This window comes from Aquarana catesbeiana, linkage group LG08 (genome assembly GCF_042186555.1).
Source record: "Aquarana catesbeiana isolate 2022-GZ linkage group LG08, ASM4218655v1, whole genome shotgun sequence".
NCBI classification, from domain to species: Eukaryota; Metazoa; Chordata; class Amphibia; order Anura; family Ranidae; genus Aquarana; species Aquarana catesbeiana.
The window spans coordinates 80,400,654-80,689,011 of NC_133331.1; the positions used below are offsets into that span (position 1 = coordinate 80,400,654).

Consider the following 288,358-nt stretch of genomic DNA (forward strand, 5'->3'; position numbering starts at 1 on the left):
CAATGGCTGTGCTGCTATCAATTTATCCAGTCAGGACCGAGACGCCAGCTGGAACTGGTGTGCTCGTTCTCTGCGCTGGAAAGACCGGCTCAGTTGAGTAAAAGGGGGGTGCTGCACTATAGAAGGTTTTTCACCTGAGTGCATAGAATTCATTAAGGTGAAAAACTACGAGGGTTTACAACCCCTTTAACCACTTCAGCCCCGGAAGGATTTACCCCCTTCCTGACCAGAGCACTTTTTACAATTTGGCACTGCGTCGCTTTAACTGCTAATTGCGCGGTTATGCAATGCGTTACCCAAACAAAATTTGCATCCTTTTCTTCCCACAAATAGAGCTTTCTTTTGATGGTATTTGATCACCTCTGTGGTTTTTATTTTTTGAGCTATAAACGGAAAAAGACCGAAAATTTTGAAAAAAAATATTTTCTACTTTTTGTTATAAAAAAAATCCAATAAACTCAATTTTAGTCATACATTTAGGCCAAAATGTATTCGGCCACATGTCTTTGGTAAAAAAAAATGTAAATGTAATAAGCATATATTTATTGGTTTGCGCAAAAGTTATAGCGTCTACAAACTAGGGTACATTTTCCGGAATTTACACAGCTTTTAGTTTATGACTGCCTATGTCATTTCTTGAGGTGCTAAAATGGCAGGGCAGTACAAAACCCCCCCAAATGACCCCATTTTGGAAAGTAGACACCCCAAGGAAATTTCTGAGAGGCATGTTGAGCCCATTGAATTTTTTTTGTCCCAAGTGATTGAATAATGACAAAAAAAAAAAAAATTTACAAAAAGTTGTCACTAAATGATATATTGCTCACACAGGCCATGGGCATATGTGGAATTGCACCCCAAAATACATTCAGCTGCTTCTCCTGAGTATGGGGATACCACATGTGTGGGACTTTTTGGGAGCCTAGCCGCATACGGGGCCCCGAAAACCAATCACCGCCTTCAGGATTTCTAAGGGTGTAAATTTTTGATTTCACTCCTCACTACCTATCACAGTGTTGAAGGCCATAAAATGCCCAGATGGCACAAACCCCCCCAAATGACCCCATTTTGGAAAGTAGACACCTCAAGCTATTTGTTGAGAGGCATGGTGAGTATTTTGCAGCTCTCATTTGTTTTTGAAAATGAAGAAAGACAAGAAAAAACATTTTTTTTTTCTTTTTTCTATTTTTAAAACTTTGTGACAAAAAGTGAGGTCTGCAAAATACTCACTATACCTCTCAGCAAATAGCTTGGGGTGTCTACTTTCCAAAATGGGGTCATTTGGGGGGGTTTTGAAATGTCCTGGCATTTTATGCACAACATTTAGAAGCTTATGTCACACATAACCCACTCTTCTAACCACTTGAAGACAAAGCCCTTTCTGACACCATTTGTTTACATGAAAAAATATTTTTTTTTTGCAAGAAAATTACTTTGAACCCCCAAACATTATATATATTTTTTAAAGCAAAGGCCCTACAGATTAAAATGGTGGGTGCTTCATTTTTTTTTCACACAGTATTTGTGCAGTTATTTTTCAAACGCATTTTTGGGGGAAAAAAACACACTTTTTTTCATTTTAATGCACTAAAACACACTATATTGCCCAAATGTTTGATGAAATAAAAAAGATGATCTTAGGCCGAGTACATGGATACCAAACATGACATGCTTTAAAATTGCGCACAAACGTGCAGTGGCGACAAACTACATACATTTTTAAAAGCCTTTACAGGTTACCGCTTTAGATTTACAGAGGAGGTCTACTGCTAAAATGACTGCCCTCGATCTGACCTTCGCGGTGATACCTCACATGCATGGTGCAATTGCTGTTTACATTTTGACGCCAGACCAACGCTTGCATTCACTTTTGCGCGAGAGCAGGGGGGGACAGGGGTGCTTTTTTTTTTTTTTTTTTTTTCTTTATTATTTTTTTGGCTTTTTTATCTTATTTTTAAACCGTTCCTTTAATTTTTTTTTTTTTATCATTTTTATTGTTAAGCCAGGGAATGTAAATATCCCCTATGATAGCAATAGGTAGTGTCAGGTACTCTTTTTTTTTAAAAAATGGGGTCTATTAGACCCTAGATCTCTCCTCTGCCCTCAAAGCATCTGACCTCACCAAGATCGGTGTGATAAAATGCTTTCCCAATTTCCCAATGGCGCTGTTTACATCCGGTGAAATCTAAGTCATGAAATGCTCGTAGCTTCCGGTTTCTTAGGCCATCAGCTCTATGGTCAGCTGGCCGAATCACCGGCTGCATTCTCAGGTTTCCCGTTGGGACAGGAGAGCCAGAGAAAAGCATGGAAGACGGTGGTGGTGGTGGGGGGGGAAATTCCTTCCCACTGCTTGTAAAAGCAGTCTAGAGGCTAATTAGCTGCTAGGATTGCTTTTACATGAAAGCTGACCGCTGGCTGAAAAGAATGATACCAAGATGATACCTAAACCTGCAGGCATCATTCTGGTATAACCACTCAAAGTCGTGAATGGCATACCTGAAAACAAAAAAATGGTTAACAATAAAACACAGTAAACGGTAAAGTATAAAAAATTGCATACCTGAAAAGTAAGCATGATAAAACATAACAACAATAAAACATTGCAGAATAGAATACAGTAAAAAAGAGCAGAACAATAGAGAGAGAATAGAGCGAGAGAGATCAATAAAACGACAGCAATTTTTGTTTTTTTTAACAATATTTTTTTTATTTTTGTTTTTTTTTTTAACACTTTTTTTTGTAACTTTTATAACTGTAACCAGTTCCAGGTTCGGGTCTCTCAAAATGCGATGGCATCTTGGGAGACCCTGTGAAAGTGTGCCTAGTCTGTGCAGTGCTGTACTCTACGCTAATAACTAGTGCATGGTAGCGTTCAAAACATTCACCAATGCAAAGACCAGGATTGTCAGGACAGGAGGGAAAATAATAGCGGGTGTCACGCCTATATCCGCGCTTGCTGCAGACACGACATCTTTTTTGGGGGGGTTCGTTGGGTAGGGGTACTCGGGAGGACATAAAGAAAATGCCTCTCATGCAGCTGACTGCATTTGGTTGGGGATGTGAATGGGGGAAGTACGGGTGCTGCAGAAGTGGTGGATTCCCAATTAGGATTAGCGAATGCAGCAGGAAGGGCATTATGGGCACGACGGGCCTGTTTGTCTTCTTCTTGGTGGCAGCGGGACACTACTTGTGCTTGCCACCTCACCAGCTTGAACTGCACTTATGGGACTCGCCACGTCACCAAGTGTTACTGCAGTGCTGGTTTGACTACGACTGGGGTGTACTAGGCCGCTGGCGCTTGCCAGTTCACCAAAACGCTACCAAAAAAACTGTTAGCGATCGCAGGGATCAGGCCTGACTCTGAGAACGCTGCAGTTATGCGTTTAGTGTTTTGTAAGTGTCAGTGATCAATCGATACTGCACTTGGGTGGGCTGGGCCGGGCCGGGCAGAGGGGCAAAACGCAGGTGCTAGCAGGTATCTGGGCTGATCCCGCTAACACTGCGTTTTTGGGAACCCTAAACTGCTGGGGACGCTAGTATAGATCTGATCGGATCAGATATTGATCCGTTCAGATACTATACCACTAAGGGAGGTGTACAGTGCGTGCGTGGGTGTTAGCGGTACTGGCGCTAACCTGACGCTGCCTGGGGCTGGTGCTTGCCAGTTCACCAAAACACTACCAAAAAAACTGTTAGCGATCGCAGGGATCAGGCCTGACTCTGCAAATGCTGCAGTTATGCGTTTAGTGTTTTGTAAGTGTCAGTGATCGATCGATACTGCACTTGGGTGGGCTGGGCCGGGCGGAGGGGCAAAACGCAGGTGTTAGCAGGTATCTGGGCTAATCCCGCTAACACTGCGTTTTTGGGAACCCTAAACTGCTGGGGACACTAGTATAGATCTGATCGGATCAGATATTGATCCGTTCAGATACTATACCGCTAAGGGAGGTGTATGCTGCGTGCGTGGGTGTTAGCGGTACTGGCGCTAATCTGACGCTGCCTGGGGCGACGCATATCACTGCCGGGCGATCAGGGGGCTAAACCTTTATTAGGTAATAAACGGCGGGTGCCCTGACACTATAAAAAATAAACGAACTAACCAGCGTCACCTGTAACAGTTATACGGTGATCACTGGTGAAAGGGTTAACTAGGGGGCAATCAAGGGGTTAAAACCTTTATTAGGTAGTATATGGGGGTTCCTGGCGCTATAAAACGCTGACGGCGAACCTAAATATTTACCTCCCTAACTAGCGTCACCAGTGACACTAATACAGCTATCAGAAAAAAGATCGCTTAGTGACACTGGCGACCGGGGCTGATCAAGGGGTTAAAACTTTATTAGGGGGGTTAGGGGGTATCCTAGACCTAAAGGGGGCTAACACTAACTGCCCCACCACACTAACTGTCACAAACTGACACCAATGCAGTAATCAGAGAAAAAAAAAAACTGCTTGGTGTCGGTGTGACGGGGGGGGGGGGGGGGGTGATTAGGGGGGGGTGTAAAGTATGCCTGGCATGTTCTACTGTGTGTGTGTGTTTGTGTAACTCACTCGGATGTCTTCTCTCCTCGGCGCCGGAACGGAAAATACCGAGCCGAGGAGAGATGACATCACTTCCTCTGCCTCTGTGTACTATACAGTGGCAGGGGAAGATTCTCATTGGCTGGGAGCGATCCCAGTCAGAAGCCGACCTGCGATAGGACCCCCCGCCCTCGGGAGGCAGATCACGTACCAGGTTTTGCCTGCCCGTGCCATTCTGCTGCAGTATATCTGCGTTAGGCGGTCGGCAAGTGGTTAAATATGGGTGTAACGTGTAACATGTGCCTAAAGTTGAACTTAGCCCTAAAATTTGATACTACCATTAAGTCTTTTCAGATCAAAAAGGTCCAAGATTCTGGGATTGTAGGAAGGACTTAGAGACTTCTATTTCCTCATCTTTGATTTTGTTTTTGAAAATAAAGGAATATAATAGAAAAAAATAATAGAATAGAAAATAATAAAACAGATTAGAAAATAAAAGCCTATAAAGAATAGAATAGAAAATAAAGGAATAGAATTGAAAATATTGGAATAGAATAGAAAACTAGACTAGAATAGAAAAGATCAGAGTAAAACAGAACAAAATAGAATTTAAAAAAAACTGAATAAAATAGAATGGATAATAAAGGAATAGAATATAAAGGAATAGAACAAAATATAATGAAATAGAATATAAACATCTTCTGAAATTCGAATTTCAAATAGAATTTGAATAGGAATATAATAGAAAAGAATAGAATAGAAAATAAAACAGTAGAATAAAATAAAATAGAATATAACCATATTCTGAAATTTGAATATAAAATAGAATGGAATAGAATAGAAAATAAAATAGAATAGAAGAGAAAAAAAACAATAGAATATAAAGAATATAGCTTTTTCTCAAAATTTGAATAGAAAAGATTAGAATAGAATAGAAAATAAAAGACAAGAATAGAATAGAAAAAAACAATAGAATAGAATAAAATAGAATATAACTGTCTTCTGAATTTCGAATAGAATAAATTTGAATAAATTAGAAAATAATAGAAAAAAAAAAAAGACTAGTATAGAAAAAAAACAATAGAATAAAATAAAATATAACCATCTTCCGAAATTTAAATAGAATAATGAGAATTCAAATAGAATGGAAAATAATACAAAATAAAATAATTGAATAGAAAAGACTAGAATAGAAAAAATGTCATCTGATATTGGGATGGGGGAAGGGGAAGGGGAGATTGGAATGGGTAATGCGAGCTTCCACTGGTACTAGCCCAAAGATTTATTTTGTGAATAAATGCCATGTGATGAATAATTATAGTATCCTCTTCAAGGCTTAAATCACTGGACTGATTACTCCTGGATATGAAATACTGTTTTTCCGGAATCACTCTTGATCACCTGAAGTAACTCTGCTCCTTTCTTTATAAACATAAGCAGCCCATCCTGTGCAATATTATTACATCTAGTTAACAGCTTGCGCGCTCCTCCTCTCTCTCTCTCACTCCACCTCCATATTTCTCTGAACCACAGCTGACCCTAATAATTTGTATGGTACAATCGTATCACCAACCAATAGTCTAATTTGCAAGGTCCCAGTGGTACAAAGCAATAACAATAGCTCCACTTTCTTTTAACATGTTAGTCTTGTCTGTCTTGTGTATGTCTATGGCCAATAATTGTTAATAATTCATGAGGAATATATGCTACATTATTATGTGAATTTTATATTGGGTATTCCAAATAAAGCTTAATTTTTTAAAGAAACAATCCTATGTCAATCCTGTTGCCTAGAGTAACCCCTGCTTCAGCCCATCTATAGGGCTTCCCCCCTTCCCCTTCCCCTTGTTTTTTAGAATAGAAAAAACAATAGAATAGAATGTAACCACCTTCCGAAATTGGACTTTCAAATAGAATAAATTCAAATTTGAATAGAAAAAAATATAATATGATAGAATAGAAAAGAATAGAAAAAACAATAGAATAGAATGGAATAGAAAGAATATAACCATCTTCCAAAATTTGAATAATATAAATTCAAATTTGAATGGAATTCCATTTGAATTTGAATTCCATTCAAATTTTCTGAATTCAGTCGAATTGAGTTCAATCTGTAAAATTCTAATCAATTTTGAGTTTGAATAAACGGAAGGAATTATGGAAACAAATGAAATGGATTTAACGAATTTAATCGAATTTATGTAAATAACAAATCAAAACGAAATGATTTTTTTTATTCTGCACATGTCTAGAGTCAGCCTAACAGCCAGGTTAAAAATGATGCCTCCTATTTTCTTTTGGCAGAAGTTTCACACCTGGCTACTAGCTAATAGCTGTCATCTGAGTCATACAAGTAGTGTCACTATGAGTGAATTAATCAGGGCAAGGTGTAATTGCTATTGTCCCCAAATTTATAAGTAAATAGAAATAGTGACTACTATCAACACTGAAACAATAGTATAATGCAAATGCAGTTTCCCCAAAGTATAGGCTATTTTTACATGAGCAACCCAAACAGAACACGTATGTCCCTGCATTTGTCATTTATTTTAGACTGTCCAACCATAGACATGTACTTGGAACTGTTGCTCCATGGGATCCCCTGATCCTTCCATCTTCTGCATAGAAAAGGTAAAGGAGCAGGAGCCACTCAGAAAGAGATTTCTCAACAAATTGGAAATCACATGAGATAACTTTTGCTTTAGATAGTTAAGTCTGGAACATTGTTTCTAAAAAACAGTTTGAGCCCTTTCACACTGGGGCGGACGTCGGCGGTAAAGCGGCGGTTTACCGTCGGTATGCGTCCGCTAGCGGGGCGGTTTAACCCCCCGCTAGCGGCCGAGAAATGGTTAATAACCACCGCAAAGCGCCTCTGCAGAGTCGCTTTGCCAGCGGTATAGCCGCGCCGTCCCATTGATTTCAATGGGCAGGAGCGGTAAAGGAGCGGTATACACTCCGCTCCTTCACCGCTCCGTAGATGCTGCTAGCAAGACTTTTTTTACCGTCCTGCCAGCGCACCGCACCAGTGTGAAAGCCCTCGGGGCTTTCACACTGGAATTAAGGCAGCGGCACTTTCGGGTCGGTTTGCAGGCGCTATTATTAGCGCAATAGCGCCTTCAAACCGCCCCAGTGTGAAAGGGCTCATAGTGTGGGACCACCTTTTGTTTTGTGTTTTTGCTAATTGTTTCTTTTATCAGTGCAGCTTGTTTGTGTTGTCTGCTTCTAACAATACTAAATCGGATATGATTTTATTCCCTCAAGTGTGCTGACTTGTTTGCCTCTGTTGCAGTTGTACATGGTAGCCAATCAGTTTCTAATTTCAGCTTGTTCAATTAAGCTTTGGTAAAAAAAAAATGGAAGCTGGTTTATATACAGAGCTGCAGTAAATGAATTCCATTGTGTCTGTCTATACACTGAAGAGCATATTTGACCATTCTGCCTAATTTGGGGCAGTAAACACTCTGTATTTCTCTCTTTTGAAACACAATATTTATGTATTCCCAGATAACATCACAGGTTAAGACTTTCTGAAAACGGGAAACTGATTACTAATTAATTTTTGGGTTGAATTTTATATATCATTAATACAGGGTAGTTCTTCCCGGTATTGCTCTAGTGTGTGTAGACATGCTGGAATTTCTAATAAGAATGCCCACCAATAGCTCTTTAACCCCTTGCCGCCGAGCGTACGCAGATATGCGGTGTCGGTTTTAGGGGGTTATACCGGGATGATGCCCGCAGCTGCAGCTGCATTTTTAGAGCGGGCAATCGGCTATCCAGAGATAACAGCTAAAAGCCACTCGGTTATTATCCCAGAGGAGCAGGAGGGGACATCCCCCCTCCTGCCGCCTTCCGCCACTCTTACCAGGCCTCCCGTCCCACCGGGAGACCCATTCCTCGATCCGCCACTTCCGGCGGCTAGAGACAGATTGGTACGAAGCCGGAAATGGCACTTCCTGTTTATTCAGCTGCCAATGGCGCCCGTTTTTAAAAAATATTCAGTATTCAGAATCGTAGTTTTCGGTGATCTGAATACTTTGAAGTGCAAAGGAGGGATATGGGGTCTTTTAGACCCCTGATCCCTCCATAAAGAATACCTGTCACCACCTATTACTGTCGCAAGGGATGTTTACATTCCTTGAGACAGCAATAAAAGTGATCAAAAATTTGAAAAAAAAAAAAAAAACACAATGTAAAAAAATAAAAATAAACGAAATTTAAAAAAAATTTAAAGCGCCCCCGTCCCCGCGAGCTCGCGCAGCAAAGCAAACGTGTACAGAAGTCGCGCCCGCATATGTAAACAGTGTTCAAATCATACATGTGAGGGTTCGCTGCGATTGCCAGAGTGAGAGCAATAATTCTAGCACTAGACCTCCTCTGTAACTCTAACCTGGTAACCGTTTTTTTTTTTTAATTTCGCCTATGGAGATTTTTAGGTACCGTAGTTTGTCGCCATTCCACGAGTGTGCGCATTTTCAAAGCGTGAAATGTTTGGTATCTATTTACTCGGCGTAACATCATCTTTCACATTATACAAAAAAATTGGACTAGTTTTACTGTTTCGTTTTCTTTTAAATTCATGAAAGTGTCTTTTTCCCCAAAAAGTTGCGTCTAAAAGACCGCTGCACAAATACCGTGTGACATAAAATATTGCACAATCTCCATTTTATTCTCTAGATTCTCTGCTAAAAAATATACATAATCCTTGGGGGTTCTAAGTAATTTTCTAGCAAAAAATACAGATTTTATCTTGTAAACACCAAATGTCAGAAATAGGCTTATTCATGTAAGGGTGCTGCTGCTGCTGCAGGGTGAAGATCTAGATTGGGGCCGTCCAACTAGTTGCCCATGGGGCCTTATTTTGCAACCTACAAGGTCCTGGGTCACCAGCATGAGAACACCATTTAGTGGGGAAATGTGTTACTGAGGGGAGGAGTTTATCTTTATACCATGGAGACCAATGAACAGGGATATTTATTGTTTAAGGGGGGGTTGTTTTTATATGACTAACACAGAGGAATTGGTGGGATATTTATTGCTGATGGGGAGTTTATTATATCTGCCACTAACTTTATTGTTGATACTTTCACCAATGAAAGGGGCATTATTATTGCTGACACTGCAGCTGACACCAATAAGGAGGGGGGAGATTAATTAATGTCACTGTTGGCAGGGTGCTGCTTCCATACAGGCTGGTGGAAGAGGAGGACACAATGGCAACACAGGTGAGCAGAGGGCCCTTGAGGATGGAGCTTCCTAGAAGTGGGTTATGCCTGCTATAAATGTGTTTTTCTGGGTTTTTTAAAGCTCTTTTTTATGGTGTATTAATTTAAAGCTCATCTAATGGCTTTAATACACCAGAATCAGTGACCCTGACTATTGTGCAGGCTAGGAGTTCTGATTTGATTGGGTCTTTTCTTGATCTGCATACTGTACCTGTTTGAAGTATTAATGTGAGAGGATCGGCAAAACACCCAAGAAACCAGTGACACCTTTCTTTTAATACTTCCAAGCCCCCCTCCCAATTCCTTTTCACCTCTATTCACCTCTATGCTCAGCATATGTTATCATGCATACAGTATATGGCAGTCAGCATTGCAAAACTCTGATTTACTAAATGGATAGCGCATGTCCACTTTCCAAAGTAAATTTTATATTTTGCAAGGAAAGTTTTGCTTAGTTAAGCTCCATTCACACCAATGCGTTTTTTCATGCTTTTTTTGCCTTTTACAGAAATGCAGGTATTTTTTTTAACATGGGTTCCCATGGATGATGTACACATCAATGCATGTTTGTTTTTGGATAGGTGAGGGACTTTTTTTTAAAAGCAAAACCTGTGCTTTTTTTGGTTCAATAGACTATAATGGAGAAGCTGCAGAAAAGCATGTAGTGGGTTTTTACAGCAATTTTGCCGCAATTTGCATTTTGCGTTTTTTAAATCTGCCAAACAACAAATTTTCCAAAAACATAAAAAAAGCATAAAAATGCAAATCGTGGTAAAATCGCTGTAAAAACCTGCAGAGAGCACAGCAAAAAGCACTGTAGAAACGCTCAAAAGCAACATGCATAGATGTGAATCGAGCCTTGCTGAAAATTCGCTTTGCAAACAATCAAATGCAAGGAAAATTTGAAAAAAAAACAGATTTTTGCTTGCACATAATTGGATGATCAAAGTCTGCGCAGCTTAATCTCATTTACTAAAAAAAAAAATTCCCTTGTAAAGTAAAAATCCTCTTTTATACAGTTTATTTAAGTATGGGTGTGAGCATGGGTGCTTGTGCCGCATGTTTCTGAGAATCAAAACAGGATATGGAAGAGCTGCTGTGTGCCCTTTCTGCTTTGACCTTTTCTTATGTAAGAATGCTTTTTTGGCTTTGTCATTTTTTTTTCTACAGCTTTAAAATTGAGAAGCCACTTTTGAGACACTTTACATAAGGTATATTGTAATTCCCGGACATACAAATATAAATTTGCAGAGTCATCTCTCAAATTATTTAATATGGGTAGCTTTTATTAATGTTTTTGTTGAGTCTAGCACAGGGTTTTTCAACGGGGGGTGCCACATCCTAGGAGTCTTTTTTCGACGGGAGATGCCATTTCTCAGGCACAATTTAGAGCTATGCAAAGAGCGGAGGGACACCGTATTTGTCATATTGTGCCTCGCTGTTGCACAGCAGGTTTACAGCGAGGCACAATCTGACATCTATGGTGTCCCTCTGCTCTTTGCATACGGTAGCTTTCAGTTGTGCCCGGTATCGCCCGTCGAAAAAAAACCTCCTACGATGTGTGCATGCACTATGGTGACGTCACTCCATATGATCAGCAACTCAGCTGGAGTGCCCTTCTGTTCTGCGCATGCGCTGGCACTTTTCGCCGGAGGGCATAAACCTATAGAACACTGGCAATAGTTCACATAGCTCTAGGGAGGAGGCGAGAGCTGTGCAGGATCCCCCCCCCACAGGAGTTAACACAAAGTAGCAGGATTTGACTACTGCCCCTATCTCCTCGCCACACTGCTCCTGTACAGGCAGCAGAAATCATAGATGAGGGAGGAGGTAGAGGAGCGTGGGGGGAGAGTGAGCAGAGAGCACAGCCCACATTTGTGCTAGGAGGGGGGATTTGAGTGCAGGGGGGTTTCTGTTAGGAAGGGGGATGGGGGGTTGTGCTAGGAGATGGAATTGGAGGGGGAAAGGTTGTGCTAGAAGGGGGGATAGAAGGGGGGAAGGGGGAATTTGAAAGGGAGGAAACAAATCTAAGATCACTGAACTCTGCCACACAGCGTACATATGCTGGCTTCTTTCCCCCAGGTGTAGTGAGGTAACATGTGCAAAATCGAACGTTTTCCTGCACCGCACAAAAATGTGCTGCCTTCTGCAGTTGCATGTGGGTGCCATTATTTCTTAATGACACTCCCACACATCTAGCAAATGCATGCATGTTTGTGCAAAAAAAGCATGTGCCTGGTCACACCACCTGGTGGGAACAAGCCCTCAGACTGGTATGCCCCGGGACTGTGCACAGTTCTAAAGGGTGCCTTGACTGAAAAAAAAGTTGAAAAATGCTGATCTAGCACATGTATACGCTTGTCAGAGACTAGTACTCCAGCAGACATTTAGCCACATCTGTTCTGTTGAAGCTGTTTACCCGCATTTACAGGCTATATATTACCCATTTTCTGCTAGAAATGTGAGCAGTCCAAGAAAGGTGTAGCATGGAATTTAACAGCAGTGTCCTCCTGCCCCATCCCCTCATAGCAACGTCCTCCTTGGCCCCCCTTTCACCCTCCCAGCAGTGTCCTTCTCTGCCTTCCTTCACCCCCTCTTCTGGTATTCCACAGCAGTATCCTCCTCTGCCTTCCTTCACCCTTCCACAACAATGTCATCCTCTGCCTTCCTACACCCTTCCACAGCAGTGTCCTCCTTTGCCTTCCTACACCCTTCCACATCATTGTCCTCCTCTGCCTTCCTACACCCTTCCACATCATTGTCCTCCTCTGCCTTCCTACACCCTTCCACATCATTGTCCTCCACTGCCTTCCTTCACCCTCCCACAGCAATGTCCTCCTCTGCCTTCCTTCACCCTCCCACAGCAGTGTCCTCCTCTGCCTTCCTTCACCCTCCCACAGCAGTGTCCTCCTCTGTCTTCCTTCACCCTCCCACAGCAGTGTCCTCCTCTGTCTTCCTTCACCCTCCCACAGCAGTGTCCTCCTCTGTCTTCCTTCACCCTCCCACAGCAGTGTCCTCCTCTGCCTTCCTTCACCCTCCCACAGCAGTGTCCTCCTCTGCCTTCCTTCACCCTCCCACAGCAGTGTCCTCCTCTGCCTTCCTTCACCCTCCCACAGCAGTGTCCTCCTCTGCCTTCCTTCACCCTCCCACATCAGCGTCCTCCTCTGCCTTCCTTCACCCTCCCACAGCAGCGTCCTCCTCTGCCTTCCTTCACCCTCCCACAGCAGTGTCCTCCTCTGCCCCCCTTCACCCCCCAGCAGTGTTCTCCCCTGCCCCCCTTTCTCTGACCTCCTCATATACCATGTCCGCAGTCTCTGACCATCTCTTCTATAATGCCCATAGTCGTGGACTATATCTTCTGTGTTTCTGACACTGAGTATTTTACTGACTTTTATGTGTGGCCCTTGGATGATGTTAGGGGCTGCACTTGAGGACACCCATAGCAAGAAAGTTGACCACCACTGGCACTAAATTATCTGTAGGCAGCCTGGCACTGAGTTTATCACGAGATCCCACCATCAACTATCATTCCACATCGAGAGGTATCTAGGTTTCTTTGTCAAGCATGATACCTACAATTCTGAATCTGATAATCATACATTGGTGCAAAAACTACAAACAGATACAATTGCTATACAAGTTGATATATAATATATACAGTATCCCACAAAAGTAAGTACACCTCACATTTTTGTAAATATTTTATTATATCTTTTCATGTGACAACACTGAAGAAATGACACTTTCCTACAATTTAAAGTATTGAGTGTACAGCTTGTATAACAGTGTAAATTTGCTGTCCCCTCAAAATAGCTCAACACACAGCCATTAATGTCTAAACTGCTGGCAACAAAAGTGAGTACACCCCTAAGTAAAAATTTCCAAATTGGGCCCAATTAGCCATTACCCTCCCTGGTGTCATGGGACTTGTTGGTGTTACAAGGTCTCAGGTGTGAATTTGGAGCAGGTGTGTTAAATTTGGTGTTATCGCTCTCCGCTCTCATACTGATCACTGAAAGTTCAACATCTCACCCCATGGCAAAGAACTCTCTGAGGATCAAAAAAAGAATTGTTGCTCTACATAAAGATGGCCTAGGCTATAAGAGGATTACCAAGACCCTGAAACTGAACTGCAGCACGGTGACCAAAACCATACAGAGGTTTAACAGGACAGGTTACACTCAGAACAGGCCTCGACCAAAGAAGTTGAGTGCACGTGCTCAGCGTCATACCCAGAGGTTGCCTTTGGGAAATAGATGTATGAGTGCTGGCAGCATTGCTGCCGAGGTTGAAGGGGTGGGGGGGGGGGTCAGCCTGTCAGTGCTCAGACCATATGCTGCACACTGCATCAAATTGGTTTGCATGGCTGTCATTCCAGAAAGAAGCCTCTTCTAAAGAACAGTTTGCTGAAGACAAGCAGACTAAGGACATGGATTACTGGAACCATGTCCTGTGGTCTGATGAGATCAAGATAAACTTATTTGGTTCAGATGGTGTCAAGCGTGTGGCGTGGCAACCAGGTGAGGAGTACAAAAATAAGTGTGTCTTGCCTACAGTCAAGCATGGTGGTGGGAGTGTCATGGTCTGGGGCTGCATGAGTGCTGCCGGCACTGGGGAGCTACAGTTTATTGAGGGAACCATGAATGCCAACATGTACTGTGACCTACTGAAGCAGAGCATGATCCTCTCCCTTTGGAGACTGGGCTGCAGGGCAGTATTCCAACATGATAACGACCCCAAACATACCTCCAAGAGGACCACTGCCTCGCTAAGAAGCTGAGGATAAAGGTGATGGACCGGCCAAGTATGTCTCCAGATCTAAACCCTATTGAGCATCTGTGGGGCATCCTCAAACAGAAGGTGGAGGAGCGCAAGGTCTCTAACATCTACCAGCTCCGTGATGCTGTCATGGAGGTGTGGAAGAGGACTCCAGTGGCAACCTGTGAAGCTCTGGTGAACTCCATGTCCAAGAGGGCTAAGGCAGTGCTAAAAAATAAGTTCAAAGTAAAAAGACACTCGTATGAGAAAAGAGGTAGCTGCACACCGCGGGTAATACTAGAGAAAAGTGCTTGTCCCCCATGAGGGTTTTTCTAGGCAGCAAAAAAAGGTTGAAAGAATGCTAAAGAAGAAAATAAATAGTAGAAATTGTTTTTTATTATAACAAGGTATCAAAAAATAAATAAATAAGACATAGGGTCAAAGCATGAGCTGTGATCTAGCATAAAAACAATAATAACATTGCAAACATAACAGTACACAATAATGCACAGTGCTCAAGTAAGGAGGATAAGATGGCGCGTGATTCCTATGTATGAATACTGACGCGTTTCGACCCCAACGGGTCTTCTTCAGAGGATTTTTTTGCGCTGCAGAAATGTTAACAGGTGTTGAAATTCATAATTGCAATCTAAAGATACAAAAAGAGAAAAAGAACAATAATAAACATTATCTTATATAGTTACCGATCACATTATATTAAGAGATGTTTTTTGGAACCTCTAAAGGAGGGCCCCTTAGCTTGATCCGAGAATTCCCGAGTGGCCCGTGCAGAAGCAGGATGAGGCCAACTGTCCGTACGTGTCTTGCGAGGAGTCACACTACAGGCTATCCCAAAAACCTAGGGAGGGACCAACAGGGGCGGATATGCCGTGCCTGCATTGGGGATATTGTACTTTCAGCATTAAATATTAAATGGTAAAAAACGTAAGGAGAGGTAAAAATAGGGAAGACGGCTGAAGAGTGTGAGTGTATATATGTATGTTTGATTTAAGTATCTGTGATAATTTACTCTAATAATGGTCATTGTTGAAAAGTGAGTGGTGGTGAAAGGGAAAAAAAAAGGGGGGGGGGGGGGAGAACAAGGCAAGGAGGGGAAAGGGAAGCCGGGGTGGGATAGGAAGGTGAGGAAAAGGGGAGGGAGGGGAGGAGATGGAGGCTGAGAGGAAGAAGAGTGGGTTGGGAATTGGGGGGAAAAGGAACGGAGGGAGAAGGAAAGTGGGGGAAGAGGAAGATACAATGGGATAAAAAACAAAACAAAAAAAACGCTATGGTGTGAGTGTGATGGTGCCATGTGAATAAGAAAAAGGGAAGCAATCAAGCCAAAAATAGCACACTGAAATCAAACAGAACAAAATAGGAAAGTGATGTGGGGAATAAGTGAATATGTGAATGCAAAAAAAAAGAAAGAAAAACGTGAGCAGAGGTAAAGTGATTACCTGGTGTATATCGAGGAAAGAATTTCTAACAAGGGAGAAGAGTCACCCTGTGGATCTTCCGACTAGGTAAGTGGGTAGTGTGAAAAAATCTGCAATATCAAAAAATGTGCCAATGAAATAATAAAATCATCTATGGTGTAAGGATGGGGGGGGGGGCGTCCATATTATGCCCCCTAAAAACAACTGGTAATATGAAATTGTTCTTACCAATCTTCAGTCAACGCTTCGGCTGCGTGGCCGCCTAGGTGGAGCAATAGGGATCAAAACAGGATCCTCAGAATGTTCCATCCCTTTTATATAAGAGGTGTCATACCTTTAATGCATCATCCCAATAGTATGCAGGTGCTGGGGGTCCATCTATCCTATTGTCCTCACTGGTAGGGATAGTGTCGCATGGCGACATTCCATGTGTGGCTCCCCCGGCATTCTGGAAGACGGATGTCCCGTTGTTACCGTCATTTCCGCCGCAATTACGTAACGGTGTGACGTCGCGCACGGTGGTGCGCGTGCGCGGATATAACACGGCGTTCGGAAATTATCTGGAATGCCGCTGGCAGGAAATGATTGCACCATAGGTGGTGCTGCCACCCAGTGGGCGCATAGGGGGCACAGGGTGCCCCCCTACCCTGCCAGGAAGACACGTGGTGGCAGAGGCCACCACCCTGGATTGGCCTATGACCGGAGGTCAAGGATCAGGCTACTCAGGGGAAAGGAAAGGGGGGGGGGGGGTGAACCAACTACAGAACATACATAGACGTAGATACCATTATGATATACAAAATTGTCTGGTACATGAGCATTGATGATACAATATTTTAGGTAGGGTTACAGTAAAGATGAACTCTTTAGGTTCAGAAAAAAGGGATCTTTATGAGCTATGAGCTGCTGTGATGCAGCAGGGCATCTACATGTTGCCTCACCAGAGGCAACAGGATATATATAGAAGGTAGTATAGTGGCTAAATTTTTGCCATAACATCAAACGAAGAAGGCGACGTTAGTTAAACTGTCTAGGACATTCTCTTGTCAGAATGCCCATCCACAAAAGTATGTTATTACATCAGATAAGCAAGAGCATATATCAGGGACAAATGACGGTAACACCGGGACATCCATCTTCCGGAACGCTGGGGGAGCCAAACACTATCCCTACCAGTGAGGACAACAGGATAGGCGGACCCCCAGCACCTGTATACTATTGGGATGATGCATTAAAGGTATGACACCTCCTATATAAAGGGATGGAACATTCTGAGGATCCTGTTTTGATCCCTATTGCTCCACCTAGGCGGCCACGCAGCCGAAGCGCTGACTGAAGATTGGTAAGAACAATTTCATATTACCATTTGTTTTTAGGGGGCATAATATGGACACCCCCCCCCCATCCTTACACCATAGATGATTTTATTATTTAATTGACACATTTTTTGATATTGCAGATTTTTCACACTACCCACTTACCTAGTCGGAAGATTCCCAGGGTGACTCTTCTCCCTTGTTGGAAATTCTTTCCTCGATATACACCAGGTAATCACTTTCCACTGCTTTCTTTTTTTTTCTTTTTTTTTTGCATTCACATATTCACTTATTCCCCACATCACTTTCCTTTTTTGTTCTGTTTGATTTCAGTGTGTTATTTTTGGCTTGATTGCTTCCCTTTTTTTTATTCACATGGCACCATCACAATCACACCATAGCGTTTTTTTTTTTTTTTTATCATCCCATTGTTCCTTCCCCTTCCCCCACTTTCCTTCCTCCCTCCGTTCCCCCCCCCCCCCCCCCATTCCCAACCCACTCTCCTTCATCTCACCACCCCATCTCCTCCCCTCACTCCCCGTTTCCTCACCTTCCTATCCCACCCCAGCTTTCCTTTCCCCCTCCTTGCCTTGTTCTCTCCCCCCCTTCCCCCCCTCCTCCCCTTTTTTTTTTTTTCTTTCACCACCACTCACTTTTCAACAATGACCATTATTAGAGTAAATTATCACAGATACTTAAATCAGGACATACATATATACACTCACACTCTTCAGCCGTTTTCCCTATTTTTACCTCTCCTTACTTTTTTTACCATTTAATATTTAATACTGAAAGTACAATATCCCCAATACAGGCACGGCATATCTGCCCCTGTTGGTCCCTCCCTAGGTTTTTGGGATTGCCTGTAGTGTGACTCCTCACAAGACACATACGGACAGTTGGCCTCATCCTGCGACTGCACGGGCCACTCTGGAATTCTTGGATCAAGCTAAGGGGCCCTCCTTTAGAGGTTCCAAAAAACATTGCTTAATATAATGTGATCGGTAACTATATAAGATCATGTTTATTATTGTTGTTCTTTCTTTTCTCTTTTTGTATCTTTTGATTGCAATTATGAATTTCAACACATGTTAACATTTCTGCAGCTCAAAAAAATCCTCTGAAGAAGACCCGGTGGGGTCGAAACGCGTCAGTATTCATACATAGGAATCATGCGCCATCTTATCCTAATTACTTGAGCACTGTGCATTATTGTGTACTGTTATGTTCGCAATGTTATTATTGTTTTTATGCTAGATCACAGCTCATGCTTTGACCCTATATGTCTATTATTTATTTATTTTTTTATAACTTGTTATAATAAAAAACTATTTTTACTATTTATTCTTCTTTAGCATTCTTTCAACCTTTTTTTGCTGCCTAGAAAACCCCTCATGGGGGACAATCCCTTTTCTCTAGTGCTAAAAAATAATGGTGGCCACACAAAATATTGACACTTTGGGCCCAATTTGGACATTTTCACTTAGGGGTGTACTCACTTTTGTTACCAGCGGTTTAGACAATAATTGCTGTATGTTGAGTTTTTTGAGGGGACAGCAAATTTATATTGTTATACAATCTGTACACTCACTACTTTACATTGTAGCAAAGTGTCATTTCTTCAGTGTTGTCACATGAAAAGATAGAATTAAATATTTACAAAAATGTGGAGGGTGTACTCACTTTTGTGAGATAGTGTATATTTGTTCTCTTCATGGTAGGTTCCTTTGTCAGGCATGATGCCATAGCCATGTGTATATACAATATGTATTATCATTGTGTTTTGTTATCGGCTCACATTAGACCATTGGCGTTACCAACATGGGGCCTGAGGGGGCCACGACCCTCCTCCCCCCACAATTTTACTGAGTGCCCCCCAATGTTAAGTACTACTGTCTGTGAATGTCAGGTACTAATAACCATGGCCGCTGGCCGGGCCTGTATAACTGTCAGTCAGAGGAGTCTGAGCCAGTAGTAAGCCGGGCTAGCTACGAGCACAGGTGACGTCACGGTCGTACGACATCTGCCAGCCGCTGCTGTTGTTTATGGGAGTTGTAGTGTAGTCCGCGGCGGCTACGTGCTCAACTTAGCTCCCACTCCCGTGGGTGGAGTCAGTCTTATGCCCCGTACACACGGTCGGACTTTGTTCGGACATTCCGACAACGAAATTCTAGGATTTTTTCCGACGGATGTTGGCTCAAACTTGTCTTGCATACACACAGTCACACAAAGTTGTTGGAAAATCCGATCGTTCTAAACGCGGTGACGTAAAACACGTACGTCGGGACTATAAACGGGGCAGTGGCCAATAGCTTTCATCTCTTTATTTATTCTGAGCATGCGTGGCACTTTGTCCGTCGGATTTGTGTACACACGATCGGAATTTCCGACAACGGATTTTGTTGTCGGAAAATTTTATATCCTGCTCTCAAACTTTGTGTGTCGGAAAATCCGATGGAAAATGTGTGATGGAGCCTAAACACGGTCAGAATTTCCGACAACAAGGTCCTATCACACATTTTCCATCGGAAAATCCGACCGTGTGTACAGGGCATAAGGAGAGGAGAATAGCTGCGCAGCCTGCCTGAGCCTGGTGCCTGCGTGCTACAACAACTCCCATTCGCCGCGGTCGGATATTGCCTGGCCTGCCTCTGCCTGGACACCACACCCCCCCCCATACATCTGACCTCATCTACCTTTCCTATCATGGCCTGTGATTCCTGCTGGGAGTGGGAGCTGCCCATGGCCTGTGATTCCTGCTGGAGCTGCCCATGGCCTACAGGCCAGCAGGACCTCCAACCCACATGCCATGGTCGGCTCCCAGCAGGACCCACAGGTCCGCAGCCAGCTCCCAGCAGGACCAACAGGCTGCAAACCTGTGGGTCCTGCTGGCCACTGACCTGTGGGTCTTGCTGGCCACTAGCCTAGGGTGACCATAAGTTCCCAGCACCGCCGGATTACAAATATCTCCCGCTTACACGGCATGGCCACTGTGTGCAGTCTATCATAGGAGCCCATCCAGGAGGCGGTACTTCGTATGACAGTGGCCACTGGATAAGTGGGAGCTCCCTGCTCTGTGTAATCCAGCGGTGCTCACCTCCCCCCCCCCTCCACCCACCAGGCACCGGTGAGGCTGCATAGATGGGCGCCGGTGAGGCTGCATTGATGGGCACTGATGCATTATTTTTGTTAAACCTCCTTTTTTTGCTATTAACATTAAATTATGTTCAAACATTGAATTGCATTTCTCTTGCTTCATAACATCAATATGTTGGCACCACCAGCTTTCAACTGAAGAGAGTAGAGCACTAAATTCAATAAATAGGCGCCGCAGCTGCAAAACGCACCCTTGCAGCGCCTATTCATTCAGGGACAGGTTCAGACCAGGCGTTCATGTTGGCGGCGTGATGGCATGTTTCATGTTTATGTGTTTGATGCCCATTGTCGGGAATATTTCATGTTTATACATTTTGTGTGCATTGTCAGGAATATTTCATGTTTATGTGTTTCGTGCGCATTGCAAATCCTCTTTTATTACAGGAATAGCTAGCTCATTATAGTTGGCCCTTCATAATGCAAATTTTTGTCTATGGCTATGGGTAATGTTAAAGGGACTCTCCAGCTTCCTTCTCTGAAGTACACCTAGGGACTTTTTTGCATCTTGATAAGTGTGTGTATAAATTTGCGTTTTATGGTTGCCCCCCCCACTTTTGTCCTTTGTCCCCCCCATGTGCCCCCCCCCTAAATATGAAAGCTAGAGACGCCACTGCTTAGACTGCTGTGCTGCTGCAGATGGTCAATGTGTGCTCACCATCACATGATGTATTATAGTCAGATCATTGTGTCATTCCATATATATATATAGCAGCAGTAGGTTTGCTGTGTATCTGCCCCTTGCTATTGATGGACATGTGAGTGTGTCATTGTCTCCCCAGCCTGCCCGTACAAGTGCTGGTTGCGCAATGTATCAGCTGATGTGCGGTAGGCAGGCTCAGCGCGTTTACTGCAGTTCTGGAAAGCTACCCTCGCTGTCATGCGCTTGTGTCTGCAAAGACTACATCCCCCAGGAGCCTCTGCGAGCGCCTGCGCACTTGCCTTCCAGTTGTCAAAGTGCTCTTGGCGATCGGTCGTTCGCCAGCAGTAAGCAAAGCGAAAGAAGGACACATTGCATTCTTTTATCGATCTTTAAAAGTGGTCACAAAAAGGTAACTATAACCAATCACCGCGATCTAATGCATGTTAAAAATCAATTTTCACTGCCAATATATTGCATTTAATTAGTGGGTAATCTGCTCTGGTCACCTGCTTAGTGCTGGTCGGAGGTGATCTTTCTAGATCGGTGTTATATGCAAAAGTTACCGGTTTCCCGGTTATAAAGACCACCAGGCTGTGGCTGATGAATGATGGGACTTGACCTTGAGCGGGCAGGCGAGTTTGTTGTGGGAGATAATGAAGTGGTTGATTACATATTGACCACTGCCTGCTATACTGAGGGGTCCACTTGCTATTTATCGGTAGGGGAATTTTCCCATTAGCTGTGCAAAGCATTATAGGTGATCTGCCAGAGACAGGACTCTCTTGTTATAGGTGTTTTCATAGTTTTTGTTGTAACATAAGACAAAAAAAACAGGTTTTATTGGGTGGTGCATATACATCACCACCTGTCATTAGCCATCTAACTATAATACAAAAGCTTTATTTTTTATTGCTACTTTGCACCTTCATGTTGGGTGTTGTTATTGACAGATGAGCATACACCCTATTAAACAAGTATGCAAGCTTCCTCTCATAGCATGCATAGTTCATGATGAGTAATGTCAGTGGAAAACTCTAGGGCTTGGGTTATTTTTAAGTTCTGAATATTAAGGAAGCTGTAATGGAATGCTGCTGTATTCTGTGTATATTAGTGCATGCTTTTACATTCCACTGAAATTCCATTATATATGCAAAACACAAATAATTCATCCAAAAAATATCTTCCCTTCCCAATCTGTTTAATAAGCAAAAAGGTGCAATTAGTGTATGGCTGTGTATAAACATTGTGGCTGCTGACTGTGCTGTCACTGTCAAAATATTTCATAATAACAGGTGACAAAGCAGCTATTTGCATATCTGCCAGCATAACAGGGTTATTTCAAAGGTTATATGAATAGCAGCCCTATTAAATGTGTGAGAGTTCATTACGCAGGACTTTGTCACACTGAACTCATGGAAGGTTTGTGGGGCCTCAGGGTATTATGTATACTGTGCCAGCATTGAGGCAGCTGATCCTGGTTTGCTGCAGTGTTGTACTGCAGCATGAAGATGTGAGAAAATCTTTCTGTGTACTGTGCCTCTCTGCAGACCCATAGGACTTGGTCCCTGGCTTCCTCTAGCTGGATGCCCTTCATATCCTACCAAACAGCAGCCAGAACGAATGCCACCCAGGTCCTACAGATTTACACATATCTGCTACTGCCAAAAGTAGCATTGACAGATCAGTTTGCGTTGTCCAAACTCATGACTGCCAAGAGGACTAATTACATTTCTCTTTTATTTCCTACAACACATAGGCAGTCAGTTGAAATATGTGTGGGTAGAAGAACAAAGATGTAGCTCACAATTTAAATGTCCTTAAAGACATTGGTGATTATTCACTTAGATGGTGCTGACAAAACCATGTTTGTAAAGTGTTACCAAACCCACAACAGTAAAATCAGTCTGTATATGCAGTAAAGCATACTTATATTCACTGTGGAACCTAAGGGGTTAATCCTCCGCATTGTGTAAAAAGGCTCTTTGATCCTGTCTTCTCTAATCCTCCCCTTCTTTTACTGTCCCCAATCCATCTCCTGATAAGACAGAGCCTTTGGAGTCACTCTGCACATGCTCAGTTTGGTGTGTATTGCTAGAGAGGTTTTTTTTTTTTTTCTTGGGAGGGTGCATGTGATCAGCACCCGGCCAATCAGTGCTGCCCAGACAGAGGGTCAGGGGGTCCTACAGCCTCATAGGACATTCAGAGGAGAATGAAAACTTTAACCAGACACTGATAGAAGTCACAAGACTGCTATATACTGCTGATGAGAAAAGGTATTTAGCAGTTTATATTTACTCAAATAGTTGCATTTCCATGTTCTGTGGGGAACCAGATATAGTGAATACAGGCTCCTGGGCCTAATGATTAGGTAATGCGTACACTTTAAAGCAGGGATCTCAAACTGGCGGTCCTCCAGCTGTTTCGAAACTACAAGTCCCATGAGGCATTGCAAGGCTGACAGTTACAAGCATGACTCCCACAGGCAGAGGCATGATGGGACTTGTATTTTGGCAACAGCTGGAGGGCCGCCAGTTTGAGACCCCTGCATTAAAGTGTACCTATTACCTCATCATTAGGCCACTTTGTGGACTGAACCAGTGTGTAACAATATACAGCATATCAGATCATGTTGGATTCACTGTGGCTAAATCTGACCTTGCTTGGTGAAGATTGTTCAGTATTAAAGTGAAGCAACTATTTGCTGGAAATTCTAGATGATCTACAATTGCCAGCCCACACTACAGAAACAGTAGCCAGGGCCTTGTTTCATGCCTGGAGAGTTCTTCTACGGCACTGGAAGTCTCCAGATCCTCCATCCCAAAAGGAATGGCTGCAGTGTGTAGGAGATACTCTTAGAATACACACACACACATTTTTGTATTTTTGTTCATGTGACACTGAACACTGAAGAAATGACCCTTTGCTACAATGTAAAGTAGTGAGTGTACAGCTTGTATAACAGTGTACATTTGCTGTCACCTCAAAATAACTCAACACACAACCATTAATGTCTAAACTGCTGGCAACAAAAGTGAGTACACCCTTAAGTTAAAATGTCTAAATTGAGCCCAAAGTGTCAATGTTTTGTCAATATTTTGTGTGGCCACCATTATTTTCCAGCACTGCCTTAACCCTCTTGGGCATGGAGTTCCCCAGAGCTTCACAGGTTGCCACTGAAGTCCTCTTTCAGTCCTCCATGACGAAATCACAGAGCTGGTGGATGTTAGAGACCTTGCGCTCCTCCACCTTCTGTTTTGAGGATGCCCCACAGATGCACAGTAGGGTTTAGGTCTGGAGACATGCTTGGTCAGTCCATCACCTTTACCCTCAGCTTCTTTAGCAAGGCAGTGGTCATCTTGGAGATGTGTTTGGGGTCGTTATCATGTTGGAATACTGCCCTGTGGCCCAGTCCCTGAAGGGAGAGGATCATGCTCTGCTTCAGTATGTCACAGTACATGTTGACATTCATGGTTCCCTGTAGCTCCCCAGTGCCAGCAACACTCATGCAGCCCCAGACCATGACACTCCCACCACCATGCTTGACTGTAGGCAAGACACACTTGTCTTTGTACTCACCTGGTTGGCGCCAAACACGCTTGACACAATCTGAACCAAATAATTTTATCTTGGTCTCATCGGACCACAGGACATGGTTCCAGTAATCCATATCCTTAGTCTGCTTGTCTTCAGCAAACTGTTTGTGGGCTTTCTTGTGCATCATCTTTATAAGAGGCTTCCTTCTGGGATGACAGCCATGCAGACCAATTTGATGCAGTGTGCGGCGTATGGTCTGAGCACTGACATGCTTACCCCCCACCCCTTCAACCTCTGCAATGCTGGCAGCACTCATACGTCTATTTCCCAAAGACAACCTCTGGATATGATGTTGAGCACGTGCACTCAACTGCTTTGGTCGACCATGGGAAGGCCTGTTCTGGATGGAACCTGTACTGTTAAACCGCTGTATGGTCCTGGCCACTGTGCTGCAGCTCAGTTTCAGGGACTTGGCAATCTTCTTATAGCCTAGGCCATCTTTATGTAGAGTGAGAACTAAAAATAAGCATCCCTCAAAGTGTAAAACCCTGCTAATTCCAGTTATGAATACATCTATAAATATATATAAAAAAAAAACCCTATACGCTTGAAACTACAAAAAGGGGAGACGGGGGAAAAGGATTGAAGTGGGAGCCCCTGGTGTCATATCATCAAAAACTCATATTAAAAACTCTGTGGCTCAATTGACTCCAATGACATAAATGGGATAGGGAAAAGGGGAAAGGAAATGCACAGCCCACTGCAAGTACAAAAAGTCGAATTTTATTATATCACTGTGATAAAAACTCAATGTCTGCCATTCTTGCCCCTATCCAGTGTATCCAGTAATATATATATATATATATATATATATATATATATATATATATATATATATATATATATATATATATATATATGGGATAACACCAAATTTCACACTTAAGACCTTGTAACACTAACAAGTCACATGACACCGGGGAGGGAAAATGGCTAATTAGGCCCAATTTGAACATTTTAATTTAGGGGTGTACTCACTTTTGTTGCTAGTGGTTTAGACATTAATGGCTGTGTGTTGAGTTGTTTTGGGGGGACAGCAAATTTACAGTTACACAATCTGTACACTCACTACTTTACATTGTAGCAAAGTGTGAGGGGTGCACTCGCTTTTGTGAGATACTGTGTGTGTGTGTAAAATATATAAAAAAAATATATATACAGTGGGGACGGAAAGTATTCAGACCCCCTTAAATTTTTCGCTCTGTTATACTGCAGCCATTTGCGAAAATCATTTTAAGTTCATTTTTTTCCTCAATAATGTACACACAGCACCCCATATTGACAGAAAAACACAGAATTGTTGACATTTTTGCAGATTTATTAAAAAAGAAAAACTGAAATATCACATGGTCCTAAGTATTCAGACCCTTTGCTCAGTATTTAGTAGAAGCACCCTTTTGATCTAATAAAGCCATGAGTCTTTTTGGGAAAGATGCAACAAGTTTTTCACACCTGGATTTGGGGATTTTCTGCCATTCCTCCTTGCAGATCCTCTCCAGTTCTGTCAGGTTGGATGGTAAACGTTGGTGGACAGCCATTTTTAGGTCTCTCCAGAGATGCTCAATTGGGTTTAAGTCAGGGCTCTGGCTGGGCCATTCAACAACAGTCACGCAGTTGTTGTGAAGCCACTCCTTCGTTATTTTAGCTGTGTGCTTAGGATCATTGTCTTGTTCGAAGGTAAACCTTCGGCCCAGTCTAAGGTCCTGAGCACTCTGGAGAAGGTTTTCGTCCAGGATATCCCTGTACTTGGCCACATTCATCTTTCCCTCTATTGCAACCAGTCGTCCTGTTCCTGCAGCTGAAAAACACCCCCACAGCATGATGCTGCCACCACCATGCTTCACTGTTGGGACTGTATTGGACAGGTGATGAGCAGTGCCTGGTTTTCTCCACACATACCGCTTAGAATTAAGGCCAAAAAGTTTTATCTTGGTCTCATCAGACCAGAGAATCTTATTTCTCACCATCTTGGAGTCCTTCAGGTGTTTTTTTAGCAAACTTCATGCGGGCTTTCATGTGTCTTGCACTGAGGAGAGGCTTCCATCGGGCCACTCTGCCATAAAGCCCTGACTGGTGGAGGGCTGCAGTGATGATTGACTTTCTACAACTTTCTCCCATCTCCCGACTGCATCTCTGGAGCTCAGCCACAGTGATCTTTGGGTTCTTCTTTACCTCTCTCACCAAGGCTCTTCTCCCACGATAGCTCAGTTTGGCCAGACGGCCAGCTCTAGGAAGGGTTCTGGTCGTCCCAAACGTCTTCCCTTTAAGGATTATGGACACCACTGTGCTCTTAGGAACCTTAAGTGCAGCAGAATTTTTTTTTTTGTAATCCTGGCCAGATCTGTGCCTTGCCACAATTCTGTCTCTGAGCTCTTCAGGCAGTTCTTTTGACCTCATGATTCTCATTTGCTCTGATATGCACTGTGAGCTGTAAGGTCTTATATACTGTAGACGGGTGTGTGGCTTTCCTAATCAAGTCCAGTCATTATAATCAAACATAGCTGGACTCAAATGAAGGTGTGGAACCATCTCAAGGATGATCAGAAGAAATGGACAGCACCTGAGTTAAATATATGAGTGTCACAGCAAAGGGTCTGAATACTTAGGACCATGTGATATTTCAGTTTTTCTTTTTGAATAAATCTGCAAAAATCTTCTTGCAAAAGTATTCGCCTCCCTTGGCATCTTTCGTGTTTTGTTGCCTCACAACTTGGAATTAACATGGATTATTTGAGGTTTTGCATCATTTAATTTACAGAACATGCCCACAACTTTCAAGATTTTTTTTTTTTTTTATTGTGAAGCAAACAACAAATAGGACAAATAGCAGAAAAAGTCAATGTGCATAACTATTCTCCCCCCTAAACTTAATATTTTGTAGAGCCACCTTTTTGCGGCTATCTCAGCTCCAAGTCGCTTTGGATAAGTCTCTATGAGCTGGCCACATCTTACCACTGGGATTTTTGCCCATTCCTTCTTGCAAAACTGCTCCAGCTCCTTCAAGTTGGATGGTTTGCGCTTGTGAACAGCAATCTTTAAGTCTGACCACAGATTTTCTATTGGATTGAGGTCTGGGCTTTGACCAGGCCATTCCAACACATTTACATGTTTCCCCTTAAACCACTCAAGTGTTGCTTTAGCAGTGTGTTTGGGGTCATTTTCCTGCTGGAAGGTGAACCTCTGTCCTAGCCTCAAATCACATACAGAGTGGTACAGGTTTTGCTCAAGAATATACCTACCCTGTATTTAGCACCATCCATCTTTCCCTCAACTCTGACCAGTTTCCCAGTCCCGACTGCTGAAAAACATCCCCACAGCATGATGCTGCCACCACCATGTTTCACTGTGGGGATGGTGTTCTTTGGGTGATGTGATGTATTGGGTTTTCGCCAGATATAGCGTTTTTCTTTGATGGCCAAAAAGTTCAATTTAAGTCTCATCAGACCAGAGCACCTTCCTCCATGCATTTTGTGAGTCTCCCACATGCCTTTTCGCAAACTCAAAACGTGCCATTTTGTTTTTTTGCTGAAAGTAATGGCTTTCTTCTGGCCACTCTGCCATAAAGCCCCACTCTATGGAGCGTCCGACTTATTGTTGTCCAGATGATGTACAGATACTTCAGTCTCTGCTGTGGAACTCTGCAGCTCCTCCAGGGTTACCTTAGGTCTCTGTGCTGCCTCTCTGATTAATGCCCTCCTTGCCCGATCCTTGAGTTTTGATGTGCAGCAGCCGTCTCTTGGCAGGTTTGATGTTTTGCCATGTTCTTTCCATTTGGTTATGATTTGCTGGTGCTCCTAGGGATCATCAAAGATTTGGATATTTTTTTTATAACCTAACCCTGACTTGTACTTCTCAACAACATTGTCCCTTACTTGTTTGGAGAGTTCCTTGGTCTTCATGGCAGTGTTTGGTTAGTGGTGCCTCTTGCTTAGGTGTTGCAGTCTCTGGGGCCTTTCAGAAAGGTGTGTATATGTAATGACAGATCATGTGATGCTTAGATTGCACACAGGTGGACATCATTTCACTAATTGAGACTTCTGAAGGTAATTGGTTGCACCAGAGCTTTTTATGGGCTCCATAACAAAGGGGATGAATACATACGCACATGTCAATTAACAGTTTTTTATTTCTGAAAAATAATTTTATGTATATATTTTTCTAATTTTACTTCACCAACTTAGACTATCTTGTTCTGATCCATCACATATAATACAGATTAAAAAAAACATTGAACTAAAGGCTGTAATGTAACAAAATAGGTAAAAAGCCAACTTTTGCAAGGCACTGTGTGTGTGTGTGTGTGTGTGTGTGTGTGTGTGTGTATAGGCTGCTCCTGTAAATATGATAACCTTGGGGGCACTTGGCTGAACACCCCAAGCCTGAGACTGCTTGACTTGGTTATGGACAGACTCCTTGCAGGTTAATGTATACCCCTTCAGTTAGTGGTCTTAGATAGATGGTTGAATACCCAGAGATATTCTTCATTGCCGTTAAGGGGTCTTTCGTTTGTTGCACCAATTGTATGGCCTGTGGCACATACATGGTTGATTCATCCTATAATGTTTACCTGCTCTGGAATTGCCAGAAATGTGTTTCCTATTCTACTCTTGATTTTAAAAGTGAAATAACCAACCATAAATCACTTTGCTGAGCTCAGAACAGTACTACCTGACGTCTGATTTGGTTACTGCGCTTTAATACTGCAAACTGTGTTGAAGAGGTAATCATTTGTTATAATGGGAGCCATTTATGAACAGTTGGGAGTTATAAACATTGGATCTGTTGCATTAAAAAATAGCACCTTTTGTCATCACAAGGCAAGTTGAACAATGTAGGTTGAAACCTACCGTATATACTTGAGTATAAGCCGAGGCACCTAATTTTACCACAAAAAACTGGGAAAACTTATTGACTCGAGTATAAGACGAGGGTGAGAAATGCGCAGCTACTGTAAGTGGAAAAGAGGGTCAACAATGCCCATTTGCATGCCTCACTGTGCCCATTTGAGGCCATAGGTCCCCCGAGCTTCAAACTCGGTAGTTAAGGGTTCCTAGATGCCCCCTAGGTGCAGCCAAAATTTGAGGTCTCTGGACCCAAAGGGTCCTGAAATGACATTGCTGCAGATGGACACAGTTGACCGACTTTGGGGCCCAGTATCTCAGGGCCACTTGGTGCTAGGAACCCCAAACTTAGTGTGCTAACCCAGTGGAACTAGCACTACAACATATCCAAAGATATCAAACACTTTTCTGCAGCAGAGAATGACAGTTTCCGAACCGACTTTGGGGCCTCGTATCTCGGTGCTAGGAACCCCAGCTTTGGATATGGTGTAGTGCTAGTTCCACTGGGTTTGCACACCAACTTTGCACCAAATTTGGGGTTCCTAGCACCAAGTGGCCCTGAGATACAGGGCACCAAAGTCGGTTCGGAAAATGTCACTCTCTGCTGCAGAAAAGTGTTTGACTCGAGTATGAGCCGAGGGGGGCATTTTCAGCACAAAAAAAATGTGCTGAAAAACTTGGCTTATACGGTAATTGCCTCAAATAAGTAAAAGCTCTATTCTCTTTTTCTGTTGATATTAAAAAAAGGCCCTAGTTGCCACTCCGTTATAAGCACTTTTCAGTTACCTAGATCTCTAAAACTGCAGTCTTAAGGTGAGTGTAAACCCTTACCTTGTGAAACAACCCATTCAGTTTGAAATAGAAAGGAAAAGCAACACATTTGTGTATAGATATAAAAAACATTATGTACACTGTTTTTTTTTTTTTTTTTTTCCCCTTTTTCATAAGTGATCACATATTCTCTGTTCTCAGCTGCATAAGAGATGGGGAAGAAGAAACAGCAGCACACTGAACTTGCCAGTGAAAGGCTGTGCAGGGGGTGTGTCTCAGGATGTCTGGTCATTCGAGGAAAACGGGCTGAGTTCCCTGTACAGCCAGAGAACTGACCATTATAAGTTCACACCTATGCCAATTGGATGCGGATTTCCCTGCATCCAATTCGCATAGCAGGAGAATGTGACCGGTTCACATCTCCGTTGCGGCGCGCACTGCTCAAAAATGGTGTGCATCTTTGGCTCCGTTTCAGTGCCAAATTCAGGCAAAGATTAGCCCCTGAAACGGAGAACAGGGATGCACAGTGTTCCTGTGCGATCCACGGCCGGTTTAGGTATGAACTGAGCCTCAGTGTGGTCAGTTTTAAGTGTGGTACAGCAGGCACATATCAGGAATATGAAGGTGATCGTAAACTCTCACCTTGTAAAACATCCCATTCAGTTTAAAATAGAAATGAACATTTGTGTATAGATATAAAAATGTACAACTTTTTTTTTTGTTCTTTTTTTTTTTTTTCCTTCCCCTTTTTTATAAGTGATCATATATCCTCTGCTGCATAAGAACTGGGGGAGAGGGAGAAACAGCAGCACACTGAATTCCTCATTGAAAGGCTGTGCGGGGTCTGATCGTTGTAGGAGAGCAGGCTGAGTTCCCAGCAAAGCTGCAGAACTGACTCTCCTGCTTAGTGTAGTCAGTTTTTAATAGGAAAGCAGTGGGACTGACAGGAACACCAGGGATTTCACACAAAGAAAGCAATACAAGGAGAGCAGAATATATTTTCATACAAGTATATGATATAACAGGCACATATCAGGAATATGAAATATTGGGTTTACACACTCTTTAAAGGAGAATTACAGGCAAAGTTTGTTTGGCTGTACTTCTCCTATGGATCACAGGAGTGCAGTTAATTTTTCAGTCCACTCTCTGCTGACGTCACAGAAGTCAGTCCAGTCTTCTCGTTATCAAGACCATGGACTTGGGATCCGCCAGATCCCTGGACCGATACCCAGCTCAGGCTCTCAGCGAGCCGCTGAGAGCCTGAGCCGCCCGCTCCACCCCCTCCACAGCCCAGCGCTCCAATGAGTGAGGAGGGGACAGAGCAGAGAGCTGCTGACTGACAGAAGCTCTCTGCTCACGAAGCTGTGAGAACCGGGTGTTTGATTCCTCGGTTCTTAGTGCAGAGGCGCCGGGGGACAGATGAAGCATCGGACTGATGCTACATCCACCTAGGTAAGTATGAATCTAAAAAAAATCCAAACCCATACTTCTCTTTAATACACTTTTTAAAAAAAAATCAGGAAAATGTTTGTTTAAAATTGTGCCATTCTACACATTAAAGATATGCAGATATTAACATATTCCACTCCAATGCTTAGTTAACATAGTATGACTTTGTAACCAATCCATGTAGCCTGAGTCTTTCTACCTAGTGGGGGATAAACGTCATTCATGCATATCACCCTGAGCCCTAACTGCATGCCGTAGCTGTATGTTAAAAAAAAAAAAAAAAAAAAAAAAAAAGCATGTGTGCAGGTAGCGAGTATAGGGCTTGTAGAGAGGCAAATGATACCAGGACCTTTAATACACATTAAACTTGAAATTCTTTAATGTTGCATTTCTGGAGGCTAGCTAAGAACTCATTTGACATTAACCAAGGTATCTAATTACTATACAGAGTATCCTAAAATTTGGGAAGGTTATTAAAAGAAGGATATTATGATTTTTGAAAAAAAATGCTATATACAGAATTTTTCTCATGTTGAGGTATTCTCTTGTCCTGCATCTTTTCTCTAGTACTATTCTGGTGCCAATCTTTCCATGCTCATCAGTAGAAAATGCAGGATGACTTGGTTAGTTACCAACAGCTGCATACATTATCATTCTCACTGTGAGGTATGATAGGAGGCTGCATTTACTTTTCTCGTGTCTTGCAAGTTCTCTCCCTTCCCATTCTGGTGCTAATTTTCTGCGTGGTCATAGATAAAGAATGCAGAAGGATCACTTTGTGATGCAGAAATATGTAGTAATCATTGGTTCCTCCAGTAGTGTAGCATACCAGTGACTAAAACCGGTATGTGGACTACAGCGAGGTAGGGAAATAATCTTGCATCTTCTACCATCACTGACTTTCCAGTTGCAAGCCTATTGAAAGAAAGATATTTACTCTGCAGCATTACTGCAATGAGAAAGGGAGCTGAAAACTGACAGCAGAAATGAAAGATGTGGTAAAGAGTATTATTTTCCTTGTTTAGCTCAGTTTCTATTGTTTATCATTCTGCCTCCCATCTATCACTTCAAAGAAGGCAAATAGTAATAGTGGTCAGTGCATGCTTCCCTGTTCAATATCGATTCCTCTTTTTATGTATTTTGCTAGGTAAAGGGTGGCAATCGCTTGAGTGCATGTGGTGCTTATGTGAATGTAGGCTAGTCATACCCATTACCCCTTTTTCCCAAAAGACATCTGGAGAAGAAAAGTCATTAATATGATTATAATGATAGCAGCTATGCAAGGGCTACCATCTTTGCATTCCTTACTATAATCAAGTGGAGATGAAGAAATGTGGCTTTGTGGTGGTGTGATATAGGCTAGCAATACTTTATTCAGAGCCATAAAGTGCTTCCAACTATTCCCACAGTCAAAACCATATGGAAAGGTACAGACATAAAGTGGAACAATCAGTCATTTTATAAGTCTGCATGATTGCATTCCTTGCATGTCATAACAACAGTCTTGTTTACAAAGCATTACCCCGCCATGCCCCCTAAAGGAGAACTATACAAAAAAAATATTGGTTAAACACATTTTTTTTTTTTAATTCTGGTTTATGAAATTTTCGGATGCAGTAGTTTAGAAATTGGATGAAAGGTTTAGCACTGGGAAACACTTTTTTTAAGGATAAAAAGTACATTTTACAAATGACGAGGAAAGGGGGACAGAGGGACTTTTATCCGAATCAGGGACAATCCCTCGAAATCAGGGACAGTTGGAAGCTATGCGTATACACAAGCAGGAATTTAAAGTCTGCTGTGCGGGCACCAGGATTTACATGATTGTATCACCTGTGGGGCAACATCTTCAGTCCGGAAGTAGATACCGGCCTTAGCTGATGCCTGAAAAGAGGTGGTGCCACCCACAAAATACCTGCAGTTCTTACCTATTATTATGTCTTTACAGGAAGTCCCCAAGTTACGAACACAATAGGGATTGTAGGTTTGTTCGTAAGTCAAAGTTGTTCATAAGTCACAACACTGCATTTGTAAGTGTAACTTCTGGTTGGAACACTACATTCGTAAGTGTAACGTCCACCTGTGCATGGATGTGGGATGTTCCGGGTGCTTGTTATGTTACCTGGGGCTCTTCTGGCCATGCAGTACATGTAGTACTGCAGTATGAGATGTGTCTGGAGGTATCCAGGACCAGTGTGGAGCACAAGTGGCCGGCATTTGAGGCCGTTCGTAAGTAGGAGTCGTTCGTAACTCGGGGACTGCCTGTACTAAACACAGAAAAACAGGTGGTTTTACATCTGCTTTATCTTTCCCTATAGACCAGTTATTCAAGAAACCTAGCATAGCCAAAAAAATTATTTTCATCGGCTAAATTGACACTATTATAGTCGACTAAAATAATTCAGATGACTAAAATACAACTAAAACTAAAATGGCATTTTAGTCAGAAGATGGTCTGGAAATTTCATAGATAGGCAACTCCTATCCAAATATTGATTGGTGGTTCCAAATTAATAATACCTACTGCAGTAGGGAACCGACACAAAAAGGTACACTCAGCATCTTTCCAAAATAACTGTAATGTTTGACGCAATTGAAGTTTTTTTATTCACATGATTACGTAGGTAATATTACAATTGTACTTTTATGGTAACAAGGGGTGTAACATAAGTAGGCTAGTTCTAATTAGGACTCGAAAGAATGCAAACATGTAATGAAAACATTATTAGTGCCGTGTGCAATACATAGGCAAACCATACAAAAATAGAATACAGTTTTATACAGAATATACAAATTTCCTTTACAAAAGACTACGACTAAAATGAAACTACATTACAGACACCGATATTTAACTTATCTATCACAACGGCTGTAGTGCATGTTCAAACCTTAATACCATAAATAATAACATGTTATTAGATTTTTACTTCAGGAGTATATAATGAGTTTGGAAATAACACAGAAATGACTAAATGTTGCATTACAATTTATCTTAACCCATTCGAATTTCTACTAAAATGTACTGGAGATTTTAGTCAACTAAAATATGATCCAAACTAAAACAATTCAGATACCTAAAATATAACTAAAACAAAATTTTAGTCAAAAAATTATGTCTAAAACGAAATTGAAATTTGATATCAAAATTTACACTGCGACCCAGAATTAACTGACAGCGGGCTAAAGCCCGCTGTGGTCTGACGTTACAGAGCCACTTCATGCTCTGGAAGGATCCCAACCATATTGTTGGGATCCACCCAGATGCCTGATCGGCAGCTGGCTCAGCTTCTACGTGTGCTGCTGAGAGCCGGAGCCTACAGCTCCCACCCCCTCCCAAGACGGCTTCAGTGTGTGCTGGAAGAGGCAGAGCAGAGAGCAGTGACTGATAGTCACAGCTCTCTGCTCAGATCTGACGGAGAACTGAGCGATCGATCAGTGGTCATGTGATCACACAGTTCTCAGGCTTAGAGCCAATGGGGGTCAGCTGCAGTATCGGACCGATGGTGCAGCATAAAGGTGAGTAAGTATGATTTATTTTTTTGTAACAGACCCAAACTTTTTCTTTAATATATATTCTTGCTGTGGTTGAAACTGGCTTCTCCAGCTGCCTGGTAAAATTTGGACCACATGGCTGTCATCACTCCTCTGCCTTGTTCAGTAATGTAGTTCCTTTTGTGTGTCTGACATCCATCCAAACATAGTCACATTTTTGATAGAATGATTTATCCAGCACACATGATGATCTGAAACAGCCACAACAACTTCTGGGAGTTGTAGTTTATGTGGCCACAGATAATTTTCTTTTGTGTATGAGCATGCCAGGAGCATAGTTGCCAACATTGCAAAAAAAATATGCGGGACACTTTTTTGGCTGTGGCGCGCGAAGCGGCGAAAAAAGGGTGTGGCTTACGTGGAAAAGTGGGCGTGGCTTAAATGGGCGAGGCTCAAGAGGGTGTGGTTAGAGTCTGAGATGAATGAGGGATGGAGGGGGAGAGGAAAAGAGGGAGAAGAAAAGGGGGAGAATGACGGGACAGCAGCCCCAGATCCTACACAATAGAAATATGTGTATTCTAGAAAGTTTAACAATCAGCAGATAAAGATACTCCAAACACCTGGTGTTAACACTTCAATCATCCCGGCACCATGGTTGTTATGGTGTCAGGATGATTGAAGAGAATTATTTCTATTATTACATTGTAATATAAAATTAAATCATTCAACTCACCATAATGCCGAATCAGTGAGATCCCTGAGCGTGTCACCTGCCACGTCGCCTGCCCCCGGCAGAGTCCGTCCTTGCATCAGGTGCCCCCGGCAGAGTCCGTCCTTGCATCAGGTGCCCCCGGCAGAGTCCGTCCTTGCATCAGGTGCCCCCGGCAGAGTCCGTCCTTGCATCAGGTGCCCCCGGCAGAGTCCGTCCTTGCATCAGGTGCCCCCGGCAGAGTCCGTCCTTGCATCAGGTGCCCCCGGCAGAGTCCGTCCTTGCATCAGGTGCCCCCGGCAGAGTCCGTCCTTGCATCAGGTGCCCCCGGCAGAGTCCGTCCTTGCATCAGGTGCCCCCGGCAGAGTCCGTCCTTGCATCAGGTGCCCCCGGCAGAGTCCGTCCTTGCATCAGGTGCCCCCGGCAGAGTCCGTCCTTGCATCAGGTGCCCCCGGCAGATTCCGTCCTTGCATCAGGTGCCCCCCTCTATTAGTGCAGCCCCCCCTCTATTAGTGTAGCCCCCCCTCAATTAGTGCAGCCTCCCCCCTCAGTGCAGCCCCCCCTCAATGCAGCCCCCCCCCCGCTCAGTGCAGGAGCGGCCGGTGTGTTCTGCCGAGAAAGTTCCCCTCGGCATTTAAGGACCCCCTGTACTGCGCAGGCGCAGCGCTTGCGCAGTACGGGGCTGGGGAACTTTTCGGCAAGACACGGCAACTGTCAGGCTCCTATCCCATATGCATTACATCCGGGCCCCCACTGACGAACTCCAGACTCGGATGTAACGCGTATGGGATAGGAGCCTGACTGTTTGTTTTATTATCATCCCGCGGCCGTTCCTGGATATATGGTGGCAAGCCTATGTCTGTTTGCAGATAACAGCTGGCATGGCTCAAGTGCCATTCTTGTGAGTGGAATTTATTATATTTCAGTGAGAATAAAGTGATTTTTAAATAGAGAGCACCAGATTCTCTATCTTCTGTTACATATGATTGCCATTTTGTGACTACACCTGCTAAGGAGAGAGTCGGGCAGAGGGAACGATGGTTTACCAGCCACTGCGATTGGATTTTATCCCTAAGGGGAACAGCTTGTTAAGACTCACTGGTAAAACAGGAGTCCTAACGTAAGGTGAGCGGCCAGTCAGCACAGGTGGTGGATTCCACGGGCACATTTCGTGTTGTGTTTTACATCACTATTTATATCTTCACAGAGGTAGAAGAGGACATTTATATTTATACTTCCACTGATATTTTTTATTTTTTTGGACTTTTTTTAATCGAGCTTAAACTTTTTGGAGACTGATTATTTTATTTTTTTTTCATTTTCTTGAACTGGCTACATGTTTATAAGAGTTTATATTATGTTTTGAATTTTTCATTGATCGATTATATTAACTGGTACATGTATAACATAAGGTTTATTTGGTAATGTAAGAAAATATAGCACTTTGTATTAAGGAGTTGCGCTATACCTTGTATAGATTTAAGATTCCTTCCAAGTAAGGTGAAAACACTTTTTTTGGTGTTGGTGGCAATTCACAAGTTTCACTTGTTTATTTTACATCAACACTTATTTTGCACATACATCTATATCTTTTAGTTATTGGGTAATTGGAGGTTGCGCTGGTTAGTGTATTCACATTTCATATTCTACAAACTCTCCTCCATGCATAAAGCACACCAGGATAATGAAAGTGACAGTTAATTTGAGTCAATCGAGATTTTAAGATTATGGCTAAAGAAGATCCGTATTCTTGTGGTAGAGCTTTGTGAATTAAACCTGTTGTATTGCATATGTACTGTCTAATGACATCCTAAAATTTTTCTGTATGTGTAAATCAGGGGTTGGCAACCTACGGCCCGTGCCGCTGATGCTAAATGTCCGGCCTGTCGGCACACATGATAAATTCACGTGCACCTGGCCCATAGACATTTTAACCACTTCACGCGACCTGTACTGGGGTGATGCATGCAGCTGCACGTATCACCCCGGTACTGTTTTCTAGAGCCAACGGTTAGCTTTCTTTGGATAACAACCGATGCGGCTAAGAAGCCACCTGGCCGTTATCCCAAGCAGCGGGAGGGGATGTCCCCCCCCCTTTCCCGCCGCCTTCTGTGGCTTGCCTGGGCTCTCCCACCCGAGCAACCAGCCGGCATGTCCCCAGGCTGGCTGGAGACTCGGGACAGTGTAAAAAAAAAAAAAAAAGAGATATATATATATATATATATATATATATATATTTTTTTTTTTTTTTTTTTTTACAGCGCCCCATCCCTCTGTGCTTACACAGCTGTGCAGGGTGGGCTGTGTAATGTAAAGGGGTCCAGAGGTGCGGGGGCTGTGTAATGTTATCTTCATTTATTAGCAGGTGAATGCGGCCCTCCATGCTTTCACATACATTGAATCCAGCCCTCAAGTGGAAAAAGTTTTCTGACCCCTGGTGTAGATAGATCGATACCCAGGTAACCAGCAATTTTAAACAGCAATATAAATGTAATTCGGGCTCCCTCCAGTGCTAGTACATACCTTAACCACTTCAGCCCCGGAAAGGATTTACCCCCGTAATGACCAGGCAATTTTTTTGCGATACGTTACTGCGATACTTTAACCGACAATTGCGCGGACGTGCATGCCCTTTATTTTTTGCGCTAGAAACAAAAAGAGCGACAATTTTGAAAAAAAAAAACAATGCTTTTTACTTTTTGTTATAATAACATATAAAATAAAAAATAGTAAAAAAATAATGTTTTCATCAGTTTAGGCCAGTATGTATTCTTCTATATATTTCTGGTAAAAAAAAATCCAGATAAGGGTATATTGTTTGATTTATGTGAAAGTTATAGCGTCTACAAAATAGGGGAAAGATTTAGGGACTTCTTTCTTTTTTTTTTTTTTTTTTAATTTGTTTTTACTATTAATTAGGGGGATGAGCTGTTTTCAGCGGGACTGCGACATTGCGTCGAACAAATCTGACCCTAAGTGACACTTTTTAGTGACCAATGACACCAATATAGTGATCAGTGCTATAAAAATGCACTGATCACTGTATAAATGGCACTGGCAGGGAAGGGGTTAACACTGATTAAAGGGTTAAGTGTTCCCTAGGGAGGAGCTTTCTAACTGTCAGGGGGACGGACTGACTGGGAGTAGAGGGAGAGATTGCTGTTCCTGATCACTAGGAACAGCTAATCTCTCTCTCCTCCCCTGTCAGAACGAGGATCGGCCTTGTTTGCATAGGCAAATCCCCGTTCTGCCTGTGTGAGGAGCGATCGCGGGTGGCATCACGGCCACCGGGCACGCCCATCGGCTCCCGCGCTGCTCTTTGAGCATCCTGGGACACCAAAACCAGATGTGCTCTAATATACAGCTCATATACAATGTGGTACTCCCTATGGTTATGTCAGTTTATACTATATGTTATTCTGGCAGGCTCTCCTTTAAAGCGGAGTTCCTCTCAGTTTTGTGTTTATTAAAAGTCAGCAGCTACAAAAACTGTAGCTGCTGCCTCCTAATAAACACACGCTCACCTGTCCCACGAACCAGCAATGTGGCCGCCCGAACCCTCGGTTCTTTCTGGCGCCAGCATCACAAGTGTGGGCACCCGACTGACAGCTTCGACTTCACAGCCGGTTGCGCACTGCGAATGCTCGAGTCGTGCTGTGACTCCTCAATGGCCGGGCGATCTTCTGGGAATTGTGACGTGTCCCAGAAGATTGCAGGGAGGGAGGGGGAGAGGGGAACTTTTGATTGAGTCGCCTAGGCAGCCCAAGTGGAAGTGGGAGCTGGGTACCTTTCAAAACTTGGTACCCCCCAGAAAAAAAAAATGACATGCCAAATGTGAGGGGGTGAGGCGTCCTTAAATCGGAAGTTCCACTAAGTATTTGAAATCCTTATGCTGCTAGCCTTAGAAAATAGATGGGAAAGTATATTATATTCACTTGTAGTTTGTTTTTGTTTTTTGCTTTTTGTTTCTTTTTCCTACATTTCTTCAGTAGCTTCCTGGTTTCTGGCCTATGCCAAAATTATGTCATATATCCCAGGAGTCTTGGGCATTTTTTTTTCCTTTCATCTGGAGGAGGGGCTTTTTCAGTTAAGCATGCCGTCCAGCCTGCATGCATGACCTAGCAAAAGTGTACTGACAGCTCATGTATAATGCACTGTGCATGCACTAGATTTTCTAAGGCATCATCCTCTGATGATTAAAGTGGTTTTAAAGGTTCCAGGTTTCTTTACCGTCCTGTAGTCTTTCCATGAAGGTTAAAAGACCTTCTGTGTGCAGCAGCCCCCCTAATACGCACGTAAGCCCCCTCTCAATCCAAGGATATGCAGCAGAGCTGAGCTCCTCCCAGGTCTCTTATTCCTCATTGGCTGAGACAGCGGCAGGAGCCCTTGGCACCTGCTACTGTCCATCTCAGCCAATGAGCCAATGAGGAGAGAGTTGGGGAGGGGCGGAGCCACGGCTCTGTGTAGTTTATGGACGCATAGAGTGGGGCTCATGAGGGAGAACGCAACATTGCCCCCAGAGCAAGCAGCTTGCTATTGGGGGCACTGGCTGAAGAGGAGTAGCCTGGAATGCCGACAGGGGACCCAAAAAGAGGAGGATTGGGGCTGCTTTGTGCAAAACCTATGCACAGAGCAGGTAAGTATGACATGTTTGTTATTTATTTATTTTAATGAACGTATAATGTCACTTTTAAGGGCAGATGGATTTCAAGAAGTGAGTACTGCATAATTTATCTGCCCTTACTCAAGATGTCCGTGGCTAGAAATGCTGATATTGAAATGGGTTAACTAGCATTTTTGGTTTGTGTTGCTCAGATGGTTTAATTCTGCTTTAAGAGAATTCTAATCGAAATGACTTCATTACTCCTGGGAGTTTCTTAGTTTCTGTAGTCCAAGGTATGTTAGGTGTTGATATAATTAAGTTTATTAGATTTTTCTTTGGTGATATTATGGCTGTCAGCGTTTTCTGAAGGACTTGCAATCAATGTCAGTTTTTCTAAAATAGAATTCTTGAAATAAACTCTTTTGAAGTATAGTAAGGTTAGAGTTAGAACCTCTATCATGAGGTTATTGCTGTGTTCCCATTGGGGAGAGTACCGTCTTCCCCCACACTTGTTGTCCTTGTAGCAGAAATCTTTAGTACAGTAAGTGAGGCTACCTATGGACATGAAGCAATGAAAAAACATGCTAATTTGAGATGACTATTTGTTTGTGTAAGAAGGATCATATGAAAGATGTTTTAAAGGCAAACCTCAGACCTGTAGAGCGGGAATTTTTTTGCCATTTCCAAACAGGTGAACAGACTTTTAGCCTGTCCATTCCACCTTTAAAGTAGAACTATAGGGAAAACTTTTTTTTTTCCATTTTTGGATAGTGTAAGGGAGAGTTTTAAATTATAATCATAATTGGTGCCAGGGGAAGGGCCAGTCTGACGTCACGCTGAGGCACACAGTGAGAGAGGACAGCGGTAACACACATTGTTTGGTGGTTTCATACTCGTGTTATGAGGACTGTATGCCATGTATAGTTTGGTGTGCTCCCAGCATAGGGAAAATATGAGTGTTTTTACTATAGAAGCATTAAATAAAAAACAGTCCATTTTAAAAAGGATAAGCACTATGTCCAGCTTTCTCCTTTTGTGATTTGGATGAGTGGAGATAACCACAAGGAGAGGAGGATTTGAACCTAGAGGTAACCATAATGGAGAAAATAACATCTCGCATATAGACCATTGGTTGGTCTTATCCCCCAGATGTGAGGGCACATCGGGTGGGGGATAATCACTACTGCATGCTGTATGTTGGAGCACATAGGGGTGGACACCATTTAGGGATATGCATGTTTGGATACATCCATAATGTATTGACATTAATGGAAGTGTGTGCAAGCAGCTATACACTTAAGGACATTTCTTTATTGTACATCACGGGACACAGAGCACCATAGTAATGACTATCTGGGTTTATATGCTACCTTTAGGTGATTGGACACTGGCAACCAATAGTAAGAAGGTTCCTCCCATATAACCCCTCCCATACAGGAAGCACCTTTAGTTTTTTGTCAGTGTCTTGAAGGTGATGGTCACGGCTGTGAAAGCTGTTTCTTCAGGATAATGTCCCAGTGAGGATGTTATAAATCGGATCCATTCGGATGGCATATCATGCTAAAGTGGATGGTACCCGAGCCCTGGTTCAAGAACAGGGTCTTGCCTGTAATGTTTCCTTATGGAGCTGGACCCTTGTGATATGGTATTCCTGGTCTTTTATTTGCCCAAGGAAACCTAAAGGGTGCTTTACAGGTCCAGGGGTGTGGACCCTAAACAAAAGGGGACCCAGTCCCTGAAGGTCCTCAGTGGTGTTACCTGCAGTGATGGGGGAAGATTGGGCCTATCTCAGGCCCTGCTGCGAGGATCGGTGAGTGCTTCCTTTGGGGGCCCCATTTTATTACATTATTTCTGAAAGTAATGTTATGCCAAATTGTTATGTCAGATTGTGGTGTCTTTTTGTGCCCACTGTGATGGTTCCAGAGAGCGGTTGCACTCAGGCAGGTTCCGCCGCGGACTGGTCGCGGGCACGTGCACGTGGGTAGTGCGCACATGCAGACGGCGTGTGTGCGCGCGCAACCAGCTTCCTCCTGTGCGCGATGTAGCGCGCGGGATGGCGGCATTGCAGCTGCATGTTCCCCGCGGGCGTGTGCATGCGCAGTAAGTCCCGGGCGTGCGTACGTCACGTGACGGCGCACGTATAGGGAAGTCAGGCGCCTGTGTGTGTCAGTGCTGTTCTTTTTGGCTCAGGTGAGCCAGGAGCCAGTTGCAGTGGGACACAGCGCTGGGCACGTGAGTCGGGCATTTGCAAACTCTGTAACGAGGCTATAGTATTGGCTTTGTAAATACAGCCATATAGCACGGTGAGTTTTCCTCAAGATCTTGTAAGCGATGTCTTCCAGAAAACGAGGTGTAGGGAACAGGGCTAATCCAGGGGTTAAAGTGACTCCTTCAAAAACAGGAGATCAAACTCAGGCTACTGCAGCACCTGTCTCCCCTGAAAGACCTGCGGCATTTGGCCTGGCTGAGCCATTGCATTTGTCAGGCGTTGTGGCCACCATCAATATCCCTGCTTCAGCTTATGTTACTAAGGATGACTTAACGTCAGTCCTCGCTGGCCTTGAAGGCAAAATAGCAGGTATGATTGCCTCAGTAACACAGGGAGGGAAGAAACGACATAGATCTCTCTCTCCTGAGCCTGGTCCCAGTGCTGAGTCACTTGAGCCCCAGGACTCCCTTAGCCAATTGGGTCCTTGTGATTTGGATCCAGAATGGGCAGAGGATTTTGAGGAGGTGGCCGTAGGAGATAAGGATGCAGAGGCTGAAGAGTCCTCAGCAGGGGAATCAGGTTCTGAAGAACCATTGTCGGCTTCGCAATCCCAAAAATTGTTTATCCAATCTTTAACTGAAATGGTGAGAACAGGATTCAGGTTGCCCCCTGTACAAGGGCCAGAACTTTCCTGTTCTACATTGGGATCCTTGCGACCTGAGCAAGGTTCCGGGGCGTTTCCTGAGCAGCTGATTTATGCTGATTGGAACCACCCGGACAGAATATACTTCCCTCCAAAGAGGTTTTCCTTTTTGTACCCGATGGAGGAAAAATTCAAAAAAAGGTGAGATACGCCTTTAGTGGATGCTGTTATTTCTTCAGTAAATAAATGCTTAACCTGTCCAGTGGATAATACCCAAGGGTTTAAAGATCCAGCGGATAAAAAGCTGGAATCCTTACTAAAGGCCTCCTTTGCGGTGGCCGGGTCAGCAGTACAACCGGCTGTTGCGGCTATTGGGATCTGTCAATCCCTGAAAGACCGTTTTAAAAGATTACCTGTTCAGGAGGAATATTCTGATGAATTGTCAGAACTTCCTCACGCTTTATGTTTTGCAGTAGACACATTAAAGGACTCCAGCAGATTGCTCGCTTTGCGCTACTCTCAATACATATGCGTAGAGTCTTGTGGCTAAAGAACTGGTCAGCCGAGATGCCATGCAAAAGGTTGCTCGCGGCTTTTCCCTTTCATGGGGAACGTTTGTTTGGAAAAGATCTGGATAAGTATATCCAAAAAATGTCAGGCGGAAAGAGCTCCTTGCTTCCTGTGAAAAGAAGGAATAAGCAGCCTTCCTTTAAAATTCCAAACGCTCCTGGGCCAGGCGCTTCTTCTCCCAAGAAGTATCGACGGCCTCAACCACCTGCCTTTAAGAAACCTCAAGGTCAAAAAAGACCTTGGACTCAGAAGCCAAACAAGGCAAATGCCAAGTCCTCCTTGTGAAGGGGGGCCCATACTTTTACAGGTGGGGGGCAGACTGCGGCGGTTCGCAGATGCTTGGGCAAGGTTGGTGCAGGACAAGTGGGTTATTTCCACTATAACACAAGGTTACAAAATAGAATTCCAGGATTTTCCCCCAAATCTGTTTCTGATATCAAGAGTCCCATCGGACCCAGAGAAGAAGAAAAGCCTATCCCTAGCCTTAAAACAGCTAAGAAGGCAAGTGGTGATTATCGAGGTTCCGCACAAAGAAAGGTTCAAGGGGTTTTATTCGAGCCTATTCAGTGCCGAAGCCAAATGGGGAGGTAAGGCCCATTCTGGACCTCAAGTCCCTCAATGCCTTTCTAAAGATCCGAACCTTCCAGATGGAATCGGTTCGTTCAGTAATTGCATCCTTAAAAAGGGATTTTTTTAGCATCCAGAGACATCAAGGATGCGTACCTGCATGTGCCGATTTTCGGCCAACATCAAAAGTTTCTTCGCTTCGCAGTAGAGGGGTGTCATTTCCAGTTTGTAGCACTTCCATTCGGTCTGGCTACGGCCCCTCGAGTCTTCACAAAAGTGTTGGCTCCGGTATTGGCTTCTCTAAGGTCCCAGAAGATATCGGTGATAGGATATCTAGACGACCTTCTGTTGAAGGACCAGTCCTATTCCACCCTGATAGAGAACGTTTCAACTACTGTTCATTTTCTGAGATGCCTAGGCTGGATTCTGAATATGGACAAATCGGCTCTTCATGCAGTTCAAATCTTGACATATCTAGGCCTGATCCTGGATACGACCCAGGAAAGGGTGTTTTTACCCCCCTCGAAGGTCAGCTCAATAGTGGAGCTGGTCAGGAAGGTTAAAAGGGTAGAAAGACCCTCAATTCGATTGTGCATGAGACTGCTGGGAAAGATGGTGTCATCTTTCAGCGCAGTTCCCTATGCGCAGTTTCACTCTGGGTTGTTCCAGAGAACTATCCTAGAGGCTTGAAACAAGTCTGTCCTAGCCTTGGATCATCCAATGTCTCTATACCCAAGGGTAAAACAGGACCTCTCTTGATGGTCAAAGACCAGCAATTTAAAAAACGGGAAGCCCTTTCCACCGGTAACTTGGAAGGTGGTAACTTCAGACACCAGTCGTCTCGGCTGGGGAGCGGTATTGGAAGAGGCCTCCGTACAGGGAAAATGGTCCCACGTAGAGAAAACCTTGCCTATCAATCTGCTGGAGATTCAGGCAGCCCGCTTGGCCCTCATATTCAGGACGGCCAGGCTGCGGGGGTCTCTGGTCAGAGTCCAGTCCGGCAATTCCACGGTGGTGGCATACATCAACCACCAAGGGGGTACCCGGAGCTGGGCAGCCCAAAGAGAAATAAATCACATATTGACTTGGGCAGAGACACACGTGCCATTTCTATCGGCAGTCTATATTCCAGGGGTGGACAATTGGCAGGCAGACTACCTAAGTCGTCAGCAATTGTTACTGGGGGAATGGTCCCTTCACCCCGAAGTTTTCCTTCAAATATGCCAGCGTTGGGGGATGCCAGAGGTGGATCTCCTGGCATCCAGGTTCAATGCCAAGGTGGACAGCTTCGTGTCCAGGACCAGGGATCCACTTGCCGTGGGGACGGATGCATTGGTGGTTCCCTGGGATCGGTACTCTCTAATTTACGCTTTTCCTCTGATCCAGATGCTGCCGCACCTGTTACGCAGGATACAAGTGGAGCAGAAATTAGTAATTCTGGTGTCCCCACGGTGGCCAAGGAGGTCTTGGTACTCACAGATTGTGAGGATGGCGGTGGGGGACCCATTGTGTCTTCCTTTCTGCCCAGACCTGCTGTCCCAAGGTCCCATATACCATCCTTCTTTACGGTAGCTGAATTTGATGGCATGGCTATTGAGACCAGAATACTAAGAGACCGTGGTATCAGAGGTTCTGTTCTGGCTACTTTGATAAATGCTAGAAAGCCAGTGTCTAAGAAAATTTACCATAGAGTGTGGAAGTTGTACATCTCATGGTGTGAGAAGAGAAGATGGCACCCTCGCAAGTATACAATTGGGAGGGTCCTTGCCTTTCTGCAAGCAGGAATTGACTTAAACTTATCCTTAGGAACCATTAAGGGACAAATTTTCAGCCTTATCGTTTTTTTTCCAGAGGCCAATCGCATCTCATTCTTTAGTACGAACCTTTGTCAAGGGAGTACTACATTTAAGGCCGCCAATTAAAGCGCCCTTATGTCCGTGGGACTTGAACTTAGTGCTTTCAGCTCTACAGAGTCAACCCTTTGAGCCTATTAGGTGTATTCCTTTGATCCTATTAACTAGAAAATTGGTCTTTTTGGTGGCTATAACCTCAGCAAAAAGGGTCTCTGAGTTGGCCGTCCTTTCTGGTGAGAAACCCTTTCTTTTTGTTCATCAGCACAAGGTGGTAATGCGGCCCTGTCCGGATTTTTTACCCAAAGTGGTTTACAGTTTTCACTTGAATCAGGATATCGTTTTACCTTCCATCTTTCCTAACCCTAAGTCTAAGGAGGAAAGATTGCTCCATTCACTGGATGTGGTGAGAGCTGTCAAAGTTTACTTGGATATGTCAGCCCCTTTTCGGAAATCTGACTCACTTTTTGTTCTGCCTGAGGGTCCTAAAAGAGGACAGGCAGCAACTAGTTCTACAATCTCTAGGTGGATTCGTCAGGTTATTATCCAGGCCTATGAGTTGAAACACAAGGTTCCACCTCGATATCTCAAGGCTCACTCTACCAGAGGAGTTGGTATGTCATGGGCTGGGCGCAAGTGTCTATGGCTCAGGTTTGCAAAGCGGCCGCTTGGTCTTCGGTTCATACATTCACCAGGTTTTACCGACTGGATGTTAGATCTCAAAGGGAGACTGTTTTTGGCCAGAGCGTGCTGCAAGCAGCTTTATAATTTGAAGCCTAAAAAAGGGGGATTTAGGAATGTTCCCTCCCCTCAAAGGCATTGCTTTAGGACATCCCAGATAGTCATTACTATGGTGCTCTGTGTCCCGTGATGTATGATAAAGAAAAATGGATTTTTAAAACAGCTTACCTGTAAAATCCTTTTCTTGGAGTACAACACGGGACACAGAGGTCCCTCCCCTCTTTTTCTGGGATCTTCATTGCTTGCAAAAAAACTAAAGGTACTTCCTGTATGGGAGGGGTTATATGGGAGGAACCTTCTTACTATTGGTTGCCAGTGTCCAATCACCTAAAGGTAGCATGTAAACCCAGATAATCACTACTATGGTGCTCTGTGTCCCATGATGTACTCCAAGAAAAGGATTGTACAGGTAAGCTGTTTTAAAAATCAATTTTTTAAAGACTGAATGATTACTGTTCACATCACGTTATTTTGATTTATAGTTAATATTTGAAACACTGTTTTTAATTGTATAATGCAGATTTAAAGAGATAGTAACACTGTTTTTAGGAGCACGGCACCAATTCTGATTATAATTTTGCACATTGGTACACTTTTATGAGAGTGTATATAGGTGGTACACTTTTATGAGAGTGTATATAGGTGTGCGCGATCTACAGTAAGTAGTCATTTGGTAGATTGAGTACACTGATTACAGCATAGCAGCGACCAAGTACACACATTGTTTTTCAAGGTAGGGTTTTAACTCCTTTTTTTCCCAAAATTGTCTTTTTATTAATTCTTAGAAAACTATGTTACAAAACAGAGCCTTTGGGCATTCCCCGGCTCAAAAGAAAACATAATAAATAAAATAACAAAGCAATCCCAACTGTAGTCAACTCCGGTACCCCTTGATCATCGAGGGTAGCAGCATCACATGACCAAGGTAGAAAATCAGGAGGTAAAAGGTAGGTACTATCATAGTGATCAGGTTTTAGAAAAACAAGCTAGAATATTAAAAATATAACACAATAAATAATAAAGTGCAGTATGAGCAACATACAGTGAGGGGAAAAAAGTATTTGATCCCCTGCTGATTTTGTCGGTTTGCCCACTGACCAAGAAATGTTCAGTTTATAATTTTAATGGTAGGTTTATTTAACAGTTAGAGACAGACTAACAACAAAAATATCCAGAAAAATGCATTTCAAAAAAGTTATAAATTGTTTTGCATCTTAATGAGTGAAATAATTATTTTATCCCCTATCAATCGGCAATATTTCTGGCTCCTAGGTGTCTTTTATACAGGTAATGAGCTGAGACTAGGAGCACTCTCTCTTAAAGGGAGTGCTCCTAATCTCAGCTTGTTTACCTGTATAAAAGACACCTGTCCAATCAATCAGATTCCAATCTCTCCACCATGGCCAAGACCAAAGAGCTGTCCAAGGATGTCAGGGGCAAGATTGTAGACCTACACAAGGCTGGAATGGGCTACAGGACCATCGCCAATGAGAGGGTGAGAATAGTGTGATTATTCGCAAATGGAAGAAACGCAAAATAACAGTCAATCTCCCTCGGCCTGGTGCTCCATGCAAGATCTCACCTTGTGGAGTTTCAATGAACGGTGAGGAATCAGCCCAGAACTACACGGGAGAATCTTGTCAATGATCTCAAGGCAGCTGGGACCATAGTCACCAAGAAAGCAATTGGTAACAAACTATGCCATGAAGGACTGAAATCCTGCAGTGCCTGCAAGATCCCCCTGCTTAAGAAAGCACATGTACAGGCCGGTCTAAAGTTTGCTAATGAACATCTGAATTCAGAGAACTGGGTGAAATTGTTGTGGTCAGATGAGACCAAAATCGAGCTTTTGGCATGAACTCAACTCGCCGTGTTTGGAGGAGGAGGAATGCTGCCTATGACCCCAAGAACACCATCCACACTGTCAAACATGGAGGTGGAAGAATTATGCTTTGGGGGTGTTTTTCTGCTAAGGGGACAGGACAACTTCACTGCATCAAAGGGACGATGAACTGGGCCATGCATTGCCAAATTTTGGATGAGAACCTCCTTCCCTCGGAAAATGGGTCCTGGATGCATATTCCAGCATGACAATGACCCAAACACTAGGCCAAGGCAACAAAGTAGTGGCTCAAGAAGAAGCACATTAGGGCCTGGAGTGGCCTAGTCAGTCTCCAGACCCTAATCCCATAGAAAATATGTGGAGGGAGCTGAAGGTTCGAGTTGCCATACGTCAGCCTCGAAACCCTAATAACTTGGAGAGGATCTGCAAAGGAGTGGGACAAAATCCCGCCTGATATGTGTGCAAACTTGTTGACCAACTACAAGAAACATCTGACCTCTGTGATTGCCAACAAGGGTTTTGCCACCAAGTCGTGTTTTGCAAAGGGGTCAATTTTACTCATTTAAAATGCAAATCAATGTTTACGTTTTTTGAACTGCGTTTTTCTGGATATTTTTGTTGTTCTGTCACTCACTGGTAAAATAAACCTACCATTAAAATTATAGACTGATTATTTCTTTGTCAGTGGGCAAATGTACAAAATCAGCAGAGGATCAAATACTTTTTTCCCTCACCGTATAGTTCCAGGAAGCTAAGAAAAGGTAGGGGGGACCAGACCATGTCAACCCCCTTTTATGGCCCCTCCTCCTCAAGGAACACAGCATTCATACACCATCCACTTTAGTCAAGCACAGTATTTTTTTCTAGCATTAGTGGTGGAGGAGATTCAATCCAATCCCAGACTTTATGAATTTTTGGGGGGGGCAACCTCAGGAGGGCTATGCAACTTTATACAATGGGACCACTAAATAACCAATTTCTTCCAGCTCTGCAAAGTAGGGGGCCTATCCGATTTCCATGCCAAAACGGCTTTTCTAGCATAGAACAGGAGTATACCCAAAAGTGTTCTGGAGGCCCTAGAAAAGGCTAGATGGTTGACCAAGCCCAGGAAACAAATGGCCACCATTTGAGGAACAGAAATTGTGGTTACTAAGCAAATAAATTGTAAAAAATCATCCAAAAATGCTGCATGTGGGAACAGGACCAAAAAACATGAAAAAAGACTGCAGGTGTATCTCCACACTGCCAACAATTCGGTTTCACTGTGGGGTAGATTTGATGTAATCTCTGCGTTTTAACACCTTTTTTTAAAGATTATTTTTGCCCTTTTTGTCCCATGGGGGAGATTTCCCTTCACTTCCTATCCCATAACCAAACAGTAAGAGAGAGGAAATCCCTGCAAATTAAAGGAATTCCTTGGGACCCAACAGTTCACCAGAACTAGTGTCCCCATTGGAAGATTTCTCCTCTATTACTTTTTTGGAGACAGCCCAAAATTTGCGATTTTCTTTTAGTTTCACGTTCAGTGATAATGGAAAACAGGACAAATAGAGAGAGTGAATCTCTCTAATGGGGACACAGACAGCATTAAAACCTGACAGGTGTTCTAATCCCTCTCCTCTCCATCCAAAACCAAAAAAGTTTAGCCTGTAGATATCTTTTAAAGAAGTACAGACAAATCTCCTTTGGCTGTACTTCTCCTGTGGATCACAGGAGTGCAGTTTGTTCTGTGACCCGTTTTTAGCAGACAGTGGGCTGAAGCAGAACAGAGAGCTGCTGACTGACAGTGCTGTGAGAACCGAGCGATCGGCGATGTTCGATCGCTAAGTGCTCAATGCTAGAGGCGCCAGGAGGCAGATGCAGCAGATGGGGCACTGGCTGAAGAGTAGCCTAAAAAAAGAGGAGGATTGGGGCTGCTTTGTGCAAAACCTCTGCACAGAGCAGGTAAGTATGACATGTTAGTTTGTTTAGTTTTTTAATGAACGTATAATGTCACTTTTAAGGGCAGATGGAATTCAAGAAGTGAGTACTGCATAATTTATCTGCCCTTACTCAAGATGTCCGTGGCTAGAAATGCTGACATTAAAATGAATTAACTAGCATTTTCCATTTGTGCTGCTCAGATACAGTTTAATTCTGCTTTAAGAGAATTCTAATCTAAATGAGTTCATTACTCCTGGGAGTTTCTTAGTTTCTGTAGTGCAAGGTATGTTAGTTGTTGGTATAATTATGTTGATTACATTTTTCTTTGGTGATATCACAGCTGTCAGCGTTTTCTAAAGGACTTACAATCCATGTCAGTTCTAAATATAGACATTTAGAAATAAACTCTTTTGAAGTATAGTAAGGGAAGTTAGAACCTCTATCATGAGGTCAGGTGGAGGAGAGCGGGGGGCGTGGCCGTAGCGCGTTCGCGTTCGGAGCATGCGTTCCTCAGGCATTCACCCCCTCTTTCCCCATGCCTGAGGAAGGAGCACGCATGCTCGGAACGTGAGCACGCGACGGCCACACGGCAGCCCAGCTGGTTCGTGATGTGACTCTGCGTTGCCCAGGAGAACCTACCTATGCCTATTTCTTATCACACAAATGTGAGTGTACAATTCGTAATAAAGTGTTTTTAACTACCTACTACCCTTAGAGCAGCGCTGCTTTTCTTTTTGCTTTAAGTGGGTGCAAATACTTGTATTAGACAGGTATCTGCATCCCCCTCCCCACGAAAGGTGCCAATTGTGGCACCGGAGGGGGGGAGGAATCAGATGAGCGGAAGTTCCACTTTTGGGTGGAACTCCGCTTTAAATAAAAACCAGTTGACTTTAAAAAGGATAAGCACTTTGTCCAGCTTTCTCTTTTTGTGATTTGGATGAGTGGAGATAACCACAAGGAGAGGAGGAGTTGAACCCAAAGGTAACCCTAAGGGAGAAAACAACATCATCTCAGGCCTCCGGAGAGGGAAATGGTGCATATAGATCATTGGTTGGTCTTGTCCCCCAGATGAGGGCACATCGGGTGGGGGATCATCACTACTGCATGCTGAATGGAAGCCTCAAAACCTTAAAGGGGTTGTTAACCCTTGTGTGTTTTTTTTCATCTTAATGCATCCTATGCATTAAGGTGAAAAAACTAATGTCACTGACTGCCCCCCCCCCCCAGCCCCCCATTATACTCACCTGAGCCCCGTAATTCCCACGCCGGAGACGCGCTCTTCTCCTCTGCCCGTTGTCTTGGCTCTTGATTGGATAGATTGATAGCAGCGCAGCAATTGGCTTCCACTGCTGTCAATCAAATCCAATGACGCGGGCGCCAGGGGGCGTGGCAGAGTCCGGCATTCTGCATCTATGGACGCAATTGCTGGACTTGGGAGCGTGCCCGCAAGGCAACCCTCCTGGTAGAGCGCTTCTCCTAGGGGGTTATACGATGCATGGAGGGGCTACCAGCGCCGTCGGGGGGCCCCAGAAGTCGAGGATCGGGGCCACTCTGTGCAAAACAAACTGCACAGTGGAGGCAAGTATGACATGTTTGTTATTTAAAAAACAAACAAAAAAAAAGCTTTACAATCACTTTAATGACTTGGAGAGGATCTGCAAAGAGGAGTGGGACAAAATCCCTCCTGAGATGTGTGCAAACCTGGTGTCCAACTACAAGAAACATCTGACCTCTGTGATTGCCAACAATGGTTTTGCCACCAAGTACTAAGTCATGTTTTGCAAAGGGTTCAAATACTTATTTCACTCATTAAAATGCAAATCAATTTATAACTTTTTTGAACTGCGTTTTGCTGGATATTTTTGTTGTTATTCTGTCTCTCACTGTTAAAATAAACCTACCATTAAAATTATAGACTGATCATTTCTCTGTCAGGGGGCAAAAGTACAAAATCAAAGGATCAAATTATTTTTTTCCCTCACAGTATTGTCCCAGAAAGCTGAGAAAAGGTAAAGAGGAGATACCCAGTGGGGGGGCAGCCAATGTCAACCCCCTTATAGCCCCTCCTCCTCAAGGAACATAGAATTCACACACCATCCACTTTAGTCAAGCATAGTATCCTTTCTAGCATTAGTGGTGGAGGAAATTCAATCCAAATGTCCCAGACCTTAATAATTTTTTTGGGGGGAACCTTGGGAGAGATATGTAATTTTATACAATGGGACCACTAAATTAACCAATTTTATTTCAGCTCTCCAAAGTAGGGGGCCTATCCGATTTCCATGCCAAAACGGCTTTTCTAGCATAGAACAGGAGTAGACCCAAAAGTGTTTTGGAGGCCCTAGAAAAGGCTAGATGATTGACCAAGCCCAGGAGACAAATGGCCACCATTTGAGAGACAGAAATTGTGGTTACTAAACAAATAATTTGTAAAAAAATTGGCCCAAAATGCTTGTATGTGGGAACAGGACCAAAAAACATGAAAAAAGACTGCAGGTCTATCTCCGCACTGCCAACAATTAGGTTCCACTGTGGGGTAGATTCAATGTAATCTCTACATTTTAACCCCTTTTAGGGGTTATTTTTTGCCCTCTTTGTCCCATGGGGGAGATTTACGTTCACTTCCTCTCCCATAACCAACCAGTAAGTGAGAGGAAATCCCTGCAAATTAACCAAATGCCGACCGACTGCGCCAGAATAGCTCCCCTGCGCGTATAGCCGTAGCAGTACGGCAGCCGCTTTAAGGGGAATAGGGGGCGCACGCCCACCGCATCACTGAGGAGCCAATGCGCGTGCCTGGCGGCCCCGATGTCCGCCATTACTAGTAAAAAAAAATAATAATAATAAAAATGCCATAAATCAATAACCTATTTTGTAGACTCTATATCTTTTGCGCAAACCAATCACTATACGCTTATTGTGATTTTCTTTATCAAAAATACGTAGAAGATTACATATCGGCCTAAACTGTGGAAAAAAAATGTAAAAATTGGGATATTTATTATAGCAAAAAGTAAAAAATATTATGTTTTGTTTTTTTTGTTTTTTTGCTTTATTTTTCCAAAATTGTTACTCTTTTTTTGTTTTGTTTTTTTTGTTTTAAAAAATAAAAACCGCAGAGGTGATCAAATGCCACCAAAAGAAAGCTCTATTTGTGGGAAAAAAAGGATGTCAATTTTTTGTTTGGGTACCATGTCGCCCGACTGCACAATTGTCAGTTAAAGTGACGCAGTCCTGTATCGCAAAAAATGGCCCGGTCAGGAAGGGGGTAAAATCTTCCGGGGCTGAAGTGGTTAAGGGAATTCCTTGGGACCCCACAGTTCACCAGAACTAGTGTCCCCATTAGAAGATTTCCCCTCTTACTTTTATAGAGACAGCCCAAAATTTGGGATTTTCTTTTAGTTTCACTTTCAATGATAATGGAAAATGGGACAAATAGAGAGTGAATCTCTCTAATGGGGACACAGACAGCATTAAAACCTGACAGGTACCGTATATACTCGAGTATAAGTCGAGTTTTTCAGCACATTTTTTTTGTGCTGAAAGTGCCCCCCTCGACTTATACTCGAGTCAAGCACTTTTCTGCAGCAAAAAATTTCATTTTCCGAACTGACTTTGGGGCCCCGTATCTCAGGGCCACTTGGTGCTAGGAACCCCAAATTTAGTGTGCAAACCCAGTGGTACCACAACATATCCAAAGCTAAAGTTCCTAGCACTAAGTGGCCCCAAGATACGGGTCCCCAAAATCGGTTCGGAAAATGTCATTCTCTGCTGCAGAAAAGTGCTTGACATTTTCTGAACCGACTTTGGGGCCCCATATCTCAGGGCCACTTGGTGCTAGGAACCCCTAATTTGGTGTGCAAACCCAGTGGAACTGGTACCATAACATATCCAAAGATATGGGGCCCCAAACCCGGTTCGGAAAATGTCATTCTCTGCTGCAGAAAAGTGCTTGACATTTTCTGAACTGATTTTTGGGGCCCTGTATCTCAGGGCCACTTTGTGCTAGAAACCCCAGCTTTGAAAATTTTATGGTGCTAGTTCCCCTGGGTTTGCACACCAAATTTGGGGTTCTTAGCACTAAGTGGCCCTGAGATACGGGGCCCCAAAGTCGGTCAACTGTGTCCATCTGCAGCAATGTCATTTCGGGACCCTTTGGGTTCAGAGACCCCAAATTTTGGCTGCAGCTAGGGGGCATCTAGGAACCCTTAACTACCGACTTATACTCGGATCGACTTATACTCGAGTATATACGGTATTCTAATCCCCCTCCACCCAAAACCAAAAAGTTTTGCCTTTTTAGATATCTTTTAAAGGATAAGTACAGCCAAAGCTCCTTTGGCTGTACTTCTCCTGTAGGTCACAGGAGGGCAGTTTGTTCTGTGACCCGTTTTCATCAGACAGCTGGTTGAGCAGAGAGCTGCTGACTGACAGTGCTGTGAGAACCAAGTGCTCAGTATTACAGGCACCAGGGGGCAGATGCAGCTTCGAACCGATGCTGCATCCACCTGGGTAAGTATGATTCTATAGAAAAAACACATACATCTCTTAATATATACTTTTGGTTGTATACAGTACACATGTGAACTTCCTGTACCCATAGACATCATTTTGACACTACCTGGCACTAGGGTTGCCTCCCTTAAGGGATTGACCCGGACAGTCTGAGTTTTGACACTTGTATCCAATCACAATCACTTGTGCCCAATCCTCAGATAAATCTGTCCTGGGGATGGAGCCAGTGTGGGAACTCAGTGGGGTAGACACACAAACCAAGTGAGGATTTAATCCTGCCATCTGCACATGCCTGTGCTGTGTGCTCTCTGCCTTATCCCCTGCCAGGCGCCTCTCGCCCCTCTCAATAATCTCCTGTTCAGTCATTGGTTGGTAAGACTTCGGATTAATGACGCCTTTGCTTCTGTGCAAACATGCATAGTGGGATTTCCCTAGCTCCACCTCCCAGCTCTGCCCTTGAACTCCGGCTCCCATGCTTGCAGCCGCTTCACAGTCCCTCCCGCTGGTAAGGCATTAGACGATTTATGTCTTAGAGGGCAGGGTGCGCGGTTATAAGGGGGGTCTCTCTCTGATGGAGGTATCCAAGTAAGGGGGGGGGGGGGGGTCTGATATAAGGGGACTGTGAGCTAATTGGGGTATGTAATGGGGATGCTGGCTGCTGATATAATGGTTGCTGGCCAACCATTATATCAGCAGTCAGTACCCCCCATTGGAGACACCCATTATACTATGCTATTTATTATGAACAGTGCACTCTTTAGTATGGACCAGATACTAGGAACTGTGTATTATTTACTCGTGACTATATACTAACTAGATACTGTGTACTAGGGACCATGTACCATTATACTAGAGACCTTTGTTTTATTTAACCATGCCCCTTTTTAAGCTGGAGTCCGGCGACCAATCTTTTTTTTTTTTTTGGTCATTGAGACACTTTGCTAACCCCAAAATAATACTCACAGTATGGGTGTAATATTTCTGCCTCTGTCTGTTTTCGTACTGAAGAATAACTTAAATAATGTGATGCTGGCTGTTTCCATCTTGTTGTGGGCATGTGAAGCCCACAAGCATTGATTTCCTGGATGCGGTGAATGCTGTTCATTCTCAGCTTGTTCACACGCATGATCATTGTTTCCGCACTTAATCTTGGGAAGCCTGACACTAAGCTCCCAGGAGACAGTGCGGCGCCGGGGAAAGGCAATAAACACGCCTACTCCCATGGGAGGAGAGACAGGAAGTGCCACAATAAAGTACAATATAAAAGGTAATTACAGCGATAAAAAAATTTTTCGTCCGGCATTTGAACATCTATGGAATTAACTGAAGGGGGTAAGATTAAGTTAAAAATTTGAGTGGAACCCCGCTTTAAGGCCCTTCCTCTCTTAATGCAATTTGGCCACACCCACAGTTTGCCACGGTGCATAGGAGGCGTCCCAAGGCTTTTCCATGTAGGACAATCATATAGTGTATACTACAAAGAAATAATGCTCTGTGCCGCTAAAATGTTTGGGTTCGAAAAGTTGGCAACCCTATCTGGCACTGTCACCTATGTATTTAGAAACAAATTATCCTTTTTATATAGATAAGACACTGGGGGGGTGGGGGGGTTATTTACTAAAACCAGAGCACACAGAATCTGGCGCAGCTGTCCACAGTAACAAGCCAGATTCTAACTTTAGCTTGCTCAATTAATTTTTTGACAATAAGCTGGTTACTGTACACAGCTGCACCCCATTCTGTGTGCTGCAGTTTTAGTAAATCCCCCCCCCCCCCCCTTACCTTTTTTGCTGTTCATGGAAAGATCATTTGTGTATAAGATCTATTACAAGTCTGACAAAACAGTCTTGCGTCTTTGGGTAGCCTTAAGGCCCATACACACAATCGGAAAACTGTACAAAAAATACGCTTTAGAAGTGATTCTGATCGTTCGTACACAGCTTTTGTCCGAAATTACCATTTTTTTCTCGTACGCTACCAGATCATATGATTTTTGATTAATCGGTACAGTTTTAGTTCGAAAACACAATACAAATACAGTACATTACATCACTGCTGATGTAATGTATGACGAGAATTATGTTCTGTCTGATGAGAATTTTCGTACTTTAGTAACCTCAGCATTCAAACGATCATTCATCTGATAATCTCATTGTGTGTACTAGGCTTTAGGGTTATTAGGTAAGGCATTTGAAAGAGCAATGATAATATTCAAAAGGAAAGTAACCCTCCCCAGTCAGATTTCAGTTTACTGAAGACATCTCAGTTAAGACTTGATTTCCATTCTTTCAATTGCCTTAGTGCATAGACTATAGTATTATAACTAGGGATGAGCCCGATGTTCAAGTCGTTCGCCGAACAGCGAACGTTATGGGGTGTTCACGGCAAATTCAAAAGCCGCAGAACACCGTTAAAGTCTATGGGACACTAACATGAAAAACCAAAAGTGCTCATTTTAAAGGCTTATATACAAGTTATTGTCATAAAAAGTGTTTGGGGACCCGGGTCCTGCCCCAGGGGACATGTATCAATGCAAAAAAAAGTTTCAAAAAGGGACGTTTTTTCAGGAGCAGTGACTTTATTAATGCTTAAAGTGAAACAATAAAAATTAAATATTCCTTTAAAAATCATGTCTGGGGGGTGTCTATAGTATGCCTGTAAAGTGGCTCATTTTTCCAGTGTTTAGAACAGTACCACAGCAAAATGATATTTCTAAAGGAAAAAAAGTAATTTTCAAACTGATCGCGGCTGTAATGAATTGTCAGGTCTCGGCAATATTGAAAAAAAACGGCATGGGTTCCCCCCCAGTCCATTACCAGGCCATTTGGGTCTGGTTTGAATATTAAGGGGAATCCTGCGCCAAATTAAAAAGAAATGGAGTAGGGTTCCCCCTAAAATCCATATCCGAGCATAATAACCCTTATCCGAGCACGCAACCTGCCAGGCGGCAGGAAAAGAGGGAGGGGGGAAGAGAGAGAGCCCCCCCTCAACCATACCAGGCCACATGCCCTCAACATGGGGGGGGGGCTTTGGAGTCACCCCCAAAGCACCTTGTTGATAGGGACACTTTTTAGTAACAGAGTTTTTTTTAATTTGTGTCCCCATATATGAAAACATTTGTCTACCAGACCAGTTTTCCAACTCCCAGATTTCCATAGTTTTGATTTCAGACATAATACAACGGAATGATAGGTTGTGGACCACAGAAGCAGTGGAAAGTCTGCATTCAAAATGAAGAATGATGGGACATTGTTCACAATTTTCATAACCCTCACTCTGCAGAGGTTGTCTTTTGCCAACATTTGTGCTCAATTCACTATCCATTTACCAAAAGTTGGGGGAACCGTCGTCTGACAGCCCACACAGAGAGGACTGACTCTGTGTTTGTCAACTCAGCATTGGCAAAACACTTAAGAATTTTCAGTTAAGAAAACTGCAACATTTGACCTTTCCTTTTCCTCTGGCAGTCACTAAACTGTATTATTTATTTTACAACCCGTAAATTCCAGTCACATATCAAATATCCCATAGATAAGCTTTTTTTTTTTTTTCCTTATGAAAGACTTATCACTAAAATCCATTATTTCTCATGAATTGTAATTTTATATCATGAATCATCATTTTAAAGTTATTGTATTTTTTTTTTTTAATATATTGGTTTTGCACAGAGCAGCCTTCATCCTCCTCTTCTGGGGTCCCTCGCCAGCACTCCTGGCTCCTCCTGCCTGTCGACTGCCCCCATAGTAAGCCGCCTCCTATTGGGGCACTTGTGTGGGCTCAATAGATGCATGCAGTGCTGCTCAGCCCCCCCCCCAGTTTCCTTGTCACTGGATTTGATTGACAGAAGCAGGAGCCATTAGCTCCCGCTGCTTTCACTGAGTCCACTATCGGGGGATATTTTCTCACCTGAACGCCAAAAGCTGCTTAAAAAATGTATCTAAAACTGTGTATTGCACACGTGCTTAGGTGTGTTTAGGCAAGTCGAGCTTTTGAGCATTAATGAATTCCATTGCCCAGAACATTCTGGCTATTGGAATCCATTAACGTCAAAAGCCTCTAAATCCATCAACATGCGTTTAGGCGCATAAAGCTTTTTCATTTTTTTTTTTTTGTTAAATGCTTTCAAAAGCAGCTTTTTGTTAGCTAAAAAACACAAAACAAGGTTTTTTTTTCTGACCCTAAGGCCCCTTTCACACTGGGGCGGTAGGGGGCGTCGGCGGTAAAACAGCGCTATTTTACCACGGTATTCGGCCGCTAGCGGTGCGGTTTTAACCCCCCACGGTATTGCCACGGTATAGCCGCGCTGTCCCATTGATTTCAATGGGCAGGAGCGGTTTAGGAGCGGTGAATACACTGCTCCTTCACCGCTCCAAAGATGCGGCTGACAGGAGATTTTTTTCTTCTCCTGCCAGCGCACCGCTTCAGTGTGGAAGCCCTCGGGCTTTCACACTGAACAAACAGCGGAGGCTGTTTTGGGGCGGTTTGCAGGCGGTATTTTTAGCGCAATAACGTCTCAAACCGCCCCAGTGTGAAAGGGGCCTAATTGCTGAGGTTAACTACTTCCCGACCGCGCTATAGCCAAAAGATTCAATTCTGACACACGCGCGTTTACAATGATTATTGGTGCAGCCCCAGAAGTCCCACCTATCAGTCCCGCCTATCAATGCAGCCTTATCAGTGACGGAGAAAAAATATTTTTTTTGCAAAATTTTAGAACATAAACTAAATAAAATGTTTACAAAAAATGTTTTTTTTTTTTTTTGTTTTTGTTTTTGTTTTTGTTTTTTTTGTTAGCAAACAACCCAGTGGTCATTAAAGTGGAGGGCCACCCTAAAATAAATCGCGGGCATCCAGGACAGGTAAGTGTACTTATTTAAAGTCAGCAGCTACATTGTTTGTAGCTGCTGACTTTTAAAAAAAAAAATTTCCTGGCCGGAATCCCGCCTTAAATAACACCAAAAGAAAGCTCTATCTGCCTCAAAAAAATGATAAAAATGTTATATGGGTACAGTGTTGTATGACCGCACAATTTGTCATTAAAAGTGCGACAGGGCCGATAGCTGAAAATTGGCCTGATCAGGAAGGGGGTGAAAGTGTCCGGTATTGAAGTGGTTAAAATATGCCTCTAAATGTCCTAATGTGCATTGACACATAAGATAACATTAGCTGCTTCTACAGGCAAAAAGCCAAAACTCCTCTAGAAGCGGTGTTTTTTTTTTTTTTTTTTGTTTGTCACTGCACATGGATCCTCAAAGTAAGTTTACAGACTTATGCCGCGTACACACGGTCGGACTTTTCACCTACAAAAGTCCGACAGCCTGTCCGACATACTTCCGACGTACCTTCGGCGGACTTGCGGCAGACTTTCTTACGAACGGACTTGCGCACACACGACCACACAAAAGTACGACAGCCTAGTACGCGGTGACGTACACCAAGTCCGACGAGACTATAAAACGGAAGTTCAATAGCCCGTACGACACCCTTTGGGCTCCTACTGCTAATCTCGTGTTTATCTCGTGTTAGTAGAAGTTTGGTGAGAGACGATTCGCGCTTTTGAGACTCGTATTTTTCAGTTCGTTTTAACTGTTGTTCAGTCTGTGCTTGTGAGGTTTGTATCTGCTTTTCAGTGCGTTTGGTCAGTTGGCATTGAGAAATCTTTGTTTTATTGGCCGCTCGTTCCTGATTTTCAGGTCGTTCTTCACAGGCCTTGCTGTTCTTCAGTGCGTTCTGTTTAGTGCGTTCTGACCAGCCGACCGTTTTGAAGCCATGTTACCTGTACGTACTCGTCGTAGAGCTCGTGCATTGTATGTGCTTGGTGCTGTAGTTTATTCTTCAGCCCAAGACCAGTCCATGAACAGGGTGGGGAGGAGTTCATGGACCAAGAATTGGTTGCTTCAGCGTGACCAGTTCTGTCACATGCCTTTGCTCCGTGAGATCCGTGAGAATAATCCTGAGGATTTCAGGAACTTTCTCCGGATGACGGACCCCGTTTTTGACCGTTTGTTGGCTTTGCTGACCCCCTATATCAGCAGGCAGGATACCTGCATGAGGCAAGCCATCACTCCGGAGCAGAGGCTGGTCGCTACCTTGCGGTATTTGGCCACAGGGAGAAGCCTGCAGGACCTTAAGTTCTCGACAGGCATCTCCCCCCAGGCTCTGGGGATCATTATCCCAGAGACCTGTTCTGCCATCATACAGGTCCTGCAGAAGGACTATATTAAGGTAAGATATTTTTCTTTTATTAGCATCACATGTTCTTTTATGTAATCTTTGATAATGTGATGTATTTCTTGCTTCAAACACTACTTACCATCATTGCAATATAGTGTGAATGTCCCCTTTTTATCCTCACACATGCTGGAATTTTTTCCTGTTATTTTTTGTCATGCATGTATATTTTCCTTCAATAACCTTCCCAGCATGAAGTGATGGGAACATATCCACCTAGTCTACTCATTTTGAATGTATTTTGTTTGAGTGTATTTAGTGTGCTTATAATTAGCAATTATCTAGATTTCACAACTCACCCACCCCCCCACCTAAACTCACTCCAAATAGTGTGCTGCTAATGAGCAATTATCTAGATTTCACAACCCCCCCACCCCCCCCCCCCCCCACCTAAACTCACTCCAAATAGTGTGCTGCTAATGAGCAATTATCTAGATTTCACAACCCCCCCCCCCCACCTAAACTCACTCCAAATAGTGTGCTGCTAATGAGCAATTATCTAGATTTCACAACCCCCCCACCCCCCCCACCTAAACTCACTCCAAATAGTGTGCTGCTAATGAGCAATTATCTAGATTTCACAACCCCCCCACCCCCTTCCCCCACCTAAACTCACTCCAAATAGTGTGCTGCTAATGAGCAATTATCTAGATTTCACAACCCCCCCCCCCCCCCCACCTAAACTCACTCCAAATAGTGTGCTGCTAATGAGCAATTATCTAGATTTCACAACTCCCCCACCCCCCCCCCCCCACCTAAACTCACTCCAAATAGTGTGCTGCTAATGAGCAATTATCTAGATTTCACAACCCCCCCACCCCCACCCTCGTTAAAATTTGCTTGAATGTTCTGTGGTGTTGATTTGTCTAAAGCAAATATATGTTGCAGTTTGCAAAATGCATGTGCACTCTACAAGTGCATTTGTTCCAGTGCTTTAGTAAATGAGCAGAAGCTCTGCTGATTTCCATCATCAAATCATATGCAAGCCTCAAAGTGTTTTCATTAATTGCCCTTGCCTGTGATTGTGTACTCCTTGCAACACGAATGCCTTTTTACATTACCTCATTTACTGTAAGCTGGTTAGCAACTGCACCTGCAGAGTGCGACAACTGCAGTCTTGTATCCTTTTTAGTCCCTAAATTCCTGCGTGTCCTAAAAGTAATTTTTTTTAGGGATTTCACAACCCCCTAAAATGTAATCAATGTTCCATCAGAGGGGGTGAGCAATCTGATAAGTGTGCCTTTCCATATTAGTTATTCCAGAAGAATTAAATTATTGAATGTTATACTGATGCTGGGGAATAATGTTTTTAATTGTCTAATTTTCTTGCAATGTTAGCTTCCAAATTAATTGATTTTGGTTTTCTTGTTTGATTCCCCAGTTTCCTTCAACGCCACAGGAATGGCAGACTGTGGCATCCCATTTTGCCAGCCGTTGGGACTTTCCCAATTGTGGAGGGGCTATAGATGGGAAACATGTCCACATTGTGCCACCACCCCATTCGGGGTCATATTATTTTAATTATAAGGGGTTCCACAGTATTGTTTTAATGGCGGTGGTGTCGGCACACTATGATTTTTTATATGTGGACGTGGGGAAGAATGGCCGGATGTCGGATGGAGGAGTATTTGCCCAGACGGAGTTCTGCCAGCGTCTCCAGAGTGGTGGCCTGGGATTGCCACCTGATGAGGATAACGTGGAAGGACTCCCCTTTGTCTAAATTGCCGATGAAGCCTTCGCTCTCAGCAAGCACCTCATGAGGCCATTCCCCCAAAGAACCCTCACCCCGGAGAGGAGGGTTTTTAATTACCGGCTGGCCAGAGCTAGAAGAGTGGTTGAGAATGCGTTTGGAATTCTGGCCAGCCGGTTCCGCCTGTTTCAAACAGCCATTAATTTGGCGGAATACAAACTTAATTTTATCATTTTATCGTGCTGCATTCTGCACAACTTTTTAAACAAGCATTCTACCAATTATATAGGCACAGTTGGGCCTGAGGCCGGACAAATAGAAGCCAACCTTACAGGCCTGGATACTGTCCGTACTGGCTTGGCCCCCCAAAGTGCCCGTCAAGTTAGACAGCAATATGTTAATTATTTTATGGGTAGGGGGGCCATTGCAATGGGCCAGGATACATAATTTTTTACAATAAAAAAAATATTGCGGAAATCTGGCATTATATTTATTGCTTGCCTTTCTTTTGGGCTGTCTCCTAGGTTATGGTCGAGCAGTTGTAGTGCCAACTGTATTTTAATTTTAAAAATGTCTAAATAAGCTCCATTGCCACTGTAAACAACTTTTTTACAATTATAACCAAACTGATACTGAGCCTTGAAATAACAAACCACACATTTTTTAAAATCCTATAAGGAGATGTTTTTATTAATGGTTGTTATGCATTCAGTTCTGCATTTAGTATAAAATGTTCATAGACAAAAATATAATGATATCTTAATAATGTAGCAAAATATAATTATATTTAAATATTTCTACCTAATCCACAAAAAAATATTTTTGGCTTTTTGATTTTCGCAAACAGGCTTTTTTTTTTTTTTTTTTTTTTTTTGGAAAATCAATTTTTTTTTTTTTTTTTTTTTTTAATCAAGTTTTTTTATTTTTTTTTGGTTTTTTAAAATTAAGTTTTTTTATTTTTTTTTTGGTTTTTTAAAATTAATTTTTTATTTTTTTTTGGTTTTTTAAAATCAATTTTTTTATTTTTTTGGTTTTTTAAAATTAATTTTTTTATTTTTTTTTTGGTTTTTGCAAATCAATTTTTTTTATTTTTTTTTGGTTTTTTAAAATCAAGTTTTTTATTTTTTTGGTTTTTTAAAATCAATTTTTTTTTTTTTTTTTTTTGTGTTTTTTAGAAAATCAAGTTTTATTTTTTTGTGGATTTTTGAGGTATTTACGAGAAACAGCCCTCCTTTTTTACATTAGGTTAAACAGCCATTTATGTTCTGCCAAAAAAAGAAAGAGAAGGCCCAGAATGGGGTCAGCAAAACAGGAAATGAAGGACATGATTGATGTTTTGGGGTTTAAAAAAGGGCATTTAGATTCGACCCAAAACATCAATCATGTCCTTCATTTCCTGCTGCATACGATCCAGCCGATTACGCATTTCATCAATGTCTTTATTCCAGGCCATTATTTGACCAATTAGCCGTTGGGCACTTTCAGAGGTGAAATAGTCACTTCTTGTTGTTGTACCTAAAGTGGAATGAAACCAAAAAATGTCTTTAGAAATATGCACACATACATAGTTTACCTTACCATAAATAAAGCTGTTGTCTCAGACACTGACCTGGTGGGGTGCCCATGTAGCCTAATTCCTCCACATCCTCGGGGGTGGCACTGTTGCTTGAATCAAGCACAACCAGATCCCCTAAAATAGAGTAGACAAATTACATTAAACAAAAGGCAGCCATGCATAGATTAACGTAAGCTGGTGTGTCAGACACTCACCTGGTGGGGTGCCCATGTCGCCCACCTCTCCTTCCTCCACATCCTCAATGGGACTTGGGCTGATTTCCCAATCATGTTTTGCTTGGGGTGAACTGTCTTCTTGTTGTTGGCTGAGTGATTTTTCCCCTATGTGAAACAAAAAATTATTAATCTAATTAGCACACAGATATTTTAGTACATAGTAATTTTCCAACATTTGTAGTGAAGTGGTTTGTGTAGAGTTCCTATTTTACCTCAATATTTAAAATTATAAAGACATATCGGATAGATAGATATCAATATCTCAAAATATAGTTAATAATCTTTTGATCTCTCTCTATATCTGGAACAAAATCTCTAAATATCTAACTAAATGTAAAGCAAAAAAATTAAGATAACTTCAAATATTCAAAAAGAATGTTTTACATTTCTATATCTATCTATCTCCCTATCTCTATATTTCTCTCTCTCTATATATTTCTCTCTCTCTATATCTATATCTATATATATATATATATATATATATATATATATATATATATATATATATATATATATATATATATATATATATATATCTCTATCTCTATATATCTATATATATATATATATATATATATATATATATATATATATCTCTATATATCTATATATATATATATATATATATATATATATATATATATATATATATATCTATATCTATATATATCTATATATATATATAGATCTATCTATAGATATGTAACGAGGTTTATTAAAAGATCGTTTAAACCGCTTGGCATCCGCGCTATAGCCGAATGACGGCTACAGCGCGGACCTACATTCCCGGGAGGACGTCATATGACGTCCTCCCCTGTGCACGCTCCCTGCGCGCGCCCTGCAGGGCGCGCGCCGGGCGCGTTGTGATCACCGAGTCACTGAGACTCGGCTGATCACCGATCTATGTAAGGGGCTGGTCCCGGCCCCTTACCATGTGATCAGCTGTCAGCCAATGACAGCTGATCACATGATGTAAACAAAAGATCGGTAATCGGTTTTTTTTTTTACTCACGCTGACAGCGCGAGTAGAAAAAAAAGCCGATCACCGGATCGGATGTGAGGGACATCGGTCCCCAAGTGGAAGAGGCACATCTGCCTCATCAGTGCCCAATAAAAGTGCCACCTAATAGTGCCCACAGTGCCACCTAATAGTGCCCACAGTGCCACCTAACAGTGCCCACAGTGCCACCTAATAGTGCCCACAGTGCCACCTAACTGTGCCCACAAGTACCACCTATCAGTGCCCACAAGTACCACCTATCAATGCCCACCTGTAGTGCCAATCAGTGCCACCTGCCAGTGCTGCCCATCACTGCCACCCATCAGTGCCCATCACTGCCACCCATCAGTGCCCATCACTGCCGCCTATCAGTGCCCATCACTGCCGCCTCATCAGCGTACATCAATGAAGGAAAAAAATTACCCGTTTAAAATTTTTTAAAACAAAATATAAAAAAATAAACTTTTTTTTAAAAAAAAATTCAGTTTTTTACATTTTTTTAATAAAAAGTAAAAACCGCAGAGGTGATCAAATACCACCAAAAGAAAGCTCTATTTGTGGTGAAAAAATGATAAAAATTTCATTTGGGTACAGTGTTGTATGACCGCGCAATTGTCATTCAAAGTGCGTCAGCGCCCAAAGCTGAAAATTGGTCTGGATAGGAGGGGGGTTTAAGTGCCCGGTAAGCAAGTGGTTAAAACAATGAACAAAAAATCGTATAGGAAGGAAAAGCACATGGAGCAGTATACAAGGTAATAAACACAAGAGAAAAACACGACAAGTACTTACTTTTTTTAAGAACTTTCCGGATACGTCGGTATTGATCCGGCTCCCTGAGTTTCAGGTCAGACCATCTTTTTCTCAATTGATCTTTTGGAGCGCTGGACCCCAAAAGATGCCTGCAAAGTCTCCACGACCTTCGCCATTATTTTGGCCTTGCGCAAATTTGGCCGTGCGTACGGCCCATAATTGCCATCATAGTCGTCTTTGTGAAGAATGGCCACCATCTCCACCATCTCTTTAAAACTCATATTAGAGGCCTTAAATCTAGGCCTCATAGATTTCGTTGACGTTCCAGCCTCCGGGCTGTCTCCACTACCTGAGGTCGTCAACATTTCAGGTGTCTCCGCCATTCTTTAACTCCACTACGCGCCGTAACAAAAAATGGGCGGAGAACATGAGTTAAAATCGAACGTCAGGGGCGGGCGACGCAGGCGGAGTTTCACACATGCGTAGTGTATAAAGAGCCTTGCGCACGTGTCGTACGTACGTTCTGTGCGTCGAATTAGGGGGCGGAGAACATGAGTTAATTTCGAACGTCAGGGGCGGGCGACGCAGGCGGAGTTTCACACATGCGTAGTGTATAAAGAGGGCCCTTGCGCACGTGTCGTACGTACGTTCTGTGGTAGGTGATAGTGGACCAGGACGTTACAAAACGAAGGTAATTTTAGATATATATTTTTTGGGTTTTATGGTCATGACTTTGTAGCAAGCGGCCTATATGGCTTGATAGATTGATGAGGCCTACATAGGGAGAAGATGATGAGGGGTTAGCAGAAACCTATAATAAAAGTGTTTTTTGTCTTGTGACTTCATTTTTTCCAGATATAATGAATCCCCTATTTAAGGATCCAGAGTTCCTTACAGCTTTTATTTCGAAATATCGAGAGATGAGGAATTTGTGGGAGGTGAAACACCCTCAGTATTATGCAAAGCATGTGAGGAAGTCAACGCTGGAGAGACTTCTGGCCTTTGTCCAGGCGACCATCCCGGAAGCAACAATGGAGACATTGCTCAAGAAAATTGGGGTCTTGAGGAACATGTATAAGAGGGAGCATAAGAAGATCCAGGAATCAAGGAGATCAGGAGCATCAGCAGATGATGTTTATGTACCCAGGCTGTGGTACTACAATCAACTCCGTTTTCTGGATGACCAGAATGAAGCCAGGCCATCACTTTCAACCCTTCCCTCCACCCTTCCCTCCACCCTTCCCTCCACCCCAGCAGAGGCTGATGAGGAGCAAGCTGGGTCTTCCATCCTGGATGAACCAGATATGACCATCTGGAGTCAGGTAAATTATTTTAACAAATATTTACTGTACTAATATTAATGATGTTAACTGGATGTTATAATTGTCTAAAATAATTTGGCACTCAAAATTGTGTATACATATCAATTGACAGTAGTGGCTAAATATGTTTGGCACCTGCTTGAAATAATTAGGGTGTCTGATTAGACTCTTTTATTAAAGAGATGTATTCACATTGAATTTGCTAGTCATGAGAAGCAAACTGTGTGTCATTGATGAACCCAAAAAAATATACTCAAACTATTGTCCTTTTTTTATACACAGGATGAGTCCATCCAGGAGGAATGTGGGGAAAGTGGCAGGCAGGAGGAGACCGGGCCCATGGACAGCCTGGAGGAGGCCGGATTCACCATCATCCTGGAGGAGGCTGGGCCCAGTGTCAGGCAGGAGGTGGCTGCTCCCAGTGAGGTGGCTGCTCCCAGTGAGGTGGCTGCTCCCAGTGAGGTGGCTGGGCCAAGTGAGGTGGCTGGGCCCAGTAGGAGCCTGACCGAATCCCAAGTGCCTCCCCTCCACCTTCCCAAAAAAAGGGCCAGGAAGGGGATGGTCACACAGGACGCATCCCTGCGCCTCATGCAAGAGGCCACCCGTTTTTTAAGGAGCCCCCCCGAAGCGGAAGAATCCTATGGCTGCTACTTAGCCAGCAGGCTTCTTCAGATGGATTGGGAGCAGCGCCTCATTTGTGAGCGCCTATTTGGGGAAACAATCCATAAGGGGCTGCAGGGCACGCTAACACAAAACACCCAACTACATGAGGCAGCCCCCCCCTCCTCCTCCTCCTCCTCCTCCTCCTCCTCCTCCTCCTCCTCCTCCTCCTCCTCCTCCTCCTCCTGCCACAACTGAAACACCAGAGCCACAGCCTCAAAAGAAGGCTACAGGGAAGGCTGCAGGGCAGCGTGGAGGAAAGGCTGCAGGGAAGAGAAGAAAGTGATGACCTGGGTTCAGTCTGGTCTGACAGAAGACGCAGGCTGTTGTAGGACCACAGTCTGGGGACATCTAGATCATCTGCTGGTGCTGTTGATCTCTGGGATTCTTGGACCAGATTGTGCTCCCTCTTATATGGACTCCGCAAGATCCCAATTTTCTGGTACACCTACTTTTTCCAGCGTTGACTTCCTCTTTATTTTATTTTGACCATGAATAAATGGATCTTTTTTGAGTTTAGCAAAAGACTTTATGTGTTTTCTTTGAAATCATTGATTTTACACACAATGTTAAATTAACAAGGGACAACAATCTCATTGAGTTTGGAAAAAACACACCAAAAATACATTACTAATATTAATAATGTTCAAGTGGTAAGTCTAGAAAATAAAAAAATTTACATAACCAAAAACGGTGCTTTGGGTTAACTTTATCTAAAAACTAAAAAATAATCACTATAAAAAAAAAACAGAATAATGGGTTCTTTGTGGTAACTTTACAAACCTAAAAAAAAAAAAAAAAAAAAAAGGGGAAAAAGTATTATTAGTATGGAAACATTGTTTTTAAAATGCATACTATATCATTCATGAGATCAAAGAGAAAAAGAATCCAGAAATCAGTTTGGGAGAACTGATTATGAACAGAAAAACACCTTCGTTCTTTAGAGCCTTCGTAAAGAAGAAATAAAATGCGCTGCATTCAACGATCACAGATTTTGCAGCGTGATGAATGTGCTACCTACAATACGAACACTAGTTTTACTAGACCGAGTGCTTCCGTTTAGTTTTTGCTTATGAGCATGCGTCGTTTTTTTGTCCGTCGGACTAGCATACAGACGAGCGGACTTCGGGGTCCGTCGTAGTTACGACGCAAAGATTTGAAGCATGCTTCAAATCTAAAGTCCGTCGGATTTGAGGCTAAAAAAGTCAGTTGAAAGTCCGGAGAAGCCCACACACGATCGGATTACCAGCCAGCTTTAGTCCGTCAGCGTCCGTTGGACTTTTGTAGACGAAAAGTCCGACCGTGTGTACGCGGCATTACAGGTTTAAGGATTATTCAGATTAATAGGAGCAGGCTATAAATAATTGAAATACAACGTGGAAATGAATATATGATTTACATTTTAGACTGTAGATATGCTTTCATATTTTATATATTATATATAAGATAACTCAAGCACACAGTTCTGAGAATTACAAAAATGGATCCCAGAGAGATACAGTTTATTTCTGGTGATTACAACTGCACTGTTTATACCAGTGAAAAGTAAATCTTGCAAAACAAATCCATATTTGCAGTTTCTTTAGCTTGGCAAACATTATGGGTAAATGTTTTTTAGGCTAGCATCACACTGCTGCGATCCGATTTTTATCTGCTCTTCAGTGCGATTCTGTAGTGCAACTTGGATGTGCTTTGCATATACTATGGGGCCAAAATTGTGCTTGAATTGCACAACAGTAGTTTGGGATCCTTTTTCAAAATTGTGCTGTGCTGAGTTGCATTGATGTGAATGGGAACCCTTTGGTAAAAAAAATCGATTTCCATTGTCATGCGAAATTGCGACTTGGTGTGGACGAAGCCTTAAGGATACTTAACATCTGATGCATTTGTTATTTAGTTAAAGGGTAACTTCACCTTTACAGAAAAATCTGTAAGGTGAACTTACACTGTTGGGCCCTCCCGAACCCCCCCCCCCCAGTCCCGCTGACCTGGATCACCCGCTCTGACACATCGGATCACCACTTTACCAGTCCGGGTATTTGAAATCCCCAGGGCTTAATCTCCTAAACATACCTCTTAGAGCTGCACGATTTTGGCTAAAATGAGAATCATGATTTTTTTTTGCTTGGAATAAAGATCACGATTCTCTCACGATTCTCGTGGCTTAACATCATCTTTCACATTATGCAAAAAAATTGGGCTAACTTTACTGTTTAGTTTTGTTTTTTAACACATTAAAGTGCATTTTTTTGAAAGACCGCTGCGCAAATACAGTGTGACATAAAATTTAACAACAACCTCCATTTTATTCCCTAGGGTCTCTGTGTGTGTGTGTGTGTATATATATATAATAGTTTGGGGGTTCTCAGTAATTTTCTAGCAATAAATATTGATTTCAATATTTGTAAGCAGCAAGTGTTAGAAAAAGGTTTAGTCTTTAAGTGGTTAAACTTCCCTCATCTACAGACAGAAGTCCATTCCTTTGATCTAAGAAGGAAAGCTGCATGTTCTCATAAAACTTGGCAGGCTGCCTTGATTTTTTTTTTTTAGTTGTCAGAGAACTCTCTGCACTTGTTAGATAGAATCAGTAAATGCTGTTTTAGGATCGGGAAGGGAAAAGAATCGCAATTTTGATTCTTAACGATTAATCGTGCAGCTCTAGTACCTCTTGAAGGTACGTATAGGAGGCATTCTAATTGGTCGGTGCCGTCACATGGGCGGTGCCAACCAATTTGTACCCGTGTAGCCCAACCTGTCAGAGCTGGAGAAGAGCAGAGAAAGCCGCAGGGATTTCAAATCCCCTGACCAGTAAAGCGGCTCTCCGACGTGTCAGAATGGGTGATTGCGGGACTAGGTCAGGGGGACCGGGTACGATGGGGAGGGGATCCAGTGTAAGTTCACCTTACAGATTTTCTGTAAAGGTGAACTTGCACTTTAAATCCCGTCATAAATGGATTGAATTTCGGGTGATTCAGCAGGGACTGCCTAAGATTCGATCCATCTATGGGCAGTCTGCTTCTACTGAAGTCAATCCATCAATCAACTTCAGTACAACCAGCCTGTTGGATTTTTTGCATGAGATGGCTGCTAGCAGTAATCATTGTGTTCCGATCGCCAGGAAGGCTCCCTGCTGGCAGAACACATTAGCTCTGTGGGAGGGATTCCCCCATCAACACTCACTGTGTTGATGGGTGAATCAAATGATTTTCTTTCCTGCAACCACAGAAAAACATACTCTATGAATTTTCTTGGCTCAGTGTATTATCTCCTTTAATTCGCTTCATTTTCCTTGAAGCAAACAAAGGGTCAATTAGCCTAAAAGGGCATTTTAAAGCAAAATACCTGCTAGAAAAGTCTCAGATAGAAGCTAACTCTGAATGCCTGGCCACATAGCAAGACAGTTGGACCCCGTTCACACGGGTGCGACTTTTCATGTGATTCAACAGTTCCAAATTGCATGACAAGTCGCACCCGATTGCCGGCAATGGAAGCATTCATATCGCCCCAACTCATGTCGCAGCCATTTATTACAAAGGTTCCTGCACTACTTTTTACCAATTTCATTGCGACTTGCATAGACTTCTGTTCAATGAAGTCGCAAGCCGCAATGAAATTGGCAGTGCGAAAAGCACTGATGTGATGTCAACCAGGGCTAAACCTAAATATTTTAACTTTATCATGAGTGGCTTCCTCAGAAATAGTAAACAGAGAATAGAAAAATGGCGATTTTTATATGAGCCTGCTCACACAACTGTTAAGCTGTAAAATCACCCAGGGTTCAATCACTCCCAAATGGGCCCTTAAAATTTCTCTTAAAGCGGGGGTCCACCTATCTATCGTTTTTTTTTTTTTTTTTGAGTTCATTCACAAACTTTTCTTCTCAGCATTACATACTCACATATTGTGTGTAATATGTCCGCCTGTGTCAGGTTTCATCAGCAAGAATAACTTATATTATTCACTGCAGGCGGTTTCCATCTTCATTGTGGGCATTTGAAGCCCACAAGCATTTATTTCCTGGATGTGGTGAATGCTGTGCTCCCAGCATTCACCGCTCGTTCCCGCACATGCTCAGTGGCATCCTGGGAAGCCTGAGACTAGCTCCCAGGAGTCTGGGAGAGGCTAGAAACACGCCTACTCCCACGGGAGGAGAACCAGGAAGTGCAAAGAAGAATAGAAAAATAAAAGGTAATTACAGCGATTTAAATTTTTTTTAAACGGCATGTCAGCATCTAGGCAAGGAAGAGAATACATACAGATATTATTCAAAATTTGGGTGGAACCCCGCTTTAAAGACCAGCATCACACCAGAACGCAGTGTGCATTTCCTGAACCACGTTCAAAAGCAAAACACACTGCAGTTGCGATCTGCAGTTGTGTCAATATTAAGTTACGGATACCCCAAATGCAGGTTGCACCAGTACCATGCAATGCGGTTGAAGTGAGTTCTCAAAAGTAGTGCATGCACTACTTTGGGTTCTGTGCAATTGCAGCCAATTCAAAATTCAAGCAGCTGCAGCTACTGATCGAGGAAAGATTTTCCAGCACTTCCCTTTGACAGAAGTCGATTGGGGGCAGCCATACACTGGTTGAAAATTTTCCAGTCTCTGCTGAAACGTCCAAATTTCGATCAGTGTATGGCCAGTTGGCAGTAACAGTAATGAATGTGTAGGAATACATGGGTATTGAAGAAACCTGTGCATCTATATGGACATACACCGCTGGATTCAGGGGCCAAACAATATAAATATGTGGTCATATTTTCCTAACCGGGAGACGCTGCTTCTGCATACAGCTGCTCACAGTACACAGAAATACGCTGGTACTTGCATAAACCCACGTATGTGTACAAGCATACATCCCTATGCGCAGTCTCTGAGTCCAGAGAGGTATATGGCTTTTTTTTTTTTTAATCCCTTTATCAGAAATTTGCATCGTACAAAAAAAAAAGCCAAAAATAGCCATAGCGAACTGAGATACAGAATAGTTTTGGATGGTTAAAGTGGACGGAAATAGTAGTTTGAGCAGCTTGGGAACATCAACAGGTGAGATTACATTCAAATGATAAAGCAATTCCAGAAGTAGCTCAACAAAGATAAAAAAAAAAAAAAATATGGCACCTTTAAAAGTATATGGAGAAGTATGGACAGGCAGACAAGGTACAGCAAGGCTGATATATTACATGTTAAGGGATCACATGAAAGCAGACTGTGATGCTGCTAAGAGAGGCTGATGCGTGGAAAAACATACCGGTAGATGTATCAGGTTGGGGGTCACATAACATGTCTGGGTGATTGGGGGGGGGGGGGGTTGGGGAAAGAGAAAGAAGGGTAAGGAAGGTAGAGGAAAGAGGCTGAGAACACATGAAGGGTGGAAAGAAGGAAGAAAGGGGGTGTAGCTGCATCTATGCATTAAGATAAAAAAAACTTCTGTGTGTAGCAGCCCCCTTAATACTTGCCTGAGCCCATCTCTGTCCAGCGAAGTGCCTCGGCCGTCCAGGACTCTCCTCCTGATTGGATGAGACACAGCAGTGGCACCATTGGCTTCCGCTGCTGTAATTTAGTCAGTTAGCCAGTCAGGAGAGAGTGGTGGGCCAAACCGTGGCTCCTTGTCTGAATGGACACACGGAGCTTCGGCTTGGCTCGGGTGACCCATAGCAAGCTGCTTGCTGTGGGGGCACCCAACAGGAGGGAGGGGCCAGGAGTGCCAATGATTGACCCAAGAAGAGGCGGATCTGGGCTGCTCTGTGCAAAACCATTTCACAGAGCAGGTAAGTATAACATGTTTATTATTTTTAAAGAAAACAAAACTGGACTTTAATATCACTTTAACTGCGTGGTTATTACAATATCTATGATTTTTCCCGAATGCAAAACATTAACAGTTTTAACTTGGTTTGTCTGAGAAACCTTTTCCTTCCTGCTTCTTCGCATTTTGACAAACACGATCATCGATTTGAGCCCACTAACGATTAGAAAATCTAATGTTCTCAAAATGGCAATTTTCAAACAAAATTCTGCTGGTGTATAGCCTGCTTAGGGAGGACCTCCACCTTGTAGATGGATCTGACAGTGTTTACAGCAGGACAAAGCTGGATACTCTGGGCTGGTTAGTATGTGAATAAAGTGGATCTCCAGGCTTCTTCCGAAAATAATAAAAGTAAGCAGCTACAAATACTGTAGCTGCTGACTTTTAATATAAGAACACTTACCTGCCCAAGAATCCAGTTGTGCCTTCACCTTAGCCGATTTCAATCGGCTCTCACGTGCCACCGCCATCTCGCAGGGAAAACTGGCAGTTAAGCCTTGCAGCTTCACAGCCGGTTCCCTACTGCGCGTGCGTAAAGTGTGCTGCGCCTTGTGAATGGCCCAGTGGCGGGGGAAGGAGGAGGGGGTGCCAAACTTCTGGATAAGTTTGCCGAGGCAAAGTCATCCGGAATTGGGAGCGGATACTTGTCAAAACCAAAGATGCCAAATGTGGCAGCGGAGGAGGGAGGAGGCATATAAGCAGAGCTTCTCCTTTTGGGTGGAGCTCCACTTTTAAGGACAAAGCTGCTTGACAGGTAAGGCCCCTTTCACACTGCCAGAGTCCGTCAGCAAATCTGTCCTGATGTAGAGCAGATACAAACACAGCCCACTTTACTCGGCAATTGGATTAAAATGGACCGACTGTCACCCGATCCGCCAGATGGGGAACAGATCCCCCATCCATCTGTTTTTAGCGGATAGGATTGGATTAGTTGTCGGTGGGTGTCTACAGACACATGTTCGTTGACATCCACAGATCCTTGGAGGGCAATGGGTGGTCTGATCAGGAGTAAGGATGAGCTCCGGCGTGTTCGCATGCTGCACGTGCCGATCCCGCCAGGAAGTCGGCACGGCGCAGCGCTAATCACAGGCAGTGAGACATTTCCCGAGCTCCGCAGCCACACATCGGGAAATGTCTCACTGCCTGTGATTAGCGCTGCGCCGTGCCGACTTCCTGGCGGGATCGGCACGTGCAGCATGCGAACACGCCGGAGCTCATCCTTAATCAGGAGCCTAAGAGGGAGGAAAACAAGATGGAGTATTTAAGTTCCTCTTTTGAAGATTAAAACGAACAATGTTATCTATTGTAGCTTACTATTCCTTAGATGCATTGGTTGCATTTGTTTTTTATTTATTTTTTATGACTAGAACATTTCAGCAATTGCAAAAAATGCCTGTTGATCGGCACAAATGCGGTGTCCCTGTTGTTTCCTTTAAGCTCAGCTGCAAACAAAAGTAATGTTTTTTTTTTTTTTTTCGGTAAACTACTAATTACCCCATCCCCCATATAAGGGAGATAAACAAAGGCAGACATATTAGTAGTCCTGCCTGGGTGGCAACCATGGCTCTCCATAAATACAATGGAGGAGTGAGCATAGCCACCCTAGGACAATAAGTTTATTATTGGCAGAATTATCAAGTAAAAATAAAAGGGAAAATATCCTAAAAAACTAATGTAGAAACATCATCCTAGGATTGGTAAACTACAATATCATAAATCTTTATTTTTGAGTTTAGTATGCTTTTTACGGCTAGAATGCATTTTTTTTTTAACTGAATGTTTTAAAAAGGCACTGTTTAGAGACTTGATAAACCAGTGCATTGATCCATGACAACCAGTTAGAAATTTTCCATTAATTTAGAGCAGTACAGATCAGTTGCTATGGAATCCTGCACATTGCACATTTCTCTTTTTTGCTAGACTTCTTCAGACAGCTATAATTGACATTTGCAGCATGACAGATGGTGTTCCATTTAAAGGGACTAACTAATGGGCAGCAATAGGATGCTATAGTGACCCCCCCCCCCATGTAAAGGACAACGCAGGTATTAGCAGTGGAGGTTGGGGGCAGTGGTGAATTGCCAGGTCTGGGGGGGGGGATCACTGTGTGGGGTGGGGGGGGCAGTGGTGAATTGCCAGGTCTGGGGGGGAGATCTCAGTGTAGCAGTGGGAGTGGGGGGCAGTGGTGAATTGCCAGGTTTATGAGGGGGGATCACAGTACAGCAGTGGGGGTGGGAGTTGGGGGGGGGGGAGGAATTACAATGGGAGTGTTAGGTCAGGTGAAAGATCACAGTGGGGTTTATTTACTAAAGCTGGAGAGTGCAAATCAGTCTCACTTCTGCAGAGAAGCCAATCAGCTTCTAACCTCAGCTTGTTCAATTAAGCTTTGGCAGTAAAACCTGGAAGCTCCAGTGTAGCATCGGTTGTGGGGGGCAGTGGTGAATTGCCAGGTCTAGGGAGAGATCGCATAGTAACAATGGGTTGAGATGAAATGGCCAATTGCCAGGTCTTGGGGGGGGTCACATAGTAGCAGTGGGGGGTGAGATGCAATGGTGAATTGTCAGGTCTAGGGGGAGATCACTGTGTAGCAGTGGGGGTGGGGGCAGTGGTGAATTGTCAAGTCTTGGGGGGGGAATCACATAGGAGCAATGGTGAATTATCATGTCTGGGGGGAGAGCACTTTGTAGCAGTGGTGAATTGCCAGGTCTGGGGGGAGATCGCTATATAGTGGTGGGTGTGGGAGCAGTGGTGAATTGCCAGGTCTGGGAGAGATCACTGTGTAGCAGTGGTTGTGGGGGCAGTGGTGAATTGCCAGGAGTGGGGGGGAGATCACTGTGTTGGGTGGGGGCAGTGGTAAATTGCCAGGTCTGGGGGAGATCACCACTGCCCCCATCCCCCACCGCTACACAGTGACCTCCCCCCAGACCTGGCAATTCAACACTGCCCCCACACAGTGATCTCACCCCAGACCTGGCAATTCATCCCTGCCCCCACTGCTACACAGTGAATTGCCAGGTCCAGGGGGGAGATCATAGTGTAGCGGTGGGAGCAGTGGTGAATTGCCAGGTCTGAGGGGAGATCACTGTGTGGATGTGGGGGTAGTGGTGAATTGCCAGGTCTGGGGGGTGGTGATCACAGTTTACCTGTGGGGGGTAGTGGTGAATTGCCAGGTCTGGGGGGGGGGGGGAATCACTGTGTTGGGGTAGTGGTGAATTGTCAGGTCTGGGAGCGAGGGCACAGTTTTGGGGGATGGAGGCAGTGGTCAATTGCCAGGTCTGGAGGGGTAACAGTGTAGGGGTGGGGGCAGTGGTGAATTTGCAGGTCTGGGGGAGAGATCACAGTGTAGCGGTGGGGGGTGGGTGGGGGCAGTGGTCAATTGCCAGGTATTGGGGGGGGGGGGATTTCACTGTGTAGTGGGGGCAGTGGTCAATTGCCAGACCAAGGGAGATCACTGTGTAGCTGTGGGGGCAGTGATGAATTGCCAGGTCTGGGGGGTGGTAGTGAATGATCAGGTCTGAGGGGGATGGGGATCACATTGTGGTGGGGGGATCACATAGGTGGTGGATTGGTGGGGAGATCGGTGTGGTGGTGAATTGGTGGGGAGATCACATATGGGTGTCTGTTTTATGAAGCGGTGATCCAGAGGATCGCCACTGATCACAGTCCATAAACAGTTTATGAAACAGAGATAATCGGGGGAGAACAAGTTTGAACATGTTCTCCCGCCGATTATCTCCACACACTGAGAATCCTCATTGACTGACACAGAAACGGCCAGTTTATGACCCTGCGATATCAGCGCTTCACTGGTGAGTCAGAATTCACCCTCCCGATTCACCAGCTCACAGGTGGAGAATCGGGGAGTGAAGAGGGAATCTGGGGGGATCGAGGAGGAAGATTATTATTATTATTATCTACCTCGTTCAGACCCCCCAAGACAGTAACCATGTCCCCCTGTCATATTTATGTGTGTGTGTGTATGTATGTATATATATATATATATATATATATATTATTATTTTTTTTTTGTATGGGGACTCTTTATTTTATTAGCATTAACCATGCTGTCTGTCTGTGTATTGAGCAGTGATAATTTATTACTGCTTAATAAACTGACATCTTGGTGTTTCGGTGAATTTCTGGTACTGTAAAGTCTCACGAGATTTCAGTATCAGGGGGCGTTCTCCACTGTTTGAAGCGTTTGTAGATCGCTTCACTTCTCCGGAGGAGAAGTGATCTACAAAGTTTCATAAACTTGCACACTGAGGAGAACGATCTCCTCTGTGGATGCCAGAGAATGAAGCAGTGAATTTTTTTCACTGCTTCATAAACGGACACCAGTAGGTGTTGGATTGGTGGGGAGATCACATAGTAGGTGGTGGATTGGTGGGGGGATCACATAGGTGGTGGATTGGTGGGGGGGATCACATCGTAGGTGGTGAATTGGTGGTGGAATCATATATTAGGTGGTGGATTGGTGGCGAGATCAGTGTGGTGGTGGGGAGATCACATAGGTGGTGGATTGGTGGGGAGATGACGGATTGGTGGTGGTGGGGGGGGGGAATCAGTGTGGTGGATTGGTAGGGGAGATGATATAGTAGGTGGTGGATTGGTGGGGAGATCACATAGTAGGTGGGGAGATGACATGGGAGGTGGTGAATTGGTGTGGGGGATCAGTGTGGTGGTGGGGGGATCACATAGGTGGTGGATTGGTGGGGGAATCACATTGTAGGTGGTGGATTGGTGGGGAGATCAGTGTGGTGGTGGGCAGATCACATTGTAGGTGGAATCATATATTAAATGGTGGATTGGTGGCGAGATCAGCGTGGTGGTGGGGAGATCACATAGGTGACGGATTGGTGGTGGTGGTGGTGGGGGGGGGGGGATCAGTGTGGTGGATTGGTGGGGAGATGATATAGTAGGTGGTGGATTGGTGGGGGGGATCAGTGTGGTGGATTGGTGGGGAGATCACATAGTAGGTGGGGAGATGACGTGGGGGGATCAGTGTGGTGGTGGGGGGGATCACATAGGTGGTGGATTGGTGGGGGAATCACATTGTAGGTGGTGGGGAGATCGGTGTGGTGGTGGGGAGATCACATAGGGGGTGAATTGGTGGGAGATGACATGGGAGGTGGTGAATTGGTGGGGGGATCACATAGGTGGTGGATTGGTGGGGAGATGACGGATTGGTGGTGGTGGATTGGTGGGGAGATGATATAGTAGGTGGTGGATTGGTGGGGGGATCAGTGTGGTGGATTGGTGGGGAGATGACATGGGAGGTGGTGAATTGGTGGGGGGATCAGTGTGGTGGTGGGGGGATCACATAGGTGGTGGATTGGTGGGGGAATCACATTGTAGGTGGTGGATTGGTGGGGAGATCAGTGTGGTGGTGGGCAGATCACATTGTAGGTGGAATCATATATTAGGTGGTGGATTGGTGGCGAGATCAGCGTGGTGGTGGGGAGATCACATAGGTGACGGATTGGTGGTGGTGGTGGTGGGGGGGGGGATCAGTGTGGTGGATTGGTGGGGAGATGATATAGTAGGTGGTGGATTGGTGGGGAGATCACATAGTAGGTGGGGAGATGACGTGGGGGGATCAGTGTGGTGGTGGGGGGGATCGCATAGGTGGTGGATTGGTGGGGGAATCACATTGTAGGTGGTGGGGAGATCGGTGTGGTGGTGGGGAGATCACATAGGGGGTGAATTGGTGGGAGATGACATGGGAGGTGGTGAATTGGTGGGGGGATCACATAGGTGGTGGATTGGTGGGGAGATGACGGATTGGTGGTGGTGGATTGGTGGGGAGATGATATAGTAGGTGGTGGATTGGTGGGGGGATCAGTGTGGTGGATTGGTGGGGAGATCACATAGTAGGTGGGGAGATGACATGGGAGGTGGTGAATTGGTGGGGGGATCAGTGTGGTGGTGGGGGGATCACATAGGTGGTGGATTGGTGGGGGAATCACATTGTAGGTGGTGGATTGGTGGGGAGATCAGTGTGGTGGTGGGCAGATCACATTGTAGGTGGTGAATTGGTGGTGGAATCATATATTAGGTGGTGGATTGGTGGCGAGATCAGTGTGGTGGTGGGGAGATCACATAGGTGACGGATTGGTGGTGGTGGTGGTGGTGGGGATCAGTGTGGTGGATTGGTGGGGAGATGATATAGTAGGTGGTGGATTGGTGGGGAGATCACATAGTAGGTGGGGAGATGACATGGGAGGTGGTGAATTGGTGAGGGGATCACATAGGTGGTGGATTGGTGGGGGAATCACATTGTAGGTGGTGGGGAGATCGGTGTGGTGGTGGGGGGATCACATAGGTGGTGAATTGGTGGGGAGATGACATGGGAGGTGGTGAATTGGTGGGGAGATCGGTGTGGTGGGGGGATCACATAGGAGGTGGGGAGATCAGTGTGGTGGGGAGATGATATAGTAGGTGGTGGATTGGTGGGGGGATCAGTGTGGTGGGGAGATGATATAGTAGGTGGTGGATTGGTGGGGGGATCAGTGTGGTGGGGGATCACATAGGAGGTGGTGAATTGGTGGGGGGATCAGTTTGGTGGGGGGATCACATAGGAGGTGGTGAATTGGTGGGGGGATCAGTTTGGTGGGGGGATCACATAGGAGGTGGTGGGGAGATCGGTGTGGTGGGGGGATCACATAGGAGGTGGTGAATTGGTGGGGGGATCAGTGTGGTGGGGAGATGATATAGTAGGTGGTGGATTGGTGGGGGGATCAGTGTGGTGGGGGGATCACATAGGAGGTGGTGGATTGGTGGGGGGATCAGTGTGGTGGGGGATCACATAGGAGGTGGTGGGGGGATCACATAGGAGGTGGTGGATTGGTGGGGAGATCGGTGTGGTGGGGGGATCACATAGGAGGTGGGGAGATCAGTGTGGTGGGGAGATGATATAGTAGGTGGTGGATTGGTGGGGGGATCAGTGTGGTGGGGAGATGATATAGTAGGTGGTGGATTGGTGGGGGGATCAGTGTGGTGGGGAGATGATATAGTAGGTGGTGGATTGGTGGGGGGATCAGTGTGGTGGGGGATCACATAGGAGGTGGTGAATTGGTGGGGGGATCAGTTTGGTGGGGGGATCACATAGGAGGTGGTGAATTGGTGGGGGGATCAGTTTGGTGGGGGGATCACATAGGAGGTGGTGGGGGGATCACATAGGAGGTGGTGAATTGGTGGGGGGATCAGTGTGGTGGGGAGATGATATAGTAGGTGGTGGATTGGTGGGGGGATCAGTGTGGTGGGGGGATCACATAGGAGGTGGTGGATTGGTGGGGGGATCAGTGTGGTGGGGGATCACATAGGAGGTGGTGGGGAGATCGGTGTGGTGGGGGGATCACATAGGAGGTGGGGAGATCAGTGTGGTGGGGAGATGATATAGTAGGTGGTGGATTGGTGGGGGGATCAGTGTGGTGGGGAGATGATATAGTAGGTGGTGGATTGGTGGGGGGATCAGTGTGGTGGGGGATCACATAGGAGGTGGTGGGGAGATCGGTGTGGTGGGGGGATCACATAGGAGGTGGGGAGATCAGTGTGGTGGGGAGATGATATAGTAGGTGGTGGATTGGTGGGGGGATCAGTGTGGTGGGGAGATGATATAGTAGGTGGTGGATTGGTGGGGGGATCAGTGTGGTGGGGAGATGATATAGTAGGTGGTGGATTGGTGGGGGGATCAGTGTGGTGGGGGATCACATAGGAGGTGGTGAATTGGTGGGGGGATCAGTTTGGTGGGGGGATCACATAGGAGGTGGTGAATTGGTGGGGGGATCAGTTTGGTGGGGGGATCACATAGGAGGTGGTGGGGAGATCGGTGTGGTGGGGGGATCACATAGGAGGTGGTGAATTGGTGGGGGGATCAGTGTGGTGGGGAGATGATATAGTAGGTGGTGGATTGGTGGGGGGATCAGTGTGGTGGGGGGATCACATAGGAGGTGGTGGATTGGTGGGGGGATCAGTGTGGTGGGGGATCACATAGGAGGTGGTGGATTGGTGGGGAGATCGGTGTGGTGGGGGGATCACATAGGAGGTGGGGAGATCAGTGTGGTGGGGAGATGATATAGTAGGTGGTGGATTGGTGGGGGGATCAGTGTGGTGGGGAGATGATATAGTAGGTGGTGGATTGGTGGGGGGATCAGTGTGGTGGGGAGATGATATAGTAGGTGGTGGATTGGTGGGGGGATCAGTGTGGTGGGGAGATGATATAGTAGGTGGTGGATTGGTGGGGGGATCAGTGTGGTGGGGGATCACATAGTAGGTGGTGAATTGGTGGGGGGATCAGTTTGGTGGGGGGATCACATAGGAGGTGGTGAATTGGTGGGGGGATCAGTTTGGTGGGGGGATCACATAGGAGGTGGTGGGGAGATCGGTGTGGTGGGGGGATCACATAGGAGGTGGTGAATTGGTGGGGGGATCAGTTTGGTGGGGGGATCACATAGGAGGTGGTGGGGGGATCACATAGGAGGTGGTGAATTGGTGGGGGGATCAGTGTGGTGGGGAGATGATATAGTAGGTGGTGGATTGGTGGGGGGATCAGTGTGGTGGGGGGATCACATAGGAGGTGGTGGATTGGTGGGGGGATCAGTGTGGTGGGGGATCACATAGGAGGTGGTGGGGAGATCGGTGTGGTGGGGGGATCACATAGGAGGTGGGGAGATCAGTGTGGTGGGGAGATGATATAGTAGGTGGTGGATTGGTGGGGGGATCAGTGTGGTGGGGAGATGATATAGTAGGTGGTGGATTGGTGGGGGGATCAGTGTGGTGGGGGATCACATAGGAGGTGGTGGATTGGTGGGGAGATCAGTGTGGTGGTGAGGAGATGACATAGTAGATGGTGACTGGTCAGCTCCGGGTGTAGGAGGAGGGGGGATGACATAGCGGTGAACGGTCCCCTCCGGTGTAGCACAGCCCGGTAACCTTGCTGAAGGACGCACAGCCTTTATTGACGTATGCAAATGTAGAGGGGATGGGGCGTGGCCTGGCAATAACAGGAACCAGAATGAGGCGGTGAGTGCGGACAGAGTTCCGGTAGGGGAGCGGACAGACGTGGCGGACTGGCAGTGTAATGTGTCTGGGATCCCCCGGGGAGGGCTGACAGCAGCACACAGGGGGTTCTGTAGCGGAGATGCTCGGGGCTGTGCGGTGTGATCGGTGTTGTGTATTAGGGGAGGCCGGCCGTCCATCAGCTGACATAACCCACATCTGCTTTTTTTCTCTCCTCCTGTTCCAGCCGTACAAGCCATGCAGGATGATTTACTGATGGACAAAACCAAATCCCAGCAGCGGCAACAGCAGTCAGCCTCCCAGCAGCAGGACAGCGGTAACATCTCGGAAGCCCCGTGTGCCGCAGAGTCCCCCAGCTCGGAGAACAGTGTCAGCGCCCCCACCCTGAAGGAGAAGATGCAGATGGAATCTCCGATCCTCCCGGGACTCAGCTTCCCCCAGCAGGAGCCCCCCGCCGGCCCTTCCCTGTCCCCATCATTCGGCAGCACCTGGTCCACCGGAGGGACGAGCAGCGCTGTGGATGACAGCTTCTTCCAGGGGATCCCCCCTGTCAATGGGACGATGCTCTTCCAGAACTTCCCCCACCATCACCACCACCACGTCAGCCCAGTATTTGGGGGCACCTTCTCCCCCCAGCTGGGGCTCGCCCACCAGAATCAGCAGCAGAGGAGATCCCCAGTGAGCCCCAGCAATCACCCCCCTTACAACCAGAGAAACGCTTATAGCCACCAGGCCATCCTCACCAACAAACCTTCCTCCTCCTCTTCCTCCTCCTCATCCCCTTCCAGCTGGAATAACCAGCACAACGCTGCCTGGAACAACCCCACCAACCCCTGGGGGGGGCTGCAGCCTGGGAGGGACCCCCGCCGGGCAGTGGGCGTCGGGGTAGGTGTGGGAGTTGGGGTCCCCTCACCCCTCAATCCCATCTCCCCACTCAAGAAGCCTTTCTCCAGCAATGTGATCGCACCTCCCAAATTCCCCAGAGCCTCACCAATAGCCCCCAAATCCTGGGTGGAGGACAACGTCTTCAGGACGGATAATGGAAACAACCTACTGCCCATGCAGGTAATTATTAATGTGTGTGTCTTTATACCTTTCTCAGCAGTGTCTGGCATGTCTGGGGTTCCTGATTTACTAGACACAAGTAATCAGTTCCTATTAGGGGTGGCTGGCCCCTAGACAGTGCTTAGCTTGCATATGGGCCATGTGAGAGGCAGGGCAGTGTGAGTTCAGCACTGAGATCTATGACATCTGCTGCAGGTTCTCATCTATTTCCACTCTATACACCATGCAGTACAGCTGAGCTGTCAGGCTGGAATTTATTGTCTGCACTTTGCTGATGAAGATCACAGAACAGGGAGTCTGCTGAAAGAAAAGGGATGGTGGGAGAATACAATGACAGTTTCATTTTGCCATGTTTGTGCTTTTGTAACAGGAAAAACTGGAGAGATTATTTACACTTTGTTTAATTACAGGTACTTATGGAGTGCTGCCAATTAACACATCTCTTTACATATATATTGTACATTCACATCAGTCCCTGCCCTCAAGGAGATTACAATCTAAAGTCACTAACTCGCTTTCATACACATATTGGGGCCAGTTGGCTATAAGCATGTCTTTGAGGAAACCCATACAGGCACACAGAGCATGCAAACTCAAGGCACTTTAATGCTGTTTTAGACCCCATTTGTACCCAAGTGCTTTTTAGCTTGAAGCTCTAAAGTGCTCGATGTCCAAAAAAGGTTTTCAATAGTGCTTGTAAACACCTGAGCTTAGTGTTGCTTGTTAGCCTTAGTAATATTCAATGGGAAATGTACAAAAGCATGCATTTCCTCCCCCCTACTTATTAGATCTCCATTGACTAAAAATAATAAATTTTCTATCAAAATCTTTGAAACGCCCGAAGAGTTTTTTTTTTTTTTTTAAAAAGCCTCTAAAAATGACCCAAGACACCCGGCTCCAATGTGCATACAGCCTTATAGTAATGTTACAAATCTGTACCATGGCTTTTTGACTTGCTTTACAATTTAATGCTTATTAACCATTAACTAATCAGGAAAAATGGTTCAGTTATTAGATCATTCTAATCATTTAAAATGTATTTAGCAGCACACTTACCAGCTAGCCAGAAAAAACAAAACAAATTACACTGTAACAATTTATATATTTGGAAGCAACAGTGCCTTGTCAGGGCCCCTCTGTATAGTGCCGTCCAGTGATCTTCTCTGATGGGGTGTGTGGATGGATGGATGGATCTGGCAGAGCACAATGTCCGCTAAAAGCATCCGTTGTGTGCCTGTGCTAAATCCAGCAAGTTAAGCACTCCAATATATAATCCTTTTGTGGCACAGTTTACCGATGATTGTGGTGTTAGCCCCATTCACACTAGTGCGATATCCCTTGCAAAATTATGCATACTCAGAACGCGCAACATGTTTTTTGCACAATTAATGGTAACGGCACCCCAAGCAAGAAGCGAGTTTTTGCAAATACAAAATGCATGACAATAATGTAGGTCCAAAGCTCAAAAATACACGAGTGTCTTTGGCACGTCACGCTATACTAGAGTGATTGGGGGCTTGGAGTAAAAAGCAAAATCTAATTATAGATGCTAAATATGTATCTGCTGTACTTGTTTTGTTTCCTATTTCAGCCCATGTGTAGATTAGACAGCAGTACAGCTGTTTTTTTTTTTTTTTTGTTGTTTACTAGAATAGAATTCTGTTTCTTGCACACGCTTTGGTGTTATGAGTGTTTGGAATTGCCGATTAGAATACTATTAGAATAGTTCTGAGAATCCAACGCTTTAAATTTGTTGAGAAATTATAAGGACCTCAAGAGCAAAGGCAAATGTTTGTATAATCCTGTAACAGCTGTTGGACAAAGCGGCTCTAAAAAGCCATTCATTATATATAGCACAGTGTGCTTGACAGTACACTTAATTTGCTCATGTGACAGGAGCTTCCTAGGCCGCCTGCTTTTAGCAAAAAAAAAAAAAATTCCAAAAGATTGCACTATGGTGCTCTTTTTGAAGGTGCTCATTTTAGAAGGGCAATGGAAAAAACGTATGCATGGTCGTGTATTTTTTGTTTTCTATTGGCAAGCTTTGTCGTATTCCATTTGAAGCACCTTTTTATACTGCTAGCCACTTCTAATATCTAATAGGAAATCCTGCAGTGAGACCTTCATACTGGCTTTGCCTACATGCCACAGCTGTTGCAAGGGGCTTTCATTTCACTCTCTCCTTTGTTTGTTCTGCAATCCAGCAACCTACTGGAAGGTTAAATTTTTTTCTATTCAAATTGGCTATAGCGTATGTTATCAGTAGGAATGTGGCAGCACTGAAGAATTTTGTTGGTCATTGGGTATATCCAACCTATAAATGCCAGTCAAGTGAGATTTGTTCTTGTTGATAATTATAGGATAGTAGAGAAGCTGGCAGGTAATACAAGCTATTGGTGGCTTTGTAGAACTACGCCTGTAGTTTCCCAATGGTAAGAAGGAGGATGTGTACATTTCTTATTGGATACAGTGGGTGCTGCAAAAACCTGTACAGGTGTAATGGAAGGAAATTGGCAATCAGTGCTATACTAAAAATATGATCTCCTACCTTACAGCATTTCACCTATCAGGTAGTTAATGTCTGATACCAGGCCCTCATTCTCTAAACTCCATCTCTTCTTTTTTTTTTTTTTTATTTGTCCGGTCCCACACTTTCAACTTTCTTGCGTAGGTGAGAATGACTTATCTCTTACTGACTGCAGCCTGCTAGGATACTCATGCCATGCATCCCATGAAGCTTTGGGGCATTCTATATCACACCACATGTACACCGAGGCATGTCAGGGGTTTGGAGAACCAGGTAGAGACAGCTGGTCAAGGTTGGTCATTAGTAAATTCATGGATAGTTTGTGTGTTTTACCAACTCTCCGTGAATTTATTGATTGGCAACCATGCAGCTGGTGCACGGATGATGTAAAAATGGAAGATGGCACCACTAGTCCTGGTGTGCAGCAGCAGCAAAGTGATGGACTCACGGTGTGTGTTAATTTGTTTGCTGGGTTCTCCTCTATAAACAAACAAACATACCAAGAGGGGGGAGAAAGGAGGAGGGAAAAGGGGGGGGGGGGGGAGGTACGGTGGGATGTGTATCTCAACTCATGAACCGTTAAAGTGATTTTTAAAATCTTGTGTGTTTTTTTTTTTTTTTTTTTTTGTTTTTTTTGTTTTTTAAATAACAAACATGTTATACTTGCCTCCTCTGTGCAGTTGACTTTGCACAGAGCAGCCCTGATCCTCCTCTTCTTGGGTCCCTCTTCTGCTCTCCTGGCCCCTCCCTCCTTTGAGTGCTCCTCAGCCAGCAACTTGCTGCAGGGGGCACCCAAGCCGAGTCAGAGCTCCGTGTATCCATTCAGACATGGAGCCCCGCCCCCTTTCTCCCCCGATTGGCTGGCTGACTGACTTTGACAACCACGGGAACCAATAGTGCCGCTGCACTGTCTCAGCCAATCAAGAGCAGTGTCCTGGATGGCTGAGGGGATCGTGGACATCGCTGGAAAGAGAAGGGGCTCAGGTAGGTAATTAGGGGGGTGCTGCTACACAGGTTTTATCTTAATGCGTTCTATGCATCAAGATGTAAAAGACAGAAGAAGGTTTTTTAACTCCTTTAAGAAAACAAGAGTGAGAGAAGTTATCCGAAGCCCAAAAAACAATGGGGTTTATTTACTAAAGGCAAATCCACTTTGCACTTGGAAGTGCAGTCGCTGTATATATGAGAGGAAGATCGAAATGAGGGAAAGCTTTGCTGATTTTTATCATCCAATCATGTGCAAGCAAAAATGCCGTGTGTGTGTGTGTGTGTGTGTGTTTTTTTTTTTTTTTTTTTTTTTTTTTTTTTTCTTTCTTTCTTTCTTTGCATGTCCCCCTCAGCTCTACAGCGACTGCACCTCTAAGTGCACTTGTAGTGCAAAGTGGATTTGCCTTTAGTAAATAAACACCAATAACATCAGTGTGTATATGTAGCAAGCAGGTGAATGACCTTCATGTTGTGGCTATGCATGCAGCTTCTGATAGCTCTACCCAGACTCTCTCATAATATATGAAGGATTGTTCCAGTGGCGGCTGGTGCTCCAAATTTTTTTTGGGGGGGCAAACAAATTCTGAAAAAACCATCAATCGCAGCCTCACTTTGCCCCATCAGTCGCCGCCACTGTGCCATATCAAATGCTGCCAGTGTGCCCCCTGCCCATATGGCGGCGTCGCGCATGCGCACTGCAGCGGGTAGCAAAATGTGATGGGTCGCCATATGTGACGCTACACCTGCATCATCACACTTCCACCCAGCTTTTGCACTTAAAAGGGCCTTGTGCTACATGTTTCCAGCTTTAGTGATGATTAGACTGCAGGTATGTGCATAAACTTAGTAGAATACATTTATGCACATATGCCTGCATTTAGGCATGTTTATACACATACAGGCATAAAGTACACAGGAAAACTCCTCTGAAAGTAGGTTTGGGGCTTTTTTTTTTTTTTTTTTTTTTTTAAAGCCCCCGATCGCTGCTCTAAAATACGCCAGTAAACGACACAATGTCCGTATGCCCATTAGATGATCTAGAGAGGCTTTCAGGGGCATAAAAAAAAGTGCCACTTTAGTGTATTCAATTCTGCCTTGTTTCTTTTCATAATGTGTTCTCCCATCATTTTTTTTTCCAAACTGGTGGGAAAAACTGAAAAAAAATGTATAATTTGATTATTGAATAAAACCCTATAAGGGTAATTGGTGTGTTGCCATAAAAGTAATTGCTAGCACACTTGCTTATCCAATAGTGCACTGTATTTTTTTTTTTTCTGTCAAATGTCATGGACCAATACGGCAGGATGGCATTGAAACCCTTTATTAAAGTGCAGACCGCAGTTAAATCAACCATCACTCAACAAATATATATTAGCTAAAATAATTTTTAAAAAAATTAAATATATAGGAGCAACAAATAAACCTGTGATGTCACAATTGTGTTAATAAACCCCCCCCCCCCAACCCTATATTATGTGAATGAATGGCGGGGCTCCTGCCTCCTCGTAAACCTGATGTCAGTAACGCTCTGCGTTTTAGAGTATATGGTCAAGGCATTACCATGAAGCCAGGTGCTTCTGCTGGAATCATTGTGACGCTAACTACTGGTGCAATCAGACTAATGGCTTCTTGAAGAAAACAAGGCTTCCTGAAACCAGTGAAGAGCTGCTGCAGAAGCCGAAGCTACAGTGGCCTATGCTGGCTACAGACTAGGTTAAAACTCACCAACTACCAGAGATTCTTGTGCCTTTAGCGCTTTCTGTAAAATATTAAAACATCTTGCTATACAGAATATCCTAACATTAATGGAGTTAATCATGTTTTAGTGTGTGATTTTTTTTTTTTTTCATTTTTTTTTTTTTATTTTTTTAAGGAGTTTATGAAAACAACGCCTTTCCTAAGAATAGACCAGTGTTTCTCAACTCCAGTCCTCAAGGCACACCAACAGGTCATGTTTTCAGGATTTCCACTATTTTGCACAGGTGATTTGATCAGTTTCATTGCCTTAGTAATTACCACAGCCTTTTCATCTGAGGGAAATCCTGAAAACATGACCTGTTGGTGCGCCTTGAGGGCTGGAGTTGAGAAACACTGGAATAGACCACTTGAAATGCCAGCTATTACCGCTTTTAGTTACAGAAAGCCCTCATTTGCCCTTCTAATTTAGTTACACATTTTTACAGGTATGACTTTCCATCCTTGCCAAATACAGTTTGTACAATCTATTGTATAAACTCTTGTTTACCAACTTCAGTAGCTCAATCTGAAATTGATTAATACTTGCAGATATGGCTAGAAGCAAATAATTTGGAAAACCCATTTTCTTAATATTCCACATTGTATGTACAGCCTTTATTCTTCAGACTCTACTTGTAGACAACTTTTTTTGAAAGATCTCATTTCCGGACCACATGGCAAGTTGCACAATTAATGGGTTTACACTCCTGATGAACTGGCTTGTTTTAATACTATAGAAATAATTGTTCTCGTTTTAATCTTTCTAATTTTGGCTATGTTAAGGACAAGCAAGTGCAGGCATTGCCAGTAAATCTGGCTATGTATGCATGGATCAAAATTCAGGGATAGGCCAAATTTTGATCCATGTATGGTCAGCTGGTTGTACACAAGTCATTTTATCTAGTCTGTTGGAAAATTTTTACTGCTGGTGTATTCTGATGGCAGGTTAATACCCCTGCTGTCAAAATACCATAGCGCTGCAGGAGGGATTCCCCCATCCACGTTAAGTGTGTGTGGAAGGGGCAGTCATGGTGTTGAGCGACCTGCTAGTTGAACAAAGAGAAATGACTAGTTTATGGCCAGCCTAAGGGTCCTTTCACACTGGGGCGGTTTGCAGGCACTATTGCGCTAATAATAGCGCCTGCAAACCGACCCGAAAGTGCCGCTGCTTTAATTCCAGTGTGAAAGCCCCGAGGGCTTTCACACTGGAGCGGTGGGCTGGCAGGACGGGGAAAAAAAGTCCTGCCAGCAGCATCTTCTGAGCGGTGAAGGAGCGGAGTGTATACCGCTCCTTCACCGCTCCTGCCCATTGAAATCAATGGGACAGCGCGGCTATACCGCCGGCAGAGCGCCTCTGCAGATGCGCTTTGTGGTGGTTTTAACCCCTTCTCGGCCGCTAGCAGGGGGGTAAAACTGCCCCGCTAGCGGCCCAATACCGATGGTAAAGCGCCGCTTACAATAGCGGCGCTTTACTGCCGACAACGCCCCCGCCCCCAGTGTGAAAGGGGCCTTAGTGACAGTTGGTTTGTGTATGTGTGTGATTGGACCTGAGCTCAGTCTGACAAAGAAACTTTGAAACATGTAGAAAGATAAAACTCTTCTTTGACCTTCCCTGCACATTGATGGCAAAATAATTGGAAGCCGTCATTACAGCGGGTATCAGTGCTTCTCAGTTTAAAAGAGAGCTGTGGCCTCCCAAACAAAAAAAGAATTGCTGCAACTCTCAATTAGAAAGTGTATCTGCATTCTTGGTCCCCCTTTAAGTCCCACAAGTACCTACTGAATCTGCCATTAAATGTTCCTATTGAGGCATACTGTGATGGAGTGGCAACAGTACTGCACTCATGTAGGCTGTGCCTGCTTGCACAACAGTGGGAGGACAGAAAGCCACACCCCTGCAACTTCATTGTCAATGCTGATCCACCAGCCTGTAGCTTCATTCAGCACCTGGCCCCATCTAGCCCTGTCCAATGCTTTCTAGATTACCAATACTGTCTCTGTTGCAGAAACACTCCTCCTGTGGGCTGCAGTGTCTGGTAGGGGGAGCGTGTAGTTCAAAGCAGTATAGTGTGCATGTGTATATATAGATCTGTATCTCTCTATCATATAATATAATTTATTTTTTTTACTTTTTTTTTTTTTTTTTGCACTCTGGGACCTCATAGGGAGACTTCACTTTCTGTCCCAGGTGGCTGCAGTAAATAAGGAAGGGAAAAAAACCCTGAGGCTCTGGAAAAAACAATTAACAGTTTTTGTCAATTCCTCCTCCACATTTTTTTTTTTTTTTTTTTTTTTTTTGTACCAAGTGGCCACAGTTGAGATTTTAAAAATTAGTCAATGTGGACCTCCAAGCGCAGCCAGTGGCTTGTGCTGTCAGACTTGGCACCATTTACTTTTTATTTTTTTTTTATTTTTTCTTGCAGAACTTTTATGGAAATGTCATGAGTGACATTTCAGTAGAACTTGCTTCACTATGACAGTGATGTGGTAGCTTGTATTACAACCAGCTTGGCTGATAAAGTACTGCATGATGTACTACCCCCCCACAACAGCAACATTCCTTGGGCTCATTCCTACCCTGTGAATCAGGACAGAAGGAGGTCTCCTTCAATATTTGCACTTTATAACAGGACGACTATATTAAGTCCTGGACATCTCTACCTCTTAATTCTACATAGCAATAACCCACTAAGCTATTCTATTGTAGAGATGAGCATAGCTTTAGGTTGATGTAACCATATGATGCTTAAACTAATTTATCACCACCATATTGAGATCACTGGAATTGCATAGATGTCTTGTCACTTTTTTTTTCTTTGCCAGCCCTCATGAAGGGGAATTATCTACAATATGCACTGACAACAACCTGCTATCTGTAAAATGGGACGGTTGCCGTCCTAGAAAGCCCTGTGTGTTTTTTTTTTTTTTTTTCCCCTCTTACTGCAGCAATGCCGTGTTGTAAAATGGCACAATAAGAAACAAAGCATTTTGCCATGTCTCTTCATTATGGAGCGCCGATGGGAATAACCACCAGCGTAGTTCCACCGTGTCTGATGCGAATGGGGCCTTTAATTATTGATGTCCTAATTTACAACAGTACTTTGATTAAAAAAAAAAAAAAAAGCCATCGTTGAGTTTCAGAAATGGCCCAGTAGGCAAAGCCTAGGCTATCTGCCACTGCTGTCAGGAGGAAGCATTTCCTCTTTCTCCTTTCCTATAGTAATAAGATTGCAACTTTGTAGCAAGGCAAAAAACTACTACAGGGAGCTGATCTGTGTTGGACAATCTGAGAAAACCAGGAAAGGGCACTAGGATTACATGACCATGCGTTTTTTTTTTTTTTTTTTTTTTTTGAGCCAGCTTCTCAGTCCAGAAAGATGCTGACTTGGGTGATGCCTGAATAAAGAGAGCCGTGCCTCTGATGAGAATTGGCAGCTAAAGGCATTTTGGGGGGTGTACTGTGCTCTGTCAGAAATAATACTTGCTTCAATATGTTAAATAGTATATATCAAAACAGAAGTCTAAGCATGTGTTCTGCATATATAGACATATTAAAATTGGCTGATGTGTCATTCATGCACCATCCTCTATTAATAGAGCACTTTTCATTGATGGAAACTGTACCAAAGTTTTTAACTCAGAGGAAGTAGTATCAGTTGTCCATGTAAAAATATCTCTCCTACTAGGTTAGTTTAGTTTATTAAAGAGGCTTTCCAGCCTGTACAAAAAAATAAACTTTTAATATACTTACCTGTCCAGGGATCCTGCGATGTTGGCTCCCCAAGCCAATATGTCCATCTGCTGTGGGTGCAGGCGCCGGTGTTCTGTCAAAATAGCCAATTCATCGAGATCTCCGATCGCGTCACTTCCGGTTACTGTAAATCATCAGTAATTGAAGATTTAGATGAGTTGTTTTGACACAACACCAGCAACCGTATACACTCTGGTACACGATATTCTGAGCGGACATTGTTGGCCCACCCGGTACTAACCAACAACGTGGCCGCCTCTGAGGCGGCACCAACTTTTTCCTCCTTGGCTGTTCTGTTAAAGTCGTGTACTGGCATGTACATGTTTGCCGGTGTTGTCAAAACTGCAACTTGTCTAAATCTCCAATTATTGATGCTTTACAATAACCAGAACTGACATGATTGGAGATCTCAATGAATTGCCTGTTTTGACAGAACACCGGCATCTTCTTCACTTAGGGAAACAGAAAATGAAGCCTTGCTGCATCACAACCGGTTTCCTACTGCGCATGCGAAAGTCACGCTGCACTTTCTGAATGGTCCTGCTGTCTTCTGGGACATGTCTTCCAGAAGGTGGTGTGGGGGTTGACGGGTATCGGCTCCCCCCACCAAAAGGTGCCAAATGTGGCAGCGGGGGAAGCTTCCCCTTTTGGGTGGAGCTCCGCTTTTAAGTAGTGACACAAGGATCACAATGACAGACCTGTAGCCTGTACTTTATTAAAGCAAATCCTCACCAACCATCATTTCTGTCCTCGTAGGTGCCTAGTGTATTTACTAAATTATGTACTGTCAAGCAGGGGGAAAGGTAGTTGAAGTGTATGTGGAAGGGAAGACATTGCTTTTAGAATTAGAAGGTAGACTGATGTGGAAAGGATTTCCTAAAATAGACCCGTAGACTGACTCTTGATCAAGATTTAGGCTAATTCACTAGATGGGACAATCCAGTTCAATTTGATATTAAGCTATTGGGGGGGACCTCTGTTGTCCGTTTTTAGTAAATTGGGTAAATTGCTCTCGTGCACATCACATTTTATCAATATTTTACATGATTAACTAAAAGCTGATGGCTAAATACACCGCTGAATTGCATTTTTACCTGGAAAAAGATTTAGATTTCTGTCCCATCTATGTTTGAGGTTAACACAGCCCCATCAGACAGCACACACCCCTGCAGATGATGCCACTTTCTCTTTTGCAATTACAGACCAGTAAAAGGGGATAAATGGTGTCTTTTCTCTACTTTTAAAATATAACTTTTTTTAATTTTTTTTCAGTTTTGGGTAGATTGGAGAGGGATTACAATGCTTGTCAGGTTTTTATTGCTGTCTGTGTCCCCATTAAGGAGATACACCCCCTCGATTTGTCCTGTGTACCATTATCAAAGTAAAAGTAAATTCCCAAATCTTGGCTTGTCCCCAGAAAAGTAATGAAGGGGAAATCTTCTCATAGGGACCCTAGTTCTGGTGACCTGGGGGTCCCCAAGGAATTCTCTTAATTTACAGAGATTTCTTCACTTCCTGTTTGCCTATGGGAAAAGGAAATTAAGAAAAATCTCCACAATAGACCATGGCAAAAATCTGCCGGGGTTATAACTCTCCCTTACTATATCCAAAATGGGGGGGGGGCGCTATAGTTCTACTTTTAAGTCAGCAGAGTAGACTGCAAAGGAGCAGCAGGACACTGATAAGGTCGTCTCACTCATCTTTTTATTATGTGCCTTGTTGGAACATTTTACATACAACACACCTGATTGGAGCCCTGCCCCTTCCTTCTCCCAGACTGCTTGCTTCTGTATAGGGAGTAGAAAAGAGGTTGATTCCAAGTCAAATTCAGACAAATGGGGATCTTTTTACGCCTATGTTGATTATGAAGAATGAAGCCATGCTCGTTAACGTGCCTGTAGCATTTGAAGAATTTCAAGCTTCAAGAGTGCTTGAAAAATGTCCATGAAAGCATTGCTTTTCTAGTGGGAAATGCCCTGTATTGAAGTGGTTAAAGAGCAAGTGATGTAGAGGAAATGATTAGGTTGTGGTGTGATAGCAGGCATTTTTCTGCTTTCTCTGCAAGATGGATTTGTATACTAGGATCTCTTTAACACTTGGCTTGGTCCAGCAAAACTTTGCTGAAACAAAGCTTTGTCACTGGCAACACTGCTCCATGCTTTTGCTCCTGCCTGGCACTGTCAGTATTGCTGGCTTAATACATTTTCCTGCACACTGAACTAAATGGCTTCACTACATGGCTGCTCTCTACAAACAGGAAGTGCCTGGAGCTGCTCTGTCCTAGTTTTCTATTTTCTCATTACATTCTGGGATACCTGAACCTCCACTGCCTCAACTCCATTGCCCAGTTAACACTTTATAAATGCTTCACTAACCCCCACATAAATGCTTAAGGTTTGCTTACAGATCATTATCATTGAAATTAATGGAAGCGGCTTACCAGCGTGGATGCCTCCTGAAAGTGACATGCTGCTTAAATTTTTAACACCACACTAATGCTCCTGTGTCTACAGCACTGTGTGGTGCCATTGTAATGTTCACAGCAGGCGTTGAGGGGCGGATATGAGGCTTTAAAAATGCAGAATAAATTCCACTTAACCACCTCAATACAGTGCATTTTCACCCCCTTCCTGCCCAGGCCATTTTTCAGCTTTCAGTGCTGTCACACTTTGAATGACAATTGCGCGGTCAAGCAACACTGTACCCAGATGACATTGTTATCATTTTTTTCCCCATAAATAGAGCTTTCTTTTGCTGATATTTTGCGGCAAAATGCACTGCAGAAATGCTTACAAGCAAACCACATCCCCCACCCCCGCTGTTCTAATCATTCGTTTTTGACTGCAATGATGAGAAAATTCCAGGGAAGAGTATAGGAAAATTTTATCTTGAACAAACAAATTTCTCCCGGAATGTGGCTTTCATTCAGGGAAAGTCTATTCCAAAATCGAATGTTAAAATCAAATAAAACTTGTAAGTAGTTTTGAAGGACATTCGTCAAGTCTTCGATTGTCATGAATTCTGGTGTGACTGTTCGTATGAAAATCTACTAGTGTATGACCAGTTCTACAATTTATGTCTACAGAGCTACATTAACTTTTATATGTATTATTGACTTTTTTATTTAATTTTATCTTATGATGGAAAAGCTATGATATTTGAAAGACTTCTGACGCTGTTTTGCAGGGTCGGATGCCTCTCCCTGTATACAGTGCCTAAGCCTGGATATGACGGATTTTTGTTTTTCTAGGTTACATACTTGCCACTCCAGCTAATTTTACAAAGCCGGAATATTTAGTCTATTTTACTATCCTCACAAACTAGCAAGTAGGTCATAAACGCGCTCGTTTGAATATTTAATGCAAAGCCATGTTCCTTCAGAACTTGGCACTAGATGTATAAATAAATGAACTTCGACAATATTTTTTCTGGCAAATCAAGTCAAATTTGTGTAGCAGAAAGCTGGTACCAAGAAAGGGAAAATAAATGCCATTTTATGGAGATTATTTCTGTTTTTTAATGACTGCTGTTTATCATGCATGAGTTTCAAGCAGACCTTTCTTTTATTTTTGCTGTTGGGGGAAGACAGCTTTACAGTCTGATGAAGAGGAAAAGAATATTATGTATTAATTTCATTCTTTTTCTGCTTAATAAAACTTCTGTGACTTATTTAAAAGCCTGTAGAAAATGTTGTTAAATTTTAGGTTAAAAACTGTTTTAATACAATCGTAAATATATGTATAGCCACACTGTGCTGTGTCGTCTAACTTTAAACTATATGAGCTTTCAATTTAGGAGATCTATATTGTTTATCTTTTTTCTCCATTTGGGAAAAAAATGACTGCTTTGAAATTCAACTAAAAGATCTATTAGAAGTTGAGTGATTCAGCCAACAATAGTTTCAGTTTTGGGTGCTGTTGACCTTTTAAGGCCTCATGCACACGAGACGCCGGTGCAAACTCTGCTGAACACATGTTTTTAAAAGCTGAAACCGGCGTTTAGAAACACCCGTTTTGCCACGTTTGCATGCCGCGTTTAGCTGCGTTTAGGCACGTTTGCGTCTAGAAGCGTCTGCAGAGCAGAGAGTGAGATTTTGTGACTCAACTTTGGGGCCCCATATCTCGGGGCCACTTGGTGCTAGGAACCCCAAATTTGGTGTGCTAACACAGTTGAACTAGCACTACAACATATCCAAATGTGGGGTTCCTAGCACCAAGTGACCCCAGAATATGGGGCCCCAAAGTCGGGTTGCAAAATGTCAAGCACTTTTCTGCAGCAGAGAATGACATTTTGTGACCCGAATTTGGGGCCCCATATCTTGGGGTCACTTTATGATAGGAACCCCAAATTTGGATATGTTGTAGTGCTTGTAGGGGTTCCTGGCACCAAGTGGCCCCGAGATATGGGGCCCCAAAGTCGGGTTGTAAAAAACACTTATAAACGCAAACGCGGCTAAACGTGGTACCGGCGTCTAGCCACGTTTGCATCTGAACCCATTTTTTTGCTTCTGAAAAAACTAGGTTAAACACAACTGCCTAGAAACGCCAAAAAACGAGACTGTGTACATGGACACATAGGATAACATTGGGTTCAGGGGCAGTTGAAAAAAGTGTCCAACTGCCTCTGAACTCGAGTTTAACAGCGTCTCGTGTGCATGAGGCCTAATTCTTTAATTGCCAAGTAGAGCTGCATGGTTAATCGTTAAAGAATCGAAAAATCTATTCTCCCGCCTCCCCCCCCCCCCCCCCCCCCCCCCGATCTTAAAGCAGCATTTCCCGAACCTATGTAACAAGTGCAGATTTCTCTGCTCACTTCTGACAAAAAAAAAATCCAGGCAGCCTGCCAAATTTATCTCAACATCAGAGATGACTATAAACAAAGTAACCTTTCATTCTTAGATCAAAAGAATGAACTTTGGTCTGTAAATGAGCTCAGTTTAACCACTTAACGACTAAACCTTTTTCTGACACATGTTGCTTACAAGTTTAAAATCAGTATTTTTTGCTAGGAAATTACTTGGAACCCCCAAACATATATATATATATATATATATATATATATATATATATATATATATATATATATATATATATATATATATATATAATTAGCAGAGACCCTAGAGAATAAAATGGTGGTTGGAGAAAATACACATTAATTTATTAAAAAAAAAAAAAAGTCAAGCTAGCCCAATTTTTTTTGTATAATGTGAAGGATGTTACGCCATGAGAATCATGATTTTTATTTTAAGCAAAAAAGTTGTGATTCTCATTTTAACCAGAATCCTGCAGCTCTACGGCAAAGGACATATTACATATTGGCAATGAATGGAATAGAACAACCTCATAGCTGGCTATTATAGTAATGAACCCTATAAGGGATTCCAATCACTGCTACAAACTGATATGCCTTCAACAACCCAGTGTGAGATAGATATACCCTGATCAGCCATAACGTTATGACCAACCACCTAAAATTCAGTAGGTCTGCATTATCCTGCTGAAAGAGGCCACTGGCAACATGGAATATATTTTTTCATAAGGGGTGTACTTGATCAGCAACAATGTTGGGTAGGTGGTATGTGTCAAGTAACCTCTAAATGAATGGCAGGACCAAGGTTTCCCAGCAGAATATTGTCCAAAGCATTACATTTCCTTCTTCCCACACTGCATCCTGGTGCAATGTCCTCCCCATGTAAGTGATGCACATGCACCTGGCTAAAACGTCATTTGTCGGACCACCTTCTATTGCTCCGTGGTCCATTTCTGATGCTCATGTGCCCACTGTAGGTGCTTTTGGCCATGGACATAGGTCAGCATGGCACCCTAACCAGTATGCGCCTATGCAGCCCCATACGCAAGACTGCAATGTTCGCTTGCTGCCTAATATATCCCACCTACTCTCAGATGCCATTGTAACCAGATAATCAATATTATTCACATAAACTGTCAGTTTGTAAAGTTATGGCTTGTCAGAGTGTATATGTGTGTAATATATATATATATATATATATATATATATATATATATATATATATATATATATATATATATATATATATAATTATTCTGTATATTTATTTTAAGTGAATTTATGCTCACCGCAAGAACAGCTCCTCAGACCATTTGAATGTAATGGGACCTAGCTTGCCTGCCAAAGAACTTGTAATGTTATTTGCCTGGGATTGAGGTCCAGGTGCAAATCATTTGGTGGAGGGGGGATTTTGGTGTAGGGTTGTTTTTCAGAGGTTGGGCTTGGTCCCTTAGTTCCAGTGAAGGGAACTCTTAAGGCGTCAGCATACCAAGACATTTTGGACAATTTCACGCTCCCAACTTTGTGAGAACTGTTTGGGGATGGCCCCTTCCTGTTTCAACATGACTGCGCACCAGTGCACAAAGCAAGGTCCATAAATTCATGGATGACCTCAACCTGATAGAACACCTTTAGGATGAATTAGAGCAGAGACAGTGAGCCTGACCTCACAAATGCGCTTCTGGAAAAATGGTCAAACATTCCCATAGACCTGCTCCTAAACCTTGTGGACAACCTTCCCAGAAGAGTTAAAGCTGTTATAGCTGCTAAGGGTGGGCCAACTCAATATTGAACCCTAAGGACTAATGCTGGCCATACACTATACGAAAAATCGGCCGAAAAATCGTTCGTATAGACACTTCGTTCGTTTTTCGGCAAGTTAATGGGCACAAATCGATAATCGTTTGTGACGTTTTTGTGGGACAAAAACGATCGGGAAGTTTGGAAAATTTCTGCCGAACGTACGATAAATTGCAAGGTTAATGTGTTTCCCGTCCGAACTGTCTGCACTAGGTATATGTAAAAAAACAAACAAAAAATTATTTATTCATGTCCACTGAACAATTTATCGGTCATTATATGATGGCACGATCGTTTGCGGTCACGGTCGAACGTTCGTTTTTCGAAAATGGGTTCGGCCGATTTTCTGTATAGTCTATGGCCAGCATTAGACTGGGGTGCCATGAAAGTTCATGTGCGTGTAAAGGCAGGCGTCTCAATACTTTTAGTAATATAGTGGGGGTGTGTGTGTGTGTGTGTGTGTGTATACAATGAGGATGCATGCAATCAACCAAAACCAAGCCTATTTTTGTGTTTGTGGCTCAGAAGGTCCTGATGACCTTGGATGAGTTTGACAGCCAGTGAACTAGCATTTTCTGTATCAGAGGTCAGCACTGATGACATTCATACTACCTTAGTACAGTACCTTTTAAGAAATGTGCTTGAATGGGGATCAGATGCTGTGCCCAAACATTATTATTATTATTATTATTATTATTGATTGTTTTTGTGTGCATTCAATAAAAAAAGGAAAGGGTAAGAACCTATCACATATGATTGTTTTCTGTGTCCCCAATTGAAAGATTTCTCCTTACTACTTGTCTCCGTGACAGGCAGAACAAACATTTCTACCCACGATGAGCACACGGAAAGCAATAAATACATTTTTGAGCACCGCGAGGAAGGCTTAGACCTCTGTCAGGATATTATTTCGGTCTCTGTTCACTTGAGGCAGATGCACCCTCACCTCCTGCCCAGGTGATTGGCTGTCAGACAGAACAAAACATTTTCCTGCTCTATAGATTAAAAAAAAAAAATTTGGCTGATGTTGGTCTCTGACGAGATCAGCAGCATACAGTGGGCAGGGCCAGAATCTTTACGCGAAAATATATGTGCAATGTTTTTGCACGTTTCCTGAAAACTCTATACTATTTCTGGCAATTTTTTCAGTTTATTTATTTTTTTTAACATAATGAAATGCCACAATATAATAAGCATGAGCTATAGGCCAAAATCTAGTTCTCTTATTCTCTTCACTCAGGTGTCTGTGTAGACAGGCTGTAACCTAATCTTACATTTTTGGAATGCAAGGCACATGGCCAACAGGATATATATATATATATATATATATATATATATATATATATATATATATATATATATATATATATATATATATATATATATATAATATATATATATATATATATATATATATATATATATATATATATATATATATATATATAATTACAAAACTTCCAAATGCAGCTGAAGCTGCCTGTAGACACAGATCTACTCCAATTTATTTCCTTTTGCTTTTTCTCTAGTTTAGTAATACACTGGCTCTTTTATGAACTGTTTTTTGTTTCCAAATGAGAAGTCCTCGTCTTCCCTAATTTTTTTTTTTTTTTTATGGTTTTCCCTGTGTGTAAGTGTATTTTTTACAAGTCATTTATTTAGAATTCCAAAAATATTTGTCCACTAATTATAAAAATATACTTTGATTCTTTTTTTTTTTTTTTTTTTCTCATATAATGGTTTTCATTGACATACTGAAGTATTTTGGACATTTTCTACATGCAAAAGCTGCTTTTACCCATTTTCACCAAAAGTGAAGGATACTCTGCCTCTTCTTGCCATTTGGCATGAGTAAGCATCAGCAAATTATAGAATTCATAGGTAGTCAGTCCTGTTGACATATAATAATGGATGTACCAACCAAAGCATCCAATATGAAGCATAATGTGAAAACTAATTCAAAAACTAATTTACTTTTTAGTAAAAAAAAAAAAAATTAAAGCGTATGCAAAACCCAATGAACTCTCATTTGCTCCCTTTTATTGTGTGTTTTGTTTATTTTATTTCCCTGGTAAATGCTTTCACATAAGAAAATCCTATTGATGTGTACTACACAGATGCTTGGTAAAATTTAAAGTGGATGTAAACCCTCACATATATCCAGAGAAGTGAACAACCTTAGATGATGCACAGAGTTCAAACAAATCTCCCTACATACGTTTTACATGTATATCTGCTGTCTTCATCTTTATATACCGTTTAGAAAGTGTACGTTGTGTTAGATTTTCTCTTCTGGTCAGAACTGCAGTGAAGCCTGGGCATACAGCCAAGACAGCTGATTGGAGGAAAAGGCGCACACACCCTCTCCTCATAGGTAAACACTTTCAGCTCTGAATCATTCAGCTCTGTGCGAATCTATTAATAGCATCCTCCCCAACATGAAACTCCCCCTGCTTTTATTATATGTGACTTAGCTTGTCAGGAGTTACCAGGCTATTTACAGAAGAATGGAGCAGGAGATGGCTACGGGACAGTGCTTTGAAGAGAGATAACAAGACACTGCAGATGTGCCCAGCTCAAATTTCATGAATTGGGTTTACATTCACTTTAAGGGGTGATTCTAACCAAGTACAATAGAACTACGTTGGTGGATATTCTGGCACAGTCTCACCGCAAGGCAAAATAGCTGGTCTCCAACCTGGCCGGTTCACACCACTGTGTTGCAGTCATGCGCTCTGGGGAAACTCATGCAGTACTATTTTGAAACTTAGTGTATCGCAGTCCACTGCCTCACATGGAGCTTCATTCTAATGGTGTCTGGTCAGCCCTCAAGTTGTGCTCCAAGCAACTGATGAATACACAGTTAAAATGCATGTATATACAAAGAATTTTGTATTTCTGTTCTTCCAGTCCTTAGGCGACATGCACACGTCCATTTATCTTTTAGCCCCTGGATTCCTTGTCAAAAGAAGTTTGAGTATACAATGTTATAAAGATACATAAAGTAAGTTTACAAGGATCTATAAAGTAAGCTCATTGTTTTACAGTAGGGTTTATATAGGTAAATATCATGAAATTTCAAATATTTAAACATTGGGTTCACGTAAACCTAAATTAAAGATATATATCATTTCCTTAGTTACTTTTGTAGGTATTTAAATGATTTATACCTACTATACATATTGTTTACAAGTAGAGTGTATATAGGTCAAATAAATTCTGATAATGAGCTTTAATCGTAAGGTGGAGAAAAGGAAAGAGAAGAAAAAGGGTTGAAAGGTAGAGGTATGGTCCACAAGGTTGTCCCGCTCGTCAGTTTATTATTCTTTTTAGTTCTCTTTGAAGCCTTAGAATGGGTGTCTCTGTAAGTCATTTAATCTGTTACCATGGCAACAGGACAGAGTCATTGAAGTTTGACAGGAACTGTTGTTTTATCCAAGGATGCCAAAGTTTTTCAAATTTTGGAATTTGATTTTGATCGATGGCTACCATCTTAGCATGGGACATTGTATTATTCATTCTGTGAATTGTTTCTGCTAGTACCAATGTAGGAGATTTCCATGCCTTGGCCACTGTTTGTTTTGCAGCCGTTATTAGTTGGATCATAAGTTTGAATTGAGAGAGTGTTAACCATTCCGGTTTTAGATTAAGTAAAGTTAAATATGGATCTGGTTGTATTATTTTTTTAAATATTTTAGATGCAATCACGAAGACTTCCTTCCAGAAGGTTTGGATTACTGGGCACGTCCACCATATGTGTAAATATGTGCCTATTTCTGGGCATCCTCAAACAAAGAGCTGAGGTATTAGGTGAATATTTTGCCACTCTAGCGGGTACAAGGTACCAGCGAGTTAGGACTTTATAATTTGTCTCCAGTGCTAAGATGTTGGGTGAAGATGACTTAGATGTGAGCCATATGTTAGACCACTCCGTGTCTTCTAAAGTTCGTCCCAGGTCCTCCTCCCACCTCTGAATGTAAGAGGGTCTATTAAGATTTGCTACTCCATATAATTGATTATAAAGTGATGAAATTGTACCTTTAGCAAATGGATCTTTTGTACAGATTGATTCAAAAATGGATAATTAGGATAATGGTGTATCCCCCTTTAGGAATGGTGTATAGAAATTTTTGATTTGGAGATATCTAAATATCTCAGAGTTTGGTAGATCATATTTTTCTCTAAGCGATGGGAATGAAAGGAATGATTTAGATGCTATGAAGTCATTTAGTGTCTGAATGCCTGATGTTTTCCAAGCTTTAAAAGAATTTGGGTAGATCCATGCCGGATAAAAGGCCGGATTTCTGATAAAAGAAAGGAGAGGATTGTGTGGAGATTGTAACTGATATTTGGTTTTTAGTTTATCCCAGAGAGATAAGAAGTGTTTAGTTATGGGATTATCAATTTTAAAGCGGTCTTTAGGATTAAGCCATAATAAATTTGATATTAATAGAGGGTCATTTTCTGAAGCCTCTATAAATACCCATAATGGGATTTCCTGTTTTGCATGGTATTTGGACAGACTGGCCAAATGTGCTGCTCTGTAGTAGTTAGTAAAATTAGGGTATCCCAGGCCTCCTTTATTTTTGGGAAGATGTAGTGTGTGTATAGGTATACGTGGTTTAGAAGAGCCCCATATAAACGAAGTTGCTCTTTTTTGTACTATTCTCAAAAAATAGGAAGGAATTGGAATAGGGAGGACTCTGAATAGATAAAGCAATTTGGGTAGAATAGTCATTTTGATTGCATTAATCTTCCCCATCCAGGATAAAAGAAGTTGCGACCATTGTTTTATTAGATTTGTGATCTGTCTTAATAGAGGAGGATAATTGGTTGAGAATAAGTCAGAATGAGAGGCTGTTAAATGAATTCCAAGATATGGGATTGATTTTTCTGCCCATGTGATTGGGAGTGCAGCCCTAGCCGGGATCAATTCCATGTTTGTGAGTGAAATATTAAGCACTAGGCATTTCTTAGGATTAATCATAAGGCCGGATAGGGCTGCAAATCCATCAAGAGCTGGTATTAAGTTAGGACCAGAGACCTGTGGTGATGATAGAAAAAGTAATATATCGTCTGCAAATATACATAATTTGTGTGTAATACCTCCTACTTCAATGCCAGTTATAGTTTGGTTTGTTCTGATGTATTGGGCCATGGGTTCGAGTATAAGGGCAAATAATAAGGGAGATAATGGGCAACCCTGTCGGGTACCTCTTTCGATATTAAAGGCTTCAGATTTGTATCCAGCATATTTTATATAGGCTTTGGGTTTATTATATAATGCTTTGATCCATGTTAAAAAGTGGGGTCCAAAACCCCATTTTTGTAATGAATATTGCATATATTGCCAGGATACTGTGTCAAATGCCCTCTTAATATCGAGAGATAGAAAACATAAAGGGATTTTCCATTTTTTAGCTATATGTGCCAATAACACTGCCCTGCGTATATTATCGCCTGCCTGTCTATTTGGCATGAAGCCTACTTGATCTCTATGTATTAATTTTCCTATAATGCTATTGAGGCGTTTTGCTATTATTTTTGCTAATAATTTAATATCGAGGTTTAACAGAGAGATAGGCCGATAATTCACACAGGAAGTATCATCAGAAAGGGGTTTTGGGATCATACAAACAATTGCCATTAGTGTTTCTTGCCGAAAAGAATGTCCATCTAGAAGTTTGTTAAAAGTTTCAGTGAGAATGGGAGAGAGTATTTCTGAGAATGTTTTATAGTATAAAGCCGAGTAGCCATCTGGGCCTGGTCTTTTGTTAAGTTTTAGGTCTTTTATGGCGTTAGCAACTTCATCTATAGTTATAGGCTCATCCAAACTGCTTTTTTGATTCTGAGATAACTCAGGTAAGGTTATTTTTGAGAAGAAGGATTCAGCCTCTGTAGGATTAAATTCATTGTTTGTCTTGTATAAAGTTGCGAGATGTGAGTGAAATTTATGGACTATTTTAACTGGATTACAAGTGTAAACATTTTTTGATAATTTCAAACGTATTGGTTTGAAAGATTTGTTAGTTGAATTTAATGCCCGAGCCAAATATGTACCTGGTTTGTTTGTATTCATGTAGAAATTGTGTTTGGAGCGTTTGAGGGATTTATCAACTGACTCAGTGAGAAATAGATCATATTCCAATCTAGATTTTTCCAGATGAGATTTTGTACTCTGAGATGGATTATCTTGAAATGATATGTAGGCTGCATTAAAATTGAGTTCTAGTTTTTTTGCTAGATTTTTGCGTTCCCGTTTAAATAGTGCCATTTGTCTTTGTATTGTACCACGCAAGACAGGCTTATGAGCTTCCCACAGTGTTATTGGGGAGATGTCTGTTGTATTATTAATTGATATGTATTCCTTTAAAGCTTGTTCAATGGCCATCTGATGTAGTGGGTGTTTGAGCATTATGTCTGGTAAGTACCACGTTGGGTCATGCGCTTTTGGTATGGCTGAGGCTATAGTAGTGTATACTGCATTATGGTCAGACCACGGAATCGGAATTATATCTGATGCAATAATTTCTGGTATCATTCCTATTGTTAGAAAAATATGATCTATTCTGGTGAAGGTTTGATGAGGGTGCGAGAAATAAGTGAATTTCTTTTTCATTGGGTTACTTTCTCTCCATCAATCTACCAGATTGTATTTGGAAAGAAGTTGAGAAAAAGGTAATCTAGAGGTTATTTTGGATGGTGTAAAAGGTGATTTATCTAGAAATGGGAGGAGGACCTGGTTCGAATCCCCACACATTATCACTGTTCCTATTTTGTGTGTATTAATCACTTGTAATATATGTGAGAGGAATGGTGTAGGTTGTTTGTTAGGAGCGTAGTAGGAAATCACCGTGATTGCTGTATCCATTATATAACCCATGAGTATCAGGTATCTACCTTCTGGGTCTTTAATTTCTGATGATAAGGTGAATGGTGTGGATCGGTGAAATGCAATTAGAGTTCCCCTTTGCTTGGTACAGGCAGAAGCCGTGTAAATTTGTTGATAAAAAGGAGAAATATATTTTGGAGTAGAATCTTTGGTGAAGTGTGTTTCTTGGAGGCATACTATGTGAGCCTTCTTGTTATGGAAAGTACGGAAGGCTTTGGTCCTTTTTTGAGGGACATTTATTCCCTGAACATTCAGGGAAAGTATATTCAGTGGTGCCATGGCAATAGATCAAATAGTTTTGACTTACTTTTTGTTATGCAGAGCTGACTGCGCAGATCAACCTGTGTGGACTGAAGAGATGAATAGATAGAAAAGAAACCAGTGAATTCTGGAGTAAAGAGTAAACAAAAAACATATGAGATTAGATGATACATTGTATAAATTATTTTTTGCAAGTAATCACAATTTACCCGTGAAAGAGAATAAATATCTCTCTCAGGGGAATAAGTGCCTTCGTCACACTCCCACATAATATGGTTGGGAGAATGAGGAGGGCTAATGGGGGTACACGGATCTTCCGCTTACAGGAGAGAAGTGCTATGTTAAAAGACATCAAAATGATGTTTCATTAATTGGAGTGCAGAATATAGTTTTTGTTGAAATTATTTATTCCAGGGTGGTTGTATATGGTTAGTCTTGCCCTAGGCTAAATAATTCAGTTAGAAAGGTACTGTTAATAACTTTGGTATTGATGAAGATAGTTTGAATTATTTTGGGATTTTAACCCTTTTAGAGTAAACAATTACATATTTTATTCATATGCAACTGTTTAGATATGTTAACTCATAAAATTGAGGTTGTATTGCTTCAGATTAGAATAAACAAAAACATAATTCTAGGAACTAGTTAGGTAATAATATATTTGTTTTAAGAAAAGAAAGAAAAACTTCCATTACTTCTGGATTATTGAACATATTTGTCCTAAAAAGTAATAAATCTATTGTTTATTACCTGATAATATATAACTGAACAAGAATTTCCTTATTTCACTTATATATTCTAAGGCTATATGAATCAGAAGTAATAAGAAATATAACTGGAATGTAACATGATCCCACACAGTGTGTGACTATCAGAATGCAGTTACATTCAGTTATAAATATAGTTTTTTTATAGAGAACCATCTTTTAGTATAATAAATGAAGAGATATCAGGAATTAGGATGTCAGTCCATTGAATCTTCTTGGTCCATGGATGATGTGGCATAACGGCCTCTTTTGTGAGAATGATGATTCCCATTTTGTTCTGAAATTTTCTGGGTGCTGCCTGAAGGTGAAGATGATGCCATTCTTCTGCGTGTGGGAGTGTTGCTGCTTGTGGGTTCTGTCAGATTTAATTTTAAAAGGGTTTGTTGTAGTTCATCTGCTGATCTGCTTCTGTAAATTGTACCTTGGTAGTTAAATCTGACTGAAAAGGGGAAGCCCCATTGATACATAATGTTGTGGCGTTGCAGTTCCATTAGTTGGGGTTTCATGGATCGTCTTTTAGTAATAGTAAGTTGGGATAGGTCAGCAAAAATTTGATAATTGTGTCCTTGAAAATTAAGTTCCTTTTTTTTCTCTTGCAGCAATTAGTATTTGTTCTTTCGTTCTGTAATAATGAAATTTTGTGATTATATCACGTGGGGGTCCGTCTTTCTTTTTGGCTGTGAGGGCTCTGTGTACTCTGTCCAGTTCTAAACGTTCAATAGGGATATCTGGCTTTAGTTCTTGTAATAGAGCAGTAATAGTAGATTGCAGGTCTGTCACAGTTTCAGGTATTCCCCTTATGCGCAAGTTTGAACGTCTGGCTCTATTTTCGTAATCTTCGAGCTTAGTTTGAAGTATTAAATTTTCTTTTTTTAATTGTTCCAATTCTGTTATATTTTTTGGGTTGTAATTTCAATTTCATCCATTTTTATTTCTAAGGCTGCGGTGCGGTTTCCCAGCTCTCTTATTTCTTTGGTTAGGCTTTTTGTTATTTGGTCTGAGGTTTGTTTTAAAGCCTTATGAAGCATCTTTTCAAATTGTAATAATATTACTGGGGATACTGAGGAGGCTTGTGGAGAAGTTTGTGAGAGGATTTGTTCTGTATCTGACTCAAATGGAGAGTCTTGCTGTGACATTTTCTGTCTGTGGGAGCGCCCTGATGCTGTATCTTGTGAGGTGACTGGAGCTGCTTCAGCTGCAGTGAGTGCCTGTGAGCTCTTTGTGAGGTGATTTTTATTTCTGCCACGGTTTCCTCCCAGTACCATATTTCCTGCCCAAACTTTCACAGTTTGTTCCCTGGGGCAAAAAGGTTCAAATTGATACCTTTTGAGCCTGCAGGCTCCGCTTTGTCCTTCTCTTCTCTCCTCAGCGGTGTGGAGCTCTAACAATGCATGTCTGCTCCGCTAGGCTCCGCCTCCTGCACCTCTTAGCCCCTGGATTCCAGCAGCAAGATGTATGTTCAAGCCTTGATGCAGTTGGCGGTGAATTCACCGCTCCTAAAGCACCCCTTCCCATTGAAATCAATGGGAAGCGCCTGCAAAACACCTGCAAAGCGCTTTTGCCAGCTGCGCTTTGTGGGAACTTTTAACCCTGTATATTCGGCCACTAGTGGTGGTTAAAAGCGTCCCGCTAGCGCTTGAAAAACGCTGTTAAAGCGCCGCTATTTAAAGCGGCGCTTTACCAGCGTTTTTCGGGTGCTGGCAGTGTGAAAGGGCTCTTAAAGTACTCGGGCTTTAACATTGGGATTGCAGATAAGACTTCTTTCAGGCCCTTTTTTTAACACTAAAGCGCCTGAAAAACGCCCCAGTGTGAAAGGGGTCTTAGTCCCAGTATTCATTTGTCCTTCCATTACATATATCCAATTACCATCTACTATCTATGGCCAGGTTTAGTAATGTAGCGTTTAATCGAAATGCTCATATTTTTCCACAATTTGTCAAGTCCCTGGCTATATTTTTGGAGCTTTGGGGGGAGATGTGTTTATTGTCCCTCTACATCTACCAGGATAATTGTAGCCTTCTTTCAGGAGCAGCAATATTTATCCGTTCTTATTGTGTCTGGGTGAGTAAACCCTTTCAGCTGAAACCTTTTGTTTGTGTCAGCAGAGAAAGCTTTTAGCTTTTATGGCCTGTGCTTGCAGAGCACAAACTCTCTCCTTTCCATTAGGTGATACTGACTGACACACAATTCTGCAACTCCACACCCCCCACTACTGACATTCTTTCAGCACAGTGCAGCAATTTCAATTGCAGACGTCAACATTAATTCAGTTGTAGGTGGTGTGGTATAGTCCAAAAAAATAGGAAAGCAATAAATAGGATTGGGTAATTTTTTTCAGGCAAAAACCTTTCTACCAGCTTTTTCTCTTTCTTCTGTTTGGCCCCGCCCCTGGCTCACGCGTCACTGGATTTGATTGACACCAGCGGTAGCCAATGGTTCCTGCTGTTATCAATCTATCCAATGAGGACCCAAGACAGTGGCTGCTGTATTTGATGACCTGCAGTATACCTGGGTTTTTGACCGGTATTGACTGTTTTCTAAGCTGCTCTTGTAGTCCCATAGACTTGTGTAGCAAGAGAAGCAGTGCTGATTTGATCAAGCCCATCAGTACAGGCCCCTAGAACTTCTAATGCCTTTATTTCTCTTCCTGTCCATTTACCCACTATTTCTACCACAGAAGTCAAGACACGGAGTAATAGATAATCTCCACAATGCAACATTGTACCCAAATACATTTTTATCTTTTAGTGATATTTAGAAACTGTTGGGTTTCTTTATTTTTTACTATAAAAAAGCAAAACAAGACCAATTTAAAAAAAACAAAACAAAAAAACTTTAGAAAGTTTTTAGAAACTTTTACTTTAGAAAATCTGTCTCCTGTGAGGAAACCTGTCTTTAAGCATTTGGCAAATGAAGCCTGTCTTCTTTCTATAGGTTAATTGAATCTTTCAGCCATCAAATCTTTTTAAATGTAAAAGTTCTGTCTAAGAGTAGGCATCAGATGGAAAATCCTCCTCTTTGTAGGGCTTTATGATTTAATTTTAGTTTGTTGCTTGGGGCCTGACACCTACGCTATGTCTGTACCATGTCCTGTTGGGCTGTCTTTACTGGCCACTAACATGCTGTCACTGGATAGGAAATAGGCAGTAGGTTTGTGCTTAACCTGGAGGTCAAGTTCCTGGTAATAGAAAAAAACTACATTGAAGAAATTTGCAATGAGGCTTTTCTGGCCAACAAAGATCACCGCAAGCATCTATACCTGCTCCTTGGCTGAACTTTGATTTGTTGGGAAAAATAAAGTTTCCCATCCAGTAAATTATATAACTATGTTCCAGACGGTATTGCTGATCATTCTGTTTCCGGTTTTGGTGATATTGATGTAGGCTCTTTCTGAATACCGGTAATTGAGGAGGGCTTGCCTTGACTATGATCAGGCGATTGCCTCAGCAGCAATGCTGGCAGCACTCATATGTCCTTTTCCCAAAGACAACCTCTGGATATGATGCTCAGGACCTGCACCATGGCGAGGCCTGTTCTGAGTGGAACCTGTCCTGTTAAACCACTGTATGGTCTTGGCTAACATGCTGCAGCTCAGTTTCAGGGTCTTGGCAATCTTATAGCCTAGGCCATTTTTAGGTAGAGCAACAATTCTTTTTTGAGATCCTCTGAGTTCTTTGCCATGAGGTGCCATGTTGAACTTCTAGTGACCAGTATGAGAGGGTGAGGGTGATGATGCCAAATTTAACACACCTGCTCCCCATTCATACCTGAGACTTTGTAACGCTAACGAGTCACATGACATCGGGGAGGGAAAAATTGCTATTTGGGCCCAATTTGGACATTTTCACATAGGGGTGTACTCCACTCTTGTTGCCAGAGGTTTAGACATTAATGGCTGTGTGTTGAGTTACTTTTGAGGGGACAGCAAACTTGCATTGCTATACAAGCTGTACACTCACTGCTTTACATCGTAGCAAAGTGTAATTTCTCCAGTGTTGTCACATGAAAGATATAAAATCTTTACAAAAATGTGAGGGGTGTACTCACTTCTGTGAGATACCGTATATAATATCAATAATGTATAGCTAAAGACAATTTTAATATCGTCCTAACGAAAGCTAATATCCATAAAGTATATGAAGTGTGTGTATATATATATATATATATATATATATATATATATATATATATATATATATATATATATATATATATATATATATATATATATATATATATATATATATATATATATATATATAAAAAATTTGTGGGGTGCAAACGCCAATAAAAAAAGGGGTTGGATATACAAAAGTTTTTTTGGCCACAGCCTACGCTTCATTTTAGAACATTAGCAATGCACACGATAGTTATTTTTAACACTTCAATATAAGCTTATTTTAAAAAAAATCTCCCTATATGTTTTGAGTTCTGCCTGTCTGCTGGCCGTGTTTTTACAAATTTTGTGTTTTCCTGCATGCTTTGCAGCCTCTCCTGCTGTTTTTTACTTTTTATTTCTTAGGACTACATATCCAATGGTATATTGCTTGCCTGCAAGCAATGATTCCTGTACTGACTCCACCTCCTAAAACTCCTCCTCCTCTCAGCATTTCTGTAGTTCAGAAGGCAGGCCCTGTGAAAGGTTACACAACAGTGACTGCTCACAGGTCATAGTGAATACGCGTCACAAACTTCCAGGAAGTAAATTTGTAAGGATCTTCACAAAACAAATGTTACAAATCCGTTCAGATTTTGAAGACCTAAAAAAAAGGTTAGTAATAAATTTAAATTGGAGATGAATATATGATTTAAGCATTCTCTTCTACAGACCAGATGCAGCCTAGCACGGCGCTGGATCGATACAGCACTCGGGTAAGTGTTTGGGTGGGGGTGCACATTTGGAATTGGGCAAGGGACTGCCTTAACTATATTTTTTCGGTCTGTTGCACATCAGCATCTGAACCTGTGCCATGTGAATTATGGTGCATTTTCTCAGCCCGGAAAGCTGAGGTACTGCATACAGACACCCATAGGCATAAATAGGTGTGTGCAGCTGTACTCAGGGACTGCCTGTAATGTGAATGTGTTGTCCATTACAATTTTCATTTTTTTTTTTTGCATTTACAAAAGTACTTTGGCTGTCTGGGTAGAGGAAATGCTATGGAATTTACAGTGTACTGGCTCAGATGCCCGTGTGCAAGCGGCCAAAGTTTTCCAATTTTTTGTTTAGGTCTGTTTTATTATGCTCACGTAAACATGAGTATAATAAACAGACCTAGACAAAAATTGGAAACTTTGGCCGCTTGCACACGGGCATGTGAGCCCATGCGTTGTAAATTTCATTGCATTTTCTCTGCCCAGAAAGCCCGGGTACTTTTGTGAATGCAAAAAAATCCTAATGGACAACACAAACTTTACAGGCAGTCACCGAGTCACAAACATCTAACTTGCATACGACTCAAACTATGAGGGAAACAAGAAGCGAGAGGAAATCTACCCCTAGGAAGGGAAATTCTCCACTGAATCTTTATCACCAATCCTTGTTTTCGCAACAATCCAAATTTTCTCAAAATCCAATTATTACAGGGACAAAGTAAAGTGAAATCTTCTGAACAGGGGCACAAACAGCAAAACAAACACTGCAGGGGTGTTAACCCTGCACTATGCTATCCAAAAAAACGTAAAAATATTTTTTTTTTGGCTGGAATTAAAAAAAAAAAAAAAAAAAAAAGTACTGTACCTGTTCCAACTTGCATACAAATTCAACTTAAGAACAAACCTACATAATTTCTTATCTTGTTTGTAACCCGGGGACTGCCTGTCGTTAAATGCACACACTTTTTTAAGGATGCTTTAACAGGTTTTGGGTATACCTTTTATGTACAGTGCTGCTTTAAAATGAAGATACAGGTTTCTCCGTAAGAGCCCAGAAGCCTGAGCAGTTGCACTGAAATGAATCTGTGACCACTCCTCCACTTTTTCTTTGTATTGGTAGAATGAGGCCTCAGAATAACTGCATTGTTGGTTGTCATGGCAATGTAAGAAGAAGAGATCTAAGGCCATTAATGTAAAATAAAAAGCCTCTAAAAAATGCTGAGCCGTTTCACATCTTGGCTGGATGCTGGTAACACAGATCTTTTCACTGGCAGTGCCAGCCTTGACCTAATACAGTATTGTAAAGGAATCTGAAACCTCCTCATCTCCATTTATAGCAACCTGTCTTGTCTGAACAGCTTGCTTCTTCACTTCCTGTGTTTAAAATAATGGCTAGCCTCTATTTACCTACCGTCCTGTCCCAGCAGTGAATAATATTGTAATAAGCGTATATTTGAATGGAATTGGCTCCACTAATTTACAGGTGCATTGGAAAAATGTTACCTGGGACCATCCTGCTAGTTAGGAATGGTTTTTGTTAGGTGGTTTTTTTTTTATTGTTTAGATTCATCTTTTTTGCTATACAGAACAATGAGAAATACTTTTGCAACCACTCTAAAGTGACACTAAACTCCTGATTTAAAAACACAAATCAATTTAAGTATTGTATACTCTGTCAACATGAACCTTTTTTTTTGTTTTAGCCTCATGCAGCTAGCTTTAGTAAATAGCAAAGTATATTATGTTTTTTATTTATTTATTTTTTCAAATTTAATTTTATTTATTTTTTTTACACATTTCTTTTAGTTGGTTTCTGGCCTAAGCCAAAATGTTCAATATCCCAGGTGTCTGCATGTGTATTTATTTTTCATCTTGATGTTGCTAGGAGGGTCTTTCTGAGCTAAGCATACCCACATATGCCTGTGTGCGTGAGCTAAGAGCAGATGAATTCAAGCAAGTAAATGGTACAGAAATCATTTTGCCCTTCACGTACCCAAGATGGCTGCAGGTAGAAATGCTTGGTGCAGGGGTCTCAAACTGGTGGCCCTCCAGCTGTTGCGGAACTACAAGTCCCATGAGGCATTGCAAGGCTGACAGTTACAAGCATGACTCTCACAGGCAGAGGCATGATGGGACTTGTAGTTCCGCAACAGCTGGAGGGCCACCAGTTTGAGACCCCTGGCTTGGTGTGTGTGGTGTTTGTTTTTTTTTAATTTTTTTTTTTTTTCTTCTGGGGTCCAACGGTATGTAGGAACATAGCCACCCTCGCATGCTTCTGAGATGGACTAGGGGCTCTTGTCTTTGGGGTAGTGTGCACCTAACTTGTATTGCCAGTTTCGAACAAATGGAAGTGAGGGGGAAGGGGAGAGAGAAGAGCTATAGGAGCTCTGAGGACATTTACAAGAAGGCAGACAAACACAGTAAAACAATTTCATGAAAAAAATTACAGGTCCATGAAATGGTGGCTCTATTAATTTTAGAAAATTAAAGATCTAGTTTAGTGTCACTCTATGCCAGTGGTTCTCAACTCCAGTCCTCGGGACCCACCAACAGGCCAGATTTTAAGTATTACCTTGGGGAGTTGCAGACTAGAATACTGCAATCAATGAGCATCAAGTGATATCACCTGTGATGTATTTCAGCTATCTTGCAAACCTGGCCTGTTGGTGGGGCCTGAGGACTGGAGTTGAGAACCACTGCTCTATGCTGACCATATACTATACAGTCTAACTATTCAAACTTCTCTTGGTTTACCATCAGCTATGTAGTATGAAGCCAAAACTCCTATCTTTCTGTTACTTTAAAATAGTTAGTTTGGACTAGCTTGGACAAATCTAACTATTACCCTCACAAGCATCTGTGAGCACTGTATAAAGCATCAGCTACATACAGTGCTATGTTCCAGCAGCGGGATTGGGCTTTATGGAGTTTGTGATGTCATCTGTCCACCCCTCAACCAATTAGAGGAAGCCTTGTATTCAGAAAATACAAGGCTTCCTGTGAATGGCCGAGCAGCCCTCAGCCTGACTCTATTTTGTTCCAGGAGCAAAGGTTGGGAAGTCCATGTCCCATGCTTGGAAACAGTGTGGTTTACTATATGTAGCTGGGACTACATGCAGTTTTACAGCTCTCCCAGTGGGCATATTTCATAGTAAGGGTAATGGATCGTTTGGACCAGCTTGGTCCAAGCAAGCTATTTTAAAGCTGGAGTTTGGGTTTAAGGGGCAGCCTGAATTAACACAAATTGAATAAATTGTTTTAGGTATCCTCCTATGTCATAGTTTTGGCAAATCTAAAGGAGATTGTACAATCAGATTCGTATAGTGAAGAATGGCCAGCTTCAGGGCCATGTTACTCTACAAAATTTGTATCTGCTACATATTTTTGACTGATGTGGCTACATTATATGACTTGAGTAGCTTCTGAAAATGATTCTGTGGTTTGCTCCAAATGCTGCAAAAAGTAAATTGTTGAGTGATTCTTAAAGTTGATTCCAACATTAGTAGAACACAAACTACTTCATGCTATTTGGTGTGAGCAGATAAACAGACCCTTTTGAAAAGACCCTTTTTCTGGAAGTCTTGGAATTCTTGAATGCATATCTTGATGTTCTTTTTGGGCTATTGGGCATATAAAGTTTATTTTATCCAGCAAGACTCTAAGCTCCATTGGTGACCCTTTGTGTGCACCTCTGTTACTTCTTCCCCCTTTTTAAGCATGGCTGTCCCAGAAAGAGAAACTAATGGGGGTTGTTTTTAACAAATGGCTGACCAATCTTGCAACATATATTTTATTTACATGCACTCTATCCCCCGAGGAGGAAATTGATTAAACTTGTTGGGTTTCCACAGGCTTATGCTATACATTGTACAAGATCTGTTGAAGCTTTGTTGTTCTATGGAGTGTGAAAATTTACATCCTTTTGCATGAGAACAAAGTATCTTGTGTATGTTTTAAAGGTTGATTGTATAATAAACTTTTGAATGTTTTTATAAAAATCATCTCTGTATTAAGACATTTGTTGCATCTAACGGTGCCAGAAAAATCTTTCCACAGAAATTTTTCTGGTTAATGCTACTGTTTGGATGTTGGAACAGTCCTCCATGTATGTGTGAGTTTGATTACAAACAAGATGACTGCACAATGGGGTCCGTGTTTTATTTGAAAACCATTATAAGCAGGCAGTTTTCTTGACTGTTGTTTCTATGCACAGCTGTGGCCAAAGCATTTTTTTTTCATGGATAGGTTAAGTGTTTTAACACTGTCTTTCACTCCAAACCAAGGTTTTCTGCTCCTAATCGAAGGTTAATAATTAATTAAATGGCCAATTATGGTAAGGTTTCTCTTGTGGAGATGTCTGTCTGCTGGATAAACTTCTAGTTTTTTTTTTTTTTTTTTTTTTTTTTCTAGGCAGGGATGGCCTTAAAGCGGGGTTCCACTCAAATTTTTAACTTAATCTTACCCCCTTCTGTTAATTGCATAGATGTTCAAATGCCGCACTAATTTTTTTTTTATCGCTGTAATTACCTTTATATTGTACTTTATTGTGGCACTTCCTGTCTCTCCTCCCATGGGAGTAGGCGTGTTTATTGCCTTTCCCCGGCGCCACACTGTCTCCTGGGAGCTTAGTGTCAGGCTTCTCCCAAGATTCAGTGCGGGAACAATGATCATGCACGTGAACAAGCTGTGAATGAACAGCATTCACCGCATCCAGGAAATCAATGCTTGTGGGCTTCACATGCCCACAAGCAAGATGGAAACAGCCAGCATCACATTTTTTAAGTTATTCTTCAGTACGAAAACAGACAGAGGCTTAAATATTACACCCAAACTGTATTATTTTGGGGTTAGCAAAGTGTCTCAATGACCTAAAAAAAAAGACTGGTCGCCGGACTCCCGCTTTAAGATGTCAATGTTATTTCTGTAGACTTGGGCTTTACAGTTGTGGTTTTTAAATGTGTAGTGCTCCAGTGCACTCAGTGTGGAAGTCTTTTTAATCCTTTTGACTCCTGTAGTTTCAGCGCATTAACTTTGACACGAGTTAAAGGAAACTTGATCTGAAATTTTTATTTTTAAATTTACCACCCACAGCTATGCTTCCTATTGGGAACGCTTTCGGCTAAATCATAACTTGCCATATTAAAGAAACTTGTGTGGATAGAAATATGGGCACTTCCACTGTTGGGGTCTGTGTCGATGAGCCTTTCTTTTGCATCAGAGTAGTTTTGCATTTCCATAAAAGTCTATGGGAATGCAAAACCCACTCAAAACAGGTCAGATGTTGCGAATGTGCCACCAACACAGAAGCAAAGCTCATAAACTCAGGATCTAACTTTGGCTCTAACCCTGTTAATGGCTTCACTACATAAAGTAAAAAGGCCCCAGAGCAAGCATGTAGGGTACGAATTCACTGCAGTTCAAATTTACTGGCCTGATTGTTGCAAATTAATAGGACGGGAACTTAACCACTTGCCGCCCGCCATATAGCAAAATGACGGTGGCAAAGTGGTTCCAATATCCTGACCGGATGTCACATGATGTCCAGCAGGGTAACGGCCAACGCGCGCCCATGGGGGCGCGCATCGCGGTGATCGGTGGTGTGGTGTGGTGTGGCGTGGTGTGTCAGTCTGACACACCACAACACTGATCTCATTAAGGAATCTCTGGTGGAGGCTCTTTACCACGTGATCAGCCGTGTCCAATCACAGCTGATCACAGTGTAAACAGGAAGAGCCGTTGATCGGCTTTTCCTCACTCGTGTCTGTCAGACACGAGTAGAGGAGAGCCGATCTGCTGCTCCTCCGACAGGCGGGGTCTGTGCTGATTATCAGCGCAGCCCTCCTGAGGATGCCCACACTGGACCACCAGGGATGCCACCCTAGACCACCAGGGATGCCAAGCAGTGCCCACAATGGATGCCAATCAGTGCCCACAATGGGCATTACTGATTGGCAGGCATTATTGTTTGGCACTGGCATCCATCCGTACCATCAATTACTGTACATTAGTGCTGCCTATCATTGCCCATCAGTGCCACCTCATTGGAGCCACCTCATCGGTGCCCGTCAGTGAAGGAGAAAACTTTACTTACAAAGTTTTGTAACGGAAACAAATTTTCGTTTTTTTTTTTTTTTTTAATTTGTTAATAAAAACCCCAGAGGTGATCAAATACCACAAAAAGAAAGCTATTTGTGGGAACAAAATGATAAAAATGTAGTTTGGGTACAGTGTAGCATGACAGCACTGAAAATTGGTCTGGACAGGAAGGTGTATTAGTGCCCTGTATTGAAGTGGTTAATTACTTTTTATTAGAAGGTTATAATACAACTTAAAAAACCCTCTTGTACTCGCGTTAGTCGGACATCATGTGTCTTCGTTGACACCTCCAAGTGTAGACTGATGTTACAGCGTCATTGCCCGCTGCAGACTGGTCCCCTCATAGTGATGTCCTTTATGCTGTGGTCTTCTAGGGCAGTGGTTCTCAAACAATGAGCCCTGGCCCACTGCCGGACTGCAACCTCCCTCCTGCAAGGTTGTGGCTTCCTGTCTGTTAATGGGTGTCCAGCTTCCTAAAACTCTCTCTTTCTGTAAGCCCAGGTTGTCAAGTCATCTGCCGGACTGTGCCTGATTTATTTCAGCTGTCATTTGTCACAGCAAGCTCAGACACAGAATCATGTATTTCATACTGGCTATATATATACATTTTTCTAAGCCTTGCAACACAGTATTGTGCTACCGTGAGTTGTGGTGCCTGTGTTGCCAATAAATGCAGTGCAGGTCTGGGTCTGTTTTGGTGCATTGGCAGCCCAATCAAATGTTCTCATTACCTTGCAGGGGACCGCATAGTCCTGAATGGGCCTGAAAGATTTACTGCATGAAAGCTCACTTTGGATTCAATTTTAATGCTCAGCTTTGCAGCGAGAGCCACAATGAGATAAAATAAAGCTTTTAAATGGATTTAAATCATTTTTGTCATCGTGTCTATTTGAAATTACAGTAATTCATTTTTGGCAGGTTACTCCTTAATGCACTTTAAATGCATATTTTGCATTTTATTGTCGGAGTAGATAGAAACCTTTTTTTTTTTTTTTTTCCCCCCCTTCTTCTGGGTCATGGAAGATTTTCAAAGAATTTACAAGGTCCTGATCTCACTAAGGTTGAGAGGCCCCTATCATTGGGCCAATAATTAAGTGTAAGTGTTGATGTCACACAAGCATTGACGTGGGCACCTGAAGAAGGTACCCCTCACTCTGCCACCCAGAAAATAAATGGCTTGGAACCCAATGTGTCTGTGAATAGTTTTAGGGCCTATTTATGCCTTTACTTGCATTTTTGATGCTTTGTGTGTTCCCATTTACAATGCATCCGGAAAGTATTCACAGTGCTTCACTTTTTCCACGTTTTGTTATATCCCAGCCCTATTCCAATATGGATTAAATTAATTGATTTCCTCAAAAATCTACAAACAATACCTTATAATCACAACATGAAAGAAGTTTGTTTTAAAATGTTTGCAAATTTATTAAAATAAAAAATGAATGTAACAGGTACATCCTTTTTCCACTGATCATCCTTGAGATGTTTCTACAACTTGATTGGAGTCCACCTGTGGTAAATTCAGTTGACTGGACATGATTTGGAAAGGCGCACACACCTGTCTATGTAGGGTCCCACAGTAAGGCTCTGTTCACATCTAGGCATGTAACAAGTTATCGGCGCAAGATAGTGACAGCTGTATCCATATCAACAGTTATGTACAGAAATGAATTTATCATTAACATTAAAAAATGAGTCCGTGTTGTGACACTACAAGTGGAGGGGGTAAAAAATATTGTGTGAAGTCCACATTCAGGGCAGCCTTCTAGTAGGGGTGAAAGCCTTTATCCCAAGAGTACTGCAAAAACAAGAGAGAGGAGGCGCCTCTGGGTGCAGACGTTTAAAACAATTTATTAAAAAGCAGTAACAGCTGGTAATACACTCACATTTATGTGGTGGATATCAAACATAGCAATGTCCCAGGTCAATCCAGGGGGGCCGTGGATACCACTCACGGCGTGCCAGCTTAGGAAACGCGTCGCACATCGTGTGACGTCATCATCCCTCGACAGGATCGGCTGTAACCCAAGCCTCGTTCTGGTGCCTGTCTCCGCTGTTCGGCCGAGGACATCCAGCGCTTTGAGACTACCCAGACCCCCTACATCTACCAGCCGAGAGAGGTGACTCCACGGACCCCCTGGATTGACCTGGGACATTGCTATGTTTGATATCCACCACATAAATGTGAGTGTATTACCAGCTGTTACTGCTTTTTAATAAATTGTTTTAAACGTCTGCACCCAGAGGCGCCTCCTCTCTCTTGTTTTCACATCTAGGCATTGCTATTTTACAGGCGTTTTTTCTTTGGGGCGTTTTTGCAGAGTTTTGCAGCATTTTTGTCCAGGCGTTTTCAAGGTTAGAAGGACACCAATGTAAAAGCAGTAAAACTCCTGTAATCTGCCAGAAAAGAAGCTCCTGTACTTTTTTGAGCGACGTGCATTTTGCTTCAGGCCACACAACGCTGAGATGTGAACAGGGGCCATTGAAATGAATGTGATTTGTCTAATTGGACGTTTTTAGAGCTGAGGCTTACAGCAGAAAAACGCCCAAAAATGCCTAGGTGTGAACAGAGCCTTTGCAGTGCATGTCAGAGCAGAAACCAAGCCATGAAGTCCAAGGAATTGTCTTTAGACCTCCGAGATCAGATTGTATTGAGACACAGATCTGGGGAATGGTACATCAAAATTTCTGCAGCATTGAAGGTTCCAGTGAGCATAGTGGCCTCCATCATCCACAAATAGAAGAAGTTTGGAACCACCAGGACTCTTCCTAGAGTGTTCCTCCCAGCCAAACTGAGCAATTGGGGGAGAAGGGCCTTAGTCAGAGAGGTGACAAAGAACCCGATGGTCACTTTGACAGCGCTCCAGCATTTCCCTGTGGAGACAGAACAATCCAGAAGAACAACCATCTCTGCAGCACTCTACCAATCGGACCTGTATGGTAGAGTGGCCAGACGGAAGCCACTCCTCAGTAAAAGGCACATGACAGCCTGCCTGGAGTTTGCCAAAAGGCACAAAAAAAGGACACGCAGACCTTGAGAAACAAATTTCTCTGTTCTGATGAAACTAAGATTGAACTCTTTGGTCTGAATGGCAAGCGTCATGTCTGGAGGAAGCCAGGCACTGCTCATCACCTGGTCAATACCATCCCTACAGTGAAGCATGTTGGTGGCAGCATCATGCTGTGGGCATGTTTTTTTGCAGCAGCAGGAACTGGGAGACTAGTTGGGATTGAGGGAAAGATGAATGCAGCAGTGTACAGAGATCTCCTTGATGAAAACCTACTCCAGTGATCTTGATCTTAAACTGGGGCAAAGGTTTATCTTCCAATGGGACAACGACCCTAAGCACACAGCCAAGATAACAAAGGAGTGGCTGTGGGACAACCCAGTGAATGTCCTTGAGTGGTCCAGACTTGAACCCAATCTAACATCTCTGGAGATACCTGAATATGGCTGTGCACCGACGCTCCCCATCCCAACCTGATGGCGCTTGAGGTCCTGCAAAGAAAAATAGGTTTGCCAAGCTTGTAGCATCATACGCATAAAGACTTGAGGCTGTAATTGGTGCCAAAATATTGAGTAAAGGCTGTGAATGCTTATGTACTTGTGATTTTTTTTTTTTAAATAAATTTGTAAAGATTTCAAACAAACTTCTTTCAGGTTTGTCATTATGAGGTATTGTTTGTAGACTTTTTTTGTGGATAATGAGTTTAATCCATTTTGGGATAGGGATGTAACACAAAATGTGGAAAAAGTGAAGCACTGTGAATACTTTCTGCATGCACTGTATTTCTAATTGACCCAACACACTACAAAAACGCCCCCCTCTTTTATTTAGTTATTTTTAAACGTCTGAAGCCAATGTTGCTGGTTTTACATTTTTGAGGGTCAGCTATATAGTGTGTGTGTATTTCTAGATCATGAGCAGCACTGCGGCTAAGTGTTTTAGCACTTCCATCTAACAGCACCAGAGTTGCCTTTTAGAATCCCAACCATGACACTACCATTCCGGAGTTTGCATGTTCTCCCTGTACCTGTGTGGGTTTCTTCTGGGTACCCTTGTTTCCTCCCACATTCCAAAGACATGCTGGCAGAGTAATTGCCTGCAGTCTAAATTGTCTCTATTACGTGTATGTATGAAAGTGTGTTTAGCAGCCTTGGATTGTAAGCTCCCTGAGGGCAAGAACTGATGTGAATGTATGTGAAGCGCTGTGTAAATTGACAGCGCTATATAAGTACCATAAATGAGGAGGAACCTTTAAATTTTAAAAACTTAAATTAAACTTTAGCTTTATGCTCCCCTTGCTCTTAACTTTAAAAATAAAGTGCTATGTACATTAAAGATTCAAAATGCCACACAATCACGTAATTTAACTGTCACCGCTTTTGAGTAAAATCTGTGACAGAGCTTAATTGTTTGGCAGTAAAACCTACTTCGACTTAATTTTTTGTTTGTTTAGCAGTATCTGATTGCTGTATCCTAGCATTATCTGAAGCCAAGGGATTGCTCTTTGAAATGGCTTTTTTCCTTCGATTCAATGAGTAGATAATAGTTTATTGATCTGTGCTGGATTCAGAGGTTGAAGATGGAATATGTGACTAAAATGCAGGATTGCTGATTTACTTGTAAGGCTGCCTGCAGAGTTGCTGAACCTATTCTGATAGAACAAAATGTTCTGTGAAGTTGATTGCTATTCTAAAGGAGGACTTTTGTCTGACCTTTTTAGTGTGTTATTTGATTAGGCATCTATGGATTGTGCGATAGTGTTTGCTGCCAAACACCAGCCTCTTCACAGTAGGCAGAATCTCATTTAGCAAACACCTATTCTATAAAAGAGTTATAAGTGTTTAAAAGCACAGCGGAGCACTGACCCCCAGCACAATGAGATTTCTTGTGCCTGTGCTTTGTTTTACATTTCTCTTCCAGTTATGCTTTTAATGACCTGATAAACTCCCAGGTATGTGCTCATCTGTGTGCACCGGTCTTTTTTTATGCACAAGTGCACTTAGGTCTTGACTAAAAGGTGCTGATTTTAGAACACTCAGAACATTTAACCACTTTCCGCCCGCCATATAGCAAAATGACAGCGGCAGAGTGATTTCAATAACCTGACCGGACGTCATATGACGTCTTCAGGATATTAAGCCGCTGCGTGCCCCCGGGGGCGCGCATCACAGCGATCGTTGTTGCGGTGTGTCAATCTGACACACCGCAACTCCGATATAGGTAAAGAGTCTGACAGAGACTCTTTACCATGTGATCAGCCATGTCCAATCACGGCTGATCATGATGTAAACCGGAAGAGCCGTTAATCTGCTTTTCCTCACTCAAGTCTGTCAGACGCGAGTAGAGGAGAGCCGATTGTCTGCTCCTCTGCCGGGGGGGGGGGGGGGGGGTCTATGCTGATCGATTATCAGTGCAGCCCCCCCCCCCCCAGGATGCCCACACTGGACCAACAGGGACCCCACTAGGACCACCAGGGATGCCAAACGGTGCCCACAATGGGCATCACTGAGTGGCAGGCATTATTGTTTGGCACTGATTGGCATCCATCAGTACCATACATTACAGTACATCAGTGCCACCTATCAGTGCCCATCCATGCTCGATCGTGCCGCCGATCAGTGCCCATCTGTGCATCCTATCATTGCCCATTCATGCCACCTATGTGCACCCATCAGTGCTGCATATCAGTGCCACCTCATTGGTGCCCATCAGTGCAGCCCCATCAGTGCCCATCAGTGAAGGAGAAAACATAATTATTTACAAAGTTTTTATTTAACATTATTTTTTTCAAAATTTTCAGTCTTTTTATTTAGCAGAAAATAAAAATCCCAGAGGTGATCAAATACCACCAAAAGAAATCTCTATTTGTGGGAACAAAAGGATAAAAATTTAGTTTGGGTACAATGTAGCATGATTGCGCAATTGTCATTCAAAGTGTGACAGCGCTAAAAGCTAAAAATTGGTCTGGGCAGGAAGGTGTATAAGTGCCCAGTATTGAAGTGTTTAAAGGAGGCGAGGTCAATGTGTAAAAATATGGATTGATGCTCATTCTCTGCCCCTATCACTTTTTCATGTCTTAAAGAATTGGCACACTTTTCCAGTATACTTTTCAAAACAGATTTGTAAAACTGTATCGTCTGAATGTTTAGGCTGGCTTTGCGCTGTTAGGATGCTTTAACACACACCAGTTGCGTGAAGGTACCACATTCACATTGGACTACTGAATGCACCACAAGGAGCCAGAAATGATGCAAGCTTTTTCTTTTTTCTTTTTGTAACACTGCACACTACAGCGCATGGTGGTAGTGCATTGCTCTTGAATCCCACTTTCTCATGTAATGTTTATTAGTGTGTTTACTGCAGTGCAATGGTATAAATGGGGCCTCCGTTCCAAAGTCAAACCTCTCCTGTATTTTGCAAGGAACAATGGGGCTGGATGTACCAAATGTTTTCCATAATAAAATGTAGCTATACAGACCGATTTTGGTTTAATGGAATTGTAATTTGTATACCATACATGGGACAAATCTTTACATGTATTAAAAAAAAAAAAAAAATCTTGTCTGCAAAATATTCAGCTTGTTTTGGGTAGAAGTAAGTGTGTAAATTTCTTAGTTTGCTGGTATCCTTCTTGAATATAAGTGTCATCAGAACTGGTGACAATGCGGATGGCACCCTTTCTAGTTCATTGAGAGGGCACATGTGCAGCACAGAGTCATGATCTGTTGTGACAGCAGGCTGTATACCCAACCAGCCATCCTAAAGAATGCTCAACATGGATTTAACGAAAAATAACTCATAAATGGGTGTAGGTAGATTGAGTTATATTAACTTGCATGTGCTTGGTTTCTTGGTGGACATGAGCAACTTCTGAATGACTTTTGTTGCATGCATTTGCTTTAATCGGTTTAATCTGTGCTAATTCCATGCTTTGCTTTATTACATGACTGTGTAATTATTTACTGAACCGTTTACTTGCCATTGCCTTGCTCACGCAGTTAGTGGGCTACTATCATTGATTAACTTTACGAAGTGATGCAAATGAAATGATAACTCTGCTCTTTTAAAGGTCATTAGGTACTGTGTTGGGGGGGGGGGGGGAACAGTTTTAACATATGAGGGACACAGGAATTCGGAGACTGTTATACTGCCATCTGCGAATTAATTTCTAGCAAAGAAGAAAAATGTGGCCATCTAAGTATAACCCTTTTGCTAGAGCCATAGGATGGATGTCTTCTCTGCTTGCTAGCTACTTTTTTTTTTTTTTCCTTCTTCAGGATTCTTGGTATATCACTGCTGAGCTGCACTCTTTGGATTGACCCTTTCCTAAGTCTGTATTTGGAGTGCCCTAGCTGGACCCCGCTAGGCAGGACGTATGAGGCTCACCTGAAATGTGACCTACTGGGTTCTGCATTGTGGTGATTTTTAGTACAGCTTGTGCTGGGTTATCCACAGAGTGCTCTCCAGGTCCAGAACCATGGTACAGTCCCAAGAGTGACCCTGTCTCTTTAAATTTACTCTGAGAAGGCTGAGCAACAGTAACTGGCTCATTACTAGCCTTGTTCAACACCATTTACACTACTGTTGGTTTACCGACAAAGGGGTTAACACTAAAGGGGTGACATCATCCCCTGGGTGGAGTGTCATGCACAAGTGCTCCATGTTGTTTCCTGCAATAGAGCAGTGAGGAAGTACCTTCCCATAGCTGCTCCAGTGTACTGCTATTGTTTTTCTCTGTTGCCTGACCCTTCTCCTGTTACCCTGCAAATGGGTTCATGAGTATTTTACGCCTAGCTTAGTAGTCTGAGCTATGTTGCTTTCCATCCTGCTGTGCAACATGTTTGATCCTAGACACAGGGAGGCCAGTTTCTTTGTGCTGGGTATCCTAGATTCCACTTATGTTTTCGGAGGTACAAGACAGTGATGGCCTGGAAATTTGTCCCCTGCTTGAATCTATGCCGTCATTGGAGTCTTAGCTTGGCTGGATGTGGGTTCCTCCTCTGTCCTATCCTGGGAGGCTTTTACAGCAGTCATGCAGAATTTTTTGGGCCAAATTGCAAATGTAATTGTTAACTGACTACAGAGGCCACAAGCGTGGTTCCACGCCTTCCCTTGCATAATCGCTATCTCATCTGCTCATGGCTGTAGGATCCCTGAAGACCAAAATAGAGGAGCCTACACAAGATGAGTCTTTTTTGCGATCTCCAGTCTAGGCTTCTATAGGGCTCCTAAAGCTGGCCATACCTATTTTGAACCCTTGAAGTCATCACTAGAACTAACTCATCGCTTAAAATGTGGTGTTTGGTGTGTGTTTTTTTTTTTTTTTTTTTTTTTTCTTCTAGACACTACTCAAGCCAGAGTAAAGGAGAAACTTCAAAACTCCTCTCCCAGGCTCAGAAACTTTGGTCCTGGAGTCGCCTAACTCTGGGCTTGTGCATGAAAGTCCTGGTACTGATGGTAGTCTTCTTCAAGGCAGTCCTGTTTACCTGGTGCTACTTCAGACCTCTACAGTAGAACATTCTGTCGTTCTGTGACGACTTGGAATAGTCCTTGGTCCGACCAGATAGTCTGGCACCAAAGATGAGGAATCCAGGTTCTGGTGACTTAGAAATCCTACTCTGGATTGGGTTAAGTCCTTCCTTTCCAGTAGTGTTGCACCAATGCCGATACTAAGCATTTGCACAAGGAATTGTACCAATGTAAATGCTTCGATGCCTAAAACCGATACCTTTTCCGTGCAGTGCAATTTGAGCCCATACAAAATAAATGGGCTCAAATCGCACTGCAAAGAATCGCATGTGATATGAACAGGAATGCCGTGTTTCTTGAATGAAGCACATGCGGTGTTCGGAACCACTAATGTATGAACCCAGGCTTCTCATAGTGACTTCAGCCTGGGTTTACACAGGAACGGTGCGGGAAACCGCTTGTGCTTCAGAAAGGAATTGCACCACATTCCTGTTCAAATCACATGTGATTTTCTGTAGTGCAATTCAAGCTCATCCATTTTGTATGGGCTAAAATCACACCGTATGGGGAAAAAAATAGGTATTGGTATAGGCAAGTACTTGAGGAAAAGTATCGCTATACTCATACTCTCTCTGAAAAAGCTTGTCCATTCATCCCTACCTTCCAGTCCTCTGGAAGACCAATATCAACCTGTTGGGTTGCAAGAAAATTTTGATGCTGGAAGAATCTTTGATCAACATTCTGGAATTTCTCTTGATTTGGCAGGCCCTGCAAAAATGGACCTACTACCCGGAGGAGGGTCCTCTGATCCACATTCAGTTGGTACATCAATCGTGAGGGAGGTATAGCAGATCCTGTCCTGGCCAGAACATCACTTTTAAGCCTTTGTTTGATATTTACCTCCAAGGTGTATACAATTGATTTAGAAGACCTGCTCAGCAAACAGCACCAGGGAATGGTTGAGTGATCCTTAAATTTTGAAGGTGTTGCACCTGTGTTACAGGTGGAGGGCCACCAGATGAGGAACTCCCTGGCTTCCAGGTTTGGCAAAAAAATGTAACAGGTTTGTATCCAGTTATTTCCTCTAGCAGAAGCGGTAGATGCTCTGTTGGCTCTATGGCTCTAGCCTATGGCTCTAATCAGGTGCTTAAAGAAAACACCCCCACTGCTGGAATTTGGGCGTCCGGCCCTTTTTCGAATAGGGGGTGGCAGCAGCGGCCATGGATCGATTCGTGCAATGCATGAATCTATCCATTAGTCATAGAGGGGGGTGGTTGGAGAGAGGGGGCAGCGCCCATGCACCCTTAATAGACAGGCCGTCCTTACTTGTGCTTGAAAATCAGATTTATGCCCTGGCTAGGAATTCACAGTTTTTCACTTCAAGCATTGTTAGGTTTTGGTAAAGTGGAAAAGGGATGAAAAAAAAGCTCTGGTGCTTCCATATCTGCAGGAAATGGTGGGGATCCAGCAAATTTTTCTAACCTGTTGGTCACCCATGTCTCCTACAGAACTTTTAGCTGGGACTGCTTTCAGGTATCCTATAAAAATATGATAGTTGCCCAAATTGAATGTGCCCAATACATGTCTAATACAACACGTATGACGAGCCGAGAAAAATGAAGTTAAATAGCCAGTGCTGCTCTTCTGCTTGATTCCGAGCATGCGTGGCACTTTGTGCATCGGAATTGTGTACGACAAGGGATTTTGTTGTCGGGAAAATTTGAGAACCCGATCTCAAATTTTGTGGGACGGAGATTCCGATGGCAACTGTCCGATGGAGCCTACACACGGTCGGAATTTCCGACAAAAGGCTACCATCGAAAATATTTTCCGTTGGAAAATCCAACCGTGTGTACGGGGGCATTAGACAGCATCAACGTCATATTGTGGATCAGGATACTGGACACTGGATGTAGTTAGAGGTATACCTCAAGGCTACTACTAAGTAAACAGACAGATTCCCTCTTTTTCCTGTTCTCTGGACTTCATGAGGGACACCCTACTTCAAAATCACCAATGCACAATGGATACGAAAACCTGATTGCAGTAGAAATCCTGTTCCACCAAATTGGTAGAGGTTCATGGGCATTTTGGCACCAAACCCCTGTAGCCTAGGTGTGTGGCGCCAACACCTGGACTGCTGTTTATACTTTTTCTGCTGATGCAACTTTTGGCTGCAAGATTCTTGCCTGAGCTGTCTGAGGTTGGGTCTTCCTGACCCTTCTTGTTGGGTCTGTTGGCTTCTATTTTCCTCATTGTTATCCACCCTTCCTATTGTTTGGCATTTTTCCCATGGTGTATAAATATACTGTCTCTGTCCTGTATGGTATAAGAGGAATTTTGACTCGCTTGTCTCGAAGTACAGTACAGGCCACAGACCATCCCCCCTTCCATTCTTTGCTTTACTTTCCATTACTTGCCACAGGACTTAGGACTCACTGAATGGGTTGGAGTTATAGGGAAGGCACCCAGGGGGTATTTTCTCTAAATCTTTGCCAGTGTCCAGTTACCTGTACAGGACTAATAGCCCTTTGTGTGTGAATATCCTGTGTCCTGTACTATAAGTGAAGCTATGGAAATGAAAGTGTTACTAAACCCACAACTGTAAACTCAGTCTGTATATGCAGTAAAACATGCTTGTTATATTCACTGTGCAACCTAAGGGCTAATCCTCTGCATTGTGTAGAAAGTCTGCTTAATCTTGTATGCATCTTCCCTGCACTGTCCTCCTTGACAAGTCCAGATAAGACCGAGCCTTTGGGGACGGGCTGCACATTCTCAGTTTTGGCGTGTATTGCTAGAGAGGTTTTCTTTTTTTCTTGGCCCTGTGCTGATCACATGCACTCTCCCAATCAGCACTGTCCAGACCTAGGGTCAGGAGCCCTGCAGCCTACCAGGACAGCTCAGTGCAGTAAGAAAACTCCTCCTACAAGTTTCACCAGGAACTGATAGAAATAACAAGACTGCTATATACTTCTGATGAGAAAAAATATCAGTTTATATTTACTAAAATAGTTGCATTTCCTTGTTCTGTGTACTGTGGGAGACCAGATCTAGTGAATGCAGTGGCCTGGGTTTGGTAACACTTTAAGATTAGTCAAAATGTATTTTTCTTACTGTATTTGTTCTTATTGGATAAACTTTAGTTTAGCATCTTTACCCCTGTAGCCAGGGCAGAAGAAATATCCCTTAATAGAGACAGACCGCAATAAAAACGACTCGCCCTTCTCTTTGATATTCAAAACGTACAACAACAAAAACATTTTGGCTAGGGTTTGCCCTTCTTTTTTTTTTTTTTTTTCTTACCCTGGATTGCCCTGTGTATTTTTAGAGTTTGACATGATATTCTTCAAGTTGCTTCCGCATCCTTTGCAGTCTTTGATAAAAAAGAAGAAATGGAGCAAGTACTGTCCTCTGTAATTCCAGCACCATGGACAGCGATTAAACAGATTTAGATTTTGCTTTGAGTTAGTTTTAAAATATTTATGATGCTAAAAGGCAATATTGTTAAATTAAAAAAAAAAAATAAAAAAAATGCTGGTTTCGGGACACACTAGTTGCTTTTGTAAATCATTTTTTCGTCCTAGATCTGTATTATGAATTTGTTTCAAAACAAATTTCTGTTAAATGCCACACACAAAGAAGCAAAACAATATGATATATGTTAGTGAGCTGAATCCTTTTTTTTTTTTTTTTTTTTTATGCTCCATTCACACTTGTACAACTCAAGGCAAGACTTTGAAGTGCAGCTTTGAGATAACATTCACACTTGTGTGACTTGTCAGACAGCTTTGAACACTAAATGGACACGCCCCATGTTTTTTTTTTTATGTGCAACCTAAAGTCGCAGCAACCCTGCACTACTGTAGTCCAACTTTCATGCAACTTGAGCGCCATAGAATGCAATGTAAATCCTCAAGTTGCATGAAAGTCGTAAACTTCAACAGTTGTCAATTATCGGTCAAGGCAAAAGTCGCATCCAAGTTGCACCTGTTCAAAGTTGCACTAAAATTGCACTCCAAAGTTTGCAACTTTGGATGGGTGCTACTTGGATGCAACTTTGGCTTTGATCAATGCTAATAAACAACTGTTGCATGTATAATTTTCAGTTGCAACTTTTGAGGGTTCATATTGCAGTATATGGCACTCAAGTCGCCTGAAAGTCAGACTAAAGTAGTGCAGGAACCTTTTTAAAGTCGCTGCGACTTTAAGTCACATATTTGAACGGTTGCCATTGAAAACATGGGGTACGACTTTAGTGTCCAAAGTCGCATCACCTGTCGCACAAGTGTGAATGAAGCCAAATTGGCAAGTAAAATCAGTTGGTAAATTACTCATTATTTGCAGAAAATTGTGTAGCTGTTTTTAAAGCTTAATTTTCACTTGATTTTATCTTATTTTTAGTCTGAGCTTTTATCTAATCTACTGCAGCCAGATTTGGCATTCTTTGGGCAGTTCTAAGCAGGTCAGCAGCCTCTTGTCTGATCGACAAAGTTCTATCCTTACTCTTTCTCCTCCTTCTCCCTTTCTCTTATTTTAATTGCCCACCATGCTTCTTCTTTAACCCCTATATATTCCATTTTACAATTTAGAATCACAAGGAAGGAAGATACTTCTGTATTTATTAATAAAAAGATTTGTTTTTCTTTTTGAAGGGTAATATTCTTAACATTTTTTTTTTTTTTTTTTTTTTTTTCTTTTCATCTTCTAGGACCGGAATAGGCCCTATGACTCCTTTAACCTGCACTCTTTGGAGAATTCATTAATGGATATGATAAGGACTGATCATGAACCTCTGAAAGGTAAATATTCAGTGTCCTTTGTTTGACATCTTACACTTCAGGATGGCTGTAGTAACAGCTAAAATTCCTGTTTTTACTTACACAGTTAATGCTTGTGCGGGGGGGTGTGGAGCATAACAAAATGGGATGCCTGTATTCCTTCCAATGCTGTTTACATGAATAGGGCAATAAGGGCATCAGTTGTGCAAGGGCACAAGTGTGCTTGAAGGTTCCCATAAACAATTGTTGGATGTTTTTGTCTGTCCTAGTATTGTAAATAAAGATTACTCATGTGGATTTAGCTTTGAAGGGTAAATAACCCTGTTTAGAAATCTTGTGCAGAATCTGCAATGTTACAAGACTCACCGGCTGTTTGCATATTTATGCATTGGAGAAGGCCACCAGTTAAAATGATTAACGGTCAACCACAATGAGGGCTCCAAAGCTTCCAGAAAAAATAGGCCACAGGTGTAATAATTAATATTTAGTTATCATAATATTACCCTTCAACCCTTGTGCCCCCAAATTCCTGTCTGAGACTTCTACCACTAATTGTTCTTATTCTTTTATTCTTGAATAAATGTACCATATATCATGCTTATAGTGTACAAACATCTTGGGCATATTGTTATAGAAATAACACTGGCATTCGAAAGAATGTCTAATCTCAAATCTATGATGACAAATGTTCATCAGCCATGCACTATATACTGTGTATGTGTGTATGTGTGTTCACAGTTCTACAGTGTAAAAATTAACCCCTTACAGTAGTGAATATCTGCTTTTTTTTTTTTTTTTTTTTTTATATATACTATAAAGGGCTAATTTTATTTTTATTTTTTTCACCCCGTTACGTTGCTAAACGTCTTAGACCTGGTTCACATCTGTGTTTTTTGGTCCTTTTTGCAGAAACGCACTACAGTTAATTTACATGGTTTCCTAATGGGACACGTGCAAGTTGTTTTTTTTTTGGTTCAATATACTTCAATGGAGAAGCTGCAGAAAAGCATGTAATGCGTTTTTGCAGCAATTTGTGTTTTTTAATCTGCCCAACAAATTGGCCAAATAAAAAATGCAAAAATACAAATCGCAGTAAAATCACATGTGCAAAAATCAAAACGCACTGCAGAAACGGATCAAAAGCAAACTGCATAGGTGTGTGTACTGTGCCTTGTGCAGGCCACATGGATCAATTTTCAGGCCAGAATATTCAGACGAAAAATCTTTGTACGTTTGCTGAATGAAAGATTGTTTGAAATTTTCACTTGTTTTTACGTTCTGTTTTTAAAATGTAATTTCTGAACGAAAACCACCTTCACTGTCTGAAAATTTCTTTGACCAAGAAGTTTTCTGTTTCCAAATTTTCCCGTCACTGTAGTTGAATATGAACGTCAATTTGACCCCATTAACGATTAGAAAATCGAATTAACTTTTAAAATTACTGTTTTTTTTTTTTTTTTTTTTTTTTGAAGGAAGACATTGTTTTTGTTTTTTTAATAAAAAAAATTGATCTAGTAGTCTGATATTTACCAGATTCACCCTTTAATAGTATATACAGTATATCTCTTCTGTCTGTTATTCTCAGAGTGGATTAGATATTTTGCTCCCTGACCATATAGTTGGTTATTTATATTTACCACTGCATAGAGAGATTTAAGAATAAATTGCCTTTTTTTTTTAAACTTTTACATATTTTTTTCAGATATATATTTTATTCATTTTCAAGGAAAGGGCAGAGCCCAAAAAATACCACAATGGTACAAAACAGAAGGGGGGGGTCGCAGCCTCCCGACATTACATCTTAATAGTACATATTATATTTGAAGACTTGTTGAACAAGTTCTTTTTTTATGCTACTATTACTGAAATGTACCTGTTCCATTTGTTACTCCATATCAGAACTTCAATTTCTGTGGATACATGTAGAGACCAGCGGTCTAGATCTCCGGTTGAACATCAAGTCTTTTGTGTGAAAACCACATCAGTCAGGAGGCAGCAACCAGAGCAAAATAGAGAGATAGAAAAGGAAAGAAAAAAAAGAGGGGGGGGAAGATTGGGGGGGGGTTGAGGGGAGGCAAGCGGAGGCCTTTAGTTATGTAAGACATCCTATTTCAGATTGGCAGTAAGTTGTTAGTGATTTAGGTTCCCAAAGAGGGCTTTACCTTCTTCTGAATATTTACACATATTCCAGAGAGTCCAAGTTTTCTTATAAATTGCTTGTTTATCTTGGGCCGTCATTATAAGATCTTCCATTTTGTTTATGTCCTCTACTTTCCGTAGCCACATCAATGTGGTTGGTGGGGAATGTTGCTTCCAGAGCATGGGGATGCAGGACTTGGCTGCATTTGTTAGGTGGCGTAGTAAGGATTTTTTATAAGTTTTGAGCGGTATGGTTACGTGGAGTAGAAAAAATGCTGGGTTGTTCGGGATCTGAAAATCAATGAATTTTTGGGAAATGGAACGGACTGCAGTCCAGAAATTTGTCAGTCTAGGACAGGACCAAAACATGTGTAGTATCGTTCCCTCTTCCTCCTGACATCGCCAGCAATATTTTGACGTATCGGGAAACTTGATATGTAAGCGACTAGGTGTTAAGTACCACCTCGTCAGGATCTTGTAATTCATCTCCTGTATTTTAGTGCATATTGAGGATTTAAGGGAGAGAGCGATTATGTTTTGTTTCTGGACTACTGTAAAAGTACACTGAAGGTCTGTTTCCCATTTTGTGATGCATGGCAAACTAGGTGGTTGTGGAGGTGTGTTTAATAAGGTGTACATCTTGGATAAAACCTGTGGTAGTGGTTCTGTGTCCAAGAATATTTCTTCAAACGTGGTCAGGGGTCTAGTGTAAGATTGAGGGTTCGGAATTGCCTGAAGAACATGGTGGATTTGTACTGCGCTCCAAAATACAAGTTTGAACGGGTCTGTCGGGTCCACTAGTTCTGAAATGGAGGGCCATTTATCTTGTTTCACAAATTGCGAAGCTATAATGCAGTTAGAACTCCTTAATGCCTGAAACTGCACAGATGAGATCCCAGGGGGAAATTTGGGATTTCCCAGAATCGGGGTCAAAGGGGACGTTTTGGTCATTAATGAGGTCTGTAACGTAGCCTGAATGCATTGCTTTATAGTGTTTCCTATGAAAGGATGAGATTTCAATTCTAACGGAAGGGAGTCTCAGCACCACATTGCAGTCTGTAAGGGTATATTTGTTTGATTTTGTTCTATTTGTGCCCATAGTTTATAGTCCTTATGTCGGTGCCAATCTACCACCCTACCTAAATGGACTGCTTGGTAATATTTCCGGATGTCTGGAAGCGCTACACCTCCATAGTGTTTTGGTACAGATAGCTGAGATCTTGGGATGCGAGGTTTTTTATGTGCCCAAACAAAGCGAGTAAAAAGAGGTTGCACTTTTTAAAGTATGTGGGGGGTATCTTAATTGACAGGGCTTGGAGGAGGTATAAAATTGTTGGTAATATACTCATTTTGATTAAGTTACACCGCCCAAACCAGGAGTGTAGTCCTGTATTCCAATCATCCAATAATGTTCTGGTCTTAATTAGTAGGGGAGGAAAATTGCTGTCATAGAGTAGGGCCGGATCTGGTGATATTCTCGTGCCTAAGTAAGTCAAGGCGGAGGCAGTCCACCTGAATCTAAAGCTCGATTGCAAATTTGGAAGACTGTTGGCTGGTATAGATATCCCCATCGCCTCTGATTTGGAGAAATTAATTTTTAGGTTTGACAGCTTCCCATATATCTCAAATATTCTTTGAGGAGATTGGGTAGGGACACCACTGGGTTGGTCAGTGAGAAAAGCAGATCGTCTGCATAAGCTGATATCTTATGTTGCATGGGACCAATTGATACTCCTTGTATGTCAGGGTTTAATCTAATTTTGGAAAGAAAGAGCTCCAGAGAAAGGGCAAAGAGGAGAGGAGATAAAGGGCATCCCTGTCTCGTCTTATTTGTTATTGGGAAGGGATCCGACAGGACTCCGTTCGCCTTCACCTGTGCTGTGGGAGTGGAGTATATACCGGCTATTCGGCTAAGCATCACCTCCCCCAGGCCTGTGTGTCTGAGTACCGCAAACATAAATGGCCAGCTTACTTGGTCGAACGCCTTTTCGGCGTCGGTATTAAGAAAAACACGTGGAATTTTTCTAGACCTGGTGACATGCAATAGATTTAGCACCTTTGTAGTGCTATCTCTGGCCTCTCTAGAAGGAATGAATCCAACTTGGTCTAGGTGAATAAGTTGCTGGAGGTGCTGCGCCAGCCGAACAGCCAGAATTTTAGTGAATAGTTTAAGATCAAGATTTAACAACGATATGGGTCTGTAGCTACCACATGCTGCTGGGTCCTTCCCCTCCTTATGAATCACCGAAATATGGGCACCTAATGTTTCTCTAGCAAAGGCTTTACCCGCCCCTATCATGTTAAACAATGTGACCATACGGGGTCCCAGTATTGGAAAAAGGGTTTTATAGTATTGTAGTGTATAGCCATCAGGGCCTGGGGCTTTACCTGGTTTCATTGTCCCTATGGCTCTTTGGGCTTCTGTCAATGTTATGGGTGAGTCTAGGTCTTCTCTAATCTCCCGAGGGAGGGATGACATTTGGGAGGGCATGATGGATGTAGTTCTCTATCTCGGTAATGGGGGGAATCACTTGTGGCAAGTTGTATAAATTAGAATAGAACTGTTTAAATTCTTCAGTGATTTGTGCGGGTAAGGCTACTTTTTTGCCTCCTGTTGTATTGATATGTGGGATATAAGTCGCTGATTTGTGGTTTCTAACCATTCTGGCTAATAGTTTCCCACACTTATCCCCTGATTCATATGTCCTTTTGCGACATAACTGTAGGGCTGCTTTTGCCCTATAGTGCAAAAGGTCAGTGATCTGTCGTCTGAGAGTTGTCAGATCCGTCTCAGATGACTGTGTAGGGGCGTGTTTGTGTCTGGCTTCTGAGGTGGCAAGTTCCTGTAAAAGTTGGGATAGCTGTTTATTTCTCTTTTTTGATATGGGCACCATGGGATATGAGGATCCCCCTAAGAACTGCTTTGTGAGCTTCCCACAGTATCCCCGGGTCACAGTCTGGTAATTTTCTTGAAAATATAAATTTAGTGCTCTAGTCACGTCTGTCAATACCTCAGGGTTTTGCAAAAGGCTTTCATTAAGACGCCAAAAACGATGTCTGGGAGAGGAAGTATCCGACAAGTGGTAATTCAGAAATATAGGTGCATGGTCTGACCATATCCTATTCCCAATTGAAGTCTGCTCTACAGCGTGTAGCTGTGTATGGGGGATCAAGAAGTAACCAATTCTGGTATATATCTGGTGCATGTGTGAGTAAAATGTGAAGTCCCGTTCTCCCGAATGTTGTAAGCGCCAGACATCTATTAGCTGTGATTTGTGCAGCGTTTTAGCTATTTGTTTGAGTTGGTTCGGTGGGATTGACGTTCTACCCGTCGATGTGTCTGCCGAGGGAATTAATGGTGTATTGAAGTCTCCCCCCAACAATCAGTTGTCCTTCCCTAAAATCGTTTAGCTTCTCTAGAGTCTCTCACAAGAACATAGCTTGTTGTTCATTAGGGGCATATATGGTTGCTAGCATTACCCTTACAGTACCGATTAGGCCTTTGAGGAAAACGTATCTTCCTGTCGGGTCTATTATAGAGCTCTGATGCTGCTGGGGAATCTTACTTGATATTAAAATGGAAACTCCTTTGGACTTAGACTCCGGATTCGTGGAGTGATAGGTTACTGGGAAGTATCTGCTTTGTAAGTACGGTAATCTGTTAGATTTAAAGTGTGTCTCTTTGATAAAGGCTATATCTGTATGAGTCCGCTTTAAGTCATCTATCGACCTTCTCTGGTATATTAGGTCCTTTTGCATTTAGAGACATCACTTTAATTTTGCTGGCCGCCATGTTATAATGGGAAAGGGGGGGGGGGGGGGTAGGTTCAGGTCAAAGGGAAGGAAGAAAGGAGAAAAGGTGAAAATAGAGAGGGAAGTAAAGGTAGGAAGAATAGACGGAAATTGAGCGGAGAAATATAAGATACAGACAAGGCCTAGTGTCTTGCCTGTTTCGTTCCCCTTGTAATTTCGGTGATTATATTCTTGCATATGACCCCCGGAGGACACTAACCTGTCCTCCAGGGGGATATGCTGACCTAGTCGGGAGAGAGGTAGGACAAGGCTCAAAAGGAGAGTCTCTCGCCCGCCCCCCCCACCCCAGCATGTCTGAAAGATATAACCATAAAAAATACTATGCATCTTTATAAACAGATTGACAGATCAACTCATTCTAACAAACTGGGCAAGTGCTGTAAGCCCCTTTTTGTCAACGGCTCAGACAATGAAGTGGGTAACTTTACTGTGGCCTCAAAACTTGTAAGGCAAACTGACCCATTTCTTAATTACAGCAGCCCAACGTAACCCGTGACCAAAAACTAGGCAGTAACTTCATATGTCACTGAAACCTATCATTGCATTACCATACATCCTGCATCTAGAAGATGTCTTGCTTCTCAAAGCGCAGTGTCAAGGCTGCAGGGCGGCCACCTCAAATCTCCACTAACCAGGAGCTGACATGTCCACCCATGAAGCCACCAGGGACAGGCTCTGCAGGCCATAACTCCATCCAGGCATCTAAGGGTAAGTGTCCATTAGCGTCTCCCTCATGTAATGCCTCCGCTTCAGCCTCTACTCATATGATCTGGCCACCTATGTGAGCTCTCAGGGCATTAGCGGGAACACCTGCAAAGTTTTGGGACAGTTTCCATTAGACAAAATGCATATGGCTGGGCCTACCATCTCGAAAGTTCCGCAGTCCATGACAGCATTCCCAGGTTGTTATGTGTTCTGCACAGTCCAGCGGCCCGCCTTAAGGAGAGAGCATCCAACACATTATGTAAGTTGCTTAATTATAGCAACTGCAGGGGTAGAGATGAGTTTGGCCCGCCGGTAGCGACGGTTTGATAGACCTCCCATCCAAGAAGACCCAGGTGATTTTCAGACCCCCGTGTGGCCGAGAGAGGCTAGTGACAACTGATGAATGATAGTAACCATCCAACCCAAACAGTGAGAAACAGATCAACCAAATCGTCACTCCTTATACAATGGATGTGTTGCAGAAAAAACATATGTCTCACGACTCACGTGCGTCTTCTTCAGAAGGCGCTCTGGGTCGACGGCGGTTCCGCTGCTGGTGGCAGATTGCTTCCCATTCTCGGCATGGACGGGCGTCCTTGTGTGCGCGGGAGAGGGCCAAGCCAGTTGGGGACATCTATAGGGTCTGTGTCAAGAAAAGTGACGAAAGCTGGCAGGGCATCTGGTTTGCATAAGGTGAAGATCCTTTGGTCTTTCCTAGATGTGGCAGATAGGGGGTATCCCCAACGGTATGTAGCTCCTTTCCGCCTAGCCAGGTCTAGTAGTGGCTTCAGGATCGCACGCCTCTGCAGAGTTGCACGAGAGAGATCTGGAAGGATCTTTACAGTGACGCCATCCAGTTCCGGGTCTTCTGTTTCCCAGGCTTTGCGCAGGATTTGTTCTTTTTGCACATAATGGTGTACTCTGCAAATGACGTCCCTCGGTCTCAGGGGGTCAGTTGGTTTAGGGCCTAGTGCACGATGGATCCTGTCAATTACAATACGGTCTGGTAGATCAATACCTGGAAGGCTGCGGAAGATGGCGACCGCTGTATCTGCCAGATCTTCAGGTCCAGTGGCTTCTGGAAGTCCCCGGAGGCGCAGATTGTTCCTGCGACACCAGTCCTCCATCTCCTCTAAGCGCAACTGTTGGTCTTGTAGTGCCTCTATTTGTGTGTCCTGGCTCTCCTCCACCACCGACATTCGGCGTTCCAAGGCCGCTAGGGAACTCTCCCCTGACTCTATTCTAGTGGTCAGTGCACTGACATCTGCCCTCACTGCATTCATCTCTTTGCGGTGAGCAGCTTCCACCGTAGCTATGAGGGCTGCAATGTCCGCCTTAGTGGGTAGTGCCTGTAGTAGAAAGCGCAGCTCTGCGTCCACTCCGGGAGCTTGTGAGGGGGGCTGTGAATGCTCACCGAACCCGGAACGGAGATCCGAGGGGAAGCCGGCATAGGTGTCTGCTGACTGTGTGTCTCTGTGCGGTGACGGGGAGCCGCTTACAGCCTGTCTCCCTGAGTGCTCACCATGTGGCGTCGCCATCTTGAGCTCCGGGGAACCGAGGAGAGAGAGCTGGAATAGCCTTCTAAGTTCACTCGATGTGGGCGGCTGAGGAGTGGATTTAGTCGGTCTGCTGCTCTTCTTCACCGATTTCCTTCTGGAGGAGTGCATAGTTTGAAGTTTAAGCTGAATTAGCTGGGATAGGGGTGAGACGGCCGGGAGCTCAGCTACTGCACGTCTCTATCCAGCCATGTCCAGGCCACGCCCCCTCAGCCCTGTCAAACTTTTACATATTAACTAAATTATACACCACTTTATTGTTTTAATAACCTTAAAAAAAAAAAAAATCGGCCAACTAATCGATTATGAAAAAAATTGGTTGCTATATATAGCACTTGTTTTGTACTCCTCACCTCGTTGCTGCCACGCACGCTTGACACTATCTGAAACAAATAAGTTTAGCTTGGTCTCGTCAGACCACAGGACATGGTTCCAGTAATCCATGTCCTTAGTCTGCTTGTCTTCAGCAAACTGCTTTCTTGTGCATCATTGTTAGAAGAGGCTTCCTTCTGGGATGACAGCAATGCAGACCAATTTGATGCAATGTGCAGCGTATGGTCTGAGCACTGACAGGCTAACCCCCACCCCTTCAACCTCTGCAGCTTTATACATGCATTTAATTAAGAAATATTATTTTGGATGTCATTCTGAGTGCTGACCATCCCTTTCCTTCTGCAGCAATGCTGGCAGCACTCGTACATCTATTTCCCAAAGACAACCTCTGATACGATGCCGAGCACATACACTCAACTTCTTTGGTCGACCATGGCGAGGCCTGCTCTGAGTGGAATCTGTCCTATTAAACCGCTGTATGGTCTAGGTCACTGTGCTGCAGCTCAGTTTCAGGGTCTTGGCAATCTTCTTATAACCTAGGCCATCTTTATGTAGAGCAACAATTCTTTTTTTCAGATCCTCAGAGAGTTCTTTGCCGTGAGGTGCCATGTTGAACTTCCAGTGACAGTATGAGGGAGTGAGAGTGATAGTACCAAATTTAACACACCTGCTCCCCATTCACACCTGAGACCTTGTAACACTAACGAGTCACATCACACCAGGGAGGGAAAATGGCTATTTGGACCCAGTTTGGACATTTTCACTTAGGGGTGTACTCATTTTTGTTGCCAGCGGTTTAGACATTAATGGCTGTGTGTTGTTATTTTGAGGGGCAGCAAATTTACACTGTTATACAAGCTGTACACTCACTACTTTACATTGTAGCAAAGTGTAATTTCTACAGTGTTTTCACATGAAAAGGTATATAATATATTTACAAAAATGTGAGGGGTGTACTCACTATTGTGAGATATTGTGGTGTGTGTGTGTGTGTATGTGTAGATATATATAGATGTAGAAATACTTTTTTTTTTTTTTTTTTTTTTTTTTTTTTTGCATAATCAATGTTCATTAAAGTTTTACCAAGCAAAAATAGAAATGGGGAAAAAAAAAATTACTACAGAATAGCGGACCACAACCATGAGGGCAGGCACCAAGTTTGATAAGCGCTTAGAGCAAAAGTTAGAACAGTACAGGCAGTCCCCGGGTTACAAACAAGATGGGGTTTGTATGTTTGTTCTTAAGTTGAATCTGTCTAAGTCGGAACAGGTGCATTTTTTAAAGTGTAGCTCCAGCTAAAAAAAACAATTTTTAAGCTTTTTGGATAGCATAGGAAAGGGTTAACACCTCTAATGTTTGTTTTGCTGTCTGTGCCCCTGTTCAGATGATTTCACCTCACTTTCTGTCCCAATGACAATTGGATTTTGAAAATTTTGGGTTGTTGTGGAAACAAGCTTGGTGATAAAGCATCAGTGGAGACACCTTTTTCCCATAACTCTTACAGGAGTGAATTTCCCTTCCTAGGGGAAGATTTCATCTCACTTCCTGTTGTCTCCCTCAGTTTGTAAGTATGAGTTGTTTGTAAGTCAGATGTTTGTAACTAGGGGACCGGTCCGCCTGTACAAGCAAATATAAAGCAATGGAAAAAAAAGAAGGTTCCCAATTAGACGTTTACAAACGGTATGATAACTTGCCATCATACAACATACAGAAGTTAGAACCATGCACTGCAACCACAAGCGTAAATGGACATGAATGGAAATACATTTTGTACGCAGTACTCCTGTGACAAACTGTTGGGATATACTTCCAGGTGAAACTAGTCCTATATCTCTCTCTCTGTATAGCAGTCACCTACACACCTATTCCTATTGAAACAGTGAAGTTATGTTTAATTTTTCCACTTATAGGTGACAGTTGCATTTGATACAACCCACCTCAGGCAATCGCCTAGTGCACTCTAGTAAACCCGAATGGCCGTTATCAAAGAAGACAGTTTTAGACCCTATTTGGCCCATAATCAGCCCTTTATATGGGGCTTAGAATGACGCTCAACCTTAAGCTGGTTACTAATAGAAAACTTTTGGCAGTAATAATACTTGGTCGGATTTTAAATAGCAAAGCCTTGCTACACTGTATAAAAATAGGTCACTGCTACATTCCAAAGCCATCAATATTCTTTCCCTTTATTGAGGCGCTGGGTGCTACAAGGAGGTTTCTGGAAGAAAAATCTACAACTATGCCTTACATGGACATGCCTACAATGAGCATATTGAGCTTGGAATAAGCAGATCATTGCTGAAAATCACATGGTTCTGCTTGGCCTTTCACCTGCTGTGTGTACAGGCTCGGCTCATCGATTAACGCCAGATGATTAGACAAAAGCACAGCAATGTAAACTTTGCTCAATATGTTCTAGGAGTGGCTAGTGCCTTATTTTAGATATCTATTTGCTTATAGGAGAACTACAGAGCATCAGAGGGCATGGGAATACATCAGTTAGCTCGTGTAAGTCTGACGGTGTCTGTAATGTTATAATAGATATTATATTAAAAATATATTAGAATGCTTTCTAGCTACCACCATTTTGAATGCTTGCTCCAGCTGTCCAAGCATAGAACAGTAAAAACAATCCTGCTGCTCCAGTTGAATTGGCAATGATTGTGTCTGCAATCCTGCTATGCATGGGGTGCAAGCCCTGTCATTGCTGCAGAGTACATGTGAAGAAAGAAGACTGGACGGCTGCCTACCCATATAATGCAGATAAAAGCTTCTTTATTCAAAAAAAATCATCTGGATCTTCTGACTTGATTTTATTTTGGTATGATGTTTAAATAAAAAATCTATAACTGTGATTTTGCTTTTAGCCGGTACAGATAATCCTGTATTAATTTCATTTGCTATGCAATAAAGAGATCTCCTCCCTTTTACATAGATTTTTATCTATAATGATCCTAATGGCTATTTCCAGTGGGAAGCGTGTTTTGAATCTTTGCTTTTTTCTTGAACTACGACTGCTGCTTCTATCCAGTACTTCCAGGTGTGCCAGTTTTCCCTCTGCTTCGTGCTTTGGTTCCTTCTGCTGAACCCTACATCACTACTGTATCCTGTAAGATTTAACGCCCCACCTGCCAGAAATAGAAGTACGTTTCTATTTTTAGTCCTGTTTCACACAAGCTACAGCTTGTATAAGTGCAGTGTGAACAGTAAGCTTTTACAGAGCATTTGCAGTAGGGTTGCACTGATACCGTTATCGGTGCTGATACTAAGCATTTGCATTTTATACTTGTGAAAATGAGCCGATACCTGAAACCGATACCTTCAGATTCGGTTCTTCCATCTGTCAGCGGGATTCCCCTGCTGACAGATGAAATGTATACAAAAGAATGCAGGCAATTATCGGTTAAGGAGCAGGGCCGCCGCTTCCTTAACAACCGATGACATTTCATCTATCATTGGGGATTTCTCTTCCAGGCAGTGGCCACGCCCCTCTATCTTGCTCCATTTTTGGGTCTTCCGGACGATTTCTGGGGGTGGCTGCCAGGTAACTGATCTGCCTGGGGAGTATTATGTCCTGCACTGAGCCAGGCTTTGCCCCACCTCCTGACTACCCTAAGTATCTCAGCTGCTGCAGAACTTCTTGGAGGGGGAGGGGAGGTCTGCTTGGTGTTGTAGTACAGTGATTGGCAGTTGTAGGGTTCCCAAATACCCCCCTTCCCCTCCCCACTCCCTTTCTGCATTTCCCCTCCCTCCTCCCTTCCTGCATATACAAACAATAACACCTCTCCACCCTAAACAATAACCCCATCCCTCCACCCTAAACAATAACCCACCTCTCTCAAACTGCATGCTAGAATGATCAGCAGATCCAAAGATATCTGTTGATGAATTTTCAATCTGATTAACTATGTATGTCTTGTAAAACTCTGGTCTCAGGTAAGTAAAAGGGGGGTGGTGAGGGGCGGATGCTGACACCTAAACATTTTTTTACCTTGATGCAAGCAATACATTAACCACTTGCCACCCAGGCCAATTCTGACATTTCTCTCCTACACGTAAAAATCATAGAAAGGTACATAGAACCCCCAAACATTATGTTTTTTTTAGCAGAGACCCTGGAGACTAGAATGACGGTCGCTGCAACTTTTTATCTTGCATGGTATTGGCGCACTATTTTTTCCAGACGCTTTTTTTTTTTTACTTTTATAAGCGGTTTCTGGCTTAAAAAAAAAAAAGTAAAGTTAGCCCAATTTTTTTGCATAATGTGAAAGATGTTACGTCGAGTAAATGGATACCTAACTTGTCACACTTCAAAATTGCACACGCTCGTGAAATGGCGCCAATTAAGATAGTTAAAAATTCCCATAGTTGACGCTTTAAAATTTTTTTTTTTACTGGTTACATTTTTTGAGTTCGATGTAGTCTAGGGCTAGAATTATTGCTCCCGCTCTAACGTCCGCTGCGATACCTCACGTGTGACTTTAACACCGTTTTCCTATTTTATTTTTTTGGATCACTTTTATAACTATTACAAGGGATGTAAACATTCCTTGTAATAGGCATAAGCATGACAGGTCCTCTTTTTACAGTGAGATATGGCGGTCAATTAAGACCCCACATCTCACCTCTAGGCTGGGAAGCCTTAAATAAAACTATCTCAGCTTCCCAGCCGAGGCGGCGCCATTTGTTTGAATGCAGAGGCCGAGCGTGATGTCATAACATGGCGCCCGGCCTACGAACGTTCATAGAGACTCCGGATCCCCCCCGGAAATCTCTATGATGACTATCCAGCAGGTCCGCCGCCTGTAAGAATCATCAAGTGGTGGAACAGCCGCTATGATCATTCTTATGGTGTAGGGAATTGCCGGCACTAAAAGATATCTGAATAATGCCTGTAGCTGCAGGCATAATTCAGATATCACCGCTCAAATTCAAGGACATCGTATGATGGCCGGCGGGCGGGAAGTGGTTAGGGTAAAAAAAAAAATTTAGGCTTGCCGACCAGCACACGCTGATTTACATCTGCAGAATGGCACTGGTAGGCAAAAGAGCGTACAGGTACGTCCCCTTTAAGAAGGACTCTATGTCCACCGGGTGCCCGCGATCGTGTCACAGAGAGGAAGAATGGCTAGATGCATTTAAAAAAAATTCCCCGTTCTGCCTAGTGACAGGTCACTACTCTGTCATCGAGAGCAGTGATCACTGTCCTGTGTGTTGCAGCCCAGCTCCCTCACAGTTGGAATCGCTCCCTAGGACACACTTAACCCCTTCACAGCCCCCTAGTGGTTAACCCCCTTCACTGCCAATGTCATTTACACAGTAATCAATGCATTTAATAGCACTGATCGCTGTATAACTGACAATGGTCCCCAAATAGTGTCAAAAATGTCTGTGTCCTCCATAATGTCACAGTCCCAATAAAAATCGCAAATCGCCGTCATTACCAATAAAAAAAATAAATAAAAATGCCATAAAACTATCCCCTATTTGGTTTGCGCTAAATTTATAGCGTCTACAAATCAATATACGCTTATTGCGATATTTTTGATTTTAAAAAATAAAATATGTAGAAGAATACATATGAGCCTAAACTTTTTTTTTTTTTTTTTTTTCAATATATTTTTGGGGGATAATTCTTATAGTAAAAAAATTATTTTCTTTTTTCACAATTGTCGCTCTTTTTTTGTTTTGTAGCGCAAAAAAATAAAAACTGCAGAGGTGATCAAATACCACCAAAAGAAAGCTCTATTTGTGGGACGTCAATTTTGTTTGGGTACAACGTCGCATGACCACGCAATTGTCAGTGCCGAATCGCAAAAAGTGCTTTGGTCAGGAAGGGGGTAAAAACTTCTGGGGCTGAAGCGGTTAAGCAAAGCATGGGAATAAAAAATCACATGACCTTAAACACCATCTCGCTAGGGTCCGAAAAGCGCCGCAAAAACGACCAGCACTTTAGTGCTGTTTTAGCGTCGCTTCAATGTGAAAGGGGTCTTAAAGTAACACTGTACTTGCAATTATTAAACAAGAAATATGCATTTCTGCCACTAGGGAGCACTGCAGGGGAAAGGCTTCAGTTTAGTTTGCTTGTGGGCTCCATCTTGTACCTCCTATAGTTGGGATACAGTAGGTGGTTTCTGTCTTCTCAGACCCTAAAAGAGAAGTAAAAGTTTGTGGTGTTTGGATTTTTTTTTGTTTTTTTTTTAATCATTGCTTGCCTCGGTGGATGCAGCGTCTGTCCCCCGACCGTCAGTCACAACTCTCTGCTCTGCTTCCTCCTCGTGTGTAGCCAGAAATTTGGAAGTATGGTTGACACAAATACAAACACACTTGTGTTGCAGGTACCTCTGGAGAGCAGATTCTGAAATCTTTCCCTCTCCTCTTTTGTGCATTGGTGTTTTTGGCTGAGTCTTCCACAGAATCTGTAAAAATGACAGCTAAGACCTCGGCCTTAGTGAATTTGACCAGAAGAAGCCTATGGCTTAAAACCTGGTCAGGCGACACTGCCTCAAAATTGCGTCTTTGTGGTCTTCCCTTAACAGGCGATCATCTTTTTGGCCCAGGTCTTCAAGAGGCGCTGGAACGCACAGCCGATAGAAAAAAGGCCTTTCCAGAGAATAAGAAAAAGCTAACGGCCATAAAAAATTTTCGTGGCCAAAGTAGGCCCTGGAGATGGGGACAATAGGCCCAAAAACATTGGACAGGGCACAACAAACCCTCCTCAACAAACCCGCCAAGCCACAGTGACTCGTGTCTCCCAGTGGGGGGAGGGTTGAGGGCTTTTCTCCCATAATGGGCAGTAGTCACCTCAAGTCCATTCATCCTGGAATTTTCTTGCCAGCCACCAGAGCGATTATTGGTCACCTTCTCTCCCCAAGATCGGGTAAAAGCGAGGGCCCTGGGTCTCCAAATTGGAAACTTGATAGATCAAAAGGTCCTTATCCCAGTTCCCCGGTCGGATCAGGGCAAGGGATTTTTTTCCCCATATATTTGTCATCAGTAAGCCGTCAGGAAAATATCTGGCTTGTCCTGAACCTCTGGTCTCTAAACTGGTCGATCAGGTACAAGCACTTTCATATGGGGACGGAGTTTTCACTCAAAAACCTTGTCTTGATGAAGCCCTGGAGGAGGGGCGAAACGCGTCGACGCAATATCCAGCTCACGTCTGAAAACCAGTGACACTGTTTCCTGTAGTCAGTGGAGCGCACGCTGATATAGCGGCGGTCACTGACCAACTCTGAATGCCTGTTTTGCATCTTTATTCCGTGAGTAGCGCCATTATGCGCAATTGATCCTTTACCCCACAGTATTACACCATATCTTTGTTTTTTGGGTGGAATATGATGCCCGCGGCTCCCAAGGTTATATCTTAGTGTCAGCAGTCCAAGCTTCATCCCATCTTCATATATCTACTGCAGCATTTCAGGTGACTTTATGCAATCCTTTGGATGAGCAGTTGGAAGTCTGCTATCATTGCTGATTGGGTCTTTTTCTGAATGAACATTTATATCCATCCTGAATTTATTTTAATATCTATTCACATTGGTTTGTTTTATTTTTATTTATTGAGGTATATATACTAATAATACTTTTTTGATTGCCTATGGTTATATGTTGAGGTATATATATTTATTAATATATTTTTTTTGAGTGCCTATGGTTTCTGTTTCTAAACAGAAACAATGTTTTTTCACCACGTACTATTTCATTTGTTCACCTAAATGCAATTTGTTTATATATATATATATATATATATATCAGAGACCGAGAGAGAGAGATTTGTATATTTAAAAACCTGCTTTATCCAAACTGCTTCATGGCCACTTTGGATTTGAGGGATGCCTATCTGCACATCCTTTTCCATCCAGCCTTCCAAAGATTCTTGAGACTAGCGTTCAAGATGGGAACTGGGTCCCCTTCAGGTGCGCTGCTGTGATTGAGCCTAGATTCCCTTCTGCACATGATAAAATCTCCTGGGCGACGGATTGAAGTATCTGACTCCTCGTACCTCCCTGTTTGTTGAAGTACGCAACCGTAGCGATATTGTCGGATAGAATCTGGAGATTGTGACCCCTGATTAACATCTGAAATGCCTGCAAGGCTCCCTGAACAGCTAGAAGCTCTCTCTGACTCGATGAAGCTCTTGTTTCCCTTGAGGACCATTCTCCCTGTGCAATTGTGTTGCTGAGGTGGGCTCTCCACCCCCAGGAACTCGCATCTGTTGTGATCCTCTGTGATATAGGAATGGACCATGGTAGACCTATTGTTGGGTACAGGTGTGTCCACCACCACAAGCTTCTTTTTACCTTAAAGGGTAACAAGACCCTTGATTCCAGGGAACTTGCGTCTACATCCCAGTTCCTTAGTAGAAACAGCTGTAATGGGCGTTGATGAAATCTTGCCCATGGCACTGCGGGAAAGCAAGAGGTCATCGGACTCGCTGCTCTTGAAACCTCTCTCAGCGAGACTGATTGATTGGTCTGTAAGGCTGACATTGTTTGCGTCATTTTTGAGATCTTTTCCTGCGGGAGAAAAACGTTTTTGTCTACTGAGCAAAATTCGTACCCCAGATATGTCACTTTCTGGGCCGGAATTAAGGAAGAATTCTCTGTTTATTAACCAGGCCAGAGATTGAAGTTAGTCCTGTACAGTCTGGAGATCCGCTTCAGACTGTACAGGACAACTTTTGGTATGACTTCGCCACCACTAGGAGGTCATCCAGGTAAGGGATAATAGTTATCACCTTTAACCTTAACGGATGGGCACTGATAGGCGGCACTGATGTACTGTAAGAGCCCTTGCACACTGGGGCGGGGGGCGGCGTCGGCGGTAAAACGCCGCTATTATTAGCGGCGTTTTACCGTTGGTATGCGGCCGCTAGCGGGGCAGTTTTACCCCCCGCTAGCGGCCGAGAAAGGGTTAAATACCACCGCAAAGCGCCTCTGCAGAGGCGCTTTGCCGGCGGCACAGCCGCGCCGTCCCATTGATTTCAATGGGCAGGAGCGGTAAAGGAGCGGTATACACACCGCTCCGAAGATGCTGCTAGCAGGACTTTTTTTACCGTCCTGCCAGCGCATCGCTCCAGGGCTTGCACACTGGAATGAAAGTAGCGGCACTTTCGGGGCGGTTTGCAGGCGCTATTATTAGCGCAATAGCGCCTGCAAACCGCCCCAGTGTGCAAGGGCTCTAATGTATGGTATTGATGGATGCCAATCAGTGCTAAATAATGCTTGCCAATCGGTGATGCCCATTGTGGGCAGTGATTGGCATCCATTGTGGGCACTGATTGGCATCCCTGGTGGTCTAGGGTGGCATACCTGGTGCTAACATCCCTGGTGGTCCTAGTGGCGTCCCTGGTGGTCCAGTGTAGGCATCCTCGGTGGGTGGGCTGCACTAATAATCGATCATCACAGACCCCCCTCCCCCTGTCAGAGGAGCAGCTGATCAGTTGGGCCATAAAGCCCAACTCTATGGATCGTATGGCTTCAGTCCCTGCTGTGGAACTCTGCAGCTCCTCCAGGGTTACCTCAGGTCTCTATGCTGCCTCTCTGATTAATGCCCTCCTTGCCCGGTCAGTGAGTTTTGGTGTGCAGCCGTCTCTTGGCACGTTTGCTGTTGTGCCATGTTCTTTCCATTTGGTTATGATAGATTTGATGGTGCTCCTAGGGATCATCAAAGATTTGGATATGTTTTTATAACCTAACCCTGACTTGTACTTCTCAACAACATTGTCCCTTGCTTGTTTGGAGAGTTCCTTGGTCTTCATGGCAGTGTTTGGTTAGTGGTGCCTCTTGCTTAGGTGTTGCAGCCTCTGGGGCCTTTCAAAAAGGTGTGTGTATATGTAATGACAGATCATATGACACTTAGATTGCACACAGGTGGACATCATTTCACTAATTATGTGACTTCTGAAGGTAATTGGTTGCACCAGAGCTTTTTAAGGGCTTCATAACAAAGGGGGTGAATACATACGCACATGCCAATTATCAGTTTTTTCTGAAAAATTGTTTTATGTATATATTTTTTTATAATTTTACTTCACCAGCTTAGACTATTGTGTTCTGATCCATCACACATAATTCAGATTAAAAAAACATTGAACTAAAGGCTGTAATGTAACAAAATGGGTAAAAAGCCAAGGGGGTGTCTGGTGCTTCAAACTCTGGTAAAATTCCCTTTTGAGCCCCTAGGGGATATTTCAGTTAAGTTACTTACTGTTAACCTTGTAAATGTTTATTTATGATTTATTAACCATAAGATATGAGGTTGGTTAAATAAGAGTTCTATTGACCAGAAGTGAAAGCTTTAATATAATATTTATTAGAGTAGCGTTAAAAGTCTACCTAATATACCGACCATATCTATAGTCTTAAAGAAGGGAGAAAATATTAGGTTAAAGTACAAGAATACAGAGTATATTCAACACAATAGAAATAGTAAACCAATAAACATATGACAAGCAGGTATACCTTTTAAGTGCTGGGAGATGCTCTGATAATTACCTATATTAATGGTCCTGGGCCCAGGTCGAAGTTAGTACAGCGATCTCCCCCGCTGAGCTATTCTGACAGGGGGACAGCCCCCCCCGCCAGGACAATCCATTCAGCGCTTTCCGCCATTGGCTTCCAACATTCGGCCCGTATCTACAGGGCTTTACTGATTATCCAACAGTTTTGCACCCTCTCTGTGACTGGCATCCCCCCAGTATTTAGCTCTCCCTATGCTAGTTTTATTACCATTGCTGTGTGTGTTTTTTGTTTTTTTATTTTTTTTATTTCCTTTTTCCCTCAGTTTGTCCTTTTTTTTTTTTTTTTTTTTTTTTTAACATTCTGCTAAAACTTTTGGAAATTAGTACTGCTTCAAACCTTGACGGGGACATACCACGAAAGCTTGTCCTGAAAATGTTTATGTTCAAATAAAAAAAGTATCACAGATAGTGCCCAATTGTTTGTCGCAGGTGCACTAATACTGCTATAATCTCCTCAATTCAAATATTTTACATTTTGACTCATCAGTCCAGATCCTCTGCTGCCATGTTCTGCACCCCAGTTCCTATGTTTTCATGCGTAGTTGCTTAGCCTTGTTTCCACTTCGGAGGTATGGGTTTTTTTCCCCGCAATTCATCCATGAAGTCCTCTTTTGGCCAGGCATCTCTGAACAGTAGATGGGTGTACCTGGGTCTTTCTGGTGTTCACGAATTCTGTGCTGATGGCACTACTGGACATCTTCCGATGTCAAAGGGAAGTAAACATGATATATAAATAAAAAGAAGATTTTGCGAGCCACAATGGTATATTGCCTAAAATGTGGAAATCGCTTAGCTGCCCGCGCAGAACACGTTTCATATGCCGTGCAATATTATTATTATTATTATACAGTATTTATATAGCGCCAACAGTTTACGTAGCGATTTACAACTTGAGGGTAGACAGTACAAATACAATACAATTTGATACAGTAGGAATCAGAGGGCCCTGCTCCTTAGAGCTTACAATCTAAGAGGGAAGGTCAAGAGATACAAGAGGTAATAACTATGGGTGATGTGCTGATTGGGAAGATAAATGTACAGTTGTTAGGTGGGGGCCAGATAGGCTTCTCTGAAGAGATGAGTTTTCAGGGATCGTCTGAAAGTGGATAAAGTAGGAGAAAATCGGACGGATTGGGGTAGAGCATTCCAGAGGATGGGGGAGGCTCTGGAGAAGTCCTGAAGGCGAGCATGGGATGAGGTGACAAGGGAGTTTGAGAGCAGGAGGTCTTGGGAGGAGCGAAGAGAACGATTAGGTTGGTATTTTGTGACTAGGTTAGAGATGTAGCTGGGGGCCAGGTTGTGGATGGCTTTGTAAGTTATAGTTAGTATCTTGAATTTAATTCGGTGACTGAGTGACAACCAATGGAGAGATTGGCAGAGGGGTGTGGCAGACGCTGAGCGGTTTGTGTGGTGGATGAGCCTGGCAGCAGCGTTCATGATGGACTGGAGTGGGGATAGCCTATTTAGAGGTAAACCAATGAGGAAGGAGTTGCAGTAATCGAGGCGGGAGATGACCAGGGAGTGGATTAGAAGCTTTGTGGTGTCATTGGTTAGGAAGGGGCGTATCTTGGAGATGTTGCGAAGACTGAGGCGGCAAGCTTTGGATAGTGATAGAATGTGGGGTCGAAAGGTTAGTTCAGAGTCCAGGATTACACCTAGGACCTTGGCGTGGGGAGATGGGTTGATAGTTGAGCCGTTGATCTTGACAGGGAAATCAGGGGAAGTGGCACCTGAGGGAGGAAATATCATGAGCTCAGTTTTGGATAGGTTGAGTTTGAGGAAGTGATGTGACTTCCAGGCTGATATGTCTGCTAGTAAGTTGGTAATGCGTGAGGAGACAGATGGAGAGAGCTGGGGGGTGGAGAGATAGATTTGGGTGTCATCAGCGTAGAGATGATATTTAAAGCCATGGGAGGCAATCAACTGACCCAAGGAGGTGGTGTAGATTGAGAAAAGGAGAGGTCCAAGAACAGAACCTTGGGGGACCCCAACGGAAAAAGGAAGAGGAGAGGAGGAAGTAGAGTTGTAAGTGACACTGAAGGAGCGGTGGGATAGGTAGGATGAGAACCAGCGAAGAGTACAGTCACGGAGACCGAAGGAGTGGAGTTTTTTGAGGAGGAGGGGGTGGTCCACTGTGTCAAAGGCAGCAGAGACATCCACGAGAAGTAGTACAGAATAGTGTCCATTGGCTTTAGCCATTAGTAGATCATTTGAGAGTTTAAGGAGAGCAGTTTCCGTCTAGTGTTGAGGGCGAAAACCGGACTGAAGGGGATCAAGAAGTTTATTCATGGTCAGATGGTCGCTTAGTCAGTTGTAGACCAGTCTTTCAAGAAGTTTGGAGGAGAAGGAGAGTAAGGAGATGGGACGTAAGTTGTTGAGATTGGTGGGATCCAGTGAGGGCTTTTTTAGTATGGGGGTGACTAGCGCATGTTTTAGAGAGTTTGGGAAGATGCCACAAGAGAGGGAAAGGTTGAAAATGTGAGTTAGAGAGCGTAGAATCGAGTCAGAGGGTGAGCGTAGCATTTGCGAGGGAACAGGATCTAGGGGGCAAGTGGTTAGATGAGTGCTAGATAAAAGTTTAGCAACCTCAGTAATAGTAGCAGGGTTGAATGAGGGAAGTAATGATTGTGTCTGTGGACATGGGGTGTTGCATGGGGGAGGTTTTTGCGCATTGGTGATCTCCTCATGAATTGTATCAATCTTAGTTTTGAAGTGATTGGCAATCTCCTGGGCATTGAGTGAGTTGGTGGGTTGAGGCAGTGGAGGACAGAGTAGAGTGTTGAAGGTAGAGAAGAGTTGACGTGGACTGGATGAGAAGGAGTTAATGAGTGTGATAAAGTAGGTCTGTTTGGCATTATGAAGGCAGGAGTAGTATTTTAGGAGGGCAGATTTATATTGTGTGAAGCCTTCCTGGGTCTTAGTCTTATGCCACAGGCGCTCAAGAGCGCGGCTACGTTTTCTGAGACTTCTGGTGTCATCTGTTTGCCAGGGTTGTAGCAGTTGGGGCCTAATTCTGCGTGTAGTGAGGGGGGCAAGCTTGTCTAGGAAGAAAGACAGTGAGCTGTTGTAGATGAAAGTAGCTAGGTCGGGGCAGGACAGAGGTGAGATTTTGTCATAGAGGTGATCAGTAGCAGAGTAGAGAAGAGAAGGGTTGAGGTGGCGAAGGTTTCTACGTGTAATTGTTAGGCGGTTGGAGGGAGAATGTATACAATGTATACAAAAGATACGCTGCGCTAAGGTGAAAATATCAATCTGAAGATTATTAATGCATATGTGGTATACTGAAAATACTGCATAAATGGCTTATCCAGCCACAGCAAGGCACAAAAAATATATAAAACCAAGTGTTTTTAAAGTGCAATGTGTAAATTTATATACTGGATGTATAACATCCGAAAGAGTAGCGATTACTCAACTGGTGCCTGTATATATAATGGATGAAAAAAATCATTTATATTGCACAAAAAGTACTGTGTAGAGAAATATATCACAGTGTTAAGTGCAAAATACAAAAAAGTGCCAAGTGCCACACAATAAGTGTAAATATCAAATCCCGAATAAATATAATACGTGATTATTAAGTCCAATATATGAAAAAATGTATATAAAGTCCATAAAAACAGTTCATAAAAAATCCAACGTGCGTGCAATAATCTTAGTGCTTAGTGCTCAGAATTCCATGCCCAAGTGCCATCCAGTGACCCCCCCCCCCCCCCCCCCCCCCGGGACAGCCGCTCACCTCAGTGCGTGTGACTCAGCTATGAGACTAAACACGCTTAGGAGCCATCCCACGGCTCAGTGATGGTATCCTGATACACAGTTTTCAGCAGCAACTCCACAGTTAGAAATAAAGGAAAAGAAAAAACTGGATAGTGTGATATCGTTTATAAAATATTTATTAGACTAAAACTCCCCACATTAGGGTACTCACATTTACAAGGTGCGCAAGTTCCCCATACTAACAGTCTCCAAAGTTTGCCTGTCAGGAGGGATAATCTGTGCGTCGCATCTCAGTGAAGTGAATAGCTTCGTGCTCCATCCTGGCCCCTCCCCTTGTGCAATTCGATGGATCGGAATTCAATAATTGATATCAAATCCCCCTGATGAAGACACGTGGCCCTGTGTCTAACACGTGTAGGGGAGGGGCCAGGACGGAGCACGGAGCTATTTACTTCACTGAGATGCGATGCACAGCTTATCCCACCTGACAGGCAAACTTTGGAGACTGTTATTAGATTGGTGCACTTGCGCACCTTGTAAATGTGAGTATCCTGATGTGGTGAGTTTTATTCTAATAAATATTTTATAAACGATATCACACTATCCAGTTTTTTCTTTTCCTTTATTTCTAAGTGTGGAGTCGCTGCTGAAAACTGTATCGGGATACCATCACTGAGCCGTGGGATGGCTCCTAAGCGTGTTTAGACTCAGTCTCACCGCTGAGTCACACGCACTGAGGTGAGCGGCTGTCCCGGGGGGTCACTGGATGGCACTTGAGCATGGAATTCTGAGCACTAAGATTATTGCACGCACGTTGGATTTATTAACTGGTTTTTTATGGACTTTATATACATTTTTTCATATATTGGACTTAATCACGTATTATATTTATTCTGGATTTGATATTTACACTTATTGTGTGGCACTTGGCACTTTTTTGTATTTTGCACTTATCACTGTGATATATTTCTCTACACGGTACTTTTTACGCAATATAAATGATTTTTTTCATCCATTATATATACAGGCACCAGTTGAGTAATCGCTACTCTCTTTCGGATGTTATACACCCAGTATATTATTTACACATTGCACTTTAAAAACACTTGGTTTTATATATTTTTTGTGCCTTGCTGTGGCTGGATAAGCCATTTATGCGGCATTTTCAGTATACCTCATATGCATTAATAATCTCCAGATTGATATTTTCACCTTAGCGCAGCGTGTCTTTTGTATACAAAGTAAACGATATGTTTTTCATCTGCTGCATTACGTTTCCTTGGCCAACCACTGCGTCAACGGTCATTTACGTTGCCCGTTTCTTTGTGCTTCTTCAAAAGCTTGAACAGCACATGTTGAAACCACAGTCTGCTTTGAAATCTTTGTCTTTGTTGCTGTGCTCAGTCGTGCCATTGTGTATGACCTGTGACATGAAACGGTCTTCCACAACCTCACCTTGGTAGCAGAGATTGGCTGTTCCTCACCGAGTTTTTAAGCCTCCTAAACAGCTGTTTCTGTTAATGACTGTTTCTGTCTTAGTATAATTGTCGGATCATGCACTTGACTTTAATCTTACAAAGTCCTTTACTTTGTGCAAGTGTTCAAGTGTAAGAATTGATGCTGGTTTGAAGCCAAATGGTAGCCACATAAAATATTTGATTTAGATTTTTTTATCTGTTCGCTCACTTTGCATTTTGTAAATTTGATAAAGATAAGCAACTCAAATCTATATTTTTGAACGCATTCTCTTTTTATAGCTTTTCTGCACACCTGCCTAAAACTTATGCACAGTGCTGTGTGTTTATACTAGTATGTGTGGGAGGCCGCTTTCCATGGGGCACCTGTGTGTGTGGTCGCTTCCGACCTGGCCCCGTCCCATTGGCTTTGATTGACAGCAGCAGGAGCCAGTGGCTCCCGTTGCCCCTGCAAAGCCAGTGACACCTGGAATTGAGGGAAGAGCAGAGCTGCAGATGTGCACAGTACTGGATTGAATGAGGGCTCAGGTAAGTAAAAGGGATACAGAAGCCTAAACCTATTTTTTACCTTAATACAAGGAATGCATTTAAGGCTAAGGTCACCTTTTTGTACTCCGTTTTTTTTATTCCAGCTCCCCCATGTACCAATATAGCATTGATGTACTACTTTTGCAAAAATAAAACAGCTTTCCATTTATTCTGCACATGCTTCACTGTCTTCATAGCTGTTTAAAAACACTTATCCATTACTTCTGCCTTACTTCCTGGACAGGACTAGGTCATGACACAGAAAGGAGTTGGCCAGCTGACCTCATTAGCACACACCCTGCATCATCTATCCTCCTACCTACCCACCCACCCATCTCCAGGTGCATGATTTTTTAAATGACATGCAATCAGTTGGTCATCACTGTTCTAACTAAATACACAGACATCTTTTTTGTTTCCTACCTTAACTTTAATCTTGCATAGACAGTTCATTTGGTATTTTGAAGTGTGCAGGAGATGAGATAACGGCCTATGCAGCTAGAGCTGTATTGTTGAAAACAAGGGAAGTGTGTCCTGGGTTCTGTAAAGTTCACCGTACGCTATAAAATCTGATTGTACAACTCCTTTAGATCTACCATCAACTATCTAGTGCAAGGGCCTGTCTGATTGGATTTAGTGTGATTGGCTTGATGGGTGTTTTCTCCTATTCTATAAATTTGATAAATCTGAAGGAGATTGTACAATCAGATTGTATAGTATATGGCCACTTTTATACACCTAAAATTGCTAGTTGCACTTTCAGTGCCATTAGTAAATGGCACATTAAACACAGAAGCAAACACACAGTTTGCTATGTGAAAAAACGAGTGACAAATGCTGCAAAGCACACAGTAAAAAAACACGCATCCCATAACACGCTAAAATGACCCATGAGCCACATGTAGCGCAGCCCATTGAAATCAACAGGCTGCCTTATGTGTCACAGGAAAAATGAGCCAAAAATGTGCACTTCCCCTATGCTAGATGTGAATGCTTTTACGCAAGAACAATGGGGCTCCATTCACATCTGTGTTTCCTTGCATTTCAAAAATGTACTCGCACCGAAAATCACAGTAAGAAATTCACCAAGCTCCACTCTTATGCCCCGTACACACGGTCGGATTTTCCGATGGAAAATGTCCGATCGGAGCGTGTTGTCGGAAATTCCGACCGTGTGTTGGCTCCATCGGACATTTTCCATCGGATTTTCCGACACACAAAGTTGGAGAGCAGGAGATAAAATTTTCCGACAACAAAATCCGTTGTCGGAAATTCCAATCGTGTGTACACAAATCCGACGGACAAAGTGCCACGCATGCTCAGAATAAATAAAGAGATCAAAGCTATTGGCCACTGCCCCGTTTATAGTCCCGGCGTACATGTTTTACGTCACCGCGTTTAGAACGATCGGATTTTCCGACAGCTTTGTGTGACCGTGTGTATGCAAGACAAGTTTGAGCCAACATCCGTCGGAAAAAATCCTAGGATTTTGTTGTCGGAATGTCCGAACAAAGTCCGACCGTGTGTACGCCCTATTAGAAGAAAAAAAAAAAGAAAAAGCTTTGTGGCGATTGTTGCATGTAGGGCAGCCCATTCGTTGGGGCTTGATACTTGACAGTGTTTCAATACACACCCTCCTATGTACTAAAGATGGCTATACACTATGCAATATGATTGTACAATCTCCTGTACAATTTCCTTTAGATTTACCAGAATTATGGATTAGGATTACCCACCTATCTATCCATTCACACTCCATCCAATCAGGCAGGCCCTTGCACTACATAGTTAATGGTACATATAAAGGAGGTTGTAAAAACAGATTGTATAGTGTATGTTGCGCTTTACAGAACCCAGGACACAAACCCAGGACACACTTCTCCAATTTTCAATACTACTCTTCTCCACATAGGCAGTTATCTCATCTGTACACCTAAATCTTACATAGATCATTCATTTGACATTTTGAAGTTAGGGTAGGAAAAAGATGCCTGTGTTTTTAGTGAGAACAGTGATCACTGATTGTTTGCATTTCAAAAACATGCACTTGGAAATAGGTGGTAGGTAGGAGGGCAGATGATGACCTATAGTCTGCCCAGGAAGTAAGGCAGAAGTAATGGATAAGTGTTTTTAAACAGCCATGAAGACAGTGAAGCATGTGTAGAATAAATGGAAAGCCATTTATTAACGCACAGTGTAAGTGTTTTGTTAATACCTTTTTATCACATATATTTAGGCCAGTCATGTGACTCTGGCCTGCTCTCCTTCTCTGATCCAGGGCTACAGCGGGAGGGGCCGAGATCTCCCTCTAAAGTCAGCCGGGGAGGTCACGTGACTGCTATGCTGGATGCTCAGCCCCTCCTGCTGTAGCCCTGGATCGGTGGACAAAAGCGGCAGGGAGTCACGTGACCGGCCTTATGATATCTTAAAAAGGTATTTAGAGGCATTGTTTTAAAAAAAAAAAAACACTTACACTGTGTGTTATGGCTGGATAAAATAGAGGTGTCGGCAGTGAATAATTGTCTTCCCTTTTAATACTAATTGCGGCGAAAGAGATCACACAAACACAGGAGCTGACAGGCGCGGGACTGCGTATGACTGAGGCGCGTAAACTGACCATGGTAATCAGAGCTCAGCAGCCATGATTATCGTGGTTAGAACACAGAGGGGGACACAGGAATTGGCAGGATCAGATGGGTTTTTTACAGCTTTTACAGCACTGTGCTGTTTAACCTGCAATAAGGGACAGGATTTCTGATTCCTTCTTCCCTTTTTTTTTTTTTTTTTTTTTTTTTTTATTTTGAGTCCCTACCACTTTAAGGTAAAACATGTTTTAGGTTTTAGAACTACTTTAATTATAAGTTTATGTTATTTGTCCACTGCAAGTCCCAAAAAAACCTGTTGAGCCTGTCTGTAAAGTCAGACTCATTTGGCAGGGTGTAATGCTGCACTGCTCCTGAATTCAGGGCAAAACTGCCAGTTTCATGTAGGCTGTGCCAGCTAGCACGAGTGATAGTATAAAATGCTGTTCTTTAAAAATCAGAGCAACAAATTACCTTGATCTTGTAAATCACAGCAACGTTTCTCACTGCCCAGTGTACAAGTGCCCTGCAACTCCTAAATCAATATAAATGTGTTAATTTGTTTAATTTCAGGTTCTAGTAGAAGTTGCTGTGACCCAGATAAGGTCAGAGGAGCTGACCTACAAAGAGTGAAGCAGAAGTGCTGCATTTGCCCACAACTTGAAAAAAAAAATGCAGCTATATACTTGTTTACAGAGCACTAATCTGCGCACATGTGACCCACCTCCTCTCTCGGCCTGAGATTTGCAGTGGACGGGGGCCGAGAATCCCCCACTGACGTTAGGAGAGGAGGAGAGGTATGGCCCGCCCGCTGCAGCTGTCAGGACGAGAGGAGAGAGCTGGCGGGTCACATGAGTGCCTATCAGCGCTCTGAAACACATATATATACACGAATATAGCTGCCTTTTTTTTTTTTTTTTTTTTTTTCTTAAAGCACAGTCACAGGGAGACATTACATGAATCAATGGAGAGGCTAATGTAAATTTAACCCTAATTTGAGCAGCAGGAGGGGAGGGGGTGGGCTCTGACAGGCAGAGAAAAGAGGGGGGGAGAGGACGGAGGAGAGAAGAGATAGGAGACTCAGCGGATGATAGAGGCACGTAAACTGATCACGGTGTCAGGGTATTTCAGGTGATAGAAGGAACCAAATTACACAGCACTGTGCTGTATAACATGCTTTAAAGCAGTGTTTCTCAACTCCAGTCCTCAAAGCGCACCAACAGGTCATGTTTTCAGGATTTCCACTATTTTGCACAGGTGATTTGATCAGTTTCACTGCCTTAATAATTACCACAGCCGTTTCATCTGAGGGAAATCCTGAAAACATGACCTGTTGGTGCGCCTTGAGGACTGGAGTTGAGAAACTCTGCTTTAAAGGAACGGGATCTTTGTTAACCTAAAAAAAAAAAAAAAAAAAAAAGAAAAAACGCTTTAATGGATATTTTCTTTTGAATGAAACTGAGTTTCTTTGGTTGCATCACATTGTTTTGTTTTCTTGCGTCACTTTTGTTTTCTTTGCAAGCATCTTGGTCTTTATCCCGTGGCCTAAACATAGAAAGCTAACTATTTTTTTTTTTTTTTTTTATTGTAAAGGCGATGTCTAACAGATGGTTTTTAGAGGCACACCTTTACAAATAAAATGGAAAGTTTGAGATTCTAGCCACATTATGAGCATTATCTCAGTGGTCCAGCACTATCCTGATTTTCCTGACTATGCAACAAAACCACACTGCTAGCTATTTAAATATAACATTTATCATAAGCTTGAGAAATGTTTTGCTCCTAAACACAAATTTGGTCATTTTGTATGGCATTGAACAAAGCTCTCTACTCCAAGCAGCTCCTCCCCACCGCCAATCCACATTTATTGTATGAAATGTCAAACTAGCATGTGTCAACAAATCCGGGCTTAGTCGTAGACATTTCATGTAATTTTCAAACAAATGTGGATGTTGGTGTGAGGCAGCACAAATTTGGACATTGTTTGGTCCTCTTGTATGGTTTACCTAAAAATCTAATTTTCTCTTCGGTCTGTGTTGTGGTAAATTTAATGATGTATAGAGTACAGGGTGCAGCCTCACAGCTTGTGCAGCTGGTAATTTATTAATGAAATGTGATATCTTGTCACCAGCTTGAGTAGTCACTAATGAATTAACCATATGTTTCAGCTGTATCAACATAAGGCAGTTTGTCAAGAAACTTTACCAAATTTTCTTCAGGGTCGGGATATAAAGTATCTGTAAAGCCCCCTGGACACAAGAAGTACCATTCTTTCAGAAGCATGGAAGGAAGAACCTGATTATGATGGTCAGTTCTTAGTGGTCAGCATTGATGGGCACTGGTAAGCCAGGCAGCAACCAGCAGGTGAGCTTACCCAGCCCCCCCCCCGTGTCTGGATCGGTGAAGCCCCTGGTCTTTTTCCCACCTAGCAGTGCTCCTACTCCCAAGGCAGACAAACGATAGAACAATGGGATACAGCCACACCTCAAACGTGTACAGTGTACAACAGTTTGAGACCAAGCTCATACAATATTCCAACAGTTGGAAAGGTGAAATTTATTTTTATATATTTCTTGAGGTGTGTTGTGAAATATTACTGTCCCAAGTGAAAGAGACCCTTCGTTCTTTCAACACAAACCACACACGTAAGACCCAGGATAATGGGGGTAACCCGAAATGCTGTGTCCAGTGTGGTTGTACAGTGGGTTGGCTTGGTGCAGACCTGACTGGGGTTCTCGGTCACCTTGTGCGCCTATTAGATACATGGTGACTTACACATAGGAGGGGCGGGGGGGCTGGACCAGGAGTTTCCAGAGCTCTCTAAGATAAGCTGGGTTCCACAAGCCCCCAGCCCAAAGTGACTCCCATCATACATCTCCCCTTTCGGTGGAAGACCAACACAGGAGACCCCAAAAGGGTTGACTTTGAAGTTAGTCCGTAGTTCCAGTTCCCCAATGGCCCTACCCACACAGTACCCCAAACACATTGTCCCAAACAGAGCATTACCTACCCAGCCAACCTCTGCCTTACTCGTAGAACATACCCGCTGGGGAGAAGTGCGGACTGGTCCTTCCCCCTGGAGTTCTTTCAACCATTGGAGAGAAGACAGGGTGGCTGGGCTCACTCCGTCATGCTGTTGGGGTTCTTGGCCGACTGCCCAGCATCCCTGGGGTATACAGGTGGAGAATGAAGTCCCATCCACTTTTGCTAGATGAAAATCCCCCAGAGTTTGCAGAGTAAGGCTAACAACATCTTCCTATCTCAATGCTGGACCTTTTTCTGGGGTTGTGTCAGTGGAGACCAAAGTCTCATCCACTATCACAGGAATTCCATCTTCTGTTAGTTGAGGGCAGAGGCCAGTAGCACTCTGCCCTGTTGCACGCTTGTGGGCAGTGGTCAACAGTGCCATGCTCTGAAGCCAGCTCTTCTGCTGGAGACTCACCGGGTTGTTCCCCCTCAGCAGAAAAGTCTATTAAATCCCCAGTCTCTGGAACTGGTGTCTGGGGAAGGTTCACTCCTGTCCATACAACAAAGATGTTACTGGTGCTGGGCAGAGCTCAGTGATGTTTGGCCCAGATGCCAGCACTTCAGAGTTTCCGCTGCCGATTCTGGGGCATGCTGCTGAAAATGTTCTAGCAGTTTACTGTATGCTCTTTCCAGATGCTGTTCTTTCCTTAGCAAATAGTCCATATCAGGGTTAAGCTCAGAAACCCCTGCGAGACTCTCTGAATTCCTGAAGGTCCTCAAGGGTAGGTTCCCCTTCATCGCCAAAACACAAAACCATCTGTAAGGCTCTGCCACAGCAATCAAGGGCCGCCAAAGTCATATCCCTCTGGCGAGCATTCTGTTGTCTCCCCTAAGTACCCCCGCTCTGCGTGCTATTGCAGAGCTCTATCGATTTGTCCAGATTTATCTCCTGCTGGACCAGCCTGTCCAACTCAGACACCCATTGCTCCTGGGGCTGCTCTCCCAGGAGTGCCATCTGAAACTCCCGTTGGTCACTGGCTCGTTGCTCTGGGGTTGGAAAGCACCTGCCCTGTTGTGTACCAGCGACCTAGAGGGCTCAAAGCCAGACCTGCATCTGAATATTCTGCCAGATCTCCAGGTATTGATCTGCAGACACACTCCTGGGGATTGCTGAAAAGGCGCTCCGCAGCAGCCCCTGCAACTCTGATGCCACGTCTATATCTCTGCTGGGCCAACCAAAGTCTGCTATCCCGGATCCCGGTGGTGGTTTGGATGTGTTCACAGCTTGAAAGCACAAGCCCACTGCTTGCCACAAATGTCACGGACCCCTGTACTCAAGAGTCTGTCCACCATATAAGCTTTCTTTGCCCGGTACCAGCACAGTCCAAGGTCCCTTAGCCCACCCAGTCACTTGTCAAGACAGCAGTGTAGAGTGAAGAAACTGTTACCTGTATACTATATTTGAGATTTAATGTCTCTCAGATATGATTTGGGTTAAATGAGTTCTTTGACTATGACCAATAATAACAAAAATGTATTGGGGAGTAGTAAAGTCTAAACTAATACACAGCAATCTATGTATTTGTACTGGAAAAGGGTAAAAAGCATGGATTACTTGAAGGAATACAGCGTATATTCCTTAAAACCTTAATCTACAGACAGTAGGACAAAGGTTCCGTTCAGGTGACCGCTCTACCAGATATATAATTACAGACTGGTGCCTCATTGGTTGGCATGGTGTGGCTCTGATTGGTGGGCTTCCCTAATCATGGTTAAGGATTGGCTAAATCTCCAGTCCCTATACTTTGCAGAGCTCAGCCCCTTTTTAATGCAAACCCTTGGCCGAGACTATTTTGAGCAGGAAACTTAACCTTGTAAGTACATTACATTTTCAGGGAAATTAAGTATTTATGATGGGCTAGCCACCCTCAATGCATATCTAAACAAGGGATCCTTTGAAGTGAATATTTGTAGAACAAAGAGGTTTGGGTCCCATTGTTTAGATACACAGGCTTAGGCACCAACTCGTCTGTATAAGAGGGCCTTCTGGAAAGCTATGTTATACCACTACATAGATACAAGTCTAAATGGAATCTATTAATAATTACAATTATTTTACAGCTATTAATGGAGATTTCACGTAAACAAATATGTCAACATATTTTATTTTTTTTATTAAGGCACAAAGAGATATACACTCGGGAACAACCCCCCCCCCCCCTTCTTTACATAATGACATAGGACGGGGTAAACTACATTCAGTAATGAGAGACACACAGGTGCATGCCACTTTCCAGCAGTAGACTGTCTTATCAGCAGGGAGGGCTGTTGGAGGAATTCCTCCCTCCCCCCTGCCCTCGGTCTACATGCTAGAAACACATATATATCCCATAATAGGTTGCTCCCAAGGCAGACAGAAATGATAGAACAATGGGATACAGCCACACCTCAAACGATCTAGCAAAAAGTCTACAACAGTTTGAGACAAAACTCATAAAATATTCCAGCAGTCAGAAAGGTGGAATTTATCTTCATATATTTCTTGAGGGATATTGTTTAGAAACCTTACTGTCCCAAGTGAAAAAGCCGCTTCTTTCAACACAAACCACACATAGAACCCTGAAAACAGGGTTAAAACGAAATGCTCAGTCCGGTGTGGTTGTATGGTGAGCCTGGTAAATGCAGACCTGACTAGGGTTCTCAGCCACCCTGTGCCCCTAATAGACACAGGCTTAGACATAGGAGGGGCCTGGGGAGCTGGACAAGGAGTTTCCAGAGCTGTCTAAGGTGAGCTTGGTTCCACAAGTCCTCTGCCCAAAGTGACTCCTGTCACAGTACTAACGAGCCAAAGCGCTAGAGAAGAAACCAGCTCTGGTGAGCATTTTTGTATTTATGTATATTTTAGAGCGTCACAACTTTTTTGGATTTGTGGTTGTATTTAGTTGATTTGATTTTAGCTCTTTCACCTGAAAGCTAAAGCTATATCTAGAGCTTTTCTTTAGCTTTGAATTTTTTCTCTGCTGGCTGTTGAATTGGCTGAACAAAACAATTTATAAAAATAGCAGGCCAAAGGCAGGTGACAAGTATCATACAAGTAGCACCTGGCATCAAGACCTGTATGGAAACCAAAAGCTCCAGATGTCACACTATCAATTCTATTTTTGTCGTAGTAGCGACATTCCAGTATTTGAATACGTTTCGTGTGCTCAACTGGAAAATACCTATTTCAAGTACCACTGCTGCTAGTTATAAATTGTGGTATTCTGTTTCCACAATGGAAAAATAAAAAATTATATATATTAAAAATACATTTTTTTTTTTTCATTTTTTTTGCATCTCAGGGGTGCTAAGTTCTTGCATTGAATTTCGGTCAACATGCTCTCCAGTAATGGCTGCATTGCATTTCTCATGGCCCTGTCCCAACTTTTTTGAGACATGTTGCTGCCATCTCATTTCCCTACAAGGAAGGACCGTGCCTGTGAAGTATGGACTTCCCCAAAAAATAAAGAAATGGGGAAAAAAAAAAGTTTACTCGCCTAGGTGGATGCAGTATTGATCCGATGCTGCATCTGTCCCCTGCCACCTCTGCACTGAGAACTTGGCGTTCATAGACCACTGATCGCTCAGTTCTCAACTTTTTCTGTGAGCAGAGAGCCAGGGGCTGTTAGCTGAAAATGGATTACAGGAGTGCAGAATGTACTGCACTTCTGTGATCTATAGTAGTATAGCCAAAAAGCTTTGGCTATACTTCTTAAAATTTGTGTGTCAGGGTGACAACACAGGAGCACAACCAGGAAACAAGGCTAGAGTATGTCACCATATCAGGGAAATCAGGCATTTGTTTATAAAAGCTGCAAATTTTAAAAATTGGAAAAATACTTATGAAATTATGCCAACCTGTTAAAACTGTTATGAATTTTTAGTGATGGCTGTCTAAGAGGCGATTTCTATTAACGCCTGGTTTCTCCAGGATAGCACTTGAAGAGCAATCTCCTTAACAGAGCCCAGGCAGCATCAAAACATGGAAGTTCTAAAGCTTCCCTACTCAAAACGAAAAATTACTAGAGATGCTTAAATTGAGCATGTAGCAAAGCAATAGACTTTCACATAATAATCACAGGAAGCAAAGGAGCTTTACATCCAGCCCTCTGTAGTTGCATGCGCCATGGAGCAAGTCACTGCAGTTCTATTAGCAGTTTAGGTCCTTCTTCTCTTAAAGGATAAGTTCACCTTTTGTAGCATATTGCATATTTCCCCCATATTCAGGGTGTAGCATGTTACTGTTGCAGTAGCCCCTGCACCCCCTGATCGCCCCCCCCCCCACCCCCATTGTGACAGTGAAAGGGGGTCTTCTCCACACACTGGCACAATTTAAAAGCAGCCGCCCATGTGTGGCTCTGCCCACCTGGCCGCATCATTCATTCACAGAGTTCTGTGACTCTGAGAACTAAAAGTTTTGACAACCTTTGCGACTGTCAGCTTGTAGTTATCAATGAACTACCAGTGCACTGTTGAGATCTCTAGGTAGTTCATTGATGCTTCCTGTCAGTGTGTAGCTGCCTGCCTGTACGAGGTATGACCAGACATCTTACACTGACAGTCTGCAAGAGCCCTGCATGGCACCAACGATGTGCTGATGATGATGCAATGCTTTGCAGGCTCCTTGTAAGAAAAATAAATGCACTTTTTTTTTGTTTTTTACGTGCAAAAAGGTATGCATTATTTTATTTGTTTTTCAAAGGTGAGCTTATCCTTACATTTTCCAGCAGTGACTCAAAAGCCTTCTAATCACAGATCAGGTACTTGGGGATAGGAAGCAGTGTGACTTGAGCTGTCTGAGAGACCTAATTTCTTCTGCTGTGAAGGTAAGGGAGAATTGCTGCACAGTGCCTGCAGCTAAAGAGTTAAGAGCCTGTAACTGCCTGAACTACATAGTTCTGTTGGATTAAAGCACTATAGGCCTCATTCAGACAGGCTTTTGCACCCATACTGCTTGCAAGCTGCATTTGTTTTGGTGTCTGCATGCACCCAGAGCTGCTTTCAGGTGGCCTGTAGAAGTGGATGCAGACTCAGCACCTGCATGGACACAGCTGCATGCAGGAGCAGCTGTCAAATTATGTCCCTGCAGCCGCTGTGTCTGCATCCACTTCTGTAGGCTGCCGACCCAGCTCAGGACAAATGCAGATGCCAAAAGGAACACAGCTTGCATGCAGTACGGGTGCTAGCACCTGTGAGGCCTAACAAGTGTTAACCTCAACAGGAGAGTTACAGAGTAAGGCCACATGCATACTGGACCATTTTACAGCTGCTGTTTTTGGCTTCAGACATTTTTTTACAGCAGCCAGTAAACTGTACAGCATGTTATGCTGTGTGCCCATGCACACATAGGCTGTTACCAGCATTTTTTGGCTGGGGCGTTTTCTGGCTGGGAAAACCCATCCCAGAACTAGTGGGTCCTAAGAGTTATTTTTCAGCTGTAAAAATGCTCCAACTCTGATAAAAGATGAAAAATGCAGCTATTCTGCGTTTTTCAGTGCTGTTGAGCCATAAGCTTCTGTGGGAGTATAGTTTTTCTAAGAAAAAGCTCAAAAACGCTGGAAAACTCATTCTACAGCTAATGTTACTTGCGTTTTTATAACGTCCAGTGAGCATTAGGCCTAATGGCTTACTAGTGCATTACCTGTAGCAAAAAAAGAAAAAGTAGTTACATGCACCATTCCCAGCAGGGCATTTCTTGCTCTTGCTGAAATCGCTTTTATGTATTTCAGTGCTGCTGTCTGGGATCCTGTCAAACTAGCAGAATATACACCCTTTTATTTGTATTGCAGGATAGTATGTAGAAAACATCATTTGTAATATTTTCTAGCATGTTCATTGTTTCATTTCCTGTTTTGCACAAAACTATCCAAGGTGTAGGACAATGGGCTGCTTCTTGGCTGCTCTTTTTCCAGTAAATGATTTTAAAGTGAAAATGGTTACATTCATTTTTTGTTTTTGTATTTTATTTTTTTCATTATATGTTTTAAAGTACTTATTTTACTAGTATTTGATTGTCTACTTTAATGACATTTGGTTTTCAGTGTATGCCAAATTGTTGGTCTATTTGAAAGCCCATACAGATCCTCATCTGCTAGAGTATACGTGTTGAGCACAAAGCCCGCAGACGGAATCTGACCCGCCAAGCCGTTTCACGTGGCCCTCCTATTCTGTCACCTGCAGCTCTAACCCTCCACTCCCCACTGTCGCTTGTGAACACAGAAGCCTTCTGTGTTTTCAAGGACTGCTTTCCTCTCTGTGGCTCTCACAGATCCCTGCCTGCCCTGTACTTATGGCTGGGACAAGGGAGATGCAGGTGCAGTGTGGGATGTGACATCATGTGGTAAGTTGCACTGTGATTCCCATCTGTGATTGGGGGCACAGATGCCGACCAATGATCTCCCTGCAAGTGAGAGAGAGGCAGAGCCGGGCCCGGTGGGGTGGGGGGGTGGGGGGATGTGTGCAGAGGTAGAAAATGGGCGAGAGTGGTGCAGAGCTAAGGAGGGGTGGAAGTGAGATGTCTGACAGCCTGTGAAAGAGAGCTTAACCCTGCACACTGTGCATAGCACACACCTTAACCCTACATTTAAGGGGTGTGCTAAGCACACTCCTTAGATCTGCACTATATAAGTACTACACCCCTGAACTCTGCACTCTTTGCATAGGGTACCCCAGAAACTGCACTCTACCTAGCGCACTTGGTACGTAGCACACAGCTGAGCTCTGCACTATGTATGTAGTGCACCCCTGAACTCTACACTCTGTGCATAGGGCACCCCTGAGCTCTGCATATAATTCACTTCTGGTATATATTGCCCCTTTAGGATCCTCCCACTGTTGGTGTAATTTGATCACACCCAAATTACACTAACAGAGTTCCTGCACCTATAATCTGAGAAAAAAGCTCTGGGTAAATTTCTATAGTCTTACAGATACAACTGGCCCTTTGAGGGCAGCTATAATGCTGATGTGGCCCGCAATGAAACTTTAACTTTCACACCCCTGTGCTAGAGGTGTGTGTTTGTGTGTGTTTGTGTGTGTGTGTGTTCCTCCTTTGATCTTTCATCTGTGTATGTATTATGCAGTCTGTTCTGGCCATTCATCATTCAGCAGTAAATCACTGAGCAGAGAACTTGAGTGTCATTCTCTAACATGTGGCTGCAAATGGTAAATATGAAAAATCCATATTTAATGACTCCTATTCTCCCATGGTACTACAGGAGTTCACCCTCCAGTGTGAGATGATGTCTGTCATCACACAGGTGGCTAACTTCACTACACCCCCCAGGCCCAAGCACTACCACATAGTAAAGGTCACATGATACCCAATACCTGGAAGCCTCATTGCATTGAACCAACAGAGCAAAGGCTTGACAAGAACTTGGAGGCTGCAAAGCAGCCCCACTCCATTAAACCAATGGGCACCACTAATGGTCAAAGTGACTGTATTTCTTTGAGAACTATAGGCAAAAAAAATGATGTGCCCTTTAAAAACATTAATTATATAGTGAGTGATTTTAGCAATTCCTCATTTTAAAACCAAAGTCTACTTTTGCTTTTGGATTGTTACCAGGGTGGGTGATTTGGCAGTAATTAGAAGCACAAAGTCAACTATACCCACCAACATGCACATTGACACTTTTCTTTGGAATCATGAGGGAAACCTCTATAAAACAGCTTTTGTGGTTGAGGGTCAATAACCACAGTTGACTGCTGCAGTGTTTTGTGCTGCACAAAACTCTAGGATTATGTGTGGTTTTCTCTGTTAAATTCTTGCCAATTCTTGTTCAACCACAAGACCTTTAGCAGTTTCCTTAGATGTGTTTTCTATGATTTTTATTTTTCATTAACAGCAGTTGCCATGTGTCATAGGAAAGCTATATTCAGTATAAACATTTTAACGTGTGTAACTCTTGGAAAAATACAATTTCTGCAGACAGCAATGAAATTGCCTACGTTTTTATCCATCACCCTAGCTGCACTAAAAATGTTTTTTTCCGTGCCCCCTTTGGACAGTAGAGATATAAACTGCAGTATAAACCAGTCAGAGACTTTGCCCCCTTCTCTGCTCTATTAAAACAAAAACCATGTCTGTTGAGTTCCACAAATCATAAACTGTTGGTGAAAGGTAGGGGCGGTTGGGTACATCAAACACCATAGCAATGAATTTTAGATTCCTGGTGGAGGTCCTGACCCATTATTATACAGGATTTATATAGCGCCAACAGTTTTGTGCAGCGCTTTACAATATTAAGGGGGGGGGGGGGGGGACAGTACAATAAAGGTGAGGTGGTACAAAAGAGAATAGCTGCAGAGGATGGTCTGAGGGAGATGATTTGAGTAGAGTTTTTAGATGGTGGTGGTGTAGGCTTCTCTGGGTAAATGAGTTTTCAAGTATTGCCTAAAAGCCAGACCGGGTAGGAGCTGACAGGATATACTTTGTTAGGGAGTTCTAGAGGATGGGAGATCTTCTGGAGATGTCCTGAAGGCAAGCATGAGAGAAGGTGCCAATTTTGTCTCTCTCAAGTTGAGGTTGGTGTACCTGGCAGATATCTGTGGAAGTGGAGAATCACTAATTGGCTACTGCTAGTACATTGATACTCCCTGTCCTCATGATCCTGTGCTGAGTGGCTGCCCTGCTGCATGATTGCAGGGGGTTTCTTGCTCAGAGCGATTGCCAATCAGAGGACATCTTGCGATTTTTCTCACTGCCCCACCTTTTCCAGTAAGAAAACTCCTTGTATTCACTGAGAAAAATGCAAGTTGTTCTCTAAATGGCACTCATGCTGGTTACTAGGCAGGCATGGGATCCTGCAGATAGAGAGGATCACTGTAGTAGTAGTGAGTACTACAATGATTTCCGGTATCAACAGGGATCTGCCAGGTATAGAATATGCATACTTACTTTGGCCCAACTGGACCAAAGTAACAATGCAAAAATATTTATAACTGGAATTCCGCTTTTTTATGTATGCTGATTTTGTTTTAAAGCATTTCCCTTTTTTTAATTTCTTTTTTCTACAGCTCGAATGGGGTTAAATTTCCATCATCCAGCAACGGATAACATAATGGCACTCAATAGTAAGTATTCATCTTGCATTACTCTACTAACCTAGTATGGATTGTCTGTGATAACATTGGTGCATGTGTATGTATCTTTGCTTTTTCCAAGGTGTGCTGCTAAATTTTTACAGTGTGCACATTCTATCTTTTGTGTTAATCAGAACTTGTATTTCTTGGCTCTTATTTTCAAACGACAGTGTTACAACTGCTGATCTCTAACCTAAACTGTAGACCACAGTGCTGAATGCATGCAAGCCTTGATGTCTCATAGGTTCATTTATTAAAACTGATAGTAAAAGGAAGCTCTTGGATAAGTTTAGCAAATCCCTGCTGATGCCTGCTAGTATGTTATCTCCACTGGTCACGTGCAAGCATTGCTGGCATTGAATTAGGATGGTTTGTAGCGCAGATACTTGTTCTCACACTGTCTGTAGTTTCAGTGCCAGCTGCATCTAAGATGAATGTAAACAAAGCAATGTTTACACTGGGCTAGGTCTGTGAAAAAGAGAAGGAGGAAGGTTTCATTGGTTTTGTTAGCATAGTTGCCTGGTGTCCCTGGCCTATTTGTAGTATGTATGTGTCTTTCGAAAACTATTTTCGTTTTTGGATAGAGTGGGGAAGGTTTAGTACCCCGATAAGGAGTTTACTGCTTTTAGGGTTTCTATTACAGAAATTTCCCCTCACTTACTGTTCCGTTGCCAACAGTTGAGTGAGACAGGAAGTGACGGCAACCCACAACCAATACAGACAGGAAAAAAAAAAAAATTCCACAAATAAAAGCAAAACTTTTACTAAAGTGAAACAGAGGAAGGATTTTGCTTCTGGCAGGTTGTTTTTGAAGTATGTATGTTACAGATTTTCTTTCACTTCCTGTCTGTTAAAATTGTCACAAGGCCAGTAAGTGAGGGCCCTAACGGCGCCCTGGATAGCCGTAAAAACCTGACGGGGTTCAAAAACCTAGTACACATGATCACAAGATTGGATGAAAAATACAGCTTTCAAATCTATCGTGTGATGGTACACAGCATTCAGAAGCTGACATTTTGGTAGGAAAGGGGGGAGGGGGGTTAAGAGACAAATTCTGACTGCCATTGTGAGAAAAAGGGTCAGTTTTGCATAACCTAAAGTCCTGGAGTGTTCATTGTGCTTGTCCAAAGAATTATTTATTTTGGGAGAGTGGTAATTTGCTTCCATTTGAGAGACAACGACTTGCTGCTAATGAGTGATCAGCTTTCTAGTGAGCTTAGAGATCCCTTTAGGGGGAAGACCAACTACAAATGTGATTTTTAGTAGATCACCTGTGCAACTAGATTTTTTTGCAGACGAGTAGTGGTAGAAGTTGTAGTATAGATTCCAAATAAAAGAAAAAAAAAAATCTTCCTTCAAAGGAATATAATGTGCTAGTATGCATTGCATACCTTAGCCTTGCCTTAAAACAGCTGTGTGCTGTCGCCGCTGCAGAGGCTTCTGTCTTCACCCGGTCTTCCTTCTGTGTTTGGCTACAGCTGCTTGAATGGTCGAGCTGCGATGACAGCACTCCCATGCATGCATGAGTCGCGGTTTACGGCACAGAGTTTTGAAGGAATTGCATGGGTATGCTGTTCTTTCAGAACGCATGCGTTAGTGACGTCACCTGCTGCTGCCTTTTGGATTATCTTCTAAACAGTGCATGTTTAGGAGATATTCATTTTACCTACAGGTAAGCCTTATCACAAGCCTACCTGTTGGTAAAAATGGGCAGAAAGAGTTTACTGACACTTTATAACTAATTGAGCAAATGGCTTCCTATGGTGTAAGCTACATGGCCGCATGTAGTGGCCGTTGATCACATGCAATTGTGGTATAATGTGATCCTCTGCATTTAATTGCTGCATCAGGCTGTGTAGCTTACAGCATAGGGAGCCATTAGTTCCAGTAGTTTATATGCAGTTTTTTATCATTCACAGACAGTGTGAGTAGCTCAACTAAGTTTCTTATTATCCCTACGTGGTTTAGAGCTAAAGGCACCTTAACTGCATATGTGTTGCAGAAACGTATGCTAATAATGCTCAAAGTCTTGTTAATCTACATTCATCTTTAAGTTCAAAAGTATGAATGGGACCTTTTTAATAGAGCCAGTGTTTATTTTTTTTTCTGTCAGCTCCCATGAGGAAGCCCATTGTATTACTCCATATCCCTGTGTCATCATAATAAGTGCTTCTATTCTGATAAAACACACTGTGATTGATCATCACATCCCCAGGTGGGCACTGTGCCAGATATTCAGGCACCAATAACATAACGATAACTATGTTGGGATCACAGCAACAAACGGTGCAGGTAATACTCTTACTGCACATGCCTATTACTATTAATAGCAAACAAAGAACATTCCGACATTGATCTGTTTTGATAGGTTAAGAAAATCCAGGTAGATTTTATAATTTTTGAGCATTTTCCAGTAGAAGCAAGTTTTTCCAGGCTCCTAGATTGGACAGACTGCTTCCTGATTTCCCTGCTTTATCCTCTTCTTCCCAGCACAATTCCAATGCGTCTTGCAGTGATTAAACTGGTTGCATTGCTTGGAAATATTGAGTAGTCTAATAGATTTTTTTTTTTTTTTTAATTGTACTTAAAAAGTAGTTTCTCTTTGGATTGTTTTTTTTCTCCTCTCCAGAGTTCCAGCAGATTATGTAATTTCGAGTTTGTTAAACTTCTTTTTTTATAGTGCAGCTATGTTCCACTTCAGGTTGTAAGACATGTTCTCTGGGTCTTTGAAGTGTTATCAGAATAATTCAGTGTTCTGCATTTCCAGTGTTTCTTCTGTCATCTGCTGTATTCTGATAAGCCCTAGCTACAGATTTTTTTTTTCTTTGGCGAGCCCATAGGACTGCTCTGTTTTTTTGTTCTTCATTTTATCTTTATGTAACATGCATTTCACAGGTCTGATGTTCATTAATATACTCTAAAGTCCTATCCATCCATTTGCTGGACTTCTCTTTATTTCTTTGTTCTATCATTAAGTTGTATGTTTTGCTTCTTCATTTAGTATCTTGTAGCATGTGTTTACAGTCTTTCCGTGCAACAAAATGGTTCTGTATTCCCCTTTTAGAAACCCTGTAAACACGGAGATGGATTAATGCGAGCGCTGAAAATAGTTAAAATGTTGACACACATTACCATTAAACAGATTTGCTGCGGCAATTACATTTTACTTAAAGCAAACCTTGCATCTAAATTGTGAGGTCCGCTTTAGAAGTGCCTCCCTCCGCTTTATGAAATGCAGAATGAACAATTAAAAAAACCCGCAGAGGTAGATGGCGTGCTTCTGCATGTGACACCTAGACATGGTGACAAAATCCTCCTCCTGGTGAGATCTAGGGAATATAGAGTACTCCAAATTCTCTGAGGAGTCTTTCCAGCATTGTGTTACAGCATCATCTTGCGAAATTTGAAGTACTTGCCTTTCCCCGGGATCTCATCAGCAGATGGATGACATCACCCGCTGCACCATGGAAGACAAAGTAAAGGTGAGTTATATTTTTATATAATATGTTTTATTTAAGAGGAGGTCTGGGCATTTAAAATGCAAATGGTTAAGAAATAACCTCTTACCTTTTTGTATTACTTAATGTGTGTAAAATCAACTTGTGATCCTGCCAGTCCCCCAGCTTTCCTTTTTCAAACTGACTACACTAGGTATGGAAGCACATCTATCCCAGAGTGGTCTGTTTTCTGGCTGTGCTGGGTGAACAGTCTGCATTTTCTCCAAAGATCAGACTTGTGCTGACATGTTCAACCCCCCTGCCCCTGTACAACCATTCACTTGGAAGATTAGTGTGCTGCTTTTAATCCCCCCTCTTCTCTAAGCCCCTTATACAGCTGAGAACAGAGATTGTGATCACTTTATAAAAAAACAAAAACAAATTATATTTATATTGTTATACATACTTGTGGTGTTATAATACACAGGTTACAAACAAGATAGGTTCTGTAGGTTTGTTCTTGGGTTGAATTTTTATGCACAAGTTGGAACAGGTTTGTTTATTTATTTATTTTTTTGTGGTTGTAAACCATGGCTGGTTTAAAAAAAGCCTGTAAGACAATGGTATAATGTGCTAGTATGCATCGCATACTAGCACAATATAAAATACCTACAAATGAAGCCCTCCAGCACCGTACTGTCACTGCTGAGAGAGCTGACTTCTTTCCCCTGTCTGTCTTCCGGGTTCAGGCGCCTCGGCTGTGTGTTTGGCTGGATTTGCGATGACCTCACTCCCAAGCCCACAGTTCTGGCACAAAACTCTGAAGTTCTGGCAAAATATGCCGAAAATTCAGAGCGCATGTGTCGGTGATGTCACTGGCTGCATTCAGGGTGAATATCTCCTAAACGGTGCTCGTTTAGGAAATATTAATTTTACCTACAGGTAAGCCTTATAGGCTGTAGGTAAAAATGAAAATACAGGCTTTACTACCGCTATAAGTGTAACTCCAGCCAACATTTTTTGTTTTGGATAGCTAGCATAGGGAAGGGTTAGCACCCCTGCAACGTTTGTTTTTGCTGTCCCTGTGACAACTGGATTTTGAAAAATTTGGGTTCTCGTATAAACAAGGATTGGTAATAAAGCTTTAGTGGAGACACCTTTTTCCCATTCTAACTCTTACAGGAGTGAATTTTCCTTCCTAGGGGTAGATTTTCTTTCACTTCCTGTTGTCTGCCTCCGTCTTGTAAGTGTCGTATGTAAGTCGGATATTTGTAACCCAGGGATTGCCTGTATACGTTTCTAGGTATACTGTGTGAATAGCAACACGTAACCAACATGGTGGAGTTGTCTCAAATTTGACTGCAAAAGTGGAAATAAACTTCAGACATTTCACTGTCTGTTGATTAGATTGGGGTGATTAAATGGTGCATAAAGAAAGAAAAGGTTCGGAGGTCCCTGCCCACAAGAGCTCCTAACCTAGAGGAAATAGGGATGCGAGACAAGCCAAGTGTAATAAAAGCTAATTACCTTATGGAAATGCTGCATTAACCAGTAATTAGGGTAGACTTTGTTTATAACAAAAAAAGCATATGGCAAAGAGGACAGTGCTAACAGGAAGAGAGGCGACTTGGATAAGAAACTGTAATGGGAAGAAGAATAAAAATTTTGAAGTTTTGAAGTAAGCTATTTTAATAATACTTTAGAAAAACCTGGTAGGTAGGTAATTTTGCTAAGTGTTTTAACCACTTGCCGACCAGCCTCCTCAGTTTTACTGTGGCAGAATAGCACGGCTAGGCGAAACGACGTTATGTAACGTCGCTTCACCCTGTGGCCACTATGGGCGTGCGCCGCCTGCTCGCCCACGGAGCCGATGCGAGTGCCCGGTGGTTGCAATCACCGCCGGGTTCCAGCGATCGCTTGTGGCACACAGAGAACCGGGATCTGTGTGTGTAAACACAGTTTCCAGTTCTCTGAGGGGAGAAGAGATAGATCGTCTGTTCATACAAAGTATGAACAGCTATCTGTCATCTCCCCTACACAGTCCCCTCCGCCCTTCAGTTAGAGCACACGCTAGGGAACACAATTAACCCCTTCATCGCCCCCTAGTGTTAATCCTTTCCCTGCCAGTAACATTTTTACTGTAATCAGTGCATTTTTTATAGCACTGATTGCTGTATAAATGCCAATGGTCCCAAAAATGTGTCAAAAGTGTCCGCCGTAATGTCGCATTCCCGATAAAAATTGCAGATCGCCACCATTACTAGTAAAAAAAAAAAAAAAAAAAATAATAAAAATGCCATAAAACTATCCCCTATTCTGTAGACGCTATAACTTTTTTATAGCGTTTTTTATATATATATTTGTTACTAAAAATATGTAGAAGAATACATATCGGCCTGAACTGAGGAAAAAAAAAAATTATATATATTTTTGGGGGATATTATAGCAAAAAGTAAAAAATATTGCTTTTTTTTTTTTCAAAATTGTTGCTCTTTATTTTGTTTATAACGCAAAAAATAAAAACCACAGAGGTGATCAAATACCACCAAAAGAAAGCTCTGTTTGTGGGGAAAAAAAGGACATCAATTTTGTTTGAGTGCAACATCGCACGACCGCGCAATTGTCAGTTAAAGCGACGCAGTGCCGAATCACAAAAATTGCTCTGGTCAGGAAGGGGGTAAAATCTTCTGGGGCTGAAGTGGATAATATATTTTAGAAAAACCTGGTAGGTCATTTTGCTAAGTGTTTTTTAAAGATACCTGAACTGTGAAAAAAAAATAAGCACAAGCAGTTGGTAAGACTAGTCATCGGTGTTGCCTTTACACTCTTTCTGCTAATCCTTTCCACATTAATGACTTGCTATGCCTTGTTCTGCACTGCGTCTGTGTGGGGAGGCCATCTTGGTAGAGGAACAGGACTTGCTTTCCCATGCTAGAGCTGTCAACTGATGTCCAGTGATCTGATTACTGGCAAGGGAATATTCAGCAGGAGAGCTTACCTACACACAGATTCATAGTGTGATTATTCCTATTATCCCTGATAAATATGGACTTCACCTCCTGCTCTGGCTGCTCAAACCTGACAAATTGCACATGCTGAGGAGATTCCTGGCAAAGCAATATAAAGAGTTGTTTTTATAGTCAAAATTTAATTATAACAAGTTCCGAATGGGGGCATTAAAGCGGAAACATACTGCATTGAGCAGCACAGAGCAAAAATGCTATCCAATTCATTTTTAATATTCAAAGCTAGTAACTGGAGAAATGTTAAACTTTTTTTTTTTTTTTTTTTTTTTTTTAAACCAGTAAATATGAGATGTTTTTATCTATTTACTAATGATAGCAGCATAAGGATTGAAGATCGTCAATGTTTTAGGGAGTGAAATTCCACTTTAAGTGACCTTTGTCTTGTCCTCTCTGAGCGTGTTAGTGGTATTAAACCCAAAAATAAAAATGTAATCTATATTGCAACCTAACCATTTTTAAATGCAGTGGCTGTTTTAGTGTTTTGTTTTTTTTTCTTTGGCTTGGTAATACTGTCAATAAGTCAATAAGTCTGTTAATTTTTTTTTAACCTTCTTTTAACAGACTAAATTATCTGGAAAATTTGTTAGAGAATTTAGACAAACCATGTAATACTAAAAGGGGTGTATGCAATGGTCAGCTTGTATTCATTTATGTAAAATCATTACCCCGAAAGGAAAAAAGAAATGTTGCGGTAACTGCTTAAAAAATGTCGAAGAGTTGCTCCATTGCTTCTCCATAGAGTGGAGCCACCCCAAAGCAGGAAAATTATTACTGGCTGGATCACCAGGTGACAATTTAAAAGAAAAAAATAGATAAAAAGGAACACAAATGCATCCTCCTTATCAAAGTAATGGTAAGCTGTAATATATTAGACATTTGTTTTGGGGATTAATACCACTTAACGAAACTCTTAATCTGTTAGCAGAAAGTTAATGTCTTATTTTTTTCCCCATATGTATTTTCTAATTACTAATTTGCTTGCTCATCTTAGAAACCAAGCTGTGTTTATTGCATACAGCTCACTTGTTGCTTTATGGTGGATGTAACTATAGTGTACGAATGAGTCATTTGTGACTCACAGAAGCATAGCTGCAATCTGTGTCAAATGTATTTTTACCAGACCTAAATCTGAGATTTCCAATTAAATGTTAATGACATATACCAAGGGCTACAATCTCTGAAAGGGAACGAAATGAGTATTTTGTGTTGGTTAGTATATTACCCGGTGAAGGTGTAAGGTGGACTTCAGACAGCACTCTGCAACTCATTCATTCATTTTTCTCATTAATTTTCTCTCTCCTATATATATTTACATTATATAGTGTTTTTTTGTTTTTTTTTTATATTTTAGAATCTGACATCAACAAAAGTAACATTTACATATTCTTTTCTTTGCTGTGATCTTCACCCCGACTTTCAAATATTCGTGGTTCGCATGGAGTTTTTAAGAGCCCTCTGTCATTTCTTGGGGTCCACCACCTAAGTCACACATGGGTTTGGCAGGACATAAGGTAGCCTGGAGGGTGTATTGATTTAAGTTCTAAGATACAGCAAGCAGGAATTGAAGGACAGGCCAACAGGAATAACCATACTATTGAAATCAAACCAGGAAAACCCATGCATGTTAAGGGGATAACCTCTTTCCAGGAAGCTCCAGCCTCACAGTCCTCTGTTACCTGTGTACTGCAACTGTATCCCCCTCACACCTGGCTGGCTGTGTGAAAGTAACACCCTGCCAAACATATGGCTGTGTAGGGGTTTCTGGGAAGTGGTGTTCGGCTCAGTGCAAAGGAAAAATAATAACCCCCCCTCCCCTTTCTGCTATCCCTGTCAGCAGTAACAACTCTGTGTCAACAGTATCCACCCCTCTTCACTGTTTGCAATATATGTCCCTGTTCATTGGTGTCAGTGGTAGTAACGGTAACGAACCCCATTTATTGGCACTGACATTGGCATTGGCACTAGTGTTCAGTAAAATTACATACAGTATCTCAAAATAGTGAGTACACCCCTCACATTTTTGTAAATATATTATATCTTTTAATGTGACAAAACTGAAGAAATGACACTTTGCTACAATGTAAAGTAGTGAGTGTACAGCTTGTATAACAGTGTAAATTTGCTGCCCCCTCAAAATAACAACACATAGCCATTAATGTCTAAACTGCTGGCAACAAAAGTGAGTACACCCCTAAGTGAAAATATTCAAATTGGGCCCAATTAACCATTTTCCCTCCCCAGTGTCATGTTACTTGTTTTGTGTTACAAGGTCTCAGGTGTGAATGGGGAGCAGGTGTGTTAAATTTAGTGTTATCGCTCTCACTCTCTCATGCTGGTCACTGGAAGTTCAACATGGCACCTCATGGCAAAGAACTCTCTGAGGATCTGAAAAAAAGAATGGTTGCTCTACATAAAGATGGCCTCGGCTATAAGAAGATTGCCAAGACTCTGAAACTGAGCTGTGGCATGGAGGCCAATACCATACAGTGACTTAACAGGAACGGTTCGACTCAGAACAGGCCTTGCCATGGTCGACCATAGAAGTTATGTGCACATGCTCCACGTCATATCCAGAGGTTGTCCTTAGGAAATAGACGTGTGAGTGCTGCCAGCTTTGTTGAAGGGGGGTGGGGGAGGCCTGTCAGTGCTCAGACCATACGCCGCATGCTGCATTAAATTGGTCTGCATGGCTGTCATCCCTGAAGGGAGCCTCTTCTAAAGATGATGCCCAAGTAAGCCTGCTAACAGTTTGCTGAATACAAGCAGACTAAGGACATGGATTACTGGAACCATGTCCTGTGGTCTGATGAGACCAAGATAAACTTATTTGGTTCAGATGGTGTTAAGCGTGTGTGGCAGCAACCAGGTGAGGAGTACAAAGACACGTGTGTCTTGCCTACAGTCAAGCATGGTGGTGGGAGTGTCATGGTCTGGGGCTGCATGAGTGCTGCCGGAACTGGGGAGCCACAGTTCATTGAGGGAACCATGAATGCCAACATGTACTGTGACATACTGAAGCAGAGCATGATCCCCTCCCTTCGGAGACTGGGCCGTAGGGCAGTATTCCAGCATAATGACCCCAAACACACCTCCAAGATGACCATTGCCTTGCTAAAGGTAATCGACTGGGCAAGCATGTCTCCAGACATAAATCATATTCACCTCAAATGAAAGGTGGAGGAGCGCAAGGTCTCTATTATCCACCAGTTCCATGATGTCGTTGTGGAAGAGGACTCCAGTGGCAACCTGTGAAGTTTTGGTGAACTCCATGCCCAAGAGGGTTAAGGCAGTGCTGGAAAATAATGGTGGCCACACAAAATATTGACACCTTTGGCCCAATTTGGACATTTTCACTTAGGGGTGTACTCACTTTTGTCGCCAGTGGTTTAGACATTAATGGTTGTGTTGTTTTGAGGGGACAGCAAATTTACATTGTTATACAGGCTGTACACTCACTACTTCATGTTGTAAAGTGTCATTTCTTCAGTGTTGTCACATGAAAAGATATAATAAAATATTTACAAAAATGTGAGGGGTGTACTGTATGTGAGCAAATACTCCCACGCATAGTGCAAGGTCTGCTTTAAAATATAATACATTTATTCATCTACATGATGTAGCCAATTCATTTTTTATTTTTTGGGGGGGATTTAATTTAATTTAATTCACACTTTAATGTGCTTATGTAGTTTGTGTATTGTAAAAAGTAGACTATGAAAGGTAGTCCATTTTGTCATTCTACACCCCCATGCATATTAAGTTAAAATTATAAAAGGCAACCCCAATTTTTATATGACAGTTGTAAGGAAATTGAGTTTGTAGAGAGAGTTGGTGTCACAATGATGCTCAGGGGTAGACACAGAATGAGCGGAAAGCGGATGACCGCACTTGAGGGTTGAAGCACTCTAAGTAGCTTTTTGTGTTTCATGCAACATGCACTCACAACTGGTGGTGTGCACTGGATTCATTGGTACCATTCACCCTGATCACACCTGGATCGGTGTTACTTGCTTGTGTCTAGTTTATTTGGGTACTCTGGGGTACTTGAAGAGTTGAGTTTGTCACACCAGCACTTTCATAGGCTAAACCCCTAGGATTGCTATGGTATTGGGTATACAATAAGTCATACAGGACTAGTCAGTCTTAAAAATTACACGTTTAAACCATCACCCAAAAATCCAGGTATAATGTCAATCTCCTCTTTCTTGTGTACAGCGTTCTGGTCTTTTGCATATTCATCATTTTTACATACTAAAAAGTAGAGTTCACCTCTACAAGCACCCTCTATAATGCTCTTCCAATACTTGCACATTTGAAGAGAGGTTGTAAGTCCTCAATGAGAGTCATTTCTTTAACCCATTGTTAAAGTGACCCATTTTGTTGTTTTTCAAGTTTAGGTGAAAACTAAGGGAAAAATGTGTTTTATAATAGTTTAATATTATATTCTTTTGAGTATATCATTACAGAAAATATAGCTTCATGCTCAGGCCAAGGCTAAAAAAAGTCTAAGATTCTGCAGAATGCTTAATGAGCGGAAGCTCTGCAGTCTCCTTACATCGAATACTTCCCACTGACTTACTCTTTTATCTTGTGCAGAGAATGGTTTACTCATACAGGATTTGGTAGAGATGGTGCCATGGGCACTGTCCAGCCTAACTATTCAATAGTGCTTTGAAACTATAACAAGTGTTCTGCAATCTTGTTGGCTCTGTAATGCAAGCATAAAACTACTTTGGAAATATTTTCTACAATGCAAATTTACTTGAAATGGAACTAAACTGCATCTGAGCACCACAAACTAAAAACACTATTTAATTAATTTTTAATATTCACAGCAAACTCCATCATCCATCCATGTCTCCATGCTTTATTTTGTTCATAAATCACTTTGATAAAAATAAATAAAACATCTAGCATTTCTAGCCATGGTCATCTTGCGTAAGGGCAGATTCATGTAGCAGTTACTAAATGGAATCAATCCTCCCTTAGCTCAGACATGCAGGCTGGAGGGTGTGTTTAGCTGAGAAAGCCCCTCCTCCAGATAAAAGAAAAAAAATGTCCATTCTAAGGATATGGCAACATTTGACCTAGGAAGCAACTGACAAAATGGGGGAAAAAAAGGTTAACAAGTATAATATACCTTTCTATATCTATTTACTAATGCTGGCAGCAGAAGGATTTAAAATGGTTAAAGGATGAATAAACCCAGAATTTCATATTCCTGATTATGTACCTGCCATATCATGTACTTGTATCAAAATATATCCTGTTCTTTGTATTACTTCCTTTGTGTGCAATACCTGGTGTTTCTGAAGTCACTCTGCTTTCCTACTAAAAAGTGAGCACACTAGGCATGAGAGCACATCATGGTCAGTTTTCTATCTGTGCTGAGAACTCTGCCCATCAATGATTAGACTGATGCTGACGTCCCCCTGCCCAACCATTCACTGGAAAGAACAGTGTGCTGCTGTTTCTAAGCACCCTTCCACATAGGTGGTGCTCCGTTGGAAGTCTGATTGCTCAGCAGTGGATCTCTCTGCTAATCCTCGATGAGCAGGCAAATGGCTGGAACTTGTCCACTCCGCCTATGCACAGCAGACACAGATACAGCCCGATCTCCTCTATAGGCAGCTGGATGTAAATGGACCGTCTGTCTATTTTACACATGATTTCCATCCAATCTGCTAGACAGAAGGGGAATGGATCCATATCTGTCTGTCTGTTTCTGGCTGATCAGATTGGATGTCCATTTACACCTGTCGCTCCATAGAAGAGAATGAAGGCTCTGATCAGATCTGCCTGAAAAATTGACAGGTCGACCCAAACTGTCCGATTGTGTGAAAGGGGCCTAAGATCCCTGTGCAGCTGAGAACAAGGGGGTATGTGATGACTTATTTAAAAAAAGGGGGGGGGGGTCTTTATAATGTTATGTATACACAAATGTTGTGCCTTTCATTTCCATTTTAAACTGAATGGGTTGTTTTACAATGTGAGGGTTTAGATATATATTATTGTTTGAGTGACTTTAGTTACACTTTTAAGAGTACATGTTTGGAGTATATTGAGGTTTGCCTTGAGAAACTAATCATAGCCATAACTTTAATTTGGTCAAAGCTTTTTTTTGTCAATTAAAATTGTTAATTGCATTGCAGTGAAGTAATATGTGCATTTTCTTTTATACTTCATTTTATTGTAATTCGTTGTTGGACTGGTTACAATGGGTTACAGTACAATATCCATTCAAAACACTGCTTCAAAATCTGATAGGTGGATAATAAAGCAGGTACAGGGTTATACAGAGCAAACAATGGACCATTACCCAATAATGTAGAACTACTACAGGTTATGACAATAGGTAAAACAGAGTAAGAATGGCAAACCAAGGAAAAATATAAAGGAGTGTACATCGCATGTTGTACAAAAAATGTCAAAAGGATTGCACGTGTTGTGTGCTTTTATGGTTCTGACAAGTTTAAAAAGCAGATTTAAGGGCATTTTCAGACAATGGCTCAAAAAAAAAAAAAAAAAAAGTATCAGGTTTAGCCACTCACCGCAAATCTTGATAAATTTGTATGAACAGCCCCTGACTTCATATGTCAATTTATAAAGTGCTAAAGATGGATTGATTAGGTTTTTCCAGAAATGAATATGAATAGGTTCAGTATGTGTCCATTGGAGTACTGTTGTTTTCCTAGCATTATGCAGTAGAGTGCACTTATAGCTAGGTTTTTAAAAATCCCCACTATGCACCACTTAGGGTTACCAATTTTGGGAAGGAATATTTGCATGTTTAATGTCTGCCATGTTTAGCTAACCTGACGATTGGTTAGCAAAACGTGCGGGGCTCAAGGCAACTGTGGACCGTGGGATCTACAAGACACGTATATTGCATTTTCCTCCATTGGTGACATTTACTGATGCCAAGAGCTGGCAACATATTTTTAGAGTTAGTCTTTAGTGTTTAAAAAAGATAATTCTAGTCATTGTGTTTACTATATAATACTAATAGCCAGGATCTGTATATGTATAATGGCAGTTGTAAAACTACCACGCTAGGCTGTTCTGGTTACTTTAGCCACTTTAGGAAAACCTGAAGTTGGTTCATGGACTTAACAGTAAGGAAGCATGTCACACAACAAAATAAAATTCCCAGCTCAACTTGCCAGCCTGCAACAAACCGAATTGTCCTGTCTAGCAGTTTACGCCTTGTTTTTAACGTGAACTGTTGGGACAATTTGGTTTGTTGCAGGCTGGCTGGTAAGTTGAGCTGGTAATGTTTTCTTTTTTGTTTGACTTATCCAAAATGGGAGCTAGGGCCTACACTTGTAGAATTTCCTACCCACATTGTCAACCAAGGTTACCGAGAGGAAGATCAAATACTTCAACTCCACATATAGTTAAAAACCGGTCTCTTAATGAAACTGTGAAACATCCATGCTTGAACTGTTCTTCGCTAGTAGAAGTCTAAACTTCTCTACACTGATGATGTGACTGGGTTCAGATCTGAATCTGTCACTATCATTTTCAGGGCCTTCATTAATAAACAATGAAAAAATATAACAAAATATTACAAAGTATGACCTTTGGGATCTAAGATGAAGTTGTTTTTCCCTTTTCCTGTGATCTTTGTAAACCAACAGGGTTTTAACAAAGGCACATCTGAGCACACAGGAGGAGATTTACTAAAACGAGGGAGTGCAAAATCTGGTGCAGCTGCGCATGGTAGCCAATTGGCTTCTAGGCTTTATTCTCAAAGTTTAATTGAACAAGCTGAAGTTAGAAGCCGATTGGTTACCATGTACAGCTGCATCAGATTCTGTGTGCAACCAATGTTTAGTAAATCTCCCCCAATGCCTTGGAATACCTAGAAGCTAAGTTGTTATGTAAACCTGACTGAGAGCTGGAATGATTGCATTATGGCCCAACCAAGACTTGCTTTGTTTTCTTCTTTAGTTGGCTCAAACTGTAAAGGGGGGTGGTTATCCTCTCCAGTTGGTTTGACCCAGAGATGTGGAAAGGTTTGGCTACAGCTCAGCTATGTAAGGCTGGCTCACTGTTTACATGACACTCCAGTTTTTTGGGGTAATTGAGCATTTTGCAAATGAGTGTAACTGAATGCGAATGATCCCGTGGCTGGATTAGCAAGTATATCTAGCCTACAGGTTTGCTTCAAGATCCTTTTAGCGTGCTGAAAACCATAGTATAACTCATGGCAACTCTATCTCTAGAAATATTTCCTCTGTAGTCACAACCTTAAGCCGAAATTTATGTATATCAGGGACATTAATAAGCGTGTCTATGTATATGTTTTAATTTTCCAACCATTTCTCTGTTTTCATGCAGCCAGGAGCTATGGTCGCAGACGAGGTAAATACATTGAGAATTGTTTGGGTGTTCTTGCTTACTAGATTCTTAGGGCAGAAAAAAATCAAGCTTTTTGGGGTGATGCAATAATTGAGCTCTAATCATTTTATGTATATATTTAGAATTACTTAATTGTTATGTGATTGAAAAGGCTAAAAAATCTGAAACACATGCTTGCTCGAAAAGAGTTATGGATCACATTTACATATTTATACACATTTAAATAAGCATGGCTGACTTTTTGTTTAGTTATCTAGTCGAAGCACAACCTGTATTGGCTAAGGACATAAAACAGTAGGCATTACTGCCACGGGAAATCGCATATCTCTTCAGTTTATGTCCCTTTAAAATATGTAAATATGAAGCTTCCTTAGTATGTGCAATCGTGTGTTTTAGATTTAAAGACCTTTTAATTTAAACATTTCATCAGTGATCTTCTAACCCTTGGCTTTAAATCACTTGCTTCTTCAGTGTAAATTTTTGAAAATAAAATGTAAATTCTTCTGTTTTATTTATAATTTTTATGTTGTTCTTTTGGCATAAAACATGCTGTTTCATTAGTGTTGCTAAACTAGGATTGCATTAATTTGCTTCAAAAGAAACATTTCTAACTTCTTCCCTTCTATCTCTAGTGGCACCTTTCTAGGGTGCATTCACACAAGCATTTTGAACCGATCCTGGGCATTGTTCAGCTTCTTGGGCCAGTGGATTTGTGTAGTGTGAATGCAAACCGTGCCAGTGCACAGCTCTCTGCAGAAGACTGTGTACTGAAACGAAGATCACTGGTCTGGCTAGCAGGGGAGTGTAAAAACAAACAAGGTGCGGGCTTGGCACATGTATATCCACTCAATTAGAGTGGTCACTTATAGATCAATCACCATGTAAGGTGCTGCTGCTGTAACCAACAAAAGCATATGTCACTAATGGCAACCCGGCACAAGACGCTGAGAAAGGGTTACAAATTACAGCAAAAAACATATCATATTAGAGTTATCATAAAAAGTCTTGAATTTGATTTTTATAGGAAAATTGGCGCAGTATTGGGCCTAAATATATTCTATAAAAATAAAATTCAAGACTTTTTATGATAACTCTAATATGATCTGTTTTTTGCTGTCATTTGTAACATTTTCCAGCATCTTGTGCCGGGTTGCCATTTGTGACATAGCAGGGGAGTGTGCCTAGGAGCACTTTCTTTATAGTTCAGTGTAGTTGGGAGAAGGAAAAATCGAACTTGGGTGCTGTCCAGTTTAGTCGGCATTATCCTCCCCCTGCACCTGATCAAATGGTCAAAATGGCACAACTGGGTGGGACTCTGCCCACACAGCCACATCATTCACTCACCGATTCCTGAATGAATGCACTACAAATATCATCTTACACCACAACAGACGGACTTGTAGTTTGAATGGGTCACAAGCATACTGATTAACACTCATGTAGTCCATTTGTACTTCCTCAAGATTGCAAGGTGACAGCCTGTACAGAGGTGCGGGCTGAAAGCTGAAGGGAGACTGTACAAGAGTCTGAAATTGCACCCGTGATCTCCATACAGCGGGTGCAATACTTTACACTTCCTGTTTTAAAAACCTGGACAAAAAATTTGTTTTTTTTTATTTTTTTTATAAAAGGTGAACTTCTCCTTTAAGGCAGAGTGCAAAGCTCCAGAGTATTGCTTTTAAATGGAGAAGTCTAATTTGTCAGTATTCTCTGGGTTTTGTTATCCAGGATTGGGGCCTAGCGCTTGAAGGCTTCAGTGTCTTGGGTGGGATGGAACCCCAAATCCTGTGTTCAGGTCAAGTTGTAGATGTATGTTGAATATGCAGGTGTGCATGCTCGTTATAAGTGAAACCTGCTGATTGCTCAGAGCTGTGTTCTCCAGCCAGGAGGGACGTGTGTGAATGCTAGGAGACTGCACCCAGTGTTGGGAGGATTCCCTGCCCACAGAACTGGGAGAGTCAGGACAGCTGCGTTAGTCTGTGGAGAGTGTGTAAGCTGAGGCAACTGGTGAGTCCAGGGGACTGGAGGGAGTCGAATAGTCTCAGGAGGAGTGTGGGAGCCCAGGGTGCCTGGGGACCCCATTTTGAGTGGCCAGGGATTGGGCCCGTGTAGCAGGGATGCTGCATCTGAGTCCATCCAAAAGGAGTTGGTGAGAACCAAAGTAAAGAGTGCAGCAGTGCTGCTGATGACAAGCAAAGCCATGTGGCTTAGTATTTTCAGTTGACTGTTTTGTTGTTGGAAAACCCCTGGATGGGAAACCAGTGTTCAAACTTGGCTCTCCACAATCGCCCCATATCTCTCCCATTTATTTACACACACCCATGTGCATCTCAAAAAATTAGAATATCATCAAAAAGTTAACTTATTTCAGTAATTCAAAAAGTGAAACGCCTATATTATATAGATTCATTACACACAGAGCGATATGTTTCAAGCATTTCTTTCTTTGAATTTTGATGAGTATGGCTTACAGCTAGTGAAAACACAAAATTCAGTGTCTCCAGAAAATTTGAATATTGTGAAAGTTCAATATTGTCAGTCTAATCAGCTAATTATCGCAAAACACCTGTTAAGGTTTCCTGAGCCTTTAAATGGTCTCTGTCTGGTTCAGTAGGTTACACAATCGTGGGGAAGACTACTGACTTGACAATTGTCCATAAGACAGTCATTGACACCCTCCACAAGAGAGGTAAAGTCACAAAAGGTCGTTGTTGAAGCTTTTTGTTCACAGACCTGTATCCAAGTATAATAATGGAAAGTTGAGTGTAAGGAAAAATGTGCACAAGCAACAGGGATAACCGCAGCCTTGAGAGGATTTTGAAGCAAAGGACTTTCAGGAACTTGGGGGAGATTCACAAGGCGTTGACTACGCCTGGTGTCAGTGCTTTAAGAGCCACCACACAGACGTATCCAGAACATGGGCTACAACTAGAGGTCGACCGATATGGGTTTTTCTCTGGCCGATGCCGATGCCGATATTTAGAAATCGCAGTGGCCGATGGCCGATATGTGATGCCGATTTTTTTGGGCCGATATATTAGGCCGATTTTTTTTTTTTTTTTTTCCCCTTCATCTCATAAAATCTAACATTTAGACCCCTTTCACACTGGGGCTTTTTTCAGGCGCTTTTGGGCTAAAAATAGCGCCTGTAAAGTGCCTGTAAAACGGCTCCCCTGCAGTCTCAGTGTGATATCCCGAGAGCTTTCACACTGAGGCGATGCGCTGGCAGGATGTTAAAATAAAGTCCTGCAAGCAGCATCTTTGGAGCGGTGTATACCACCACTCCTGCCCATTGAAATGAATGCACACCGCTGCCAAAGCGCCTGCAAAGCGTTTCGGCAGCGGCGCTTCAGGCGCGCATTTAACCTCTTCCTCGGCTGCTGCTGGGTGATAAGCTCCCCGCTAGCAGCCGAATAGCGCCGCTAAAATGACGGTAAAGCGCCGCTAAAACTAGCAGCGTTTTACCGTCAACGCATGCCCGCTCCAGTGTGAAAGCAACCTAAAGTGATACAGAAATTTTTTTTACATTTAAACATTTATTAAACAAAACAAACCTCCAATCAGTTCACTTGTATGTAGAATTTAGATTAAAAAAAATATAAAAAAAAAACTATATCTTAAAAATTAATACACAAAAACAGGTAATCAAAACTTTTGGACAAAAAAAAATGGGCTAACTTTACTGCTTAGTTTTTTTTTTAAATTTATTAGTGTATTTTTTTTTTAAATTGCGTTTGAAAGACCGCTGCGCAAATACCGTGTGACATAAAATATTGCAACAACCGCTATTTTATTCCCTAGGGTCTCTGCTAAAAAAAATATATATAATGTTTGGGGGTTCTAAGTGATTTTCTAGCAGAAAATACAGGATTTTTACTTGTAAGCAACAAGTGTCAGAAAAGATTTAGTCTTTAAATGGTTAAACTGAAAACTTCTCCACGGAGTTCAGTCTATTGATAAAAAAGAACTTGAAGAGATACAATGTATCTTCTTATCAGACTTGGCAGGCTGCCCAGAGAAGGAGAGAAGATAACTTTCAGGCAACTTGCATTGACTTATATTACAGAAGTCATTTGCAAGTCACGGCTGAAGTTATAATCGGCCTTTTTTATCAGCACAATCGGCCGATGCCGATTAAGTAAAAAACGCCAAATATCGGCCGATATATCGGCCGGCCGATATATCGGTCGACCTCTAGCTACAACTGTCGCATTCCTTGTGTCAAGCCACTCTTGAACAAGAGACAACGTCAGAAGTGTCTTACCTGGGCTAAGGAGAAAAAGGACTGGACTTTTGCTCAGTGGTCCAAAGTCCTCTTTTCAGATGAAAGCAAATTTTGCATTTCGTTTGGAAATCAAGGTCCCAAAGTCTGGAGGAATAGTGGAGAGGCACAGAATCCAAGTTGCATGAGGTTCGGTGTGAAGTTTCCACAGTCAGTGATGATTTGGGGAGCCATGTCATCTGCTGATCCACTGTGTTTTATCAAGTCCAAAGTCAGCGCGGCCCTCTCCCAGGAAATTGTAGAGCACTTCAGTCTTCCCTTTGCTGATCAGCATAAAGCTGATTTCATTTTCCAGCATGACTTGGCACCTGCCCACACTGCCAAAAGTACCAATACCTGGTTTAAAGATCATAATATCACTGTGATTGATTGGCCAGCACACTCGCCTGACCTAAACCCCATAGAGAATCTGTGGGATATTGTCAAGAGGAAGATGAGACATCAAACCCAACAATGCAGACGAGCTGAAGGCTGCTGTTAAAGCAACCTGGACTTCCATAATACCTCAGCAGTGCCAGAGGCTGATCGCTTCCATGCCAGGCCACATTGATGCAGGAACTCATGCAAAAGGAGCTCCGACCTAGTATTGAGTTCATACTATACTGTACATGGACATACTTTTCAGTAAGCCACCATTTTTGTATTAATCCTTTTTTTATTGGTGTTATGTAACCTATTTTTGAGATACTGAGTGTTGGGGGTTCACTAGCTATAAGCCATAATCGTCCAAATTAAAAGCGAAAAATGCTTGATATTTATCACTCTGTGTGTAATGAATCTATATAATATAGGAGTTTCACTTTTTGAATTTACTGAAATAACTTTAAAATTTTTTTTGGATGATATTCTAATTTTTTTTAGATACACGTGTGTGTGTGTGTATATATCGTGGGCTTCCTGGACAGGTAAGTGTCCTTGTATTAAAAGTCAGCAGCTACAGTATTTGTAGCTGCTGACTTTAAACATTTTTTCCCCCCCAGGCTGGAATGCCTCTTTAAAGGGAAAGTAAACCTTTTGTACACTCTTTTTTTTTTTTTTTTTCTTTTTCCTTTCCTTTTCCTTTCTAAAAGTACATGAATGCTATATTGGTGCAGCTCCTTTATGCACCAATATAGCATTCATGTACTTTTTTTGCAAAAATATCAAAGCTTTCCATTTAAATTTACAGTCGCTTACTTTTCTTGTCCTAATCCATGTTTCTAGAAGTTTCCATTTGTAATGTCTGTCTTCCTGTGTCATGACCTAAAGTCTGATCAGGAAGGCGATGACCAGCTGACCTCAGCACACACCCTGCATTATCCTCCCACCCATTCCCAGGTGCACGTTTTTTAAATGAAATGCAATTATTCAGAGATCACCCTTTTCGTTGAATACACACTATACAATCAGATTGCATAGAGTATGGCCATGTTTATACACCTAAAATTACCAGTTGAGCTTTCAGTGCCATTAATTAATGGCACGCAGAATCAAACACATTTTGCCATGTGAAAAAACGAGGGGCAAATGCTGCAAAACGCACAAACACACAACCCACAAAATGCCAAAATGTCCCATTAACTACATGTAAGGCAGCCAATTGAAATCAACGGGGCTGTCCTATGCGTGTCACAGGAAAAGTGACTGTGGATTTAATGGAAAGCTTTGATATTTTTGCAAAAAAAAGTACATTAATGCTATATTGGTGCAGAGAGGAGCTGGAATTTAAAAAAAAAAAAAAAGTGTACAAAGGTGAACTTGCCCTTTAGGGAAAAAAAACTGTCCAAATCTTCCTGGCCCTATGTGAAAAAGTAATTTCCCAAAGGTTTATCTCGCATTTGCCAAAAAACAATTTGATTATCCCCAAGACTATATATGTGTGTGTGTGTGTGTGTATGTGTGTGTGTGTATATATATATATATATATATATATATATATATATATCTATCACACACACACTTTTATGACCAACCACCTAATATCTAATGTTGAGTAGGGCCCCCTTTGGTCACCAAAATAGCCCTGACCCGTTGAGTCATGGAGGCCTCTAGACCCCTGAAGGTATGCTGTGGTAACTGGCATCAAGCCATCAGTAGGAAATCTTTTAAGTTCTGTAAGTTGTGAGATGGGGCCTCTACAGACTAGGCTTGTTATTTTCAGTACGTCCCACAGATACTTGATTGGATTTTTGCAGTGTTGCAGGGTGCTTTATCCTGCTGGAAGAGGCCCCTGCTATCAGGAAATAGTTTCCATGAAGGAGTGTACTTGGTCAGCAACAATGTTAGGTAGGTGGTATGTGTCAAGTAACATCCACATGTATGGCAGGCTTCCCAGCAGAACATTGCCCATAGCCCATTTCTGATACTGCATCCTTTATACCCTCTCCTTCCCAGATAAGTGACTCTCAGACCCCTGGGCATCCACATGATGTAAAAGAAACCTGATTCATCAGACTTGGCCATCTTCTTCCTTTGCTCCATGGTCCAGTTCTGGTGTTCAGGTGCCCATTGTGGGGTCTTTTGGCTAGGGATATGGGCCTGACCAGTCTGCGGCTGCGCAGCCCCATACACAACAAACTGCGATGCCTATTTTTCTGCTTTCAACTTGTTGGACAATAGGGCAGTAAGTACTTTCTAACAAAGTCTTCGTGCTGCCTGTCCTGTCCACAGCTGGCACAGTGTTTACAAACCCAAATGCTAGTGCTACTTTAACCACCTAAGCCCCGGACCATTTGGCTGGCCAAAGACCAAAGCACTTTTTGAAATTTGGCACTGCGATGCTTTAACTGACATTTGCACGGTCGTGCAGCTTGGTTCCCAAACAAAATTGATGTTCTTTTTTCCCCACAAATAGAGCTTTCTTTTGGTGATATTTGATCCTCTCTGCGTTTTTTTATTTTTTGTGCAATAAACCAAAAAAAGAGCAACAATTTTGAAAAAAACGCATTATTTTGTACTTTTTGCTATCATGTCCCCAAAAAATATTAAAAAAAAAAACACTTTTTTTTCCCTCAGTTTAGTTTATATATTTTTGGTAAAAAAATCGCAATAAGCGTTTGGTTTGCGCAAAAGTTATAGCGTCTACAAAAGAGGGGATAGTTTTATGGCATTTTTATTAATTTTTTTTTTTTTTACTAGTAATGGCGGAGATCAGCGATTTTTTTTTTTTTTTTTTTTTTTTTTTTTTTCTGTGACTGCGACATTATGGCGGATACATCGGACAATTTTGAATTTTTGGGACCATTGGCATTAATACAGCGATCAATGCTATAAAATTGCATTGATTACTGTAAAAATGTCACTGGCAGTGAAGGGGTTAACCACTGGAGAGCGGGAAAGGAGTTAAATGTTACCTAGGGAGAGATTCTAACTGTCTGGGGGATGAGTTAGCAGTGACACGACACTGATCGCTGCTCCTGATGAGAGGGAGCAGATGATCAGTGTCCTGTCACTAGGCAGAACGGGGAGATGCTGTGTTTACACTGGCATCTCCCCGTTCTTCAGCTCCGTGACACGATCACGGGCACCCGGTGGATATAGAGTCCGCGGGTCCTGCGGACACGGTCACGTAGCTCACGGCAGGCGCGCGCATGCCGGGAAATTCAAAGTAACGTACGGGTATGTTACTTTGCCCAGCCTTGCCATTCTGCCGACGTATATCTACAGGAGGCGGTCAGCAAGCGGTTAACTTGCGGACCGCACGCGGCGTAAGTCAGCTGTTTGACGTTAAATACTGGGGTTATGGTAGCAGATAGCTGTCATAACCCCGGTATCTTTTTATACAGTGGGCGGTCCGCTTTCAGATAAAAGTGGTCTTTGCAGTGGATTCGCCGCAAGATCACTTTTATCAGGGGCGGAAGAGGGGTCCCCTGCCGCTCCCCAGTGGTCTCTGCCGCTTACTGGAGCCATCGGTAATGTAAGAACCGATTGGGTCCTTTCCCCTCTGAGACATGGAGCCGAGTGAGGAAAAAATGGCCCCCGCTCGGCTCCATACCATTGGATGAAGGAAGTGACGCTGAGATCATTTTTACCCCAGATCTCACATTAAAGAGGTCCTGTCAATGGTTTTTTTTTCTATTACAAGGGATGTTTACATTCCTGGTAATAGGAATAAAAGTGACCCCAATTAATTTTTTTAAATGGACAGTGTAAAAATAAAAAGTAAAATAAATAAGGGAAAAAAACGTTTTTAAAGCGCCCTGTCCCGTCGAGCTTGCGCACAGAAGCCAACGTATATGTAAGTCGCACCCGCATATGAAAACTGTGTTCAAATCAGACGTGTAAACTGTAACCTGTAGACATTTTTAAACGTCGCCTATGGAGATTTTTAAGGGTCAAAGTTTGTCGCCATTCCATGAGCGGGTGCAATTTTGAAGCGTGACATGTTGTTTTGTATCAGTTTACTTGGCGAAACATTATCTTTAACAATTTAATAAAAAAAAATTGGGTAACTTTACTGTTTATAATTCCAAAAAGTGTTTCCCCCCCCCCCCCCCCCCCCCCCCCCCCCAAAAAATTGCACTCCTAAGACTGCTGCGCAAATACGGTGTGACAAAGTATTGCAATGTCTGCCATTTTATTCTCAAGGGTGTCTGGGGAAAAAAAAAAAACTATATAATGTTTTGGGGTTCTAATTAATTTACTAGCAAAAAGATTTTAAACGGATATCAAAAAGATGCTCAGTCCTTAAGTTGTTAATAAGAGTTGGCATTAAACTGTAGGGTTGGGGGGGATCTGTATACATATGACACTGACCCCACCATCTGTTACTCTTGAAGTATAATGCCTACTCATTGCAGTCTGAGTACTTTAGAAAAAGGCTTTGCTGATGTCTTAAGCTGACCATACACTATATAGTAGAAACTGACTGCGAAACCACCTTTCGCTTTATGAAAATGTTATAATAGGAGGACACCCCCTAAGCAATCCATTCACGTTTGTATCTAATCAGGCAGGCCCTTGTACTACTACACAGTTAGTGTAAGATCTAAAGGAGATTGTACAATCAGATTGTATATACCCCATTATATGAAGTGTTAGATCAAGTTCTGCCTACTGCCCCCCAACAATTTTAGCAAAAAGTGGTTATTTTTATTACCCTGGAACTGTTCATATAAGAGAGAGTGGTTTCTTCTTCTTTTTTTTTTTTTTTGTAAAATTTTTTGGCTTTTTGAGCATGTGGGGAATATTAACATTTATATGATATGGTATTAAGAAAAGTATAGTCAAAGCTTTTGACTATAGAGAGGAGTGCACTTATTTCTGCACTCCTGTGACCTAGGTTCAGCCAACAGTGCACTAAAATCGGCTGATGTCACAGAACTGATCCAGGCTCTGCCGGGATTGCAACAATGTCGGGATGCGTCCAGATGCTTGACCACAGCTGGCTTAGCTTCTTGGAGCGTCACTGAGAGCCAGCCATTCCTGCCTGCTCCAATGAGCTTTGGAGTGGAGATCAAGAACTGAGCGATCAGCAGTTATGTTAGTGAGGAGGGGGGCAGCTGCAGCATTGGATTGATGCTGCAGCCATCTAGGTAAGTATGTATGTTTTGTTTTTTGTGTTTTTGTTTTTTTTTTTTTCAATCCCACACTTCTTTAAAACACCTCTACAGACTGTTTGAAGGAAAGCTGGAGAAAAAGTGGAGCAGTGGTTTGCAAACCCCATATAATCTACAAATCAAGTTGCAAGTCCTGCTGAAACTAGTAGTATATTTTAACAGAGTATATACTTTTAATTAGGTTTTTTTTTTTTTTTTTTTTTATTAATGTCTGTGTGTCTCTAACATATTAATGTGCCTGCTGTCCCTTACTTTAGAGCTGTTTTGTGTATTTTCTATAGGTTCCCTCTAGTGGATATTTTTATATCCAGCAGGGTATTTGGCATACCTTTTGACCCACTGCTGAAAAGAATATAAAAAATGTGTTATTTTAATCATCCATGTATGACTTATATTGAGAGATGCAGAATTGCAGAGAAGAGGCTGAATAATAATAAAATGTTCCAATTTATGTGTTGCAGTCTTGTGAGCTGCTATGTGCAATTAATATTAATGAAAAAAAAACTGCCAACATCCCAACACACTCCCTTTTAAATAATTGGTGCGTAAGACTGTAGCAAATTACACAAAATACTTCTAAATCCTAAAAAAAATATTTTGTGCAAAAAAAATATAAAGTTTAACAATCTATGTGCCATTCCTAAAAAAAAAAAAAGGAAAATGGCACGTAGATTGTTGAACTTTACAATTTTTTTTTTGCACAAAATAGTTTTTTCACAATTAGTATTTTGTGTAATTTGCTACAGTTTGATGCACATATTAAATAAGTGAATTATCTAATAGTTTTAGAAAGCGCTGCATTAGTTGGAAAAGTAATAAGAAAATGTTGTTGCTTTGTGTGCATATATAATTATAGACCAGTGTTTTCTCAACTTTTTTTCAGTTGCGGCACCCTTTAAAGTTCTGCAAACTTTTGAGGCACCCCATTCTAAAATGTAAAAAGCTAAACAAATAGTTTTACTTACGGCATCATCCACATACATAGGGCACCTAAAATTAGAGGTCATTTATTCTTACAATGCACACTGGTACTGACTAGTTTTCCAGCTTTTCTCTTTCCCCTCATTTTCTCTTCCTCACTTGGCTAACGTGACCTCAGTGCTGATGGAGAGGGGCAAACAAGGAAGTACTCAGGCATTCCACATCCACTTTAATCTATGAAATAACTGGTTGTTAGGACACTGGCAGCTGACCTGCATGGTGCCCAAAGTTGTATTGTTGCACAAAAAAGCAGGCTTGATCCACCCACTGGCTTGTTGACATTTTTTTGGGGCAATTGGGAGATATTTTCTAAGCATTTTTCCAAGGTACTCCAGAAACCTTTGGCATCCTGGGTGAAAAAGGCGGACATGTGCAACACAAATTCATTTTACCTCTGAATAGGCATTGCCTTGCCTAGAATGTGGCAATTCTCCAGTCAAGGCACCGCTGAAGAACCCAGAAGGCACCACAGAGTGCCACAGCACCCTGGTTGAAAAAGGCTCTCCTGGATTATGCATACACAGTAATGATTTTGTTTATTTAAAGTGGTACACTCTAACCTGTTTTCACCATCAGCACTGCCTCCTATTGTAGTTTCCCCCTCTGTGTGTGACTTCTAAAAATAAATGCTGCAAATACCTAATTTCACTGCCTAGATTATGATCACATGACTTGCCAGCTTTCTCCTTTCCTCCTCAGAGATGCAGCGGGCGGGGCAATCTCAGCTCTTAAATTGGGTATTTTCAGCATTTTATATTTATAAATCATTCAGAGGTGTACACTGCAATAGGAGGCAGTGCTTATGGTGTATACAGGTTAGTGTTATGAGAGCAGCAGGAGGAATGGTTCTCACACGGAGTGGGGAGAGGACACAAGAGCAGAACGGAGAGCAGATAGCAGGCTGCTGATGACAGAGGCACATAAACTAACCACGGTGTCAGGGCTCAGCAACCATTAAACACCGTGGTCAGTTTACAGAGGGGCGGGGAGAAACTGGCAGGATCAGCCAGGTTTTTTTTTTAGGTGTTACAGGGGGCCAAATGACACAGCACAAGCACTGTGTCATATAACGTGCTTTAGAGGAGCAGAATCCATCTTTGGGGGGGTTAACAAACACTTTAAGATTACTATTAGACCTAGCAGCCAGTAATGGCATATTCATTAGGTAATAGGATGGATGGGGGGACTTGGCACTGAGCCAGGGCTTTCTTTACAAATTTGTGAAATCAAGGTTTTACGGTGCACTGAATCGGCTCATTCACATGTACTTTTGTTCAGCAATGTGAAAAACGAAAAATAGTACAAATTTGTGCCTGGGGCTATATTTTGGACCATATTTTACGCTGTACACATGTAAGTGTTTGTACTAACGTTTGCATATATCGTATATGGGCTTTTGTGGCCTCCACCTCTGCTCAAGACCAAAATGTTAATATCACAAAAGGGGTAGCCAGCGCCACCGCTGATAACACACTAATGATTATATCTTGGCTCTAAATGAGTCATTCATGTGGCGGGGCATGTTCAGAATGATTTGTCTTCAGCCAGTCAGAATCAACTGAAGTTACGTAAATGTGCTGCTGATGAACAACTGGCTAATTCAGGGTTAATATGTGAACGTCAATAGTATGTAATCAACAGCGACTTTGTTGCTGTATACACATTATTTACAGAATGCCTATGCGGGAAAATGTGCAGTTTTGCACATATTACTGCACCTGGTGTGAACATATCCTTAAAGAGTAAAGGAAGTAGTATTTAACTAGTGACATTTGGGCCTGAAAAATTAAAATATGCTAAAGGTAACGTTTCCACATACAACCAATCAGCCTTATTCACTGTGGTCCCCTGCAGCTCTTACTGTTTCCTCCCCCTGACCTCCATCATTACTGTATTCTGTAGTGGGTTAAGGTTGGAGACAGTAGGGCTGCAACTAACGATTATTTTCATAATCGATTAGTTGGCTGATTAAGGTTATTAACCAATTACTCAAAACAATAAAGTGTGGTGTATAATTTAGTTAATATGTAAAGTTAAAAAAAAGGCAATTTATTCTTAAATATCAATAACCAACTATATGGTTAGGGAGCAAAATCTCTAATCCACTCTGAGAATAACAGACAGTAGAAATATATTGTATATACTATTAGAGGTTGAAGCTGGTAAATATCAGACTCCGATTACATTTTTTTTATTTAACCGCTTCTGGACCAGCCGCCGTAGCTTTACTGCGGCAAGTTGGCTTCCCTGCGCGCAACCACGTAACTGTACATGGGCTCGCGGGGTCCAGATAGCAGGCGCGCGCCTGCTGCACAGCGCGGTTGCTGGTGCTCGTGGCCGACAGTCGCGATGACCGCCGGCCACGAGCAGAACAGGGACGAGTGTTTGTAAATGCACACTTCCCTGTTCTGTTTGACAGGAGTGACAGATCGTGTGTTCCGCCATTTCTAGTAAAAAAAATAATAAAAATGCTATAAATCTATCCCCTATTTTGTAGACGCTATAACTTTTGTGCAAACCAGTCAATATACGCTTCTTGCGATTTTTTTTTTTTCTACCAAAAATATGTAGAATACATATTTCGGCCTATATTTTTGGGGGATATTATAGAAAAAAATAAAAAATAATGCATTTTTTTCAAAATTGTCGCTTTTTTTGTTGCGCAAAAAATAAAAACCGCAGAAGCGATCAAATACCACCAAAAGAAAGCTCTATTCGTGGGAAAAAAAGGACATCAATTTTGTTAGGGGACAACATTGCACAATCACGCAATTGTCAGTTAAAGTGACGCAGTGCCGAATCGCAAAATGTGCTCTGGTCAGGAAGGGGGTAAACTCTTCCGGGGCTGAATTGGTTAAAGAAAAAAAAGACTGTTTTTGCTGATTTTCAAACAGAACTGTAATATATTATATGCTGGCCGTACAAAAACAATGTCTTCCTTCAAAAAAAAAAAAATTGTAATTTTAAGAACGTTCGTTCATAAAATATTTTGTTTTTTATGCTTTTTTTTTTTTTTTTTTTTTTTTTGGGGCATTTTGTTGTTGGGCAGATAAAAAAAAAAAACACAAATTGCTGCAAAAACACACTACATGCTTTTTTGCAGCTTCTCCATTAAAGTATATCGAACAAAAAAAGCACTGTTTTGCGTTGAAAAAAGTCCTTGACCCTTTCCAAGTACGCAGCGGCTGGCTGGAAAAAAAAAAAGCATAGATGTGAACGTGTCCCATATGAAACCATATTAAATGAACTGTAGTGTGTTTCTGCAAAAAGCACCAAAAAACACATAGATGTGAACCAGGCCTAAGTTGTTTAGTAAAATAGTGGTGTTAAAAAAAAACTAAAATTAACTCTTTTTATAGTACAAAAAAGCAAATTGCTACTGTAAGGCATTCATTTTTTTTACTGTGGAACAGTGAGTGTAATTTTAACAGTAGCGATTATTTGCTCTTTTTGTACTATAAAGGGCTAATTTTAGTTTTTTTAACCCCATTATGTTACTGGCCAATTAATTGATTCTGAAAATGGTAATCAATTAATTTCATAATCGATTAGTTGTCGATTAATCAATTAGTTGTTTCGGCCCTAGGAGACAGTAATCTTAGAATCTGTGCTCAGTCTGCAGCATCAGTGGCAAGAAAAATCGCTATTTACTTGTATCTTTTAGAGGTGTGATATATAAAGTCAGCCGCCTTGATCCTAGTTGTGAGCTGTACTACAGCTCTGTGTAGTAGTCTTCCAGCCTTTAATTACAAGGCCTAAGGAAAATTAATTCTGGTCTGTGACTTTTAGTGTGTTTTGCCTAGGCGTCGCTCATTGTTCTCACAGGATCCTCAGACAACCTTGGGTTGGGTCTGGGAGCTACTATTTAGGGCTTATTTGTTGTGGCTTGCAAAGACTGAAGTCTCACTAGATTTTAGAGTTTATGGAACAGGGAGGAAGTGAAAAGCTCTCTATGAATGCTGAAGCTGCACTGATATGGCTGGTTTAGAATGTGCTATTTTTCAAGGGATAATGCAGTAATTTCTGGAACAGATATTGGCACTAGTATTCATGGTATGCACAATGATTGCATTACATTTAAATGGTTTATTTAAAGGTAGTATTCCGTATTTTTCCATGGGGATGTAATAGGTCAGCTTAAAGCGGAGCTCCACCCAAAAGTGGAACCTCCGCTTAACTGCTTCCTCCTCCCCCCCCCTCGGAAGTTTGGCCCTCCTCCGCCTTCCTCCCCTGCATACACAGTAGGAAGCCAGCTGTGAAGCCAAAAGGCTTCACTGCCAGTTTCCCCTACTAGGAATGGCGGCGGCAGCACCCGGGAGTCTTTCCGAAAATCGACTGGGGTGCCGACATCGCAGGTTTCCTGGACAGGTAAGTGTCCATATATCATAAGTCAGCAGCTACAGTATTTGTAGTTACTGACTTTTATTTATCCCCCCCCCCCCCCCCCAAGCGGAACTCCTCTTTAAGGGGAAATTTAAAAATGTATATAACTGTTGCCTGAGGGTTCATTCTCACTACTACATTTGAAGCTGTATGCATTGCTTTAATACACGCTGACAGATATTTTCAAATATGCTGCATTGAGTTTTGAAAGGATCACGTTCTGTTGAATTGATGTATTCAGCAGGGCAGCTAATCAAAAAATACAGCATTTTAGTTCTTGCACAATGTTGCCTTGCAGTGTTTATATGAGAACATGCTCCACTTGAATTCATCGGTTTCTGTATTTACAATTTTTTGCTTTGTACCAATTTCATAGATTCTTCATGGGTCAGTCTGTCCAGTAAGCCTGAGTGTGCTCATTTGCAATGCTGATTTATGCTATGTTTTAAAGCATGTATAATTGTGTAACTTTGTTGATTGTGCTTGTCTAGATGGTGCTGTGCACGCTTTGAGCCAATTACTGTTGTTGTTATCAATGATTTCACCAGTGATAGTATATACAGTATGTGCTAAAATTTAAATTTACTGTATTTTAGTGAAATCATGACTGGAATCTATAATCTACCAGTTTACATGTTACCACTATCACGGTGCTACACAGCACTGTGGTTCATTTGGAACTACAAGCTGCCAGATGCAAAGAATGTCGGGGCTTGTAAGTTCATTCACACACGGCTATATAAATGTCGGCGGAGCCCCACACGGGCATGCAGATTTCAAAAAGTGACAGCTAGTATGGAGAACTTCTCCCTGTACTGCTGTTGTGGGGGAAGAAATCGGGCAGCTGCTACAGTATTGGGCACATGTTACATGTTCCATCCTAAAAACTGAACTTATCCTTTAATTTGCATCATGAGGGAAAGCTGAACGTTGGCCTTCCCCCAAAATTTAAAAACAAACAGTGTTTCAGTTTAACTCAAAATAATAAATGAAGCCTGAAGAAAATGGGACTATTTTCATTATGTTTATTTTTAGGATTACTGGAGCATTAACCATAGTTTCTCTTGCCTCCCAGGTCGATCTTCACTCTTCCCATTTGAAGATGGCTTCCTCAGTGATGGCCATGGAGACCAATCCTTGTCATCTGGTCTGAGTTCTCCAACTCATTGTCAAAATGGTGAACGGGTCGAGCGCTACTCTCGGAAGGTGTTTGTTGGAGGGCTACCTCCTGACATTGATGAAGGTACTTGGTTTTTGAAAAAATAAATACTGTTGCTTCTCTGATCTGAGTGTTTCTTGCTGTATATTTTGAAGCCATCACATATCAACGTGGAAAGCTTGTGGATGACTCATTTTCCTTACGTTTGATCAGACCTAATGCTTCTAAAACATTTCATTGGGGAGGGGGGTTAATACTTTTGTTGGCACATCCAAATATATCAGTCCAAATTAATGTTAATTAAGGGTGGCTAAATTGCCATAGAAATCTTGAGCCATCCAGATTTATGTTGGACCTGGACTCAAGAAGTGGAGATTTGCTATGTTTATAGAATTGTTAGTATGGCTTAAAGTGGTTGTAAACCCTGTACAAACACTTTTGCCTACAAGTAAGCCTCTAATAAGGCTTACCTGTAGGTACTGGAAATATCACCTAAACCTGTACGGCATACTAGCCCATTCTGCTCTTACTTTGCAGGGACCAAAGAAGAAGTAAAACCCAACAGGGTTTATTTCCCCTTTAAGGCAGTAATAAACACAAACGCACACATTTATTATATTGTAGCCACCCCACCCCATCCCACACTCTGTGGCTTTCCTAAATATATCACAAAAAAACCTCCAACCCGATTCAGTCTTCATCATTACATTAGAATCTACAGAACAATTTATGGTTAGCCTGGAGTTTATCATAATAATCTGTCTTTAAGATAGTTGCTGTTTTTTATATTTTTTTGCTCTGTTTGTTGTTTCCAGATGAGATCACAGCAAGCTTCAGGCGGTTTGGACCTTTGGTTGTGGATTGGCCACATAAAGCAGAAAGTAAATCTTACTTTCCACCAAAAGGTAATATATTTGAGTTTAGCAATGCAGGTTAATTCACTAAAATCTAATGCATGAGGTGTCACTGTGCTTTGGTTTTTGTTTTAATTCCTTGAAGCTGTTATCCATAAGTTTAATTTGCATTCACCAATTTTTGTATTTGAAAGTTCATTTACAAGATTATCGCACTCCAAAACGCCAGCTTTGCCTTGTCGTTAACCCTGAGGTTTTATAAGAACGTTCTATGAGAAATATTTTTTTAAGGGTTAAAGCAGAACTAAAGTGCATCTGAGCACCACAAATCAAAAACACTATTTAATTATTTTTTTAATATTCAAAGCAAATTCACCCATCCATCTGTCTCCATGCTTTATTTTGCTTCTAAATTATTTAGTAAAATACTCCCTAGCATTTCTGGCTGTGGCCATCTTGAGTAAGGGTATATGATTCATGTAGCGTTTACAATCCATCTGCCCTTAGTTCAGGCATGCAGGCAGAAGGGTGTGCTTAGCTGAGAAGACCCCTCAGGTTACAGCAGGAGAGGGGTCCCCCCTCTCCTGAGGACTCCTATGATGTATGACATCATTTGCCTAGGCATTGAAAGCAGGAAGTAGCTGAAGAAATGTGTGGGAAAAGGTTTAAAACAAGCAAATGTGATATTTACTTTCCTATTAATTTTAAATAACTATTCACTCAAAGAACTAACAATTGCCTAATTATTATTATTATCCACTTCAGCTCTGGAAGATTTTACCCCCTTCAAGACCAGGCCATTTTTTTTCGATTTGTCACTGTGCTCATTTAACTGGCGATTGCTCGGTCATATGCAATGCTGTACCCAAAAGAAATTTTTATCATCTTTTTCACACAAATAGAGCTTTCTTTCGGTGGTATTTGATCACCACTGGGTTTAAAAAAAAATCTTTCTGCTATAAAACATTCAAAAAACCTATTTTCTTAAGTTTTGGCAATAATATATATTGCTTTGATTAAAAAAAAATAATCCCAGTAAAAGTGATTTGCGTGAAAGTAATAACGCCTACAAACTATGGTCTGCTCTTTTATACTGGATTTTTTTTTTTAATACTAATGGCGGCGATCAGCAACTTATAATGGTATTGACGCTGGGGGGAACCGACTAACTGCCACTAAAATCACCAGTGCCATTAATACAGTGATCAGTGCTGAAATGTACACTGTCACTGTACTAATGACACTGGCGTCGGAAGGGGGTTTAACATCTAGGGCAATATGTGCCTTATTATGTGTACTGTGTATAAAGTGTGCTGATTTTTTACTAATGATCTACCTGTGTACTGAGCTCTATGTTGTGTCAACACAGAGCTCTCAGCTTTGAATGTACAAAGCCGATCAGCAGGTCCTGGCCATGCGTCACTGGGCGATTATTGTTGACAGGCTCCCGCTGTGTACAATCACAGCAGGACCCGGTCGTGATGCGTGCGACGTACCAATACATCACTTGGTCTACAGCAGCCACCTGTCCGCAGTACAATGCGGTCAGTCACTAAGTGGCGATTATTTTTATTCAGTACTTATATCGCACTTTAGTTTTCGTGCACCTTACATTATAAAGGGAGACAGTAAAGTTACAATACAAGAGGGTTAGGAGGGCCCTGCTCCTGAGCGTTAACAATCTAATTTAGGAGGGGCAAGTGAAAAAAAAGATAACAGAGGGATGAGCTGTTGGGAGAATAAAAAAAAAAAAAAAAAAAATTTATTTTTACGTATGTAAATTTAAATATGTAATAAAAAGTTATAATGGTGGGCAGAATGAAAAGAACACCTTCAACTTAGTTGACCCATTGGTCTTTTGCTTATTTCAGCTGAATCTGCTATGCAGAATTTTCTGATATGTATGGTTGGTGCTGCATATGCATTTAATTTTGCAGATCCCTCTCTAGGCTGGAAATAGTTTTTCTTTGTATTATGCTTTCTTGCATTTTTAAGTTACCAGCAGAAATTCACTGTGATAGACATTAGTAATTGACTTTAGTAAGAAACTTCTCTCTGCACTCTGTGGTTTCACTGTTTATAAAAATATTGCAGCACCAGCCACGTGAATGGTGAGCCTGTTTTCTATTTCTGTCCCGACTCTAATAAGGGAAACCACTTTCATATTCTCTGCCAGTAGCCTGCGTCGTGGAAGCTACCAGACAAAATGCTGCATAGCGCAGCTGTTGGCATTTATTAATAACCTAGTTGTTTTTCATCAGGCTTCAGGATAGACTTTCCGCCACTACAAGCTTGTTGTGGCAGCTGTCTTGCTTACGTTAGGCTTTGTTTGTACACATGAATTAAAACCTAAGCTAAGCACATTGTGTACATGAATAAAAATGAAGCGCGCACACACAGTGGCACGGAACCCTTATAGTTTCTTCGAGACCTGGAATTTTCCTGTTCCAAGGGGACCTGACCTTTTGCCCTGAATCCAGGCCATGTACTTAAAATTGCCTGCATTTGCTGGCCATTATTATTGATAAAATTAAAGATTCTCAGTTTTTCGCTTTTTAAGCGGCAAATGTTTTAAAGCAGTCTGTGTCCGCAAGTGAAATTGTTGATATTATAAATAGAAGATCCTGGAAGCACAGATTTCTGTTTTCTGTAAATTCAGCTAAACCGACCGGACCTAAATGCAGGTAAACACTCAGTCTAAATGGTGCCATTGAAAAATTATTCCATTAACTTTAGTGCGATTTAGAAGTGCTCTCTAAATGCATATACAATACAGATATCATGGGGGATTGCTCAATGGAACCTCCTCCACTCATAAAAAGTCTTTACTTAGTGCAAAGTGCTTTGTGATTAGAGGAGGTGTAGTTATACATCACCGGATTGCAGGCTAAGTACAAGTAAAAGTTTTAACATATGCTGCAGCAGCCAGACATCGGGAACACTTCATTACAGATGACTTATTTTTGCTTTTCAAATAGCTAAAAATAGCTTTTGGCCATACTTCAGCTTAAAAAATGTTCAACCAAGCTTGTAATTTTGGGCATCCACGACCTGACAGCACAACAACCTGAGACTTCCCTGCAAGCTACACTGTATTTGAGCAGTACAGCCTGGTCCAGATTCACCTAAGCTTGTGAATGGTCTGTGAAAGAGCAGCAGCATGTTGATGAGAGCATCCCTCTGCTGTCTGCTCCTGTAAGCATGTTTATTGTAAGTCTTATGAACACTATGTAAAACAATAGTCTTATTGGTTTCTTAGAGTACTGCCACTCTGATTATCTGTTTCTAATTCTAGCTGTTCCCCATGTATGAATATAAATAATTTAGTCAGGGCCTTACTGAAAAACTTCTGAAATACCAAGCTAAGTTAACTAGAAAATGGTTTAAGATGTGTATATACAGTATCACACAAGTGAGTACACCCCTCACATTTTTGTAAATATTTTATTATATCTTTTCATGTGACAACTCTGAAGAAATTACACTTTGCTACAATGTAAAGTGGTGAGTGTACAGCTTGTATAATGGTGTAAATTTGCTGTCTCCTCAAAACAACTTGGCCCAGTTAGCCATTTTCCCTCCACGGTGTCATGTGACTCATTAGTGTTACAAGGTCTCAGGTGTGAATGGGGAGCAGGTGTGTTAAATTTGTTATCGTTCTCATTCTCTCATACTGGACACTGGAAGTTCAACATGGCACTTCATGGCAAAGAACTCTGAGGATCTGAAAAAAGAGTTCTTACTCTACATAAAGATGGCCTGGGCTATAAGGAGATTGGCAAGACCCTGAAACTGAACTGCAGCACGGTGGCCAAGACCATACAGCTGTTTAACAAGACAGGTTTCACTCAGAGCAGGCTTCGGCATGGTCGACCATTTAATCTACCTCTGTAATACCAATTTAGATATTTGCAGCTATCCTATGCCTTCCGTAGCCAATTTCCTCGGCAAGACTTGTCTCTAGTCTGCTCTCCCTTAGAAAATCTGCTACGCACTGACTGTCTCGTCAAACCAGCTACTTCATTTTACTTACTAATCTTTAATACTTTTTCTGATATTTCTGGCATATTACGGTCATTCATGTTGAGGACTGATCTGACATTTGGAACATCCCGTTAAAACAATTTGTCTTTGCCAGGGATAGGCTGGTCCAATTTAAAATCCTCCGCCGGGCATATTAAACCCTTTCCAAGTTTCACAACTTGAACCCAGCATTGTCCCCAACCCTGGCATTGTCCCCAACCTGAGAGAGACTTCTTTCACGTTTTGGGCAGTGGTGCTGGGCGTCATCAACACAGTTGCCTTGTCTCACTTCACTTTGGATCCAAAGCTGTATCTGTTGGGCCTTTGTGGAGCATATGGCCCCCATGGATGTTGAGAGAACATTTCTAGGCCTGCTATTCTGTAGCACCAGGAAATCAATTATGATGCATTGGGAAAAAAGCAGCTCCTCCCCTTTATAATCTTTTGGAAACAGTCAACTATAACTTCCTACTTCGCCAACATAACTATGAAAAATGTAGAATCCCCCCCCCATCCAGATGTGAGCACAGTGGCTGGAAGATCCCTCCACAGCAGTGGATATGAGCTGCCCATTACCCCTCCCCCTCTTTGACTCTGGAAGTCAGATCCCATTCTCTTGTATCCCTGCATACCCAACCCTCCTGATGGCCTAACTATGAGAAGGTGGCGTGTAGCCTGCCTGGCATGCTGTGGACTGTTACCTGAGCCAATTGTTTATTTTTGTAATTGTCAACCCTCCCTTGGGTTTTCACAAGTTTCCTCCTTTGCACAGGTTTTTTTCTATGTACAAAAAACAATAAAAAGATTTATTTAAAAAAAAAAAATACAGTGGAAACGAGGGAAAAAAAATGTCATCTTGGATCTCTTTCCCAGCTTGGAGCCACTAGAAAATAATGAATTGGTCTATTTAAAAGTGGTGACAATCATTGTGAAGTTGCACTGAGCGCATAGACAGTCTATAAGTCTAAACACAAAAAAATAGATTTTGATGGAATCATTTAGAGAAATAAGTACAGAAACTGGCCGTAGCAGCTTAAAAAAGTTGCCAAAACTGTCAGAATCGGTGTCAGAGGTGACACTTTGTCGGCTTTCAGAAGTCTGGTACTGTAGATGGTATTTTTTTCCTTCAGGTTTTTATGAATGTACCCAAGTCTGTGCTGACAGGGGCTTGATGACTCAAGCTGATTGACGGGATCATTTGTCAGGAAGGCAACTACTTATGCTTGTCCTCAGTATAGCAAATATTGGTAAGTTTTTAAGGTTTTCATTGTTGGAAGTATGGAGGCGGATTGCACAGTGCACATGTGGCCACGAGTGACTGTGCTGGTACATGGCCACGGTGAGGGTTTTATAGTCTGCTCAGGAAAGCGGTTCACCAGAAATAATAAAGAAATGTTGGAATGCTTTGTGCATTCCTACTGCATTACTTGACAAATTGTTACTATTTCACTCTTTAGATTTGGAAAAATCAGTTCTAGGGCCAAAAGACCTTAGTCTGTTGTAGCTAAGTATTTTGCCATGTATGCAATGTATCTAATTTTTTTTCATGCAGAGGGAATAGTTTCTAGGCTTTGTAATTTTTTTTAAATAAGTGTTCCAGTATGATTGATATATTGCTCTAAGTTGTGTTACATTAAACTTAGTGAATTTGTACTTGGAAAAGTAATAGGTTTGCTAAAAAGCCTGCCCAGTCCACTGCTGAAACCTTCGCTGCACATATTTCTGCTGAATTTGCCCACCAGAACCAAACTTCTGAGTATTTGGGGTGGTGGGGGGGGGTCAGTATGCAAGCTGGAAGTCGGTAATGTGGGCAGATGCTTTGTAACCCTTTGTATGCTCTGACCAGAGACCTGCACAGGGATTTTGAAAGGGACTCTAAAAGCCATATGGAAGGTCAAAATCCACAGCAAAGTTGGATAGTCTGTCCAATGAACATGTTACTGTTCCCTGAATTGGGTTTGCTGTAAAGGTTAGTTTTAAAGCTGACTAGCTTTTTTTTATCTATAAATATCCAACAACTTTGCAAACATTACCTCCTTATGTGCTTATCCTTTCATTGTGCTTTGATAATCGTCTGTTTTAAAGGAGTGTAAACATCGCTATGTTTATGTTCAGCTTGTCTGCCAGCTACACTGTAGCTGCAGACCAGGAGTGAAGTACAGAGGCTTCTTCACATAACCTAAACTTTCCATATGCTGCTCCTGGTGACATTGCACTCCAAACACCATGTTTGATTCTGTTTCTTCACTAACTGGAGTCCTAAATGATTTGCAGTTATTGGAGAATAGAAATTCCTACAAGCCGGGTGCCCCCCGGCTTCTGGCAGTGAAGTTCTTAAAAGGGTATCAGGAGCAGATTCATATGAATTGAATTTTTAAGCTATGCTCTGAATCAGATGGGCTTTTAATGTGGTTATCAAATATTCATCCTTGAATTTAAACAAATGTATGCATGAAAGACACATTCCTCTAATGTGCATTTTCCCTTTCAATAAAAATATTTTTTTTTTTTTTTTTTTTTTTTTTTTAAGGCATAATAGCATGCATAAACACATGCAGTTTGGGGGAAATGTAGCCTTAATTCCTCATTCAGAGCAAAAATGAAAACCATTTAAGTGCTGACAGTAACCTATAGTATTTTTATACAAGACATAGTTAAATGCCGGCTCTGCTCAAAATTTTGGGTTGAATTGGGAAGGGGGTGCTTTGGTCTACAATACTTCTGGGGTAAAGGATGCTGCTTCAGGTTGGTCCACTATAGCTGAACCTCACATACACTCTGACAAAGTGCCAGCCCAGCTGGCAGAGCCACTTGCTCTGGGAGCTGGCCTATGATTAAGCACTAATTTTTGCTGCGCTTATCGACTAGCAATAAATCAACAAATATCAGGGTCTATTGTGCAGCCGGCATAATGTTGATGAACAGCATTAGAAGCATAAAAAGAAAAGAGGTGCAGCGCTAAAAAAAAAAAAAAAAAAAAAATTCCTTAGCCCCTTCGGTCTTCAGGTATCAATAGTAACCAAACACTTCATGGGATATATTTGAAGAGTGAGCGAGGGAAGATGACCACCACCGGCATCCAAACACACTGCTTCCTACCCTCTTTGGACCCTTATCACAAGGGTCAAATGAGCAGATGGATGGAAAAAACACTCCAGTTCACGATCGTCCATACTCGATCAGGCACGGCAGATAAAACAGGATAGACCCAATGGTGACACCATTAGATTCACATAAAATATCATCTTATAAAATATAAAGGAAGAATCCTCAAGGTTTAGTAATTCTAATATAGGTTTAATGTTTAAAACAAGAGACTGTTGCACTCACATTAATATATTAAGGATAATTGCTTTGCTGTTTGATACAAACATGCAGCTCCTGGTTGATACTGCCAATAAGCTGGCCGCCACATCCCGGTATACAGTTGCGTCACGTCTCAAGCTCCTCCCTACGTGTTTCATAACATATTGACGTCAGGGGCGTGGCTTGACGTGCATAGAACTGTATTATATAGAGGGGATGTCTAATCAACGGCAGAAATTACATGCACTCCAACCAGCGGAAGCAAACCAAGGATGCTAACCAATGGCTGGAACACCGCTAATCCACAGTAATCAAACTGTAAATGGCAGGCAAAGGAAATTACTATCGTTGAAACACTAGCCACAATTATGTATGTATATATTAAGGAAAATTTTGCCCATACTTAACATAATTTTCCTTTCCTGGAGCCTCCCCATGTCAGCCTACTATGAGTCAGCTCTGCCCCCTCTGACCCCTCCAGGACCACCTTTTTTCTAGCCCATAAAGGGTGGCTGTTGGACCAGCTCGACTTTCAAACACCCTTCCTCGCGACGGAAGATAGGGTGGGAATCCCCAGCTGACATGGGGAGGATCCAGGAAAGGAAAATTATGGTAAGTATGGGCAACAATTTTCCTTATTCCTGGACCTCCCCATGTCAGCCTACTATGGGAGGTACCAAGCAACCTAAAACAAGGGCGGGAAAAATAATAAAACTCAGAGAGTACTGCTGCTAACAAATTTAATGGCCGACAGCTGCAGAAATAACAGAAGCACCAAACATTTCCACATGAGAGAGGGCTACATTTAGCCTATAATGTTGGATGAAAGTGTTGGGTGCGCTCCAACTTGCTGCTCTGCATACAACCTCAGGTGATACCTTTGCATAGGCTGCCCATGATGCTGCCATACCCCTAGTTGCATGTGCTCTGATCTCCGCAGGAGCTGGAAAACCCAGGGACTCGTAAGCTATCTGGATGATCTGCACAATCCAGGATGAGACAATCCTAGGTGGAGCCGCCATGCCCTTTTTAGGTCCTATAGGAAAGATGAACAATTGATCTTGCTTGCGAAACTCCTCAGTCCGCTCCAAGTAAACTGAAATCAAAGAGACCAAGTCTAGCCTCTTCCAATCATCCTGGACCTGATCTACGTTGAAGGCTGGCAGGACAGTCTCCCAATTCATGTGAAAGGCAGTAGAAACCTTCGGTAGAAAGTATGGAACTGGTCTGAGAATAATCTTGTCGGGAAAAATCACACAAAAGGGCTCTTTAGATGAAAAAGCGCATAATTTGGAAACTCTCCTAGCGGAGGCTATGGCCGTCAGGAATACTGTCCTCAATGTTAAGTGAAATAAAGAACAGGATGATGTTGGGTCAAAAGGAGGAGCCAACAATGCTTTCAACACCAGAGTTAGGTCCCATTTGGGAAAGAAAGACTTTAGGGGAGGCCTGATTTTAATGGCTGCCTTCAAAAAACGGACCACGACCGGATCCAATGCCCACCTGTAGTTCGTCATTGCTGAAAGGGCAGAAATCTGGACCTTCAGGGAATTATAAGCGAGGCCATCCTCCAATCCCTGCTGGAGAAACTTCAGGATGTTCGCGACTGAAGGCGATTCGGGCTCCCAGCCCTTTTCCACAGCCAGGCGTCGGAACGCCTTCCATACTCGGAGATAGGTCGAGTTTGTAGATCTTTTACGGGACTGCAACAAGGTGCCCAACACTCGCTCTGAGAGGCCTAAATCCTTCAGAGATCTCCTCTCAATTTCCATGCCATTAGTCTCAACCTCCTGGGATTCGGATGACATATTCCATTCTGGAGCAGGAGATCCTGACAAACCGGCAGTGGGATTGGTTGACACATCTTCATTCTCCACACCAGCGGGAACCACGGTCTCCTGGGCCAAAATGGTAGAATTGCTATGGCTGTTACCATCTCCCTGCGAATGTTCAATAAAGTCTTGAGGATTAAAGGAAGCGGAGGAAACACATACACCAGGGGGAAGTGCCATGGTTTGGACAGAGCATCTTGGCCGTAAGCTTGTGGATGGTATGTTCTGGAGAAGAAGCAAGGAAGCTGGGCATTCCTCCCTGATGCCATGAGGTCTATTACGGGCAACCCCCAGACTCTGAAAATCCTTCGCAGGAATTTCAGGTTCAAAGCCCACTCCCCGGGATCCAAAAAGCTCCAACTCAAACGATCTGCTAAGGTATTCTCCAGCCCTGGGAGATAGGCTGTCGCCAGGGAAGCAAGGTTCTTTTCTGCCCACTGGAATATCTGGCATGCGATCTGAAGTAGGACTCGACTCCTGGTGCCCCCCCTGACGGGACACGTACGCGACAGTGGTCTTGTTGTCGGACAATATTTTGACCGCTTGATCTTTCAAGAGCGGCCGGAAGGCTAGAAGAGCTTGTCACACGGCCTCCAATTCCAGAAAATTTAATGTTTGCGGGACGTCGGGAGGCCACCGACCCTGAACCTACTGACCCAGGCAGTGGGCTCCCCAACCCAGGAGACTGGCATCGGTAGTAAGTACTATCGGCTCTGGAGGCTGAAGGGAAATAGCCCGTGCAAGGTTGCGTGCGACTGTCCACCAAAGTAGAGACTGACTTATTGACCATGGAATGCGAATTTTCTGTATTAGGGAGTGGCGATCCCATTGGAGAATGAAATTGCACTGAAAAGTCCTTCTTCTCCACCTGGCCCATGGGACTACCGGAATCGTGGCTGACAATACTCCGAGATAGCGCATGCATTACCTCGCTGCAAGGAATGAACTCGTCATCACTCTCCTGGTTTGGATCTGGATGTCCCGAATCTTCTTCTGAGGGAGAGAGACTCGACCCCGTTCGTGTCGAACTTTCCCCCCAGATATTCTAAAACCTGGGTTGGCTGCATCTGACTTTTCCGATGGTTGACTAGCCAGCCGAATCGAGTCAGCGTCTCGCGAGTGAGGGCCACATGCTGAAGGAGAAGAAGAGGCTAGTAGTAACAGATCGTCCAGATAATGAAAAATTTGAACGCCTGTGACTCTGAGGGTCGCAATGACGGCTGAGAGCACTTTTGAAAAGGTTCTGGGTGCTATGCAAAGGCCAAACGGGTGGCACTGAAACTGGTAGTGAAAGCCCTCCACCGCAAACCTGAGGAAACGATGAGTTGGATGGATGGGGACATGTAAATAGGCATCCGCTAAGTCGATGGAAGCCATCCAGTCCCCTTCTTTCACCACGGATATGGTCGTCTCCAATGACTCCATCTTGAAAGGCGGGACCCTCATAAATAAATTTAGCGCCCTCAGATCTAACACTGGACGGGAACCTCCCGAAGGTTTCGTCACCAGGAACAATGGGGAATAGACTCCCAGACCCCGTTCCTGCCTTGGCACCGGGACGATGGCTCTTGCTGTGACCAAGCTGTTTATATACTCTTGCAAACATTGCCTCTTCTCCGAAGAAGTTGGAACTCTGGTTTCCAAAAACAGGGACTGTGGAGGTCTTGACCCAAACTCGAGTAGATAGCCGTCTCGAATTATGGCCAACACCCATGCGTCCTATATCTCGTCTGCCCAAACCCCCTCGAATTGAGCGAGCCTCGCTCCCACGTGAGAGTCCCGGGCGGAGAAACCTTCAGAAGGTCTTATCGGAGGACTTCGGGGCTTGGCAGCCTTAGGGGAGGATGAACCAGCTGGTCTCCATTGCCTGGAGAATGGCCTGCCAGGCCTGTAGGAACTTGCTTCCTTGAAATTCTCCCTGGACCCCCTTGCCGGGCGAAAGGGCTGCCGCTGTCTTCTCTTTTCTTGCGGAACTAAACCCGATTTACCTCCGGATACACGCTGAATCGCTGACTTCAAGGGTTTACCGAAAAGCAGTCTACCATCGAACGGCACCGAACATAGGCTCTGTTTCGAAGAACTGTCTGCAGCCCACTGCCTTAACCACAATGCTCTTCAGGCTGTCACAGAGTGGGCCATGATTTTTGCCATCACTCTGACCTGGTCAACGGCTGCCTCTACCAGAAATTCTACCGCAGTCTTCACGAATTGCCAGGGTGAGGAACCACCAACTCCTAACTCGTCTGCAGAACAACCATCCAATTCTGACACCCAAGACTTGAGAACTGCTGCTACAAAGGTAAGGGCCAACGCCGGCCTGCACGCTGCCCCCGCCCCCGCCATTGAATATAATCGCTTCAAATCCATATCCACTCTCCGATCCATGGGATCTCTAAAAGAGACTGAATCCTCTAACGGTAGAGTGATATGGCGGGCTAGATGCTGCAATGAGGCATCCACCCTGGGGGTAGTGTCCCATAATTCCGCATCCTTCACACTGAATGGATACAATTTCAAAAATCTGTTGTTGACGTTCATCCTTTTTATCTGGCCTAGCCCATTCATCCTCCAGTATTTCTCGGATCTCAAAAATGAGGGGATAGTACTTCCGTTGTTTCTTTGGGGGAGGAGACTCCTCCTGCCACTGCAGTGTGTGTTTCACTGCCTCCAGCAACATGGGAACCAACGCAAAATCGAAGGTGCGTGATTCAGGGGTCACCTCGTCCTCTAAAGGAATTGGAGTCGGACCCTGCGCCTGTTCCCAGATCCGAATCTGCCGAAGAAGATGCTGGACAGACCATCTTCTTGGATGCTCCTCTGAGCCCTTCCCTGACTGCGGCCTTAATACAAGATTTCACCTGCCGAGCTTCAAAAGCGTTATCTCGCGCAGCTTCTCTAATGCCCCGTACACACGGTCGGACTTTGTTCGGACATTCCGACAACGAAATCCTAGGATTTTTTTCCTACAGATGTTGGCTCAAACTTGTCTTGCATACACACGGTCACACAAAGTTGTTGGAAAATCCGATCGTTCTGAACGCAGTGACGTAAAACACGTACGTTGGGACTATAAACGGGGCAGTAGCTAATAGCTTTCATCTCTTTATTTATTCTGAGCATGCGTGGCACTTTGTCCGTCGGATTTGTGTACACACGATCGGAATTTCCGACAACGGATTTTGTTGTCGGAAAATTTTATGTCCTGCTCTCAAACTTTGTGTGTCGGAAAATCCGATGGAAAATGTGTGATGGAGCCTACACACGGTCAGAATTTCCAACAACAAGGTCCTATCACACATTTTCCATCGGAAAATCCGACCGTGTGTACAGGGCATAAGACAGGAAGTGCACACCAATTTTCCAGGAAGGGCTGCTGCCGGACAGGCCCAACAGCCTGTTTCTTCCAGCTGACCTGGAGAGGAGGACCTGGATGAGGAGGAGGACTGCCTTCTATGCTTGTGACTGCACTGAGGCTCTGGAGATCTGGAATACCGAGACCAGGGGGGAGCCTGTAACTGCATGCGACTCTGCGACTTAGTATGTCGCGACTTCTTCTTGCTTTTCCGAGGCAGTGCAGCAGATTTAGAGCCTCTTTTTCGGGCATTTTGCTCGCACTGGGCTTTTCTCTCTGTAAAAAGACAGAAGAGATGCTCTCTTTTAAAAATATATAAAAAATTAAAAATATATATAAAAAATACAATAAAAAAAAAATCATTGATAAAAATTTTTCCATGGGTTCTTCAGTGCAATAGGCAGGGAACACAGGCAGGCAGGCAGATAGACCTGGAAAGGAAGGGAGGCCCAAAACACAGTGCACAAGTACAAGGCAGTAGGAACATCTATGCAACAAATAGCAGAGTTCCTACCTTGATGCAGAGCAGACTTGCCAAGCTGGAGCGCTGCGTGGAACTGCAGGAAGCCCAGAGCGTGGGAGACCGCCCCATTAAGTCCAGGCAGCGGCGTGAGACAGCGCCGAGCGTCTCGGCGGTTGCTAGGCAACTGAACGAGCAGGGAAGCCGCCGTGACGTCACCCGCCTGGCTCAGCGTCATTCTGCAGCACACGAGAGGCGGACTAATATCGCCCAGCAGACCGCTAGACACCAGGGAAGGTATTTCATTTAACAGTGCACAAGAGCCAGTGTACTTGCCCATAACACCTGCCTGTTTCTCATCTGCCATAAAGCCAGTTCTTTAAACTGAAGGTACATGTCCCTGCACCACGGGAACCCACCACCTTGGGAGATTTACAGCCTGTCTGGGGGGGTCTTCTGTGCCGGGAGAGGCTTAAGCCAGACAGGACATTATTCGACCCAGTCTTCACTCCTAAAACTTGTACTTTTCTTTCCCTTTTTTTTTTTTTTTTTTTTTTTTTTTTTTTTAAAAAGGCATCCGGAGCGAGGACAAAAAAAGAACGTCGAGCTGGTCCCTATCTATCTATCATCTATCTATTCTCTTTAATGTATGTGAAAGTCAGCCAACTTGCACTTGATTGTTAAAAATTGATCATGTTCAAATATATATTTTGAAAACATAGTATGCCAGAAGACTGCACCATCTAGTGCAGTAAAAAAAAAAAAATATACAAACATACGTATAAAAAGTAATTTGCTAAGTGTTACATCTTAAATCAAATATACACAGTGTACGAGGTAGCATAAGAGGGCTGGCTAAACCATGATCAAACAGTAAAAACTGAAAATTTGCTGATAAATGCATTCACATCCCAAGTGACGTTTAGGCCAAAGAGATTATAAGTCTTAGCCTTATAAATCCACTCAGTTTTCAAGCTTGGACACCCCCCTGGTCATATTATTCCCTTTCCAGTTACCCATATATTTGTTGATACCCAAAAATATGGTACCCTTAGGGTCCCAATTTATGATTGGTGTCGTAATGTTTGGAGAGGCTGTGCTTGGGGTAGCCGTTCTTGATATTGAGGATGTGCTCCTTTAGTCTAACCTGAAGCATACGGACAGTACGGCCAATATATTCCAGCCCACAAGGACACCATATAAGGTAGACTACATGCTCGGTGGTACATGTAATGAAACGTTTAATATGATGGTGTTGCTGAGTAGAATTGGATTGAAAAGTGTCCTCCTCCTCCTCTGCATGTTGATGTTACAAATTTAACACTTCAAGAAGCCCCCTACATTGTGGAAGAAAAACTATTGGGGGGAAGTCTATAACATTAGGCGCTATTTGAAGCCTCAAAGGGGGGGCCCCTCTGCAAACCACCAATGGCTGCTCCGGGAGAAGAGGTCCTAGAATTTTATCATTTCGTAAAACATTCCAGTGCTTATATAAGATTTTTTTAAAAGCATACTGCTGAGTAGCAGAAGTAGTAAAAAGGCATTTTTTTTAAAATCTCAGAGATTTGATCCCTGTGATAAGGGTTCAAAGAGTGTAAGAGGCAGTGTGTTTGGGTGGCGGTGGTGGTCATCTTCCCTCTCTCACTCTTCAAATATGTCCCATTAAGTGTTCGGTTACTATTGATATCTGAAGACAGAAGGGTCAAAGAAATTTTTTTTTATTTTGAGTGCTGCGCCTCCTTTTCTTTTTATGATTAAGCACTGGGACAAGCATTAAACGAGTCAACCTTTTATCCTCCCACTGTGGTATTACTGCTTGTGTATGCTGCATTACATGGATTTGCTACCTTTTAAAGGGCTGGTTCACACCAGATGCAGTCCAGTGTGTTTCCATGTATACCAGTGGACCTAGTTAATCACAGTGCGTTCCAGTGCAGTCAACAAATGTAAAACATGCTGCATTTTTTTCTACATGGAACACACCTGGAAGGCAGCAAAACTCATCAAGAAAGCTCTGGAACACATTGAAAACACCCGTAAACGTGCATGCAGAAATTCATCTGAAACACTTTTCTAATCTGCAATACTTCTGAGGAGAGTTATGAAAGGTGCATTTGGCTATAAAGCTGTGTTAAGGTGTGTGTGTATTTCCCCCAGTAACCTAGAAACAATAAGGTCCCTTTCTCACTGATGCGCCTTTGTTGCAATCCTATTGACTTACAATGGAAAGTGCATTTTTGGTGCACTTTTGAGCCCCCCTGGTTTCTGACAGTGAAGGCAATTAGGGATAAATCTGTGCAGCAGCATTAGGACTGGGATGAAGACTACATTTTTTTTCCTTTTTTTTTTTTTTTTTTTTTTTTAAATTTTATGCCAGGAGAAACATGAAGACTGCTCTTCCTGACCAACCTGTTAAAATGCTAATTGCCTGATGGGAAAACTTGTCCAATCCTCTGAATCGCAAATCTGGAACATGCTTGCAGCCAATGAAGTCAGAGCTCATTATTGCATATTTGTTGTTTGGCCACTGACTCAGGAAGAATCAAAGCCACTAGATCAGTATGCCAGCCAAGCAGTAAGAAGGGTTGCTGGTTTGAATCCCAACCACAACACTACCTGCCTGGAGTTTGCATGTTATCCCTGTGCCTGCGTGGGTTTCCTCCGGGTACTCCGGTTTCCTCCCACATTCCAAAGACATGCTGGTAGGTTAATTGGATCCTGTCTAAATTCTCCCTAGTATGTATGAATGTGATTTAGGGACCTTAGAGTGTAAGCTCCTTGAGGGTAGGGACTGATGTGAATGTACAATGTATATGTAAAGCGCTGCGTAAATTGACGGCGCTATATAAGTACCTGAAATAAGTAACATGTTCCACAAGGAGTATATAGGCTATCTTTCTAAGCTCTACACCTGAATGTAGTCATTTCCTGTCTCTAATATACCAATGAAATTCCTGTCATTACTTATGACTACTTATTTACTATCCTTGCATGTTTTCCCCCAGGTCAGCCAGGGATTAATTATATTATAAAAGAGGTGAATTAAGGAGTAGTAGTCACGTTTCTATTAGTTTCGGTTTGGCAGATGATCAGTTGGTAGTTAAAATGTTAGTTCTTGTTTGCATTTTGGAGCTAAGGCTCAGAAAAATGTCGAGTAGATTTGGGCATTGAATAAACACCCCACGGATGAATCGCAAACACCCCAGGGATGAATCGCAGTGTGTAACCATATACACCTCATTTGTTTCCAGAGTTAATTAAGTTTTGCAGAAAAAAAATATTTCGTAGTGTTTCATGGTGTACGCCAGTACTGAAAGCTTTCTGGTTCTTGGGTTTCCTGAGTTCTTGGTCTGGCTTGGTTTTCTAATTCAAACTTTAGTACATTGTAAATGAAAGTTTTTATTGTTTGAAAAAATGAACTAGTCCTTATAAAGAGCATGGTACCTTATCTAATTTAATGGGTAAGAAGACGTATTCTGGACTTGCATGCCTGCAGTTGTGGCTTTCCGGGACACAGAGATCCATAGCCATACATTCTCTGTTACGGCTTATGGCTGCAGTTATAACACAGGCAATTATCTCTACATAAACCTATTTATGTTTTTTAAAATGAAGGGGAACTTGGAGCGTGACTCTGCACACAGAAGCAGATCAATTAAGATCTCTGGTAGGAGATCCATTTGTGTTATTTACTGTGGAAAAGCAAGCATACACTCCAAGCTTGCCATAGATTGCTCCCAGCGTGTGCCTGTTTTCCAATTTCACTAACTTGTTGTTGGTTAAACAATGATAAGAGAGTCAGCAGGCAGCAGCGGCTGTTAGTGAGAATTGTGTGTGCTGTAACTACAGTGTAGCATAATAAAGATGGTTAGAGGGGGGTAAACTAATTTTCTATATAAACTGAAGAAAACCAGATCGATAGGGGGAACGTGTTGATATTAGTGGTATTTCTTTTCAGTTTGCCTTGAAATAAAGCTACCTAACATTTTTCCACATGTATAAACCCAGTACAGTTATGATAAATAGTATCACAGTGGATTTAAATTTTGCTTTGCTTTTAACACCTTAAGTTCTACTTCTCTTGATCAAAGTAAAGAGATTTAATTTGCCACCCGCAAAGAGAAAAAAGACTGCATAACTATATACACCCCCTTCAAGTCCGTATTAGTATATGACTCTTTGTCAGCAATGGAGTCCAATTGTGTGCCAGCTTTTTATATCTGGACACTAGAGCTGCACAATCCTGGCTAAAATGAGAATCACGATTTTTTTTTTTTTTTGCTTAGAAGATAAATCACGTTTCTCTCGGCGTAACATCATCTTTCACATTAAAACAAAAAAATTGGGCTAGCTTTACTGTTTGACTTTTTTTTTTTTTTTTTTTAAAGCTTTAAAGTGTATTTTTCCCAAAAAAATTGCGTTTGAAAGATCGCGGGGCAAATACAGTGTGCCATAAAATATTGCAGCAATTGACATTTTATTCCCTAGGGTCTCTGCTAAAATATATATAATGTTTGGGGGTTCCAAGTAATTTTCTAGCAAAAATTATTGATTTTTAACTTAAACAAGTGTCAGAAAAAGATTTAGACTTTAAGTGGTTAAACTTCCTGCATTTACACTTGTTAAAAACTTGGCAGACTGCCTGGCTTTTTTCTTTACACACAGAAATTTAGCCCTTTGATCTAAGACAGAAGAGTTAGTTACAATGTTTCATGTTAAAAACTTGGCAGACTGCCTGGATGTTTTCTTTTGAAAGCTGAGTGAGCAGATAAGGCCCCATGCCGCCAGTGCAAACTCTGCTGAAAGCATGTTTTTAAAAGCTGATATCGGCGTTTAGAAACGGCTGCTTCGCCGCGTTTGCATGCCTCGTTTGCGTCTAGAAGCGTTTAGTTAAGATAACATCAAGACTCTCACCAAGCTCAAAAAACAGTATTATTTAACTCTTTCAGCCATTTTGTGAGATCAGAGTAAGTAGCAGCAGCTGAGAGAGCAGAAGTGTACTTGTATTTAGCATGTCACTTGCCAGGTCACCTGCCAAAAGTTGGGGACTGTCATTTGCAATGAAATGGAGTGGCAGGTTCAGATTTTTAGCAGAGATGCCTTTTTAATTTTATCAGAACTTTAGATTTCAGTTTTTACCAGTGTTGGCGAGTTTAGTCATCATGCATTATTTTCTTTATTCTGCTGAATTTTGTGATATTTTAATATCTTACAACTAACCGTAAACTTGGCCATAGATGGATTAAAATTTGGCTGGTTCAGCAGGAACCAGTCAAATTCTGATCCATCTATGGCCAGTCCTGTTAAAGAGCAGTCGATCTACTGATGGGTTGTAAGTGTAAACCAATAAACTAATTTGGTTATCATTTGGTCTGGTGTCCCTTCCATTGCATGTTTTTTAAGGATTTGTAGTTGATATAACCATACCTCAAAAGTCGACAACCACTACTTCAGAGGAAGCTAGTAGGATACTAGAAGTCTGTTCTAATAATCTTTTGGTAAATTCCTGGAACATTCACATAGAAGTAGAGAAATGTTACTTGCTGCCAAAATTAACGACTTTCCTTTTTAACCACTTGCTTACCGGGCACTTAAACCCCCCTCCTATCCAGACCAATTTTCAGCTTTGGGCGCTGACGCACTTTGAATGACAATTGCGCGGTCATACAACACTGTACCCAAATGAAATTTTTATCATTTTTTCACCACAAATAGAGCTTTCTTTTGGTGGTATTTGATCACCTCTGCGGTTTTTACTTTTTATTAAAAAAATGTAAAAAACTGAATTTTTTTTAAAAAAAGTTTATTTTTTTATATTTTGTTTTAAAAAATTTTAAACGGGTAATTTTTTTCCTTCATTGATGTACGCTGATGAGGCGGCAGTGATGGGCACTGATAGGCGGCAGTGATGGGCACTGATGGGTGGCAGTGATGGGCACTGATGGGTGGCAGTGATGGGCAGCACTGGCAGGTGGCACTGATTGGCACTACAGGTGGGCATTGATAGGTGGTACTTGTGGGCACTGATAGGTGGTACTTGTGGGCACAGTTAGGTGGCACTGTGGGCACTGTTAGGTGGCACTGTGGGCACTGTTAGGTGGCACTGTGGGCACTATTAGGTGGCACTGTGGGCACTATTAGGTGGCACTTTTATTGGGCACTGATGAGGCAGATGTGCCTCTTCCACTTGGGGACCGATGTCCCTCACATCCGATCCGGTGATCGGCTTTTTTTTCTACTCGCGCTGTCAGCGTGAGTAAAAAAAAAAACCGATTACCGATCTTTTGTTTACATCATGTGATCAGCTGTCATTGGCTGACAGCTGATCACATGGTAAGGGGCCGGGACCAGCCCCTTACATAGATCGGTGATCAGCCGAGTCTCAGTGACTCGGTGATCACAACGCGCCCGGCGCGCGCCCTGCAGGGCGCGCGCAGGGAGCGTGCACAGGGGAGGACGTCATATGACGTCCTCCCGGGAATGTAGGTCCGCGCTGTAGCCGTCATTCGGCTATAGCGCGGATGCCAAGCGGTTAAAGAGCATTTATAGTGTTCTCACTGTGTTGATGCCTACTCTGTAGTTCACGGACCGGTTTTATTGTCAAATTGCGTAAAACGTTGCATCTACTCCCAGAAGGATTTGCCCCCTTCCTGAACAGAGCACTCTACAACATGACAGAGATCACTGCTCCCGATGACGGGGAGCAATAGATCTGTCATGTTGCTAGGCAGAACAGGGAAATGCCTTGTTTACATAGGCATCTCCCTGTTCTGCCGCTCTGTGACACGATCGCGGAACCCGTGGGCACGGTCATGCAGCAGGCGCGTGCCCACTAACCCCACAAATTAAAGGGGACGTACAGGTACGCCCATTTGCCCACCGCTGCCATTGTGCCGACGTATAGCGTGTGGCGGTCGGCAAGTGAAAAGTCTCGCTTGTTAAAAAAAAAAAAAAAATTACCTGCTCTATGCAGTTGGTTTTGCACAGGGCAGCCTGGATCCTCCTCTTCTCTGGTCCCTCTTCGGTGCTCCTGGCCCCTCCTTCCTGTTATGTGCCCCCACAGCAAGCAGTTTGCTATGGGGGCACCCAAGTCACAGCTCCCTGTGTCCATTCAGACACAGAGCCATGACCTGGCCCCGCCCCCCCTCTCCTGATTGGCTGGCTGATTTTTATAGCAGCAGGAGCCAATCGCTCAGCGATGCTGTCTCAGCCAATGAGGGGAGTCCTGGGAAGCTTAGACACTCCTGCAACAACACTGGATAAAGACGGGCTCAGATAAGTACTAGGGGGGCTGAAAGGGGGGTGCTGCACACAGGTTTTTTTAATCTAAATGCTTGAAGATTAATAAACCTTCTGCCTTTACAATCCCTTTATCTGAAGCTTTATCAGAGGAAAATGCTGCTACTTCCCACTTGTATATCTAAGTATTTTTTAGTGTGTATTTTTTTTGCTTTGGATTCTTTTTTTTTTTTTTTTTCACCTGATTTTATCTACCCTACATTAATGTACCTTGCTCTCTCCAAGTCTTGCTTTCATTTGGAAGCAATAAATGGCATGTTAACGTGGCTCTTTTGACTTATTAAGCATGCTGGCCTTTAGGAGTGAGCTATACCATGAGATGTCTGGTTACTGTGTTCAATTTAAACTGCTGGATGATGGCCGCTTCCCCTTTGAGAAATATCTACACTACCTATTGCACACCTTTCAAAGTTTTTTATTTAACCAAAACAATAGTTTAGTTCATGGGTGACTGTCTGCAGGCTGAATCACCCACTGACCGCTTATGATTTATGGTTACACCCTGGTTAAAGGGTTATTCACTAGCAGCTCCCTCCTCTATAGTAAATGGCATTCAACTTTTTTTGGCATAGCAATGCACCTGTGTGTGGCTGCTTATGGGTAACAAATTGAATTTACTGAAGGCCCTGCAGTGTTTTCACCCTCCTAGAAAAACACCTGTCAGCTGCTAGGCATTTCTCATTGACTTGAAGCACATTTACTTGTTTCTAATGATGGTATAAGCTGAAGATTTCTAAGTTATGCATTTTTGGTATAGTTCTACTTTAACTTGTGCACCATGCTGTGTCCATCATGACAAGGTTCTTTGTTTTGTTTTTTTCATTTAGATTCTGTTAGGGAGAATATAGCAGTACTTCTTGGCATGTGTCTACCAGTAACTGGCTTTATTATTTGCATAATGCTATATTCTAGGGATGCACCGATACCAGTTTAAGACAGAGTACAAGTGCCGATACCAATTACTAATACCTTACTCTTTGCCCTGGTGATTTAGTGGTAGCCCAGCAGGGTATATGTTTTATATATTTATTTATAAATTAAATATTTATTTTTACATTTTTAACTTCTTTACTAAACTTATTTGCTATGCCTCTGTCCTGGTGGTGGTAGGCCAGTAATCATAAAATCAATCATTGCCCTTGGATGCATTTATTTTTTACCCATGACGCCCAGCTCACCTGCCTCTGCCCTGGGGTAGAGCACTTGCCAGAGCTTCTGCCATTCGTATCTCACGTCTAACACTGTCACGCCCCTTGCACGACATCCTCCTGTGTCTTTCTCCAAAGTCGGTGGTTACTTGAAGGTCTGTGGACTTGAAGGTATTGGTTTTAGGATCGGAGCATTTGCACAAGTACGAGTACTCGTGCAAACGTGTAGTGTTGGCATCGATACTGGTATGTAATTGTTTCCGAGGCTCACTTATGAGTATTACAGCAACCATTTAAAGTAAAGTCCTGCTTTTTCATTGAATTAATAAAACCTAGTCATGCAGCCATTTTTCTGTGGAACCTGCCATGTGTTTGTCTTTTAGTCAATGCGTTCATTCCTCTGGTATCCAATATTTGGTTTAACTTGGGCAGTCACTTTACTATTTTGAGCGTCCTGTGTGATTGCCACAAGATCGGGACTTTTGCTAGCATTTAGCAGGTGTGGCATTATTGACCTTTTTTATTCGTTCTTTTGGAACTGCGAGTTGTCAAACTGTACAACTAAGGCATTGTCTAGTACCCCTTAGTGCCACTATTTTAATTAAACCCAGAACCCTCACAAAATTGAATTATTGTCCCATCTTAGGTATATATGTTCTTGTGGTCACATTCCCTCCAACAATTCGCAGAAGGATTAGGATACATCTTTGAGAGTTTCTCTGTTACTTTGTACCTCGAAAGTTTGTAACAAGTCTCTTGTGTTTTCAATTGAATTCAGGAGGTATGTGTCAGTTTGGCAAGCTGGCTGTTGCATTACTTTTGAATCGCTGACCAGAAACAAGTATGTAAAGTTAGCGTAATGTCATTACTCCTGATCTGCACACTTTGTTCTTGGTTAGTAACTTGAAATATTGCACAAATATGCCATCCAGGTTGAAAGCACTTTTAGGGTTCAAAGTCACCAGTGGGGATGGTTCCTAAGACCTAATCTTGTTGGGATCTCTTGCTTAATAGGCTCTTCTGTTTAACTTGAACTGTGGATTGATTTTCCAGGCTCTTGGGTGATGTTACACCCATTGTGTGACTTGTTCTGCATTTTTTTTTTTTTTTGGCGAATTAAACTCAATCATTCCCTACAAAAGCGCTCATAGAAATCAATTTTTATCTGCGTAAATGGGCCGAAATACCTTTTTTCCTCTGTTGCTGGTATTTCTTCAGTTTTCCTGATATTGGGAGCTGCATTCCACAGTTTAAAATAGATCTATGAAAGAGGGTATCCCACTGAGTTGCACTATGGTCCCTTGAGTTCCAGGGATTAGAGTCGCAATATCCCAACATCATTTCTTTTTTACCTGATTGTCGCAGAGTATAACATTCTTTTTTTTTTTTCTCTGTATTAAACCATGAAAAGCTCAGAAATAATGAAATGTCATATCTGCTATTGAAAATAGTGATTTGTGAATCAAAATTTAAAGCATTTGTTCCTATGTTGATATCGGTGGTAAAGCTTATGTGCTGGAAAATTGGATTGTTCTATTAATAGTGCAGTTTTGACATGCCTGACGTGGTTTTCCCCATTATCTGTAAAGGTTATGCATTCCTGCTCTTTCAAGAGGAAACGTCCGTACAAGCTCTGATTGACGCCTGCTTAGAGGAGGATGGCAAGCTTTACCTGTGTGTATCCAGCCCCACTATCAAAGACAAACCTGTAAGAATCATTTGATCTAACTTGTTACGAAGAAAAAAAATAGACTTGGCATGATAACTTATAATATCCAGGGCCTTATGTCCTACTTTTTTTTTTTTTTTTTTTCCCACTTTATATGGCCACCTCTGTATATGTACATATGTCAGATGATCTGAATGTGGATTGCAAGTTTGGACAGCAAGTTTACCCACTTGCTGTCCAAGCTAATTCTGACATTTCTCACAAACATGTAAAAATCTGCTTTTTTATGCTAGAAAATTACTTAGAACCCCAAAATTATATATTTTCTGAAAGCAAAGTCCCTGGAGAATAAAATGGTGGGTGTTGCAGTTGTTTACGCCACACAATATTTGCACTGTGGTTTATCAAAGATCAAAGTTTGCAGGAAAAAATACTTTAATGCTTTTTGGTGCACACAACCACAATATGATACACAATTTTTTGGTAAAATACAAAAGATGATGTTAAGTAAATAGATGCCTAACTTGCCACGCTTTAAGATTGTGCATGCCAGTGGAATGGTAACAAACTACAGTACATTAAATTATCCATAGGCGAAGATTTAAGAGCCTTTACAGGTTACCAGTTTAGAGGTACAAAGGAGGTCTGGCACTAGAATTATTGCTCTCACTCACATTTGCAGTGATACCTCATGTTCACATTTGTGTGCATTCATGAAGGGGATGGGGGCTCTTTAACATTGTTGTTTTATTATTTATTTTATTAATTTTTTTTCCCACTGTCTTGTAATAGCACGGGAGGTCCTCTTTAGTGCCCGCCAAAGCATCTGATCAAACCAAGATTGATTGGTCTGATTCGCTGCTTTACAAGCTGGTAACAGCTTGTAAACAAACCAAAACCGGAATCCTCATCTCTTCCAGTTTCTGACGTCTCTGAGGGGAGGAACAACAGAAGTTCCTCTACACTTCCTCGTGCATCCAGTGCGACAGGGCAGCAGTGGGAGGAGGGGGACCCCCTTCCGCTGCCTGTAAAAGTGATTAGGCGGCAGTGTAGCTGCTTGAATCACAGTTTACTTTGTAGAGAATCGTCAGCTAAAAAGAATACCAGGATCATGACTGCAGCCAGGACCCTTATATCCCAACCCCCATCCCGAAGACCTATGAATGGGTACGGCAGGCAAGAAGTGAATTTTCTAATCTAGAGTAACCTAAAGTCATCTGTGCCTCTGTGGATTTTGATTGGCAAACAGAGCAAATAGCTTTTCGTATAAACCAGACAATATGTTGAAATTTGCGGCTACGCTCCAGGCTAACCAAATGCTCCCTGAATCCAGGCTAAAAGGTTCACTGGGATCTGTCTTGCTCATTAAGTCTATAATCCAAAGGAATGGTCCACACCATCACTATTTATATATTTACCAAGCCAGACACTGGCTGCTCCTGTGGCGTATTATGACCCAACACAAGGCTGAGTTGTAATGGCCTATGAGCAAGCCCTACTTTATGGCGACATGCATCAGAGGAGCCAGGGTCTGGCAGGGTCTGAAAGCTGGTTGAATTAGTAAGTAGCGGTGGTGTAGCCTTTCTTTCCATTAGACAGTCGTAAATTCTGCTTTTTATTTATACAGTGGTATTCAACATGGTTGAAGATAGAAGGGGACTGTTCAAAGAAGCGTAACCATTGTGGTGTGCCTAGGGCAGGAAGATCATAAAATGTGAAGCTACCTATACATGTGAAACAGCAGTTGCCCTTTAGTGAACTGTTGGGTATCAAGTGAACAAGATGATAGTGTTACGCATATTTTTACATTGAGAACAGTTAGGAAAATCTAAAACTTTCATCCACCTACATCATTTAGTAGTGTCGCACCAAGAATACCTGCTGTAGATATTTGTGCCATATGTTTATTAATATTTGAACCACTGCTTCGATGATATATATCTGATGTGTATCCGTATCATTAAACATTTTTCAGCACAGCTCCGAAACTGCTGGCACTAAAGAGTTCCTCCCTAAATTTCTCCACCTTTTCAGAAGTCTGCTGAATTGTTAGCATTTTACACATCTTATGATCAGCAGCAAAGTAAACCCAAGCTTTATCCAAGAGTCTCCACATATTTTTTTTTCTTTTTTTTTTTTTTTCTATTTTCAATTATTTTTTATTAAAGGTTTTACAAAGTACAAAACATAGTACAAAGTTTTACTTAGAGTACAATGCATGAGAACACACATTAAGATGGAAAGTACTCAGAGTGTAAATTCCTGAGGGTGGTTAGTTCTTACAATCCTATTACACTCTTATCTGTAATATACTGGTATATTTGTTCTTCTAGTTAGAGTAGTGCATTTCCATGAAACAATAATGTGAAATAATAGAGGAAGAGGGAAAAGGGAGGAGGAGGAAAGGAAAGGTAGGGAACTGGGGGGGGGGGGGGGGGGGATAGGGTGATGGAGGCATAGTTAAATTTTATCACACACATTTTTTTTTTCTGAAATGCAGTGTCGGGTGCCACAAATTGCTTGCCAAAATAAAGGCTGGTTTTGGAACTTTCATACCAATGAAAGATAGACAATTTTGTTTGTCTATTATGCCATTGGCAAGAGGTACATATACTGTACATGCTAGTCTAAAAACATCTGCTCCTCAAGAAAAGTAGGTTAAACAATACGGTTTATAGCCATTCTAGTTTTACTTGAATGAATATCTGTCATTGCAGGTTCAGATCCGGCCCTGGAATCTGAGTGATAGTGACTTTGTGATGGATGGGTCTCAACCTTTAGATCCAAGAAAAACTATATTTGTTGGGGGTGTCCCACGACCCTTACGAGCTGGTAAGCACCATGTTTTTCCTGGCTCTGATGATGTTTTTAATGTAGTTGCTGCTTAAATTGTATCAAATATTTTTAGGAATTACATAGTTGCATAGTTATTCAGGTTGAAAAAAGACACAAGTTAATCTAGTTCAACCAGTAAAAGAGGAAATCATTCAATCCCTTATACCCAATCCTACCTATACCCACTGTTGATCCAGAAGAAAGTGGAAAACCCCAGCAAAGCATGATCCAATTTGCTACAGCAGGGGAAAAAATGTATTCCTGATCCCCCCAATAGGCAATCTGATATTCCCTGGATCAACTTTACCAATAAATGTTAGTATCCAGTTATATTTACATTTAGGAAAATAATCCAGGCCTTTTTTAAAGCAATCTACCAAGCTGGCCAGAACCAGCTCTTGAGCAAGTCTGTTCTCTTAAAGCAGAACAAACCACTCCTATCCTCCAAGTTGCCTTGGCGCTTCACATGCGATTAGTGATCACACCAGCCACTTGACAGATCTGTTGAAAGCTGACATAAGCACTGGAAACTGTGGCAGTCACCAGAATGTTGCCTTGAATGTAAAATCATAAACTGCACATACATTTTCAACAAAACACTGCAGAAAAGATTGCTATGTTTTGATTTAGAAACATTTATATACTTCTAACTGTAATCTTGTTTTTGGTAAACTGTTAAATCATAGGGTTTTGTACTGCTTTAGGCCCCTTCCACATGGGGCAGGCTCCGTTGGAGTCCACGTGGTTAGGGTGGAATCTGTCCACTGATATATCTCTCCCACCCCCCCCCGCCGCTAAGCAGGCGGATGGCTGATACATGTCGGCTCCGCTTATGCAGAGTGGACACTGGCGCAGCCCGCTCTGCTCTATGGGCGGTCATATGTAAACGGACCACCTGTCCATTTACACCCAATGGCCATCTGATCTGCCAGTTGGATGGGGAATGGATCACCCATCCCTCTGTTTTTAGTGGATAGGATCGGATCAGATGCTGGAGCTCCATAGGGGAGACTGGGGGGGGGGCTCTGATCAGGTCTGCCTGAAAAGCTGACAGGTGGACCCAATTGGTCTGCCTGTGTGAAAGGGCTATTAGGCTTTCAAGAGACACTGGAGGTAAAAAAATAGGTGACTGTACTTTGGCCAGTAAGTGCAGATGGTGTTTTTTTTTTCCTTTTCGTGGATTACATAGAACCTTCATACATGGATCAATAAAGAGATCATTAAATCTTCACGTTTTAGAAATCGAGCAACATTTGGAAAACTGATATTGGCCTTTTAGGCTGGTTTCACACTGCTTTCGGATGCGGCTCGCAGCAGGGGGTCTGATGTGTCCCTGTTCTCCGTTTCAGGGCCAAGTTGGGGCCAAATTTTTGCCTGAATTCAGCCCTGAAACAGAGCCAAAGACGCACAGGACTCCTGTGCAATGCGCTCCACAGCCGCAACAGAGATATGTGAACTGGTTCCATAGAGAGCCTTCCTAATCTCCTGTCAAGCGAATTGGATGCGGGGAAAGCCACACTAGTGGGAACACAGCCTTAGAATGTGAACCGTGTTCTGCTAGATATTTTACCTTTTGTGCACTCCTTGGTGGATTGTACATGGGGCTCATCTAGAAAGGAGCAACCAAGATGTATTTCTTTTATTCACCATTTGTTTTATTAACCTGTCTTTCGGTTTGACAACTGGGTATTCAGGCTGAGCACTGTGCGCTTTTTGTTCCACTCTATTTAAGGACACTGCATGTAAGAAGTTGCTGCTATAGTAGAGAGAGTGACTAATAAAATGAGCTAAAAGTAAAAAAAGAAAAGTGAATGAACAATAGAAAAAGCTGGCTAAAGAGGAAAATTACATTTGAGGATAATAGATTAATTGGGGATATATTAACTAATGTATACCTTTTAAACATGCGATTTAAAAGTGTTTAAATGTCTTTCTAATTTGTATTGGCTTTCTGCTATAATTTTAGTTGAGCTGGCAATGATCATGGATCGTCTCTATGGGGGTGTCTGCTATGCTGGCATCGATACAGATCCAGAGTTGAAATATCCAAAAGGAGCTGGTCGGGTGGCGTTTTCCAACCAACAGAGCTACATTGCTGCAATCAGTGCTCGTTTTGTTCAGCTACAGCACAATGACATTGACAAACGGGTAAGATGCTAATCAACACTGATCTACATCATATAGAGGAGAGAACCCCACACATTCAGCACCCCCTGGCCAGCCAGCTTACAGAAGAGCTGTAATGTTACCTGACTGATAACTAACTACATCTCTCTCTATATAATTATAGATTTCTATCTCTCTATAATATATCTATTTCTCTATATAATATATCTATATCTCTACATAATATATAGATCAAGAAATGTATGATTGATTGAGTGATATTGTCATAGATGGTCCATCGCCTTGTCCATTATCCCCAAAAATAGAACTACCAGCTTTCCTCTCGGTTTATCATCTTTTCCTGATTGTCGTTTTTCTTAAGGTTTACTGGTCCTTTAAGGCCAAATGTAGGTAAAGTACAACTAAATGGTCCTGTTTGACAGTCTAAACAAGTACCCAATCCAGTTACTTTGTGATGTACAAGTGTCAAAAAGTAAACAAATTTCCTTTCATTTTCTTGACTGAAACAAATCCTGAGCCTATATGGCAGTGGCAGCTCTGCTGTAAATTGGGTTTAGTACCACTGCCGTACCATCACAAGCAGCTACATTAAGTGGACATTACCGACAGGCTCAACATGTATTAGGGGGACTTGCGGAGGGGCTAAGAGAAAATTATAAGTCTAATGGGAGGCCATAGTTATACTTTAACTCATCTGCCAATATACATTCCTTTACCGATGAAACGTGACACCCAATTTGAATTATGAGTGCAGATTAAATTGGAGGATTATGTGTGCTGATGAGGTGGGCACGGATGTGCGCTGATGAGGTGGGCACGGATGTGCGCTGATGAGGTGGGCACGGATGTGCGCTGATGAGGTGGGCATGGATAAGCAGTACTGATCTGTGGCACGGATTATTAGACAATGATGGGCATTTATTGGCAGCACTGGTAGGTGGCACAGTGGGCACTGGCAGGTGACACTGGTGGGCACAGCTGTGGCTTTCTGATTGAGGGACTGATGTCCCTCTGACAGAAGCTGGCGATTGGCTTTTTTTTTCAAAAAGCAAATAAAAAAATATACCGATTACCGAGCTTCTGTTTACATCACGTGATCAGCCATCATTGGCTGACAACTGATCACGTGGTAAGGGGCCGGGATCGACCCCTTACTCTGATCAGCCGTGTCTCATAGACTCAGTGATCACAGAGTGCGCCGCGCAGACTGCACATGCTCTGGAGGACGTCCATGGACGCCCTCCCGGCAATTAAGACCCGCTCTGCAGCCGTCTTTCGGCTATAGCGCGGGCGCCAAGTAGTTAGATTACAAACAGTTTAGGAATTCTGACATTACTCAGACTTTACTGCTTGCTTTTTCTGAGTAAGTGACTGAAGATACTATAGTCAGCGCTGTCACACGATCGGCTCTCCCTGTCAATGTGAACCCAAGAATGCTGTTTACTGGCACTTCCTGATTCACGCGGTGATCAGCTGTGATTGGTCACAGCTGATCACGTGGTAAGAAGCCTCTGTCAGAGGCGCCTCACCACGATCAGAGATGCGACGTGTCAGAATAACACACAACACCTCTGATCGCTGTGCGCCGGCTTGTTATCCTGCTGGACGTCATGACGCCCGGTCAGGATAACTGAAACACCGCCTGGCTGTCAATCTGGTATAGGCCGAGTGGGAAGTGGTTAAGAAGGTGGGGTTTATTTACTAAAGCTGGAGAGTGCTAAATCAGGCTCCTTTCTGCATAGAAACCAATCCGCAAGGTTAGAAGCTGATTGGTTTATATGCAGAAGTGAGCCTGATTTTGCGCACTCAAGCTTTAGTAAATAAACTCCGGTGTATGGAGATTTTGTTTCCACGAAATCGTCTGTCAGCAAATTTCTAGAAAATTAAAGATTTTTCTCCCTACAGCATCCCTTTTGCCAGTCTCTAGTGCTCGCGTATTTTTGTGGCTTTTTAGCCATCTAAAATACCAACCCCAGCAGCACACATCTAAGGATTAGGACAAATTATTTTATATTTAGAATTGTCATGCAGCTCACTTGAACTAATTTTCCATTACATTTTAGAGCTTCTTATTGCCAAGATTATTAGATCTAATCCTGCTAGCATTACACATCACATCCACACAGGAGTAAACTTTAATCCACTCTTATGTCCCCTGATGACATGATGACAGAGTGCCCGCACTTGGTTGAAATTGACAAGTGAGGCTCCTATTTGTTGCATTGTTTGCAATTTCTGAGCAAGATAAAGCAAGCAACCTGGGTCCCTCTAAAATAAAATCAACAACGACAGTACATTTGGATAAAGTAAAAGATATCCAATTGTACAGACGTTGTGGATTTGATTTTAACCCTTTCATGACTAAGCCTATTTTTGAAATTTGGTGTTTACAAGTTAAAATCCGTATTTTTTGCTAGAAAATGACTTAGAACCCCCAAACATTATATATATTTTTTTAGCAGAGAATCTAGAGAATAAAATGGCGATTGTTGCAATATTTTTTATCACACGGTATTTGTGCAGCGGTGTTTTAAACGCAAATTTTTGGAAAAGTGACACTTTCATGTATTTTAAAAAATCCAAACAGTAAAGTTACCCCAATTTTTTTGTATAATGTGAAAGATGATGTTACGCCGAGTAAATAGATACCAAACATGTCACCCTTTATAATTGCACGCACTCGTGGAATGGCGACGAACTACGGTACCTTTGAATTTCCATAGGCGACGATTTAAAAATTTTTTACGGTTACCAGGTTTGAGCTACAGAGGAGGTCTAGGGCTAGAATTATTGCTCTCGCTCTGACGATCGCGGCGATACCTCACATGTGTGGTTTGAACACCGTTTACATATGCGGGCGCGACTTCCGTATGCGTTTTCTTCGCTGCGCGAGCTCGCGGGGACAGGGGCACTTTAAAAATTTTTTTTTTTTTTATTTAATTTATTTATTTTTGTACTTTATAAATTGTGTTTAAAATTTTTTTTTTTTTTTTTTACTTTTATTGCTGTCACAAGCAATGTAAACATCCCTTGTGACAATAATAGGTGGTGACAGGTACTCTTTATGGAGGGATCGGGGGTCTAAAAGACCCCCGATCCCTCTTTTACACTTTAAAGTATTCAGATCGCCGAAAACGGCGATTCTGAATACTGTGTACTTTTTTAAATTCGGCGCCATTGGCAGCCGAGTAAACGGGAAGTGACGTCATGACGTCGCTTCTGCATTTACAAGATGATGGCTGGAACGAAGCCGCTCGCAGCTTCGTTCCAGTCCGCCCCCAGCCGCCGAAGGCAGCGGAACGGACACCGGGCCTCCCGATCGCACGGGAGGCCCGGTAACAGCGGCGGGAGGGGGGGGATGTCCCCTCCCGCTCCTCCGGTATAACAACCGAGCGGCTTTTAGCCGCATCGGTTGTTATATTCGGGTAGCCGATCGCCCGCTGAAAACAACGGTACCGGGATGATGCCTGCAGCTGCGGGCATCATCCCGGTATAACCCCGGAAAGCCGAGTACGCATATATGCGTTCGGTCGGCGGGAAGGGGTTAAAATTGCATTTAGTTTCTTTTTATGTCTGTATATGCCTTAAGAGCTAATCATTATCTAGACATGATAGCAGGGTTACATGTTTCAAGGGGCATGTCCTCTTGGAGTCTCTCATGTGCATGTTTTAATATTCTATAAAAAATTTTATTTTTTTTTGTCTGTGGAGCCTCTGTGTATCCTGGGTCGCGTCGCTCCTGGAAATTGCGATCTGACGGCGGAGCTTAGGAATGGCAGTGGGAGGAAGGGGGGCCCCTTCTGCCTTAGAGGGAATCGCTGACTGCAAATTTTGATACCGGGATGTTGTGGTATAACTACTTCAACTTAAGGACGTCCATTGATGTCCTATGGTATTGAAGTGGTTATCCTCCCGTCCCTCTATCCTGCCCCAAAACACGACAATGAAATTGCCACACATTGCCTAGATGTGGTCTACCTGAAAGTTACAACCTCTATTTACAGGAATGAGTCTCTGTTTGTCTTGTCTGTGGGCCCTCGTAAAGAACACTGTTTCCTACTCCACCACTTTCAGTTTGATTAAAAACTCAACTGGCCTATGCCATTAAGAACAAGGTTTCTCCCATTCTCATCAGAGCCTATTCCACCAGAGCTGTTGGTGTCTTCTGGGCTTTTCAGCATGAATTGTCTGTATTCCTTTGCAATGCTGACACCTGGTCCTTTATTCATGTTTCCGACGTTCTCATAAATGGATGTTCAGACCTCAGTGGATGTGAGCTTCAGCCGCAAGGTGCCTTAAACTGTTGCTGAGTATTTTGTTTGGGTATGATTAGATTAATAGGATTTTCGGCCTGCCTGTAAATTTCTTACCTTGGAGTAGTACAGGACATCAATAATTGTAATGATCTGTGTTTTCTGCATTTTTAACAAAAAAAAGTTCTTAAAGTGATGATTTTTTTTTTTTTATTATTCCTAGGTGGAAGTGAAGCCATATGTGCTAGATGATCAGATGTGTGACGAATGCCAAGGCACTCGCTGTGGTGGGAAGTTTGCCCCCTTTTTCTGTGCCAATGTGACCTGCCTGCAGTATTATTGTGAATACTGCTGGGCTAGTATCCATTCCCGTGCTGGCAGGGAGTTTCACAAACCACTGGTGAAAGAAGGAGGTGATCGACCTCGCCATGTCCCTTTCCGTTGGAGCTGAACACTGCACCCGTCACTCACCAAAGGTCTGGGAGATGTGCATCATCTAAGCTCCTCAAGATCTACAGAAGAATTTGGTCTTTATGTTCTTTTGTATTATAAATATTAGTTACAGCCACCTTTATTGAGTGTAACTGTCCTGAATTTTGCACTTTGATTTCTACCTATATATAATTGAAAACATCTGCTTGGTACCTTAACTTTCCGTCACAGGAGTGTTGTAAGTAGAGACATCTCATTAGGCTGGTGCAAGTTCCTCTCTCTGCCATGTTGTTGTGGGTGTGGTGAAGAAATTCTCAACTGGAGCATGCACTTAAATATCTGATTCACAATGTATCTTACTCTCACCCCATAGAAGATGACTTACCAAAGGCCTCATAAGTGGATAATGTAGCAAAAACCTTAGCAATCCATCAGTCTTATCTCATTCATGCAGTGAAGTATAGTGAATGTCATCACTGCTTTATAAACCTACAACATCTCCAGCTTGTATGGGTATTTAAGAACCATGTATTTTGTAACCTAAGTTAAAAAGAAAAAGTATATCTTATAAAGTGAATCAGATTTTTTATATGTATATTTTATTTTTTATCTTATTTTGCTGTGTTTTATTTTTTATTTTATTTTTTTATTATTGAGCAGGTTATGTTTGAAAGATGTAGACCTTTTTAGTGTTATGTACATGTATGCTGCAATAGCTTTTGCTGCTATTTAAACAAAAATGGTGTTGGTAATTCCAGAATACTCTATTCAGGCTAGGGTATCTGTGATTTAAAAATACAAAATGAAGTTAAAAAGAGCTGCTGGTAAATTGATTTAGAAACTTCCGAGGAAGGTCGTCTTAATTTTCATTTTTATTTTTCCTACTGCATGTTTGATAATCTGATAGTTGCATGCAATAATAAACCACATCATATTCAACTTGACCACAATGCACAAATAAAGTGTCTATATAGACTAACGATGCTAAATAATTATATAAAATAAGACTGGAGGAAGGCATGTCTGATTTATCTGTAATGCATCTAAAAGAATACGGTTAGTTCATTACAGATATTTTTTATTTACAACCAGTAAGTAAAATAAATGTAGGAAATTATTAAGTAAATGAAAAAAAAAGTATAGTAGAAAAAAACATAATTAAAGATGCGGTGCTCTGTTATATTGTGCAATTTATTTTATGTAGTAAAGTGATTATGTCCTGTACTGTGATCAGATGTAACTTAAGGCCTCTGTGTTTATCTGACAGCTTGTTAGTTGATAGTTAAACGAAAACATGAGCTCTCTGTTAGTTACCAATCCCTATTTTGTGTTTTTGTTTTTTGTTTTTTATTTTTTTTTATTATATTTTCTGTAGAGTATTTTTGTAGTTATTTTAGCCCAAGCTCGGCACACTAATTATTCCGTAATCTATTGTTCTCAGACACTACCAAAATGATTGGGTATATTATCTGTTGGACATGCAAGGCACAAAAATGCTAAATTAATGTCTGCCTTGAAAATGTATCGGGGTAAGGTTTAGTTTGTTGTTTTTTTTTTTTGTTTTTTTTTTTTTTTAAGACAAACTAAACTTTTTTATCCTACATGTATCCTGTGAAGCTTGAAGATTTAGTCCTGCTAACAGTGGGCATTTTTTAGCACAAGGCTGTTCTGCAGATAGTATTTATTGGTGTACATGTCTTGAAAGTACCCTGACTCCCTTTAAGAAAGGAGCGTCCCAATTTAATAGATTAAATACAGGTAGTTTACCTGCAAAAGATGGCATGTCTGTGCACAGAGAGCATAATGATTTCTTTTGTTCCCTGAAGGATTTTCTGCGATTTAATTCTTCGTAGGCACAAAGTATTTATTTTTCTCATATTTGTATGTTAAGTTGCAAATGTAAGACATAAAATAATTATTTTTTTATATTTTATCTTATTTTTTTGCTTTTGAATGTTATATTCAAGCTGAAAAAATGTGGGAGTTACATTTTTATGTGCCCTCTGCATTGCATATCCTTTTGGAGCTATTTGAAGCTATAACTTTTGTTAAAAAAAAAAATAAAAAAAATCTGTCATCTGTAAAAATGTTTTGTTATGCACTACTATTTGTACCTGGGCAATTTTTCACAGTCCACTTTTTTTTTTTTTTGTTTTTTTTTTAGTTTTTTTTTTTTTTCTTTTTTTTTTTTTTTTTTTAATAGAAACTTTTTTTGACATGATCTTTTGCAATACCTCAAATTTTGAATATAGGAAAAAATATTTTCTAAGTAAGTTTATTCAGAAATATATATTAATTTAAATTTTTCGAAGATAATAATTTAATATTACTATTTTTTTGTTTCCACGCTTTATTTGCTTTTTTATGTTAAGATCATTTGAAAAAAAATTAGAGCTTTGTAACTTTATATGACAATTTAGTGAGACAAAAATCTACCTAATTGTGAGAATTAAAGCCTTGAGATCATTGGTCAAGGAAAAAAATAGCAGAGACCCACAAAATTATATATAATAACCATGTTATAGTTGGTGCTCAAAGCAAGGACTGGTAGATTAAAAAAAAATATTTGTATGTTAATAATCAAGTGTTGATTATGCATGACTGACCAGAATTGTGAAAGAATTCTTCTATTTGTCTTTTTTAGAAAACTTTATTTTTTAGTTTGTTAAATTATGGTGGTCTTTACTTTTTTGTTTCCCCAAATTTGTAAACCTGTAAGCCCCAAATTCTGTTAATAATTCATGTTAACCTATTTGCTGTAAGAGGAATCCGCAATTAGTTTTTTCTTTGCCTGACCCTCTTACAACTAAGTGGTTTAGCAGGGTCCTTTGCGCAAATAATATTTTTTAAAATGCATTTTCAATTGCAACTTAACTAAAAATGTTGGATGTATGTTCAGTTGGTTGCCTTTCCTTGGTGTTAGACTTGAATTAGTCAATATTTTGAAGGCAGACTTAATCTTGATTATTTGTTGTTATGTGCAATACTGTTTGTACTGTTTATATATAAAAGAAAAAAAAAAAAGAAAAAAATGCATAAATCTTATTGCAGATTTATTTTCATTGCAAACATTGTGGGTTCCGTAAGATCATTTTTCTACTGTCAGATATGTACCTTTTTCTTCATGCTGGTATTTTTTCAATAGTAATGTAGCCTTTGTACTGAGACAAGATTTTCATTGTTATTTTTAGAAAGATTTTTTGCTAAGAAAAAAAAATGAAAACATATTTACATATTTTTCATTTTTATTTTGTATTCTCCCTAGAGTGCTTTCTCAACCATAAATAACTGTTGTTCCTCGGAGGTACTTTCAGATCTGGTCAATGTCATTAATATTATTTTGTATTTTTACTTGGAATAAATTAATTTTATTATGCTAATTGTTTAAAAAGTTTATTTTTTTCATTTCAGTTATTTTTGACGCTAAAGAAACCTTTGTAATATTGTTACTAAAGTGTCTAATTTTTTGAAAAGCAAAGCTTTATGTATTAACATGCTGATGTGGTTTACAATGGTGTGGCAGTGATGAAAATGGTTGGTTATGTAAAGTGATTTAAATAATGTAATGAACAATTGGGCAATAAAAAATTGAGTGAAGCAGAAACACATTGTACTGTTTAGCAGCATTTAATTTCCCTTATATCTTGGAGTAATATGGTGGGCTTGGGTTTTTTTTTTTTTTTTTTTAAAGATTTACCCACATTTGCCCCAAAGTTTCAGGATGCTGTGATAACATACTGTACAATGAACTTCTTAAGACAAACTCAAAAGGGGAGACTTGATGAGTTTTGTTTTTTTTTTTCGTTTTTTTAGGCTAGTTTGTGTTTTTATCCTAGCTATTTTTCTATAGAGTAGGACAAAGTTAGAACTTAGGTTTTAACTGTGAGACAAAAGGCATTGCATGATATAAACTGCTCCTTTAAATAATCCCTTATGGTCCAAAGGGGCCTTCCAGTGGAAAACGGAATACGGTGCAGCAAAAGATGAGGACCTCAATCTAGAGGGACAAAGTCTACTACAAGTCATGAATGGATAAATGGTTCTTATCCAATGCCTTTTGTTGTTTTGGGTTTTTTTTTATATTATCTGGACGTTCTCCTGCTTGGAAGATTGACCTTTTCAGTTTCTTCTGGTCACCCTTGTAACTGGGACAGGAAAGCTGATGTTATGGTTGACAAGGTGGCAAGTCGGAAAGTCCTCTGATGGGGACATTCTTTTCTGGTGACTACTATCTCAATTCCTGCTGCATCTCCAAGACAGGAAGTGAAGGGAATTCTCCTAAAAAGTACATAGACAGAAAAAAAACCTTCTCTTCCAAAACGTACCAAAAAAGCCTATAGATACGCTTTAAGTACAGAAGTCATGTGTGTATGAAAAGGGAAACGGCTAGTCTATTTCATGCTGCCTCTTTCAATATAATAGACCAGGGGTGTCAAATTCAATTTCAGCGCGGGAGCGCATTATGGTTGCCCTCAAAGGACCAGTTGTATCTGTAATACTATATCAATTTAGCCGGGGTTATTTTACTCAGTGAATAGGAGCAGGGACTCCACACCCCCCCCACCCCCCCCCCCCACCACTGAACTGCATTGAACGATGGTTGTGGCCAAATTACACTAATAGTGGGAGTATCTTAAAGGGGAAATCAATACCAAGAGTACATTCTGTTTTGCGTTTAAGGATGCGCTATGCACAAAGTTCAAAAGTGCGCTGTGTACAGAGTGCAGGGTTGAGAAGTGTGCTACATACAAAGTGCAGGGTTTAGCTCTTTCACAGGGTGACATCTCACTTCCAGCCCTCCTGGCCTCTGACCTCTGCACCATTCTACCCCATCCCCCAGCTGTGCAAGCATCTGCTTCCACAGTCCTCATCTCTTACCCCCCTCCCCAAAGCTTCTTCTCTCACCTACCCAGCCCTGCTTTAGTAGCTCCTGGCAGTATAGGAGGCTTCGCTTCTCTCTCATATCTGTAGGGAGATCATTGATTGGCATCTGTGCACCCGAGCAGCTTACCAGGTGATGCCCTATCCCACACTGCACCTGCATTTTTCTTGTTCCTGACGTGAGTGCAGGGCAAGCAGGGATCTGTGAGAGCTGCTGAGAGGAAAGCCTATCCTTGTGAACATAGAAGTCTTCTGTGTGTAAAAGTGACAGTGGTGAGCGGGGAGCAGAGGGCGAGAGCCAGAGGTGACGGAACTGAAACGGGTGACTGAAAAAAAGCCCTGGGTGCGAGGGCCACTTGAAATGGCCTGGAGGGCCAGATTCGGCCCGCGGGCCTTGTGTTTGACACATGTGCAATAGGCAATTCATGTCTGGTGTTTTAGGTAAATGTTTAAAAAAAATCATTTTTATCTGATGTTTGTCTATATAAATGTTTTTTAATTGATATGATGGAGTTCATTACTTTAGCTGCATTACAAACACATTGGGAATATTTCCTCAACATCCACATCTGGGTTTGGACACAAGTGAGAAAATATGGAAACATTTAGACATTATCAGTAGTCCATAAACAAGACAACATAATAAAATTGCAAACCTTTACTACATACATTTTGTACCTAAATCTTGACATACGTGTGATTTAAAAAAAAAAAAAAAAAAACTGTTCCACACCATCATGGCAGGAAGAGCCCCCAATAAGAGTAAACCGTAATCCCAAAAACATGATGTAACCGATAATTCGGGGGGAGCAGCCTAGTGTGTCCTCGACATGTATTGTGGAATTATTCACTTCCTCAGGAGGTGAACGGAGGCATCAATATTGATTCTAAATGAGAAAACGCATATTGGTAAACAAATTCACAAATCTGTTGTCTGTAAGGGTTGTATACAGCTGTGGCCAAAAGTTTTGAGAATGACACAAATATTAATTTTTACAAAGCCTGATGCTTCATTGTTTTTAGATCTTTTTGTCAGATGTTACTGTGGTATAATTACAAGCATTTCATAAGTGACACAGGCTTTTTTTTTTTTTTTTTTATTTTACAATTACATGAAGTTTATACAAAGTGTCAATATTTGCAGTGTTGACCCTTCTTTTTCCAAGACCTCTGCATTTCGCCCTGGCAAATGCTGTCTGTAAACTTCTGGGCGACATCCTGACTGATGGCAGCCCATTCTTGCATAATCAATGCTTGGAGTTTGTCAGAATTTGTGAGTGTTTTTCTGTTCACCTGACTTTTGAGGAGTGACCACAAGTTTTCAATGGGATTAAGGTCTGGGGAGTTTTCTTGGCCACGGACCCAAAATTTTTGTTTTGTTCTCCAAGCCACTTAGTTATCACTTTTGCCTTATGGCCAGGTGCTCCATGCTGCGAAAGGCATTGTTCCTCACCAAACCGTTCTTGGATGGTTGGGAGAAGTTGCTCTCTGGGGATGTTTTTGTACCATTCTTTTATTCATGGCTGTGTTCTTAAGCAAAATTGTGAGAAAGTCCACTCTTTTGGCTGAGAAGCAACCCCACACATGAATGGTCTCAGGATGTTTTATTGGCACTCACCTTTTCTTCTCTGGACAAGGATTTTTCCAGATGCCCCAAACAATCCAGAAGGGTATTCATCAGAGAAAATGACTTTACCCCAGTCCTCAGCAGTCCAATCCCTGTACCTTTTACAGAATATCAGCCTATCACTGATGTTTTTCCTGGAGAGAAGTGCCCTTCTCGACACCAGGCCATCCTCCAAAAGTCTTCCCTCTCACTGCGTGAAGATGCACTCACACCTGCCTGCTGCCATCCCTGAGGAAGCTCTGCACCGGTGGTCCCGCACAGTCTTGCAGCTGAAAGGAGACAGTCCTGGCGCTTGCTGGACTTGGGTGCCCTGAAGCATTCACAAATGCAGTGGAAATGTTTTTTTATGGGATTAAGTTGATTTTCATGGCAAAGGGGGACTTTGCAATTAATTGCAATTCATCTGATCACTCTCCATAACATTCTGGAGTATATGCAAATTACCATCATAAAAACTGAGGAAGCAGACTTTGTGAAAAATGTGTCATTATCAAAACTTTTGGCCATGGCTGTACAATATTCAAACCTTATACCAGTATTGTAAGAATCGTCCTACAAAAGCAGAAAAAAGAGATGAGAAAGCACGTCCAAATTGCAACATCAGGGTGAGCGTGGGAGCATGTGTCTACTAAGGAAGAGCTGGGTGCCCAGCTACAAATAAATCACCATATCTTAATCTGTATGTACATGGATTTAAATTTGGCCAGTTCAGCTAAATGAGCCCATGTATGGCCTAGCTGGTGGTATACAAGTCTATTGATTGACTTGTGTACATCCAGCCTGTACAGTTTTTCCTAAATGATCAGTGCCATGGGCTATAGCCAGTAACACTGATCGTTGTATTCTGCCAGCGGCCAAAGCAGAATGTGTGGATATGTTAATCGTGTATGGCCTGCTTTATAAATCAAAAAGAAAACAAAGGGACAATAACAGACCCCCTATTAGGGTGAGTACTCCATTCAATAATTCACCAAATACCTACAGTTATTGTCTGTTTTTATCTTCTTTTTTTGACTTGTAAGGATTGGTGATTTATTTGTAGTTGGGGACTCGCTTGATTCCCCCATCAGCACAGTTGATGTTGATGGGGGGATTTTCCCCCGCAAACGTATTGTTCTCTCTGCGGGGGGGGGGGCGCAAGGGGAGCCATCACTGCTGGGAGAGTGTAGTGATTATTACTAGAGTCTGTGGTCCCAGTTCCTTCCGAAGAACTTTTTTTAAGGTTTCTATTCAAACTTATTCAGTCCCAAAAGCAAATGGGGCATCTTGCCCCCTACTAGACTTGAAATCTGTAACCAATTTTTTTTTTATGTACCAAAATATCAGTTGGGATAAACAAGATCAGTCATAGCTTCTTTAACCGCTTCAGCTCCGGAAGATTTTACCCCCTTCCTGGCCAGAGCACTTTTTGCGATTCGGCACTGCGTCGCTTTAACTGACAATTGCGCGGTCGTGCGACATGGCTCTCAAACAAAATTGGTGTCCTTTTTTTCCCACAAATAGAGCTTTCTTTTGGTGGTATTTGATCACCTCTGTGATTTTTTTTATTTTTTGCGCTATAAACAAAATAAGAGTGACAATTTTGAAAAAAACGCTTTTTTTTTACATTTTGCTATAATATCCCCCAAAAATATATATAAAAAAAAGTTTCCCTCAGTTTAGGCCGATCGTATTCTTCTACATATTTTTGGTAAAAAAAAATCGTAATAAGCGTTTATTGATTGGTTTGCGCAAAAGTTATAACATTTACAAAATAGGTGATAGTTTTATGGCATTTTTATTAATAATTTTTTTTTTTTTTACTAGTAATGGCGGCAATCGGCAATTTTTATTGTGACTGCGACGTTATGGCGGACATGTCGGACATTTTTGGGACCATTGTCATTTATACAGCGATCAGTGCGATTAAAAATGCACTGATTACTGTGTAAATTACACTGGCAGTGAAGGGGTTAACCACTAGGGGGTGGGGAGGGGTTAAATGTGTCCTAGGGAAGTGATTCTAACTGTAGGGGGATGGGCTGTGTGTGTCACTAAGCTGATCACTGCTCCCGATGACAGGGAGCTGTGATCAGTGACACTTGTCACTAGGCAGAACGGGGAGATGTTGTTTACATCAGCATCTCTCCGTTCGTCCTCTCCATGAGGCGATTGCGGGTATCCCCACGGCGATCGAGTCCGCGGGACCCGCAACCCGACTCGCGGAGCTCCCGGCCGTCGCGCGCACGCAATGGCACGGCGGGGAATTCAAATGGACGTTCCTGTAAGTCCATTTGCCCAGCCATGCCATTCTGCCGACGTACATTGGCGTGCGCTGGTCGGGAAGTGGTTAAAGCAAGGGAAGTTCTGGCATCAGTAGATATACAAGATGTTTGTCTACACATCCTTGTCTTCTCACATCAACAGTTTGTGTTTTTATGTAGGAGACCAACATTTCTAATTTGTAGCACTACCATTCAGGCTCTCTTCTGCACCCTGAGTGTTCACAAAAGTGTTTGCCCCATTTCTGGCTCTTCTGCAAACCTAGGGTATTAATGCCACAGTTTACCTGGACAAAATCCTTCTGAAGGACTCCAAGACATTGCAAATGCCCAAAGGATGCTTACATTTCTTTGAAACTTTGGCCTGATAATTAACTTTCCAAAGTCTGCTCTCCAACTTCCCACACCATATGGGGTACCTTGATTTTATCTTTGATACAGCCCAAGCCAGGATTTTCTTTCTCCAAGGGAATATTGCTTTCCTAATGTTCCACACGACGACGCGTCAAAACTGCAATTATTAGATTGCTACTGCATGAGGTTCTGGGCTTCATGGTAGCATACATTAGGGCAAGTTTCCTTTGCCCAGTTTCACTCCAGACCTCTTCAATCCATCAAACTTTGGATGTTGAACAAGCAAATCCAATCCTTGGATCCTTGGAATACTGCTTTACAGCCAGAGCTCTCCCTGAGTTGGTGGATCTCCAGTCCTGCCCTAGTCTTGGAAAAGTCTTTCCTTGACTACCCTGGAAGGGTGCTGTTGGGTCCAGCAGCCAGGCTACTCCTGGGAGAAACAATCTGATATTCTCCCAGCTGAAGACGCCCATTTAGCTCTCTCAGCCATCCACATCCCTGGAGTGGACAATTGGCAGGCAGCCGCCAACACCTAGGCTTGGAGGAGTGGTCTCCGCAGTCAGAGATCTTTCAAAATATGTCAAAGGTGGGAAAACCCAGCTGTGGACATCCTGGCTTTCAGGTTCAACAACAATCTGAACAAATTTGTAGCCAAGACCAGGGATCCTCTAGCCCTTGCAATAGATGCTCTGTTCCTTGAGCTCAATATAAGCTGGTTTGTGCCTTCCCTCGACTGATGTGTGAGATAGGAGTGGAAGATCCTCCCATGTTTGCTGCAAAAGATAGAAGAGGCAAGAGTTCCAGTGGTTTTCATTACCAAAATGGACCAGGATGTGTTCTTGGAGTACAGGACACAGGCCCCTCCATTCTGTCTTGATCACACCTCATTGCTTGCTACAAAAACTGGAGTTTCAATTCGTTGGCAGGGTATATGGTTTGCTCTATGGACAGCCCTAGCAAGTTTTTTTTTTTTTTTTTTGTCAATATCCAATGCCTAAACTTAGCTGCATATAACCTGCTGCATATATGGTCTAAAAATAAGACCTCATGCCCACTGGACGTTCTTACAGCTAGGGGCGTCTGGCGGGGGGGGGGGGGGTGCCTCTAAACCCCCCCCCTGCATGTTATCCTATGTGCCCATGCATACATGGGGTTTAGCAGTGTTTTAGAGGCAGGAGAGTTTTTAGAGGCGGGGGTGGAGGGAGCAGCAGAGTTCTGCCAGAAAAAACGCTGCTAAAGGCTAGGCACGTTTAGCACTTCTAATTTAACGTTCTGGCCAATGAAATAAATGCCTAAACACCAACTGCTACTAAACTGCTTGGGTGAATTTTTAATGCTGATATTCTCCTGTCAGGAGAAACCGTGTTTTCCAAAAAACCAGTGTGCATGAGGCCTAAAAGTCCTGTACTGTAATCCAAGATAAGGAATTTACAGGTAAGTTAAAATTCCAATCGAATGTGATTTTTGACACCAAAATTGGAAGAGACAAAGGTGAGTACAGATGCAGGTATCGATTTTATGATTTTTTTTTTTTTTTTTTTTTATATTGGGTTTAGTGACACTTTAAGATGGTGGTACTTGCATACTGTTGGACATATTGGGCAGATGCCAGGTAATCTAACTAAAAGATGTAGGACTATTTGAGGAAACATACAAGATATACAAAGTCTACACACCCGTTAAAATGTCAGGTTTCTGTGATGTAAAAAAGAGACAAAGATAAATAATTTCAGAAATGTTTCCACCTTTTAATGTGACCTATAAACTGCACAACTCGGTTAAACAACAAACTGAAATGTTTTGGGTGGAGAGAAGTAAAAATAAAATATGGTTGCATAAGTCTGCACACCCTAAGCCCGGGTTCACACCATAACGGGCTGCGGGTCGCACAGGAGCGATGTGCGTCCCTGTTCCCCGTTTCAGGGACGAATCGGGGGCCGATTCTATGCCTGAATTCGGCCCTGAAACTGAGCCAAAGACGCACAGCGTTTTTGTGCAGTGCGCTCCGCAGCCGCCCCGGAGATATGTGAACCGGCTCCATAGGGAGCCAGTCACATTCTCCTGCTATGCGAATTAGATGCAGGGAAACGCACATCTAACTCGCATAGGTGTGAACCCGGGCTTACACTAATATTTGTTGAAGCACCTTTTGATTTTATTACAGCACTCAGTCTTTATGGGTATGAGGCTATCAGCATGGCACATTTTGACTTGGCAATAATTGCCCACTCTTCTTTGCAAAAACATTCCAAATCTGTCAGATTGCGAGGGCATCTCCTGTGTACAGCCCTCTTCAGATCACCCCACAAATTTTCAGTTGGATTCAGGTCTGGGCTCTGGCTGGGCCATTCCAAAACTTGAATCTTCTGGTTAAGCCATGCCATTGTTGATTTTGATGTATGTTTTGGGTCGTTCTAATGCTGAAAGGTGAAGCCCCCTTTCAGCATTAATAATCAGCTTTCTAGCAGAAGCCTGAAGGTTTTGTGCTAATATTGACAGATATTTGGAACTGGTCATATTTCTCTCTACCTTGATGAAGGCCCCTGTTCCAGCTGAAGAAAAACGGCCCCAAAGCACTGTGCTTCACTTATGGTATGGTGTTCTGTTGGTGATGTGGAATTCTGGTCAAAAAGTTCAACCTTGGTTTCATCAGGCCATAACACGTTTTCCCACATGCTTTTGGGAGACTTCAGATGTGTTTCTGCAAAATTTAGCCAGACTTGGATGTTTTTCTTCGTAAGAAAAGGCTTCCGTCTTACCACTCTACCCCATGGCCCAGACGTATGAAGAATACGGGAGATTGTTGTCACATGTACCACACAGCCAATACTAGCCAGATATTACTGCAGCTCCTTTAATGTTGCTGTAGGCCTCATGGCAGCCTCCCTGATCAGTTTTCTTCTCTTCTTTTCATCAGTTTTGGAGGGACGTCCAGTTCTTGGTAATGTCACTGTTGTGCCATATTTCTTTTTCATACATCACGGGACACAGTCAGGCTAATATTCATTACCTGCTGGGTTATACTCCATCTCCAGGTGAATGGACACTGGTAGACCAAATGTCTTTAGACATTCTGGAGCACACTCAGCTTATTTAAGCTGTGTAGGCCAAGCATGCGGTGCTTCCAGAAGGCAGCTGTGGGACACAGAGCAGGCTCTGAACGGGCACTTGCAGCAGTTCATTTCTCCTTAGCCGGGTCACATGAGTCACCAAGTGTTGCTTGGCAGGCTAAAGGTGCTTAGCAGGATTGTTACATAGGGGCTTGGTGAGCTCTATTAAAGGGTCTCCCTTCTGAGGTGTTTTAATACTACACCCAAGTACTCTTTTTGTGGCTAAATGTCTTAAAAAAAGAGGAGCGGGACTACAGGGAAGGGCACACCTATGTCAGTAGTTCCTGATGAACCTAGTCATGTCCCTAGTGTTTTATCAACTGAAGGACTAGAGGCTTCCGGACAATTTGAGCTGCTGCACCTATCTGGTATTGTGCCTACAGTCAATGCTGCTGCTTCACCCTTTATCACCAAGGATGAACTGTCCTTGGCACTAACCGGGTTAGAGCACAGGGTTGCTGGCATGATTGCCTCCATCCCGCAGGGTGGGGCAAGAAGCGTGACAGATACCCCTCCCCGGAGCCTCCTAGTTTGGAGCAGGAATGGGTTGAGGATGGGGAAGAGCTAAAAGCTCAGGGTTCTGTGGAGGGCCCAGCAGATGAGTCTGCTTTCGAAAAATCTGGACAAGAAGATATCCAGTTGATGTCTGCCTCTTAGTCACAGAGGCTTTTGATCCTGACTCTGACCAAAATGGTTTGTTCTCCCTTTAAGTTGCCTCTTGCAGAGGTGACTGAGCCCCCCTGGTCCACTTTAGGATCCCTGAGGCCTCTTCAGGCCGCACAGGCTTTCCCCCTATACCCCCTGTTGGAACAGGTGGTGTATGCTGATTGGGAACATTCTGACAGGATTTTTGTTCCTCCTAAGAAGAGGTTTTTCCTTTTATATACCATGAATGAAAATTTTGTCAAAATGTAGCATGCTGGCCGTAGGTGCAACAGTCTCTTCCTTAAACAAGAACTTGTCCAGTAGATAACGCACAGGGCTTGAAAGACCCTGTTTACAAAAAATTTGAGTCATTATTAACCACTTCAATACCAGGCACTTATGCACCTTCCCGCCCAGACCAATTTTCAGCTTTCAGCGCTCTCACACTTTGAATGACAATTACTCAGTCATGCTACACTGTATCCAAACAAAATGTTTATCATTTTCTTCTCACAAATAGAGCTTTCTTTTGGTGGTATTTAATCACCACTGGGTTTTTCATTTTTTGCGATATAAGCAAAAAAACAGCGAAAATTTTGAAAAAAATGTACTTTTTTTTAGTTTCTATTGTAAAATTTTGCAAACAAGTCATTTTTCTTCATAAATTTGTGCCAAACTGTATACTGCTACATATCTTTGGTAAAAATAACCCAAATTAATGTATATTATTTGGTCTTTGTGAAAGTTATAGAGTCTACAAACTATGGTACCAATCACTGAAAATTGATCACAACTGATGTACTATCTCACCTGAAGGCCTATCTCATTTCTTGAGACACTAACAAGCCAGGAAAGTACAAATACCCCCCAAATGACCCCTTTTTGGAAAGCAGACAGTCCAATGTATTTACTAAGAGGTATGGGGAGTTTTTTTAAGCTGTAATTTTTTTCCCACAATTCTTGGGAAAATTAAATTTTTTTTTTTTTTACACAAACTGGTCATATTAACAGGTTATTTCTCTCACACAGCATATGCATAATTGCAACTACACCCCAAAATACATTATGCTGTTCATTTTTTTCCAGAAGGTTTTGAAAAAAGTGAAAAAAAAATGAAAATGCATTTTTTTTACACAAAGTTGTCCATTTATAAGATATTTCTAACACATAGCATGTACATAGCAAAAATGACACCCCAAAATGCATTCCTCTACTCCTCCTGAGTATAGCGATACCACATGTGTGAGACTTTTACACAGCCTGGTCACATACAAAGGGCCAACACTGAAGTAGCACTTTCAGGCATTCTACAAGCATAAATTGCACATATCCTTTCTCAACCACCTATTACACTTTTGAAGGCGCTGGAGCACCAGGACAATTGAATTGTCCACAAAATGACCCCATTTTGGAAAGCACACACCCCAACGTATAATCTATGAGGCATAATGAGTCTTTTGAACGGTTCATTTTTTTCCAGAAGTTTTTGGAAAATGTGGAAAAAAAATGAAAATGCATTTTTTTTTTTACACAAAGTTGTCCATTTATAAGATATTTATAATGCATAGCATGTACATAGCAAAAATGACACCCCAAAATACATTCTGCTACTCCTCCTGAGTATGGCGATACCACATGTTTGAGACTTTTACACAGCCTGGCCACATACAGAGGCCCAAAATCCAAGTAGCACCTCCAGGCATTCTAGCAGCATTAATTACACATATCATTTTCTGACTACCGATCACATTTTTGCAGGCCCTTCATATTTCTAACACATAGCAGGTACATACCAAATAACAAAAGATTACCTGTGGTTTTAGAAGTGCAGTGGTCCACAGAGGAGAGCATCGGTCCAGGCAGCAGGCAGGAATGAGGTCAGCGACAGCAAAAGCAATCATCCAGGCAGCAGGCAGGAATACTGTCCATAGTTCATACAGGCAGTGCACAGGTCCAGGTAGCAGGCAGAGGTGTCCTGGCAGAAATGCTGTCCAAAGTCAGTAGAGGCAGCAGGCAGATATATGGTCAACACAGCCAAAGTATTGGTCCAAACAGCAGGAAGAAACATGGTCCATAATGTCATGGGTCTTTACAGGCAGCAATATGGTCAGCACAGCCAAAGTATTGATCCAGGCAGCAGAAAGGACCATCAAGCTTAGGGCCAGGGGGACAGGGGTAGAGGCTTCTCCCACCCAAATCGCTTTGAAGCCTCCGGGCAACCAGACCCTGTTCTGGGAGCACAGAAAACAAAAAACTGGTTTTCTCTATTCAGAACGCTATTCTGAAGCCCCTCACATATGTGAGACCCCTGTGTACTAAAGTAGATGGCCAAAAGATCAGTCCAAGTGGCAGGCAAAAACATGGTCGATTAACAGGCCAAGGTCGGTACACGTGGAAGTCAGAAACGTGGTTTAAATCGGCAGGCAGAGGCATCGTCGGTAAACAGGCTGAGGTTGGTACACATGCAAGTCAGAAACGTGCAGAAACGGCAAGCAAAGACATCGTCGGTAAACAGGCCAGGGTCAGTTAATTAACATGGTAGCAGGCAAATGGGGAAATGGCAGTCTGGTAATAATACAGGGAACTAATATTGGATGAATGCATGATAATTTCTGAAGCAATCTCCGATGCACAGGCCAGGTTGGGAGGGACATTGGGGACAATAATAGCTGGAATCTCTTCTTACTCCTCCTCTGCTGCATACACGGCATTTCTTTTGGCGTCTTCTTCCAGATTCTGTGGGGGGAATGCTATAGGGAAGGTGTTGCTCGTGAAGTCTACTCACAGCATCCGAGCGAATGCTTCCTGGGGTGGGACCTTGTTGGTAAATGAGGGCAGTGACGATCGATTCAAAATACTTGAGGTAGGTGACTTGTTGGTTTTGAGTTGCTTTTTGGTAGCAGACAAACGAATTAAAAAGGGCCATGTGAAAAAGGTGAAAGGCAACTTTCTTGTACCAGTAACGGGACTTTCTGTTTGAGAAGTAGGGCTGTAGCATCTGATCGTTTAAATCCACCCCCCCCCATATACATATTGTAGTCGTAGACACATTCGGGCTTTACTTCTTTGGATCTCCACAACGGTGTCATTGTGGATGGTAGAGAGCATGTGGACATCTTTCTTGTCCCTCCACTTCATGGCCAACACCTCCTCGTTCCTCATGAATGCCGATTCTCCCTTTCTTAATTTTTTTGCCAACAGATTTCGTGGGAATCCCTTACGTTTTTTTTTTAAGGTACCACAGGCCGGGGTTTTTTTATTATAAAGGTGACGAAAAAGGGGTAGGCTGGTATAGTAGTTGTCGACATATAAATGGTATCCTTTGTCGAATAGGGGGTATGCCAGCTCCCAGACAATTTTCCCACTGGTTCCAATATATGTGGGGCAATCATGGGGCTGGAGCTGGGAATCTTTGCCTTCGTAGATCCGGAATGTGAAGATATATCCAGTGGCTCGATCGCATAATTTATTTAACTTCACCCCATACCTGGATCTCTTGCTTGGTATATACTGCTTGAAGTGCAGTCGGCCAGTGAAATGTATGAGGGACTCGTCCACACAAATTTTTTGGTCTGGGATGAAAACTTCTTTGAATCGCTGGGAAAAGGAATTGATTAGGGGGCGTATCTTGAACAATTTGTCATGGTTGGGATGATCTCGGGGAGGGCACTGGGAATTGTCACTGAAGTGGAGAAAACGCATAATCATGTCGTATCTTGTCCTGGACATGACAGCGGAATATATGGGCATGTGTTGGATGGGGTGGGTGGACCAATATGCATGGGCTTCATTCTTTTTTGTAAGCCCCATATTAAAAGTTAGGCCCAAAAACATTTTAAATTCATCCAGTGTGACACATCGCCACTGGAACATGCGGGCGTAGGAAGAATTGGGGTTGGCAGCAATAAATTAGGATGCATATAAATTAGTTTGATCCACCATATTCTGCAGAAAATCTTGGGGGAAAAATAAAGAAAAATAATTGAATTCAGAAAAATTCGTAGTGTCGGGCTGCACACCTGGCTGCGCGGTGAAAGGGGGGATGATAGCAAGTCCTGAGTTGGCAGGCAACCATAAGGGGTTTGCCAGGGCATCGGGAAGGTAGGACTGGGGCGGGGTTCTTCGGGTTGGGCGGGTAATTCCAGTGCTTGTACTGGGCTCCTCTTCCTCTTCCTGGGGTCTGGCGCTGCTGGTGGTAATTCCAGTGCTTGTACTGGGCTCCTCTTCCTCTTCCTGGGGTCTGGCGCTGGTGGTGGTGGGCAGATCTCCTGATCTTGGTCCTGATCTCAATCTTTTGGGAGGGACGGTTTCCTCCGCGGACTCGGACTCTGATCCACTATCCTCCACTGGCTCGTATTCCGAACCAGATGATGTGAGCTCCCCGCTGCTCCCATCATCCGACATGGTAAGAATCTCATATGCCTTCTCAGGTGTGTAAAGCCTTTGGGACATTATGGCAATTCTTATTGGTGGGCCTGTGTGGTGGTACAGATGGCGGTATGGGTGGTGGTACAGATGGCGGTATGGGTGGTGGTGGTGGCGGTACGGGTGGTGGTGGTACCAATGGCGGTACAGGTGGTGGTGGCGGTACAGGTGGTGATTGTGGTACGGGTGGTGGTGGCAGTACCGGTGGCGGTACGGGTGGTAGTACAGGTGGTGTTGGCGGTACTGACGGTGGTACGGGTGGTGGTGGTACCGATGGCGGCACTAGTGGCGATACTGGTAGCGGGTACTAGTGGCGTTACTGGTGGTACCAATGGCGGTACTGGTAGCCTGTGTGGCGGTACTGGTAACCTGTGTGGCGGTACCGATGGCGGTGGGCCTGTGACAGATGGGCTGGTTGACAGATGGGCTGAATGACAGATGGGCTGATTGACAGATGGGCTGTGTGACAGGTCCTCTTTATTGGGGGGGGCCGTGTTGTGCACAGTACAGTACAAACAGTATTGTCAGACAGACACTGAATAACTCACTGATCCCTGCTCTCTCCTCTCACGATCGGTGTGTGAGGAGAGAGCAGGGATCAGATAGTAACAGCAGCTTTTTTGTTTACATTTGTGACAGGCTGTGATTGGACACAGCCGGTCACCTGGTAAACAGCCAATTTCATTGGCTGTTTACCGATCGGGGAAGCGCTGTGTCCAAGGGACACTCGCCTTCCTCGATCACTACTCTAGATGCCTTCGGCGGCGCGCAGGGAGCGCGCCGCCGAGTTTATTGTGAAATAGAATTGGATGTTTACCTAGATCGGGGAATCGCTGTGTCCGAGGGACACGCGCCGCCGCCGATCGCCGCGCTGCGCGCTCCCGCGGGCACGCGCCGGCATGTTATCCTGCTGGACGTCATATGATGTCCAGTCAGGATAACTCAACCACTTCCCGGACGTCAATATGCTATTGACCGGATGGGAAGTGGTTAAAGGCTTCTTTTTCTTTGGCCAGTTCAGCTATTCAGCCAGCTGTTGCAGCAATTGGTATCCTCCAGTCCGTAAAGGATCAGGTCAAACAGCCTGATAGACCTAACCAGGAGAATGATCTGCCTGAAAGTAAGACAGATATTCCTCGAGTGCTGTGTTTTGCTGTTGATGCCTTAAAGGATTCAATACAGCAGGTTTATCGTTTGGCTCTCTTGTCTGTACATATGCGCAGACTTTTGTGACTTAAGAACTGGTCAGTTGAGCTTCCTTGTAAAAAGTTATTGGCAGGTTTCCTTTTTCATGGGAAATGTTTATTTGGTGATCATTTGGACAAATATATCCAAAAGATTTCTGGAGGGAAGAGTTCTCTACTTCTTGTGAAGTAAAGCACCAAACGTCCCTAGTTTAAAACCTCAGGGACTTCCTCGAATGTCTCAGCGTCAAGACGGTTCCACCGCTAACAGGGCGCTAGGGCCAGGGGCAAGCCCCAGGGCCAGAAGAAACCCTGGGTCCAAAGCTCTTCTAAATCCAGCACCAAGCCTTCCTTTTGAGGGGATGCCCCCACTCCATCAAGTGGGGGGAAGGCTGCTGCGCTTTGCGGACATTTTGAGAACAATAATTCAGGACGAGTGGTTACAAGGTGGAGTTGCGGGTGGTTGCCCCTCAGAGGTTTTTAAGATCCAGCATTCCCTTGGGTCCTCCAAAAAGAAACTTATTGCTTCAGGCACTACATCATCTAGTGATACAAAAAAGACGCCACTGCCCCCATCTATAGCTGGTCATTGCAGTAAGCAGCATTGGAAGGGCTACATAAGGTATAAACAGGGCCAAGGATAAATCCAAGGGGAAAAAAACAAGCTTATTTACCGACCAGCTCGCAGACAACCAATTAAACCTGTCTAACAGTATGCGTTAAAAGCAGGGGTTTAGTCTGCACGCATTTGAAAATGCGTGCAGACTAAACCCCTGCTTTTAACGTATACTGTTAGGTAATTTAATTGGTTGTCTGTGAGCTGGTCGATAAGTAAGCTTGGTTTTTACCCTTGGATTTATCCTTGGCCCTGTTTATACTACATCATCTAGTACATCAAGGAGTGATTGTAGAGGTTCCTGTATCCGAAAGGGCTACAGGGTTTTACTCGAAACTGTTTATGGTTCAGAATCCAAATGGGGACACAAGGCCCATTTTGGACCTAAGATCCCAGAACAAGTATCTACTGATACAGTCCTTTCGGATGGAGTCTGTCCGCTCAGTAGTAGTCTCACTCCAGAGGCTACTATGGAGACTTTCTAGTCTCCATCAATATAAAAGATGCGTATTTACACATAACTATCTTTCAGCCTCATCAGAAGTTTCTATGTTTTGCAGTAGAAGAACGTCATTTTCAGTTTGTGGCTCTACCCTTTGAGCTTGCTACAGCTCCCTGGGTGTTCACAAACGTCCTAGCACCAGTACTGGGTCTTTTAAGGGCCCAAGGGATCCTGGTGCTTGGGGTATCTGGATGATCTGCTCAGATCGCTCTTTACAGGCTCTAGAACAGAGTATAATATGCACAGTGCGGTATTTGAAAAGTTTAGGCTGGATCATAAATACCGAAAAGTCAGCCTTGAAACCAGCTCAAAGTCTGGCAATCGGAGCAGGTGCTCTGATAGTTCCATGGAGCCAGAACTCCCTGGTTTATGCTTTCCCTCCAATCCCTCTCCTTCCACATTTGTTGCGCAGGTTTCAGAGAGAGGGGGTTCCAGTCATTCTGGTGGCACCAGCCTGGCCCAGAAGGCCCTGGTTCCCAGAGATTGTGAGACTGACAATACATGGGCCATGAACGCTTCCATGTCGCCCCGATCTACTGTCTCAAGGTCCTATATTCCACCCCAATTTACAGTCTCTAAATTTGACAGCGTGGCTATTGAAGCCAGGGTGCTGAAGAACCATGGCATATTGGGGACCAGTAGTGTCTACCCTAGTCAATGCTAGAAAAGCTGTCACTAGGAAGATTTATCATAAGGTCTGGAAGACTTGTATTGCTTGGTGTGAAGCCAGAAAATGGCATCCTCGGAAATACGTGATTGGGAGAATTCTCTTTTCTACAGTTGGCTGTGGAAATCAGATTGGCTTTGAGTACAATCAGAGGTCAGATTTTGGCCTTGTCGTTATTCTTCCAAAGGCCTTTAGCATCCCATTCATTAGTCCGAACCTTTATGCAGGGGGCGACTCGTTTGCCTTCCCCCATTAGGTCACCTATGTGTCCTTGGGACTTGAACTTGGTGCTGTCTGTATCCTTCATCACGACAGGCTCGTGTTACGACCTGTTTTTATCCTTTTTGCCAAAAGTGGCGTCGGCCTTTCATTTAAATCGGGACATCATTTTGCCTTATTTTTCTCTCAGCCTCACTCGACGGAAGAGAGATGACTGCATTCATTGGACATTGTCCGGGCAGTCAAGGTTTATTTGTCTAGATCTGTGGCGATCTGAGGATCAGACTCCTTTTTTTTGTTTTACCAAAAGGACCCAAGAAGGGGCAGGCACTGTCATTGCTGGTGGCACTGTTACGCTCAGCATCAAAGGGTGTAATTCTGTTGGCCACCAGCAGGCGTCTCCCTGCCAAGACTACCAACTAGCTATCAAGCACACCTGTTGGGGTTTGCTGGACTATATAAGCCAGCCCTTAACCAAGGCTCAAATGCTTCCATCTGCTAGCCTTGTCCCTGAACTTGCTTATTCCTGATTTTGTTCTGGATTCTGTTCCATGTACCCTGTCTTTGAGACCTGTACCTGCTCCCTGCTCCCATTACGGTCTGTTTCCTCATACCTGGCTTCTGTTCCTCTTTTGCGTTTGTCCCTGCCTGGGTTATTTATGTTTCCTATGGTTATGAACATATAATTAGATAGGTGTTTTAGGGTTTTGCTGTGTCTTGCACTTATTACTCGTTTATGGTTTGCTGTTTGGTTTGTGCTTGTGTCTTTATCTTAAATTTACTTTTTCCACTTACTCGTTTGTTCCTAATTCCTTGGTGCAGCCCAACGATCTGATCACCTGTATTGGATTTTTGTGTATGGCACCCCCTGACAGAATTCTGAAGCCATACAATTAGATCGGTTGCACCTGGGAATTGGGTCTGAGCACTTGCTAATTATTGAAAGATGCATCTGGAAGATATTCTGTATTTATCGCTCCTGGCAACAGATGACAGATTTTTGTTATCAGACATTAAGTGAACGCATTAAGGAGCAGTTGTTAGAATACATCTGTCTAGCTCATGTTTTTATTGATCAAGGCAGTTTTCTGTTTGAGGACGTGCAAACATTTATTCAGATCTGTGCTGAGTTGGCCCTGTCTGATGCCTAGGGGAGGTGATGACTATACACCCCCTTTTTAGTTAGTGCAGCTCAGGTGGAGTCTTTGGTTTGGCTATTGGAAGATGACTCAGCCTTTTTCTTTGAGCAATACTCAGCTTGTCCTCAACAGGTGCTTGCAGAATGTATTGATTCAGTGCAGTCTCTGGTCAGACAAGCAGTGTGCAAACTTGATTTTGTGCAATCATTATTACAGGCCTGGTCAAGTTTTTGTTGTACCCGGCCTCTGTCAGCTCCCAACCACCCATTTCTGTGGCTAGATACCAGCCTGCTGGGATGTCTTCCTCTCCTTCACCCCCAACAACCACAGTTTCCGCCCAATACACCCTACTACCAGTGCAGTACCAGTACCCTGTTTCCTCCTTCTGCACCTACCCTACCTTTAACCCTTCTGCTTCTTCTCGGCTGCCTCCATCAGCTCCACTAAATCTCCCTTCAAAAACTGCTCCGTCTGTTTTACCATCCTTCTGCTCTTCGCTTCTACCAGCTGCATCCACTACCTACAGCCCTGTATCCACATACAAATCGTCAGTGGCTAAAACCAGAAAGAAGCAGAAGTTTTTCCCAACCTATACCATCCTACAGTATCCAATCCTGCCTACACACCAGCTGATCAACTCCAGTCTGCCGTTCCAGTGCCCGCTGTCCAGCCTGTTGTTCCAGTGCCCACGATCCAGCCTGAAGTTCTGGTGCCTGTTTACCAGCTTGATGTGCCACTGCCCAGCTGGATGAGCTTCTGCCCACTGCCCAGCTTGAGGTGCCTCAGCTTGCTGCCCAGCCTGATGACCCAGAGCCTGCTGCCCAGCCAGATGACCCAGTGCCCTGCCAGATGACATGGTGCCTGCTAAACCTGGTCCTGATGCCCAGCTTGCTGCTGATGTTTTCCTGACTGATGCCCATTTTCCTGTTGTTTCAATCCTTCTTGTCGCCCAGCCTGAATGTATTGCCTCTGTGTGGTCCACCTCCGATGGGTTCTTGCCCATTGCCCTGCTAATTTTCATTTCCACATCCAAACTTCCTGACCCTGGTGGTGGGGTACGTGTCCTATTCTCAGACTCTGGTTGCACGTCCCCCAGTGAACTAAAGGACTCTGGCCTTGGAAGTAGTCCACAGACTCGGTAGGGAAACTTTTTAGGGTGTTTCCGCACCCACTCGGACTGTCAAACCAAGGGCTGAATGGAGCGTCCGGAGGCCACTCCTTGAGGAGGAAATGTCAGGTGTCATTACTGGTTTTACCTGCTGGTGGTACTGTTGCGCTCAGCACCAAAGGGTGTAATTCTGGTGGCCACCAGTGGGTGTTTCCCTGCCAAGACTACCAACCAGCTATCAAGCACACCTGTTGGGGTTTGCTGGACTATATAAGCCCGCCCTTAATCAAGGCTCAAATGCTTCAGAATTCCATCTGCTAGCCTTGTCCCTGCCTGAACCTGCTTGTGTCCTGGATTCTGTTCCATGTACCCTGTCCCTGAGACCTGTTCCCTGCTCCCATTATGGTCTGTTTCCTCATACCTGGCTTCTGTTCCCCTTTTGCTTTTGTCCCTGCCTGGGTTATTTATGTTTGTTTCCTGTGCTTATGAAGATATAATTAGGTGTTTTGGAGTTTTGCTGTGTCTTGCACTTATTACTTGTTTATGGTTTGCTGTTTGGTTTGCACATGTGTCTTTATCTTAAATAAACTTACTTTTTTCACTTACTCATTTGTTCCTAATTCCTTGGTGCAGCCCAACGCTTTGATCACCTGTATTGGATGTCTATGTATGGCATCCCCTGACAGGCAGCTTCCAATGCCAATTGGGTCCGTCAATTGATCATTCAGGCCTACAGGCTGAAACATAAAGCTCCTCCCTTTAGGGTGAGAGCTCATTCTACCAGGGGGTGTAGGAACCTCCTGGGCTTTTCGCCATCAGGTATCCGTGGCTCAGATTTGCAAGTCTGCTACCTGGTCTTCAGTGCATACGTTCACAAAATTTTATCAAGGGGATGCTCAAAGCAGCCGAGGATTCGGCTTTTGGCCGCAGTGTACTGTGGGCTGCCGTATAAGTTCTGCTGGCTATTGTTTGGCAGGGTGTTCCCCCCCCCCCCGAAGGCTATTGCTCTGGGACATCCCAGCAGGTAATGAATATTAGTCTGACTCTGTGTCCCATGATGTATGAAAAAGAAAATAGGATTTTTTTTGTCATACTTACCTGTAAAATGCTTTTCTTTGAGTACATCATGGGACACAGAGATCCCTCCCCTCTTTTTTTGAGGATTCAGTGCTTGCTACAAAACTGAAGTATTTCCTGTATGGGAGGGGTTATATAGGGGATCACTTCCTGTCTAAAAACCTTTGGTCTACCAGTGTCCATTCACCTGGAGATGTAGTATAAGCCAGCTGGTAATGAATATTAGCCTGACTCTGTGTGCCATGATGTACTCAAAAGGATTTTACAGTTAAGTATGATGAAAAAAATCCTATTTTTCTCCACTTGATAATGACTGTCTTCACTGCATTCCATGGTAGATCTAATGCCTTGGAAACTCTTTTGTACCCTTCTCCTGACTGATACCTTTTAACAATGAGATTCTTCTGATGCTTTGGCAGCTTCCTGTGGACCATGGCTTTTGCTGTAAGATGTGACTAAGAAAATGTCAGGAAAGACCTACTAGAACAGCTGAACTTTATTTGGGTGATTGCTTAATTTGGAACATAGCTACAGTAGATATAAAAAGTTTACACACCCTGTTACAATGTCAGGTTTCTGTGATGTAAAAAAAAAAGACGAAGATAAATCATGGGCCTTAGTCAAGGTCGAGGGAATTATGAACAGTTAATACCAGTCAATATTGGCACAAAACCTTCAGGCTTCTGCTAGAAAGCTGAACATGAAGAGGAACTTCATCTTTCAGCATGACAACGACCTAAAGCATACATCCAAATCAACGGCTTAACCAGAAAAAGATTGAAGTTTTGGAACGGCCCAGCCAGAGCCCAGACCTGAATCTGATTGAAAATCTGTGGGGTGATCTGAAGAGGGCTGTGCACAGAAGATGCCCTCGCAATCTGACATTTTTGGAGTGTTTTTGCAAAGAGTGGGCAAATATTGCCAAGTCAAGATGTGCCATGCTGATAAACTAATACCCAAAAAGACTGAGTGCTGTAATAAAATCAAAAAGGTGCTTCAACAAAGTATTAGTTTAATATGGTTGCATAAGTGTGCATACCCTTATTTTATTTTTACTTCCCTCCACCTAAACGATTTCAGTTTGTTGTTCGATTGAGTTGTACAGTTTATAGGTCACATAGGTGGAAAAGGTTCTGAAATGATTTATCTTTGTCATTTTTTTTTTTTTTTTTTTTACTTCACAGAAACCTGATGTGTGTAGACGTTTTCTTTTATATCCAATGTAGAATCCTAGCACTGCAAGTTATCATTGCTAACCACTGACCTGCCACATTAGTGCCATTCTTATGGATTTGGTGTTTCAGCATTTGGTTAAAAAAAAGGTCACAGTGTACATATTAACTTCTTCCCGTTTTTGCTATAGCCAAATGACGGCTAAAGCATGGACCTACTTTACCGGGAGGGCGTCAATAGACATCCTCCCATGCTCGAGTGGCCTGCATGCCCCCTGCAGGGCATGTACGGCATGCTCTGTGATCAGCGAGTCTATGGGACTTGGCTGATCGGAGTAAGGGGTCGATCCCAACCCCTTACCACGTGACCAGCTTTCAGTTAATGACAGCTGATCATGTGATGTAAACAGAGCCAGTAATCTGCTATTTTTTCCTCCTCACACTGATAGCTGGAGAACAAAAAAAAATCTGATCGCCGGCAGCTGTCAGAGGGACATCTGTCCCAAACAAGCAGAGCAGCTGTGCAGTCATCTGTGCCCACAATGCTACTTATCAATGTCACCAATTAATGCCTCATCACCAGTGCTGCCTATTAGTGCATATCAATGAAGGAGAAAAATTACCTGTTTTACAGAATGTTATAACAAATTATGAACCTTTTTTTTGTTTTTCAAAATTTTCCGTCTTTTTTTGTTTGTTTAGCAAAAAAAAAAAACCCCAGTAGTGATTAACCACTTGAGCCCCGGACCATTATGCTGCCTAAGGACCAGAGGTCTTTTTCCAATTTGGCACTGCGTCGCTTTAACTGCTAATTGCGCGGTCATGCAATGCTGTACCCAAACGAAATTTGCGTCCTTTTCTTCCCACAAATAGAGCTTTCTTTTGATGGTATTTGATCACCTCTGCAGTTTTTATTTTTTGAGCTATAAACGGAAAAAGACCGAAAATTTTGAAAAAAAATGATATTTTCTACTTTTTGTTATAAAAAAAATCCAATAAACTAAATTTTAGGCATACATTTAGGCCAAAATGTATTCGGCCACATGTCTTTGGTAAAAAAAAATGTCAATAAGCATATATTTATTGGTTTGCGCAAAAGTTATAGCGTCTACAAACTAGGGTACATTTTCTGTAATTTACACAGCTTTTAGTTTATGACTGCCTATGTCATTTCTTGAGGTGCTAAAATGGCAGGGCAGTACAAAACCCCCCCAAATGACCCCATTTTGGAAAGTAGACACCCCAAGGAAATTGCTGAGAGGCATGTTGAACCCATTGAATATTTATTTTTTTTGTCCCAAGTGATTGAATAATGACAAAAAAAAAAATATTTACAAAAAGTTGTCACTAAATGATATATTGCTCACACAGGCCATGGGCCTATGTGGAATTGCACCCCAAAATACATTCAGCTGCTTCTCCTGAGTATGGGGATACCACATGTGTGGGACTTTTTGGGAGCTTAGCCGCGTACGGGGCCCCGAAAACCAAGCACCACCTTCAGGATTTCTAAGGGTGTAAATTTTTGATTTCACTCTTCACTGCCTATCACAGTTTCGGAGGCCATAGAATGACCAGGTGGCACAAAACCCCCCCAAATGACCCCATTTTGGAAAGTAGACACCCCAAGCTATTTGCTGAGAGGCATATTGAGTCCATGGAATATTTTATATTTTGACACAAGTTGCGGAAGAGTGACACTTTTTTTTTTTTTTTTGCACAAAGTTGTCACTAAATGATATATTGCTCACACAGGCCATGGGCATATGTGGAATTGCACCCCAAAATACATTTAGCTGCTTCTCCTGAGTATGGGGATACCACATGTGTGGGACTTTTTGGGAGCCTAGCCGCGTACGGGGCCCCGAAAACCAAGCACCGCCTTCAGGATTTCTAAGGGTGAAAATTTTTGATTTCACTCTTCACTGCCTATCACAGTTTCGGAGGCCATGGAATGCCCAGGTGGCACAAAACCCCCCCAAATGACCCCATTTTGGAAAGTAGACACCCCAAGCTATTTGCTGAGAGGCATGGTGAGTATTTTGCAGCTCTCATTTGTTTTTGAAAATGAAGAAAGACAAGAAAAAACTTTTTTTTTTTTTTCTTTTTTCAATTTTCAAAACTTTGTGACAAAAAGTGAGGTCTGCAAAATACTCACTATACCTCTCAGCAAATAGCTTTGGGTGTCTACTTTCCAAAATGGGGTCATTTGGGGGGGCGGTGCTTGGTTTTCGGGGTCCCGTACGCGGCTAGGCTCCCAAAAAGTCTCACACATGTGGTATCCCCGTACTCAGGAGAAGCAGCAGAATGTATTTTGGGGTGTAATTTCACATATTCCCATGGCATGTTTGAGCAATATATCATTTAGTGACAACTTTGTGCAAAAATAAATAAATAAATAAATAAATAAATAAATAAATTTGTCTCTTTCCCGCAACTTGTGTCGCAATATAAAATATTCCATGGACTCAACATGCCTCTCAGCAAATAGCTTGGGGTGTCTACTTTCCAAAATGGGGTCATTTGGGGGGGTTTTGAACTGTCCTGGCATTTTATGCACAACATTTAGAAGCTTATGTCACATCACCCACTCTTCTAACCACTTGAAGACAAAGCCCTTTCTGACACTCATTGTTTACATGAAAAAGTTATTTTTTTTTTGCAAAAAAATTACTTTGAACCCCCAAACATTATATATATTTTTAAAGCAAATGCCCTACAGATTAAAATGGTGGGTGTTTCATTTTTTTTTTTCACACAGTATTTGCGCAGCGATTTTTCAAACGCATTTTTTGGGGAAAAAACACACTTTTTTAAATTTTAATGCACTAAAATACACTATATTGCCCAAATGTTTGATGAAATAAAAAAGATGATCTTAGGCCGAGTACATGGATACCAAACATGACATGCTTTAAAATTGCGCACAAACGTGCAGTGGAAACAAAATAAATACATTTTTAAAAGCCTTTACAGGTTACCACTTTAGATTTACAGAGGAGGTCTACTGCAAAAATGACTGCCCTCGATCTGACCTTCGCGGCGATACCTCACATGCATGGTGCAATTGCTGTTTACGTTTGACAACAGACCGCTGCTTGCGTTCGCCTTAGCCTTTATCGCCTTTATTATTTTTTTATCTTATTTTGAAACTGTTCCTTTCATTTTTTTTTTTTTTAATCATTTTTATTGTTATCTCGGGGAATGTAAATATCCCCTATGATAGCAATAGGTAGTGACAGGTACTCTTTTTTGAAAAAAATTGGGGTCTATTAGACCCTAAATCTCTCCTCTGCCCTCAAAGCATCTGATGACACCAAGATCGGTGTGATAAAATGCTTCCCCAATTTCCCAATGGCGCTATTTACATCAGGCGAAATCTAAGTCATAAAATGCTCGTAGCTTCCGGTTTCTTAGGCCATAGAGATGTTTGGAGCCACTCTGGTCTCTGATCAGCTCTATGGTCAGCTGGCTGAATCACCGGCTGCATTCTCAGGTTCCCTGTTGAGACAGGAGAGCCAGAGAAAAACACGGAAGACGGTGGGGGGGGGGGGGGCATTCCCTCCCACGGCTTGTAAAAGCAGTCTAGAGGCTAATTAGCCACTAGGATTGCTTTTACATGAAAGCCGACCGCTGGCTGAAAAGAATGATACACTTTTTTTGTAACTAACTTTTATAACGGTAACCGGTTCCAGGTTCGGGTCTCTCAAAATGCGATGGCATCTTGGGAGACCCTGTGAAAGTGTGCCTAGTCTGTGCAATGCTGTACCCTACGCTAATACTCAACTAATGAATGGTAGCGTTCAAAACATTCACCAATGCAAAGACCAGGATTGTCAGGACAGGAGGGACAATAATAGAGGGTGTCACGCCTATATTCGCGCTTGCTGCAGACACGACATCTTTTTTGGGGGTTCGTTGGGTAGGGGTACTCGGGAGGACATAAAGAAAATGCCTCTCATGCAGCCGACTGCATTTGGTTGGGGATGTGAATGGGGGAAGTATGGGCGCTGCAGAAGCGGTGGGTTCCCAATTAGGATTGGTGAATGCAGCAGGAAGGGCACTATGGGCACGACGGGCCTGTGTTTGTCTTCTTGGTGGCAGCGGGACACTACTTGTGCTTGCCACCTCACCAGCTTGAACTGCACTTATGGGACTCGCCACGTCACCAAGTGTTACTGCAGTGCTGGTTTGACTACGACCGGGGTGTACTAGGCCGCTGGCTCTTGCCAGTTCAATAAAAAGCTACCAAAAAAACTGTTAGCGATCGCAGGGATCAGGCCAGACTCTGCGAATGCTGCAGTTATGCGTTAAGTGTTTTGTAAGTGACAGTGATCGATCGATACTGCACTTGGGTGGGCTGGGCTGGGCCGGGCGGAGGGGCAAAATGCAGGTGCTAGCAGGTATCTGGGCTGATCCCGCTAACACTGCGTTTTTGGGAACCCTAAACTGCTGGGGACGCCAGTATAGATCTGATCGGATCAGATATTGATCCGTTCAGATACTATACCACTAAGGGAGGTGTACGGTGCGTGCGTGGGTGTTAGCGGTACTGGCGCTAATCTGACGCTGCTTGGGGCTGGTGCTTGCCAGTTCACCAAAATACTACCAAAAAAACTGTTAGCGATCGCAGGGATCAGGCCTGACTCTGCGAACGCTGCAGTTATGCATTTAGTGTTTTGTAAGTGTCAGTGATCGATCGATACTGCACTTGGGTGGGCTGGGCTGGGCCGGGCGGAGGGGCAAAACGCAGGTGCTAGCAGGTATCTGGGCTGATCCCGCTAACACTGCGTTTTTGGGAACCCTAAACTGCTGGGGACGCTAGTATAGATCTGATCGGATCAGATATTGATCCGATCAAATACTATACCACTAAGGGAGCTGTACGGTCATAGGTGTGCGCAGCCTATAGTATTAGGGTGTGCACCCCAAAGCTCAAACACACATGCATGTGTGTGTGTGTGTGTGTGTCTACACGTATATGGCCCCGGTACATTAATCTCCCTGCTGGCACAATGAAAGAGAAGTGCTTAAGCACTTCTTATGGAAGAGCAGGTAAGAGGGAGATCTTTCCCATCTCCCCACCCCCACACAGAGCAATAATGCTAATGTGCACTAGGTTATTAGGGTGTGCCCAGGCACACCCTGTGCGCACGCCTATGTGTACGGTGCGTGCGTGGGTGTTAGCGCTACTGGCGCTAACCTGACGCTGCCTGGGGCTGGTGCTTGCCAGTTCACCAAAATGCTACCAAAAAAACTGTTAGCGATCGCAGGGATCAGGCCTGACTCTGCGAACGCTGCAGTTATGCGTTTAGTGTTTTGTAAGTGACAGTGATCGATCGATACTGCACTTGGGCTGGGCCGGGCGGAGGGGCAAAACGCAGGTGCTAGCAGGTATCTGGGCTGATCCCGCTAACACTGTTTTTGGGAACCCTAAACTGCTGGGGACGCTAGTATAGATCTGATCGGATCAGATATTGATCCGATCAGATACTATACCACTAAGGGAGGCGTATGCTGCGTGCGTGGGTGTTAGCGCTACTGGCGCTAATCTGACGCTGCCTGGGGCGACGCATATCACCGCCGGGCGATCAGGGGGCTAAACCTTTATTCGGTAATAAACGGCGGGTGCCCTGACACTATAAAAAATAAACAAACTAACCAGCGTCACCCGTAACAGTTATACGGTGATCAGTGGTGAAAGGGTTAACTAGGGGGCCATCAAGGGGTTAAAACATTTATTCGGTAGTATATGGGGGTCCCTGTCGCTATAAAACGCTGACGGCGAACCTAAATATTTAGGTCCCTAACTAGTGTCACCAGCGACACTAATACAGCGATCAGAAAAATGATCGCTTAGCGACACTGGTGACAGGGGGTGATCAAGGGGTTAAAACTTTATTAGGGGGGGTATCCTAGACCTACAGGGCGGGTAATACTAACTGTCCCAACACTGTAACTGTCACAAACTGACACCAATGCAGTAATCAGAAAAAAAAAAAAAAACTCCTGGTGTCAGTTTGTGACGGGGGGGGGGGGGGGGGAAATCGGGTGGCGATCGGGGGGGGGATCGGGGTGTTTAGTGTGCCTGGCATGTTCTACTGTGTGTGTTTAGTGTTGTGCACTCACATACCTGTCTTCTCTCCTCGGGCCGGAACGGAAATTACCGAGCCGAGGAGAGATGACATCATTTCCTTTGCTGCTGTTTAGCATACAGCAGCAAAGGAATGATGTGATTGCGATCGCGAGGGGGGGGCCACAAACGGATGGCCTCCCCCTCATCTCCAATCGCCGTGGGACAAAAGACAACCGCCTCGGGCACCGGGGGGGGGGGGGGGTCCGATCGGACCCCCCGCCCGCGGAAGGCAAATCACGTATATGTACGTGATTTTGCCTGTCCGTGCCACCTTGCCGACGTAAATCGGCGTGAGGCGGTCGTCAAGTGGTTAAATACCACCAAAAGAAAGCTCTATTTGTGTGAAATAAAATGATAAAAATTTAATTTGGGTACAGTGTTGCATGACCGTGCCATTGTCAAAGTGTGACAGCGCTGAAAATTGGCCTGGGCAGGAGGGGGGGGGGGGGGTTTAAATGCCCAGTAATAAAGTGGTTAAAGTGTAACTGAAGGCAGTGTAGAGGGCTTAGAACACCTGACAGTTTATTTATTTTCTTTTTTTTTTTTTATTGCTGTCTGTGTCTCCCATCAGGGAGATTCACTCTCACTATTTGTCCTGTTTACCGTTATCATTGAAAGTAAAAGAAAATCCCAAATTGTGGGTTGTCCCCAGAACAGTAATAGAGGGGAAATCTTCCAATGGTCAAGAAGTTAAGGGAACTTTCCTCATGAACTACAGATTGGGGGGCGAGGGGGGTGGTGAAACTGACAGGGGTTATAACCTTTCCTTAGCCTATCCAAGATGAAAAAAAAATACTTTTAGTTACTCTTTAATAACAAGATATAATAGTAAATGGGTGCTCATATTTTCCCCAGAACAGGAACAAAGATAATAAATCCTTGAAATACATTTTTATAGTTTTTTTTTTTAATTTCATTCTCAAAGCTGGAGCTACTCGTAAAATGAAAAAGTTATAAAACAACACTGCTAAACTGAAAATACTTGTGTTACTCTTCATGTTATTTTGCGTGGGCTAGGGGAGTCCCTGGATCCTTTGTGCACACCAGAGTACCTTATTAGAGTCTGCAAGCAAGCATTGTCCTTTCTAATCAGCAATTTCCTACCAAAGCCTAAGTTGGCAGTAAAGGTTCAGATGATGGCCTATAGAAAGGTGAGGTTGGGGTACCATTGTTAGCTTACCTATTTTTTAGGACGTTACAGATTCACTTTAAAAATCAATGCTGATCTTCTCCATCACTGTACAGCAGGTCAAATTAAGTTTTGATAGACATTAGAAGAAAGTGGGTGTGCCGATAAGATGGGTGGGTGAAAAGCGCTCTTGTAAGTTTTTATTCTATTACTAGGAAATGTTTGAGCCATCATGCTACATATGGCTGTCAGTGGTATAGAAATTTAATTTCAATCTGATACTGTTTTTTCAGCTGATAAGGCTGTCCTTTGATAATCCTCCACTATATTTAGGATCTTTAGATCAATCCCCTGAATTCCTGATGATGCCTACTATAGAGAGGGACTTGACTACATGACTAAGTCCACCCCCCCTCATTTTAACAGTCGATTATGAGTGGACTTAGGGGGAGGCACTAAATGTCAAGACAAGCAGATGTTGAGGCTTTTTGTAGAGCAGGCACCCAGCATCTATTTGGCACCTAAATAGATTCAAGGGTTATTAAAATACATTAATAATATCACAAGCTACCTGCATTTTAGCATTGTTAAGCCTGGTACACACGAATATTTTTTTTTTTTTGTTCAACCCAGTCCGATGTAAGTCCAGAGATCTCCCCTGCTGAGCTGTTGTGTTCTGTCGCCACCCCTCACCCCCCACCCCCAATCAGAACACTCTGGTCAGCACTCTCAGCCATTAATCCTGGGTGCAGTGTCACTCCTGTCAGAAGGAGCAGCGGCTGATAGCTGCTGCTGGAGGGAGGATTTTACTTTCTCCTCCTTTCCGCCTGCATGAGGCGGAAAAAAGCTGGCACTGAGACAGAACTGTCCTCCGTCTCAGCACTGCAGAGAAAGGAGGGCAGACTGTGTCTTCCTTCCTCTCCCCCTCTGTCATGGAGAGAGGAAAGAAACACTGTGAGTACCGATCTCTTAGTACAATGGGGGGGGTTGCAACGGGAGCATGGGGACACCTGATATAAAGAGGGATTTTATAAAAAAAAAAAAAACACCATTTGTGAAAAAAGGTGCATTTATTTCTATCTTTTGCAAATAAGCCTGCAACATAGCTTGACATTGTAAGGGTTAATTTTTTAACTAACGTTCCGTAATCTAATGGCATAACCTCTTACAAACTTGTTGAAAATTTAGTATGACTAAATCACCATTTATATGGTTTGAACGATTACTCATGCTGTAGATTCTAAAAGTTCACTTTACTATTGATGAGTCTGCTGGATTAGTAGTTGTGTGTCCTTGTGAGAATGAGATACAAGAAAGGCTTCCTGAATTCACTACTTCAAGCCATGATGATAAAAGTTACTTTTTCAGATGAAAAGCTTTGTGAAGCAGCCATAGCCTACAGGTTAAGTACTCTGACGGTCAGTGCAACCATGGAAGACTTCCTGAACAACATGGGTTCGAATCCCCATGTCTGCCTTCACCAGTGAAGGGGCCACCACTCACAGGTTAAGTACTCTGAAGGCCAATGTAGCCATGGGAGACTTCCTGAAAGACGTTGGATGTTATGCTAGCGTCAGCTCCTTGTGACCTTGGACAAGTCACTTTATCACACTGTCCCAGCTCTCAATCCCTAGATTGTAGGAATAATATACTCGTGTTGCTGAATGTCATAGACAGCATGTAGAAGAACACTTCTATATAAAACAAGCTGCTTCCCCTAAGGAGCAGCTGTTATAAAACATTCTTACTACTTTCTTCAACATATTTGTATCCTTCCAGGCGTTCACACCACCACTGGGGTGCCGAAGAAGCACTGACCAGGATTCGAACTAGCGTCAGCTCCCAACCTTAGTGAGCTGATACCTTCATAGACTGGAAGCTTAACCTGTACGCCAAACCTTTAGACAACTTTCCAACCTTCCAATTACTTATTATAATGTTTGACTGATTCATTAATGGCAACACTTTCTACCCTTTTTTTCTGCATTGTTACCATCAAACCTACTAGAGTGGAGGTTACGTGCTTTATTGACTAAGCAAATCTTTGGGAAGATATAGGTTCAAATCTATGCTATTTAGCTTTGGGTTAAGATCAATAGTTCATTTAATAATATCTTTGTCATTATTTTAAAATCAGACTTCACTATTATTTAGAAAGTACACAATTTAAGTGTAGCTATATTATAAACATAATAAACTTATAAATCAGCTCAGTAACTAAAATTTTATTATCCCCGCTAAAATTGCCCAATGGGTGCCAGAAGCCCTCCCCTGTGTTTTAGAGGGTGCAGCCAAGAGGGAACAGCGTATCACGTATGGTGGATGTGCCCAAAAGCTCATAGATTCTGGATCCGAATCTACAATTTTATCTATTCTTTCACAACGACCAATCTGACTAAGTCCCCTGCAACAGGCACTCCTTGGACACCCTGTTGGGGGAGCCCCGAGACCCACCCAACGTTTAATTTTTGCTTCATTCTTACAGCAGCCAGAATAACGATCACAAGATCCTGGAAATCCCCGATGCTCTTTTGACGTCCTCAAGAATAAGTTGCCCTAGATCAGTGGTTCTCAACTCCTGTCCTCAGGACCCACTAACAGGCCAGGTTTGCAAGATAACTGAAATACATCACAGGTGATATCATTTGCTGCTCAGTGATTGCTGTATTCTAGTCTGCATCTCCCCAAGGTAATACTTAAAATCTGGCCTGTTAGTGGGTCCTGAGGACTGGAGTTGAGAACCACTGCCCTAGATAATGTTAAATGAACACCTCTCTGCAGGACAAGCTTCCCCAATTTGAAAAAATCTGAGACCCCTGGATTACATACCTGACAGGGTCAACCTTGTCAGATCTGAGGCTAACCTCTTCGTACCCCAAGAGAGGCTGGCTGTCTCTTTCTCCTTTCTTCCTCTTTTATCCCTTTCTTCTCCTTATTAAACCCTTTGATAGTTTGGTGAGTGATCTAGGACCACTGGTCAATCGCCATTGGTCCCACTCCTAGTTTGCAGGCAGTGTATGCAACATAATTACCAGCTACCATGATTGATTCATGGCTGGGATGACCAATCATCTTAGATGGGGGAGCCTCGGTCATGCAATTTTGTATCTTCTGTTCTTCAGAACTATAATCATAGCCCAAAATTAGTGTTATACTGGTTCTTTAACGACCAATTTTGTTAGTCAATAGTGTTGTCAGGTACCGGTGCTTCTCTATACTGTATTGTACGGTCTTATATCTGTATTGTTTATAACCCTAATGAAACCAATTGGAAAAGAAAATTCAAATATTAGATGCTTTCTTATTAAATATGTTCATATTTTTTTTGAGGAAATAAAACACAATTTCATGCTCCATACAGTCTAAGTACCTGAGGATCGGTTGCTGTCCTAGATCTTGTATAATTCTAGACGCTTGAAAGCTATCATCCCTAGCATATTTGGTAATATAAGATATCTTAGAATATATATATATATATATATATTTATATTTATTATCTATCTAATCTATATCTCGATGTTTTGTTTTCCAAGAATTTTGGATGCTTCTTTAACCACTTTAGCCCCAGAAGAATTTACCCCCTTCCTGACCAGAGCACTTTTTGCAATTCGGCTCTGCGTCGCTTTAACTGACAATTGCGCGGTCGTGCGATGTGGCTCCCAAACAAAATTGACGTCCTTTTTTTTTCCCACAAATATGATGGTGGTATTTGATCACCCCTGCGCTTTTTATTTTTTGCGCTATAAACAAAAAAAAGCAACAATTTTGAAAAAAAAACCCCGCATTTTTTACTATAATAAATATCCCCCAAAAATATATATTAAAAAAAAAATTTCCCTCAGTATAGGCCGATACATATTCTTCTACATATTTTTGGTAAAAAAAAAAAAACCCCAAAAAAACAAAAAACGCAATAAGCGATTATTGATCGGTTTGCGCAAAAGTTATAGCGTTTACAAAATAGGGGATAGTTTTATTGCATTTTTATTAATTTTTTTTTTTTTAAATGGTGGCGATCAGCGATTTTCATTGTGACTGCGACATTATGGCGGACACATCGGACATTTTTGACACGTTTTTGGGACAATTGTCATTTATACAGCAATCAGTGCTATACAAATGCACTGATTCCTGTGTAAATGACTCTGGCAGCGATGGGGTTAACCACTAGGTGGCAGTGTAGAGGTTAAGTGTGTCCTAGGGGCGTGTTTCTAACTGTAGGGGGGATGGGCTGTGTGTGACACATCATTGATCTCTGCTCCGATGACAGGGAGCAGAGACCAGTGACACTGTCACTAGGCAGAACAGGGAGATGCTTGTTTACATTAGCATCTCCCCGTTCTTCCTCCCCATGAGGCGATCACGGGTATCCCCGCGGATATTCAGTCTGCAGGATCCGCGACCCAACTCAAGGAGCTTGCCGCCAGCGGCACGCGCGCGCCCGCCTCTTAAAGGGGAACATACAGGTACGTGATTCTGCCTGTATGTGCCCTTCGGCCGCAGTATATCTGCGTGAGGCGGTTGGCAAGCAGTTAACCACTTCAGCCCTGGACGATTTGGCTGCTGATTTTATTTGCGATTCGGCACTGTGCCGCTTTAACTGACACTTGCGCAGTCATGCAACGTTGCACCCAAACAAAATTGGCGTCTTTTTTGTTCCCACAAATTTTTGGTGGTATTTGATCGTGGTTTTAATTTTTGCGCTATAAACAAAAAAAGCGACAATTTTGAAAAAAAAAAACCCACAATATTTTGTACTTTTTGCTATAATAAATATCCCCATTTAAAAAAAAAAAAAAAAAAAAAAAAAAAAAGATTTTTTTTTTCTCCTTAGTTTAGGCCGATACGTATTCTTCTATATAAAAATCTCAATAAGCGTAGATTGATTGGTTTGCACAAAAGTTATAGCGTTTACAAAATAGGGGATAGATTTATAGCATTTTTATTTATTTATTTTTACTAGTAATGGCGACGATCCGCCATAATGACATAGTCCAGATAAAAATTGCAGACACTTCTGCCACATTTTTGGGATCATTGGCATTTATACAGCGATCAGTGCTATAAACATGCACGGATTACTGTAAAAATGTCACTGGTAGGAAAGGGGTTAACACTAGGGGGCGCTCAAGGGGTTAACTGCGTTCCCCATGTGTGTTTCTAACTGAAGCAGGAGGGGACTGACCTAGAGGAAGTGACAGATCGCGGTTCCTTGCTAATAGGAACTCACAATCTGTCCCGCCTCACAGAACAGGGATTTGTGTGATACACACTTCCCTGTTCTGCCTCTCGTGCCCGCGATCGCTTCTGGCCAGCGGTCATCGCGACCGTCGGCCACAAGTATCAGCACCCCCGCTGTGCAGCGGGCGCGCGCCTGCTATCCCAATCCTGCGAGCCAACGTATAGCTACGACGGCTCGCGGGATCGTGCTGACCTGCCGCAGTAAATTGACAGCAGCTGGTCGGCAAGGGGTTAACTTGCATTAGAAAAATTGAACGTTTAATAGGAATTAAGAGAAAATGTATGTTTATTAAAATGTACATACAGTCTCGCTTTCCTTTTTAATGAAAAGACATAATCATCCTTTTATTTTATTCACACCAATCACTTGTTTTCTTGAAATAGAAAAAATATTTCTGACACAAACTCATCTTTGATGTCTCTATTGGGGCAACCAGATTTTAATTAAGGTGGATTCATATTCTAGGTCTCTAGATTTTTTTAATTCTTTATTTTTCATAAAAGGACATGGATACGGCCAAAGTATGCATGTTTATCATACATTAACATTAAAATGGACAGCTAAACTTTACGGATCTCAATTTGGTAATCACTATTTCTAGAGCTCTTTTCATAGCTTGTAGGCCAATCGTGCTAAAAATGGACCTTGCCTCACCACTCTGACAGGATAGCGGATCTCAATAAATATATCTCTTATTTGAAAAAAAAATAAAATAAAAACAATCATCATACTTATCTGTATCTAACTCTATGCGTAAATGTAACACCATGTGGTTCCAACAGATGAGTACACACACCCTTCCTTCTCTTAGGTCTTCATATGTCTTATCCTGGGTGTATCTGTAGGGCTAATTAAGGTATATATAGCTCTGGTCTAAGTGTTTTGTATTTTTATTTAGTTTATCGTCGGTTGGGTTGCTCCTCCTACTTTTTGTCTCCTGCCCTGTTGTTAACGTACAAAACCTCTTTAAATAAAATCTGTTAAGGGGAAAAAAAATATAATATATATATTTATATTAATGAACAGCTATAACCCCTGCCAAAAATTATGGAGAAAAATGTTCAATTGTGTAAAAAAAAAAAAAAAAAACTAATCACAGACATGCCTCAAAACTATTTTTATTTCACATTCCAACCCAACTGTATTCTGCTTGATCTGTAAAAACAGTTGCAACTGAGGAATAAAAAAAAAAAAAAAAAAAAAAAAAATATGGAATCACTAAATTCTGAGGAAAATATTATGGAATCACCATGTACTTTGCAGTTCTAAGTGTCCAAAATCTCAATATAAATATGTGCATTTATTGGCTGCCATCTCTCCTGTACTGTTATCTGACATGCAACCCCAGATCATCAATGATTGAGAGAAATTTGCATGTTTTCTTCAGGCAATCGTATGCATACATTGCATTGGAACGGCTCAATCAAAAGTTCCAGCATCATCACCCTGCCCAATGCAGATTCGTAATTCATCACCTTAATATCACTGTCATCCACAGTCCATAATGGCTTTTCCTTAGCCCACTCTCACCTTGTTTTTTTTCTGTTTAGGTGTTGATTCTATAATGCCTCCCATGTCAGCATACCCATGGTTGGTTGCTTCGCCCTCTACCAACCCACAGGACCATTTTAACTCTATAAAAAAAAAAAAAAAAAAAAAAAAAAAAAAAAAAAAAAAAGAGTTCCTCCCCTTAGTCAGTATTCTTTACTTTGTCCTCATGCCTGCAGGATCATTATCAGCCTTACCTCACCGCTTTATGGTGTAACCGTTGCAGGTTCATGCTCTCCTGCAGTATGGAGTCCCATCGCTTTGGCTGCTAAAGGCGCCAGATAAGTATGGGAGGCCGTTTTTTTCTGTGGATCTTTTTTTGGGCCATATTGGAAGATTAACAGGAGCTTAGCCTCTCCTCTATGCTCTTCCCTGATGGTATGTCCCCTATCCGTATGTGAGCAGGCTGTTACTTGCACACGTGACAGTACGGTGCATGCCCAGTAGCAAACTGAAGCTGTTGGCGGCCATCTTGGTACTCCCAAAGTGCTCTCAGCATAAATGGAGAGCCTGGGATTCATTACAGGGCCAGCTATCAAGGTGAAGACATCTCCCTTAAGTGTCTTGCCTATTTTTTTTGGAATAGAGCCTGGCTAAGGTATTTAGGGGCTTGCAAATGGTGTGTGTGTGTGTGTCTCTAGTAATGTGATACCGCAACAAAAAGATCCTCATCATACTGCTAGGTAAGGACTGCAACAATCAGGTAAGTTTTAAAAGGAAAATAAAAAAGAGCACTACGGGCAAATTAGAACATATTTTTTGTTTCTACCGCCCGCACCGGGGATCATCCCGCAGATCATCTCACCATAGCTCCTCAGATAGGAGATCCAAATGTCATAGGAGCTCAGGACACTCTCACTCATTCTCAGCTCATGCCTCCCGCAGTGGCCAGAGGTCACCCGACATACCTCTAGCAGACACGAATCCCACAGACCGGTGTATCCAAAAGAGAAGACCTGTTGGGTATGTGGAAGACAAGCGCTGCCTGAAAAGTTGGTATGCGAGAAGTGTCTACTAGAGGCTACAGGGGATAAAGAGAAAGATAAGCAGCAGTCTCTGGAATCAATTAAGAGCTTGATCAAGGATTCAATCAGGGAGTTGGCCCTCTCCCAAGACCAAATTAACCCACCCTCGGCTGAAGCAGCAGTAAGCGCGTCCACTCCTCATTTGGACGCAGAGGTGGATTCTTTTGACTTCGCTCTAGTTGAGCCTTTCATAACCGCGGTCAAGGATGCAATCCAGTGGGAGGAAAATCCGGAGCCACCTTCTAAAACAAAGAAATATTTCCCACATCTGAAAAAGAAGGTATCAACTTTTCCCTTGATGGAAGAAATCAAGGGGATGGTAACAGATGAATGGCAGAAGGTAGACAGAAGACCTATGGCGTATAATCGTTTTCTTAAGTTATATCCAGTGGCAGAAGCAGATGCGCAACTTTTTGATGCTGTACCAACTGTGGACGCCTCAGTTATGAGGTTGGCTAGAAACTCGACCTTGCCACTAGAAGACGCAGTCTCCTTTAAAGATGTCCTTGACCGAAGGATTGACTCAGACCTGAAAAAAAACATATCAGGCGGCTGGGGGAGCATGCAAGCCGGCGGTAGCTCTGACTTCGATCTCAAGGGCCACCAGAGTATGGTCAGACAACGTGGAAACGGCCCTCAGACAAGGGGTAGGTTCAGAAGAAATGATTAAGGCACTGGATGAATTAAAGCTGGCCTCAGATTTCATAGCAGAAGCGGCTATTGACGTCCTAAAATGCTCTTCCAGGGCCATGCTGTATTCCATAACGGCCAGAAGAGCGTTGTGGCTAAAACCATGGTCGGCCGACCCAACGTCTAAGCAATCATGGTGTTGTATTCCGTACGATGGGAAAGCCCTGTTTGGTAATTGCCGTATCCATTTTTTCGCCAGAGTCACAGGGGGGAAAAGTGGGCTAATTCCCCAGGACAGAAGCAGGAGGAAGAGATTTGCAAACCGCCCAGCGGGCCAGTTAAGAGGAAAGGACTCCAGATCCTACCGTCCGGGAAGGGAGTATAGAAGGGGCTGGAAAGGTTCACAAGCTACCTTTCTGATGTTGGCTAAACCAAAAGCCCCTACATCCAGTTGATGGCCAGAAGTCCTTTTGACGCCCTCTCCACCCAAACCGGTCCGGTAGGAGCCCATCTAAAGGCGTTTGCCTGGGTTTGGGTGGAAGGTTGCGTAGACCAGTAGACAGTGTCCACGGTCTGTCAAGGTCATTTCTGGGGATTCAAAAGGCAGCCTCCCCTCTATTCCTTTCAGGCCACCAAGATTCCAACCTCCAGAGAGAAGAAGGAGGCCCTTCTTCAATATGTCAAAATGCTTGTTCTCCAGCAGGCAGTAGTACCAGTTCCAGACTTGGAGAAGCACTTAGGCTTTTATTCCCCAGTCTTCTTGGTTCCCAAAAAAATCAGGGGGTTGGAGGCCAGTACTAGACCTGAAGAGGCTGAAGAGGTATATCCGGGTGGAACATTTCAAGATGGAGTCCTTAAACACGGTCATTCTATAGACGCCATCCAATCTCCTGGCTGAACAGATAGACCTTCAGGATGCGTATCTGCACATACCTATCCGCCCTCAGTTTCAACCTTTTCTTTGGTTCAGAATAGGCGACTTACATCTTCAATTCCAATGCCTTCCCTTTGGGATTTCAACAGCGCCCAGAACTTTCACCAAAGTGCTAGTAGCGATCTTGGCTCCTCTTTGAGAGAAGGGGATTCAAGTACTACACTATTTGGACGATATTCTAGTTCTTTCTCAGCACAGGCAGACCTTGGTGATACATGTACGGTTGGTCCTAGACACACTGATAAAGTTTGGTTGGCTAATCAACTACGCCAAAAGTCAACTTACGCCCACACAGGAGATAATTTACCTAGGGGCATTCTTCAACACTCCAGGAAGAGCAGTTTCACTCCCGGCAGAAAAAATCCCTTCATTGATAGGGAAAGTGAAAAGGGTGCTAGCAAGCCATTCTATGGCAGCATCAGACTGTCTAAGCCTGCTAGGTTCCCTCTCTTCATGCATACCTATGGTAAAATGGGCCAGATGGCATCTACGGACTTTCCAGGTGGGCTTCTTATCACAGTGGAAGAAAGATCGCCTAGAGCAGAGGATATTGATTACACCTACAATGAAATCCAGCCTTTGGTGGTGGACAAGACCATCCAACCTTCTGCTTCACTGTCCCCTTGGCCCCATCCCATGGACTGTTCTGACGACAGACGCAAGTCAGTTAGGATGGGGGGCACATTACCAAGACCAGTTGGTACAGGGCACATGGCAATTCAATGCGACAGAGGTAGTATCAAACACCTTGGAGCTAAGGGCGGCTTGGTTAGCAATCCTGTCTCTAGCCACCTTCCTCAGGGTAAAATCCATCCTTCTCCAGGGGAAAATCCATCCTTCTCCAGATGGACAACAAAGTGGCAGTAGCTAATGTTCAGAATCAAGGAGGAACGCACAGCAGGTCCCTTCTGAACGAAGTGACACCCATTTGGACATGGGCCGAGAGGAATTTAGTCAACCTACGAGCCTCATATATCCCAGGGCCAGAGAACCAGTTAGCCGATCAGCTTTCAAGATCTTTCAGCCACAACAATGAGTGGTCTCTGAATCCGAGGGTCTTCTCCTGGATATGCCAACAATAGGGCACTCCCCAAATAGACCTATTTGCCTCCCCGCTCAATGCGAAGACAACGCTTTTCTTTTCAAGGTTCCTATCTCCGAAATCAGCAGGGGTGGATGCCTTAACCCAGCCATGGAACTTTCAGATAGCATACGCATACCCACCAACTTCACTGATACTGAGGTTTCTCCAACGTCTAACCACAGAAGCGATCACAGTTTTAGCAGTGATTCCATACTGGCCCAAGAGACCGTGGTTCACGTTGCTAATCAAGATGACCTTGTGCAAACCGCTTCACCTTCCATGCATAGACAACCTTCTGCCTCAAGGCAAGTTCTGTCACCCGCACCCGGAGATCCTAGACTTGAGGGTTTGGCAGTTGAGCGGAAAAGTTTGGGCGAGTTAGGATGTTCGCATAATGTCATTCAAACACTACTACAGGCCAGAAAAGCATCTACGAATTCCACATACTATAGAGTTTGGAGAAAGATTACGGAATTAGCAGAAACTAACCATTTCAATCCTCTAAACCCCGGAATCCAGAACATACTCCTCTTTTTACAGAGTGGATTGGACTTAGGTTTGGGCCTGAATACGCTTAAGGTCCAGGTTTCAGCCCTTTCCGCTCTAACAGACACCCGGTGGGTGCTAGATCCTCTTGTGGAACGTTTCTTGAAAGCAGTTCTAAGATTGAGACCGCCTAGAAAGACGCTATACCCCAAATGGGATTTGACTATCGTGCTTAATATCCTTTCAAAACCTCCGTTTGCTCCCACAGATGAAAGCACATTGGAGGATATTTCTCTGAAGGCAGTCTTTCTAGTCGCCATCACTTCGGGTCGCAGGGTATCAGAGATCCAAGCATTAGGGTCACAAGAACCCTACATTACCTTCTTCCCGGACAGGGTGGTGTTGCAACCTATTCATCAGTTCATCCCTAAAGTACCTTCAGTCTTCCATCTGAACCAAGAGTGGGTTCTTCCATTCGGGGAGGATCCAGCCTCCTCAAAACTGCATGAGTTGGATATAGCCAGATCCCTCACTACCTAAATTTGACGCAGCAATTCAGGAAAAATCAACGGCTATTTGTCATCCCCAAGGGTGCCAGAAAGGGAATGGCAGCATCTAAGACGACTTTGGCAAGCTGGATTGTAAAGTTAATCCAAAGAGAATATTGGGCTAGTGGTCTCCCAGTTCCAGATGCGGTCAATGCCCACTCAACGCGTGGAATAGCCTCCTCCTGGGCAGCTTTGGCGCGGGTCTCCCCTGAGACAATTTGTTGAGCGGCCAGTTGGTCGTCCTTCAGCACGTTCATGTCCCACTATAGTGTGTACCCAGCAGTCCTTACTTCCCGAGAATTTAGGGGAAAGGACTTTGCAGTCATCTGTACTGTAGCTTTTTTTTGTTTAATTGCTTTATTGCAGTACCCTCCCTGTAAGCGAGTTATTTACCATGGGTATGCTGACATGGGAGGCACCAGGAAAACTGAATACTTACCTTTCTGTAATTTTCCTTTCCTGTTGCCTGCCCATGGCAGCATACACCCTCCCTTCAATGATCTTTAGCGTTATGAGATCTAGTTACAAGAATACTGACTAAGGGGAGGAACTCTTTTTTTATAGAGTTAAAATGGTCCTGTGGGTTGGTAGAGGGCGGAGCAACCAACCATGGGTAGGCACCAGGAAAGAAAAATTACGGAACGGTAAGTATTAAATTTTTCGTTTTCCTCAGAATTGAGTAATTCCATATTTTTTTCCTCTGCTTGATCTGCAAAAACAGTTGCAACTGACTACAGTTCTATTTCTTAAAGCCAGAAGGTTGGAATGTTAAATGAAAAATAGTTTTGGAGGCATGTCTGATTGTGTAGAAAAAAAAAAACATTTTCCAAGAGTGGTGATTCCATACTTTCTGCCAGGGGTTGTATAAGGATGTCTTGGCAAGGGTTCAGCCAGGTAGAGGCAAAATAGGAGAGGGCAAAAAGTAGGAGGGAGGGAGCAAGAAACAGGGATGGAAAAGGAGGAGGGGGGGGGGGGGGGGGAGGGTGAGTAGAGGCATGTGTCTATGTAGGAGTGGGAAAGTATTTAAAGTCCAAGGGAAAGGTGTGCATATCATTAATCTCACTGTACAAGGGTAGCCATGTATTCTGGAGCACAGGTGTCTTTCCCATAAAGAACTCCCAAATTTTTCATTGCGTTATTTTAGAGAAGCTGTGAGATTTTTTTTTAAGGGGCTATTAATAATTTATCTTAGAGAACCACGTGAAAATAGGGGGTGAAATCTGCTTCCAGAGAGATGGGATGCAGGAACTAGCTGCAGGGAGAAGTTGAATCACAAGGAAGCACTCTGTTTCTGGAGAGGTTCAAATTTTGGAGGAGAAAGGCAGCAGGGTTAAGACCAAGATCAGTGGGGTCCATTCACAAATTGGCATCTGTTTTTAAGATCCACCAGTAAAATACCTCTTAACGTCTTTTTCCCCCCAAAAAATTTGCAGTTCACAAACAAAAAAAAAAAAAAAAAACCCACTACTATAACAGTGCATGAGCTATTTTATGAAGTGATGAGGTATTTTAGTAGTGAAAGCTAGTTGTATTTTACTGCCAACGTCAGTGAATAACTGCCATTAAAAAGTCCCAACATTAGCAGGAAAAAAACAAAACACCCCCAAAATCCATGAGACCCTTATCTAAGCATGCAGGCCAGAAGGGGTGGTTGGGGGGTGGGAACAAGCATCTCCCCTCCTGAAATATACCATAATGCTCTCAAAAGGACATTGTCCAAATGGTGATGCGGTGGATGACTTATCAGAATCTGGAAGCCCCCTTTTTAACGAGGGCCCCAGAGCCTGGTCCCCCACCTATGAATGAGAAGGGGGAGTACATAGTACCCCTACTCATTTCTCTCCCCCCCCTCCCCCCCAAAAAAAAAAAAAAAAAAGTGCAAAGTAAATAAAAACCCAGAAACCGTTTGACAAGTCATTTAGAAAACAAAACAAAACAAAAAAAAAAACAAAAAGAATAAATGTGCCACAAAAAAAGATCCAATGTCAAATCACAATGTACGCCAGCCACTGACCTGCACCGACACTTGATTCCAGCCAAATAACAGCTCCACTGCCTACCTACCACTAAATAAAGCACAGCCACCTGATGACCTCAACAGGTGACACCCCCCCGGCCCCTTATGAGGGGATGAGTACCTGATAGCTCCTCCTCCGGCAGAGCCACCTGAGGATGTTGTCAAGTGTTGGTGCAGGTCAGTTTTTTTTCTTTGTGCGGGTTAGTTGTGGACATTCATCATGCTCGACATTGGATCTACTACAGGGGGACTCTTCCCCCCCCCCCCCTTTTTTGAATAAAAAGTCTCCCTGCAGTAGATCCAATGTCAAGCATGAACGCCAGCCACTGGCCCGGACAAAAAAACAAAACAAAATAGACATCCTCAGGTGGCTCTGCCGGGGAGGAGCCATCATTGGGTACTCATCCCCTCATAAAATGAGACGGGGGTGGGGGGTGTCATCAGGTGGCCCTACCGCTAAGTTTATTTAGTGATGGGTAGGCAGGGATCAGTGGCTGACGCTCATTGTGATTGACGTTGGCTCTTCTTGGGGGAACATTATTTTTTGTTTTTTTAATAAAAAAACTTATCAAAAACGGTCTCTGGGTTATTTACTTTGCACTTTTTTTCGTGAATGAGTAAGGTTGTCTAGAGCAGAGTTTCTCACCTCCAGTCCTCAAGGCGCCCCAACAGGTCATGTTTTCAGGATTTCCATTAATTTTGAACAGGTGATGTGAACAGTTTCACTGCCTTAGTAATTACCACAGCCATTTCATCTGAGGGAAATCCTGAAAACATTACCTGTTGGGGCATCTTGAGAAGTAGAGTTGAGAAATACTGATCTAGAGGAGTGGTTCTCAATCCTGTCCTCAAATACCCCTAAACAGGCCATATTTGCATGCTTTCCTTCGATTTAAAGCACCTGTGCAAGATAAAGTCAATGGCTTGGCATTTTGGAAGGCTTTTTTTATCGAAGAGAAAATCCCAAAACATGGCCTGTTGGGGGTATTTGAGGACAGGGTTGAGAATCACTGATCTAGAACAGGGATATGCAATTAGCAGAGCTGCAGCAAAACTACAAGTCCCATCATTCCTCTGGGTGTCATGCTTGTGGCTGTCAAAGTCTTGCTATGCCTCATGGGACTTGTAGTTCTGCAACAGCTGGAGGTCTGCTAATTGCATATCCCTGACCTAGAGGAAGATGGGAGCACTTGTGTGGTAGTTCTATACAAGCTGATTTTTGCCCAGTATGTGCTGTGGTGGCATAGAGACACCCAGGAAGGCATTTACACTAAACAAGCATCAGATGTGCTCAGTCACTCATGCACCATATTAGAGGGTTCCATGTTTGAACATATTTAAACCCTCTTTGGGCCTACCATACTGCATCTACATGCTTGTTTAGGAGTTTGAAAGTGTAGGGTAAAACTATAAAGGAATATTAGGTGAAACTGATAACGCATAAAGCCAAAACCATAAGTTAGAGAGCCGTCCTGTTATGACACCTAGGGCTAGAGGGGAATTCTTGTTACAATTATGCAGGATCTAAACAATTGGTTTGTTAACTCTTCATACAACCCATGTATTGGCACTGTTTGTGCAAAACATTTACAAGCATGTACTGTTATTTTAGAAAAAGTAGCCATCTTTTCTGCCCAGGAATTGAACCAATATTAGCATGCATCAGAAGAGTTGCCTCAACGTGCATCCTAAAATAGAACTAAAGAAATTAAAAATTGTAAGCATGCAGAAGAGGCATGCAATGTCTCTTCTAAAATAAAAAACTTAGGGGCCTGTTCACAACCTTCTTTAGAATGTACACCAAACTGTGCAAGCACAGCTCAGTGTATATTCTCAGCACCAGCCATTTAATACGGCTAAAGACCTGGCACCCAGAAGAAAGCAGGGAGACTATGCTAGTGGCAGCGAAAGTATTAAGTTAAATTCACTTTTAAGTTTGGTGATCATAGTATTGACTAGCAGGATCATACTCAATTTAACGCAGTGGCATACTTATGGAGATGTGGTCTGCACAGGGTACTGGCTAGATGTCTGCCATTTTTGTGTCACCAGGCAGAGCTGAAGTGTCTATGATACGAACTGGCAGAAATGGGACGGCAGCAGTTCAGAGCTAGACAAGGTTCCTGTCACAAGGCAGTGCCAAGGGGAAATAAAAAGAGAAGGAATTGAGACTATTTGTGCAGATGTAAGATACCAGATTAGCATATAACATTTTTATACAATGAATAGATTTTGTTTAGAACTGCTCCTAAATAGTCTGATGTATACAAGCCCCTGATACCCTATGATGTATACAAGCTAGCAGAGGGAGGATATGTGACCACACAGCAGCCCTGGGCAAATAAGGGATTTAGCTTTATAATTAAAACAAAAAAAATACACACTGTACCTAATGTGTTCCTGAAACAGAGCAGATAAAAGTATATAATAGATGTAACCTTACTAAAGGGTAGAGCAGCTGCAGCAGAATACTCAATCAAGACTGAAGGAGAGGTAGGGGCAGGAGGAGATCGGCTTCACAGTTCACACACAGACTACGGAAATGACAGGGAGTGGGGGGAAATGCAGTAGGATGACAGAGGAACGTAATCTGACCACACCATCGGGGATCAGCAGCCATGATAAGTGTGGTCAGTACACACAAGGGAACACCTACAATATCTGGTTGATCCTGTCTATTCCGAAGGGGACAAGTGACATGGCAAAAGTACTCTCTCGTGCCTTAATAGGGACAGGAGTATGTTTTTTTTCAGGGTTACGACCACTTTAAATAGACTCTGGAATTCCTAAAGAGTGTCACTCTGAAGACTCAAGGTAATTATTTTTTAATTTGATAGCACCATTCTGTGTGAGAACACAATAGCTCAGCAGGGAGATTGCTATACTAACATTGCATAGTAAAGCGAGCTCCTTGCAAGCGCCGCAGTTTTGTTTTTTTGTTTTTTGTTTTTTTTCAACCCCCCATTTAGGCTGCTGGGTTGAATGAAAAAAAAAAAATAGCCTGCATGTACCAGGCATAAAAGAAAGCCATCTGGATGCTACAAAAGCACTGGATGACTCACTCTTCTGATACACCAAGAACAGTAGCAGTAGTAGATTAAAATGCCTTTAATGTCAAAGTGATAGTTGTAGGGAATCTATAGAACATCGATACACAAACCCTAACTTCCCTATGACCACAGGAGTATCTACAGTACATCCGGAAAGTATTCACAGTGCTTCGCTTTTAACACATTTTGTTATGTTACAGCCTTATTCCAAAATGGATTAAATTCATTATTTTCTTCAAAATTCTAAAAACAATACCCCATAATGACCACATGAAATGTTTGAAATCCTTGCAAATGTATTAAAAATACAAACACTCAAAATTAAGCTCAGGTGCATCCTGTTTCCACAGACCATCCTTGAGATGTTTCTACAACTTGGAGTCCACCTGTGGTAAACTCAGTTGATTAGACATGTTTGAAAAGGCACACACCTGTCTATATAAGGTCCCACAGTTAACAGTGCATGTCAGAGCACAAACCAAGCCATAAAGTCCAAGGGATTCTCTTTAGGCAGGATTGTATCGAGGCACAGATCTGGGGAAGGTTACAGAAAAATGTCTGCAGCATTGAAGGTCCCAATGGCTACAGTGGCCTCCATCATCTGTAAATGGAAGATGTTTGGAACCACCAGGACTCTTCCTAGAGCAGGCCGCCTGGCCAAACAGCCATTGGGGAGAAGGGCCTTAGTCAGGGAGGTGACCAATAACCCGATGGTCACTCTCACAGAACTCCAGCATTTCTCTGTGGAGAGAGGAGAACCTTGCAGAAGAACCACCATCTCTGCAGCACTCCACCAATCAGGCCCGTATGGTAGAGTGGCCAGACAGAAGCCACTCCTCAGTAAAAAGGCACATGACAGCCTACCAGGAGTTTGCCAAAAGGCACCTGAAGGACTCAGACCATGGGAAACAAAATTATCTGGTCTGATGAAAACAAATATTGAACTCTTTGGCCTGAATGGCAAGCATCACGTCTGGAGGAGACCAGGCACCGCTCATCACCTGGCCAATACCATCCCTACTAGATGGTATTGGCCAATACCATCCCTACAGTGAAGCATGGTGGTAGCAACATCATGCTGTGGGGATGTTTTTCCCCGGCAGGAACTGGAAGACCAGTCAGGATTGAGGGAAAGTTAAATGCAGCAATGTACAGAGACATCCTTGATGAAAACCTGCTCCAGAGCGCTCTGGCCCTCAGACAAGGTGAAGGTTTATCTTCCAACAGGACAGCTACCTTAAACACACAGCCAAGATAACAAAGGAGTGGCTACAGGACAACTCTGAATGTCCTTTAGCGGTCCAGCCAGAGCCCAGACTTGAACCTGATTGAACATCTCTGTAGAGATCTGAAAATGGCTGTGTACCGACACTCCCCATCCAACCTGATAGAGCTTGAGAGGTCCTGCAAAGAAGAATATGAGAAACTGCCCAAAAATAGGTGTGTCAGGCTTGTAGCATCATACTCAAAAAGACTTGAGGCTGTAATTGGTGCTTCAACAAAGTATTGTGCAAAGGCTGTGAATACTTATGTACATGTGATTTTCTTTTTTTTTTTTTAATAAATTTGCAAAGATTTCAAACTTCTTTCACATTGTCATTATGGGATATTGTTTGCAGAATTTTGAGGAAAATTATTAATTTAATCCATTTTGGAACAAGGCTGTAAGATAACAAAATGTGGAAAAAGTGAAGCGCTGTATGTAAAAGTACAAGTGTTGATGTATTTTTACACACCCCAGTACAAATCAGTGTACTGGGGTGTACTACAACGAGAGAAAAAAAAAAAAAAAAAGTACTTAATTTTTTTTTATTTATTCTCAAAGTTTTAAATGGAATGGTAATTCATTACAGCATGCCACTGTTAAAAGTTGTGACAAAAGCTCTTTCCATAAAGGTTACATTTTCTTTTCCTTGCAACTTACATAAGAGGTTGTCATGTGTTATTCAAGATTTCATTATTTTCTTCTTACGTGTGCAACAATCCACTCTCTTTCGCCAAACACTCAAACACCCACCAAAGGTATGGACAGATATAAAAGACTGAGGATTATCCAATGTATACAACAAAAGCTACAGATACACAGGGAAGGAACCCAGTCTGCTAAATATATAGAAAATATGTTTGTGCAAGAGCCAGTCTGTTAAAACCTGGGAAACGCATATGCTTTGTCTAATATGGAAAGGGTGACTTATGAAAGGGCCTCATGGTAAGAAATCTCGAAAAAAGGAAAAGCCTTGCAGATAATGACCAGATTCTCCTGTTAATAGAGCAGAAGTCCAGAGAACCGGGTATTCTCAATAGCAGAGACTGGATATTTTTTCTAGACATCAGAATTTCAGCCAAAATGCATTTTCTGGGTACTAAGAATCCTTGCAACCAATACTTGAGAATTTGACAGTCAAGCTGTTCTAGTCAGAGCTTTTTCAATGGGTTAGTCCATTAAATATAGTAACATAGTTACTTAGCCACCTAAAGCAATGTTTGTTTTAAGGGTTAGGCCAGCCATAGACTGAGCAATTTTTTTTTGCCTGCAACCACGGGTCAGTGTTAATGGGCTAATCCCTCCCATGGATCCATTGTGTGCTCCTGGCATGGAGAACACAGTGATTATTGCTAGCAGCTATAACCGTGCATGTAAAATCCAACAGGCTGGTTGTAACCAAGTTGATCTATAAACTTGGGTACATTCAAGCCTGCCTATACATGGTTCAGCAGGAGCCAGCCAAGATTTGAACAGTCTATGCCGGATTTAGTTCACCTTTTCCAAAAAAAAACTGCCTATGCAGGTAAGGGGGTGCCTATAGATAAACTGTGCAGCTCAGACCAAAAAGTTAAATA

General features: G+C 42.5%; 2 protein-coding genes across 6 annotated transcripts in view; one reads left to right on the forward strand and one right to left on the reverse strand.

The window, feature by feature from the left end:
• Window positions 1-21,307: 21,307 nt before the first annotated feature.
• Window positions 21,308-240,305, forward strand: CPEB3 (cytoplasmic polyadenylation element binding protein 3). 4 transcript variants are annotated; one of them, XM_073596053.1, is made up of 11 exons: window positions 21,308-21,458; window positions 83,872-84,710; window positions 132,404-132,494; window positions 171,877-171,933; window positions 186,749-186,772; window positions 203,028-203,195; window positions 203,927-204,016; window positions 226,975-227,093; window positions 229,772-229,886; window positions 231,856-232,037; window positions 236,493-240,305. In XM_073596053.1, the coding sequence occupies exons 2-11, from the start codon at window positions 83,883-83,885 to the stop codon at window positions 236,718-236,720; spliced, it is 1,902 nt and encodes a 633-aa protein (XP_073452154.1). In that variant the 5' UTR covers window positions 21,308-21,458; window positions 83,872-83,882; the 3' UTR covers window positions 236,721-240,305. The 4 variants fall into 4 exon arrangements, with proteins under 4 accessions (XP_073452154.1, XP_073452157.1, XP_073452156.1 ...); XM_073596055.1 differs by lacking the exon at window positions 21,308-21,458 and adding an exon at window positions 83,451-83,648; XM_073596056.1 differs by lacking the exon at window positions 186,749-186,772.
• A 47,007-nt stretch (window positions 240,306-287,312) lies between these two features.
• BTAF1 (B-TFIID TATA-box binding protein associated factor 1) overlaps window positions 287,313-288,358 on the reverse strand; it is a 234,766-nt gene continuing 233,720 nt past the window's right edge. For both annotated transcript variants that reach the window (XM_073596058.1, XM_073596057.1), the window contains exon 38: window positions 287,313-288,358. This exon is cut by the window's right edge and continues 2,716 nt beyond it. The gene's annotated coding sequence lies outside the window, so the exon portion shown is untranslated.

Coding starts and splice junctions, on each gene's coding strand:
- CPEB3 (XM_073596053.1), top strand. CDS start 83,883: ATGCAGGATGATTTACTGATGGACAAAACCAAATCCCAGCAGCGGCAA. Junction 204,017..226,974: donor ATCTTACTTTCCACCAAAAG/GTAATATATTTG, acceptor TTATCTGTAAAG/GTTATGCATTCCTGCTCTTT. Junction 229,887..231,855: donor CCCACGACCCTTACGAGCTG/GTAAGCACCATG, acceptor CTATAATTTTAG/TTGAGCTGGCAATGATCATG.